The sequence below is a fragment of the Caloenas nicobarica genome, chromosome 7, assembly GCF_036013445.1.
Source record: "Caloenas nicobarica isolate bCalNic1 chromosome 7, bCalNic1.hap1, whole genome shotgun sequence".
NCBI lineage: Eukaryota > Metazoa > Chordata > Aves > Columbiformes > Columbidae > Caloenas > Caloenas nicobarica.
In genome coordinates this window covers 17,095,494-17,383,851 of record NC_088251.1, presented here as the reverse complement: position 1 = coordinate 17,383,851, position 288,358 = coordinate 17,095,494, and the positions used below count along the sequence as shown (strand labels likewise).

The following is a 288,358-nucleotide window of genomic DNA, read 5'->3' as shown; positions in this document are numbered from 1 at the left end:
TCCTTTTTTTCAGAGCGTAGTCAAATAGTGATTATGCAAAGTGTACAATTCTAAACAGCTAATTAAACAGCAACCCCACATCTTTGCAGCTGAATAAGATGCTTTAAAAGAAACAAAACAAAAACAACAAAAAGAAACCTGTGCCTTGTGTTCAAGTTTTTGAAAACAAACAAACCAACCAACCCCAAAAACCCACCACCACACATCAGCTACTCTAGTGATTCATCTCTCCACACATTTTTACCTGTGCAAAAAACAACTACCTACAGGACTAAATGTATTTTTCCATCAGAGCACTTCCTGTCTGAAGCTTCCAGGGGAGATGCTGTATTTCCCAATCAATAAAGTAAACCATCAAAAAGTAAAAAAATAATGCAAACAACTGTGAATCAAACTGCCTTTCCAGTATCTTCGTTCAGGACTAAAACCTGTCCTTATTACATCATACCAAAGAAACCAGAGCATCTTACAGTTTTCCAAAGGTAACTTTAAGATGACCTTTTATTTGGGTGTACTTTCTTCCCATCAGATGCATACAGAAAAGGGAACAGAATATTATAAAAATAAGTTTGAGTAGGATTTGCATACTTTGGGAGACTTCGTAGTATCTCCTGAAAATTACGAAGTAAAAGACAATTTTTGAACTTCTTATTTGAAGCTAGACATCTGGAGCCATGTAATTCCAGTGGTTTTAGAGAACTACTCAGCACAGTGGAAAAGTATACTCCAAAACTGATGTATTTGTCTATGTTTCTTAAGCAGTGGCTTTGATAATTTTACTACAGACTTACTCTGGTAAAGCCAAAAACAAACTGTGCTGCTACTTTTAATGTCTACTTGGAAAGTTCTGAGATTCACTGGACAATTTTCAGTTGAGTGTAATTTCTTTAAACTTCAGTGAAAAGCTACCAACCGTTGCTCTAATTGTCGTCTTCTAATACTTCATACTTACTTTTTTGAAATCTGAAGAGAACGTGAAGTAAATCAATTCTTGGTCAAGGACCACATTAGTCCTGTCACAGAAGGTTAGCCCCTTAACAACGTAGTTGAATGCCTTTAGCTGTTCCTTACGTACACTAATGGACACACTTAACTATTAAAAAAACCAGCCATGACCACCCAGGAACTGTTTTAGCACGAACAGCAGCTACAGTAGTTTTTTTAATCAAACACTGAACTATTCCTTTCCAGCTACCATTATTGTAGGCAGCTGCATTCACAGCTGTATGCTGAACAAAAGCTAGTGAGCATCAAATAGGCACCTAAAGGATAAACAATTCATTTGGAACAAAAATAAAAGAACACCTCCCAGCACTCTCTCTTACTTTACCAGGAAATGGTCATTAGCATCTTATTTGGATTAGGACACTTACTTATTAAATACATCATATCAATTTCCTTTTCAGAAACCTCTTAGCATTTAAATATTTCTCCACATTTACATATGTTTAATGGTGCATTATTTTATGATGCAGATTGCCCATTGCTGTTGGGATATAGACTTTTAAACAAAAAAAAAATCTGAAAGCATAAGATACATCAGTAATAAAAAAGACAATTTAATGATTTTTCCATCTTTTATAACAGGAAGACCACTTTGTGTAACGGGCATTATTACTAGATTTTTTACTGCAGCAGCCAGGAATGCTGACTCAAGTACTCAGCTTGTATTACCTTGTTATCTGGGAGCGGGGTCCTCTACAGTAGAGAAAACTGTGAGACACTCCTGATACTCTGTTTAACTTACTTTACTATGTCTCCAAGGTGTTAAGTGAAGTCTGTCACTATCCCAGAGAAGTCCCTTAACTCCATGGCTTTCACAAACTTATATATCCCATTTATCTTCCACTTCACCTGAGGATTACAGAAGACCTCAGCTGAGTCGTAGCTTTTAATGAGCTCAGGCAGAGCACAGGGCTGAAATACCAAGCTTGCTCCTTCCCTGGAAGGCCACAGCTCAGACAGGGATACAAAGATGACTGCGTCGGAGCACAAGCTAGACATGCTTCCCTTCTGCTACCTCGAGCCAGATAGCCAGGAAAAAGCTGACTATAGGATTTCTGTAAATCATTGTTTCCTAAACATGGTGGTCACCGAATTTCAGCTAACCCATAGCATCAAATTTTTATCTGTGTTGTAAGATGCAAGGTTAATCGAAACATTGTGAGGTTACATAACCTTAATGAGCCTTTTGAGGCATCTACCACTACCTGGAGAAGCTTTGCTGAAACTTGTTTTTCCCAATGAATTTAATCTAAAAGCATGCTGCAATTGAAAGAGGCAGCCCTGCCCCTACTCACATGTGTGTTCTTACCGTGTCTCTTCTCTAAGCATGAGCAGTCATGAAACTATGTGGCCAGTTAGATCAGGGAACTTCTGCTGAAAATTAACCTGAAAAAATACAAATGAAGTGGTTAGTTTTCACTAGCATGAGTTTTCACAAAGTCTATGGGGAACAATGACTGGGGAGAGGAGGGCCAGAAAAACCCTTTTGGCTGCAACTTCTTAAAGCAATAGTGGAACCATCAGGAGCGGACTGCAAGCTACGGTGGGGCTAGCACAAGGTTTTTTAAACTATTTTAAACTGGGTTGCTTTGAAATTTTATGTTGACTGTATGCTTCTATGCTGCCTCATGCTGAGGATGCTAAGGAGCTCAGCAAAGTTCACAAACAGCTCCTTGGTAGGTATTATCACTCCTGTTTTACAGGAATGAGGATGCAGACAGAGCTCAGATCGTTTACCTGAAGCAAAAAGCAAGTTAGTGGAAGACAGACAGAAAAACAAAACCACTGATCCTTGCTTCCCACCACTATGTTAATTAAGAAATCAATTGTGACCAACACGCAGAACATTAAGAAATGCCCCCTGAGCATTTGCTAGTGAGTTAGGCAAATGAGCAGCTGCTCAGCCACATCAGCGCTTGCTCAGCTGCACAGGCAGAGAACAGCAGAGCACACAGGAGCTGTGCACTCTGCCAGAGGAGGGTCTTGCAAGCCTGGCGAGAACAAACAAGGGTAGGCAACTCAGGAAAAACACAAGACAGGAATTAGACATGGATACACAGCCAGCACTTTAACAGCAGGTTCTTGAAGGTGCAAGGTGTTGTCGCGGTTGAGACAGACAAATGACATAGACCAAGTTCTTCCAGGATGAAAGTAGTAGATGCCATTTATTGCCACAAGTGCATTTTTATACAGTTTTACCAATTCATGTGTCTCTTCACTATTGGTTACAAGTTACAGCAGTAACATCTCATTGGCTAATTTTGCTATCAATGTTATTCTTATACTCCCTTCTCTCTCACAGGTATATCCCTTCTCTCTCACGGGTACACATTAATATCTCCGGACACTCCTTTACTCCCATCTTTCTCACGGGTAGGCCTTAATATGTCCAAGGCTGATCTCTGTTCCCACGCCCTCTGTCAGGGAATCCACAGACCCACCATAGTCCCCCACAAGGTGTTGGCTGGTCTCTACCTTGTGCTGTTCGTGGTGGTGCTCTGTACCCTGCTGGTCACAAGATAAAGCAGGGAACGGCTCTCTTGTCATCCCTAGCAAGTCAAGAGGAGTGTGCAGAGCTCCATGTGCCTGTTGTTAAGGTATACCACTCCCAGCTAGGAACGACTCAACCATAATACTACTGAAAGGGGAGGAGGTATTCTATTTTATTTCATTTTTAAAAACACACCTTACATAAGGGTAGGAAAATCTTCATTGTTGCTTCAGAGCCTGTATGAAGCCATGCAAAACTAGATATTGCAGCCTCCAGTGTTTCTTTGAGCCTTATGGAAGAAGCAATGCTTTACTTCATTGTATAGAGTAGTAAAAATCATAGTAACACCCCATTTTGCATAGTTTCTGACCCTGCACTTCTGACTTTCTTTTACACCACTTCGTATTGACATGAATGATGGCACACACTGTGGGGTAACGGATATTCAGATCTCACTTGTTCAAAAGGCAGTCACTAGTTGGCTGTTAAGTATCTTTATTTTGTGGTTTTACATTGTCCACTACAACAAGTGAACAAGATACCTCTGCCCTCAAAGCCATGAATATTGCAGTAAATGTGAACCTTTGAGATGACATCAGAAGGGTAGCAAGAGCTGATCAGACCAAAGCAGTTGGGTCCACTAAGTGAGATTTGATGTCGACTGGCTCATTTTCATCTGTCTCAAGTATTAATAATGATGTTTATAAGTGGGGTTTTTTTTCCTTTTGGAGAAGTCATCTTAACCTAGAGCGTACTAAATTCAGTTTTCACCTCTCCAAAATTTCCAGCTGGTAATCCAGCTATTTATAACATATGTTTAATTTTGAAAAAGGTTGAAACTCTTCCTTCAGTAAGCTCTACATAAGCCTCATTTTGTTCCTCCAGACTTTGGGCAACATCTACTGTTCATTTTTGAAAAAGGTCATGTACAAGACAGACTTGGGCAGAACAGAGATATCTAAAAAAAAAAAAAAAAATGTATAATCTAGGTCTTTCCCCTAACACCAGGGGCAGATTTAATTTCCTTGGTATTTACCCTTTGCTGCGTATAAGGCGGCAGGCCTTCCCCAACACGAGCACTATTTCCTGCCTCAACATAACTTAGATATCTGCTCTTGCTAATTGTATAGCTAATCTATGCAAAGGCTTGCTTTCTTTCCCTGCTGCCCCCCCAGAAGTATTCCTAGCCACTAATAGAGGAGCTGTTTTATTGAGCCAGGAAGTTGAGAGATTCATTGCAATCAGGTATTTAAGCTGCGAGGACAATGCAGCAGAACAATAGTGATGGCGGATGCAGAGGACAGAGACACTGTCACACAACCGACCTGCAGGTTCCAGTGAAACATTGCTTCAGGGTCTCTTCCTGCTCAGCCCGTTCAGAGGGGCTCACAGCAGACACACATCTCTGTGGTCATTCTTGTTCTGCCTCAACAGAAGCCCTGGGGTGGGAACAGTGACAAGAGCGGGAACAGAAGTTTTATAGAGGAGAAGGGTAATCCGTGGCTTGGGCAGACAGTTCAGTTCTTCACCACTTCCCAGACTCTAGGGGAACACCAATCTAGAGATCCTAATCAAGGAAGCATCTGGATGTCCAACTTTAATGCTAGGCAGCCTTTTCCAACCAGCTGCCATGCCAAGTGCTTCCTCTCAGTTCCTATACCAGGACGTGCGTGAAACTGCCCCCTGACATTTAGACAAAATAAGGCCATAAAAGGGAGTTGAGCAATGATAAAAACATTCACCAGGCATGTACTTCCATTGGCCGTGACATATGTTCGGAGGGTTTTTCCCAGACAGGAACAGGAGCTGGAAATGTAGGCTCCATCATCTCATCAGTGCCACAGGGCTTAGCAGCTGCTCGTTTTCTTTAAGCTTCCCACTGCATATACCCCAGGCACAAGCAAGCATTGTAAGAGAAGTCACAACAATAAAAAAAACTGTGTTAATCATAGAACCTTATAAAATAAAAAATAAACACTGCAAGAGTAATCGTTTCCTATATGATTTTATCCTCTGAACTTTCCTGAGTTGGCTGAACTGGAATTTTTACAGGTATTTGCTACACCATCATTTCAGATGCATTCACACGAGTTCAGAATAAACATCCTAGAAACACTGGAGGAGCTACCACAACCAGAAGCAGAACGTAACCCACTGAAGAACATCCTGAGGCCAGACTTTGGGAATGCTTCGAAGATCAGATACAACCAAACTTTCAGGCAGGAGTGCCTCCTCCAATGCTATAAACAACATATTAAAGGCAACTTCCTTAAATATTTTCTGGAAAGCAATTTATGTCATAGTTACAGGCATTTCCCCCAACATTTTCATCTTTGTTGTTTCAATCTTTGATAGCGTGGGAAGGAAATCAGACAACTTGTGGATACTGCTGCTACCCTTCAACTCTACTGATAATAGTTGTGGAAACATACACATAAGAATAACTTCCTGAATGAAACAATATTTAGCACGTATAGAAGCTTTTGTTCTTGCTGCTTAGAGGATATGTAGTTTCATACAACTATAGTGACTTTTAAGAGACTGTAAAGAATCCCACTAGGATTTGTGAATGCTCTCTTTGAAGAAAGAAAAGCAGCCAAACCAGGTGGTGTGTTTTGTGGTTTTGTTTTTTGGTTTTTTGTTTGTTATTTTTTTTGTTTGGGCTTGTTTGTTTGTTTGGTTTGGGTTTTTTTTTTTTGTTGAATGTTTTTGGTTTGTTTGGTTTTTTTCCCCTCTCCAGACAGAAAGGACAGACAGATACATGCTAGCTTCATTTTTCTTCAGCCAGTTGTGTCATAACAGGAAGCAATACTAATTTGAAATTTGATGTTGAATTATTTTACCAAAAACCCTATGATGACAAAACTTTTTCCTTTTTATTTCATAACCTTGAAAAGACTTTTCAGGAGAAGAAGCCAATGTGCCATCAGCTGAAACACATTCAGTCACAGGACTGAAGACGCAGGGCTTTGATTTTCCTGGACCCAAAATTACAGAGAATCTACATGACTTTTTTTTAACTTGAACATAAAAAGAAGATAAATTCCTGAGGAATACATCTGTCACAGCAAGATGATAAAAAATACAAAACAGTTAAGTTCCTCCAAGTGATTAGACTTTATACTTTTATAAAAGAGTAATGACTTCAGAACATAAAAATGGCCATATTGGGCCAAACCAAAAGTCTGTGTAAGCAAGTATCCTCCAGCAGTTACCTACTATCCTGGATAAATTAAGTAAGAAAGCAAGAACAAAACAATTAATAAAAAAACAGAGCAAGTTGAAGCAGCATCTTACAATTGTATACACTTACCTATTTCTTTCATCAGAAATGCTAAAAGGACTTAGTTCCTGCTCCTGCCACCTCTCCAGAAGGGAAGCAAGAGAGCAAACGTGGCCAGAGGGAGCAAATTAAGTTAAGAACAAAGAGACAACAGGTGTTTCTTATTTTTGTTCAAGGTAGGTGAGTAGTAGGCTTGTCATTTCCTGAGGCAGAATTCAGACCATGATTTCTAAGAAATCATGGGGTTTGTAACTTTATTAAGCTTAGCTTTTCCTTTCTCTGTGCTGGAACATGAAGAGATTGTTAGATGCTCATACTTCACCTGCACTGTATATTTGTCAGTTTTATTTTCTAGGGTATATGGTTGTGACCTTGCACATGTTATTGAAAAGTACTATAAATATGCCTCTCTAATTTTAAATCAATACAAAATTGGCAGTTCCGATGTTACGTAATGAGTTTAAAATCACAATATTTTCCCCTTCCAAGCCAGTGTTTAACATAGTTATCCAACATATCCGAACAGGATTAAGTAAGCCTCACATCGAATGTAAACAAAACATGCTCATTGCTTTCCTGGCATTTTAATATATATATGTAGTATTTAAAATTCGGCTTATTTTATTCCCTTTAGTAGGGTGGATTTTCTGCTTTGGGTGGGAATGTTAAGGGAAGTCTTTGGCATCTTATATCAGACATGACAAATTTCAAGTACGAAGATTGTAGTTCCCATCACTCTGCACATCTTGCATAGTCATTCACCCTAATTCTAGGCCTGAATTAGTAGCATTTGAAATTTAAAAAATTAAATACAGCAGAAATTAGACCTGCGGATTTCAATCTACAGTGTTTTGATGCACTTTATGCCATAACAGAGAACCATACTAGATCTCAGTGTGTAACAAAACCAATGTGTGTGTTTTATTTATTTCGGTGTTAGAAGACAAGGACATAATCATATCTGTTTCTCAGTCCTTCCAGGTGCCTGGGTAAACAGTAAGCATTTATAAGATCGAGGCATGTGGGGAACAGTGTCTCTCGGTGTTTAATTAGAAAAAAAAAGTAAAAATAACTCATCTGCTTTAAAGAGATTGGCTTTAAAGTTCAAACAAATCTGAGTGGTTTTTAAATTTAAATCTGTAAAACTGCCTGATGGCTGCTTCTCTACTCTTTCTGAGTATGCCTGAGATTATAACCTTAATCTAAATTTATAAACTTAATCTAAGAATGACCCTTCCTTTGATTTTCTGGCTGGAAGACTAAGCTGACAAGACATTGCTGACAGGAGCAGGCCTGGGTGGCTTTGTCCACCATTGAAGCAGGGAAAGATTTTATTCTGAAATTCAGTGGATACAGTTAGGTCAACACCAAATGCTTCTGAAGATCTCATCCTAGTCAGGGTATTTCAACTTCTGGTTTGCTCTGTTAGGTGAGTACGTAGACTTTTGACTTTTAGTCCTGCACTTGTCCCACCTAAATAGCAGTTACATAAATAATACACTGGCCAAACAACATGCTGGCCCATCAGCTAATAAGCATGCCACCAGCAGCAGGGGTTGTGTGGAAAATGAAAGGGGATGAGGAGTGGAAAAAACTGTGGGACTTTAATGCAGTTCCTTTTACCCCCTCCAGTGATCTATATAACAAGATCATGATGCTTGTGAGAACAAAATACTAAATTTGATGAGTTAGGAGAGTTCTTCCTGCCCTTGGTTTACAGTTTTTTTGTGTGCCTCCACCCACACCATTATACCACTAAAGCTGTGGCCAGGGCAGCCTTGAGAACCGTTCATGTGAACAAGAGCATCTTCAGCAAGTTAGAGGACTTCAAAGCACAACCTTCACCATCTCCGTTAACAATGGTAAAACTATGAGATCCCCTGCTCCAGAAAACTCAGAAAATCGAGAAAAGCATGGTTGTTCTACATTTCACATAGGTTCTTATTTGCATTCTGATTCTTTTAGTCCTTTAGTTGCACATTCTCTAATTTTTCTTTGTCAATGCCGCATTTACAGGATCTTTGGATTTTTTTTTAATGAAAGCTCAGTTCATCCCACAACAGCAAGAACCGAGGCTGAAAATGAACTCTAAAACCTGGTGCAATGAACAGTGCACTACGAAGAGTCGGCGACACCTCTGTGTACTAACCTCACACGTGAAAGCTGCTGAGGCACTGCGATCACAGAGACCTTTGCTTTGGTGTCATCATCCTGGAAAGACAGAACTACTGAATCAAAAACATCAGGTCTTTCATGTGAATAAAGTGCTGATCGCACAGGCTGACTGGCACTGCTGAGCACAGAAGAGCTACCTTCATGCCAGGTCAGCAAACAAAAGGTGCTGTTCCAGTGGTCCCAGAGGCTGATGCCACCTCTGCAAGTTCCCATGAGAACGTTAATCTCTACTCCAGCACAAATGCTAACTCCAACCCACCACACAGGTAATTTTGCCTTGGGAATGACCCAGCAACGTGAGTTATATTGGAGAATTGGTAGCTCCAAGTGGTAGACCTGAGGCACAAGAACAAGGCAGCTACTTAAACTTGCCAAACACGTACCACACAAGTTGACGTAGGTAAGAGGGAAGCTCTTTATTTCTTTCAGATGCACAGTTGACTTCTTTTCCTAGTCAGAGAAGCACTGCAGGACTGCTTCCCACCCCCCAGCCTCTTTTCCCTTCCTCCCAGGCCCTGCAGGTAGGAAGGACTCTCTGCCACCCCCCCAGGGCAGAGCCTCTGTGCCCCTGGGGACAGCACGGAGGGCGGAAGGGTGGACCAGGGAAGGAAGGAGTGGGTGGACTGCAAGTAAGCACAAATACGTATGACTTTCCTCCCACATTCTAGTGGGTCTTACTGGGGAAATTGTTTCGTTTCCCCATCTTCTGCTCTATCCAAAGCAGAGGGAGAAATTAAAGCCCTGTTGCTGAAGTCGCCACTGGTCGCAGCAGAGGATTATCTGTCAGGCTGGTGATGGCTGAACACTGTCATCACAGAGAAGGACTGGCCAGAAACAGAGATAAGTGGCAACTGAAGTTCTTAAAACAGATAGAGTCCTCAGGTTTTGGACATATCCATAAAATAAAGCTGTCAGTGCTGGAACTATTTTTCCTTCTGTTTTGGTGGAGCAAAAATTAATTTATGCCTGTAAAAAAAAAAAAAAAAAGGCACTGTTTTCAATCTCCTGAGCAGCTGATCTTCCATGTACTTTGCCTACCAAAAGCCAGTCACCAAAGGTAAATGCTCATTTTACTCATGCAGATGCCGATACTTGCTTCAATGGGATCATCAAAAAAAAAAAAAAAAGAAAGAAAGAGAACGGGCAGGGTGAATTGTACTCTTCCCAAGTCAGTGGCTTGATTGTCCTTGCACTTCTGGAGACAGGGCAAGCTTCAGGTTTGACTTGAAATTCTGCAAGTCATTTCATTTAGATAGTTGTAAAAATGTGCCAGACTTCCTAAATAGACACACATTTCATATTTTTAATGGAGTTACTACACCAAACATAGAATCTGTTGTGCAACCAACTCTCTAATTCTCCAACAGAGCTTCAGCCAGCCCTGCAGGATGCCATCACCTGCCAGGGCGGGTGAGGGACCGAGCACTGCATGGTTGAGTAGCCCTTCTTGCTGGTATTGCATTTGCCTTTTTATTACTATTTTACTGATGTTGATAAAACTGGCAAAGCTCTCATTCTGTAAGCAGAGCGTAATGAAGTGAAAGGCATCACAGAAATCCCCAGCTCTTTTTTAACACATGCTGTCACGGCTATCCCAGCAGTTCTGCAGCCCCCTCGGTGGGTCAGTGATACAGCCGTCACTTATAAAACCAAGAAGAAAGAAGGAGGTGAATTGAAATTAATGGTAAATAGTTTTGCTGCATTTAGAACAAGCCTTGATGTTATTTTGACCTTACAAGAGTGTAGCGCAGCATTTGTGTAACTTGACAATCCGCCCTGTTCCAGAGGAATGGTTTGAGCCATTTCATACCTGGTTTTCCATCATCTCAGACAATGTAGGTGGCTTTCATAATCTCAAATACATCTATAGCTGGGCCTATGAGTATATCTGCTCTTCCCAATGGAAATGGCAAGTAATACAATAGAAGTCAGTAGGACTAATGACATTCCCAATACAGATTTTCTGGGCCCAGCACTGGCACATCCACATTGTCTGTAAGAGCTGGAGTGCTGAGTAATGTGTTGCCCATTAGCACAACCCTGCCTGGGCAGCAGCACACACTTGTAGAGCTAGAGGATCCTCTGGAATCATCTTATCTGGTCAGCAGAGTCCATATAATTTGGTTTATTTCACCTTTGCCATTTTGTGTGGAAAACCTTCTTTCTTGTTACCTGTTCACAAAGAAACCCCAAACAAACAAACAAAAAAACCCCTAAAAATAAAAATGAAAAAAATGCCCAAGCAAAGAAAAAAAAAAAAAATCCCTAAAGAGAAGAAACTGAAAATAATGGTAGAAATGGAAGTCCAGCAGTTATTTTAACCCCATCTGCAGCTACCTTGACAGAAAGAGTGTAGTATTTAGATAACTTTTGGCCACTCAGTCAATTTAAGCTATTTTTGTACCATCAAAACCTGATTTATAGCTTGGAACTTATCTATTGTAGTAGAGCCAAATGAACTTTTAAGATCAACCTATTATAAAATTACCAAAACCAAAGGTTTTAAGGAAATGACAACTGACCCCTCTCCATAGCAGCACAGTGCTATAAGAGGCAGCTGTAATGGCATAAATGGACAGTTTATCAGCTTTCTGCCAGGGACTGACAAAATCATGTCAAATGAGGCATTAAAGCCCTAGTGTTGAAAACTGTGATAAATACGAGCCTATCTACTGACATAATATATAATGAGTCAAATATTTAGTTGTGCGTTAAATCTAAATCCAACATTAGAGCATTTCCTCTTGATTAAAAAGGACAAAATGTAGATGTTATTTTATGCTCCAGTTCCCACGTCTAATTAACGCTCAACATTTGGAGCCATTTCTGACTTTACAAATGTATTAGCAAACATGCCGAGGAAAGGGAGGAGGCAAAAGGGAAACAAGTGCAAAATCTATATGTTTAATTCATATTCCTCCATTTGCAGTGGCTCATATGTTATTGCAGAGACTATTTGCAGACACTTGCCCTGCCAGTGAACAGCCAACTTCCCTGATTGCTTGTATAAACAGTCCTCTAGATCTGGAGACAGACATTGTAAGAGACCAGATCGCTAATTTAATTTTAGTATCATTATGAATTAAAAGCAGGACATTAATAGTTTCACAGTAAATGTTGGCTAGGCAATATAAGCACTGAATGATATCACTATTAAAAGCTTTAATATTTGTGAGTGATCATATGAAAAGTTTTGTCAGAAAGTTTATTATCTTGGGAATAAGATGTACATAATTAGAGAAAAGATAACTGCTGAGATAAAGTAAAAAACTTCAGTGCTTTTGTATCATATGTTACTGATCTTCATGGGCATGAGGAAATTCTGGTTTTAAATGTATATATATTTATAGGCTAGTTAATAGAATGAGACAAATCCTCACAAATCACTGAAATATCTTCTTTTGTTATGCATTATATTCCCAGCATTATGCTTTAGCCTATTCTTGGAAGGCAGAAGTTTGAGAAATGTGTTTTATTGTCAAATACTATGACTTCAGACTCTTGTAGTCTCAAACTACACTGCACTGTAACTGCTCCTTTTCTAGAGAACATGTTTTAGAAAGGTTAAATGCAATCCAATGCTGTGTAATACAGCATGAGTTCAACTCAAATGAAAAAGGAACAAAAGACACAAAATAAGTAATCACCTTCCACCTTCGTTTCAGGAAATGTGTTGATTTATCGATTAGGGAAAAGGTCTCTTTAGGCTGACACTCCTAGCTAAGTCTGCCACACAAATCACTATTAAGTGCAACCTACAGGATTTGGTATAGCTCGTGCTAGCAGAGAAATAGTTCTTCATACTCTGAAAATAAACTGAAAAATCACTGAAAACAAACACAGAAGGAAAAATAAACAACAAACAACAAAACAAACAACCACAAAAGTAAGGAGACCTTAAAAATATGGACTTCAGAATTAAATACTTGTTATATGCAAGAAAATTACATCCTAGTTCTTCTCCACCGTTCTATTCTGCAAAGGATTCTTGTATAGCCATGTATCACCGTTTGTCCTTCGGGGTGCAGGTTAGAAGATATTTAGCACTTAAGAAGCTGCATGAACTTTAATGCCACAACATTCATGAACGAACAGCTCAGAAGTTGTTTACCAACAGCAGCGGGGCAGCCTCCTCCCGTGCGCATGCCTGTAAGCGGGAGGAGGCTGCACACAGAACTGATATTCTTATATGGCTCACTCTTTTGATGGGTATTTGCTTTTATTCAGTTTCCTCAGTTTCTTATCTCAAAAACACAAAGACCTTAAGCAGAATGATAGTTCAGAACAGTTCTGCAAATACTTGGCCCTGAGCACTTTCCTGTGCTGGCTATTTCCAGAGCGTCTCCGCAGGACTTCCCATGGTACAGGGCTCTGCTCAGAGGAGAGTGTCCAGGCTCTGCTTTTCACCAGGATGGCTCTCCTGGCCCTCTTACCAAGTAGGAAGTCAATCCACTGTTGATAGCAGCTATCTCCAAGAAATGCCTTCGAATCAGTGTTTTAAATGGTTGGATTGTTCCTGTAAACAAATCACAGCTGAATTTGCGATCATTCCAGAAACTGCAATGGTAAACCAAGTTATACTGGTTCTACCCCTTCCAGAAATGGCTTTGTGCTATTTAAACCTGAGAAAGGTTTCAGTACCATTTGGACAGACAGGTTGACCACAATAACACTGGCATAACAGACTTGTCTGGCTTGACAGTACAACTGAGTCACAGAGTAGCTCTACACAGCTCCTACTCTGCCACAGAAAAAGCCATAAGGGAATAACCCCAAAACCTGGGAAGACCTGGTGTTACTGAATTTGTTCTAAATTATTTCTCAACTACTAATATCTACCATTAACTCTTTGTAAAGGGGCGGGGGGAATGTTCTTTCTTTCTCTCTCATTCTGGAACTTGATTCATAACTACTTGTTACATATTTGTGCTGAGAGGAAAACATGTCTAGCTTCATTTGAGAGTTCACCAAATACTTGTGACTAAAGTCATAATGCTCGCAAGATGAAGAAATTCATCCCAGACTCCTTCTCCTGCAAGGAAACCAGCTCTCCTTCTGTGAACTGGTATAAAAACAAAACAAACAAAAGTATGCGAGGAAGCAGAACTCTTGCCACGTAGGTTTGGAAAGGGCTTCTCACATTACTGTATAACTGTTGACTGATCACCTACCTTTTCTGGGACAGTCATCCTGCAAAATGAAAATGTGTTAACCTGGAAGAATGTGTTCATGTGATGTTTGGAAATATATAAAATGCCACACATTACTAGCAGTGCTTATGTCAGTACCACGTGCACTGTGGCATATAGAATCTGGGAGGTGCCATGCAAAGCCCTCTGCCAGTGACTTCCAAAGTAACAAAGCCAGGCACAGAGTGAGCCATCCTTGCTGCTCCCAGGTCTCCAGGTCACCATTATCTTGTGGTGCCACGTTGCCATCTATTACATCCTCACAGCCCGGGGCTTCTTCCTCCGCAGGGATGCCAAATATCTTCTTAGTTCACATTTATCCTTAAAACAACCTCTGTTTTGTGCCAGACACTGAACAACTTCTGACATTTCTATTTGAAACAGCTTTAATATCAAGAAATTGCAATTTCATTCTTCCACATTCTACTCTGTCGAAAAGGTTTGAATATTTAAACAAAGCCTTAAAATATTTAGAAGTTTACAGTTCATTTAAGCCAACATAAAAACACATTTCATATCTGTCTTTGCCTTTACATACCTGGTGCATGGTAGTCATTCAGGATCTCTCACACAGGGAAAGCTTATTCGGATGCTAAAAATATCACATGTTTACACTTGTAAATCCCCATTAGCAAATGATTTTCCTAATGCTTTAGACAATATAGTAGCAAAGTGCAGCTGCTTCAGCCAGGATGGTATTTTAGTGATTTTTAAGAACTTAATGAGATCAGGTAATTGACTAGTGAAGCTAAAAGTTTTACCTTCAATTAAACAATCAACAGCTCCGTACATGAACATAATCATCTTCGCCTCTCCACCTCCCTGTTATCAAATCGATACGTGGGTAGCAGTTGTCTAAGAAACCACTTCCTCTGTGCTTCTAAACCAGTGTTCAAGATCCATTTTAAAGCATTTATTCAATCAGTCTGGTGTAATTTGCAAATAATGGAAAGTCTGTAGTAATGCAGATTCCGTAAGTAACTAAGGAAAAAATAAGGCCTTAATTAATTTGTTGTTTAATGGCATTATTTATCCTACATTTGTTCTGGTGCAAACAACAAATAACTTAATACTCCATGTTTTAAAATATAATCATGTATGCTTCACTTGGCAGTGCTGAATTTATTGATTAGATATATAGGAAATAAGACTGTGCAGGTTATGTTAATGAATCATGCGATTGATAGTTCAGGAGACAGTCAGGAGGCAAATGTATAATATTTGGGAAAAAAATGCACAAGAACATAAAATAATTTTGTTAGGAAACCCCTTTCAAGGGCTATGTCACAACACAAGAATCTCATTTTGGAGTTGTTGATAATGGATCAATCAACTGCCCTCCCCAACCGTGAGTGTAAGATATTCATTACCTGATGCATGGGGAACTTCCACTGTCTTGCAAAAGATTCTGAAATTGAATAGTTGTACCCCACCACACATTACATTCAGAGGAATTCTGGTGTCATGTCACCTGCAGGCATCTGTATCTTAATTCCCTTCTGTAGCAAAAATGTTTTCATCTACAGGCAGCCCATATTTTGTTACAGTAAAAAATATCAGGCAATGGTTAAAAAGGGAGAAAAACTGCAGTGCAACATGGAGATGTTAACAGGTAAATTAGTGATTCGCCAATGTAAGGTTTTTTGAATTAAGGCATAAATATATTCTAATATATGCTGATATTCACCACCCGCACTTCCTACGAGTACTCCCTGACTGCCCAGACACTCCCAAAAGTTTGGGGAGGGGGAAGGTAGCCAGTGGAGCAAACCAGTGCCAAGCATGAACAATATTCATTATGAGAGTAGCGCTGGCAGAAAATGGGTGTCTTTTATACAGTTATTGCAGTGTCAGCATTGCCTTCTCATACCACGGTATGGGAAACCGTGAACAACATGAAGCCAACCTGCATGCAGCTCTGACTGAGACTTTCAAAAGTGACTAGCGATTGGACTGAACAAAACGAGACTGCCTCACTCGGGGCAAGAGGCTTGGGGCGAGTGTTATTGCACCAAGGAGGCAATATTGTACGAGGCATGATATCAGTGACTCCACCATGCTGCCTGTGTCAGCCTCCAAGGCCAAGCCAGAGAAATGGGCTCAGCTCAGCAGGACGAGACCCCATCCATCTCCTAGCAGGGTGTGCTGACTGCTACCTTACCCCAAAATCTTACCACGATGGAAAGCTACAGTCTGGTGCCTCCTGCCAGGGCAGATTCTGAACCTCACCCAAAACAATCATTTGGCAAATTTCTCTTTGTCATTTAACAAACTTCAGAAGAAGTTTCTGTTTTGCTCCACTGCCTGCACCAGGACACTGCTCTCTTTGCCTCTGAGCCCCTGAAGCCTCTTCTACTGGCAGCACAACTCCTCCTCAGCTGTTCCCACCCTGAATTATACAGCTCTGTGTTCATTTTCAGCCAACAGAGCAACTCATTCACAGTTCCCGCCCACATCTAACTGGCACTGACATGCTCAGTGTGAAATTTAATCTGGTGTCTTACCAGCCAAGGAGCCCAGAACTAACCAAGTAAATTCCCCCAACTAGCAAAACTTTCTTCAGTGTGCCAGCAGAGCTCAAACACCCATCAGCCAAAATAAACCAAGTTAGTGCAGACCTTTTCTTTAAAGTGTTACCATGCTTTAAAACGCTTACACCAACATGGGCTATTTTCATTAAGGTAGGTGTGGAAAAGGCTCCCGTGGCAGAACTGAAGGTTCTGGTGACAACAGGGAGGACAAGTCGCAGGTGAGTAACATCAGCCACTGACCCAGCCTTTTGCAGAACTGGGTTTTTCTGTACCTTAGGTCTACAATAGGTCTGAGCTGCTCTCTGATGGGCTCTGTGTGCTAGATTAGGAGGTTTCTGGCTGGGTAAGAGGGTTCCTTCCTATATAGAGAAGGAAGTAGAAGAACTGATGTGTATAAAGCAAAGTTACTTCTTCCTCTTTTAACCGATCGCTGCTGTAAGGCATTGAGATACAACTGCATGGTAGCGGATGGTCCTGACTCATTTTAAAATGGCTGTACCCTCACGTGGGTGTATCCCAGGACAAGCACTCTTTTTCAGTACGTCTAGATTAGGATAAAAGTTGTGTTTCTAAAGATATTAGCTAAAGCATCTTGAATAACACATTTTGAAACCTTGCATAGACAGGACAATGCAAGTGCTAAAAGGTGTTAAAAGGTGTTTGATAAGTCATTCTAAAAATACAACTTTTATACCTGTCTAGACAATGACAGAATACTTTTTGAAATGACATACCACACTCATGGGAAGTCCCACTACAACAGCCGAAGAGAATTATAGCATAGGAAACAATCAATAAAAAGTTTCTCCACCGAGGTCTTCAAAGCAATGGCACAGATTGGCAGGTGGGGAAATCCTGAAGGCCTTGTCTAGATAATAAGAGAAAAATATCCCTTTTTTCAGTAGATTTTGTTCAGTAAGGCACTATTTTTTCAAAAGTAAAACCTACTAACAGCCTATTAAGATCATCTTCTCACTTTTAGCAGGTCATAGTCTAGGCTCCTGGCCGACTGTAACTCAGCCTGCTAAAATCATGTTAAAGGTATTGAGGTCTGCATTTGTCAGATGGGATTTTTAGTCCTTAAATAAGCTTGATCGAATCAGGTCTCCTGGAAATGGCCCTTTCCCTAAGGTTGACAAGATGGTGGTAGCTTTTGTTTGATTGTTTGTTTATTTCCATGCTCATTCAGTGTTTTAACCAAATTCATTTGCCTAAATTGTACCAACAAACTCAAAGTTCTATGTGTCTTTAGCATCAGTATTTCTAGTCGATTGTGAGCACCGACTCATTTTCTACAGGCCACCAGACAGCAATTGGTTTTGACTTTGACTTCGTTTTACTGAAATGTACTCAGACAAAACTCTCGATCTAATCTACTCCTTTAAACAGCTACTTGAAAATGTCTAGCCTGCGTGCATGCACACATACCCATTGTAATAATTGTCTTCTACAAAGTCGGCAGATAAATTCTTAGTCATTAATATATTTCCTTATACTGTTTTGCTTCTATGAAACTGACTGGAGAGTGAATAAGTTAGAGTGACTGTTTCCCAGAATTGTACTAGCATCTTTGACATGTTAAACAATACTTTCAGGAAAGAATTAAAAAAAAAAAAAAGATAATAAGTCACTACCACAACTGAAGAATAAGCATGAGCCCAGCCTCTCTGACCGTCTAATGTCAGGCCCTTTTTATATGGGGAAAAAAAAAAAGAAAAAATAAGAAATAATACAGTTAGTTCTATTTATCATTAAGGCTTAATGACATGGGTGGGTATCAGTATCTGTTTTTCCGGTAGGAAAAAATCTACATTTCAATTAGTCCCATTAGAGATTATGTCCTTATGACATGGGTGAGTATCTGATATTCAGGGGAAAATTCACAAGTCACCAACTCAATTGAAAGAGTCCACTAAATAATAATTTGATGGTATAACTCCAAGTAACTCAAATAACACAGTCTGGGCTTGCTTGAGATTCCCTAGTTTTAGTGTTAATTTTTCAATAGCTCTCAAACAATAGAGTTGTGAAATTGAGCCCGTTAACTTATCATGATGAGTTTTTTTCATGATTGTGTCAAGTATTTTTGGCCTTGGCATGCACCACCTGAAATATTTTAGAAATGCACATTATTTTTCCGTTTTGAATAAATAGAAAGAAAAATCTCCTATGCTTGTAAGGCCTAAAGCCAAGAAAGTCGATGATTCAGAAGAAGACAGAGACTCCATGGTTGGCGAAGACTCTCCGGTAAGCAGTTGTTGTCACCTACAGAGCTGGACAAAATCTTTCTGTCCTTGCTAAGCCCAAAACACCATTAAACATTAATGGGAAGCTGATTCGTCTCTAAAATCTAACCTTTAGATAGATAGATAGATAGATAGATAGATAGATAGATAGATAGATAGATAGATAGATAGATAGATGCATAGCTGAAAGACTCACATCTATGCACAGATTTTTTGTCTGTCTGATTTTTTTGTCCGTCTGATTTTTTTGTCCTCTGAGAAGACATCTAACAGCAGATTTGTTCTGGGCCTAACATCATTTATTATTGTCCACTAAACGGAGCGGTAAACCCTCCATTTACCCGATCCGACCAGAGAAAGGTCCTTTTCAAGTGAAAGCAAACAATTAGGAGCCCTAAGTTATTATTTCCTATTATTGTGCAATAAAAGAGGTTCTGGACGTTTCAGGGCGAACGATTAAAGCGTCCGGGATCGCAAATGTCGTGCAACCACTTTCCTCCTCCCCCCTCCCCCGCACACCGCGGAACCACTCGAGGCTGCTCCACGCGTGTCCCGACCGCCGAGCTGGACTCGCCTTCGCGGAGCACGGGGCTCCCCGCCCGCTTCCACGGGTGACGCTGCCTGCCTCCCTTGGGACGGGCCCCCCCGGCTCCCTTCAGCCCGGGCATCCTGCAGGGCCGGTGGCGGTGCCCGCTCCGGGCAGCCGCGCTGTGTGAGGAGTCAAAGTACATCGGCGGCCGGGTCGATAGCCTATTAGGCTAGAAACAGTTCTGCATATCAAAGGCCGACCAACCTAATGACTAAAAATATAAGTACCTGACCCGGAGGATTAATCACACACTGTCAAGCTGAAATTGGTGCAATTCTTCCAATCATTAACGTTTTGCTTACAAAAATGTGCTTTTCTGTTTGTTTTTCTGCTAAATGATAACCATTTTCAAGTCGAATCGGCTGATAAAAGAGTCGAAAACAAGACGGGAGTTGTGCTGGAAAGGTCATACCTGCTAGTTCGGCATGAAATAGCCAACAGGCAAACAAATAGGAAAAAGCGGGGTGGCACGGAAGGGGCTCGAAGCTTTTACCGAACGGTGTAAAGTGCTTCGGCTGGTTTTCTCCTGCCGAGGAGAGTCGCTCGCCCGCCCCGCCGAGGGCATCCCCACACGGGTGTCCCCCGCTATGGAAACGGGCTTTGGGCGTCGGGGACGGCTGCCGGGGTGTATTTCTCTAATTGCAGCCGGCAGCCCAGCCCGCGGCTCGCCGCCCCCACCCGTGTGTGTGTTTCACCTAGGCGCCGCGAAGCCGTGAGCCCACCTCCCCGGGTGGGTGGGTAAGCAGGGGTATTTCCACACCGAGCCTCGGTGACAGCTCTGTTGTCACCTGTCCTGACAACCTTGAAATCCGCATCCCGTCCCGGCGACTGCAGACGATGCATCTGCCCTCCCCACCTTCAGGTAGCCGCCAAATCCCTGCCACCGCTGGGAAAGCGCCTGGGTTTAACGAGCCCGGCTTTCCGGGACCACCTTACACCGGCGGGGACACAAACCCGAGCTGTGCTTGGGGCAGAGTTTTTTCCCCCCCGCCATCCTTATCGGGCCGTGCAAGTCTATAAGCGCGGCTGGCTCCCGGGTTGCCCTGCCCGGCGGATGCCAGCATCGCCCCTCATAGAAATGGGGTTTATTGGACTTCACCCAAGGCCCCGCACCCCCGAGCTTCCCCCTGCCGCCCATCCGTCGCGGTGGCCCTGTCCCACGCGTGTGCAAGTCCCCGCGTGGAAGCACAGCCGTAACACGAACCCGCCCTGAAGAGAGAACGCAAATTTCATGCTCCCTAATCTTGGTCAGGACAGGCAGACAAGAGAAGGAAAAATGGAAGGCAAAAGGCCGGGACGCCCCTGCCCGAGTGCCCCCCCCCCCCGCCCTGCGCCCGGCACCTTCCTCCAGTTCCTGCGGCTCAGCCCCGGAGACTCACGATGGGCTGTTCCCGTTCCCGTCCGGACCTGGGCCGGGACCCGCGACAGAAACACTAAGAGAGAGAGAAAACGCGAAGGATGGAAACGCGTTTTCCTGGCCAGCAGAGCCCACTGCACGTTTTCTGCTCCCGAGGATGATTTCCTCGCCCTGCGCGCACCGCGGCTGGCGGGGCGGAGGGGTCGGCCGCAGGCTTCGCCCTTTTCCCGGCGTGCACGAACAGGTGGCAACGGAACCGCCCAGTTTACTTCATGTTTTCGGGCTCCGTTCACGAACGCAGTTTTAAGAGAATAAACCAAAGTTAAAGCCACTCAGTAATTTAGAAAACTCAGCTGTTTCTCGAAGCATTAACCTGCTTGGTTGCGGGGTGCCCTAAGGGCCGTCCCCATTCGCTAGTCAAAGTTGTCATCTGTTGCTCCCTAAAATCCTTTCCTGGCACTAAAAGCCTCTACGGCACCCGGCTGGGGGCAGGTTTCTCTCCCCTGAGCGGCCTCTGCGGCGCCCGGGGGGGACGGAAGACGCGGACGCTGCGGGCTGATCCGCACGGATGCCGCCCCCCCGGGATGCCCGGTCCCGGGGGCATTTCCCTGCACCCCGGGGTTCCGTCCGCATTCCCGCGCCCCCGGGCCGGCATCATTTCGGAGAAAGGCCGATTAATAACCATTGTTGACTCAGGCGGGTCAGCGGCTGCCCGGGCTGGGGTCGATGCCCGGCCCCGAGCAGGCACCGCCAGCCCCGCTCCTCCTCCAGCCCCCGCGGGCTCCCCCCGCCCCGGGTAGGGGCGGCTCGGGGGTAAACACCGACGCTTCCAGCCGGAGCTCGCAGACCAGGCTTTCCTCCTCCCGCCAGAGACCTTTCCCGTGCGAGCACAGGTATAGGCAAAACCGAAACGTGAGGTGGCAAGATAAAAACAGCAAAAAACATATGCAATGAGCCCACGCGAGATCCCCGCAACCCGAGTGCGCCCAGAAGGCTGCAGCGTGATCGGTGGCCGGCATGGTACCAGAGGGAAAAAGCCCGATTACAACACACATGGGCCACTGCTGGAGAGGGGGAGGTTTGGGATTTCTCCTGCCAGTAACTGGACGGCCAGCGTGGCGGGTGGTGCAGAGTTTAGTTTTATTTCACAGACAAGTCCATCAAAAATTAAATACCAGGTTTGGGGTTTTCGTTTGTTTGTTTTTAAACATTGAACAAATATGTACAAAATACGAACAATGTGAGGTATAAAACCGCAAGACTTTTAAAGAAAACTAGTATGTACAGAAGCAGATATGTATACAATAGGCGTTATCTTCCCACAGCTGTGTGCCTCATCCCCCACAGCTGGTGCCATTTTCTTTCCTGCACCACGACCTTATCACTCCCCACATTTTCTTCTCAAGTATGAAATCTGTAAAAAACAGTGCTAGAGATTTTAAAGGAGAGAAATATGGTGGGTTTTTTTCCCTGCAAATGGAACCATCCAGACTGTGGGGCAAAGTCCTCAAAAATCTGAGAAGGCACATTTCATCTCACACAAGAGCAAAAATGAATCTCTCCAAAGAGGCTACCTGATGAATGGAGGGATGTCTCAGAGGAGAGCACCACAGCAGGTAAAAGGGTGTGAGCATAAGGCACTTCTTGGGATGTCAAATCCCTCCCTATTTCACAGAAAGTTTCTCTGCTTGCAAAGGGCGTTTAAATTAATCTGTTTAAACTATATCGGTTTACACATACAAAGGGCTTAGTCCTGCCGTACATACTCGCTTCCACACTAGACAGAGAGGAGTTTTGCCTGATCACCAACAGCAGCTGATTCAGATCTCCTGTGAGTAAGGACAGGGTGCAGTACTATATTCCAGTTAGAACATCGATTAATGTACAAATACATTTTACAAATAATTAAATACAAACCATGTTCCTTAAACCAAATTAGAGAACTGCCAAAAATGGACTGTTTGCGGAAAATATATCTTTCTCTACTTATTATAAAATGAGTCTATTTGGTGTTGTGTTGGTTTTTGTTGTTTGTTTGGGTTTTTTCAGTGTAATGGTGAAAGTTTTCTCCTGTAGCATAATATTCTTCCAAACCAGCCCTTGGTAAAGTGCAAGCTGAGTTAGGGTCCACTCTCCGCGCAGGGCCGTTAGTGGGTAGAATTGTAGTAGCCTTTATCACCTTCAATGTCCACTTCTTGATCGGAGTCGTCGGAGACGTCTGACTCCAGGTCCTCCTGTGAGGCTGGCGAGGGGGTGTACTGAGAGCCATCCAGGGAGACCTCCTTACCCTTCTGCTCAGGAGTCGGGCAGCTCTCCGGCCTTTGGTCACTGTGACTGTCAGCACCTTCTACTTCTTTTTTGGTGGCCTGGGGGTTCTCCTGCAATGAAAGAAGCCTGCTTTATACAGGAATACGGGCCATGAAGCCAGAAGGCCTGGGAATCCCAGCTGTGCTGGATGGGAAAACCACCTTGGGTTTCTCCAGACCTTACAGGAAAAGGCAGGTGTCCCGCTATCTCCCCAGGCCTCCTGCCTATAAACCTGCCTGAGTGGGCCAGGGCCGGAAAAGGGCTCAGCTGCACGCAAGGACTCAGCTCCGATCCCACTCCCCAGCAGCCACAGGGGCTGCTGCTGTGAATAAGGCTCCTTGGTGATGGTTATCACAGCCACTTCAAAAGAGTCAGGAGCTGCCGGAGCCCAGGAACCTCTGAACTTTTGTCTTTAGCAAAGCAAATGTTTATTATGAGTCTACAAACACCGACACACAGCTTCCTCCTGCCCTGATCTTTCTTTAATTACAACCAACAGCAAAAGGAGGGAGGCCAAATCCATCAGTGGCAAAGTGAAAAAAATACTAATTAAGCTAAAACTCAACATTAAAACACTCACCATTAAAAACAAAACAAAATAAAACTCCCTTTCCGAAGGCAGGAGTAGCCCTGCATTGGCAGCTGTCTGGGGAGCCTGGTCCCCTTAGGGGGCATGAAATGATACTTTCAGCAAAGAGAAAGCAGGCAGAGACACGTACTCATAATATAACCGTGCGGACTCAGAGAAATAGATGCAACTGAATGAAAAGGAGGAAATGACTTAAAATGGCTGAGATCCCAAGCGAGCTCTCTGGACACTGCAGCGCAGGCCGGGCCCTGCCGAGGAGGCACCACCACGGACCCAGCCCACCTCTTGCCAGAGAAAAGGGACTTTATTAAAAAGTATCAACTGAAGTATGGGTCAAACCCGGGAGAAGATCACACAACAAATACCTCTAGAGTGTGGCACTGTGATTAGTTTTCCTTTTTTATTATTTTTATATGAGAGGCTGATTTACCAGTAAAACTCAGCTATGCCACGCTTCCTGAAGCCAGATTCAGGCCACAGTGCAGGGATTTTTCACAAATCTTTGAGCCAAGGGCCTTCATCTGGCCAAGCTGGGCAGGATTGGGCCCTCTGGGTCATAAAAAATATATATTTATCTGCTTGAGCACCATTTCTAGGGGAAGGGAAAATGCTTAAACCTCTCAGCCTCATACACTGTAACTATTTGTAAATAAAAGTAAAAGCTACTCAATTTTCCATGCAGCTCCTCAAAACAAGCAAAGCATTTGTACCTGCCTCTCTCAACATTTCCAGAATAAATCGACTTGTGTTTATTAAGAGAGGGTGATTTAAAAGACCAGTAAATATCCTTCTTCAAAACAACTGCCTAAGTAATTTACTGACAATGACTTATCTTCTCCACGTTAATTGGCTAAACAACATATGGGTTTACAAAACAATTAGCGTGGAGTTTTAATAGGCAGTGTGTGAAAGCCGGGCATAATTGATATAGGAACCACATTAGGAGCTTTTAACGTTAGTGCTGCCTGAACGAGCCCTCATTGATTCCAGCATGATTATTTGTCTTTTTAATCAAGGTGAAGAGGTTAAACAGCCTTTCAGATGACTTCTGCATACAACCTGGAATAGGCGAGCGCGGCATAAGATAAGACAATTAAAATACTTATTTCTATAGAAACGGAAACATCCCCGTACCTGCTTTAGACGTCTCCATTTGGCTCGGCGATTCTGAAACCATGTTTTGACCTAAGCAACGACAATGAGAGAAGGCACGGGGTAGTCTCGGAGCCGGTAAGCGCCAGGAGCCGTACCCGAGCCACAAAAAGAAAGCAAGAGCCAAACTCTCCCCACCCCGAGCCGGCCGGGTCTCCAGGGCCGATGCGCCGACCGCAGCCGCACAGCGGGGGCTGCCTAGGGATGGGGTGCAGTTCCCCGGGGTGCGGGCACGGCCTCACCTGCCTCTCGCTGAGCTGCAGCATCTTCGCCAAGCGCTTCCTCTCCGGCGGAGAGAGGTATTTTTGCGTCTCGAACTTCTTCTCCAGCTCGATGGTCTGGTCGTTGGAGAAGCGGACCTGCCCCCCTTTCCTCTTGTGCAGCGGCCGCTGGATGAAGGGGCTCCACAGCAGCGGCTTCCCTTCAAAGAAAGGCACACGCCGAGGGTCACCGGCCGGCCGCGGACACGCGTGCATGGGGAGCCCCGGCCCCTGCCTGAGCCCGGGCCTGGAGTTGCGCCGGGTTCAGGGCCCGCTAATTTCCTTCGCCTGATTTTATTGACCCCAGTTCCTAGTCGGATACTTCGCCTCCTCTGATTTTTCACCTCCGCCGAACAGAGAGACCAGCTAGAGCCACTCTACGGGCTTTGGCAACATTTCCGTCAATGTGTTTCCTGTTGGTCTATCTCGCAAAGAGACAAAAAAAAAAACAACCAACAAACCACCACCTTTGCTTCCTTCTGCTCTTTCAGTGCGATGGCCCAGAGAAACCGTCTCCATTTCTCTGCACCACTGCTCGGGTCCCCGCGCAGAGCAGGGACGTTGCGGGGGGGATGCGCCAACACGAAGGAACGGAGCCCGCACCCGCTTCGGGCAAGAAGTGCCCAAGAGCCCCAGCCCGGCTAAGGGCTTGCCCGCCCGTGGCCACGGGGTGCCCACCAGGCTCAGCCCCGGGCTCGGGGCAGCGGTGCGGAGCCCGGAGTTGCGGGCAGTGACACGTCGCGGGCCAGCCCCGCTGCCGAGTCCCGGGGCCGGAGGCTCTGGCCAGTGCCACTGAGTCACTCTGTTTGTCTTTCTGTCTTGCTGCCTGCACCCTTTGAAATTTGCTGCATTGTTTTTCAAGATTTTGCTTGCGTCAGGCTTTAGTAATTCTGGTGCAAAACAGACACAAAAAATAGGAAGCAACTGGTTATTTTAGCTGTCATAAAGTCACATCCCACACAGAGGAAATGAACAATATCAGAAAAACGGATCCCGGCTATCAGAAGTCGAGTGTTTCCTGAATTTGTCTGTATTGAGGATGTCGATAAAGTAATCAGCAATGTGCACGACTCCCGGGGAAGAGCCTGCTTCAGGCGGCCAGGAAAACACTTAACAGCTTCTGAAACCAGATTTACTCCTATCGAGAGCTCAAGGTTTCCTGTATGAACGGAAAGGGTCAGCCTCTTTCACTGCACAAATGTGGTGAGTCAGGTCCAGTTTTGCAATCACTAAGAACAAGTGCTGCAGCTCGGGCGCGGGGCTCAGCCCCCGCAGCGGGGACTCTTCCCTCGACCGCGGGCGTCAAGGGGCTGCCAGGGCTCCGGTCCCACCCGCCCCGGCCCGACCCGACCCACCGAAGAGCCACGGGGGCCCCGGCGAGCGGCGCCGACCTCCTGACTGTTTTTCAAGTCATCCGCAGGAAAAGGGTGAGATCTGCTATGCGATCTCCTAGCACAATTAAAACTCCCCACCAAAACCACACGCGACATTACTAAGGACACTCTCAGAGTCACTTGGTTGAAGGAAAACAAATCTGAGTCACCGCGGCCGCGCACTGTGGTCTCGCTGCCAGCGCCGGAACGCGCCGCGTCTCTAATTTACTGTAAATGAGACGGGAGCCGGAGGGCGACAGAGGGAGCGCGGAGAGGCGGAGGGGCAGGGGGGCAGATTTCAGTCACTGTTGATTCCACCCCTGCCCTCGACGGCGGGGCGGGACGGGGACGGGATGAGAGCGGCGCAGCGGCAGCCGGGGAGGGCAGGGGGGGATGTCTTACCCATGGGGTCCTGCCGGATCAGGGCGTGCGCGTAGTCGCCGACGGCGCGGGGAAAGGAGTAGAGGGGCCCGGCGTAGGCGCCGGTGCCGTAGGTGGCGGCGAGGTGGTGGGAGAAGGCCGGGTGGATGGGGGTCGGCTCGTAGATGGGGGTCCGGTACGGGGACACCAGGCTGGTAAAGGAGGAGTTGGGCGACGGCAGCGTCGGCGGCGGCGGGGCGGGCAGGGAGTGGGGGGCCGGGGCGGCGGCGGGGCCGCGGCCCAGGATGTCCTCGATGTAGAAGGGCGTGGGGTGCGCGGGCTGGAGCAGCGGCGTGGGCGCGTACAGCGGGACGCCGACGCCCAGGGCTGCCGCCGCCGGCGCCGCGCCCGGCGGCTGGTACTGCATGGCGCGGCCGCCGCCCGCGCACCCCCTGCGCCCCCGGCCGCCCCTGCGGAAAGCCGGTCCCGACCGCGGCGGCTGGGTGCTGGCACCGCCGCCGCGGGTTTCTCTGGGCTCGGGTTACCCTTCGATAGGTTTCTATTGGTGCGGGGCGGAGCTCGCGTGGTCTCTGTCCCCTTCCTGCCACGGCTCCGTCTAGCCAATGAGCCCGGCCAGGGAAGGGGGAAACCACCCCCCGCCGGCAAACTCTCCCCCCGCCTTCCCGAGCAAACTCCCCGCGGCGCCAATCAACCACCGCCGCAGCCCGGGGGAGCCCAGGCAGCGGGGCGCGACCCGCAGCCCGCCCGGGCCCCGGCGGCACCGCGCAGGGGGCCTGAGGCTACGGAGGGGGGGTCCGACGGCACCGGGCAGGGAGCGCCGCGCTGCCCTCACCGGTTCCAGCTTCTCTATCCGCGCATGGCACAGCGTCACCCGGATTTCGGGGTCCGCACGAGGGAGAGCACTGACCCCCTGCAGCGCGTCTCGGCCCCGGACTGAGGGAGGAGGCGGAGAAGGAGCTTGCGCGGCCCCTGTCGCCCCCCTGGAGTTCGCTATGCGCCGGGGGCTTTTGGAAAGGTCCCCGCGGGCGCTCCGCCTGGCTGTGCGGACCGGGAAAGGGGCGGGGGAGCGCGGCCGCGGAGCAGAGGCCCCGCGTGGGCGGAGGGGCGGTGTAGGACAGGGACAGGGCCGAGTGACCGGCGAGACGCGGAGCAGGAAATCATGCCGAACAGCTCCTCGCCCCGCCAGGCACCGACGGCCAGCGCTGGCCCGTAAACGGGAGCGGCCGCCCCCAGATGGGTGCTGCGCGGCGCTGGGGAAACCGTTCCCGGCAGCCCTGGGAGGGAAGGCGGCGCGGTGGCCCGAGCAGCGCCACCTGGGCACTATCGATTTAATTTTTAAAAACCCGCTGGGTGTCTCCTCCTGCCCTGCCGCCCTCGGGGTGGGACGTGCGTTCCGTCCGGGCGCCGCCGGCTGCCGCTCTCGGCCCCGCAGCGGGGCTGCCCCTCGCCGAGCGCCGTTCCCGGCCGGACTGGTCGGGGGGAGGGCGGAAGGGGTAGCGACTCCTGGTTTCCCCGCGCCCCGTCACCCACCCGGGACTTGCTCCGACGGCAGCGGGTGGCGCCGCCTTCCCCCCTTCTGAGGGAACGGCGACGGCAGGTGCCCCCTGCGCGTCCGTGGATCCCGCCGGGTTGCCCGTCTCCCTCATACGCCTCCTCGCTGACAGCGAGCACGGGAAGCTGTTAAGAAATAGCAGGTGCTGGTTTAGCTTTTTTTTCTTTTTTTAAAAAAAAAGGTCTCCAGTTGAAACCCACAAATATCTTAATAAATAAGAGGCTCAGAGCAAGACGAAAGGGTGTTGGTGAAATGGAAATATATATATTTTTAATAATACAGCGAGGTTGGGGTTTTTTCTTTACATTGTTAACAAATGCCAAAACTCACCTTTAAAGCGTGGTCTTGTGTCTTGTAAATATCAGGTACACGTAAAGCGAGCTGACAGTTTTGATTATTTTTTCTCTCTGTGCTCAGTCTCCCAGGCATTGCTCTTTCCAAGGGGTTTAGCTAATGTTTTCATCTGGAAGTGTTGGATTTGCAGCTTGATTTACTTAATAAATGTACAGTAAACCGATGACCCGTTGCCCTCTGGAATAACGACGTGCATGATACAAGGCAGCAGCATGGAGGGCCCCCACAATATTTTACAATCTGTCGATTCAAAATCCTGAGAACAAGTTTAAGCAAAAAGAAAAAAAATATGTTTTGCTGTATTATTGGAAAACAAATAAATAGAGGAAGAGATTATTCTTTTCTGACTTTTATACAAGCAATAGGCCTTGTTAAAAGGAAGTTTTAATGGCACAGTTATTACATTCCACTACCACTGCATAATCCCTAACAAGAAAAATGAAGCACTTAATTTTGCAGCTTTACAGCACCGCCCCTTTCAAATTCAATTGTTAGACTTTAGCGTTCCTCCTTCCACGGGTTGGAGACTATTAAATTCGCATTCATGAAATGTCACATTTATTGAACTACATAATTTTTTAATATCACTAGTGCAGGTTTTATAGTTGATTTTATTGTTTTTATGGCCATTCGGGGCTCTAAAACCCGGATTTTTTCAATGTTGTCCTTATAATTTTTTTCACACAGTCAGAACTAATAAAATAGAACAGTTGTGACTTTTTAATGCAAGGGGTCTCGGAGTTTCAATATTTTCACTCTGCTGGATACTAAACCCAATAAAAATACATGAGATTTTAATTATTTTCTGGATTAAATAAAACCTTTTCCCTTTCTTTTGGAACATACGTTTTGTTTGTAGTTTCTATTGTGAGGGAGATAATGCAGCTTCGGATAAAATACATTATTACCAATATTGCTGCGATGAATATAGTTTTGACTGGATTTTACAGTCCGACTTGCATTTAAAGTAAGGTGCTATAGACACCACAAGATCAGTACAACCAAGACAGTGCTTTAATAGTTTTATTATTTCTTCTTTAGGTTCCCTCTGGAAAGCACGCCAATTTATCCGAAAAACCTCGGGAGGGAGAGAAAATACACTCCCGATTAAAAAACAAAACAAATCAAAACAAACTTCACATTCATTTTCTCGGAACACACTTGAAACACCCCCAAGTTTTCTTGCTAATCTGGGGATTTCTGGAGGGCGGCGGGGCGGGGTGTGTGCATCCCCACACCGGCGCAAGCTCAGCCCGAAGAGATCGGCTGGAGAACTCATTATTTTATGTAATAACTTCGGGGCCCTGTCCTCCCCTTCACTTTCTGTGAAATCCCCCGCCTTCGAGGAGTTCTGAGCTCAAGGGGAAAAAAAAAAAAATAAATCAGAGCCCCCACCGGTGCCAGCCCCGACGGCGGTGCCTGTGGGGACTCAAGGCTCCGCCGCAGCCGCCCGGGACTCACTCCCGACGGGGCGGACAGAAAAAGTATCTCAGGCTGGGGGAGGCCGATACAAACATGCTGCTTCGTCTCCCAGATCGGTGGGCTGACGGGGATAAGGTCGGACAGGCTCCCCGGGGGAAGCAGTGGCGGCCGCTGCTGTCCGCCCCGCAAATGCCCCCCCGGAGTGATGTTGCCACGGCGGCCTCGCAGGACGGTGCCCCCGGGCTGTGCTATAAGCCTGGCCCAGCCACTCTAATCGGCTGCTTTGAGCCTGTTTCGCTCCCCTTGCAGCTCCCGTCCCGCCTGGGGCCCGGAGCAGCTTTCCCCGAGGACGGTCCCCCGCAGGTGGCGAGGGGGGAAGCTCTTACCGGAGGCAGCGGGCAGCCCATGGGCTCCGGAGCTCCCGCCCGCCGCCGCTGGCTCCCTCCCGGTGCTGCGGAGAGCCAGCGTCTCCACGGAGGAGGGGGCAGCGGCGGCGGGGACCCGCTCCGGGGCCCGGCTGCGGGTGGCCGCGTCTCCCTCTCCCCCCAACCCCGGGCAGAGGAGCAGCGCCGCTTTAATTTAGCGTTTATGTGTCACCGTGTTCGTGAGCGGGTTTTACAGGGCGGCGGTAACGTGAAACATCTGGACGGCGGCACCGCGGGCGCGCACGGCGGAGGGGGCGGAGGAGCGCTTGGCTGCGCGGTCTGTCGTCAGGTAAATCCGTTAATATAAAATAAATGTTAAAAATCAATCAAACAAACCCCCCACAAATGTCGGAAAATCAGGAAATTAATGCTTCCAAAACCAGCGACCATTGCCAGGCGGCATTTCTACCGTGCCCCCGATTATCTGCGATAAACACGCTACAGATTTCTGATTCCTGGGGTGGTTATTCCGGGCAATACTCTGCGACTTGTGAGAAGACCCTCGAAGCACAGAACTCTTTCCTTGCCTCGCAGGTTCTGAGACCACTAGCGTGAATTTTTTTTGCATGGTACCTGCCCGGTTTCTGCTCTTAAAAATGGGAGTTTTGCCCAAAATAGCACCTTCTGTGGCACTGCAGACTTCAGAAGAGTTTCACCAGAGATGAATCATTCCTAGCTGAAGTAACTGTGTTTGGCTGCACAGAATTAGTGAGCAGTCCAGCAAAGTCCATCTTTTAACAGCCAGAGCAGGCTACCAGCAACGTCATTCCCTAATGCTACAGGGCGCTTTCCAAGAGGATCCAGCCCGCAGCCATTCCACCCCTTCCCATTATTGAAAGTATTTCAAGACTCTTCCAAGAGAGGTGAGGCCACAGCCTTGAATACCTTCCAAGGAGGAAATAGGAGGGAGTTCACCTCTCCGATTTTCCTAGCGCTGTGGAAGCCAGACTGCTCCAGACAGAGGCACCACACGTTGTGAGGTGATGTCGGTCGGTGCTGCTGTCTTCCAGATAACTCATCTGTTAGATATTCTCTTCTCACATCTTCCTCCTCCTCCTCACCGTCATGATTTGATTTACTAAATGAGTTACAACTATAATAAACATTAAGGCAGGTCAGTCTTAAAGGCATTCATTAGATGTAACAGAACGAGACACATCTTGGCCTGAAAAGGGTTGGACAACATATGAGCTATTATTATAGGCAGAGCTGGCAGGAGCTTATCATTTTCCATCCTACATCCTTATATTCAGCCGATTATGATTTTGCCAAATTTAAGTCATCCAGGTGGAAAAAATTCTGTTCTGGGGGAATCTGCTTAATGCTGAGCATGTTTAAGGTTTCAGCAAAACAAGTTCAGCTGTTTCTGAGCATTGGGAAAGCAGATTTTTTTCACTGGTATTTAGACATCCTTGCCTTCTACTGAGGTGCCCCACATTAGGGAAACTTCAGGAGACGAAAGCATCCAGCAAAAAGTCAGCCAGGGGTTGCCTCTTTGGTTCTTTCTTTGCTCTTCCACTCGAGGCTGTGGTTTGCAGTTGGGCAAAACAAAGACCCAGACCTCTGCAGAGAGACATGGACACCTCGGGAATGTTTAGGCCACCCATGGGCCTGACTTGGCTCTCTGATGATCTGAAGAGCTCTTCTTTCTTGACACTGAATATTTGTGGGTATGAGACACGTGCTGCCACCAGCAAGTGCCCTTTCCCTATATGCTGTCACCAGCTCTGAGAAAAAAAAAAAAAAAAGCCACAGGAAAGCTTTAATGGTGCTTTTGGGTCTTGTCAAGGATTTCCAAGCCAACATGTGCCAGACACTCAGGGGAGCGCATTGGTAAGGTGCCTCCATTTCCTCTAGCCCCCAATATTGTTAATACCTCTTCTGGGACACCTTGACTTGCAAAGTAGGATATGCAACATTTATGGCTCTGTGGTAAAAGGAAGGAACACATGGCCCTGTATTATAAACACAGCTTCGTAACGCTTTCTGGACTTGGCTGTCCTAGAGATTCCTGTGATATCAGCTTCTCTAAAACAGAGTATAAATGTAATTCAACTGAAGCGTGACATAATTCATCACAATTTTCTTCTGAATTGCAAAGAGGCATCCTATGAAACCACATAGACTTTAATGTCTTTTTGGAATGCACTTTCCTAACCCTTCCTTGGCCTGAAGAGTTTCTTATCTGACCATTATGAAAATGTGGTGAACAACTCTATGAAAACCAAAGCAATATGTTGTTCCTTACAGGCTCATATTTCCTACATATCTGCCACCACAAACCATGGATCCTGGTTTTGGATCCTGCCTGTGAGTGCAACTGAAAGCTGCTTAGTTAATTATATTTATTTGGGGTGATAGCAACTATAACATGTTAAAACTTCTCTATATTCTTGTGTGTTGGCTACACACATAAAGATTACACCCAAAAACATATATAATTCCCAGAGGGAACTATCTCTCACATCTTGCACAATCATTTACGTAAGTGCAAACTGAATACAAAACGCTGCTAACACAGACTGCTGGCTACCATACACCCACTCTGTGTTGATATAAATGACTATAACAAGATATCAGACAATGGAGAATCTGCCTAAACTACAGTGATTACAAAACATCTTTTTTAAACAGCGTAATCAGAATACAAAATATTGTGTGTTTCAAACAGGACTTGAACAGCAAGATTTTTCACTGTAACAGTTCCAATGGGTCCAAAGTACACACAGCTAAATTTGATGTCAGTAGGAATTAGGTATGAATAGGGAGTGTTACTTAGTTATTTTTGTTAATGTTTTCCAGAGCTTACAGATTCACTCTACATTTTTTAGCAAACTTTATCATTTTGTCATCATAAAATCAATCCCTAGGTAGGTTTGTTTTATCTGGAGCTGATACACATATGCAGTTGCTGTTAATAGTCAAATATAGAAACTTACAATAACAATCCAGCTAACTATTAATGGCTGTTTAACAGTGGAGTTAGAAGGATGGATCTGAAATCTGTCCTCATCTGAAAAATAGATCGCTAGACTCTCAGGTGCAGAAACTCTTCAAAGGCTTCATTTCCATGGGTAGGAGCCAAAATAGTTGGGTAGAATTGGCACTAAAAGGCTAGTGGAGGAATTGCCTTAGAGACAAATTCAGAACTTGTGTAATGGATTTGGAGTCCACTGAAGCTGATGATTTTCATAGGCAAATTGTACATTTTTTGGTAACAGAATGACAGAATATGCCTTGATGGTTGCACGTGGAAATAGCTCATAAAGTACAATATTAAATGGCAGAAAAGAAAGGCAGAATCGAAAGGCAGAATCATTTTTCCCTAAGGCGCATACCTCCTCCTCTTCCTCTTGCCCCTGAGCTGCGGTGTCCATGTAATGGAAAGTGGGTAGCCCAGAATCAATTGATGAAACACGGCAGCGTCAGTCGCAGACGGCACCCAGCCTCAGGTCTCTGAGTCCAGAGGACCTTATTGTGCCAATTATATCCTGTTAGTTCACACCTGAGGTGGCAGAAACATTACTGCCAGCTCTGACAACACTACAGAGGTTCCTGACAGTGGCAAAATCTCAGTGTCCCAGTGTAGTAGTGGCACTTTCAGCTACACAGAGAATATTCAGCACCTGCTGATAAGGACTTCTGATTTGTGACAGGGACTCAGGAGGATGCCACATCTCCCAAAAAGGCAGCTAACCTGGCCTTTGCACAGAGTTTGTCCCTTTCCAGGTGCAGAATTGGGAAGCACTGACTTCTGAATTGCTCAGCTCTGTCCACAGCTCTGGTTTGGCCCCTGATGATGCTTTCGTGGAGTGGAGAGGAAACCCATGTGATTTTGAGATAGAGCAAAATCAGGATACTTTCCCCAGTCAAAGTGGAGCATAATGGCTTCCATTCAATGTGTGGGATGTAGGAGCCATTGACATCCAACCTGGAAAGTTATTTTATTTTTACTGTTCTGAAAGTACGCATCATTCAATAAACAGAGCCTTGCTTCAGCTCTGTATTCACTGTTGGCTGTCGAAAATTACGTGAGCTCAAGCTGGCTCAGAGGAAGGTGAAAGTGAGAATCCTGAGTGGGTCTTTGCCACATCTGGCTTCATTCACCCTCTCCATTAAAGATCACCTGTCAGGCAAGTCACTGTTCAAAACAAAAAATAAATCATGCTTGAGATGAAAATAAATATGCCAATAGAAAACCTGTATATATCTGTAAAATCTGTATTCAAAACATTACAGTTCTTTCCTAATACTTTAAGGATTGTGTTTGGCTAGCTTTTCAGAACGGCTGCTCTTTCTCAATCCTTCCTTAGTTCGACCATCTCATAATCTTACCTCATCCCAGTACTGGGGCCTGAAATTGTGGGTGTAGACATAGGAGTTTTAGTATTGCAGAATCTAAACCATAGCTCAGATATTTCCTTGAAGTCAAACCATGACATCAGAGCCAAACCCCATGCAGATGATAATCCAAATCTTAATCTCTAACCATACTTTGTTCATTTTAAATACTTGCTTTAAAACATTACAGCAAAATTACTATAAAAAAGATGCAAACAGGTGTCTGAATAGTATCCTCAGCAGCCAGGCAGGTGATACACAGCTACTGAGAAGAGGCAGTGGGACTTCGCCCCAGAGCTTGGTGCTACACCCTCATAGATGTACACTGCTCAGCTCAGCTGCTGAATTAGTAACAGCAGAGTAATTCAGAGGCAGATCTACAGTCCACACTTCTACACCTACATATGCTGGAGCAGGCACATGTAGGCAATGCCTGGGGAAGGAGCCCCGCATTGGGACCCCCTTCCCCAGCACAGGCAGCAAATCCCCACCATTCAAAAGCATGTCTGCTTCCAGGGACTCCATGGCAGTGACAGACACTGCAGTTTGGGAGGGTCATTCATACGATGGGCAGTAAGAACCATTATGTGTATGGGTCACATGCCAGTCCACACTGTTCTCCACATGTCAAGGCACAGTCAAAGATGCAATCCGCATGTGAACAAACATGGGATTTTTTAAATCTGTTCAGACTCACTGGATACATAGAACATCTAGGGAGGAGATGCAGAAAGCAGACTGCTCACCAGGACAGAGACTTCAGAGACACTAGATTGTGAGGAAGACCCACGAATTAGAAAGGGATTCCTTGCATATTACCAATATGTACTAGAAATTAACTGGAGAAAATATATTTTCCCTTTAGAATAACTGTTTTTACACTGCCCTCTGTATAGTTGTGTGTTTCAAATTTGTGTAATCTGACTTCAGGAAATATATACAATTTCAGTAATTTTCTTTAAAAATGTAGGGCAAATTAAAGTTTCAGGATTAATTAACATGATCTAACCAATTAATTAATATGATCTAATCAACTTAAACTGAAGGTAGAGGTAGCTCACATTTATTCTTTGAAGAACTTCTGACAGCATGGGAGAAACTGGGTGAACCCTGCCTGACTTTTGCCATTACATTAACTTTTAGAAGATTTTTTTGTTGAAGAAAGGTCTTCTTTTGCAGTCTCAAGGGTACTGAGTAAGTGCATAAGTAAGACCATAAGTAAAGGCAGGTTTAGTTGGACTGATTCAAGTCAGAACTGTCTACCTTTGAAGATAAACATGCCATTTCATTTTAGGCTGTGCCTAAACCCAGTCCTTGTTGCATCACTTAATTTCTGTAGCTTCCCAAGTGGCTTTTCTGTTCGTTTTGTCTCTTTCAAATTATGTTATGTTTCACCTCAGGACTGAATCTATTGGGAGACATGACCTTGCTCTTTATGTAGCCTTCATAGCACACATCTGACACCTGTAAAATATTAAACTGTAAGAATGTATGTTAAAGTCAGTTAGCCAGGATAAGTGTGTTCTATAGATAAATGGGTTTGTTTGGGAGAGAGCACCACAGCCTGTCAAATCCTCTGTCTGTATCACTGAAGAGCAAATTCCTAAAGAGTCAGGATGCTCTAGATAACCATAAAATCACAGAAAGTAGCAGAAGGAAGTCACGTTGGCAAGGTGTGCCACACAGTGTACACTCCTCAAAACCCTGCTGCAGTTACCTCTGTTGCAACCTGTGTGTTCTTTCATTTTCTGCTTGTTGCATTTTCATTCCATGTTGCAGTTATATTTTCTACAGTTTTCTTCATATTTAGCTCACGTATGGGCTTTGGACACATCAGTCTCCCTGTCCCTGTGTGTTTCAGGACATGAATAGCTTCTTAGGAGCACACATAGACCTATGGATAAAGCCCAAACAAGATGAGTCTTTCCATATCTGCCTACACCCTAACTTAGATCCAAGGATGTGCTTTCTCCAGAGACTGTCTAAACCAGGGTTCAGGTCCTGCCAGCATTGCCACAGCCAGGAGCATGAACGGAACATGAGCAGCACTTCTGTCTGGTTTTGGGACCAGAGCAATGACTGCAGTGGCACCAACGGGGCCTTTCTGCCAGGCCACGAGCAGGTGGCCCAAGACCTTCTTCTTAGTGCAGGCAGTGGCGCCAATGACTTGGTGCCCACACAACTCTCCGCCGGGCAAGAGCATCATAACCTGTGCTCCTGGCAAACATCATGCACTGAGACCTGGAACGCCCAGGTCAAACCCAGACATCGGGCAGGGCAGGGAATGACGAAGTATTGTTATTACATTTGCTTTCTGCTAAGCTCATCATCACTCATGCTACTCCCTTGTCCCACACTAACCTAGTTCCTCTCATTTCTGCAGGTTTACACTTAAAAGATTAGTTAACAGTTATTACGTCATCTTACTCTCTAGGTGTTGGTTAGCAAACTCTGTGCTGTCAGCTCTTTGTACTTTTTCTCATCAGCTAGTTCTTCCAAGCATACCGCTACGGTTGGCTCTTCTTCTCTGAACTTCCTCCAGCTTGTCTTCCTGGTAACGAGGTGCAGAGAACTGCACTCACCTTTTCCAGATGCTATCGCACATCAGTTCCAAGAAGAGAGGCTCACGTGCTCTTTCCCTGTGGTGCATCTCCATGAGAGCCCCAAATCGTATTGACCTCTTTAACCGTCACATCACCTAGCAGGTTTAAATGCAAATTCAGAGGCCTTCCTTGCCCAATACAGCAGTCAGCACATCTTTTCCACCCTAAGAGAAAAAGAAGACAGCAGACCTTGCTTTTCTGACAAACATTGCCATTTTTGTAGCGAGCTCAGATTGTTTCCTAACTCTTCACACTGATCAGGTAAATCGGCGTATTTATGACAGGGAGAGGAATGATAGGAAGTACTAACTAACCCCATACTGGTGGTCAGAGTAAAGCAAAACCAAAGATGATTTCCAGTTCTCTGCTCTGAGACTGATTTTCCATCGTCATTCTGCATTATCTTCCCATTTAAGCCTGCCCATGCAATTCTGTTGTGCATCCTGTCATTCTGTTTTAGCATGTTTAAAACAAAGGGAAGTACTTTTTCACGCAGTGGATAATTAAATTGTGGAACTTGTTGCCATGGGAAGCGTTGGATGCCAAAAGTACAAATGGGTTCAGAAAAGGAGAAGACAAATTAATGAAGGATAGGTACATTGATGAGTGTTAAACATAGTGGCTTGCTCAGAGCATTTGGCTCAGGAAGCCCTTACACTGCTGTTTGATGAGGGCAGGAAAGGATTTCTCTATCTGCACCTGTTTCTCACACTGTTCTCCTCAGTAGTCTCTTCTGGTTGCTGGCAGAAAGATACACTGGAGTTAATGGTCTTAGTAGAGCAGCTCTCATGTCCCTCTCCTAACGAGAGACACAGATGTCAATAGAAGCCTGTAAGTTTAAAAAAAAAAACTTTAAGCTGAAAATTGACTCTGGCACTTCTGAATTCCTCTTTGGACATTTTTTAATCGGATCTGATCCAGCCGACATTAATACATGAAGTTTACAGCATAGCGTGTGACTGAAATGTGATATTTTAAGGCTTCAAGACAGCTAGGCTTGTTGGTCCAGCCCAAAGTTTGATTTTGCAGACATGACAGGTTTGGACCAACTTCATTGGGGATCGATGTCAAGAGGAAATCAGTTATCTGTGCTGTGGAAGTTGTATCTGCTCTTGGAGCTCTCTCCCCTCTATGAACAAACGCTCCCACCAGCCAACCTGGTGCCATCTCTTCTTGTTGACTTTGCTCTGTAATTACTGGTTTATCAGTCTCTCCTCAGACTTCTCAGTTTGTCTTGACTGACAAGCAAAACGAGCAGAGCTGTACACGCACACACACACAGTCCGAAAGGGGAGGAGGACAGGCCGGCGAGGTGGGGAGTGAGCCCCGGCCCCTCAGCCGCCGTTCTCGCCTGGGCGGGAGCCTCACCCACAGCCTGCACCAGTCGCTCCAGCCCGAGAGGGAGGGAAAACTGGCCTGTAATTCTGATAGCATCATGAGTTGCTTTCGTTTCTTGTTCTGTGTGTTTGGCTGCAAAACATGTAGTCTGATTTCATCTGTATTGCTTTGTCATTAAGGTTTCTTTCTGCATCATTCAGAACAGAATAATCTCGTTTTGGTCACAGCTTAGTTTCCCCACTTCTGCTTTAGCTCAGACCATGTGCTAACTGCCTTAGTTACTGCAGATAAATTCATTCAGGCAAGGTAATTAATAGAATCAAGTTATTTATTTCCATTGTGGATAAGGCTGTATATGTTTATCTACATTATGTTGTTAAAATGCACATGGTTAAAATCCAGAAAACAATCTGCTTGTTGGCTAAGGGCCCTGCCTCACAGGGGAGGTAATGGAAGTGCAAAAGGATCAAGTTCAGAGGCTTCATTTTCTCTTTGTCACTGGAAACCTCGAAGTACAGGACATTTCCTTGGATGTTGAAGAATTTTTCAGATCCTTTGGCTGAAGGATGGAGAAGGTCAAACTGCACTACCTGAGTGAATTAGTCATTTACTACTCTAGCTCCATTATGCAGTACTTTAACTTTAGCCACTTGATGCTATTAACTCAAATTTCCTAAATGTTGCTGTATGTCCTTGTCTTGCATGATGGTAGACTCTATGGGGGAAAGCTTACATTCAAGTCAAGCATTAGGAGCAACACTGGTCCTGGTTTTTTTGTCTGAGCCCTACTGGGATGGAGAACATGAACTCCCAGTGTGGGATGCAGCAGTGACTCCAGCAGCACTGTGCTGCCAGACAGGGGACAGAGAAGACCATGGTCCAGTAACTGTGCACTGGAAACTGGAGGCCTGTACACCTGCCTTTGCCATGGCGTGTTGCCGCTGGAGCTCAGTTAATCGCATCCATGCCTGTCTGTGCCTGTTCACCTGCTCCCTGACTGGTCTTTTAGTCTAAGTTCTTCTACAGGTATGATCCACGTAGTGCCTTGTTTGGTGTATCTTGGCAGGGAGCTCTTGGAATGTCCATAATTTAAATATTAATTATGACACAAAAGCAGTGATCCAAGTGTTCAAGCCATGGTCTTGAAAGGAGCTATCAAAGGCTACTTTATTAGCCTGGTTTCCCTGAGAAGTTAATATGCCTCCATGAAAAACTATGGCCAATCTTTTTTCTGTCAATCAGTTATTAGCATACCGCTCCCCAGTTTTTCCGGTGCCAATTATTCTTGTCTCTAGAGACGGCTGCGCACTACTCATTACGCAGAATATTCCTCAGAAATAATAGGTTAAAATAAACAGCAAACCCAAGCCCAAAGGCAAAGAGCTAGCCATGGACACCAGGCAAGATAATCAGGGAATAACTAACACAGATAATCAGCAAATCATTCAAACAAATTGATTTGGCTCTGGCTGGCGTCCCTGTTTCTGCCTGAAAGCTTCGGTGAAATCTAAATAAGTGGCAGTTATCTTACTGTCTCTTCCTGTTATCTGACTCTGATGACAGCAGGGGAGAGAGGGGGAAATCACGTCTTTGAACAGGATCACGGCCTTTGGTTTAATGTAAATACTACATCAAAATGGAAACTGCCTGAAGAATGAGTCTGCCTTGGCTTAGTCCCGAGCAGATTAAGTAATGTATTAAAACCAGACAATATTAGATTCTTGCAACGGCTTCAGCACCTTCACTACAAATGTGCACACAGAGGATCAAAAACTGCTATTTATAATGACCTGAAGGTGGCTAAGAGTACAGTGTGAGGTAGCTGTGAAGAGGCAAAATTCAGCCAAGGCATCTGTATTTTATGTTTCAATAAATGTCTTTAACACTAAAAAAACCCCACAACCCCACAATAGGAAAATTCAAAGTGAGTGATGCTTATCCCAGATTCATTTATGCACTTGTGGCATACAAGTTAAAATCATTACCTCCTTAGGTTCCCACATAGTCAATGGAGAGAAACAAGTAGGATATCTAGCAGTGAATCACGCCCTAAGGTTCCCATCTCTCTCCCCCAACTTTGGAGAGAGTAGAGCCTGACAGGGTTCTCACTGAAGCACCTCCACTTAGGTGCCTGAACACACATGGGTGAGGTGAATGCAGGCCATGCCTTGCTTTGGCAGGAAAACCTAGGGTCAAGAGATGGCTTGAGCACAACCACCTCCACCTAGGCTTCACCTGAACTTCTGAGCTCCATCAAAATCAACCACAGCTGCTGAAGAGGTGCTGAAAGCCCATTTTCTGCCACACTGAGCTACAGCTGGCTATGAGATTGGGCTCCTCAGCACACAAAACACAAGCAGAAATAATTGCGGCTCCATGAATATGACAAGATTCAAAGTGGGGTGGCATACTAAGAAATATACGGGCCGTGCTTTGACAGTAGCTTCTGCTGGCAGGGCAGGTGGGCAGCAGCGGCAGTCAGCCCTGAAGGCATGGCAGCAGGACTTGTGTTAGCACCCTCCTGCTTGCTTTCACTCAGAGTGGGCGCTCACTTCTGACCAGATTTCTGCGGCTGTTCATGCAGTAGGAATGACAAAGAGAAGAGGAATTTATCTGTAATTATTGGATCCTGGCAGTGCAAGATCCTTACTTACCCTTGAAGCAAGCGGCACAGAGCTCTGGGGTCAGATCATCAGGAGAGGCCACACAAGAACAACAAAGCATCAAAAATACAGTGGGCACAAAGTGTTTTATAGCTCTTCTGTTAGAGAGAGCTGCACCAGCAACAATGCCGTAGGGCAACTGGCCATCAATGTAAGTTACAAACAATTTCAGCACTTTTTGCTCTGGGCACCAACCTGATTACAAACTGAGTGTAACAGACACATGGGGTTGGCATCGACATTGCAGCCCAGCAACCAGCAGCCTGGCAACTCTGGTAAACTCTACTTCTTGAGATGTGCTGCTCATTTCCTCTCCTCGCTGTCATCTACCTAACCCTTCTTTCTACAAGCTGCAAAACCATGAAAGAACTAATCACAATTACCTCTAATAACTCAAAGATCCTGCAGCCCAGTGTATTTCATTAAAAAAACCTAACCTATCAAATATTCAGTCTTCCACCACGGTTGAAAACAGCTTTCCTAAAGTACTCCCTTTTTCCTCACAGTCCTGGTCCAAAACACCAAAGTAGCAACGACAAGTTACAAACCTGCAATGTTGTGGCAAATTAGAACTAGAAAACAAAGATTAATATTACAGTAAAAATAACACTGCGAGCAGCCTGATTGAATTACTTTTGCACTGGATAGTTCCCATGTTATCAAAGCTCAGGAATTGCTGTCACTAAGGTTTGAAGATATTACTTTAGCGCTTTTCCAAGGTCTCTAACATTTTTGTATTCCTCCACATTTTCAAAAGATCATACCCAGATGGATGGATGGTATTAAGGGATGGGGAGACACACATCATAACAACAATACAATTTAAAAAGATTAAGTTCCAAGTACTCTCATTTTTGCAAAGTCCAAATTAACTTCCTTAATAATTACTCTTTTTAGTACTCAAAACCCCTTAAAACTCAGATTTTATTGTAGATCCAACATATTTTGCTACATACTATTCTGAATCATTTAATTACAATCTGAGAAATGACAGGACAAAACTCCATTGCAAAATGCATTTGTACATAGTGCTTTATTTTGTTTTGGTTTACTTCTATAACTTGAAAAATGTTTTGATCCTGTTTCATCGGAAAGAAAATAAACTGAAACTGAGGCTTCAACCCAAACATTTTTTTTTGCAGAGCAGTAGGCATAAACTCTAAGAAATAAAATGCAGGCTAAAAATGTTCAGGGACTATTCAATCTAATGGAAAGAAAGTGCCTATCACTTAACTGAATTTTCGCTGCTAGAGCAGTTTTATGTTTGCTGTTCACAGGTACTAACATTTACGATAGTAACCTTTATAAAGTCAATTTAATTATCTTTATCTTATTACAAATAATAAATTTAGTTGTCCTACAATGAAAATCAATTGTCAACATAAGCTATGGTTAACATCTAATAAAACAGCCCTCTGTAAATCCACGATTAATAAGATTGGCTTCTGTATTAACTAACAGACATCATAAAATTTCCTTCCTTGCATTAATCTGTATATTCAAGGTTTATCCTGCTGGACTGAATTTCCTAAAATAAACTGTTAGAGTCAGTGAGCAAAATTTTGGTGTCTATCATTATCATGTTATAACCATTTCAATATATATCTATAGCTGAATGGTTTTGAAATTAATGTAATATTTTAATTAAATTACAGAAGATGGTGGCTATAACAAATGGTAAGTGATTCACTACTTTGTTTCCTGTAGCTTCTGAACATAATTATAATGCTGCTTATGCTTAGGTTTGAATGTTAGGAGAAGCTAACTGAAAAGTGAAAAAACAATTTCTCAAACAGTCTTTATGACAGTGGTTACTTATGCTCCTGTGTTTAAAAAAAAAAAAAAAATGGAATTTACTCCCTCAGAAACATGCTTACAAGCTTCTGCTTCTGAAGTGGAAGTAGTGGTGCTCAGATTCAGCATGAAGTTATTTTTCGGAAAACAGAGGCTGTGCCATCCTTTGGATGTTTAAAAGGTTCCTCTCCCCTTGTGATACACACTGGGCCTAAGGACACTGGCATGACAGTGGCCACTGCAGCCAGGGCCAGCTCCAACAGACGTTTGCTCTTTTAACTGCAGAACAATAACATCACACCCATCCTGGAAGATCCCAAAGGCATTTTACAAAGTAGGAGAAGCAGGTATGCTTGAAGTACCTACCTGTGAAAGAACACACAGAATTAGGGATGAAAACAACTTCCAGGCTTGCCTAGACAAACTCTAAATATCATGACATCTTGGCCAGCAAGACCAAACATGGCCTTAATTTTGTTTTTTTAAATTTTTTTTTAAGCATCATTATCAACTCGGTATGTACTTTGGAAAACAAAGAATCTGACCCTTCACTTTATTACTTTAGTATAAATCAAATGACTGCAGTAGAATTAGCCCCATGTAAGACTGGACTTGTGCAGTGGCAAAAATCGGTTCTCTGAGAAGCAGCATTCATTATTATTACTCAAATGGTTGAGGAGGAAGAAAAGATAAGTATCTTACCATGTATTTAATGTGCTTTGTATAATGTTTGTCATAAATGCTAAAAGAGCATATTTACTTTCCTGCTAATTGTTATTTTTCACTTTGTAAAACTGTGTTAATTAGGCTTTTTTTTTTTTTTAAATTAACTTCTGCCAATGAAAATACAACTCCTTATCACATGAAAAAAAAAAATCTTCACATAGTAGCTTTAGTGCTCTGGACATTTTCAGAATAAAGCCATCAACAACCGTAGATGATCACATCTAGAAAGATACGAAGAAAATATACTTTCATGTCTTATTTCTATTTATTTCATTATTACATTTTGGTAATTTTTGATAAAGAAAACACAGTAGTCAAAGTTTTAGTCATTCTGCCTCATTCTTTGAATCACAATGTTTAGGTTATGAACAGACCAAGAGCTACAAAAGCATTTCAAGTATAACTAAGGAAGTAAAGGGAATGTTTATATATGTTTAATATTTTGGAGAAAATGAAACAATTCAGTTAACCTCCATTATTTTACAAAATCTAATTTTGTGCCACCTGAAAGCTGACAGTCTTCTCAAAGTTTTAGAAATCTGGAAATATGGAATAGTTTTCAAACCTCATAAAAATGGCAGCTGTTTCTACCTTCTTCCCTGACAAGACACTGCTGGACCAAACATCTGCTCCTTTTTACCTGTCTGAAGAGCCCTCGTGTAGCTATAACGTGCCCTTCTTTGGCAGCTAGACCTTCACTGGGAATCAAGAAAGATTTTAGAAGTATTCTGAACATAACAATGTAAACATTCCCTTCACTGCACTGTGTTGGCACATTTAAGATTTTCAAGATTGAGCAGAGCAATGTTGCTATGGATTGAGTTTGTGTTCAACCTACAGGACTGGCCTACTTTGCTAGGTGGTCTATGTCTCACCTATAATACTATGTCACATAAAGCGTACTAATGCAAAGTCTAGCACGATTTATTGCTGTTTAACTTCATAAAGTAACTGCATGGGTGGGCATGCAGTTTATAGAGCATTGCCCCCTACCATAAAAAGTAGGGAAAGAAAAAAATAGTAGTCAAATGGTTGTAAACACTGGTTTAAAAAGTATATCTTTACCAACTATGTATTTTTAAATCTATTTCTTTTTTCCTGTTTTTAATACTCTGTAACGTTAAACTCCTTTTTTCCCTTCAATCTCTTTTTATGGAAAAGGAAAGTTAAAGTTTATTTTTCCACATCCTTCTAGCTTTATTTTTTCTTTTATCACTCCAAAGAGTTACAGGCTTCCTCTTGTTTCCTCTACCTGTTGGCAATGGTGACTGACACTTAACAGAAAAAAAATATTGCATGCCCCAACAACTCTGATGCAGCAAGCAGCACAGCTCCCCCATTTCCAGGAGGAAGCAGGAAGTTTCCTTACCTACATTTCCTCCTAACTGCTCATTTTTCACTTGAAAAGCAAGCTGGTGGCTCTGATTATCGGTGCTTCCCATGGCTCTCTTATCCCCCTTTGCATTACCCCTTAACATGCATTTAAACTCCTATATTTCCTCACTTCATTTCCCCACATGGCATTCATCCTACCTAGGTTTTTCATTAAATCGAGAGCTGTCCCAGTTGGCCACTAATCCAGAATCTGAAAAAAACCACATCAGGTTAATCAGAACATGGCCACATAGTACAGCCCCAGTCACCCCAACTCTCCCTCGTGTTCAGCTGGACTGATTCAGTCAGGGGAAGCCCTTGCTATTTATCCTGTGGAAATGTCTTCCTACTCTTCTAATAAAGGATGCCTTCTAACAAAATAAATTCAAAGCACCCTGTAAGCTGGCCTGGACCATGTCATTTCTTCCTCTGGGTTAGACCTGTGAATCCAGTGACTATTTTCCTTACCCTCCTTTTCTCCTTCCATCTTGCATTGTACACTATAACAGACAAATAAGTATTGCTCTATACTTTGGGCCTACACAGTGGTCAACCCAGACAGCAGGTCAGGACAAGAATTTAGTTACTAAAGGCATCCATCAGCCCTACAGCAAAGATCAAGACATAGACTGGATCATCTTTTTCTCAAATGCGGCTCTTCATGAAACACAACCTCTCTCCCAAACTCATATAAAGTTATACTTGTGGAAGCACAAATTCAACATTAGTTCTTGAAATTTGCTTTTTTAAACAGATGTTTGACAAAAAGCTTGGCAAAATTGCTTATTTGTAAGTCCTGGTTAGTGGCCAACACTTGAGCTCTGGACTAACACTTTAAGTGTTAGAGCCATCTAGTGGGAGAAGAGACATGGACAGAGAAGCCAAGACAGGTTCTGCATCCGTATTTTTCACCCTATTCAGCTTTCTGGTGTGACCTCCAGACACCAGGGCTAACGAAACAAGGATCTGCCATGCCAGTATTGCAAATGAAAACTCAACGCTGAGAGGTGCTTCAGAAAAAGGGAGAGCATGCAAGCACTCCCTGAAATTCATATGGCTGTTAAGGCCCCTAGTTATCAGAATAGCTTGTGCCTGTACCAGGGGAAAGCAAATAAGTAAGGTAAAGGAGACAGTTTCAAAGAGGATAACGCCAGGAAGCACAGATTCTAGCATGGTTTTACGGCTGTGACCCTCCTTGGGTACTGGCTGTTCCAGTTTGTTCGTTCATACTGATCCTGTGAACTCCATAGGGAAAATACAGCAGTAGGGTTAACGGTTTGCACAAGGTCCTCTCATTTGGCTCAGGCCACTCCAATACAGCTGTGGGATTGACTCTCCTGGTTGAATTTTACTTAGTACATGATTTCCTGAACAGTCTCTGAAGATCATGCTAATATTTCATCAGCATTAACAAACATATGACCGGAGGAGTTCTTATATCCATTAAGTTTCTGGTACCAAAATTTCACAATACACTATTCTTTGAAGAAGACAGTCCTGCAGCTTGCGGTGTTTCAAGTCCCATACAACAACAGAAAGATTTGGTATATAAGCTAGGTACCCAAGATATCATAACGCCTCCCTAAAATGAAAAAAAGAAACCCTACTACAACACATATTTTATGTCTCTTATAAATTTGAAAAAGTGTTAGTGCTTTCCCTCATATCAGGTTGTTAAGAAAAAGCAACTAGCTTTGCCTATAGAGACAAAAGAAAAGGGATAAATAAGAGGCAAGATAGGTGTTTCAGACAAACAACTGATTAATGGTCTCTCTCATGCTAGAGAGTTCAGAGAATCAGTGCAAGGGCATACTTCAAATTATATTTTCCTGTATATCAGCAGGACTGTAGTGTTCTGTCTGAATGGTATCCAGAGCATTCCTAGTTGTCATATTTGCTCAAAGACAAATAGCCCAAAAGATATAGGAACCTAGATATAGGAAAATGAACAATCTCTTCAATCATATTTTGACAATTAGCTAAAAATGGTGCTTCAATGTAAATTAAGGCTGTCTTCTAGTGTCTCTCCCCACTTTCATCATAATCCTATTCACCTACTTTTTTAGCACATCATTGCTTGAAGTTTTCTTCAAATTATCAGGTAGCCACATGAAAAAAACCAGCTGGTCAAATGCTACTGTCAATTACTGGAAATTCACTGTTATTATATAACATTAAGAGCTGCATTTGTAAACAAGTCTGCATGTTTTAATGTGAAGCATCTATATCTTAAAAGAAACATTGCCAGTTTACAATACATAAGCCAACACACCACAGCTGCAGGTTAAGAGGAAGATAAGAACCATGGGGTTCAAAACAAACAGAACCAAAAAAACCCACCCAAACCCAGCAGTGAGACTAGCTTTCATACACTAAAGAGGCACTGAAAGCTGTTGCCTGTTACAAGACAAGGGAGGGAACCATCCTTTCCTGACAGCGCAAGACTTATGACATAGCTGCTAATGTTTTAGCTAAATTTAATCTGGTAATAAGATGAAAATCATATGTAAGCTTGTCTGTGGGAGGTACTTACACATTTGTTTTCCAAATATCAATGATTTATTTGAAGTATCCCAGTCAAAAGACAACTATCTACTTCATAGAAAGAGGAATCAGACTAAAAAGTAGGTACAAAACCCGAACTTATTTACAGCTAATTAAAAAAATAAAATGGTAGCTAATAAGGCTGACGAAGCATTTTTCCACATCCCTTTCTGCTGTTTTAAATCTACTGAGAAAAAGATCTCTTACATGACAACATAAAACTCTAACATATAGCACCATAATCTGCAGGTGTTTTTTTTTCTTTTCTTTTCAAGGTAATATTTTGCAAGCTACAGCATATAAACATTGGATAAAGGCAGGACATCCTGCAGGTCAACCTTTTGATCCAAATTTGCATCAATGTGTCACTACATACAGAGATGGAGAAAAACCAAAGAAAGTTATGGCTCAGTAGACAATCAGACACGAGTATTTCAAAACAGGTTATCTTAGTTCAGTGATCTTAAAGGAGGCTTAGATTTGGGAAGAAATGGTTCCGCCATATCCTCTATTTTGTTCTTCTCCACTGTAGCTGCAGATTTGTTCTCTTTATCCTTTTTGTGACTCCTTTTGTGCTGGGATTTAAAGAAAATGCCCAATAAATTATCCATGTTTAGAAAACACAAAGAAAATTAAAGACTACCTTCTCAATGTACAATGCAGCAGAAAAAAAACTTGGTAGAACTCATGAAGAAGGTTCCTAATATTGCATTTACTAAAGAAATTTATTGTAGACATCTAAAAGTTCAGCAGCTACTTTTAAGGGACCTATAACAAGTAAATAAAACCTCCCCCTGCCCCCAACCAAACCAAAAAGACTAATATTATCAGGGCTTTACCCTGATACAGTGGTAGAGCATGAAGGTCAAAAGGAAGAAAACAATAATTAAAACAAATTGGTGAAGAATCAAGAATGCTAATACTTCTGCCCAACCTCTAAAGAAAATACTCCACATCTAATTTCAACTTTTCCATTAAAACACATGTGTTTAAGTAAATTACAACCACTTTTTTCATGCAGGATTATTTGCTGTGGAGTTTTCTGCTGTCTGTCCAGCTTGTCAGAAATTTGCATTATTTCATCTGCTGTTAACTGTTATCAGAATCTGCTGTTATTTTAGCTCAAGTTTAACAAAGCATATTCTATGGGATTTAAAAAAAAAGTTGTGAGACTACACAAGACGACAGGTGATTTCAGACTACAGTACTATTATGGTACAATAATTTTTCTTCAGTCTTAAATACACAGCTGTTTGAAATATCTGAAGAATTTACCTGAAAAAAGGGAATGCCACCATTTGCATGGCAGCATATATTTATATCCACTAAGGATCTGTCACTAGCAAAGCTTTCACTGGATTCTTGCAACCCTTCCTCCTCTTGCAATGCGTCCTAAAATAGAATTTTTCACAAAAGTGTACTTAGTGTCCAAATTTCCTAGGTGAATGTACTAAGCATGATTAGATCTAGAAAAGACATGACACTTCCATTTTTGACAAATAGAAATGAAGGTATCTAAATTATTAATGTCTTATTTTTCAATGTATTGTTTTTGTCAAAAGTTCAGCACACGTGACTCCAAGTGCCCTGTAAAACACAAAGGCTTCAACAGCTCCAGGGTTCTTCTCAACCCTCCACAGTAGCATTAAAAAACCCACCCTCCCGAGGATGTGAAAACTTCACTGAAGAGCCTCATTTGCCATTCATATACATACCTGATCTGCATTATCCTCCACCTCCTTTGTCATACTGTTTAGCATACCATCAAGCTTTAGTTGCTTTTGCCTTAATTGCTCCAGTAGAATTTCCCGGGGTTCTGTTCTCACAAGCGTGACTGGATAGAAGTAGTCTCTTCTCTGTGGAGTTGTCCCTTTAATGAAGATTGTACAACTAACGAAAGGCACTGTAAACACTTTCAACAATTGCTTTAACTACAGATCTCAATTTTACATTAACTCAATACAGAAATCATGCTTTGTTTGGTCATAGTTCTTCACATGCACCTTAAAAAAGGTGTAAGGCTGCTAGTTCTGTTATCTCCATTAACCTTCACTCATGAACTCTGCAACTTCAGATTGCATTCTGTAAGACCATTATGCCCCAACCTACTTTAAATACCTGTTGGAATATCGACTTTAAGGTCCTCTTGCAGGAAACAATTAACTTGAGTCAGTCCATGCTGTGCTTCCTCATTAAGTGCCAGCTTCTGCTCCCCAAGTAGTTCCTGATCAACCTTCATCTGGTCAAGGAGGCCATTTAGTACCTTCTCCTCAACAGCCTTTTGTCTACTGATATGGTCAACAATTTCAGGTATTGCTTTATCACAGTTGTTTTCATTTTTCTAAAAACAAAACAAACAAACCCGTCAAATTAACAGGGAAGTTAGGGTTATGGCCTCTTTTCTAAGATGTAGTGCATGATTAGTGACATGACCTGGAACGAAACAACTTACAGATTTCAAATTGAAAAGTTTCAGTGCCAGGTTTACACTCTCATTTTGAGAACTATCTTCAGCAGAGAGCCAGTTTCTTAGAAAGTATGATCATTTTAGAAAGCTACTCATAAGAATAAAGGTGATGCCATCTGGTTCAGATCAGACTCCTCATGCTTCTGTGCACAACCTTGCACAGAATTAGGACATTCAAGTGAAAATCCTACGAGCACTAGAAGCTTTATGCATTTGTAGGGGAAAAGGAAAACACACTTAGCCATTCGCATTGGAATTGAACTCCTGAGGTGTTCAGCAGGTATAACAGATACAGGGGTGTCTTGAGACTGCAAAAGCTTTTAACACTTAGATTTTTCTTTCTAAAAGTCAGCAAAATGTCGGATTTGTCTATTTCATTACCTCTTATAACAATAAAACAAGAAGGGTGAGAAATGAAGTTTGCGATGGAAATTAAAATCAGAGAAAGAAATTCTCAGATAAGAGGCCAGAAGCAGCAGATAAAATACCTAAAAGGAACGCTTTCTCTTATAACATTAATCCCTCTGACCAATAAAGTAATTTGCATCCTCCAGAATATAGTCTGTATTTGATCACTCTACAAATCTACCAGAGACATTACTGGCAAATAAAGCTCTAGAATTAGAGATATATACCAACGAGATGCAAAAAGTCCAAATCACAAATTGAAGTTAGCTGCATGGGATCAATCAAGATATTGTATTTTCAGATTATTTGCACTTCAAGTTCAAAGCCTTCCTCTTAAATTAAGCTTCTAATTGCATCTATTTAAGCTGAGTGATGAGTCAAAGATCAAAAAAACCCACAATCCTGTTCTGACTGTGAAAACTTTTTCCCCCTACAAATTCTACTGTCAAAGTTTGTATCAGGCTACAAATGACTATAGGTACCTTTTCTAGACACCAAAGTTGCTGTTTCTCATAATTGAAGGACAATAGCTGCTGATTGGTAAAGTCGACTATCTGACCAGCTGTAAATTCACCCCATTTGTCAGTATCCTGAGACACATTTTTGAGATTGCTGAGAAGCTGTTGACAGTGGTCAGTGGATTTTTCCAGCATCATCTTGTTTTCAGCATTTGCGATCCTGAGTTCTTGAGAGAAATTATCCAGAGAGGCAGTAAATTTGCTATGATTCGAAGTTGTACTGCTGACTAGGCCTGTAGTTTTCCTGCAACATAATTTTAACAGTTCAGAGATTTTGATAGGTGGATGTTAACACATTCTACATTTAGAAATATTCAAGACCAGAACCAGTGAATTAACACAGTTCTGTCAAACCAGATAATTATCAAGTTGTTGCTCTATTTAGTAAATTTACCAATGGCAGCACTCAAAGTAGTAGATTTGTTAAATCTCCTAAAACAACCAAACAACCAGCTTTGGCAAGACCATAGTTATCTGGCCTGCAACCGAATGAAGCATGCTGCAATAGATACACTACTATACTTCAAGTTGCAGCTTTATGGTATGAAGTTCTTAAGTCCAGCCATACTGAAGGCTGTTCATCAGCACATTGCCCCCAAAACCATGGTCTCTTATCTGCAATATGCTCAAGAGAGAATTTTGAGGAAAAGCCTTGCAGAGCTACCTTTTACTCTGGGGAAAGGTGAACTATGCTCTACATTTTCTGGCAGAACTCAGCTCTAACACACGACTTGTCCAGAAGACTTTCTATGCATATAGATATGAAGAGCATCTAATTGTGCGGTCCTCTTCATACATAGTTTTATCTTGCATCAGTATACACCAAAAGTAATCTGCTCCTTACAGGTGAACATTTTCTTGCACAGCAGTGATCGTGGTCTTCAAGCTCCCATTTTTTGCAAGTACATTAGTTAAGTTCTTCTGAGTCTCCTGAGCAAACAGGTCAAGCTGGCTTTGCAGTGAGGACATTAATTCAGCTGTGCTCTATAAGAAAAATATCATACATTTCACTGTTATTCCGCACTTTTAAATCATTCTTAAAGGGTGCTCGAATGCCTTTATTAAAAATGCAGCAAATAAAAGACCTTTGTTATTCTAAAGCTGAAGGTACAATTTTTGTGTACAGAACATACAGGCACTTTGCTTTTGGAAATACACATAAAGGCATATGTACTCGACATGCTTAGAGCAAGGGTAAAATTGTTTTTATTACTTTCCTACATAAGCTTCTTAAAGCCGCCCAACAAAGGCTGAGAAGGATTAGGATCAACTTACTGTCCTAACATTTTTTCTGATACAAACACAATGGTTTACTGCTACAAAGAGTTTAAATCAAGGCAAGCAATCACAATTTGTGTTAGGATTTCTTCTTACTCTAAGGATACCTTTGCATGGGAAAGCCTTGTCATTTCCATTTCTTCTTTTAAATTCTCACAATCATGCTGAAGCTGAGCAAAAACACTAGCTGTTTCTTCCTGTAAATTTTTCAGAGCGAGAGAAAGATCTCCAAAGAAGGTATCCATTTCCTTTTTATGACTCTCCATCTTTGAAAAGAGTTTTAAACAGAGATTTGTCTTTAGGTAAGAACTGTATACTTTTCTATAGCATAATTTATATAGAAATAAACTCTACCCCAAAGAAATTGTAAAAAGGCACTAATAAAGTATTGTACATAAAAAGGGGAAAACAACACTTAGAGTAATCTGAGGCTACGGACTAGAACTTGGTGTGGGCTTTTCCAAACTCAAAATTTGGCATGCAAGGTAGAAAAAATAAGACAACACAGACAAGGTACTTGGTTAAGACAAGAGCAAGAAGCAAGAGCTGGCAAAGCCACAGGTTGTTTGCTGTCTAAGTCTGAAAACCAATAAAAAGCATCTAGACAAGGGGAGTTGATTTCACATGAGTTGTAATTGACAGAAGTGGGAAATTTTTCTGTCAGAGCAACAGGTCATCAGCAACAAGGGCTCATTTTTGACAAAATGGAAAAAAAGGAATGAAAGAGTGAGGCTGCAGTTCTACATAAATATTATGAGATAGACTAGAACTAAAAATGGAATCGCAGGACTTTTTTGTAAGTGCGCTGTTGTCTGCACTTATGGTTATTGTTAACAAGATACAGCATCACATTCCCCACGAAAAAGTTTGGTATGACAGCAGGAGAAATTGAAGGTGATAAGACTTGTCTAAGTTGGTTATTTTAGATTTCTAAAATACAGTAGAGACCATATTAAAGATATGATCAAATATCTGTTACATATAGCTTCAAGCTTCCACACTATATCATTTTTCTGTTGCACTTAGGTGAGCAGTTGTGTCAATATAGGTAACAAGGAAATACACCACACATTCAGAAGTGGAACAGAAGTCTGAAAGAAAGACCTGAAAGGTAGAACTCATGGGACAGAAGAGAGGAGAAAAGGCCAGAACAGAAGTGGAAACGCTCTGACACTGCAGCAGAACCACCAAAGGGTTTTTTGTAAATTAAACAAAATAGAAAAGCACAAGGTAAATAGACAAGTCATGTGCATTACCTTGTCAGCCACAGCAGAATATTTCTTCATATTATTCTGAAACTGACAGTTTAGCCCCAATACAAATTCTACCATTGGTGTCAAGCTATTTAATGCTCTTCCTAATCCAGATGTGTGTTCCTCCTAGGAAAAGAGGTAAGAAAAAAAGTAAAACAGGATATAATGGTTCCTTAATCTACTTTTGTAAGAAGCTATCCATATACATATCCATATATTTTGCTATTACAGTATTTGTTATATAGTTCATAACAGCTTGTGGCGGTGACATGGGAGGGGAAGTGGAGAGGGACACAATCGTGGCCTAGTGCTGAAGCAGAGACAGGCAGAGAGCATCAGAATACAACATTGACAGAAGCCCTTTTAATTGAGAAGTTTCATGTATTTAAGTAATATGAGTATGTAAATTTACTAACAATTAATCTCAGCAGCTCAGCTTTACAATCAAGTGACAGCTTCTCATGTTGTGCTATTTTTTCAGACACGTGAGAAACTTCGGTAGACACCAATTCTTTAATAGAGGCAAAAGATCCTGATACAACTGATGCAATAACATTAGCTGCTGAAGAACTGGTAGACAGGAGTTCACCTATGAAAGAAATCAAGAAGCATTAAATTTTTCTTTTTAAAGTTTCACTATAAGATAGGCACTTTTTTATTACTCATCACCTTATTGCCTCTTACAGCATAGGGAAGACGTTGATCACCCCAGATACATTATTATTGGTGCAACTGTAATCATTACATTACTTAAAAATAAAGACTCTTGGACTTACTGAAACAGATCCGTTTTAGAACACAGTTTTTGATACTACTGTTGCAAAAATTCAGAATGACACACTAACACAGGTATTACACTTACCTATAAAATTTGTGTAAGATGTCAACATCTGTTGCTGCTTCAAACTGTTTTCACTAACTGAATCTTGTATTTTGTTGAACAAAACATTCATTTGTCCTGCAAATGTATTTTGGATGATAGCATTGTGTTGATCGACAGCCTTCTTACGGTCCAGTTTTGCATGGAGACCAGATACATCTTCTGTAGTTTCTTCAACTGTACTAAGTAACTACAATTTTTTAAAGTTATTTTAGTCAGTCTTTAAAGAAGTCAAGCATATATTATACAACAAAAAGCTACTGTAGTTCTGAGTTAAAGGAGAAGTTATCTCCCTAGAAAGACAGGTATTTCCCTTTACGTCAAATTACGACTGTTCTTAATCCTGGTATTGTGTCATTTACAGCCTTAGAACACAGGAAGAAGTTACCTAACAGAGACACTTTATTCTATCTTTGAAATTAAGGCATTAATAAAGGACATCCTCAGAATTTAAGGAATTATCATTTATCAAAGAACAGTCACTGAAAAAAACTCCTGATCAGCTCAACTTTTTTCTGAAAGATTTGACAGTAAATATATTCTTCAACAGTACTCAAGCAAGAGATTTCCAGTACTAGTTCTGTGATAAGTAATTTAGAATTTGAACGTATAGTGGATTCTTGGTTTTGCAGCCAGTGTAAATAATTTCTGTACCTGTTTCTCTCACACAAACATTTCACAACCCACATGCAAAGAAATAGGCATGCCCTCCCAGTGTTATAGGAATCTGAGTAGAAATAAATTTTTGTGTTGATTAAAGACACAAGTTTCATCCCTTTGCTGTTTAAATAGCAGGACACTCACTTTCTCTCCCCACATCAAGTCTGCTTTGATAATTATGAACAACCTACAAGTACGAACCCTTACCCTACAATATAGAGGTGACAACGCAACAGTTTCCATTATTCACTCAGTGAGTGTAAATTAGTCCACACCCCTCTGCAAAGATTCTGCTGTTTTTCTACCCAAGTTACATATAACTTACTCTTCTGTAAGGCCAGCCATAAGTTTCTAGTGAAGAAAACTACTTATTCTGCAAAACTCATGACAATAGATACTGCAAAACACTGGAACTCTCATGACAAACTGGTCTGAAGGAAAGTTAGCTCCAGACCAACCAGTGTCTTTAGCAGTCAACTGTCAGTATTACCACAGTGAAAGTCCTGCAATCTTAAGTAGTGCTTTTCATCATAATATAATTTATAGAGAGAGAATCCTAGTTTTCCACCTTAAATTCAGGTTTTGTCACTCTCACATCATGTTTTAGCAACAATGACTTCCTTGAACAGCCCATGAAACTCCTAAACATGGGAAGCTAGTGTTCCAGTTAGGTGCAAGTACTGTGACAACCTTGCTAGCTGTGCCATGAAGTTTTTGTTCCGTGTTTTCCAAAACCGAAACCACATATTCTTCTTCAGCCAGATGAACCTTGGTTTCTTGCAGATCTTTCTGTGTTTCTTCCAGTTCTTTCTCCTTGATTTGCAGATCTATTTTACACTGTTCAAGTTCGTTTTTATTAACTGTGAATAGTTCAGTGATCTAAAGTGGAAGACAAACATCAGTAGGCAACACTGCTTTTTGCAAGTTCAACAGTCCCACTTCACATCTCTCAAACTATGCCAAAACACCAAAAGGCAAGTTGTCATCTACCAATGTAGTTTCAGCTGTAAGGTTCAGAGGTCTTAAACCTAGACTAGATTTTTATAGTCTATATTTACTGAAAACAGCAAATCAACACCACTTTCACTGTAATAATCCCTTGCTTCCCTGCTCAAACCACATGACAAAACAATTGTTAGAGCACAAGGAAAAAAAATCCCGCTAAACAAACCTAAGCAGACAAAATGAAAAGTCAGTAAAGCTGATAACACAGAGTAGTTACGTATTGCAGCAAATTAATTTCTGCATTTCTTTTAAGGAGGAAGTTCCCATTTTCTGTGTAATTTGTTAATGAGAGCTCATAGCCTCTGCTCTCTCCTTCATTCTTTGCCCAGAAGTAGGCATCTGTCAATTGAGATAACCATTTTACAACCAGATTTTTGCTGAAAACCCAGCAGAACAAATTAAAGGTAAAGTGGTAGACATTAAAACAGCTTTAAAAAAAGAATTGCATCTTGCAACTTCATAGGATAACTTCAAGGATTAGGAAGCTTTCATTCTTGACTAATTAGGGAATTTTAAGAACAAAAACTCTTCAGACTCTTCTTTGCTCAAACTTCTTCCTCCTTCCTCAAAAATCTATTTCATTTTTTGGTATATTTAAGCCACAGTTGAGAAATGTCACTTACTCTTTTCACTTCTTCCTCCAAGACACTGATCTTGTCAATGTATTCTATGATTTGTTCTTCCTGAACCGTCAGCTTTCCATTAAGGGCTCTAAAGCAAGGATTAAAAAAAAAAGCCAAACAATAAAACACAACAAAAACCACAAAGAAATAAGTTAGTCAAGTAAGAGCTAATTTCAAGATTAGCTATTGTTTTTATACTACATATTTAGTAATTTTGAAAAATAAATATTGCTAACTTCTGTCTAAAAAGCAGGTAATCTTCACTTAATGCAGAAAGGGTTTAAGATAATTTTCCATTTTAAACTTTGTGTAAACTAGCCCTCTCAAAGTGAAGTAAACTATATCAAGTTTGCTCTCCTGTATGAGCTTCCACTGAAAGAAACACTGTATGAGGTCAGTCTGCATCCTGACTATGCTTATAGTAAGTTCCACATATAAATAAAGTCCTCAGTGTAAATCTACTCTTTGAGCTTCTATCTGTGTAATAATTTCTAACGAGCAAGTTGACCAGTCAGGTAAATTCTCCAGACTGTTTTCAATTTTCTGGTGTGAAAATGGATCTGAAAGCATTTTGGTACAAGGATGGGTACCAGTATCTGAGATTTGTTGTCAGTCATTTTATAGAAATTGTGAAGACATACTCATAATTTTCAAGGGAAATATAGACTCCATTTTTTTCTCGTGTGGCAGCAAGATCTCGCTTCAGGCGCTCAATCTCTTCAGTATATTCCTGCATAAAGAAACAATCACATGTAAACCTGAAGATTTCTCCTTTGCTCTCAAGATTTAGCTTAGCAGATACTTGACAAATATAGTGCTCTACAGAAGTTTTGCATAAACACAAGAGCAAAGCACTTCTGTTCCAAGTAAGCTAAGTATAGCACCATGTAAATTCATACCATTAGATATATATAGAGCACTGAAACCTCCCATTTGAATCGTACTTGGCATCATATAACAGCTCACAATGGGAATGACAGCCTCTTTAGCAGCACTCAGCTACTTTATATTGGCTCTTCATTGATACTTAATGACGAGTTCACTTTAATTTGGGCACTTTCTAGGGAATGAAGCTGATAAAACAGCAATTCCAGAAAAAAACATCCAGCGTCATTTAGTGGTTCTCCACTAACTTCTAAACAGGTAATCCATATCCAGAGTCACAGCTAGTAGCAATAGCCCTCTCTACCCAGCTTCAGTCTTAGCAAGTTTCAGCCTCTGCAAAGTGACTAATGCTACAGCAGTGGAGCAGTTTAGTTTGAAAGCATCAGTTCAGTGTTTAAAATCACCTCAGAAAAGCACCGCTACTAGTTATGGCTTCAGCACAGCTTTGTAATTCCTGCATAGCAAAACCTGTTAACAGACTCAAACCTAGCCTGTAATTTGATCTGTGAAGATATGTCTAGCTTACCTTAATAAGAGCTTTTTTTGTTAGCTTCTGATTAATTTCAGGCTTGTTCATTATATTCTTTGCTCTGTGGGCATATTCCAGTGTACTCAATGTTTCCTGTGACAAACAGATGTACCCTAGGTCAAGTTGAGGAGTTAACTCATATTATTTGTATTATTAGCAAAATATAATATCTATTTCAGAAATAGATCTTCAGACTTAGATTTACCTCAAGATTTATAGATGCCGGAGAAACCGTGGCAATTATCGATGTTTTTGTTCGTCCCCCAAGAGAGTCTTGAAGGATTCTTGTGAGTTTAGATTCCCTGTATGGAATATGTGGGGCTCTTTCTACCAGAGCAGTAATAACTCTTCCTAGTGTCAGAAGAGACTGGTTGATATTTCCAGCTTCACGAGCTCTTTTGTCAACTGCCCCTGAACGACCAATGTTTTCACTTCCTGCAAGATCAACCTGAAAGAAAAGAGGAAGGAGATGTTTCTGTCTCAAATCACCATGAAGAATGCTTGCCCCATAGCGTTGCAGAATACACCACACATTAACTAGCTTATGAGTTGTTCAGGAGACATTGGGTTGACAAATGGGGCAGACATTTCTCAGAGTGACAAATATAGTTCATATTACTTTATGAAAGACAATTGCCTTTCCCCTTATCAAAAAAAAAAAATTCCCACCTTAGATTCTCAAGAGAATAAGGTTAAATTACTCCATTTCATTACTTTAAGAAAGTCATCAATTAAATTTCATTCAAATACTTACCAAGTTTAGCTTCCCAATTTTAACAAGTTCTTCTCCATCTAGTGTTGTTTCTTTCATATGGATGGTAATTGAAAACACAGAGTGGGAACGGCTGTAAAAGAATTCAGTTTCAGACAGACATCCCATTAAAGCCAAATGATCTGCTTGCTTCATGACACTGCTGTGAGTTGGGTACTCATGCTCTTTTTAGGAAATACATTTGGCCCATTAATTTGGACTTAGACATTTTCAACACACAAAGTTCTGCCAAGTATATTTTTGTGTGTATACATATAAATATGGTACTTAAAACAGTGATGAAACAACCAGATGACATTTGCCTGGTAAATTTTATCTTATTTCAAGTAAAACCAAGAGAAATGCTTTGGTTTTATTTACATTTGTGTGTTCTCAACTCACAGACACATCAAGAAAACTCGCTTGTAGATTTTTTTTTTTTTAGCCAATATATTAAGAAGAGTTTTACGGAATGTGAGATTAAGAAATTAGATTTTCTTTATTCAGGCTAAAAAAATCTGTAAGTAGCTGAATCCAATATTAAAACTACAGAAGTTCAGTTTTTATTCAAGACAGTAGTATAGTTTAAGATCATTTTAGCTTGAGCTTATTCCTTTAATAAGTTTCTACAACAGGAAGCTGGCACATATAGAAAACTATAGACATCAAATTACACCAATTTAACCACACATAAAACAGTTCAGACAGAATGAATTCTTTAAAGTCCCTATAATTTCAGACGAAATTAGTTCTGTGTTCTAATCTGCAGTAGCCAAGTAGCCATTCCCTTGCACCAGCAGACAGGAGTGCTCAGTATACCTTTAATATAAAATATGACATAGGGAGGGTGTTCATTGCTTACTGTAACACCGGATCATGACTAGTTCACAGTGACACATACCACAACTGCAGTTCAAGAATAAGAAATCAGTAATAAACAATTATATTTTTGATCAAGGTATCTCTACTAGATTCTAGTAGCCTGCATTACCATACAAAAATAAAATTTAAAAAAATCCCTCAACCTTATTTGCAACTTCCACAATTCTGTTTACAAGTTTTTGGAAGCTGGGCTTTGAAAATAGGATCTTGTGTTGACCTGTAAAAAACCAGATCTTAACAGTATTTTGAAATTAGAACTTCAGTAACAAATTCTAATATACCATGTTCTACTGCTGGTTACAAGAGGAAAGGACACTTGAGACTCGTACACCAAATATTTATTTAGTAAACAGGACTGGCAAAAAAACCCCGAACCACACAACAGCTAGAACAAAGACAACTCGCCTCTCTAATACAGGTGCATCATCTGAACAGCTGCTAAACTTGAAAGGACTACAGCCTTCTTTTTGAAGAAGCACAATAACTGCTGAAGAGAATATTTATCTCATGCTAGCCCATACAACATATTTCAGTAACATATTTCTTAGACTGCCTTTGTTTCCATAGACATAGAAAGCTTTCAAAAAGTTAACTTCCTAACTTTGAGTTACAATTACATTTCAATACTCTAGATGCCAGATTAAGAACATTCTGCTACTTATATCTCAGCTACAGCTAGGTGAAATTCCAGGGCTAGTGTTCCAACTAGGCACTGCATTTTAAGGAGGGATATATCCATAACAAAGCAAGCAAACTCTAAACAAGACATGAAGCTTATGTAAAAAAACCAAACAAAAACCAAAAAACACAAACACAACAAACCATGCAGAGAGAAACAGCTTGCCCATTTGTAAGATGAGACTAGTTCAGATTTTATAATGTCCCTTCATACACCTATTAGAATATATCACCCTACAGGACGTGATAAGGAAGAAGTTCTAACTACGGCTTTCTAACCCACATTTGGCAATCTGAACTGCGATACACAATCTCAAGATCATGCCAGGTTTGCTCTAGCTTCAACATCTTTTACTTCTTCAGTAAGGTCCTGTTTAATAAAACAAGAACAAACCAAAATGTGTGTACCTGGAATATGCATTCATGTAAGTAGCTGCAGTCGTTCTTTTTGCTGCACCCCTTTCCAGGATTTGGTAGACTTCATTTTTGTTATGTACAGTTATTTCTTCCAAGCCTTTAATAATTACACCCCTCTGTCAGAAAACAATGCATGCTTATTACACATATTTCAACAATTGTGAAAGCCTTGAGACAACAAATTTTGCAAGATGGCACTAACCTTGTTTCGAGGGTCATCAAACATCTGCAGTCTTTCTCCAACATCAGAAGTGGGATTCAGAAGATCAAAAAGCTCCTCATTATAGATTTCCAAAAGAGAGACTTTCACTGAAAATTCAGTACCATTCTCCGAGAGTTTTTCAAATATTTGATGCAATGTACGGGGTATTATACCTGCTAGTGGATCCTATAAATTAAAGTGAAATATTTAATACATAAATGTACCGAAACAGATTTGGGGGTGGAAGTAGAATTTCAGCTAAATAGTCTGATTTGATGTAAGCAAGAATACCTTGGACAAAGAGAATCTTCCTTATAAAGATCACAAAGATTTGTAGCGTGCACTGAAGATGCAAAGTTTATTTTCATATAAGTGAATGAGACCATTTGTTAATTTGCAAACATATAAGGAAAGTCAACTGCAGATTTGAAAGGCATCAACTTTTGGTTTTCTTCAGCCTTCTGCAATTTCTCACTTTGAATTATAGTACAAACAAGAGAAACCTCAGGAGTGAAAAACATACCTCTTCCCAAGTGTATTCCTCATTGGGTGACCGCTCCCCTTCCATTGTGAAGGTCTTACCAGTACCAGTTTGGCCATAGCTGTGAGAATAAAAAACTAAAATGTAAACAAGAAACTAAAAGTCAAAATTTCCTAATAATAATTATTGGCTTACTTACGCAAACACTGTACAATTGTAGCCCATAATAACTTCATCCAAAATGGGACACACAACACTCCGGTACACATCAATCTGCTTTGCCTGAGCTCCAAAAACCTGTTGAGGCACAGACAACACATCCCATTTATCTGTACAGTAATGCATAGCATCACACAGTAGAGTTCTCAGATCATATTAGAAAAAAATGTATTAGCTTGTTTCTAGAACTTGACAAGCAGTTACCATATCAAATGTGTAAGTCTTTCTTGATGTCTTATCCGTCACTCCTCCAGTGCGGACACTAACTTCCTTTCTTGTTTGATCACAGTCTACAACAGCATAGGAGCTTGCTTTACGTTCTGAGGCATTAAAAGGCCTAAAAAGACAGGAGTTAAAAATATTGGGTCTGTGTAGTTGCTAACGAGAACATAAACTGACAAAGCAGTAACATCACTCAGTTTAAGGATCCAGAAGAGTATAACTGGGTAAAAGGAACTTAGTTTGTTTAATAATTGTTTAAGGAAAAACTGACGCAATTTGGCAGTTTCCAGACCTTGTTTCTCCTTCCACCCACTGTGGGACAACGCAAGTGTCTATAGCTTTTAGTTTCTTTACATATGTATTTTTTAACAAGTCCATAAACACTTTTAAGATCATTTAGATGATCACACAGCTAACTTGCGTTAGAAAATAATGTTGTTTAATGGCAGAGGGGTGAAAGATTAAATGTACCAAATAGTTGTATAAATAAGAGCCTTCAAAAAAGGAAAAACTTATACATGAAAATGAACAGTGAATCAAACTAATTAACTTTTAAAATGTCTTTATTTTTCATTTACACAAACGATGAAGCCTACATCTCGCACTGATGACACAACGATCTAAAGCACCAGAAATACTAAAAGATCCTACTAATAGCAGAACAGTAGACAGCAATACCATAACATTTATAATGCTGATGCATTTGAACAGAATTTATGAATTGTGAATATAATTTCATAAAACAGATTAGAACACTGGATTTTTTTTGGGGAAAAAAGTCCACATACCTTTTTATTCTGAGTTTTAAGCAAAGTTTAACAAAGGTGTAATAAGCATTTAAGAAACATGGTAGTGAGTGTTTTGTTTCATCACTAAGTTAAACTAAATCTGGTGCACACAATTTTTCTTGAAGGGACACTTGCAACAATTTCTCCCAAAAAAAGCACAGAAATCACCATAGGCCGAAAACTAAAAGGATGAAATGCTATTTTATCACTCATTTAGTAGTGCTGCTGCACTGAATGTTTATGCTACCTGTAGAGCTGACCTGAACAGCCAACTTGAAAATAGAACTTCTATGACCTTAGTAATCTTTAAAATATTTTGATAGTAGAGGCACTTCAGATGCTGTATCTTTAAACTATAATGTTAAAAAAACCCAAAACCACAAGTGCACGGTATCTTGAGTTTCCTGACTCTTGTGGTTAACATTTCTTCCTCAACATAGCACTGAGGATGAAGTGTTAGATTCTGAACAGACCACTACACGCATCGGTATAAGACTGGTGAAAACAGATGATCACTAAAATCTTGTTCACAGAGGTAAGTTACAGCTTTAGTTTTGTGACTTTTAAAATAGCAGGAGGCTGAACAACGAATACATTCTACTCTGCAATGACATAACAGTGAACCAGTCAAAAGCCTTACAGTATGATAGCCCGCAACTGTGAGGCTAGAGGAACAATTAATCCAGGCTGGAACATTCATGCAGATGATCGCCATGCACCACTAGGCAAGTAGCAACCTGGCATGCCATGGTGACATTTGATCACAGGTTCATCCCCTTTGGTATGAAGTGTATCGACATGCATTATTAACAATGTTAATGCATGCATTTTGAGTTTCTAAATTCATGTTTTACCAAAGCATAGTGAATGTGCTTGAGAAGGTTCATGATAAGCTCAGACACATCAAGTTTTAGAAGCAAATTAAGACAACTGCATCTATCTACCTATCTGTAAGAGAAGTAAAACCTAACTGATGTAGAAGAAAAAGGTAGAAGGAACATTTACTATGAAAAACACTGAAGTTCTATTTAAAAGAAAAGCTGTACAAGAGGCAAGAGCAAAGGTGAGCTAGAAAGTTTTTAGAGATTAGAAACTAAATCTTGATGTAGGACTTAGTCTATGAGTTGCAACAAAAGCAAAACACTACACCACGGACAATACCGATGCTACCATCATACTGAGCATTGTATTTAATTAAAATCTACAGCGATACATAGTAAGGCTATTCCAGAACAGTTGAAACTAATCAGATGAAAAAGAAAAGTATTACTTTTGACAGTGTTTTAAACTCCATTGCTTGACTAACATTATCCTTTGTTTGCAATAGCCTCGTTTTACATCAACACTTTCACCAATCTCATAACATTTACTTCAGCAGCTTTTTAATTGTGTTGCAAAAATAAGAGAAAAACGCTTTTTAGTTTCTGTTTTCATTGTGCATCTGTAAAACTAGAACTTCCAAGCATGAGGATATAATGATTGCAAAACGTACTAATAACAATAATATGTAACTTAACATCTGCAGTTCTGGCTCAAAAAAGCCTTTCAAAGGCCTTTTTGAACGCGACTCTTAACCACAAGCAGTACTACAATTTTAACAAGCAACACTCTAAAAACATTTAAGATTCAGTATCAGTGAAGAAGTCTTTAAAGTCACTTCAAAATTATAAAGATATCCTAATTTGATGGTACCCGAAATCTGCCATACCATACAAAAAAATAAATTAATCATATAAATCAAGGTAGTTTGTCATTATTACATAACAGGTAAAGTCCCCCCAGCCCCCCGATACCTTTTAGTCTGACTTCGAATAGTCCGCATTAGTGAAGTTATATAAAAGACTGATTAGTGGGTGCAGCAAAAATTTTATGAGCTGTTAAATCACAGTGGCTTCCCACAGAAGATAAAAATTCGGTTCGGTTTTTCAGTCCCTCGAATATCAACCATATTAACCCATCCAGCTCTTCTTAACTTTCCTACATAGCTTCATACTGGGTGAATAAAGTAGGAAGTTGCAACTTTTTGCCTTTATAAGCTGTAAGAGATTATTCACACCAGCGCTAACTCAGCGGAAAGATCGGTTATCTCTGCCGGCTACCGGGCCCGCCACACGTATAATTAATGCCTCCGACGGGCATTTGAAAACGCAGTAACGAGCACCGTCTGGGTGTCACAGAGGGCTCTTTAATAACGAGACACCGGGAGAAACACCCCGCAGTTCCCTCACCGGAGCTCTGAGGAGCAGCCGCAGGCCGCACGGCGCCCCGCCAGCCTGGCACACAACGGCGGCCCGGGCACACCGGGACCCCCGAGGGACAGCGCAGCAAACGCTTCAGACCGCAGTCCCAGCGGGGCTCAGGAGGCCGGACTTCACCGGCTCCCCGCGGGCCCCTGCTGCGGCCCGACCGCCGGCGCTTGCCCGGGGAGGGAAAGGAAGGCCGCCACACCTACCTGCATCGCACCACCACCTGGATGTTCTTGCCCTTCTCCTCCTTCTTAGCGCCACCGCTGCCCTGGAAGGTGCAGGAAGCCATGGCGGGCCCGGGCGCGAAACCTGCCGGGGGGAGAGAGGCGAAACGCTGACCGCGTTACTCCGGGGCGCCTGGGGCTCGAGCCAACCGCCCGCCGCGCGCCGGCCAGGAGCGCGCGCTCTGCCGCCGACTTCGAACCACGCACCGCCCCCCCGCCCGGCCAATCAGCGGGAGGCCGCGGGGCATCACGGGACTGATTTTCAAATTCTAGCGGTGACGCAGGCGCACGGCGGCTGCGGCGGTGCCGCCCCGTCCCGCCGCGAGCGCAAGGCATGCTGGGGGCTGCCGTGCCCAGCCGGTCGCTGTCACGTGACCGAGCGCCGGAGGACGCAGCACAGACCAGCACAGCACCGCACAGCGCAGTCCCACAGCAGCGCAGGCGACACCGTGACGAGAATCAGGCCGGGCGGGTGGCGGGATGGCAGCGGGATCCCGCGGTCCGGGACCGGCGGGGCGCGCATCCGCGGTACGGCCTCTGAGCTGCTCCCCCGCGCTGCGGTGGCGCTCCGTCTGACGTCCATCTCGAACCTGCCGTACAGCTGGTTTTTGCCAGCGCTACCGCGCGCGCTCACGAGGGGGCAGCGGGGAAACTGCGGCCTCCTTGCGGCCACCGCCGGACACCCGTGTGTGTGAGGGCATCCGAACTGCTCATCTCGCTCATCTTTCTCCAAGATTCACGTCATCCTTGCAAACTTTCATCACAGCGCGAGCGCTCTGGCCGTCCTTCCTTCTGTCCGCACTGGCTCTCCCGTTATCCCCCGTTTTCTCTAAGCGTCACGTTCAGCCTCAGAGGAGCACGCCCCGCAGCGCCGGGCAGCTGCCAGCGTTACTGGGCCCGTTTAAAAACACCGTGTTGCTGCCGGCGGGGCGCAGCGTCCCCATGACCGGCTGGGCACCTCGCTGTCCCCACGGCCACTGCCGGGGCAGGCAGCTTCTACCCCAGCCCTGCCCGCGGAGCTCTGCTCTGCTCCCTCCGTGCCCGCCTGCACTCGGGCTGGCCCCCAGCACAGCTCGTCACCACCACTCTGAACTCCACACCTAACTTGGAACGTGTTTACGGGCTGGTATTGCCTGCTACGTTATTGGGAAAATCCTACGTCAGAATGAAAATAAATAGTTAAAGGCTAAAGATAAAACTCTGCAGGGTGTTCCTCATCCCTCCCTTTATTTTGAAACTAGATCATGTCAACCACTCAGGAAGTACAAGTTTGCACCCTCTCACGAGCAGTTTAATTTATGTCACCGTAGCTTCTTTGTGAGAGCTTCCTCTGAGATGTTTGAGATGGTATTAAAAGCTTCGCTAGGAGGAGATCTATCACAGGACAACAGGTCTTGTGGGCAGATGGGAAAAAGCAGATGTTAGAGAAGATGTAACTGGTCTGACACGCTTTGTTCTCAACAGATCTGTACTAGCTCCTACACTCATACTGTCATCTATCTGTTATGGCCTACAGTGTTTTGCTATTCTAGGGCCTTCCCAGTTGCTGAAATTCAGATTGCCCATCTCTAATTTTTGCAGCTACTGCCCCTTCTCTTTCTTCTTTTTTAAATTGGCTGCTTTGAAACTTACACCTCCTCCATGAGTTCTTAAAGGTAATAACAAATGAATCCTAAGCCATAAGGCTTGCGGTAATTTTTCTGACAGTGACATGAAGCAGCATCACATTATGCTCCTCTACCATTTATCTCAAAAGTTAAAACCATGTCAGAGCAAATCAATCTTATACTAGGCATAAAGAACAGGACCTGAGAAATACACACATTAATTTATAGAGAAGGACATGAAGTGTTGGGTTCCTAGGCTGCTATGAGCAGAAATGGGTTCAAAAAACATCAACATTCAACACATTTGTCTGGCTTACTAAATATGGGCTGATGATGAGACAGGATAAGAGCTGTGAAATCTTTATAGTGATTAATAACAATTTTTATTTCCAGCCTTTCTAAGAGAGTATTTTATCTTTGCTCCCTCTAAGACTTTACTGCTTGCCTGCCACTGAAAACAATACAATCTTGAAGTATATACAGCATATAAATATACTACAATGAAAAGAAAACGGCTTTGCAAGGACAGACATTTGGAAGTTAGTAACTGCCAGAAGAATTACTGCCTTTCATCAATTTTTAACCTTTTGGCCTCAAACCTAGAAATAAGGCAACGATTCTGTAGAAAAAGGTTGTAACAAAGCACTTAATATTTATACACATAGACAGTAAGGAATCTGTATTTTCTAACAGTCCTAGAGCTTAACTTTCCAACCAAAATGAGTTTGGTGGGTTGGTACTATTTAGACATGCTCTTCTTTTTTCCTATAATGAAACATTAAAATAATTACAATAATGCGTTTTGTTTCAGTTAAGTGAAAACTTAACCAAGTGGGAAAACTAATTTAAGATAAAAGTGATATCTAATACAAACATATTGAGACCACCCTTATTCTTACTTGCTTTCTGTATTCCATACATGCTAAGAACAAAAATAATTCATGTAGACAATTGTGTAGGAGCGACTGATAGACTGAAAAGTCAAATGCGGGTGTGTGAATATAATGAATCTTTACCTTTTGCTCTATATGCCTTCATAGGGATCATAAAAAAGAACACAGCATTGGAACTCAATAAATCTTTTTTTCCCTTTTCTGCCTGTTTATTCTTTTCTAGTATGAAAGCTTAATTTGCGTTAGTCAGAATTTTGCTCAAAATATAAACATATCTCTCACAAACACAGAAGAAAATAACAGATCATTCAAACCTGTATTTAAGCAAGAGGAGTTGAATCTGGCCGATAGCTACCTTTTCCATAGCTGTGCTAAGTGGAAAACATATATTTCTGGTAATCAAGTTAGCTTAAAAAATGCGTGCAGTTTAATAGCTGCAGCTCTGTTTTACAAGGTCAATTTATAGCATAGGTTGTACATTTTCTTAGACAGGGTAGAGCCTAAAGACACTAATACACTATAAACACAAACTGAGTAACAGGGAACTAGCATTTCACAAGCAATAAAAATAAATACAATCGAAAAGAAACAAGAACACTTAGGATAGTCTTAACAGTGGTTGGGAGAATGACCTTTAAGAAGGCATGTACATAGTCTGTGACAAATAGATTTTGGTTTTTTTAAAGGGAGACAAAAACATTACAGAAAAATAGATTATGTAATACACACAACTGTCAATGTAACAACTTCAGTAGATATTACTAATCCCCACTTATTGATCAAAAAGGATAATCTTTCACTAAAGCTTGCCAACAAGAAGTCATTCTATCATAGGGATATTCAGAGGCAATGCGTGTCTCAAAAAAAATTCAGTGTTTTCCTAGGATTTATATCAGATGACCTGGATAATTATAGTTATGAAGTACTGACAAATAGTAAAAATTGTTGACACTAAACATGATTAGATAAGAATTAAGGAAGGTTATAATAATGGAGAGATATAATTAATACAAATTACAAGTTTGAGTGAGACTTCTTCAAGGCTTAGTAACACTTGTTTTGATTACCAAGATGCTACACAGTGTATGAGCTGTATTGAACACGTGGAGAGTTTAATATTGTTCAATATTACCAGTGACATAGGAAAAAATTATTGATTAATTGCATATTCACATTAAAGGGGAGATAACCTGCACCTCAGATACACATAAAGCAATTTCTAGCCTTTGAACAGTCTGTCCAGTTGACCAGTGATATTCTAAACTCTACATACAGAAAGTTAAACAATAAGGACTTGCACACACACTGTACTGGTCTATTCTCAGCTGAGGACAGGGTTCTCCTTCAGTCAAAGTAACAGGATAATGATTTCACTGTTAAAAATGAAAGATACGATAACCACCTTTTTGTTAAAAATTAAGGACTCAATGCTTGTCAGGCCACACCTGGAACACTTTATTCACTTTTGGTCCCCACTATAAAAAAAGATGCGGACAGGCTGGAGAGAGTCCAGAGAAGGGCCACAAAGATGATCAAAGGACTGGGAAGCTGCCATATGAGGAAAGGTTGAGAGAACTGGGTTTGTTCAGCCTTGAGAAAAGAAGGCTGAGGGGAGATCTTATCACCATGTTCCAGTATTTAAACGGCAGCTACAAAGAAGATGGAGACTCCCCTTTTACAAGGAGTCACATGGGAAAGACAGGGGGCAACGGGTACAAGTTACTCCTGGGGAGGTTCCAACTGGACACAAGAAGGAAATTTTTCACAATGAGAAAAATTTGCCATTGGAATGATCTTCCCAAGGAAGTGGTGGATTCCCCAACATTGGACACTTTTAAGATTCAGCTTGACAGGGTGCTGGGCCATCTGGTCTAGATCGTGCTTCTGCCCAGGAAGGTTGGACCAGATGATCCTTGTGGTCCCTTCCAACCTGGTATTCTCTCATGATGATGATGAAAACCAGAATGGGTTTCAACTAATCGAGGAAAACAGACAGAATAAAGGATCTCTTTTTTCTGCCCGTGTGCCAGATCACTGTCCAACACATACACAGATGTTAGCACTTTCATATCTTTTTATAGTTATAGTCACCATAATAAAAAAATAACACCGCATGTAGTGGGGGTGTATGCATTTGTGTAATCAGCTCAGAGTAAAGCTAATAATTTTCCATACACTTACCTATTTTCAGTTAAGGCATGCAACTGGATGACATCCTTTACATAAAAAGAAATGGAACAATGAATGGGAAAATTGGAAACATCTAGACTTCACAGGACCCACTTAAGTCAACAGGAAATGTCTCCTTGGTTTCTCATTATCTTTTGACTTGAATGTTTTAAAATGTAATTAAGTCAGTGTTTTCATACTGGGAGCAGTCAACAGGTTATCTTTTTTCATATATACCTTGTTATGAAATTGCCACAATTTATTTTGGAGTGGAAATAACAATCATAAGCTATGCTTTTTTCAGCCTGAGGCCAGTTTGCTACAAAGCCATTTTATATACAATTACAGTTTGAATTTAATCCAGAATTTTAGCTAGGTGGAAAAATATGCTTCCATTAGAAGCATATCAAGACTGTACTTAGAGTTTTACATTTGCTGCCGCTTGCCTTTCAAGAAGAATATAAAATACTGGTTTTATTCTAAATTACTTGTAACTTGCCTACTTTGAGGATCACTTTCCCTGCACTGTACACTTATGTCACATATCCTTAAGAAGAATCTCCATACTGCTACTCTGTAAAGCTTCCTTGTGGGAATTTTTGAATCATTTCCACACTTACTATAAATCACACTTAAATTCATTTGATCTTTTGGACCACACCTGTTTTTACACTAGGGCAGATGAAGAAAACAGGACTGAAAGCACCAATTGTCTATGAGCAATTAAAGTTTAATGGGGAAATCTTAGTTGCTGGACTACACCGAGAAACAAATTTACTGAAGGTCCTCTTTATTTTTGCTGATGGTGTCATAATAAAAATGTCTTTAAAACATGGAAAAGATATCCAAAATAGCGGATGAGTGTAATTTTGGCTAGTATAAACTGAAACAGAGAGGGGTTAGATTATAAGAACACAATCTGCTCTGAATAAACATCAGTGCCATTGAACAGCTGCTAAATAAGCTTACAGTGGATAAAATAGGTGTAAAGTACAGTAGGTGTGACCTCTATTGCACATATCTGCTGCAATAGTTATATTAGATGCATGAGGACATGCTATCTTTCATCACAACTACAGAAGCAGAAGCGCTTGCTTTAGATGCCAACTATTAGCAGATCACTAGAGTTTTTCTGGTGCAGTCTACTTTGCTTTCCCAGGATTGCCCCCATGTATATCCTAAGCAAGATCTATAGGGAAAGGCAGGATTTATCAGAGCAGCTAAATATACATCAAGTCAGCATTAGCTAAATATATACATTCCACTACATGAGGCTAGCAAACTCTGTCAGGACCTGAAAAAGGAATAAACTGCCTGAAACTCTGCATACTTCTGTAGCTTTCACCCCTACATGATAACTGATAAAACATACCTACAACTTGTGTTAACAATAAAGGCAGAAGCATTTCTACTACACATCTAATTTAAATGAGCAACTTCAATTCACCACCTCTTAATCCTCCAGTTGCTTTAGAGAGGAAGGAGACAGATCAGTAAGAGGCACCCATCTGGCAGTGAGCTTTCTGCCAGACACAGCAGTATTACCTTCTCTGATGCGCTGGCAATGGGGCAGAAGTAAGATTTAAGATCTCACCATTTATCCTGTCCTCCTTCCCTCCAGCCTGGTCTTTACTTGTACATACACTAGGAAATGGAAAACAAAACAAAACACAACAGACTGCCTCAAACTAGAATCTTATGAGGAGAAAGATATCAATTTTCACAGGCGTTAACATACTGTGTTAAAATTAGGCTCCCACACAGTTCTAAATCCAACCAGTTAATTTAGGTGAAAACTACCAACTGCCTTGCTCCAACCAGGATTAGTTAACTTGAGAGACAAGTCTGTGTCTAAACTGAGGCCAGAAGCGTGGGTGCACTTGATGCAGACACGAATGCTCTAAACCGGGTAGCTCAGGTACTGGTAAGAGTGTCTCTATAGCAGCACAGACCTCAGTGGAAAGCAACAGCTGAATGTCTACCCCAGTTCCCTGACAGATTTTGTTGACCATATGGACTAGCGAGCTGCCACTTCTAAAAGCTCATTTGACCACAGCCAACTCGTTTGCAGCTTCTTCTGATACATCTTCAGTCCCATTTTTGGGTGCAGAAATAACATTAGCTGACACGTCAGGTTGCATCTTTCTACCTTTCTATGATGGGAGGAGGGTTCTGTAAACTTCCAGCAGTGAGACACCTCCTATAATAAAAGGCCTGTGGTGGGGAAGCATGAGATGATATCTCCCCGGACTAAAATCAGGCATTAAATGTAGTACTTTTTTTTTAGCTGTTTAAGCTTTGAGAAATGAGGCATAGAAAAATAGATACATCTGAAGAAATCACATTATTAGGATTACAAACAGTGCTTTCTTTGTTTGTTTCCTGGAAAAGAATTAAAGCAGCCAGTCACAAGCACAACTCTCTCACAGGGAAATCTCCCCAGAAAACCAAATACGTGGAGTCTTGACAGAAGTTCAACCTTATGCAGCATCTACACCTCGTCAACCCATCCTGCGACGAGCGTCCTGTGCCCGAGGCAGCGCGGCCCCGGTGCGCAGCCCCCCTGCGGCAGGTGGGTGAGAGAGCGAGGCTCCCGCTGGGGGAATTCTCGCCCCAGGGGGAGGGAAGATTTTGACACCCACTGCACTGGGAAATCTGAAATCTCTGCCGCTCAGGTACGCACCGCACCCGCATTACACAAATTACGAGGCGTCTAATTACCTTTTGTCTTGGCTTTCGCCGGCAGGGACGCGGAGCCCCGCGACCAGGAAGCGGGCGGGCCGCTCCCTCCGCGCCGCACCGCACCGCGGTCCCTCCGCTGGCGCAACCCAGCCCCGCGGCCAGGACCGCGGCGGGGCCGTCCCGCTGCCCTTCCCGCCGCGGCCCCGGCCGCCTCCGCCGGGCGCGGTTCCCCGGCCCCGCCGCCGCGACCAGTGTCGCCCCGGCTCCCCGCCCAGCCACCCACCCCCTCCGCCGCCTCCGCCTCCTCCCAGAGGCCCCCTGCCCCCTCCCCAGCCGCAGCGCCGGCCCTCCCGGCAGCACAGGCAGCCTCCCGCACCCTCAGGTACGGGCCCTGCTAGGCCCAGCGCGGTGGCGGCGGCCCCGCCGGGCGAGGAGGGCGGACGGGACCCCGAGGGCGCCGGGGAGGGATTGGCCAAGCGGCGAGGGGAGGCGGGCGGAGAAGATGGCGCCGCCGCCGGCCGCGGCGCCGAAGAGCGGCGTGTGCTGAGGCGAGCGGAGCCGGGCCGGGGCGGGCGGCAGCGGCGGGGAGAGGCCGGGCGCTGGCGGCGGGGCCGGGATATGCGGCAGCGGCTGCTTCCTGTGCTGAGGCGGGCTCTGCTGGGCTTAGCGCGCCCCTGGGCCGCCCCGGCCTCCCGCTTTTTCCCTCAGTGCCGGCGGCGCAGCTTTCTCGGGTACGGTGTCTGGGGCGGTGGGAGCCGGGGCGGGTGGTCTTGGGCGGGCTCCCGGGTCCTGGCGCCGTGCGATGGGCCGTGAGGTCGGAGAACCGCTCCTGTCCCCCGTTGTGTTGTGTAAGAGGTGCTGGGGCGGGGGCACCTTGTGTGGCCGGGCGAATGCCCGCCCTGCCCCGAGTGCGGCTTCACCCCGGGTTTGCGGGGAGCCAGGGGAGCCCCGGCCGCGGAAACGCGGGGCCGGCAGCGAAGTCCTCGGGGGGAGGTGCTGGGGGCGGCGGGCCCGTGTGTGCCGGGAAGGCCTGTGCCCTGCCCGCCCCTGGCAGGGCCCGCCCGGCGAGCCCGGTGTGCAGGGGGCTGCCCGGCTTGAGTGTCTCCCCTGCGCCTCCGTTGACAAAGCCGGTTCGGCCATCAGCCGCGCGGCTGTGGCGCGGATTCGGTTGCCCCGTGGGCTTGCTTTGTTGTTTGTTTCCCCCTGTCCCGTTAAAAAAAAGAAATCAAAACCAAACCAACCAAACCAAACCCATGGAATTTTCATGTTGCTTAACTTGCCATGTCTTGCTAGGTCTTAAATATACAAAACCAAAGTTTAAATTGCTTGAAAAGAAGCTGCTGTCAGAGTTACCCGAAGTTGATGGGAGCGGCCTCTTCAGTTTTTGACGAGCTGTTTAGTGCTGGCGTTTGTGGGCCTTGTTTGTGTGTGTGTTACCAGCTCCAGGGGGGACAGTAAGTACCTCAGTCGAGGGAGGAGCAGGCGACAGGCTTGGCCGGGCTGGCCTGAGGGGCACATCAGAACTGCTGAAGAGCTCGGCAAAGTTGTTCCAGGAAGGGAGCTGGGTGAGGGAAAGAAGTTATTCTCTCTCTTCTCTCTTTTGAGCAAACCTCATATTTAAGGCTGCAAAAGTAAGAGACGTGAAATTTAGCTTATTTCGGGGAAAAAAACGGTGAGTTATGATGACTCATGCCGTCAATGCTCGTGTGTCAAAATTCGGATGCACCGTTATTGTTCGTAATTGCTGTGTATGCTTCATTATTGTAAAAGTAATAAAGTAAAAGCCAGTGCTTTTCTCAGGCCGTAGTTTCTCCAGCTGGATTACTCCTCTTTGAGCATGTGAGTATGTGCAGTATTTGGGCTTAACTTTATATATGTGATTAGGCCTGTTGTGTTTTCATACTGCCTACAACTGTGATTTAATCATCTGTATAATTATGAATTAACATTTGCATAAATGATAATGAAATGAGAGCAAGCATAGTGCTTTCACATAATGATTCTTTTTAAGATGGCGAATGTGTGAAAATTAAGAATATTTTTTTCAATTACACATTCCCCGTTTCTGAATTTTGTTCATACTTTCACCTTTTTTTCAGATTTAACTTTTTGTTCTCATATAATTTTTAACCTTAATCTGTACATCAAATAGCAAGATCATTTCTCACTTAGAACTTCTTACCTCCTCCTTTTCATCTCATGTACATCATTGAGGTGATCTGTTCTAGTTGGGGAGTCCCTGGAAGGGTTCATATTTGCATGTTTCCATGTTTTTTTTGCTCCTTTTCTCCTTTCAGTCTTCAGTCCCTTGTAAGGCTGTGGCTTAATCCCTTAGATGAAATGGTACCTTTGGAAATTTGATTGGAGTGTCAAGGACATAACTTATTTTGCACATGAACACAGAAGTAGTTCCCTAGCCTTTTTGGTCCAGAAGAAAAAAGAGGGAAGGGACAAACAGTTTATTACCTCCAGTGTTTCACTGAACTGGTAGGTCTTAGGCTCAAAGTCATTGCAGGCTGTTGTGGAAGTCATTTACTAAAAATACAGTCAGATTGAGAAATCTCATGTTGGGTTGATATTTTTGATACATTAATTTTATTGTATTAGATGCTTTCATAATTTTGACATATCGATGTTTTAATAAGATAGGAATCAAAAAGTTTGTAATAAAGATGCCTGTAGAGGAATTGAATTATTTTTGTGCCAACAGTTTGTATTTGTATATGTGTGGTCTGTCAATGAGCATCTTTAGGATGTTTGTAAGTTGCTAAAACACGCTTATGAGATAGGACCATATATGTAATAAGGTGATTTTTGATGTAGCTTGTTTGAAAGTTGCTTCACTGTAGCTTTCTATTTCAATTTGACCTTCTGCGACTTGTTTTTAGAATGAGTCAGAACTGTAGCTTGCCCGAGCAATTTAAATGGAAAAAAACCCTGTAGAGTTGAGAGTTTACTTACAGCACTAACAGTAGAACTAGAATTGAATTGTCCAAATTCATAAAAACTAAAGCACAAAATAGGTAAACAGCCAGAGCTTCCTGTGTTGAAACACACTGCTGACTCTTGTAAACTGCTTGTTTTTATGGGTCTGTTGGTTATGTCAAAGCTCTAGTGTTAGATAAGCAACTGTTTTTAATGTGCAATTACAGTACTTTTCATGATTCAGAATCCCAAAGTTCTTTTTGTTGTTGTTGCTAGATCAGATTTTCTTGCCAATTCTCTCATCTTTCTGTGTATTTCTTGTTGTTATGCTGTATAACTAAAGTTTTAGTCTCATCTTGTTTTTTTAATTCAGACCTCACAAGTTTTTCTTTTCGAGGGTATGAGACAGATGGTAGCATAAAGTGTTAAGTGAGTTGGCTTTACAAAGAGTCTTGGGCAATCTGATGTGCTACTTGCGGATAAAATGTATGAAATACACATCAAAATACAGTTAGAATAAAACACAGAGATCTCTCCTGTAGCGTCCAGCTTTCTGTTTCCGAGCCTATGCAGGGCCTTGCGCTACAGACATCACTACTGCACTGGGTTGTGAACCAAGCCCTGCAGCTGGAGGGTGGTGGTGGAAAAATGTTGAGGAAGAGGGAATGAGAACCACTGGCTTGCAAGTATCCAATGCATAAAGCAATTAATTGAATTAATCAGTACATTTCTGAAGAAAATGAGTGAAGTACACGTTCAAGCAGCTGGTCATGTAACGCAGAAACTAGTCTCATCAGGCTTGTTCTTAGCATGCAGTTTGAGACTGATGAAAACAATGATGCAAGCCAAAATACTATGCCAGGTTTGTGAAATCATTCTGAAAATCCTATATCATCATATTGTCTAAAGACTAAACCAGATAATTTTAATTAAATTTTAAAAAGAACCAATCTTTCAAATAATGAAAGTCTTCAAAAAACCCTTTTGGAATTTGCCTAATTTTCACCAATCTTGTAAAAAATTGAAAGAAAGAAGTGCTAAGGAAAGACTGAACTTAAATTGTTTTCTCTTTCTGGTGAATCTGGATAAAACTTGTTTATCCTGGAGGGTCTGTTTTGCTGAATTGTTTGGGGCAATTTTTGAAGAGAGAGGAAAAGCAAGCTGAAGCGATTTAGAAATTTTAAAAACCTTGTTATCCTTTATTACTGTGTCTGAAATCAGATTGTGTAAAATCCTGCCTTTTTGTTTGACTTTTTTTACCCAGTGCTTTAGAAACTCTGGAATGCTCAAGTTAGGGAATGTAGTTTTAAGGCAGTAAATTAGCTTTATGGTGTCTTGATTGTATAGTCCATCCTGTTTGACCCCCACAAAGCTGTTGAAAACACATATCATTTTACTGTTTGGGCCAGTTACTCAGCTGGGCCTTGATCTTGCATGTGAAGCTACCAGGGCCCTTGTTTTTGCCAAGTTCCCACGTGGTATTGTGTCATGAATGCTACTGATAATTCCTGTATGCTGTCAGGGTAGCAGTGAAACCTGTGGCAGACCAAGTTTTACTGCTGTGATCTAGAAGCTGCAGAAGCCAGACCCTTCTGGGAATGAGAGCAAGGCAGGTGTCTGCCCTGGGAACCATCATTAGGAGAGAATTCTCTGAGTCAGTTACAGATTGGGCAAAAAGCTGCAGATGAAGGTTCTGAAAATGCACAAGACTTCAGAATTTCTTCTAAATTAACTACAGACCAGAACATTACAAATATTCGTCATCTTCAAACTTGCCTAATTTGGCATGATCAGTTGTTCTTAATAACGTGGGAGCACTGATTAAATCATTTTGTGTCTCTGTAGTTGGGGCTTTTGTGTATGAAGTAGTATGCTGAATTCCTGATGAGTTTAAAAGTGATAAAACATGTTAACATATTGAGTAGTTTATCTACTTATGCAGTTTATCTGCCTGTGTATGCAGTCTGATTTATTTAGATCAGCATCAGGAATGTGTTGGGATCTTGTACGTTCTCAAGCTTCATGACAAGTAAATTCACAGAAGACTGATGCTTTATGGATGTTGAATAATGTGAACTGTTTTAATCTCTAAATATGTAAAAGAAGGACTGCTAGGTTTGTCTACTGATGAACTCGTAACAGTTATGGGTAGTCTCTTAAAGTATCCTTTATGGTAATGACCACCTGAGTTGTGAGTTTGGGTTTTGTTTTTTTTTGAGATTGCTCTTTCTCTGCTCCTTTTTTTTTTTTTCAATTACATTCTTGGTAACAGAACTTAGTGAAAACATTTGTCTGATTTTTAGGAGAAAACTTGTACTGCCTATGGTTTAGATTTAAAAAAAAATATGGCATACAGGTGAATCAAGAAGAGAGGAGGTAGATTGTTAGTTGACTTACTGGTAATGTCACTCTTACAAGGATGTCACAATGCCATTGAATTCTACTGCTGTTGTGAGGAGAGGTGGATGCAAGAGACAAAGAGGAGGGGTGAAGATCTGTGGAAGAATGGAGATTTATTTTACTGTTGCGAAGCCGAGAGCTTGCAGCTGAAGATGTTCATGGACTCCTCCAGAGTGCTCAATTCAGTGCTGTCATCGCTCTAAGAGAGGTGAGGAAACTCTGGCTGGTAGTTCTGCAGCACCGGGCCTCCTGCCGAAGCACGCAGCACTTCTTTCACTCTAGAGACTGACAGCTAAAGAAATCTTCATGTACGTTACTAAGAACTGTAAACCAAGATGGATTAGCAAATAGTACAGAGGGCAAGTTATCAAAGGTAGTTCCCTTGCAAGACAGAGCAGAGAGACGTTTTGGCTGAACGAAGTTTTCACTTCACTCTGGTAGGCAATTAAGTTTAGAATTAAAAAAATAAAAGCTGAAGAGGAGTGGATATAAATAAAATACAGAACTTGGAACAAGTGAGTTTGAACATTACTGTGGTTTCTGTATAGTTTCAAAGACACAGAACTTGAATAACAACTGAGTTGCAGTCTGCATAACATATCAAGTGTATTCAAAGGACAGATGAAACGTGAGTTGAAAATGAGGAACAATTCAGATCCTAGTATATACAAGTCTAAATTTAAAGTGAGTATGTCACAACACCCACAGGTGTGTCCATAGAAGTCACTTGGTTTCAGTTGCATAAAAACTTCAAGCAAACCCCAAATTTTAAGGCAACTGATATAAACTGAAAGCAAGCATCATAATCTGCTGAGGTGGTAACTGTTTGTTGCCTTTCATCTGGTTACTTCAAGCTGATTAGTGTTTATGGTCATTCCTCTGGCTCAGACCTGTGCACCAGCATTTGACTTAAATATGTGCAGCGTGTCATGGCAAAAAAAACTCTTGAAAAGAGCTTTGGAGTTTCTGCTTTGGGGTCATATTTTTATTAGCTACTTACATTCCTGCATTGAAACAACCCTCAGGAGTTTCTGTTAATTGGTTTTCAAATATGGTTCTTTAATTGTTCAAACATTGAACTTAGATTTGACTACACTAGTTGATTTTTAATTAAAGTAAGTTTACTAAAATAAATTTCAAAACTAGAATAGTTAGGCAGAATCATGTATCACTTAATCCCACTCTGTAATACTCTATTTGCAGATGGAATTTGGCATCCCCAGAGAGCCTCCCTGGTTCTGAGGGACTGCCTCCCTGGAAATCATTACAAAAATGGGGCCTCAAAGAATAGAATATCATTTTACTTCAAAGTATTGTAGTGTAAAATTCAGCATCTGTTTAAACCATTTTCTTGTAACAAGTGAAGCAATTTTGATGAGGAGGAAGAATGTTTCATATTTCCTAGTCATTGAACAGGGACACTACTCTCGGTTCAAACATCCTCCGTTCTTTTATCTTTTTCTTTCTAGCTCTGTCATCTTGCCACCTGTATTTTTTGAGCCAGTGGAAGAATCCCCAGTGTTGCAGTAATACTTTGTATTTGGTCTTGCTGTCTTAGCTTTATTGGGTCTTTCTCTATTGTTTCTGTTTTGTGAAGGTAGTATGACAATATTTCTTTTAATGACATTATGTTAGGATATTAGCTCTGCGATAAATATAGCATCTAGTTTGTGGATGAATTTCTTTGCTACTGCCCATCAGCATTCAATGCTCACTGTAAGGACAGCATAGCAAGTAGATGTAGCACATGTGCTTCAACACAGAGTCTGAACATGACTTTAGGAATTGAGCTACCTCTCAAAAAGCTACAAGAAATGTAGAATTCTTTCTGTTTCAATTAACTTTTTGCCTATGGTCAAAAGCAGTTCTGTTGTCAAAAAGTGGTTTGTAGTGTTCCAGGATTCTTGTATGAAAGAACGGAACGCAGTATTGTTATAAAGCTATTGCACTTACGGAACTTAACAGTTGTGTGGAAAAGCAATCATATGAAGGAATATTTAATATTGTGTCTTACAGTCTACTTCTTAAGAAAGAGTCGTTGTAGAAGTACTCTATCTTAAGTGAGATTTTTCTTTTCTAGCTATTGTATTGTAGTAACAGCACCAGGCGGAACAGTACTTAAGCAGGAAGGTGTAGGTCTTGTTCTTTTGATGCATTGCCTTCCAGGAGTATTGTGTAGTTGATCTGCTCTTGTCTTTACATGACTTGTCTGGTACTACAGTTTAGTTCGCAGGGAAATAGTTTTGGGTTAATCGTGCAAGTCTATTTGAAGAGAATGTTGTATTCACAATGCCCACTGAAATAACAATTAAGGCAGAGATATGAGTCTAAGTCCTTGGTTTGAAGGCTTAATTACTGATTTTGACCTTTTGAAAATTGTACGTTTTTTCTGTACTGAAATTTGACTGCCAAGCTGCAGGTAGCCTATGAAGGAGGCAGAAGTAAGCTATGATAATAAGATGAAGTGGAGGTGTACAGCTTCACAAGATATCAATTGAAATCTCTTAAGATTTCACAGAAGCTGCATAATATGATGAATCACATTGGAAAGATGAGTCATCTGAACAAACAGTAAAGTTCTGTGACTTAATGATGTGGTGTAGAAATTACAAGGAGATATCAGATGACAAGGAAATCGTATAACATTTACAAAAAAAACCCTTGAAGTTTATAGTATATATGCATCTTATGATAAGCAACTAGTATCTTAATGAGATGAAATATTTTAGCTGAAAACCAAGTCACAGGTGTTCCTTAGCAGATGTGAAATCAGGAGATTCAGGGACCTCATTGCTCCCCTACATACTTATATTTGTCAATCCAGTAGAATTGTGTGCAAGTGAAATACAATTAAGAACAGTTTAGTTACTGATTTTCGTCTATGAAAGCTAATATCTCTTCTCATTTCATAAATTTTACACACTATTTTTAGTAGAGTATTTCTACCTAGGACTCTGAACATTGAACAAGGAGACATTTTTTCAATCGTAAGCATGGATTATAACAGTGCTGTTGATGCAGAGAAACATAGATATTGCCGTACTTGGAGTGTCCTTTGTTTTTGAGTGGTATCTGCATTTTTTTCAAAGGATTGAAGCCTATAGATATTCCAAGCAGGATTAATCAGAGTACAGACTTAAACCAGTGGATAAATTACAGGTTTAAATGAGAATGTAGACATGTAAATTTAAATTCAGCATTTCAGTTACTGTTTAGTGATTACATTTAACTGCACCTTTTCTAAGTGATTTGTAGTGTGAGAACCATGTTTTAGTAGTAGAGTGTTTCCTTCTAAAGGGCATTGAGCTACACATTTTAAAAAGTTACTTCATGTTGTTTATGGCTATTGCTTAGAGACATTCAGATTCCGATTATTCATGGATGCTTTCTGTACTCAGTGCTTTTAATTTTTTTATTTGGATTATAATTCCTGTTTGTAATTTTGCTTTCTTTCATATAAGGGTGCGTTATAACTTAAGTCTATTTAAAAGTTCCAAAGTAGTGTTTTTACTACTTTAAAAGTATTCAGAGATCGAACACTTACCTTACTGTTGTTTGGTTTGGTGTTGTTTTTTTGTTTTGTGGTTTGTGATTTTTTTTTTTTCCAATAATATCTTCTCTAGTTTAGATATGTACCTCCTTAAGCATAAATTCAATCTTACACAAACTTTCACTCTGCTATAGGTAAAATCTTAATTTTCTGTTTGTGAAACACTGTTTTTCACTGATTCTACTGTAGACATTATGTTCAGAAACTTTATAATAAGCTCTTTATCAGCCTCATTATAATATTTGAAACCAACACTGATGGCTGTGCATTTGCTGGCTTTAAGTTGACTGTTGTTTTTATATTTTAGAATCACATGAGTAACTGAGAAGGAGATAATCCAGTGCGACAGCAGTTCATGGAACTGCTTCCCATTTTGAGAATGATACAATATTTTTAGGAAGGAGATTTTTATTAGCTGACTCCCTTTTTCGTTTGTAATTTTAAACTGTAAATAAAATACATAAACAGATTTTCCAAAGTTGTTTTTTGTGTATCTGGCAATGTTGAGTATGCAGTTGATTTTCTATTTAGAGTTAGTTAAAATGTCACGACTGAAGATGTGAAACAGTGTTGAGAACTGTGCAGTCCTTCATGTTCCACATCCCGTATGGTCTTAAAGCTTGTATGTAGTCTTAAAAATTGGGTGGAGTTCCTTGAACTGTACAACCTGAAAATGGAAAAGTAAATACTGTGAAACTCCTCGTTGTCTATATGATATTGACAGGACTGCACAAAATTTCTCCTGCCTCTGTGTATGTGTTGTGGTGGGAAGTTAGACTGGGATCTGCTTTTCTTTGTAAGTGAAATTAGCTCAGCACTGACTACTGAAGCTCATGTAGTAAGTTGCTTGGCAATATGGTAAGCAACATTTCACCATGGGAAAAGACTTGAGTTTGGTTGGTACTATATATTTATAATAGGCCCCATTCTAAAACCCTTCATGTAAAACAGGGTTACAGTTCCTTCATACAGGAATACACCACATGATTTGCTCAGACAATAACTCTCTAATTTCCGGTTTCTGGAGTTTGCTTTTTGCATGTGTGGTTTGTTTGGGTTTTTTTCTATTGATTGGTTGTTTTGTTTGTTTGTTCTTCAACATAAAGCCAAGTGGTTCCACTCCACCTCCCCAGTTATCCAAATATGAATGTCTTGCCTTTTCACTTGGCATTTAAAAAAATTGCATAACCAGAGTTTAGAATTTCAGAATCACACTTAGTTTCTTAGCATTTCAAAATGGTGCCATTAAAGAAGTATGTTTTGTAGCATGTCTGTTAAACTAATAGTATAAGTTTAAACATGTGAGACAGTCTATTCCTGTTTATCGTGGCAATTCTGCAGTCTGTCTGTATTTTTATGGCAGTATTGTAAATGGTGTCACCCTTTTGCTTTAGTGTACAAATCCAGTGGTTTATTAGTAAAATTTTGTTTCTCTGACAATCACAAAGTTACAACAATCACAATATAGCCACCAACTCAGACACATGAAATACTTTCCTGAAGCCTGCAAGTATACTTGAGATAGCAATGTATGCCTCATTTCATTTTGCTCTTGTCATAATTGAATAAGGGGATGTTTCCTTACTAAGTTATTTTTTAAATTACCTGTAATATGAAACCTGAAACATTCAATTATGCGATCTACAATTTTGTCATGTCGATTGGTCTTTGGGTGTGGTTTTGTTTGTTTTGTGTGTGTGTGTTTTGTTTTTATTTTTTAACAGCAATATTGCTCAGGATCTGAACTATACTTCCAGGCCAGTTCTATGAGTTTTGTGCAGAACTAAATTTCTTGCTGTCAGTTTCACCCAGTATTGTCTAACATAGTGTTAAAATATAAGCAGGGCTTAAGTAAAAATAGTAACTGAAATTTCTTTTGTTTTCTTTAAGGTTTCAGAAAGAGACAAACAACAAAATGAACAATCCAGCTATTAAGAGAATAACAAACAAAATTATAAAATCACCTGAGGATAAACGAGAATATCGTGGACTGGAATTGGCAAATGGCATTAAAGCTCTTCTCATTAGTGACCCCACCACAGACAAGTCTTCAGCAGCGCTTGATGTGCACATAGGTATTTAATGCATGTTGCGTTCATTATGTCATTAATAGAAATACCTTAAATTTTGGCATATTAATTGCAAATAAACTGAGAGGAGTGGTATGTAGTTGGCAGCCCAGCCTTTCTTTGTAATTTAGAGTTTAACAGAGTTTAAAAACTCTGTGTTTACTCAAGTGTAGCTCAGTCAGTAGAAAGACTTCTTTTAACTATTAAGTTTTGTGTTATGAAAGATCTTTTGTAAGCAGAAAAGGGGTGGATGCGACTGCAATTATTTCAGACAGCTCCATCTGTCATGTTAGACTTTTTTTCCCCATGTTAAGTTGTTGATTTGTAGAGGTGAGAAAATGCTGTAGTGCTGGAGGAGTTGGGGAGGCACTGTCTAACTCCAATGATGCTTAAGTGTGCAAACAGAAATACTGGAAATAGAAGGGGAAGGCAGTTACTTTGACTCTTTGGAATACTGGAACCTTTTTCTTATATCTGAGGTATTTTTCAAGCTTGTGTAGTTCCTCAGTTGCTTGGAAATGATGATGCACACACATATTACCTAAGTATCCTCTTGCCATGTTTGCAGTTGGGAGCTCTTCCTGCTGTTGTTAGGACAGAAGTAGTAAAGTAACTTTGAAAAATTCTGGCCTTTTATGGAGGTGGCTGTCCCAAATCATTACCTAGTTCAGAGGATCCTAAATGTGGTTTTGTTAGGAACTACGACAGTAATAGGCAACTGCAGCATCCAGCTCCTGCACATGTACTGGAGGAGATCTATCAGTTGCCTTTGTCTCTGCTGTTCCATTGCATGTCATAGCGCACTCCAAAGCAGGACTACCAGACTCAGGCTTCCATTCTTGCACATCATTGTTGTCTTTTGATCTGTCTGCTTTTATACCTACTAGCTGGTCTTCAATAGCTGTTTGTGTTTAGGCAACTACAGGTTATCACTCATCCTGTAAACCACAGGATAAATACCTCCTTGATTGTGGTTAGCAATTGCTGCCTTTTAACAAAAACAGAGCAGTTATTAAAGTCAAGATATAGAAGTCAGAACATTGTGATCTGCCAGGTCTTTACAGATTATGAGTCATGGACTTCAATTGAAAAATTGTCTCTATAAGGCATTGTGGGCTGATGTGGAGAGGCGATTTGAAACACTAATTGGTTCAGTTGCTCATTCTAATTTTTTTTTTTTTTTAAAGATTGAGTTTAGTTGACAATAGCTGCACAAGTGTCTGCTTACATGTACAGAATTGATATAATTGCCTGAGGCAACATATTGGAATATAAAGCACTTTTAAAGACTTAAAGCTTTAGTATTACTTTTTATGAATAGTTACATGAAATTTTTCCTCCTGCAGGATCATTGTCTGATCCCCCCAACATTGCTGGGCTTAGTCATTTTTGTGAGCATATGCTGTTCCTGGGAACCAAGAAATATCCAAAAGAGAATGAGTATAGCCAGTTTCTTAGTGAGCATGCCGGGAGCTCAAATGCCTTCACAAGTGGAGAACATACCAACTATTACTTTGATGTGTCACATGAACATCTAGAAGGTGCACTAGACAGGTAAACACCTTTTTTATACCTATTTTTTCTTGTATAGATGGAATTTGAAATTGTGTAAAAGTTTTTTGGTAGTTTTATCATTATGATATTAAAGAAAGGGTTGAGAACACTATCTTTTGTTAAAACTGATACCAGATGTTTTTAAGTTCAAAAGTTTTGCTCAGAGTTTTTCAGCTAGCAGAGTTCTTCATTGAGGCAGATTTTTTGAAGTTCAAAGGTTGTGTTTATGCTGAATATTTCTGGAAATGTGGGGTGCAGAATGATCATGAATTTATGCATTATGCAAATACGCTGATTATGTAGTCAAATACTGTACTTCCCATAGGATCTGTATTTCACTGATGGCAAAGGAAGGATGAAGCCTAGAAATATATTAGGATGCCTTTAGTGAAGGGAACTCACTGAAATCTCTGCTTTTTGTGGAAGGGGTCAGAAATTGAAAGGTGTATAGCTATTGAAGTAAAGAGTGGCTTTTCCCTTTGGATTTTCCCTGGATGTCTGACAAGACCGATTTGATTTGCGAGATTAAGAGCCTCTTGCAGCTAAAATTCGAAACAGTAGAAACTTTAAGAATTATGATGCAAGGTCCTTGATCCTTGTAGTACCTTATATGATGAGTGTGTTGTCTGTATTTATAGATAAAGAAATTGAGAAATAAAGATAATGAATCGGTGTCAAAATGGTTACAGAATTTCTAAGTTCTGCATTAAAAAAATAATATATTCTGCTGTTTTCAGGAGGTACCAAGCTTCATACTTTTCTCTTACCATTTATGTACAATACTCTTGACTGGAATGCAAATTTTTCTGTGTAGATTTGCCCAGTTTTTCCTGTGCCCTTTGTTTGATGAAAGCTGCAAAGACAGGGAAGTGAATGCTGTTGATTCTGAGCACGAGAAGAATCTGATGAATGATGCCTGGAGGTTATTTCAGTTGGAGAAAGCTACTGGAAATCCCAGTCATCCTTTCAGTAAATTTGGAACAGGTTTGTGAGGATATAATTATCTATTCATTGGAGTTCTGTGTGACATAGTATTATTGTTTATGTAAAATTGTTAAAGACAGACTGAAACAATTCCCCTTTTTCCTCTCCATACATGTTTATTGTGGTGCTTTATCACATTTTCCACATCATAGACCAAACAGAGCTAGACTAAAACAAGAAACAGAGTGATCCAAGACTTGCAGTACAGTGATGAAGCATCCTTTATGACTCTGATAATTACTGCAGTGAACACTCTTTTCCAATCACTGGATTTGTCATAATTTGGTACTGTTAAGTCTTCATGCATAGCAGAGTGAATGAAGGGTGTTTAAATTGTTGTTAGCCACGTGCTCTTTTTGCTAAATACTATTGCATAAGGACTAGCTGATAATCACTAGGTCGAATCAGAAAGATCAGCAAAGTAATGTGAAAATTATTGAGTAAAAGTAGAAGAACAAAATCTTACTCATAAGGCAGGACAGTAGTAGATGGATAGATAAAACAGTCTTGGATAAATTCCAGTCTTATGGCTGTAGTTTTTTTTCAGGCTTTATTATTCACAGAATGCTTAGTAACAATTCAAAATAAACACCCCAAAACCTCAATTTAAAAAGCATCAAAGTAAGATACCATGGTTATGGTCAAAACCACAAATGTTTGATGCTTTGGCGAAAGTTTAAATGTTTGGGTTTTGTTTATTTGTTTTCATATCAGTTATTTTCTACATGAATTTATTTTTGAAACTGTCAAAGTAACAGGTTTATTAATTAACGCACTGCGCTGTTTAATCCTCGAGCATTAATGTGTTTTGTGGCTGGGTCAGTTTGCTGGATGAATAGTCGATGCAAATATTGGTTACGGTAGGGTGGTGGGAGGGCAGATAATGGGCTTTAAGGACTGGTTTCTTCCTCCGTCTCAAGAAAGGGAATAATATTTTTGCACCTGGTGATGGAGGGCATAGTCGAGGGGCTGGTAGCCAGCTGCTACAGGAGCATGTGTTACTCTGCTCACTCATAAAGAGAGGCTATCTCAAACAAGGAAACTGTAAATGCATTCTCCAGACAGGAACATTTGAAAATAAAGTCTTGGGAAGTACATATTGATAGGCAGGCAAGCATGCAAACTACCTTCCGCAATCTCTGCTACTGAGGAGATTATTTAATTTCTATGTAGTGCTTAGAAAACATAAATGAAAGTTGCAGAAATAGTTTTCTACAATTTGAGAAGGCTTTATAGGTGACACAAGTGAAATACTTTCCTGGGGAGTATACCTGAAATGTGCTTAAATTCAATAGCAATAGTTGTACTCACTTCTTCTTAGATTAGGCTCTGATTCTGAAATTAAGTTAAAGCACAAAGCCTTCCTGTAGATCTGACTTTGCTGAAATAGGGCCCAGCTTTGGTGTTTATTATTTACCCAAAGAGATGACAACTATGATACGGTCTTCATGACAATTGCAGTTGGCATCCTTCTTATTGTTTTGTTTTGACCAGCTGAGATGTTGTTTGTCTAGCAGAATCCAGGAATGACTCCATTTGATGTTTCAGGTCACTTCTTGTTGCTATGCAGTCTGTTTTGCTAGAAAACCTTCTATTACTCTTTATTTGTCCAGAGAAACAAATGCACTTCAATCTTTCAGTTTTCTCATTAGGATCTGCTTTTTGTCCCCAGATACCCTTCATCCATCTCCCTGAATTAATGCCTGTGGTGGTAATTCTTCTCTATCAGTACCCTCAACAGTGTCAAGTACTTTCCCAGGCACTTTTGCACTGTCTAATGTCCATTTTCCTACATCTACAAGGTGTCTTCTGACTGTTGCCTCTTAATGTGCTCCATTACTGTAACAGCACAGTTACTGAGCTAAAGCTTTACCTTTATTTGATTTTATTTTAACCTATGTATTCATTCTGTGGGAATGAACACAGTATGGTATCTAACACTTCTGCATTTCATTTGTCTGTAGCTGGTGAGGAATATAGACAAAATATTTTAAATACATTACCCTCATTATCATTTTTAGGTGTCATTAGGAATCCTTTTTTTTTTTTACTCACATGTGAACTTTGAAAATTAAAGCAATATATTGCTTCAGTCAGCCTCTCTATGATGATTTGTTGACTGTTGCAGTTGTAATTAGACTTGTATCTAATCACCAAACATCTGGACAATAACTTGTCTTACATTATTTATTTAGCTAGTTTTGCCTCATTGATTTGTATTAGCTTATATCGATGACTGTAGGATTTGCACACTGGGCATATACACATAGTGGGCATGCTCTCACAGTCTTTTCTTGCTTTTTTGCCTATAAACACACAAGTCAACTTTTCTGCTATATTTTCTTGCCTTATTCTTCCTCTTCATTCCTTGATCTCTTTTCTATCAGGTCTGGTTGTGGTTTAAGGGAGTTACTGATCTCAAAGTTAACGGATGAAGTATTAGTTTGCAGTTCTGGTCTGTAGATTCTGTTGACCATTTTGTGTGTCCATGTAGTAATGGGACGTGACATTGATTAAAATCCAGTGTGCTCTTCGTAGACTCTTAATTCTTCTGTTGTTTCAAGTTCTTACCTTTACTAAGTTCTGCTTTGACTAGAAATGTGGAGTATGTCCTTAGAGTAAATTATTGAAAGTTTGATGTTGATGAAAAGATTGCGCTAATTAACAGGAGGATAACTTAATGAAGGAAGTTTGGTATCTTCTGCTTATGCAGGGAGAGTTGTAGTTCTCTTCCTCTCTAGTCCTGGTCCTTTACTGCAGCAACAGCTCAGCCGTTTGTGAAGCAGAAGCTGAACAGTCATGACTACAAATCATGTTTATGAATTAGTAATTATTTATTTCATTTAATATACTAGGCTATAATTTGTGGTACGTATTGCCACAAATAATTTCACACAGTGATCCCTATGACAGGAGTGTGTGTATGGGGGTAAAACCTACTCCAAATATGCCAAAGGAGAATGTTGTTCTTCTGAATTAGAGCGTGGGCTTACTTGCATTGCTTTTAAATAAGCCATTCAAATTAAAAATATGAATTTGGAAGACTGAAGCATCCTCATTTCTTTTTGGACTGTGCAGATTGAGAGTGGAAGTATTTATTGTCTCTGATAGGCTGAGACAGTATTGATCCAGTTTACTTATTATGTATAGTAATTATTTTAAAAATTACTATACATCTGGAGGAAAACAGATTTATTAATTTATATTTTTCTTTTTGATTTGTGAATTCATAAACATCAAGTATTTTAAACTTTTTTTTTATGTTCCAGGGAACAAACTCACTCTGGAAACTAGACCAACCAAAGAAGGAATAGATGTAAGACAAGAGCTATTGAAGTTCCATTCTACTTATTATTCATCAAATTTAATGGCTATTTGTGTCTTAGGAAGAGGTGAGTTTTATTCTGTTGGTTGAGTAAGACTTTACATATATTTATGTTTGAAGAAAATGAAGTGTGTGCAAGTGTCTGAAAATCTACAGAAGGGAAAAAAGTAAAGCTTGTGCAGTCTGACCGAACATAAAATTGTGTTTAGTGAAGTCTCCAAAGCAACATGCAATGTATAAATTTATGTGCTTATAAGGTTACAGTAGAAAAAATAAGCTGAAAATTTAAAATCCACGATCAAGTCAGCAGTTGCTGTCGTTGTATGCTTGTCTTATGAAGACTGACACCTGTCTGGTTTCACATGTTGGGAGGGCTTTTGATATTGTTTTCGTATTTTAGACTTATACTTCCACTACAAAAATTTCTGTATTCTCGAAGGATAAACCTAACTTAACATTTAGATTAAAAGCCTTTACTTCAGTTTAACTCTGAATTATCTTTAGAGGTTCCAGCTGTTTAAAATCTTTCACAGTTGAGATGGTATTTTACATTGGTTTGCCAAAAGCTTAATAACAGCGTGTTGAAAACTGATTGCTTTTGAAAATATGCTGGCAGACTGGTATTTATATGGTGTTTTACAATAATGCTCAGATGGTGAGTATGAACGGAATAAAATTCATTAGCAAAGTGAAATCTTCCTTTACAACTATCTGTTAACAGGATGCTGAGTAGGAAACTGATTAACAAAATGTACCTTACTTAAGTAGTTGTCACTGTGATAGTGAGATGCTATTTGGATGAAAGTGCAATCTTGTTTTCCCTGAAAAGACGCATACCTTTTCTCACTGTTATTTGTTCAAGCAGAGCTATGCAGTTGCTTTTCAGAAGGCTTTGTATTAGTGACTGATTTGGCTGTTTGAGGGCTTACTTCTAGCATCAAATTTGAAAATTTCCAAGTTCCATGTTCTTGATTTTTTTTTTTTTTTTTTTTTTTTTCCTTCTTCTTAATTTTCAGGGACTCCATCCTTAAAAAGCAAACTGCAAAAAACTGCTGGAATACCTTGCTATCAATGTAGTAGTACTACTAATTAATACATAAATAAATAAATAGAAATTCTACAACACAAAAATGTGTTGAGTTGCACACTGCAGGTCCCCCAGGATCTCTCTACTCCTGTGTGTTTGGAAATAAATGGATGTCTAAAGCTGTATGCAGCCTAATAATTCGCTGATTTCCCCACCACTTTATACATGTAATGAAAAACTAATTAAAATCCCAGTAAAATTGGTAGGGGAGTCAGAATATAATTTCTCTGGTAAACAGTAATAGATATTCTAAAGTTTGCTAAAATTAAATTAATTTTTTAATCTAATTGAAAGCAAAGTTCACTGAGTAATCATAGAACAGCTTTAGTGCAGCAGTTCACAAACAGACTTTTAAATGGAAACTTTTTCAGTAAGAATCACCATGGTGACTGGAAATCTGTCCTGGAGTAAACTCTCACTGTAGTTGTAAAGCTTAAATGACAGTGTATTTTGCTGATGTGGATACAAAATAATATCTTTAATAGAAGTACATGCAGTTCACAGAATTTTATTTATTGTGCAGTGACATCTTGGTTTGCATCGGTTTTGGTTTTGTGTTTGTTTTTTTTTTTTTCCCTGCGTAGTTCTGTCAGTTTAGTGTAGGAGCACACTTAGGTTGGGCAGGATTCTGCCTTCTAAATCTAAGTGGGATTGTTCTGCCCAACAAGGTGACTGCTTTTTGAAGGCTTTCAAGGATTAAGGTTGTACTTTGGGGCATCTAAGAAATGCCTGGTTTTTTTTCTTCAATGCACACTCTTGAAAGGCCTGTACTAAAAAACTTGATGGATGAGTCTTCCTTATCTTATTCTCACTTTGAGATGTGCTCCAAAATGCATTTCTTTAAACAGATAGCTATTTTGAAGGCATTATTTCAACAAAACCAGTGTAGGTCAATTTATGTGAATTCATGCATAGCATCAAATTCTTTCCACAAATGGTCTTCCTCTCATTTTTGGAGAGTACTAGAATCACAGACTGAAATAGAATGGTTGTCAAAGTAGAAGTGCTTGAACAGGTCACACGTATGTGAAATTTTGGGGCAGTGAGGACAGATGACCCTGGTTCGCAGTGTACATGAAGTGCTGGAGGTGAGCTGAGGCTGAAGGAAATCCAAGTTTTGGCTAAGATGCTTTAACTCAGGAAAATTTGCAGCTGTAGTTCCATGTCCCTTAAGCTTTTTGTGGAATGTTTATTTTTGTAAATATTGAATATCGCGTGTGTCTTTTCTTCAGTTCCAGCTTAGATTAATCAGTAAAATTTAAAGATGTTTTTTCTGGTTGCAGAATTTACTTTAATCATGGTTGAAGCCTTTCTTTAATAAGCATGGTGCTTATAGCACATTATAGTTCAAAACTTAAGTATTAGTATAGATTTTCTTTCCGAAATTAATAATCATAATACCATTAAAATGACTTTTATGTATAATTCATGTCTACCTCAAAGAATATTCAAAATAAAAATTTGCCAGAATCGTCGCATAATAATATTTTTTCCAATGTTTCTTTATTCTAGAGTCCTTGGATGAACTGACCTGCTTAGTGGTAAAGTTATTTTCAGAAGTAGAGAATAAAAACGTCCCTATACCAGAGTTTCCTGAACATCCTTTCCAAGAAGAACATCTTCGGGTATGTATAGAGACACATCTTCCATTAGGAGTGTATACTTTAAATGACACATTTTGTGTTTCATTAATACATTTTTCACTTCACTGCTTTTCTGTCACTGACCCTATTAAGTTTTGTATTTCTTTCTTAGTTTTCCACCCACCTTTCCATACTGAGTGTGTAGTATAGTTTTGTATAGTTTATAGTAAAGGTTCTACATTTGATTGCAGCTGTAAGCAACTGAGATAATTAATTCTCTTTGTTTGCATCATGAATGGCTAAAGTGGTGCCCTAAGTTATGTAGCTAAGCGATATACCTTTACTCTCAAGATTTTGTGATTACAAACGTATTGTAATAAAATGTGTGTATGTGAAGGGAACATGATACGTGCTCTTGAGATGAATAAAATAATGTGAGTTTCCTTTTGTTTTTGGATCTCTTTGTTTTCCCTCCCCAGCAACTTTACAAAGTGGTACCTATTAAGGACATTAGAAATCTTTATGTCACATTTCCTATACCAGACCTTCAGAAGTACTACAAATCAAACCCTGGCCATTACCTTGGTCACCTGATTGGGCATGAAGGCCCAGGGAGTCTTTTATCAGAGCTTAAAGCCAAAGGTAAGCTCTTCAAAGGTAAAGAATGAAAAAATAATTTATTACACAATGTTTTAAAGCTTAGCTATATTTCACTTAAAATTGACCTCTGTATATTAAGTTTAAAGCCTCCAACTGAGTAGTTTGAATTGTAAGTCATTTTGCACTTCATTTTTGTTTCTGTGGTGGGTAAAAATAAATAACAGGCACTCTCGACTACTGAAGCTATTATTTCTTGTGCTCTCCTTTATCTACCCATGTTTAGAGAGTTTTCTGAACTTTGACATAATGATCTTGTCTCTATCACTGACGTAGAGACTACTGTCAGGTCCCTTAGTGTCTGGAAGACTACAAGAGTGTGTATTTCACTATTTTTCTTTATATCACTGTGTTCCAAACAGTGGAAGTAATTTAATGTTGCTGAATCATAGAAAAGTAGCATAAATTGTTACAGATATGATTACATAATATATTTTATTTTGATTTCATAGGATGGGTAAATACTCTTGTTGGAGGACAGAAGGAAGGTGCGAGAGGTTTCATGTTTTTCATCATTAATGTGGACTTGACAGAGGAAGGACTTCGTAAGTGAATTACTATGTCTGCATTCCATGTTATTCCTGATCTGATGAGTTTGTGTTTGTATCCAAAGAGACTAATTATGTTTATAGCTTGAAAGCTGATTAATTTTAATTAACTGGTTATTCTTCTGTGTTTAGATCCTCTCGGTATGTTAACACACTTCATCTAACATAAGAAACCAACTTATTTGAGGTTATATTAAAGTATTTAATTAAATACTTTAAACTAAATTTCTTTAAAAGAAAAGCTGTTAATCCCTTTGTGTTCTTATTCATACTCTTTAGACCTGAGTTAAATCATATTATAAATCAATATCTTAACATAAGATGTTCAATGCAGTTCTCAGAATTAGCTTATACTTACCTTAAATTCATGTCTCAGAAAAACATTTTTAACTTTGCCCGTGGGATTGCATATGTACTTAAATATCTTGGTGTATCAGGGTGTAATTCAAAATAAAACCTTACATATTTGTGTTCATCATAATTTTTTCTTTGTGCAGAACTGGGTGAACTATTAAGCAAGTATTTTTTTCTTTCCAGTGCATGTTGAAGATATTATTTTGCACATGTTTCAGTATATTCAAAAACTACGTACAGAAGGACCTCAAGAATGGGTTTTTCAAGAGTGCAAGGTACAGTGATTGGTACTTGAAATATGCAGTGGTTGTATTCTTACAAATTTTTAAGTAGAAATAGATTTCTTGTCTGTGGAAATAGCCTTTAGTAATTGCATGGTGATTAAGTTCATTCATTTTGTGGATGCAACATGACACAAATGACAAGTACATTGAGAATATATTGTCTTAATGTAAATGCGAAATGCTTTTCTAGAGCTATGAGTTGATATTTTATGATAGCATAATCGATGTGGAGGAATAAGTATCTTATTCTGTCTGCAAGGGTTTTGCATAACCTTCCTTAGTCCTCACTGAAGGTGGAGGGGGAACAAGCACTTGCTGTGGGGGGTAACACTGAATTGAAAATTGAAATGGCTGTTATTCTACCCCTCTCTTATTTAATGTGTGAAATTGTGTAGTTGAGATTGTAAAGGCAGTAGGACATTTAATCTGCTGTTTGTTTTCTTGCGTTTTTGAGATGTGAACTAAAGCTTTTCATGGAGTACTTTGGCTGTACACTTCAGTCTTTGCTGAACTGTTCATGCTTCTTATAATTCTGTATGGTTCAGTGCGCACAGAGCAAAAATGTAAAGTATCCTATTAGAATTAAATAGTACTGCACTTCTCAGTGCAAGTGTGAAATAAAAACAGCTTTATTTTTATATATAGTCTAATTAGTTTACTACAAATACTTGGCTAAAGATGTTTTGTTCCATCTTAGCTTTATTTGGTCAAAACTGTCCAGTCTCTTCTGTCTAAGCACAGAAATTCTGCAGATGCATTAACTTTGTTTCTTGCACTTTGACACTGTATGCCTGTAAAAGAAGTCTCTTTACCCTCTGCTAAAAGTCCCAGTAGAATTGTTTCACTATCGTTGTAGACAAATATAAGATCTGAAAGATCTTCATCCTCCCATCTAGTCCCTGTGTCTTTTCCTTGCTCCTGTTGTATCAGCCCCAGCACTCCTGAGGCTGTGAGGTATCAGAAGAGCTCGCAAACTAGTTTGTGAAAGAATCTTCTTTTAAGTTTATTTTCCAGCTGAATTGTTGAGTTAACCAGACCCTCTGCACTGTTTCACAGAAGGATGGACTGTCCTTTTCATTTGCTTTATAGTCTTAGATCTCTTTAATTCATCCTTGCCATTGTATTCTAAGAATGATGTGTTCTATTTCTGTGGCTAAGACAGCATAAAGAAACATACTTTTTGTGTGTCTAAACTTACTTTTTGTCTGGCTGGAAAAAAAGGAACAAAAAAGGAAAAGGGAAAGGCTTCAGTTCATTAACATACAACAAACATTGTACTGGAACACTATGCATTAGTTGTATCAAAGTTGGTGTGTGTTCAGATTATCAGGAAATTTAAATATATGAGCTATGGGACAGATCTCTAATGATGAACAGGACTTACAAGACTTGTATAACACTTCACATTGTGAGACTATCTGAAATTGCTTGTGAGTTTCGTGCAAATTGAATATTACTGAAAACTTTGTGTTAGGTACCTAACAACTATAAAATGGATAAAACTTCTTCCTTTTCTTTTTTATAAAAGGAATTCAGTAGCCCATAATTATTCTTAAAATTGTCTTTAATATATGCTTTTCAACCCTTCCTACATTATTTCCTAGGATCTAAATGCCGTGGCATTCAGATTTAAAGATAAAGAACGACCACGAGGTTATACATCAAAGCTTGCAGGAATGTTGCATGTAAGTGTGGAGGGGTTGGTTTGTTGTTTGGGTTTTTGTTTGGTTTTATTTTGTTTACCATATGGTAGTCACTTAGTATGTTTGATTATACTCCTAATAAACACAGGTATTTGTGAAGGTTGTTTGCAGTTCTTGAGCTTATGAAGCTAATAGGCTGCACAGATCTTAGTTTTGGCAGTCAAGAAGTCCCATTTCCTTCACTCTACAATTTATACTTCAATACTTGGTAGAACTGATTTTATAATAATTGGAGTTGCTATTTGATCTATTTCAGTCTTTCTTAAGACATATGTACCTTGTCATTCTGTGTCTACCTGATAGCTAAATATTCTCTAGGGAAATATTAGATAAAGAATACTTTCTCGTAAACACAACCACTGTGTTTCTAAATGCTTCCGTAGTTAACAATGTTGAAATACTGCAGTAAGCAGAAATGTTTGTATTAAGATAGAAAATGATAAAAGTTTGACTCTGCTAATGTGATTACATATTGGTACTGAAAGAATTGTCATGTAGCTTTATACTTGGTCTTTATACTTCTTGCAAAATTCAGTTCCCTCATTTTGCACTAAGGGAAGATTTAGGCAGAGATTTTTTTTGTCTAGTGAAATTCATGCAACTGATACACAGCAACCATTCTCCGTTGCACAGCTAATGTCTACATCTACTCAGATGCATTTTTAGTTTCTTTGCAGGAATTCCTGTTAATGCTCCTATGCCTTTAATTCATAAAGTCTAAAATAAAGATCTTTAATTGTAGAATTGTCTTTCTGTTTACTAAAAAGCATTAGACTGAATTGAAAACATATAAATGGATAATTAAAGGAGCTCCCATTTGAGATGTTGTCTCTTACTTTTGTTCTGTCACATGCATAAAAACTCTTTCACAAATGGACTTCTGAAACAGTCTTTCAGTGGTCTGTATTTGTTGGATCATTCCCAGTTCCAATTGCTGTTTCCAAAAATCAGGCCAGGAAGTTGGCAGCAGTGTTCCAAAGAGCACGGTATTGCTTCGGAACTTTTATTTTTTCACTGCTTTTCTTTTGCTGTGCTTTGCAGTATGAATGGTAATTCTGATTCAGCTGTTAGTTGCTTGAACTTTTCTAGTTCTCTTTATTGTCTCTGAGTCACACTAAGTTTATACTTTGAATTAACCAAGCTAGAACTGTTTTTTGGTGATCTCATATGCTTACAAATAATAGCTGATTTTCCTAAGTTGGAGAAGAACCTGTGTATAAGTTAGCATGAGTAAATGTAATGTCATAAATTGTTACGTATTTACCAAAAGGATTTTAAAAACCTTTTTATTCGACAAAACAGAGGATCATCTTTAAAGCACATTTGTGGTGATCTAGGGAGTCACCACTAAGGTCTTAACTGTCAAATTAAATTTCGTATTTGTCATGTAGGCTTGATGTTTTCCAGGTAGTTGTTCCTTGGTTTGCAGTACCCTTTTCCTTTTGTTTTGTTTTGTGTCCTTAATTGTATCATTTCAAACATTTCATTTTAATCTAATTGTTGTATGTAGATAGTTTTAGTCTGGTTTAGTTGCATTATGCTCTGACCTTGCTGAAAAGTAATCACAGAATCACAAAATGGTTCAGGTTGGACTGCACCTCTGGAGGTTATCTTGTCCAACCCTTCTGCTCAAGCAATACAAAAATAGCAAAGTAATCAAATTTTATTTTCAGTTCCGGTTGGTGGGTAGACTGTGGCATGTGTTTGTAAAGGAAATAAAGCGTACACTTCTAGTTGCTAAATTTCTATCGCCTTGGTAATTTCAGGTTAGAAGTGCACAGATTACTTAAAATTTTCGATTGAGGTTGCTTAGTCTGCTTAGCCATTTATGTAGAATGTAGTTTAATGAGCATACTTTAGTGTATGATCAATCTTTTTGACAAGACCTTTCAAATTCTGGATCTTTCACATTCGCATTGGAATTTTTTTGTAACACAGGTTTGGTTCATTGTCCTTGGTTGTCCCCCGCCTCCCTTCTCTTTTCCAAAATCCTTTGTGTAAATTACTTTATTTTCTGGAAGTCATTCCACTGTAGTTTTTTGTATAATGCATGTAAATCAGAAGCCATTTTATAATAATTCTGGTCAAAAAAAGTATACCTGTTTGGCGAACTGCAAGTATTTGGTGCTTAGGTCACTTGGTATTTTTCCCTTGGTAAACAGATGTTTGTCAACAAAATTTTCCTGTCAACCACATGTATCATATTCAGAGGAAGCTTAACTGTTTTTTCTTCTTAAATTGTGGTGTACCATAAAAGATTTTCAGTTTGATCCTAAAAAAAATTGAATTAAAATTATGTAAATTTGTATTATACTTTTAGATAATTGAAATATGCTTTCCTTTAAATTACTGTAAATAAAAATCGAATTCTTAGAGAATCCTAAAAGTCTTAGCATGTTAGTGTGTGTTTTGTTTTGTTTTTTTCTTTGTTATGTTTTGTTTTTTCCAATATGCACTCTAGCGAGTACTTGGTATTGTTTGCTCTTTAAAAATATCCTCCAGGGGTCAGCATTTACCATGTTATTTTTACTTTAGTTAATTCAAAACATTATTTAAAGGTGAGTGACTTTTTATATTGAGACATAAAATATTCCAAGGTAAAAGAATGGTAATATGCAGGATATAAAATTACCCACTATAGGAGAAATATGATTGCATAGTTAGAGCATTACTCCATCTTGTTTAGTTCTAAGAGAGAGATTTTAAGACATCTATGCACTTCTAATTTGAAATTACCAAGGTAATACAGATTTAGAGGCCAGAAGTGTACACTTTTATTTCCTTTACAAAAATGTAGTTTTTTTCATGCTTAGTTTTTGTTTAATTCATCTACATATTTCTGGGCTTTGTTTTTTAGTATTATCCTATAGAAGAAGTTTTGGCTGCTGAATATTTGCTTGAAGAATTCAGGCCTGATTTAATAGAGATGGTACTGGATAAATTGAGACCAGAAAATGTTCGGTAAGTTAAATTGCAATTTTCAGACAGTTTTGGATATAGAAGGACAGTGGGACATGTGTTCATATATTTCTAGAGTTTATATATTTCAGCCTTCTGAAATTGTGTTACAGTGGATTCATGCAGAAACTTTCACAATAATCTGTCTTATATATTCATTTAGTTTAAGATGCATGCTACTTTATTTTCAAAAGATGGTGTATTTCTAATAATTATTGGATAAAGTAGTATAAAATTGGATTATGAACTGTATTGGCAAATGTCACGGGGTTCTGATAGTTCTAGGCGTATATGAGTAATGATAAAATAAATGGAGCTGCCTGTCTCGGTGACAGTAGTTGCCATAGGAATTAATGCCTTTTAAAGAAGAGCCTATATCTTTGTGTGTGGGTGTGCATCTATGTGTAACATGTGTGGGATACTGCAACTGAAGCTTGAGTATTTTGAGAAATCGTATTTTGAACAAACACTACTTTAAAGAAAATTTCCGGGTTCTCTTTTCTATTGTATTAAATACTTATATTTTGAATGTATTTTCATGTTGATCTACCATGCAACTTACTGGAAATTTGATACAAGAGCTTAACATAAACACTGTTGAAGTAATTGAAAGAGAGAATATATAGTTACTACTTCTCTGAAGAAGGCTTAATCAAATTCCACATGAACTTTTGACTGTATTTAGAATTATTTACAAGCAATATGTAAACCATTTTTCATACTGATTTAGTAAATAAGCTACAGGTGCTTAATCAGAGCTGATGTTTATTATAGCTTCACATAGCTTTTAAAATGTGGCTCTTAACATTACAAGAAAATGGTCAATATTATCTTAGGGAGGGATACCTTTTGTAGTGTAAATTGGGTCTTTGTTCAGTTAGCCAGAGAACTTCCAAAGCATCTGCTTGCTTAAATTTTCAAAAGTCGCTAGAGGAAATAAATATATGCAAATACATTCATAGACTCTTTAAGCTTATCAGATGCCACAGAGGACTCCTCAGCTTTCTGTGTTACTCCTGTTGTTGGCTGTGCCAGCCTTTTAGGACGCCCTTCCGGCTGACAGGACTTCAGCATAAAATAGCCCTATTAACTTGTTCAAAAGTTACTGGTGTGAGAAAGAAAAGTGTAGAGAATGCAGGTAGAGGGAGAAAATTAAGTCTATACAATGCGGTCAGAAGCACAGGAATAGTGGTAATAAGATTTAGAACAATTTAGAATGTTACATGGTGTGCTTTTTTCAAATATGTAGTAAACATAGCTGTTTCACAATGTTCTTTTATTTTAGTTAATGTAAGTTTATACTTGCAGTTGTAATTCTGTGTTCCTCTTTGTCCTCATTAAAAAAAAAGGCAAGATGAACAAGAATATTATTAGAGAGGAAAAAGTACTTCTAAAAAGACATGGAATTTAGCCGTAACTTGTTTGAAACATTAGTAACCAAGGAAGAGAATTGTTGGCTATTATATGTATCTTTTATTTATAGTAATTTTGTAGGGTTACATCAGTCTTCTCACATTTCACAAAGTGACTTGCTGGAGATGGCAATATTCTCTGCACTTGGTAGTTGTGGATTAATTTTAAATAAAACAAGGACTTTTTTTCGAGATGGAACACATACAGAGCAAATACCAGCCGAAGATGATCAGCTTTAGTATATGAAGCAACTGGGAAGCTTTGATCCTTCAGATAATGGAGACAGTTGTTTCATCTCAGCTTTTCAAATTCGACCTGTTTTGAATGCTGCGTATGTGAGTTTTCAAGTAGCAAAGTATAGTAAGTACCTTTAGACTGGAGAGGGACAGGGGTGGGGGTGTTTTGGGAATTCCATTTGATAGAATAGGTGTGTGTTTCTGTACAGGAAAGGCTCCAGGTTTTCGTAACAGAAGAGAGATGGTGACTGAATCCAGAAAGCTTGTGATCAGAGCGGGGCGGATGGTCATCTAGTAACTTCTGTGTGTAGGGGTCTCCATGGAATCTTGGAATCCATGGAGTCTCAGATCTCACCCTTTCTTCTAGCTTGTTGTTACTGTGTGGTTTTTTGGGTGCTGGAGGAAACATGCTGTGTTTAATCTTCCCTCAGGACTAACCACATTGTGTCTTCACTTTACCTCAGTTATGGATTATAATGATTATGTAATTTTAAGCATTTGAATAAAAAAGCTAAATATTGGGAGATGAAGGGACTTTCAGAACTGGAATATACGTGGGTTTATGGCCTCTTCAGTTTATTGTTAAAGAAATTATATATTCTTCTGGTTGCAGAGATTTTAGTAGGGCTTAAAGATGGTAATACCCACAGCTGTCCTGTTGAGGCTTAAATATAAATATGTACAAACTAGAGAGTGACCAAAGCCTGATTAAATGCAGTTCTACCAGCAAATTCAGCAAAGCATTAATATTCCAACATAGGTCTAGTGAGGTCTACAGGAGGCCTGTAATGATGTAGCAGCAGGCATGTTTGGGATTGAATGCTATGTGTCAGAGTAATGGTATTGCGGATTATGTGTTGACTAAAACTATGCTAGTGTTTCCCATTGCCACAACAGCTATACATTCACATCTTAGTTCTCTTTAAGTTCAGACTATTTGTCTTCTCTAAAACTATAACGTAAAAAAGGAAACCCAAAACATCAAACCAAATCTGAGATTCTTAAATGTCATGTTGCTTTTTCCTGCTTCTCTAAATGATACAGTTTTTCTGTGTAGCTTGGTTAGGATAATACTGCGAGCTTATTTTTCTCAGATGTAAAAGTGTAAGTCCTTTCAGTTTTAGTGGGAATTACATGTTTTTATTCAGGGCATCAGATGTTTTAAAATCTGAGCTAATTACACTTGACTAAGATACTTCAAAGTAGAGTAAAATATAACAAGGAACATAATTTTATAGTATCTTTTATTTCAGATTTCTGTAAAAAATAAATATCTTGGGGAAAAGATGGTTATATACTACTAAAAGTGATTATATGGTATGTTACAAAGATTCAAGAAAGCCACTGTGGATTTGCTTTTTTAGTGGGCTCTCTTGAAACAATGAGTTGAGATTACAGATGCTAATAAAAGGATGCCCTCTTCTTTTAGTGGTTTTTATTACATCTGTATCTGTATACATGCAGTAAACTATCAGTCCAGTAGCTCGTTTTCTTCTTTTGTCTTTGCTTGAACTAGTTGTATATGCTAATAAAAAACAGTGGACATCTGCTTTTAAATATCTATGTGTGTTCTGGTTATCTGCTGCTGACTGATATTTATGCTTATGTTTACCTTTCTATTCGCCCTTTTTATGAAAGAATTAGTATGTGCCACATCATCCTAACTTCGCCTGGCTTTTTCCCTTTTTTTTTTTCTTTTTATGCCTTGCATAAATTGTGTCTTGCAATGGTTTAATTTCCATTGATTTGAATTCTTCCTTTTCATAATCCTATTGAAATTCCCCTACACTAAGGACTTCTCTTGGTATATCTATATTGGGGTAAAGTTACAGTTAGAGACTACTGTTCAATGTGTTTTTTAAAAGTTTACCTTTTCAACTGTTATTTTCTTAACAAACTGTGTTTTTAAAAAGTATGGAAAAATATCCATACTCGCAGATGGTAGCGAGTATCCATATGTACTTCTGTTTGACTGAGCCATAGCAGGAAGTTTTCATCTCCTCCTCCCCTCTGTGGGGGCGCACGCTACTTCTTGGGTTTAGTTGCTTTATTTCCCTAAGAGAGAAACCTTTTTAAGATGTAAGTATCATTTTTGCTTGTTCAAACTGCATTGGGTTTTGCCAGCCATCTGTGAAGATAAGGGAATAGACTTGGCGTGTGTCACAATCTTAGCTGAAAAATGTAATTTTCCCATCATTTCCAATACCATTTTTTCCCCCTCATATCTGCAGAAGAAATGCTCTTATTAAAATCTGAGAAGCTAGTGACTCATCAGATTAAGCAACTAAGGAACATTTTCCCCTGGGTAGTAAATGGACTTTTTTCTTCTCTTGATAGCTGAAGTGCAGAGCCAGTAATATCCTAGAGGGAAGAAAAATAGAATGAATGCTGAAAATGTTGATACAGAAATTTCTAAGGGCTGGAATTACACAGATACAGAGCAAACGGTTATTTTGGTTATCCCTGATGATAAACATTTTACAAATGTAGAATGTGTTTACTTTTTACTTGCATTGTATCTGAGTAAAGATTTTGAAAACCGTAACTTGTTTACTTATTTCTCCCCACAAACCATTGTGTTTGTAGTGATTTTAGTTTTACTCAACCCTAACAAATAACTCATATTTCTGCAGAATGATGAGAGTGCTGCATCCCAGCAATATTTCTCTGCATATGGGTTCCCCTCTTATCCTGTTTTCTAATGAGATTTGTGTGGAAGTTGCTTTGAACAGTCTATGTGGCCTATATGGCTTCACATCAGTTTTACTGATGTTTTGGGGGGAAGTTATAAACCAATCGACTTTTGCTGGTTTTGTCTCAGTCATGTTGTTTTATGCATTTGAAAGACAAATTTTAAATTAGTTTGTTAAAAAAAGAGGGGGGGCAATTGTTCCTTTTAAAGTATAAATTCATTTTTTTGCAACAAATTTGCTTTGTGTCTGTTACTAATACCACAAATACTGTGGTCTCGAAGTCTATTACTTTTTCACTGTTAGAAGCATAAGTTTTCTTATGTGAATGTGGAATATAATAGTTGATAATCTTTCCTGGAAGTACATGAATTTTAAAGCAAACATTCTCTTCCCAAGTCACACTCTCCTGTGGATCTGTCACTTGTAGCTTCATTTTAGATTTCAGGAGAGTGAAAAACAAGATGGTGTCCTAATGTATCACATTATAGAAATTGTGCTTGTTTTTGAAAATTGACCATAACCGAGGACAACAGCTTGCATGTACAAGAATGTACATACGGAAGTAAATTGCATTTATAGTTTCAGCTGTGTTCCATGTTCATGAATGGGCTCAGAAGCATAATTGCACTGGTTGAACTTAAATATGTTACAAGCAGGTGCTATTAAAGATTACCTGATGCCTTGTCTTGTTTTTCCAGTGCATTTTGACTCTGTCTTAAACCATGTGGATGCTCGTAGTGCTATACAGCACAAAACAGAAACAAAAAGCAAAAGTAACATTACATAATTAGTAACTTTAAAGATGCATCATGATACATTTAAGTAATTCCATTGCCTTATATTTCTACCTCTGGTGTTTCCTTTCCCCTCTTCTCTTCCTGTCCTGGTATTCATTGCAGTTGGTGCTTGTATCTTGGTTTAGGTTGTAAGTCTTGGGCAGATGAAATGTCTTTCGGTTTGTTTCATGTGGTTGTGGGTGTGAGAGCTCAAAGCGTAAGTAATTGTTCCGGTAGTGATTTGGGGTATGGGGAGGGCAGGAGGATCCCTTGAAGCAGAACTGCTTGTAGAATTGTGGTGTTGATTTCCACAATTACATTCTCTATACATTGAGCAGACGGAATTATTTTTAGCTCTTTCATTTTAGTATGTTCCTACAGCAAATGTTTGGGTGCTGGGATTGTCACTACTGCTTGAGTGTCGGTGTGTTGGAAGATAGAAGGAGGGAATGTCAAATAACAGACATCGGTGTATTTTACTGTAAAACACCTTTGTCATGCTGCTCAAACAGCATGATTATTGGAATTTTACCAGAATAATCTTTTACCTTAAGACTTTTTTTTTGTTTTAAATTATATTTTATTTAATGGATGCATAGGCCTGGTAGGTTGCTCTGAAATTCTAATAGACTTTATGGATTTTATACTCTCTTAGCAACTTCATCTGTACATGATAGTTTTTGCTTACCAGCTGTCCAAGTTAAAATGCAAAACGTAATAGAATATTTTTATGGCTCATTTTAATGTAAACTACAATCTCTCTAATAGATTCTGCCTTGTTGACCGAGCTAGCATCTGCTGTATTACAAGAAAAATATTCTCTAGGATTGAAGTGCTTAGTTCTTGGCTGAATATTTATTTAGTATTGTTCCTTTTGTACAGAAAATGAAATAGATGTAACATGCAAACAGATATGAAACCATTTTATATGAAGTCACAATAAAAATGTTAACCATTTCTGTTGCCATTTGCAATGAGAGATGAAATAATAGATCTCTTAAAGATGAATATTCTCATTGTGGTTTGGATATTGCGTAACTTTTGCAGATGAGCAGGAGTTGTTTTGTGTATGTGTGTGCATGTTCATGCTAATCATGTGGTTCTTTCAAAGGTCAGGAGTAAAAATTTCTCCCTTCCTCAACCCAGAGGAAATGTGCATCCCTGCAACATGAGATTTGATTAGCCCTCTTTAGTGTGGATGATTTAAAATATTGTCTCAAAATTAGACAGTCTGTGGTACAAGTCATTCTTCAGTTTTTTAATCTATTGCTAGAGAACGTGTCTTTACAGTCCCATGTGACTCTGAGATGTACTTGACATTTATTTGAATGCACCTAATGGTAGCTATTTATTTACCCCGCTGGTCTCCTGCTACTCAAAATGCAATGCACAGATTCAATTGTTAATAATTTGAAAATGTTCATAATAGGGGAATCTAGGAAAAAATACAGCAGAATCTTATTTTCTTCAGCCTTCTTGGATCATTTAGTCATTTTTGCGTAAACGTTAGATGAAAAAGGAGGGATGAGGACATAGGCATTTACAATATTAATAGCCCACATATTTAAAATTCTCAATGTTTTGCCAAATTCGTCCCAAAGGTATTCTCCATTAACATGTTTGTAAAGTAAAATATTGTAGTTTGAGGCACATCCGTATGCCTGTTTTGATTTACTTTGCTGTGCACATTAGAAATACACAACAGAATGTTCCTGGCCTGAAGATACTGCGATTTAAAAAAAGAACACTTACATTGCATATATTTTGATGTTTTACTGTGCAGTGCAGCCATCTGCACAAGATTTGACAAAGTTCGTTACTGTGCTATTCAGCATCTAGAGGTTGTTAAATTTATGTAGAAGGTAATTGTGCTACCTTTTTTGACCATTTCAGAATTCTTCTAAACATCTATTTACTCTTAAAGCTAGTTACTTTTTTCTGTTGGATACTAACTTTGTGTTGTAGGTTGTTTAAAAAATTAGACTTTTCTTGATACCTATTATGCAGACTACTGAAAAAATACTGATAAGTTTGTAATTTTCTTTATTCTGGTTTTCTTCTTATTTAGGTGTATTCTTTAGTTTAAGGAGCATCTGGATGATGCTCTTAGTCATACGGTTTAGTTTTAGGTAGTCCTGTGAGAAGCAGGGAGTTGAAATCGATGATCCTTATGAGTCCCAACTAGAGATATTCTATGATTTAGGTTTCTAATTGAGCAGAATTTTGTTATATTGACTGTAAAATAAATTAACCTTCCTGCTTTTCCTCCCTTCCCCTCAAAAAAAAAAAAAAAAAAAAAAAAAAAAGAGAGGAGGGGGGAGAAACAGGTATCAGTCTAAAACAAGAATATGAGAATGGTACTAAATGAAGAAACTCTCTTCCTAACAGATTATGAATGAGAGAATGAGACTGCAATAATGTAATCTAAAACACTAGGTCTGGAATAAAATTTCCATAGTTGCTATTTTCACATATCTGAGTGTTGATATAGGTGGTATGAATAATGTTGTAGTCACTTCTCAAGGACTACTTTCTGTGTTTTCTGGAACAAGGATAAAGTCTAAAAATAGAAATTTACTGCAACAATACTTGTTTGTAACTCTAGGTCGTAACACTTTAGAAAAACAGTAAAATTAAGTGATGCTGATAACCTGATTTCATGGTTGACCTTCGTGTGTCGTTCAGTATACGTGTACTTGCCATCCAAATGTACTCTGTAACTGTCCAGGGACCTTTTCCAGAAATAAATGCATTCTAGGGATGGAACAGAAATAGTGCTCTGAATAATTTCTCGGTCTTTTCTTGGACTCATTCATCCAAAGTGCTTTGTCTCTTTGTTTTCAGAGTTGCGATAGTTTCCAAGTCTTTTGAAGGGAAAACTGATCGTACAGAAGACTGGTATGGAACACAGTACAAGCAAGAAGCAATTTCTGATGAAGTCATTAAGGCATGTTAAAATGTATAAGACACTCTAATATCTGCAAGTGAAAGACTGAGAAGTTCTTTGCCTGATTTTCCATTTAGTTGAAGAGAGAACTTAAATCTGCTGCTATATGTAGTATGAAAATTGTACAATGGTGTTTAATATTATGAGAAGTAAGGATCTTATGTTAGTCTTTAGATTTCAAATGTTTATTACATAGGACAGCTAGATTGTAATGGTTTTAAACCATGTTAAGTACAGGGAATGTTGCACCATTTTTGCTATAAAAGATCTATAATATGCAGTGGCTACTTAAAAATATAAGCGTTAACTTTTTAAAACTTAGAAGTCTCTATTAAATGTTAGTGAACTAACCTGTTCTTATGAAAAGAATCGCTTTACAACTGCTATGTGTAACGTGTTTCTGAAATTGATTTTTGCAACTTAGAAAATGAGTATATTTTGTCAATTAAATGAGCTAAAAATAAAAACTCGAACAAAGGAGGTGGGCAAATCCTTATTGAAGCTGTTATTGATCTATTCTTTTGAGAAAAGATGGCTGTAAAATATACCCGAGAGCCAAGTTGGACCTGCTGAGTGTGTTTTGAACAGATATTGCATAGGAACACTTCACTTCCTTTAGCTTGCCCATATGTGTGTTCTTGATTAGAATTCTTGCTTATGTATTTACTTTAATACTTTGTTTTAGAGTTTGCAGTAGCAGAAAAGATGAGGCATAGAATCACCTTCCAATCTACTGTAAAGTTCTCAAAATGATTTTTTATCTTTTGTCTTCCTCCTTGGAGCATTTCATGCTGCTGATAGCCTGCTCCAGCTTGGTTTCATAGATATTCCTCTCTTTCCTTGTTATCTTAATAGTATTTACACATAAGCTAATGGAACACATTTTTAAAATCATTTGTCAAAGCATAAAATAAATAAGTATATATCCATTAATTAAGCAGAAATTATACTTAGCCTCATTGTTTCTGCTGTTTGTCTAGAAATGGCAAAATGCTGACTTGAATGGGAAATTTAAGCTTCCGATGAAGAATGAGTTCATTCCTACTAACTTTGAGATTTTGCCATTGGAAAAAGATGCGACACAGTACCCTGCCCTTGTCAAGGTAAGCTCTCTGTGTTTGGTCCGTTTGCTAGCTAACCTTCTGGGAAGTCAGCAGTTAGTTCCTATGTGTTTTTAAAATACAGATCATGTCATATTCCAAAGTATAATGAACAAAAAAAGTACAAAACTTAAAGATATTGCCAGAAAGACAGTAGAAAGTTCATTGTTGCTAAACTTCGGATTATGACTATTTGGGTTCCTGCAAAAATGGATCTACAAAACAGCTTGAACTCTTTGCCCTTTTGAAAGTGTGATAACAATTGACAGAAATAATATTAAAGATGTTTATTCAGCAGAAGGATGAGTGCCACTCATATTTTTCTGAGCAGTGTTCAGTAAGTCGAGAGTGTAGACAAGGCTATTCTTCTCTAAGTGTGTATGGAAAAAGCTTGTGATTGCATGGAAAAAATAAACATATAAATAAATATCACTCTCCAGTCTCCTGCAGGCATCATTTAATGATCTCAATACATTTAGCAAATCTCAGTTTTTCCGAGTACCTAAAATTTACTAAAAATTACTTCTCACTACTAAAGCATAATTGTCTTTGCTAATGCTCATCTTTGTTCCATAGTTGTAGGATAAATAGGAAAAGTCTCCTCAATTGCATGTTGTGCTTCAGCTTGAATACTCAGTTCAAGAATACTTTTTGCACACTAGGTCAATACAGGTCTACTTCGGTGCAAAGGCATCCTTCAGGAGAACAGGTTTGCTTTGCACGGGGCATTTTATATACTTGAAACAGTATTATTGACAGAAGAGGACTTTGAGCATATGTTTAGGTTCATCCTAAACTGAAACCCTAAATCTCAGCAGGGACAAATGCCACAGCTCTCCTAAGTAACACTAATTGGATTGCTGCCAAAACTTGATGGTCCTTCAATGTGATTGACACAAAAGCTTTGCTTTAAGGCATCATTGCTTTAGAAATGTATTTGCTTTTAGTTTTTCCTTTCCCGCTAAAATATGTTTTCTGAGGGAAAATGTTTTAAATCTTCTATATTTGATGAAAATGGAAATTATCTATTTTGCCTGCATCTCTCTTGTTTTCTCCCCAGCTTTATATTTGTGACATTTTGTTTTTGTGTGCCCTGGCGTTTGTCTGACCCCATAGTGAAACATTGCAAGAACTAACTGGTAGAGATTATCTGTACAAAAGAGGCAATTTTTCTGCTGTTTTATATGCCTAAGTGAGCTTACTATGGACTGGACCAGTGCTGTGGAGAAAGGGAGGGATGGGAACATAAGTGCAGGAACAAGACGGCCCTTTTCCCTGGCAGTATGTCACTATGTCACTTCTGTTGTAATGGCACATCTTGCCCTGAAAAACCCTCAGAAAAGAGGGTCTGAGGGCCAAACTGTTACTGCGGACTGCAGCTGGTGATCTCCAGCTGTTGGATCTGGTCCCCGGTACTACAGATGGGCTCTACTGTTTATCATTCTGTCCCTGATGTAAGATGTATTCTAAACTGCATAGTAGCAATTTAACAGAATAAAAATGTTGTTGTCTTGGAGAGAAGCTGTAATTTGGCTTTTTAATATGAGTAAAATATTGTGTAGAGGAAGATGCGCTGTAAGAGATGAGACTTACTTCTTTTATGCAAAAAGCACGAGGAAAATACAATGCCAAATCTTGGAGAAGCAAAGAAAATGTGCTCAAAAGATGAGAAAGAGAAATAATTTTACATTTAAAAGTTCTCTCTTATTATGTATAGCAATTTAAAGAAAAGGTGTTGGAGGATAAAGTTAATTAGAGTTGGAACAGAGAGAGGGTAACTATTTCACAGCTTTTGTGGGAGAAAAATAATAGGGGAAGTTGTTTAGATTCTCTCCTGTACTGGGAGATTATTCTAAAAAATTTAGGTGACAGATGTTTTAAATAATTTCCAATTAGTTTTACGACTTTTTCTAGATGTGCATGTGGTTTTCGTTACCAATGTTACTTTAAAACAACATACAATGCATTAATTATATTCTTAGTCTAAAACAGCCAACCGTATGGTGCTGTAGTGCTGTCCTGATAATGGCATATCTTCGAATGCCAGGGGTAGCCAGGAATTGTGTGAAGCTAACTTTATCTTTGATCATTCCTACCCTAGAAGAGTAGTTCCCATTTTGATCAGAAGCTCCTTCACAATGCCGCGGCTATTTACTGCTCGTTAAAGTGACACATGGTGAGAAGAGAGTCTTGATGAGGATAGATGGATGTATACACAAATGTATATAGCAAAAATATGAATTTAAGGGGACAACACTAAACTGTGATTTGAAGCAGTGAAGAGACTTTTTTAAAAATACTGTAATATCTTACAGTTAAAAGTTAGGTGACTTAACCTCTTTTCTTGATGCAGGACACTGCTATGAGCAAGCTGTGGTTCAAGCAAGATGACAAATTTTTTTTGCCAAAAGCTTGTCTCAACTTCGAGTTTTTCAGGTATGCAATGTTAAGTATAATGCACAAATTGCTCTTTAAAAGTTTCTTGTTTGGGAATCTGCATTTCTGTGGTAAAAACTTTCTTGTATGTATTGAGGCTTCAAAATGTCCTTACTTGGGAATATACAATAAGATACAAATAGCAAGAAGGCTCATACAAGTTATGCAGTAGTTGAGTAGCAAGCAATTTGAGGTGCTCCATCTATATTAATAGGAAAAGTTTATCTAAAAAGACTTTTAAAATAAATTCTATTCAATGTTTTATTTGCTATACCTGAAATATGTCTGCCAATAGCACCTGCTACACATTGCAATATACCTCTTAAAAATAGATGTGTATTATCTTTAATTACTAAATCACAACTATTTTAAGATAGCGTTTTCTTTATAAAATGCTATTCTGATAATGGTTTTAGGTTCAAATTCTGTTTTAATTTGCATAATGCAAGCCAGTATAAAATTCTAAGTGCTTAAAGTTGAAGTTGTGGGATTTTATCTAACTGACACCAACAACTGATTTTTGTTGGTTTTTAGAAGAACACTGTCTGTATTATCAATGAATGTGTGATTCTCACTTCAAGGTGCATGATTAAAGTGCTGTAATGTTAATTCTGGTCTTGCGTTATTTTCGTCACAGGAATTTTTTTAAGTGAGCATGACAATGATGTACCTTTTTAGTGTTCCTTTCAAGTAATAATTTCTAACTTTTGAATTACAGAAAGTACTGCTTTCTTCAGAGTGCAGCTGTTTCTGTGCTGGACTACTGAAAGTGAAAATAATTTCAGGAACTCTCCTCCTTTGGCCTAATTAAGTGATTTAGTGATATTGCTGGAAAGGTTGTTATGTGGGCTCTGATGGATGTTTATGGATGCACTGCTGAGTCCTTGGTTTGAGTGGCCACTTGAAATTTTTCTTGGCAGAATTTTAGACAGAGGGTTTTTTCAGAGTGTGTCAGATCTTGGCACTGGTGTTAGTGCTACTTGGGGAAAATAGATTGCCTGGGCATTTCCTCTTTCTTTTTGCTTTTTGAAACCACAGGGCAAACATTACAGCTGTTTCAACTACTATGTGTCAGGAAATGGAACATCAAAATGGTAACTTCCCATCTCTTATTCAGGGAACAACAATTGCAGTACTTTACCTTCTTTGTTCATACCTGGTGGCTTTCCATTATACTATGTTTGGCCAAAATCCAAAATAGGATTTTCTTGATGGAGACTGAGTTTGTTATACACTTTTTTTAAAAAAATAAATTCCAAATGATCTATGAGGGATCCAATCTCTCTACCAGTTTGCGAATGATTAAAATATAATAATTATTTTTGCGTAGAGCACACAAAGTTATAAGTATGCGCAAATATACACAGTATCATAGACTCATAGAATGGTTTGGGTTGGAAGAGATCTTTGAAGGTCATCTAGTCCAGCCCCCCTGCAGTGAGCAGGGACATCTTAAACTGGATATATGGTGACAGTCTTTCCCAGTTAGATTTGTACTTCAGCGCCAGTGAGAATGGCTACGACTACTTGAGCTTTGTTGACTAATGTAATGGAATTATTTGCCCCTTTCCTGCTAGGAATGGTTACAGGTGGAAAGCTGGGTTTGTTCGTAGGGTTGGGGATGAGGATTCTTTCATTTTCTTTAAAAATAAGATGGTAATTGTATATGAGCAGGTGTGAGGAGATCTTGACAATACTGGGTATATAATCTCCAAAAGAAGTTATGAGCAGATTTATCTGGTTTTGATACTTAAGAATGATTCTTTGTCAACCTCTTGCTTGAGACTGGTCATGCTGATGATTATCGGATGAAATGGTGAAATGTATGGTGTTTATTAATGAGACATGACAAAATTATCCATAGCTCTCATGGCTATGTAAATTGGGGAATAAAGCCGTCTTAGTAACATGGGTTTTCGTAAGAAGTTTTAGCCTCACTTCTGGATCAGAATATGATGTCTGTGCTGCCTTGTAACAGATCACAGGAATTTGTTCATGCTACAGACTGCTTCAGTAAGAGAAAAAACTAGGAGGATTTCTTCTGCCTGCAGCCCTGATGAGCATGAATCATTGGAAGAATTCCTGACCCAGATGCTGTAGCAGCTACTGCTGTGTAGAGGAATTAAGAGGAAGTTGATGAGGGTGGTTTCTCCTTCAAACATACAAATCCAGTAGGAACAATCTGAGTATATGAACCTCTCGAAGTCTTACATGGTGCCAGACTTTCATTAAAGAAACACCACAGTAAAACCCTCTGACATGGGACTTACCATCCAGCCTAAAGGATGATGATAAGCATTTACTTTTGTATGAATTATGACTTAAGAACTCAACAAGTGTTCTTTCTTAAAAGGAAGCCAAATAACAATGCAATGTGCTATTGTTTTGAAAAGTTTCTAAACGTAGTTATAAACTCTGCACTTCAAGTTTCACAAGATTTAGAGAGGTGGATGTTAAAAATACATTTTATTATTAGATTATTAATCTAATTATTTTTAACTAGAGACTTGCTACCTTCCAGCTTAAGACACATTTCAAGCAACTTGAGTTGCTATTAAGGCAACCCAGTATCAACACTATGGTGTTGATTCCAGCTGCGTCACTTAACAGCTGTTTGAAAGGGGAAAAGACTGGACTTTAAGATTTTTCAAGTACAGTGTCACAGATTGAGTTCTGCTTCCTCAAGCCTAGTCAAAAAAGGTAAACTAGAAATAAGTATTTATTTACAAAGTTGTCAATAATAGAAAGCAACTCCCAGAACAGTGTTATAATTTGTTTTCTGTTATTTTTCACTTGAGGATTAATGATTTAGTAGTCTTCATTATTTTCAAAACTCCCTGTTGGCCTTTGCCAGCTAAATGAGCATACAGATGTTATAGCTGATATGGCCATAATAATCACTCAAACTGACTAAGTCTCTATTCTAGTATCAAAATGGAAAGTAACATAATGAGTTTGGAGGAAGGTTTAAGATAACATAGGATTGACCTACATCTTGCTTTGAATTCAGTCTTAATTAAAAAATTCAACATTAATTGGATTTGCATCATTGGGCATATTGAAATAGCTCAGTTTTGGGAAGTTGTCATTGTAGGGAGAAATCAAAATAGCAGAGTCCTGGGTTTTTTTGGTTTTGTTTTTTACTGACCTGTTTGCTTAAGTTACACAAGCCCAAGCCCAGAATAATGAACCCAGTGGTAGTAAAAAAGCATATCCTAGACTAAGATTTCAGACCATAGCAGGATCTGCTTCTCTAGTAGATTGATTGATTGATATTAAAAATCTCTTCCTGTGCTTTCTTAATCCACATGGAGGAAGAAGGCAAGGCCTTACTATAATCTACTAGGAACCTTCTTAAAAATACTTTTGCAATGTATCTTAAAGTTATCAGCCTGTGTGTTGTGATGATGTGATCGTTGTTTTACTACATTAATGTTGGTATACACTACAAAATACCATGCTATATAGGCATAAACATATGTAATAGCATGCCTCTGAATATGACCATTAGTGGCTGCTTAGGGAAAACAAATGCAAATGACCTGGTTTTGAATTGTAAGACATATACTGACAGCAAATTGTTTTAGATATTGCTGATTATTTCTGTGAAATTGATAATGAATTTACATGCACTTCAGAAGCTTTAGAGATAAGTATTCCATTATAGTACAAATAACTCATCATGATTTTGCAAATCTTTAAAACACACAGACATTTAACAATTAGCGCAGTTGAAGCGCGGCTTGAGTCTTTGAGGTGCGTTTCTCTTTTTGAGAAATTTGCAATGATATTGTGTGTGATCAGATGTTTCTAATACAACAGTAGAGCTTGGATAGCTATTGCCATTAAAAAGATAACACAAAAAATTATGGTGGTATGAAAATGGATATGCCCAACTTCTTTCCTGAGCGGAATTTATGTACTGCATGTTTTTCATACCACAGCGAATTGCTAATCTCTTAAATTTTTAATAGAAACATAGTTATTTTCTGATAGTATGTAAGTATTAATTAAATTAATGTTCAGCACATAGGCTTTCATTTCAGTCTATGAAATTATGTTATTTATTCAGGGTATATTTGGTTTATTTTACTCCTGGTGAATTCCTGACGGTGCAGCAGAATAAATAAACACATCTTCATTTATGAGCACAGAGAAGAGAATATCTCTGGAATCTTCAATATATTTAGGTATTGCTCAAACCATAAGCAAGCTAAACTATTTTCAAGTATGTTCATATTTGGCTTTGAAATAGGAATACTTCACAGTGGGATCCATCAGCATACTCACAGAAATACTCTCTCCTTCAGATCAAACTTAAAAGGCCAAAAGAAACTGAGAAATCATTTTAAACTGCATATTTTACTTTCAACATTTTCTTCCAGCCCATTTGCTTACGTGGATCCCTTGCATTGTAACATGGCCTATTTGTACCTTGAACTACTCAAAGACTCCCTCAACGAGTATGCATATGCAGCAGAACTAGCTGGCTTGAACTATGATCTCCAAAATACCATCTATGGGATGTATGTAAGTACCCAAATCAAGGACAAGCTTAGAGCCTTAAAACTACTTCCACTCATCAACATTTTTCTATTGATTTGATGGAAGGACTTCTTTTAAAAAAATGCGTCTAAGGCTGTTACTCCTTTTGATCTTGGTTATTAATCATCCTTTCTTTAATTTGAATTTTAAGTTGAATTTTGTTCAAAGTCTTCAACAATCTTTCCATTCATATTAAGCAAATTTTCTTCTTTATTTTTCTATCATTCATGAAATTAATTAGTCGTAAGATTTGTTCCTCCATTTAAAAAAAGAAAAAAGCAACCATAATCCAAGCTTACATATTTATTTCAGTTTGTCAGATATCTACTAAAAATTTTCTGACTGGGGTAGAAGACCCACCTTTTCATGCTATTAAATAAATGGTACACTTCAGCTTTCCTGTTCAAGAACTACTGATCATGAGGCTGCATATACATACTCTTCAGTCATGTTTCTTCATCCATTACTTTGTCACTGCTCGAGGTATCAAAGCATTTCTTTTGTTTTTCTTTTTGTTAGTCGCTACATTTATGCTGATCCTCTCCATTGCAACATGACATACCTGTTTATCAGGTTATTGAAGGATGATTTAAAAGAGTATACATATGCAGCACGCCTCTCAGGTTTGAGCTATGGCATTGCATCAGGAATGAATGCAATACTTGTAAGTAAGAAAAAAAACGCAGGAGGAAATGAAACAGTTTGGGAGTTGTTGAGCTTGGAGAAAACATTTGACTTCTGCATTTCTAAATGAGATGGTTAATGTTTTTTTCCTTGCATATATTTCATGAATTAAAGGCAAAGCAAACCAGTGTATTTTAATCAGTGACTTGTTCAAGATTGCGGTGTCTTGTGAACATGTGTGCAGTGCAATTGTTGCATTCTAATTCAAAATTTTACTTGCTTGCATGGTCTCTTGAAGCTACTATTGCCGGTTTCTAAATAAAAATATTAACTTTTCTGTTGAATGATCTGAACTTTATAGATTTTGTTGTAATTCTCTAATTCTGCTGTAGTGAGCTGTGGATATGGATTGTGCATGTGTTCATTAGAATGCAATGCTGGATATTTATGGCTTTTCCTTAGTGTTTGTTTTTATTACGTGTTTTATAATCTGTTTTAAAGCGCTGACAATACTTGATTGAATAGTTATATTATGATAAATGGAAATTTATTACATAGCTTCTCCTGTGAGACTTATGATAGGATATTTTAATAGTCTGTCTTAAAGCATTAAAAGCTTTTATTAACCATAATTTTATACCAAAATGTGTTTTGAAATTTCCTGTAGAACTATTATATTCCAAAGCAACTTAGCAACAGAATATACTGTATATTGTCTTTACATTTTCTGTATGAAAGAGAGTGCTGCAATTTCTTTTTTGATCCAGTGCAAATCTTACTTCCTGGTAGCATTCACTCAACTTACTGCAAACATGGTTGTTTGTTCTCAGTTTCAAAGCTCGCTGACATTTCCATGGTCAGAGTTAGTGCCTTTTAAAAGAACGACAACAAAAAAAGGGAGGGTGTGTCTGTGCCATTTTTTTCATTTGTAGTCACAGTTTAGAAGTTTAGAGTTGTTTTAGATATTAGCTGTTTCTTGTAAAGTCTTCATATTCTTCTAATGTAAAGATTCTATTTTTATGTATTAAATGAGTTTACTCCATTTTGATATCTGGGAACTTCTAGTATTTTCTATGTTGTGAGAAATTTTATAGTCAATAGTTGTAACTGTGCAGTATTGATACTTTAAGCAAGGAGAGATGCTACACTGAAAACAATCACCCACGGTGATTGTTGAACAATTTGGATTCTTACACTAATTTAGCATATCAGCCTTTGTCACAAACCCACTTACGATAGCTTTTTCTTCAAATTCCTGGTCCAGGTATGTTTCAGTAACTAGAGAAGAAAACGTTCTTCCTACTAGAAAGCAGGAATTAGTTTTACACTTAGTAATTTTACCCTTACTAATTAAATTGCACAAATCCAATTAAATTCCTGTTTCCAGATACCAAAAGTTGAAGTTTTCCCCCAGCAAAAAGGTCTTCTAATGCCATTTTTCACTAGACCAATTTTGTGTAGTTCGATGCAATCATATAGGCATTTCAAAGTTTCTATGTTGTTTTGGTTTATTTAAATGATTACGTTTATTTCATGTATACTTTTTTTTTTTAAAAAAAAAGTGTCTGATCAGATCAATACCTCATTACAATTGTAGACTTAACTACCTTGGTGTTTCAGCCCAACGCCATCCTGGTGCTAAATTGTGCTGCTGTTGACAGTACCCGTTTTCTTCTTGTACTGCTTACTTCCACTTAAATAAAATATTTTTCTGAGCAACAAGATAAACATGGAACAAGGTGAAGAGTAAATCAGAGAGCATAAGAATTCTGTGAATCTAGATCTTATTACTAAACTGTGAAATCTAGAGTAAAACCTTTTCAGTACTCAGATGTAGAGTTTGCTGACTGGACTCAATACTTGTAAACATTAAAAATCTGTATTCTGAGTACAATTTGCTTACATCAACATGAAATTACATTAGTTTTCTGCTTTCATAACTTCTGGGCAGATATTCAATATTGTATTTGTCAGTTGGTTATTTTTTGATGGCAAAGGGATTTTATTTCAGAATGAGTTAATGTTGAATTTAGCGTAAGTGTCGAAATGCGTATTGTTCATTGCATTATACAAGACTTGGTAATTGTTTTATTCTTTTATCTTCCATATTTAAAGCAAATTATGCACTTTTTCCATAGCTTTCTGTAAAAGGTTATAATGACAAGCAACATATCTTGCTCAAGAAGATCATTGAGAAAATGGCTACTTTTGAGATCGATGAAAAAAGATTTGAAATTATCAAGGAAGCGGTAAGATACATGAGAAATGTACATTTTGGAGTAATTTAAAATTGCATGCATTCCCTTTTAAATGAAATCTGAGTGCTGGTTGTCCATGGAAATACAGGGTGAAATTCTACCTCATTGAGACTGTGGAAGATTTTTTCTTTTATCTTTTTTTTTTTTGTGGTCACGAGTTCCCTGGAGTGTTTATATTACATTCTTCAGTTAAAAAAAACTGGCCCTGGAATATTCTTTCAGTCAGTCTTTTGTACGATTGATCAAGAGATTGCAACTTGATTTGATAGGAGTGGAAATCTAAGGGCAGAGGAGAATCTTAACTTGCTATCCTGTTTTACAATTTGGAAAGGCCCCAGTGGGATCTAGCCATAAAAGAAGGGGGAAAAGGATGAAGGGGGAAAGGAAGTGTTGAAAAGATTTGCAACATTTCTTCTCCCCAGATGTGAAGACGAGCTTTGCTCCTGGGTCAGGATTCTTTGGTGAAAAAGTAACCAGCTGGTTAAGTACATGTTGACTTCTGGAAGTCTGACTTCCTAAATTTAGTGACTGATCTATATATATGGAATATAACTTTGATTATTTTTCTTTTTTTAGCTCCTGAAGTAAATATATGAATGGTGATTACATTTGCTAAGCCAAACGAGATGCATGATTGTTCTTCAGGTGCTTTCTTTAGAGCAGGGCAGAGGTAAAAGAAAGGAAATGAGCAGATTAGATATTGGCACTCATTGCAGTGAGCTGTGGAGGTGTCAGTGCACGAGGGTTAGACCGGTGTTGGGGCTGGGCTGACTTCTGGCCCAGAAAGCTCGTGAAGACTCTGCAGCAGATGAGAGCTGGGGCTGCAAGGCAGATCTCTCCGTGCTTGCTGGGGTCTTACTTTAATCCTGTGCCGCTGGTGGTTTTTAAACAGGTGACTGGCCTAGGCAGACACCGGTGCCATCTTTAGTTCCCTAGTAGGAAACTCTAAGCAGGTAGATATTATATATGAGGTAGATTTATTTTAACAGCACTCTATTTAGGGCTCTGTGTACCTAAGATAAATTAGTTGTCTGGAAAGTTTTAACTGGATGCGACAAATGTCAAGGTATAAAAACCCAGCCACAGGTCTGTGAATCATCTGTTTTGGATAATTTTCTTCTAGTTTAAGATGTTTTCCTGACTGTCTTCACAGTTTGCTTGAACTTTGTCTCTATTATGCATGTTTTGTCATCTTACAGGCTTTTGTTACATAGACCTTTTGTGTATGTAAAATAAGGACAAAATACAGAAACTCAAATCAGATGGGGGATGGCAGTTTTTCCCCTCATGTCTACATCTAGCAGATAAGGGAAATACCAGCATCTGGCTTCTGTTTGGAACAGATAGAAGGATGCATCCTCAGCAACTTCATGTTGGCTATTTCTCATTCATGTGCTCTGAAATGGATTACTTTTCTCCTGTACTGGAAAATATTCCAGCTTGCCCAAACTATTAATTTGCTTATTTTGTAAAGGTGCAGCTAGACTAGAAAGGAGTGCCCTCGGAGAAGTTTGCTGATTCTTCTCTCATACCTCCTTTACCCAAAGAATTTCCCAGATGCTCCTGTATTTTTCTAACCAAGTCAGCCTCGTGAAGCAGCTGGGAGAAAGACACATTTTGTATTAGTGATATTCCCCCACCCCACCCCCAGACAGTCATCATAGAATGTGTATTTCCTGGGTATGCTTATTTAGGTCTAACTAAAATAATTAAATTTCCAGTCATTAATTTTATGGAGAAGTATGATTTTGTGCTCATTTCAACTATATTAATGGCTATAGGCTCAGAAGAGCACATTATTACTAAGGTAATTTAACACAATTTTTTAACAGGTCGAACAAGCAAGAGAATGTTCTTGACATTTGAAATGTATCTTTTCGATGGTACACAAAGTTGAGATTACAAGGTTAATATTTTATGTTTAGAAATAGAGTTCTATAATTTGAACTTAATTATTTTGTTTTAGTACATGAGATCGCTTAACAACTTCAGGGCTGAACAGCCTCACCAGCATGCAATGTATTATCTCCGACTCCTGATGACAGAAGTTGCTTGGACCAAAGATGAATTAAAAGAAGCTCTAGATGGTAACGTCCTGCCAGTTTTATACTTTATACTTTAAAAAATTATTTTTAATGGAAAATGCCTTGTTACTAAACTAATGAAGGTACCGCTTTTGAACTGTGCCCATTGTTAAGTGAAGCCCTTGCAGTGCCAGACCTGAGCTAATGCTGATGGATGTCGATGCCTCCGCGCTTGTCCTCTAGTTTCTAAGAAAGTATGGTAGTTCAGGAAAAAGGCCTCACATGGCAAAACTTGCAGGCAAAAGTTCAGGCAAAACTTGAACAGCTTTGTGAGCAAGAGCCTGAGTGTAGTGAATTCAATGCTTAACCACCACTGCAACCACCATTTGGCTCTAGTTAGCATTTTGCAGACATTGGAGTGTATCTGCCTTGTACTTCCCAGTGTGCATACTGGTTCGTTTTTTCCATTATCAGGGAATCCTAACTCCGTAGATAGTAAAGAAAAAAAATATATAATTTCTATAGATAATGATAATAAAGACTAAAGAACATTGTGGTTTTTAATGAAGAGCAGGCACCCCACTATATTTGGATTAAGAAGAAATTTCAAATTAGGAGATTTAATTGATTTTAGTAATAGCTGAAGAACTCTTCCCTACCTGTATCTTATTGTGTTACAACAAAAGGCTGTTACTGGGACAGTTTGCAAACTATTTTGTACTATGTTATTGGAATACACAGAGCCATTATTTTCAGGAAGAGTATCTGGCTTTTGTATTTATTTGAGGGGGAGGATTCAGAACACATATCCATAGTTGCCAGAGTCACACAGAGCATACTGTTTGAAGTTACGATGCGGAAAACTGCTTTATTAAGATAGACTCCATAGATGCCCTGAGCTGGCTGCACCAGGCTGTGTGTTGGTTTTTTTTTCTACAGGATTGCTCCAGGATAGAAATACAAATGTTTAGTTGTATACTTTCTTGAATGATTGCAGGTATCTCTGAGATTAGCAGTGGTTCCAGTGCTCCCTGTGAAGTCAATGACAAAACTAATGCTGATTTTCATGGCAGTTGGTTCAGCTATATGTAGGTCATTCCTTTTTAATGACTACTGAATTTTGAAAACATAGGAGATTTTCTGTTCCGTGTGTATGTTGTCTCTATTAGATTAATGCTACTGTATTCATCATAAGAATGGCCAAAAATGGAATCCTGGAAAGGAATGCTGTCTACTGAGCATTGCTGGAAATCTGCTTGAAATACAGGGAGTTTATGCATGATTTTTTTTTTCCTCTTTTCCTCTCTCACACTTGACGTAACCCTAAACTTGTGCACTATTAATATGCAATTTTAGAGGCAAAAATTAAGATTAGGATTATACAACAATAAAAAGTTGATTTGAAATCAGGGAAAAATGTGGAAATGAATATTTTCATGGTGGTCAGTTACCTCTTTTAAAAGGGGTAAGGACTGATAAGCACCATATAGGTTTTTCTAATACAAATAACACATCTGTTGGATGAGTAGAGTATGACCAGCAGGACCAGATTATCCTCCCCCTCTTCTCTGCCCTGGTGAAGCTGCATCTGGAGTCCTGCATCCAGTTCTGTGCTCCCCAGTTTCAGAAGGACAAGGGATTATTGGAGGGAGTCCAGCAGAGGGCTGTGAAGATGATGAGGGGCCTGGAGCACCTTTCTTATGAGGAGAGACAGAGAGAGCTGAGTCTGTTCAGCCCGGAGAAGAGAAGGCTGAGAGGGCATCTCATCAATGTTTATAAATATCTCAATGGTGGGTGTCAAGAGGATGGGACCAGACTCCTTTCAGTGGTGCCCGATGATAGGATGAGGGGCAACAGGCACAGACTGAAGCACAGGAGGTTCCATCTGAATATGAGGAGAAACTTCTTTACTGTGAGGGTGCCAGAGCACTGGAACAGGCTGCCCAGAGAGGTTGTGGAGTTTCCTTCTCTGGAGACATTCAAAACCTGCCTGGATGCATTCCTGTGCAATCTGCTCTAGGTGAACCTGCTTTAGCAGGTGGATTGGACTAGAGGATCTCCAGAGGTCCCTTCCAACCCTAACCATTCTGTGGTTCTGTGTATGCATCCCCCACTGAATAACTGAGTGACCTCATAATCTTGATTACATTTGTCTTTTTGAAACTTTTGTGAAATACACAAGTATTGTTAGTTTTTATTTTAGTTGAGAAAGTGACAAAATAAAAAAATAATTGATTTGGTGGTGTGGTATGGGTGTTCTTGTAGTGTCAGGGAATTAAGAATGGAGATGTTGACTTTGGGATAAACACCCCATCCATTCAACCATCCTTTTCTTATTCCATTGATTCTATTTGTTAAACTATACCTTGCATTATATATGAAAACTGCTTTGCCAAGACAGGCTAGCACAGAATGTGTGTGTATATATACTCTGGGATATATTGCAAAAATATTTTTCTTGTGTATTGTTTGTTACAAAGGTACTATCAAAACACCATATTTAAGATGAGGTTCTTTTTTTTGTCTAGATGGTAAATGCACAACGTGTTTCTCCAGCATTATAAACTACATGCTGCTTGTTTAATAACTAAGGCTTTATCTTGGAACACCACCTGAGTGATTGCAACTGTTTTCTCTGGAGAACGAATGTTTGTTCAGCATGATTGGAAAGAAGGCCTTTTTTTTTTTTTTTTTTTCTTTTTGGAATCTGGGTCAGATGTATGTAAATTCTAAGCAAAACAAACTATATGATGAGTGCTGCTATTTAGACCTGGAAACTTTCCAATGTTGCATTTTTAAGGAAAGATTCACTTTTTCATGATGATGAGTTTCTCCTCTTCTAAGAAATGCACCATATCTAATGATGAGTTAGGTGCTTCTTAGTGTATAAATGTACGTAATTGATTTAACTGTCTAAATATCTATTCCAGATGTCACACTTCCCCGCCTCAAAGCCTTTATAGCTCAGCTGTTGTCACGGTTACACATTGAAGCTCTTCTCCATGGCAATATAACAAAACAGGTTGGTGTGATACTTTCTTTAATAAAACAATTTTTATTTCAAAGCAGCATAAAAATGGAAGACCAGTTTAATCTTCTCAGATCTTAAAACAGTTTTGCCAAAGGTGATTTCATAATTTGACTTAGTACTTTTTTGTCTTATGGGAGTATCATAGTGTTATTTTTTTTCACTTTAGATTTATTAGGCTAAGTGCTGCCCTTGTGTTCCTCTCGGAAATTTAATAAAAAACAACTTATGATCTAAATATTTTAAAATTTATGTTGCATATCATTACTGTAATGTGATCAAGCTGAATAAGGAACGATGTGCTGCAGATCCTGCTTTTCTATTTAAAAGTTTCAGGCTAACTAACCAAGATTTAAGAATCCAACATCCTTCCAAATGAAGTACTTTGTACAAAGCTAAACAGGAATGGTGGCTCATAAAAAATAAGTGTCAGCTCTCGGTTGTGTCTTTTTTGGAGTAAAACTCAGGAAACATTTGTTCTGTCTTCAGTTAGAATAATAACAGTTCGTATTTGGATAAGAAATATAACAAACATATGAACGTATGTACCAATACAAAATGTAGTGCCTTTCTTGTACATTTTTACTTTCTTTTTTTGGTGGGGTTCCTATAGCATTATTTCTGTGTTATACCAGCTCTTTGATACTTTACTAGCAGGAGATGTTATAAACACTGCTAATGACTGCTGAATGTATGGAGAAGAAAGCTAACTACTAAGGAGGGGAAAAGTAAAAAAATAAAGAAGCCAGTAGCACTGGATGCACAAAGTTTTCTCTTTCAAGGATGTCTCTAAAATATTTTTGTTTTATAGACTAGTTTTCTTCTGGAGAAATGTAAAAAATAGTCTCACTTTTTTCCTTCCTTATTTCTTACATATTTGTATGTGAAAGTCAGTTCCTTCTGAAATATATCTGAAGACAAGATTTTTTAGATTTCCATGATGATGCAGTAATAGCAGAGAAATGTGTTCTTTAGTTGGCATAAATGGGTGGCTGTTGAAGAGTCCTACAGCTAAAGAACTGGGAAGGCTGTACTGTTATGCCCGTAGCTCTGTAGTGTTTATAAATTATCTGCAGACCTCCCTGAATAGATGCAGGTAGGAAAACTTCCCTGTCCTTCAGTGCCTGTGATGTGATCATCACTGACAAAACTCAGAAATCTTAATCTGGATCTAAGAATTTTTTCCAACTAAAATTCAGTCAAAGTTGACTTACTCTTGTGACACCTTTCAGCACTGGAGAATTTTTTAGTGAGTCTGTACTTTTGGAAAAATTAAGACCTACCTAGCTGCTTAAAATTCCCATTTATTCTTGAATTAATTTCATTCTGATATTTGGTTTTTAACTGTTCCTTTATTTATTTGCGGTGAGTGGATGAATAGTAAACTAATGATGTTCAGAACATCTGTCTGAACAATCTTGTAAATATTTTGTCTTAATATGGTGACTTGATTGGAAGAATGTATATGATTTTTCTCTAACCTTTCAAACTGTTAGACCTCAATCTTTTTGTCTTTGATACTGGCTGGGGTTTTTGGGGGGTGTTGGAGGAGACATGTGGTGACTCAGTTTTCAGACCTTTTGCACATTTGTGATAAGATCGCTTATAATTTTTATTATTTTAATCCATCAAATAAAGTATCTGGACAATGAGGCCTGATGCTGCCAGCACATCAATAGGATGCATGCTTGAACTCAACCATCAATTTGTCATCTTAAAATCCTGTCTGATGAGGTGTAATTTATTTTGCAAACATACATTGTAGGTGTCTTGTTTTCAAACTTTGAAAGATGAGTACATCAAAGTGGTGAAGGGAAAGGGAAAAAAAAAAGCCCATTGAACTTTAATTTCAAAAGTGCTGGGGAGGAGGAGGAGTAGTTAAACATGTAAACAAGAAAAATAAAAAATAATTTTCTTTTTTTAAAAAACAACAACAACAACAACAAACCACGAAATCCTCAACCCCTAAAGCCCCACCTCCTCTCATCTACTTAACTTCTACTGTATTTTTATTAAATTACAATATCCCTACTTTCTGTTCTTGATTCTTTTTTCTTCTTTTATCTTCTTTTCTTTCATGTCACCATCAATAATTGGAAAGTCTTACCCTGCTGTTAGGTACAGAATAACTAATGATAGTTAAAAATCCTCTTATGTTTTCTCTTCTAGGCTGCGTTAGGAATTATGCAGATGGTTGAGGACACCCTCATTGAGCACGCTCATACAAAGCCACTGCTTCCCAGTCAGCTAGTGAGATACAGAGAAGTGCAGCTTCCTGACAGTAAGTTACATGATTTATTTACAACTTTGTAATGCACATTAAATTGAGAATCTGTTTGTTAATGGCATTTTAAAATGAATGTTACTCTGTTGCTAGGAGTTTGTTTCAAAATCAGACTTACTTCAAATTATTTTAAACTTTAAATTTAAAAATATAATTAGGGAGTGGTTTTGTTAATAAAACTATACACTAATATATTATCTTTCTGGTATACTTGAAAATGGATTTGATTTCATTTTTGATCTGTGTATGTAAATTGGACTTCTTGGAAGTTGGAACTATAGATGATCTTTAAGGTCCCTTCGAACCCAAACCATTCTGTGATTTAATCCTGACTCACTCGGTATGATTTATGGAAATAAGAGCCCTGTCCCACTCTCTGCTACACACAGTACACATGTTTGAATAAGCACCATTCTTTGAGCACTTCTGGGTATTAATTGAACATTCAGTGAAGGATCATCTCATGACTCTTGCTTTTTGAGAAGAATAAAAGCTTTTACACAAGTAACTTTGTTTTTTTCTAATATAAATTCTTTTGGTCTCATAGTGTTTGTATATGATTTTAGTTCTATTGTGAAATATATGTATCTATAAGAAAGGAGCTTCAAGGAATTGCGGGGAGTTATACAGGAATGATGATATATGTAGCTATACAGCCGAAGCAAATTACTCATAGCTGATCATCAGCCTGTGCAAACTGCCATATACCAAAGAAGCCATTGCTATGAAATGCTGAATTATTTTTAATGTTCATAAATGTTTCTGACAAATAGTCTTCAGAAACTGTTTATACAGTACAGGCAATGCAGAATTCTACTCCAGTTCCAAAAATGTTTGCTTGAGGAGAAGCAGCCAGTTTCAATTTGCTTGCTGATATGCTCAAGCTATGACATTTCGATGTGTTAAAATAATCTTTTCTTTACTCATTTCATGAAAAGTATGCTATTAGTGGAAATTCTGCTTTAACAGTCCTAAGCCATTTATTATAATTCCATTCCACAACTGATGGACTATTGTCTTTTTAATTGCGGACAATAAGAATGTACATTTTTATGAACGCAAATGTTTTAACTTTGCCTTTTAGGAGGTTGGTTTGTATATCAACAGAGAAATGAAGTTCATAACAACTGTGGCATTGAAATATATTACCAGACAGACATGCAGAGCACTTCTGAGAACATGTTTTTGGAGCTCTTTTGTCAAATTATCTCGGAACCCTGCTTCAATACTCTGCGCACCAAGGAACAATTAGGTACATTTTCCCATAGTAATTATGTGTCTGTATACACACTCACATACTCACACACTTACATGGGAAATGATGAGGCATTCTTTCCTTGCTTAGTGAATGCTGTTTACAGGGCACTTGGTAAATGTAAATCATTTTAACTGCTGGTGACTCAAAGGAATATTACTGGGCGCATACTCTAAATTGAGAAGAAGCAAGCATAGTTTTTAAGATAATTCTGAAATATTGAAACCAACTCTAGCTTTAAAAAAAGTTTCATCACTGTACAGAAAATTTCATATCTAGCGTTTTTAGCAAAAGGAGATTAGATCAGTTTCCTAGATTTTTGGATCCTCTTAAAGAATCAGTAGTAGTTTGGTCTTTTGTACTTGTGATCCTCCTTCCAGGTGCACTTGATGATTCACAAGCCCTAGCTTAGGAATAGTGCTGCATGGGGAATGGTAAACTGCCATGTTGGTGAAGACCTAAATACAGTTCAGGCTTTTTTAGAATATAGCTGTTCACCAATAAGTACAAATAATTGTTACCTGAACCAGTAAGCCTGAGAGCTGGTAAGGTTACTCAAAACAGGATGATAAGGAGAGACAGAGCCTTGTGTGATGGTTTGCATGACTGAAGCACTGGTGAGAAAGAGAAGTTTTTGCAAAGGTGACAGGCAGGGGCATGTCTCAGTGTGATGACTGTCAACTACTGGGGGGATCAGGCAAGATTAGACTTCTTATGAGCAACTAGCAGAATCAGCTATAGCATCTTGATCAAAGGGATTTTAACTATCTAGATACGTTGAAAATAGGGCAGGACCCAGGTTATTTAGCAGGATTTTGGAATGTGCTGGTGGCAGGTTTCCTATAGAAACTGGAGGTAACAGATGATGAGGAGGGGGAGGGCCAGTGAGGAGGTGTCCAGCACTGTGTTAACTGTGTCCAGCACTGCGTAACTGCTATAAACAGTCAAAGTAGTAACAAGAACTCATTAAATAAATACTTAGCAGTACAAGAAAGAGGAAGAGAAAAGTTGTCAATGGTGGGGGGAAAAAAAGACAGTATGTTTTAGGATGGCTTTGTTAGTTTTTACTTGAAATATCAACCGTGACCAGATGATTTCCAAAATAAGTACCAGCGATCAAAGTCCAAGGCTTACATTTGAACAGAAAAATAACAGATTAAAGGCTGTTCAGGTTAATTAGAAGCTTTTAAAGACTTCAGGCATGATGAACTCTATGTTACATTAAAAAACCCCAAAATTATGCAATCCTGGAATTAGAAATCTTATAACTGAGAATTTGTGGATGATAGATGAGGTACTGGAAAAATAAACATGGGTAAATGCTGTATCTTTCCTTAAAAAAGGAAAGAGAAGAGCAGGGAATTTACAGATCAGTCAGCTTAATTCTAGTTCCCGGAAAATATGGAGTAAGTTATTAGACCAGTTCTAAATTCATAGAAGATAACTGAGAGACTGTTACTGGACAAACTCAGGTCAAACTAAGCTAATTTTTTTATAGAGTTTGGCTGTACGGATGGAAGTGATGATGTCATATGTCTCTTCTTGGTAGTACAAAAGGCATGTAAAATTCTCAAACAAGCTAGAGCATCTAGGTGGAAATGCTACACATTTGGATGCAAGACCATCTGGAAAGTCATGACTGAAGAACAGTTCATGAGAAAAATGGTGTTATGCAGAGCTCTATTGTGATCCAGTGCTGTTTAGTATTTTCATCGAAACTCTGGATGATAGAAGAGTACATATACTAAATCTTGAGATAATACTAAGCTGGGAGAGGCTGCAAGTGTGTGGGAAGATAGAATTCAAAATTAGTTTGACATTTTGGAAACAGGACTTGAAGGAAGATAAGACGCAATTTGGTAGCAACAGTTTGGCAGGAATAATCAATGGCACAGATACAAGGTAGGAAGCAACTGGCGAGGCAGCAGTTTTGTAGAAAGCAATCTACGGGTTACAGTGGATCAGAAGTAGAACGTAATACAGCAGTGCCACGCCGCTGCGTAAAACGCTGGGGTGTATAAATGGGAGCTTCCAAGATTCACACAGAAAATACTTCTGTATTGTTCAGGTATGGACTGTGAAATACTGTATCCAGAAGCAACATGAGCATCAAGGAACGATTAGAGAGCTATAAAACAGCATTTAAAAGACTGAACTGTGACAAATTAGTTACCAAAAAAAGAGAAGACGACTGAAAAAAAGCTTGGGTGTTCAGATAAGTAAAATGCTGCAACAAAAAGGAAGGGAATAATATTTTCTTTGTGTCTAATTGATAAGAAATAGAGGTCTTACATTGCAGCAAAGATAATTGGGATTAGACGTTATGAAAAAATAATAATAAGTTCCTAGAGTTGAGTCTCCTGAAGCACTAGAGTACAGCTTAATTTCTGGTTACCTAATCCCGATGACAGAATTCCTTTTATTGTGTCTTGGTGTTCCTCATCTCCTCCTCACCCTCCCCTGAACTGATATTTATTTCAGTAAAATAAAGGTGTTTCAAAAAAATACAGGGGCGTATTTTTCAAACCTGCATATTTCACTTATAATACAGATTTAAACTTAGCATAAAATTGCATTCCTGTCAAACATGCTGTGTTTGGCAAATTTAATGCTGGAACAAAGGATTTCTTTTAATTTGTTTTAATTTGTTTTGCCAAGGTTACATTGTGTTCAGTGGTCCACGTCGGGCAAATGGCATACAAGGACTGCGATTTATTATCCAGTCTGAAAAGCCACCACACTATTTAGAAAGCAGAGTTGAAGCGTTCTTAAAAACTATGGAGAAATGCATAGAAGATATGACAGAAGAGGCCTTCCAGAAACATATCCAAGCTTTAGCAATTCGTCGTCTAGACAAACCAAAGAAGCTGTCTGCAGAATGTGCTAAATATTGGGGAGAAATCATTTCTCAGCAGTATAACTTTGACAGAGGTAAGACAAATTATAATTCCTTTAAAACTGAATGCTGTAGTTTGGCTACACTTGTGACTCTTGAGTATCATATTCATTTGGGAATGACTTAAACTTTTACACAGTCTGTGCATAGTTTAATATATTTTTTTGTGATTTGTGACTGTAAGTTGTATTTTTTTCCTTCTGCCCTGAGAAAATACCTCATTTGTGCAGCCTGTGCTCTCGGTGCCATGGGAGCTGTTGGAGGATAAGCGTGTTCCTGATGTTCACCGTATGCCGGGGGGTGTGAAAGCTTCACTGACCTCAGGGAGACATAGAGTAGGTCAAGGATTGGAAGTGGTGTGAATGCAAATGTTGATGTCACAGGAGCTCAAATTTCTTTCTGTGGTGGTCAAAAGTCTGTGTTACATATGTGCCTGATACTTGACCGAGACGCATTCAGACACACTGGACACTCCTGCTGGTGCCCACATTTGTATCAACCCTATTCCTCTTCCCGTTGTGCAGCTCCTCTGAGGGACCCACGGCAGAGGCAGCAGCAGGGATCTTGACTAACTAACATGTGACCTGTCTCTGCTTAGAGTAGGCTTGAAGAAACATGAATTCTGGGAGGTTTTTTTGTCCATGATATTTTGAAGATTAGAAGCTTGTAGAAGACCAACTGAGATCAAACATCTAGTGTTATTACTGAAAATGGATGGACAGTTATTTACATTGTGGTCCTACATAGTATTTAAGTTGTATTTTTCCCTTTTTCATCATTTTGAACACTTTTAGTCCAAATTCTGAGATATATTAGTAATATAGTTTCTAACATTAAAAATAAAGTTTTAGGTACAGATCAGCTTTTCACATTTTCATGTCTCAACTCTTATTCACAGCTATAATTTCCCATCTTCCATGCATAATGTGCTTCCTACAGAAAACTCATTCAGTATCCTGTGACTTCTCTTCCACTTTACATGCACAATGCTGGCCTTCCATGGTAGCAAATACAGTCTTTTTGGTCGACAATGACTAACTGAACTGTTTAAATAACGAAGAACTTTGAATTGTCATCTAGCTTGGTCTTGAGAGAGAATGAGAACTACTGCCAAGGTTTCATGCCTGAGTATAAGGAGTGATGTGGAAACTTATCCCCTCACGTACTTTTTTTTGTGTCTGAAACAGTTTAATTTTTCTCTGACTTGTGTTTCTGTTTTTACTGTACTTGGATCTATATTATTTCTATGGAATTTCTAACTGCTAGCTGTAGCCGTGACTTTCATGTCTAAATCTCACTCAATTTATTGTTTCCCTTGACTTTTATATCTTTAATTCCCCTCTGCCCACTAGTAATTTTATTTCATTAATGATTCTAATATTACTAGAATTCTCAAAATCAGAAATTCATATTCCAGCCTTAAGAAGTGAAAGGGTTTTTTCTTCACGTTTTTACATTGTTATTATTACTTTTATTGTTTTACTTCCATTTAAAATTTTTCTTCCAAATGTCATCTAGTCTTTCAAACTGTATTTTGTTTATTCTTTTTTATTCCATCCATGTAGAACTTCATATTAATTACTTACAGCCTGCCTTACAGGCTTGTTAGCTGCATATTTGCTCTCTTGCACATATTTCTTTTTTGATCTTCCTGCTAACCCCAAGAAAAGCAAGCATGCCTACAACACAAAACAGTCCCGCTTAGGCAGCAATGATACCGCATGATTAATTCATTACGACTTGATTCATATGAAGTGATGTAGCTACTGAGACACATTGTTCCCAGCTATATTAAAGGTGATTTTTTCTGAACTGGTGCGACGTACCACCATTCCTTACATTTATTTAAAAGTACTTCCTGCCAGAGTGCATCCTACCATCCTGTTCTCTTAACTGTGAATGAAAGCCATCTATAATCAGTCTTCATTAGAAATGTGTAATATTGATTTGAAGATAATATACAGAAGCAGGCATATCTATCTTAGCTACTGAATAACAGACAGTGCAATCAGTATCCTTCAAACATGCATTTTTTTGTAAGTCAAATCAAATAGATTTACTGAAGTGTAATTTTCTGCCAAGTTTCCAGTGACACTTTTAGTGAGGCAAGTACTAGCTTGAAAGTTAAGAATGAAAATCGTATTTGCAGTCAATTACAGCACCTGAATTTGAAAGAAAAATACTTTGAATAAGTAGTGTGCTAGTAACCAGCTATGATTTGCAGACTTGTTCTAATTTTTACTGTTGTGCAGATAACATCGAAGTGGCTTATCTGAAGACCCTGACCAAGGACGATATTATACAGTTCTACAAGGTAAGTTAGTCATGTAGTTAAAATGTAACTTGGGAAGAGATGCAGATATAACTGGATATTGTTTGTGTGAACTATGAAAGCATACACCTGTTTCAGGTAGATGATATTATTAAGGTATCTGCATCAATTGTAATTGTGTTTCCCGAATCTTAATTAGTTTAATGACAGCCAGCATACTGTAAACATTGTGGAAAAGTATTGGAGGGGGTTCTGTTGTTTGGTTTGGTGGTGGTGTTCTTTGTTTATTTTGTGGGTGGTGGTGTTGGTTTTTTGTTGTTTGTGTGTGGTTTTGTTTTTACCATCTCTTATTCTTTTCTTGTCTTGTTTATCCTTTCTTTACTAATAAAATTGTGCTGCTTTATGACTGAGCTTGGCCAAAATTGTACACTTGTTCTTTTATTTTTTTCTTCAACCAGTACCTGATTCCATTCATTTTGTGTGCATGAATTGTGAATGAAACAGATATTTTTAAAGTTTTGTTCACTGTAAATCAGCACCTTTTTTTTTCCCCTCATAGTTAGGCAGGACAAAGGAACAGCATCATGATGCAATAATTGTACATTACAACGCAGCATGAAGTTGACAGATAGATATCTAATATAAGCAATTGAAATACTAGGGAGGTTCCCCCCCAAAAAAAAACCAAACCAAACCAAAAAACAAGTTGGGCCTCATTCTTTCTATTTTTTAAAATTTCATAGGCAATGATAATTCACTATATTGCAAAGTGTACATATTGTTTTATTACTTATGGAGCACCTAATAGCTCAGGGAATACTTTGAAAAAATAATGTAGATGGATGTATGTGGAACTTATTATTGGATGCAAAAATCTCTGCCCATGAAGAAGCATGGGTATGTGTGTATCTATATGGTTTTTTTCTCTTGGGGGGGGGGGTAATGTCTTTCAAAATGGTTTCTCTTTTGTACTCTGTCTTGTCTTTTTCACTTTTTTTTTAAATAGTACGATAGCATGGGTAGAGATATGCAGCAAATACAAACTTAGTAAATGGAATTCCAGCAGCCTTTGTTTAATAAATGATAACTCGAACAAGTATCCACATTCTCTTTTTGTAGGAACCTATACTATTTTGCTTACACTAATGCTCAATACATGATTATCCAGTATTCCAGAGCAGAAGTAACTGGCTAGATTGGTGAGCTAGTCAGCTGAGTTTGATAAATGTGTTCAGGGTAACGTGCTTCCAGAAGACTGCTAGGGATTGAAAATTCTGCAGAGAGTTTAGGTTGCGTTCCTGATACTATGACAGTTAATGGCTGAATTCCTATTACTTCCAGTTTTTCTGATTCCCAAACAGTACATGAATTTCTTAACTTGATTGTGAAATGATTAGAAGTACTGTAGGGATGACCTTTAATGATGTTTGAATGGGCATCCCAGAATTCATCCCTCATTTTAAAGCTTAAATTAAAATTTATATGCTGTCATTCTTCTCACACCTGAAGGGCCTGGTGTTTTTTACTGTAGGTGCTGTTGGCAATAGATGCTCCCAGAAGACACAAGGTATCAGTACATGTCCTTGCAAGGGAAATGGATTCCTGTAAGTATTGTGCTGAATATAGTATTTAATCAATTCCTGTTCAAGCAAGTCGTAGTTAAAAAAAGCCATGTATTATGCAAATGCACTATAAGAAAAACTCAGCTCTAGAGATTATATACCTTTCAGAGAAAAAAGTATTTCTTTTCATAGCTTTTTTTTTTCCACACGGGTGCTTCAAATTTTCTGATTGATGTTTGTGGCCAAGTTCCTCAGCCATTCTGAAGTATATTGATATTAAAACAATATGCCTTAAAATAACACTTCTTTTTTCAATGGGATAATTTAAAACAAACATAAACCTCTGTAACAGTCCTACAGGGAAAAACAAAATTAGGATTTTCACTTATCAGTACATTGAGGGTGGGTTTTTTGCTGCCAAGCAATGCATGTCCACAATTTTATTCAAGCCCTTTGAAAGGAAAAACAAAAACAAACCCCAACCCTCTGGGAATGTCAAACATTATATTTAAACTACAGAAAGTAAAAGTTTATTTAGGTTTAATTTTCAAATAATCTAGATCAGCTCTGCATTGTAAACCTTGTTGTTCCATTTTAGAATTCAAGAAGGAAAAGGTTAAGAGTGTTCCTGGTTAATATAAATAAACTGAGAGGAAAAACTTCTGTGGTGTTTTGTGCGGATTTTTCACCAGTTTGTACTGGACTTAAATTCCAACATGTAACTGTTTGCAAAATCAGGAATATTAAAGGCTTGCAGATAGCTGTGTGCCTGTCATGAAACTCCTTCCAGTCTCAGAATGGTTGATTTTTATGGTACTATGGAAATTGTAACACTGCAGCTGAGTAAGGAAGACTTGCTTCAAAGCATCCTTCCAGTTTTCATGACTAATCATTGCTAAGTAGAAATAGCTGTAATACTTCTCCCTACTTTTTAAAATGTAGTAACTCCATTGGCAGAGTGGTTTGTTAGTTGCTTGCAATGGGATGTTCCCAAGACAAGGGTGAGCATGGGAGACAATCTAGCAAGTGGTGACTCTTCCAGAAATTATAGCAAGGTATTCTCTCCACATACTCCCCAGTCCTAAACCCTTTAATCTGTCATATGGCCTCTCTTCTGCCATGAAGGAGAAATTGGGACTTCAGTGCATTTCCTGTGAGTCCAGATGAGCATTCTTCCAAGTGCAGGTACCCTTCCTCCTGCACGCAGACACACCACTTTCCCTGGGAACGGAAAAGAACAAGAAGCAGTAGGGTAGAGATACCTGGGATTTTAGGAGGGGGAAGCCCTTGAACTCACAGGGTGAAGTTTAGGGTTGAAATTTGAGTATGGAGGTAGAAGGGAGGTTTAAGGAATTTAAGACTAGAAGTTCTTACGGACAAGCAGGTTGGATGCAGGAAGAAGTTTGGGGGCGCTGGAGTATGGTGTGCATGGGGACAGGCGGGGAAGACTTGGGGCTGTCATCCAGAATTTTGGTACACAGAGCCTACAGAGTAACCTGCAGGCCTCTGTAGGCAAGATGTGCTGTTGTGGCATTGCTCCTGTTGTGATACACCACTGACATTTACTACTGTTCTCATGATTTGTACTGGGAAACAGTTTTGAGTATTCATTGATCAGTAGATTAGTAATTTTTATTTCTACGTTTTCTTCATGTGCAAGTAAAATGAACAAAAGCCACTGCCTCAGCACATGTTTTTAAGTCAAATGATGGATTAAACTCTTTCAAAAGACAGCCATGGAGTATAAAAGCAAAATCTTATTTAGAGATCCTTTAAAATTAATAACATGTGCTTTATATAGATACTTGTCTTATAAGACAGTTTATTATGTAAAAGGTACTGATTAAATTGTGGTCCTGAATTAATTCTGATGATGTTAAATAGGCCCTGTTGTTGGAGAATTTCCATGCCAAAATGATGTGAACCTGGCACCAGCACCACCACTACCACAGGTAAAAAGAAATAACACGCAAAAAATGCCAGGCTGTATTCTTAATATGGAAGTTTAGTATCGTTAAATATAAATTTGGAGGGAGAAACAAACTTCTTAAAATTAATGATGTTGTGGGGCTGACGTTTCAGCTTTTTTTCCATAGATGTTGTCATCCTGTATAACAACAGGGATTTTTTCCTCATTTTTTTCTTTCTTTTTAACAGTCTGTCCTGTTACCTTTGTTCCTTCTATTCCATTGAAATGAAAGCTAATAGTAGTAGTAAACTCAACTGAGTATCTAGACTATGGAGTAAAATACAGATTATCGTTGTCTGAAAATACTGATTGTATATGATTGGATCTCTCAAGTGCCAAGAGAAAGATCAACAAATATATCATATTTGTTTAAAAAAAACCAAACCAAAACAAATCAGCCCCAAACCAAAACCAACAAACCCAACTATCTGGTCATGATTTTAAAGGATAAAATATTAATGCACATTCCTGTCAACGTGTAACCTGTGGAGGAAGCAATTTGACAAATTCTGTTCATACAAGTATCACAGATTTCACTGTGTGGTTAGATACGATAACACTGGGCCCTTATTGGACATTAAATTAATTTTCTTGAAGAAGGATAGTAATGTTTGTCCCAATAGATAATTAACTTCTCACAATGCAGCAGCAGATCTGTGTTCTTATTCAGTCCTTACAGGGAAATAATCACCATGGGTGGAAATTTCTGTATGAATTATAAGTGGATATATTAGCCATTATGACTGAAATATTAAAAAGTTACTTTGTTAGTGCAACTAAAAAGAAGAGCATATTGAATTGCTATTGTTTATATGATCCTACCTCTGATATTCAAAGGATAGGTTGGATGTAGAAGTAGATCGTGAAATGAAAAGAGGAGCTCTGCATTTGCAAAAGTTCCTGCCATTATTAGTAATGCAATTACTGCATTATAGCTATTGTTTTAAATTATGTAAATACGAAACCATTTATTTCATAAGAAATAAAACTGTATTTTGGGGGATCTGTAATAATGAAATGTGAATCACTGTTCTGGTTTTGTAAAGGGTGACAATCACTAATACTGTAGAACAGAGCAAGAAAAATGTGTTTATGTGTAGCTGTAGCAAAAGTTAAAATGAAAAGCAAGGAATTTCTCCCTTTTCTGACTAAAGATATTGAGCAGACTTTTTCTTGCGTACACTTCTTTGCAGCCAAGTGTGATTGAAAATATGACAGAATTCAAGCGCAGTCTGCCACTGTTTCCACTGGTGAAACCACATATCAATTTCATGGCTGCAAAACTGTGAAGAACCCCCATGGATGAAAAAAGGCAAACGATCAGTACTGACATGGATTCAGGGGACTTCATGATGAACAAAATTATTAAAGATGATTGGGATGAATGGTTCTGTTTGTTACGAAAGTCCCAAATTCCTTCTTGGTTCATTTGATATTAGCTGTGTGTTAGGGATAGAGACTGTATCAGAATCAGTTGTGGTCATGTGTCATTTATATTACAGACAACCTATTGAAAACCAAAATCAACTGAAACAAAAATAATAATAAACTTGTAGATGCAGTATATTTTTTAAATAGTATATCCCTTCAAATTTTCATGTTGATAAAATAACCCTCCAGAGCAAACAAAATTGCTTGAAATATCCTTACTGTCCCTGAGGAACACCATTTAGTATCCCAATAATTATCTTATTGGGGCCTGGAGTGGGTGAGACAAGTAGGTCCTTTTTGGGATGGGGGTCAACAATTTTTCTTAAAAATAGAGACTTTCACATTTTTTTGAAGTGACATGTTGAATGATACTTTTTTTAATTGATCCTTAATGCAACCAACATATTTTCTATTTAAGTTTTATGAAGACTAGTGGGGGGAAAAAAAGGAAATTTGGCAACACAGTCGTGAGAGAATTATCTTAATGAGAAAAATTGAAGATACGGGCATGATTTTAATCTTTCTATACAAATTTGGGGACATTTTGTATCAAAACTAGTAAAATGCTGGAAACACTTTAATAGTGCATCTTAATTTTGTTATCGAAAGTGTTGTCGCAGTCTTGTGATACTGTCAACATCCTGTTCAGTGTTTGTGTTACTGTGAATTGTTTCCATTTGGTATATAAAATACTGTATTTGGTGTCATTTTTTGTTTTCAGTTGCGCATGTACTGATGAAGAACTCGGTCTGTTTTGCCTCATTTGTTATGTCAGGTCTTGGTCCAGCGAAGTACTTACTGGTGCACATACCTTTAAGCACGTGTTAGTTCTTGACTCAAGAGCAGGTGAATGTCAGATACAGGTGCTGTGATGAATTGGCCACACCGGCTACATCTGTGAGGGCCCTTCTGGTCCCTTAGGAAGGCGTTTGGGACAGCACCGTGTGTGCAGTTCTGCAGTAGTGCAGGGTGTGCTTCAGGTTACATCACAAAATGTTTATTCCTACTTCTTTTAAGAGGGCTGCACAAAACCCAGAAGGATCAAGAAGTATGCTGAAGTACTATATGTATATATATTGCATAATTTAGTAAAATGGTAAAACAATATATGGTGTCTAATCTTCACCAAGTTTACCGTAGCCTTCTGCAGAGCGGTCTGGTGCGTGGGACAGCCCCCAGGTAGGAAGAAGTAAGGGAGCATCTTACTAATTACTAAGTTCTCCTACCTGTTTATTGCATGAAATTGATTGTAATTATTCAGACAGGATAGAGTATGCAGAGCACTGAAGATATAAAATCTGCTCATCAGGAGTGTTACTGAGAGTTTGCTTCGTATTAAAAGAACCTGAAATTAAGGCCCTGATGTGACACACATGTTGTCGTATGTCGGAATCCTGGTTAATATTCAATGAGGCTGTTCTTGTCAGTGAATCAATGTTCTTTCTTATGCTGGCTCTGAAGCCAAATTGAATGAATGCTTTGACAGGGCAAGGGCCTTAAATTGTATTTATCTGAGAGTCTCTTCTAATTGAATAAATACAGTGTATTTAAAAGTTGTTTTAAAGGTTAACAGTATGTGTTTCAAGATCTTTTTAACAAACTTGATGGTAGGTTGTGATGTGACCTGTTGCCAAGGAAGGCCACTAGCATTTTTTTTGTAGTCTGAGGAAAAAAAAAGAATTAAACATAAGCAAAAACAGTAGAGGTGTCTCTGTTCACCATATTTTTCATGGATCTTTCACATAAAATGGTCTTTTTACCCTCTTGCATTTTGCTTTTGTTTATAGTTTTCCTTTAGTAAAAATATTTGTATTATATATATTAAAAGTTTTGACAACATTATAAAAAAATATATTTTGGGATTTAGTATTTAAACATACCACTCTTATGGTGAGTAAAATAAAATGGCTTCTATCGTATGTAAAAATAGATATATATATATTCATGGAAGTACTATCAACTCTAATTTTAACAAATTATATAAATAAATTGGAATGGCAGTGTGTTTAACACCAGCTCACAAATCATGTTTTCCAGAGGAAAAATATGTAGAATTTCAAAGTTCTGTGACTGGATGTGGAAACCCATGTAGTTTTGCAGCAACTCTTAATTGCTTTTAAGTGTTCTCCAGCATTTTACAGTTTCTGAGTTTGAATACAGCAGTAAATTTTGATAAACTCAGGCATACTAATGGGTTCATTTTAATGGATCCAAAGCTGCAGTGTCTACAAGCAATAAAAAACTACCTAGAATACACTGTAATTCAATTTTAGTGCTTGTTAATTAGTTTATGTAAGAAACCATAAATTATTATTACATAACTGTAATTTTTGCAAGTGCTATTTTAAGCAGTTGATGTGGAATTGGGTGCATGTGACACAGCCAGTATGACAGAGTGCTAGAGTTATTCTGTTTACAATAAAAAATCTGAATTTAATGTTTGGAGTTCTTAATTTGTTTCATTTTAAATTTTTTGCATACTGGTAATGTTACATCTATCAGTCTGTGCGTGTTTTTTTACAAGTTAATTGTGATTTTCTGCTCTCCAGTTGCCTGGGGTTAGTGAGGCTGAGTAGCATTGCTAGAGAAGTGTCCCAGTCACCTCTGGGGAAGTTTCAGAGGACTTTGCCATGTGCCATCCCACACCTTTCGGGTAGATCCACCTCTGTTGCTCTCTGAGTGTATGAAAACGTAATAATATAAAGGCAGAAGTATTTGCACAAGACAGGATTTTAATTATCCAATCTGAAATTCTAAATTCAGAGCATCGCCACAGCCAGACTGAATCGTGCCTAGTGCAGCTTTAGTGTTGCTTTTGAGAAAGTACTTTCCCCAGTCATTTTTTTTTGTTTTATGCACACCAAAAGGTTACATTTAGAAAGGTTAGGAGTAAATGTGATTGTTAGAACAGTAAATAGCGTCAAGTCTGAATTCTGACAGCGTAATATATGTCAGCAGGCATTCCTGCTCTTGTAATGGGGCTCCTTGAAGTATCTGGCAGTTCATGACGTTACAAGAGACAGGTTTTGTCCTTGGCATTGGCAAGAGTGGCTAGTACTCTCTGTGGAGAAATACAATGCCTGCAGCCCACCCGGAAAATCACTTGTCCCCAGCGTCAGGGCTCTCTTTTCTCCACTCCCAGTCATTAGGGATTGGTGTAAACCTTGACTCACTGGCTTTATTACCTTTTGCGAAAAAATCAAGCTGTCCAAATTTACTTCAACTGTGACTGTTAGCCATAAAAAATGCTTGAGCTTTCTCAGAATATTGTGTAAGCGCTTGTACGTGAACTGCCCTTATTGATAACCAAGTTTAAATCCCGCATTTCTGAGGATTCGCCACCACCTGACTCGGTGTTAGACGTGCTTCCTGCTCCAGATTTCTATTACAGCTTTTCACCACCTGCCTGGCTCTTCTTTCCAGAAGGGCAGCCAGGAGTCGTGGCAGCCTTCTAGCGACTGCCAAAGATGCGTAAACTTCTCACTGGAGCAGCAGGTGGAACTGGGGACCCCTTTCGAGCCCCTGCTCCACCCACACAGGGAGCTGGGTGTCCTGTGGTACACGTGGCTCATACACGCACATCCTTTGGTGGTGAATGCTTACTCTACGAAATTAGAACAGGTTCAACAGACGGGAATGAGGAGGTCCCCACCCTACGTTACCAACCTCCTGGGAAGTGTAAAAAATGGGCTTGAGAAAATCCTAATAGAAGATGGAAATGGAAGTCCATTTTTTGGTAACTTGCACTAACCACTGAGTTGTGGCATAGAAGAATGTACTTTTTATGTGAAGTTTGTTGTAAAGGATGAGCTCCTGTGATGGGAGAAATAGGAGACCTAGTTGTGAATTCCAGGGAGATGCAGGAGATCAATACTAATGCATTTTTTGTTGTTAAGGCTAAATCATTTCAGAACATGCGCAAAAATGGTATCTGGGAAATCGAATATAGAAAACGTGGGTGTGGACAAAAGTTAGTGAAAGCTGAGACTGGGCTTTGAAGATTAAATTTTTGAGGTAATGCCTTTTAGTGGACAGGAATCTTAAAAAAATTGCTGTATAGCTATTTAAGTGGTGCACTTGATAAGGCTATGTTGAAACTGGTTTAAAACACGAGAAACATGTAAACATTTCACAACATTAGTGTTCAAAAATGGTTCACTTGGTATTTTTCAAATTTCCAACTTGCTTTGGAATGCAGTAAGTTTAGCAGACAGGGTTCACCCCAAATGCTGATTTGCACATGTGTGCAAGAGCCAAGGAAGGTCACAACAGATGAGCGCCCATCAGTGCTCTGCAGTCAGTTGGCTGTCACGCAGTTCAGCATTTCCACACCCAATCCTTTGTCATTACAGTAGCTTTTAGCCTGCTAAGACTTGTGCGTTGCAAGCCTTCTGCAGTACCAGGGAGAAAAAAGCATTTCTTATGACCACTTACTGCAAGTGCAGTTCTCTGTTGCAGCTGTGAGACACCAGTGTCATTCACCAGCACTTACCTGTTAAGGGTGAACCTTCAGGAATCAGAAAAAAAATCTATGCAGATAATTCTCCCATTCACAGATTTGATTGATATTTATTTCCAGATAAAACTGTAGGAAGAGAAAGTAATTGTGATGGTTCCGCAGCATTAAGTGTATTTTAGGAACACAGGAATCTGTACGTATAACTGGATCTGGCATCTCCACAAGCTGATTGTTTAGTTCCGATGCTCCCTGTGTCATCTCCAAAGGCAGAGATGTTGCTGTTCATCTCACACTGCATCACGTCTCTGACCACGGTGAGATGACCAGAGTACTCCCATTGTCCCATCAGCCCAAAGTGTCATTGATGTCCCTTTAGCACCGGCCTGCACCCAGTCTGGGCTGCATGCGTGTTCTAGGATACTTCTTCTCTGATTAGAACTTATCTTCTAATCATGGCAAGCTTTACCCCTGAAATTATACCAAGATGGCATCTACAGCGTGTCTGAGCCTGGCGAGCTGCCCTGGCCTGCTGCTGGAGCTCAGCAGAGTGGGAGATGTAAGCAAGTAGAACTATATCAGAAACAATTTGAGGACAGGTGCTACTCAACCGCAGCAGGAGACTGATCTGCTGCTGTATGCACAATATGATTTTATTGCTGTGAATAATCTAATTAAAATGTACCTTATGCAGCCTTTTCCTGGAAGGAAGCATATTGAAGAGTGGAGTAGCTTGTAGGCTTTGTGTAACTTGAAGAATGTACATAAAAAGAATGTTTGTAGTTTGGATTTTACACTTGAATGTAAATGTCAGTAATCATTAGTTTAAAGATGTTATGAATGTGAAAATACAGAAGATTGTATTAAGCTCAGTGTATACAAAATGTAAGAGTGAGCTGAGGTGCTTGCCTGCACTGTGAGCTACTGAATAATGTTGAAATGGAAGATAACACGTATAAGTTGAAAGCAACCAGATGCATGCCATTTTGCACTCCTTGTCTGATAATCATGTCTCTGTCCCGTCATTGTGTATAAATTGTAATTTCCTGTGAAAAGCGGTCATGTGTTCTGTCTGTAAACTACCAATGCACAAATGTGGCGCTGTATAGCTAATAATATGTATTAAGCTTTTAAAAATATTTACTTGGGTAATTAAGAGTGAATACAAGACCTTATTTTCAGGACAACTTTCAGTGTCTGAACAGTCTAAGTTTCTTTGAGCTTTGAAAGTAACAGAATAAAAGGTAGCAGAATCTCTCATTAATTTCATTAACTCTGCATTCTCTACTGAACAGACAGCAGTTCAGATAATCTGGAGAATAAAGCCTAAGTAAATACTTAAGCTGGCCTGACAACTGGAGTAAATGCATTGCCCTGTACTATGTTGATAGCCCTGGATTATAAAATATGTATATTTTACAATGGTTTGGGCATAAATTCTGACTCGTCATTTAAAATAATATTAAATAATGTTGGAATATCTTAATAGCCCTGGAAGTCTTGTAACATTCATGGGTTTTTTTCTTTACTTTGACATCCAGATTTAGGGTCCCAGCCCTGTATAGAAAGAACATTAAACAGAGTCCTATAGTTTTGTATCTTGTCGGACTGAGCTTTAATGTAGCAGTGGCGTGACAGATCTGTGACAGAGATGCCAGAGGAGCTGCCTTGCTATTCCCCAGGAGTCACCGTACACCATGCAAGCAAAAAGATAACTTAAGCCCCAAGCTAATGAATACCTACATTTGTAAAGTATGCATTTGCAATGTAATTAATCTTATCGCCTTTTTCTTGAGCTCAAGTAAATAATACCCCTTCCAAAATTGTGAGGAAAGATTTAATATATCTGGTTGTCCAGCAGATCAAGGAGAGGTAATTGTTCAGAAAATGGACTGCAACACCAAGTCAAAAGTGTGTGTAGATTTATGTGTGTGATTAAAGAAGAATATAAGGGATAGCACAATCAGTAAGCTTGAACTATTTTACTTCTTCTGTTGGTAATTTTTGGTTCATTGAACATCCCGAGGTGCCCTCAGACACAATACCACAAATGTACTGGCAACAGCCCGCACAGCCCGAGTAGGCTGGTATTGCAGGAGAGAGATGTCATGAGAACGGGTAGCACGACAGTACCCACAGGCTGACAGCAGTGTGTCCATATAAAAGGCTGAATTTATAATGTGGCTTCCCAATTCTGAACGTACAAGTGGCTAAAGTTATTGGGAGAGGAGAGCGATCCCCTCTGTCAGCCTCTTTCCATCTCGGATGCCTTGGGCAAATGGTGAAGTTCTGCTCTTGAGCAGCAGCTACATCAAATCTCCTTACTTGACAGGTCTTTCCTTTGGTTCGATTTAATACTAAATGTTACTAGCTTTTCCTTCTCAGAAAGGAAGTTAAATTATGTCTCCTCTTCTGCAGTATGGATAGTGCACTAATTTGCGCTATTTCCAAGCGGTTCCCTGTGCCTGCAGGTAATGGCTGTGTGTGCGAATTTGAAATTACCCGTCACATCTAGTCCCCAGTCCTTGTAACGAAAACACAACGGAACGGAGTGTTTTGGTTATCGTGATATCAGCAAGAGAGTGAAAGACCTGAAGTTTTGACTTTTTTTGTCCCTTGCTGAGTTTTTAGAGCTGGCACTTAACAAAATATTTTTTGACCTGGAAAGTAGAAGTGACTTGACAGTAAATATTGAACTCTTCAGTGCCACTTTTACAGTAAGAAATTTAAGAGTAGGACTGTATGCTTAATTTGCAGAGGAATATTCAGGTTCATGATGTAGTTGTGCATATTCAGTAATTGCTCCCTGCTTTTTGACCAGGTTGGGGTAAGGGAAGGCCAGAACAGGAAGAACCGATGTTTTTTTTAGTCTGTTTCCAAGTTTAAAGAAAATTGCTATGCAAGAAAAGAAGTAAAATTTCATAGCATAATTTGTAGAAACTGTCAAGTTTTTAACACAGGTATATTTTAATTTTTTTAATGCAAAGTTTAATTTTTATTGCTTGGGAAACAGCATATACTTCAGAATAAACATGTTGGCTTAAATGATTCACCATGAAAAAAAAAGTAGCTTTCGTGGTATCTTTCCTTCACACTGTAATTAAAATTCTTCTTGGTGCTACACGATACAACATTTGCTGTGATTCCCTATAGCAACGTGAAGAGTTGTGTATCTCGTCTTTATGCATGAAAATTATTTTCTCCGTTCTGCTGGGGAAAATCATATTTGTACGATGCTACAAAGAGAAATTTAGATGCTTAATCGGAGAAAATAAATTAAATCGCTGCACTTGTCCAGATGTGTGTTTTATGAGGCGCAAGACCGCGCGACACCTTTCCCGGGTCGGTGTCCGGTTGACGTGTCCCGCGCGCGGGGCCCGTTTGGCGGGGGCTCGGGCCCGCTGACGGCTGCTCGGGCCCGCTGACGGCTGCGGGCCGAGCGCGCTGCCCCGGCCGCCCCGCCGGTGGCCGCCGCCCTGGCGCGAGGGAGCTGCCGCCGAGCCGGGGCGCCGTGAGGCGGTGAGAGGGGCGGCTGCGGGAGAACGCCGAGCCGGCCGGGGGAGTGAGAGGCGGCCCCGCTGAGGGGAAGAGGGTGGAGAATGGCGGCCGGGAGCGGGGGTCGCGCTGGCTGAGGCCCGTGTGGGAGCCCGGGCCGGGCCGCGGGAGGCGGGACGCGCAGGGCAAGATGGCGGCGCCGGGGCAGCCGCGGCTCGGCGGGCGGTGGGGGCTGCAGGCGCCTCTGATCGCACACCCGCCTCTCTTTTTTAGGGGGTGAGGAGGGTGTCCGTGAATTAGCAGGGGCTTAATTTGCAGCAGGCAGTGGAGCGATGGCGTTGCCATGTATTGACCATGTGACTGACGTGATGTCCGTTATTCTGAGGAAAAAAACTACATATATCAGGTTATGGGCGTCATGAGTGACATGATCTAAATTGGTCAGCAGTGCAGACCCCTGGTACTGCCCACTGCCCACCCACCTGGGCGAAGGGTGTTCTTGTGGAGTGCTTGGCATTGTAACAACAGGCACCGTGGGGAAAGTAATGAAAACAGCCATTGTGCCTGCCGAGCAAGTTTCGAAGAGAGTGGCGTGGGGGGCCAGGGAAGAGAGTGGCCGGGCACGTCACGGACAGATCCTTTCACAAAAGAGGTCAGGACTAAAGTTGTGTAGGCCACCGTGGCTCTGGTATTTCCTAGCATTTGACATAACCGGGGGCTTGGCAGTAAAGTACTTACAGCACAGACTTCGGGGTGTAATTGCCAAGTGTTCAAACTAAAGGGAAACTGAAGTGGGGGGAGCAGCTTTCCTTGCAGGTTACCTTAGTGACACCGCCATGCGTTATCTTGTGGGGCAGAGCCACGGGATCCGTCACGTGCTGCATGTGTCATCGATGGGGACGTGTGTGTCTGTGCGATAAGCCCCATCGCTGGCATTTCCAGGTGCTGGAGAGCAGCAGAGGAGCTGAGGCACACACGTTGCTCCAGCCTCTGGTGGTGACAGACCCCTGTGTCTGCTTCCTGGCCATCCCCATCCCTGGATCCGCATCCTTCTCCCCTGGCCGGTCTCAGTCCTCATCTCCTCATCCACCTGCCCCCTCCCCCCAGTCTGTGATCCGCAGCCCCCCACACCCAGAGCCCTTCTGCAGCCTCAGACTGTCACAGGTCAATGCCCACAATCTCTTATCCGATTTTTCTCAATGACTGCTCAGTGCCCAAGCTCTTTGTCCTTCATTCGCTATACCTGTTGCTGAATCCACATTTTATATTTTGCCTCTGAATAGGACAGGCTAAGCAGGTAAGTCACTGAGAGCTCAGGAGGACAGGCTTTCTGCTTGCATATCCCACTCGCTCTACAGCACTGCGGGTAGCGATAAGGTGCTAAGACCCATTGCTTCTTTTAACGTGCCCCTTACACAAAAAATCCTTGGAAAATTCCAGTTCCGTTTCATCAAATCCCAGCTGAGCAGCTTCAGCCTTTAAATTTTCAAGGTGTTTGGGAAGATTCTTCATACAAGTCACAGAAGTCACCACCTCAACCACCAATCTGAAGTCCTCCCTACCACCTAATTTTCAATTCCCTGCCTCAAACTTTGAGACTGTCAGAGACCTACTGCAATTTCTCATTAAATGACCAAACTATCACAGAAGAAATCTTCCATAGTTACTCACTGTAGGGCACATAGCATATGGTGTTTAAAGTTTGACAAGGTTCTTAGCCATTGGAAACATGGTCTTAGTAAAGGACATCTCAAGCAACCCAATGGTGGTGGCAGCCTTCCCGTGTCAGATGGGAGTGGAAGAGGAAACATTTCCTTGCAGAGCTCTCTAACTTAAGGCTCATTTGTCCTTGAACAGAAAGGATCCTGCACATTAGCTTTCCAAAAGTGTGTACTAACAGTCTTCTCTTGTCTCTAGACTTTCTTGTGTGGGGGAACTCTCTGCACATGTAGGTATGTGCAGGCACATGGGTGCTGGGGAAAGAAGAGCAACATTGGCCTTCATTACAGAGCACAAGAAGATAAATTGCTTTGGCAGGAGTAGGTAACTCATTAACTGCATACTTTGCACAGTGACTGAAGAACACAATTACACAGCAATAGGGGAATCATCTGCCCCTTTCGCTGTTCTTTGCCGTGCAGCGGGACCTTCCCTTTCAGTCACGCTCACCGCTGGGTGTGAGCAGCCCTGGGCTGCGCCTGCCTGTGGTGGCTCGCAAACACATCTGCTTGAGGAGATGCCTGGTTTGCACACTGAAAGGATAAACTGCTTATCCTGTTTTCTGTAATTCTGTCACAGAGAGCAAAAGCACATCTGAGTGGTTTAACTTAAGGGTAATACAAGGCAATATGGTTGAAGGAGATAGAAAATAGAGAAGGGCCTCTGAATCAGCTGATTTGTATTTAAAGGGTTTATTCTGCTTGCTGTCTCTTTCTAAAAATATTTTTTTCTGGTTTGGAGAAATAAGATATAAACGATACCCTGGCAAGAAGTGCATAAAATCTGACAGATGAATAAATTGTACTCTCCAGAGCTGTAAGCGTGAAAAGAACATTGCAGAGATAATGCATGTTCTTGGCTTGAGAGAAGTCCTGTCCATTAGAAATATACTCCTCTGAAGATTGATCTGAACTTTTGAGCTTTCAATTGAATAATAGCTTTGTGAGATTTGAAATATTTTGAATTATTTAATTTCCCATCCACTGAAATTGAATAACATTGCAGTTGGTGATTTAAAACGTTGTTGAATTAATTATGACATTTTGTTAAATTCCCTTTTGTCTTTCCTTTGTCAGTTTTTTATTTCAAAGACTTCAGCTAATGCAGAAAGCCTATCACCCCAGTGCAGAGGAGAGATGAGTCAGAGATTTGTCAGCTTGAATGGCCTTAGACCTTATGCCTACAAACCACCGTGATGCAAGTCTCAAGTGATTACTTGCATGTTAAAGAGCAAGACTGAGAAAGCCAAAGCTTCCTTGCTAAGCTCGGTTCTTCTGCCCTCCTGTGCTCCAGACTGGCACTCCTGCCACCGCACCCCTGCTCCGGGCAGAACGGGTGCTGCCAGCCCCTGCCCCTGCCGGCAGGACCCGCTGCATGAGCTTGGGAGCAGCATTTTTGGTCAAAGCTGGTTCAAATATTGACACCTCAGACCACAAGCAGTACAAGTGCCTATGATCTGCCTCATCTCCAAGCTGCAAACCAGACATGCTGCCCATCTTAAAAGAAGAAAGGCCTGCAGCCATGACTTGGAGAGCATACGGTGGGAGATGAGATTACACCCTGGCTGATGATAGGCCTGTCAAAGCCTTTTAGGATGCAGCATGTTGGTCTATAACAATTCAAATTTCAGCCAAAGGCAACTTTCTCCCTTGTCTGTATCCTGCAGCTTATTTTTGTGTCATCCCTCCAACTTTATTTTTCTCTTGCATAATTTAGAGTGTGCTATTTATGGGACTAGAATAACTGTCAGCTTGGAGAAGGGACATGGTTCCTCCTGTATACAGTGCAGGTTAGAAGGCTGTTAGAAGGTTGCTGTCCCAAAATGGACCGCAATATACCTGTACATGTGTTTCGTATTCCAGTTTCTTGCCATCCCCTATTCTTGTAATGAATAGTCTAAGTTTAATTTCAGGACTCTGTATTCTCTTTCTGTTTTAGCTGTGCCATGTTGTATTACTAACATAATCTATAGACTAAACATGCTCTTTTTTACTTGGACTTCCTATGCCTAATATTATAGTTCATGATTATTTTTAGATTATGAGTTATTGCTGTCGTATAAATTGCCCTGAGACACTGGTTTTCATTTAAAAGGGCAAGAGCATTTGTTTTGTTACTGCACTCTTGTCTGCATTTTACTGCGTTGGAGCAGAATTTATTTCAGACAAATGGTTCTTGCATTTTTTTATATATCATCCTTTTATATGCTGTTCATTAACTTGAAACATCTTTCGCTGAGAGAGCAAATCAACAGCCTAAACAGTAATTATCTCTCACAAATCACCAATCCTTGATAGAATAAGGCATATTTACAATTTATTCACCAGTGTTTGGTGGCAGCCACTTCATGATAGAACAGAATGCTGATTTTTATGAGGTACAATCCAAAGACAAGCCATTATCTAGATAGGACTTGAAGAGTATGATTTGAAAGCTTTGAACAACAACAACAAAGTGAATTTATATTTTGGACTTAGAAAAAAAGGTGAAGGCTTGAACTGAGAACAATTACAAACCTCAACTGAAAAAAAATCAGTGCATGGTCATCACCTTGATGCTTTGCAGGCAGATGCAAAAAAATCTCAGCTCTACAGCAGGTGCCCACATGAGGGAAAAAAGCAATCTTCCCCTGGGATTCAGTCCTCGGACTAACCACCACCTGCTGGTTTTTGAGAGAGGAGTCATCCCTGGAACACTGCATCTGCATTGTCTCCGCTAATGTCAAGGCTTAGCACAGGACAAAAACATCCTGAATTTAGCAGAAGTACCAATTCAGATAAGTACAGGCTCAGCTGTTGCTAAATTGGCAATTATAACAAGATAGTCTCTGCTCCCCCACTATCATCATTGTTGGTGCCTGAAGTTTTGTCTCAGTTCAGCAAGTATTCTATTTTGTGAGCTCTCATCTGTCTTGTTTGACAGCCTACAGTGATTTTGTTTAGCTGTACTGAGGAACTGCTGTCAATGGAAAAAGCTCCAACCACCAGAGGCGTATAAGAAGGATTATCTAAGATCTACAATTCCTACACAGTTAGAAAATGGGAGATTAACTATAAAAGGACTGAACCAGAATATGAGATCAGACCATCTTCTCAAATACTGCATGTGTTCAGGGACTGCAAATCCATATCCAACTATCTTTATCTCTGACCTTTCAAAGCGACTTTTAAGCATAACCGTAACTACTGGCAGGAGGAGCAGAAGCAGGAAAAAGAAGTTCCGGCAAGTCCTAGCATTTTACCTGCTGGGGGCCTAGATCTGCTTTCAGAAAATGCAGAATTTTAGAATTCTAGTATCTGCTCCAAGCTTACATTGCAACCACAGCTGTGATAAGGAGGGATGATCTTGTTCTAGACATGATATGAAATCTGTATCTCTTTCCTGCCAAGCAGTTGGTATGGGTCCAGAATCCTGCCACAATGCTCTCATTTATATATTTTGCTATTTTGCAGACTCTGAGGCTAACCTGGCCTCTGTAAAGCTGTTGTACTGAGGTCTGTCTGCATATTGGTGTCAGAGCCTTATAATGCACCACTAAAGGATTTTTAAATAAAAATATTGTACCTGCTGGGGGAAAAATGTGCATGAAGCTTGCTCAATAGAGCAGATTAGTCTCAGACCCTTCCTTACTTGAAGCGAGTAACAGCTAACTCAGCTGTCCGCATTTCAGCTGTGCTCTCACCGTACAGTGCTGGCAGAGGGCACCCTGTGCCCTTTACGCCTTTGACTCCACAGCGTGACTCACGGGCCTTTCCTGTGTCCTACAACTGCGCTTGGCTTCTGTCCCAGAGGAAGAGAGGGGTGCTGGTCTGCCAGCCCGGCTCCAGTACAAAGCAATGACTTTTAGGTCAGCCCAAAGCTCTGTAGGTGCCCACTGCCCCAGGACCAGAGCCCTGGTGCAGGTATGCAATGAGCTGGCACCATCTCAGCTCTGCACATCCCTTTTTTATATCTGTCATTAAATAAGAGTAAGGGAAAGAGGGTCTCGGGCCAGCTCTGAGCTTTCTCCCAGCAGCCCTTATACCTGTCCTGCTGCCTGAGCTGGGATGAGCCCTGCAGCCTGGGTGAGCTGTCAGCAACGTGGTGGTGGGGCCCCAGGACGGGGCATCTGCTGTGGGCTGCAGGTGCTTCCTCTGGAGGCAACTGAGCCTGAAGGCAGGAACATCATGGTCTCACCCAAAGGAATCCCAGTAGCATCCAGCAATCATGTGGAAAGTAGGAATGGGCAAAGTGCAGTACCATTTGAAATATCAGGTGGCATATCCATGGATCAGTGCATCACAAAGTTGCTCTATGTGCCTCTGCTCATCCAGCAAAGATCATACCTGAGCTGTGTAACCGCACCTTGAACCAGGTGAAATTTAATCTGCAAAAACATCCAGATGTGACAAATCTGACAAATATGCTGGAGAAACCCCACTCCTCCATTAGGATTGACCATTTATGTTGTCAAACGGTTGCTTAGTTTCTATAGATGGAAAAGGGTATTTGTTTGTAGGACTTCTGGGACTGAAAAATCAGATTGTGCAGATAAAAGTGACCCTGCAGTCATTGCCTGTAGCATCCCTCAGACTTCAGTCACTAGCTGATTTTGTGTCAAGTGATTCTTCACATCCTCGAGCTTTTGGCACGCGCTGCGATCGCCAGCCAGGTGAGACCCCTGCACAAGATGAAGAGAACAGCGTTGGAAGGGCAGGCTGGCTGGTACAGTAGGCTGCCACTCTGGTATCTCCCTTTTGTTTTGGTATCGGTATTGAGCAAAAGGGCAGATTTTGGTGTGTGTGTGCACCCTTTTTTAATGCTAATACATTTTAAAAGACAAATGAACTAAATGCACAACTCAAAACAGCACCAAGTTCACCTGTTAACAGTAATAGAATTTAACTTCATTGTATGCTGTCCCCATCCTTCAGCTTCCTTATCTATTAGACAGGAAACATGAAGTCATGTTACTGTATTTTGATGGTGATACTGTTCAGTTCCTCTGCAAGTCAATTAGCAGAGACTTGACTTTCAAAAAGGGTTGTTATAGAAAAAAGATATTTTGAGACCATCTAATTACATCTCAAAAATGCAATAATAAGGAGGGAATCAGCTTTGTGAATACAGGAAATGTTAGGATGCAAAAATACACCACTCACTTTTGGCGTCTGCTTGTCTCATGCCATATCATTGTGGTGCATGTTTGATTTATCCTGATTATATTTCAGTATATTTATTTGGAACTGCCACATACTGAATTCAGCTTGCTTATGCCTTTTGTGCCTTTCCTATGGTGTGAAATATCACAAGTCTTGATCTTTTAAATACAGAACGGAACTAAAACAAAAGTAAAAATGACCATCCAAGCTGCATGTCATGTTCATATGTATGCAAACATGTTTTAACATTGGCTCAGTGGCTGTGATTCGTAAGAATATGTAAGGTGCAAGAAAAGGATTATGTGGCTTCCCAGATGATGATTATGCAGCTGCCAAAAGCAATTAATTCAAGTCTTATGCAATGCTTTTAAAAACACTTTGTTAATTTGCTCCTAAGGAATATCCAGATGCAACTAATTACCCTGTAATGAGGCTCTTAAAGCTGCTGACCATCTAATGAAGGTGTCCTGCTTGTTATATGGAATTATTTGTTTTCACTTTCCTTAAACTGTTCATGTGTGGATGCCGTAAATGGTTACATTCCAAAACGGTGGGACACTATAAGTGAGGTTTATGGGATTTAATTAATGTGGTAACAAGGACAAATAGGATAACTACAGAAAATGCGTTCTGTTTGTCAGGGCAGGTTTACAGATAATTACTTATATAACATCTGAATGCCAGCTGCAGTTAGTAAGGACTTTGGCCACTGCTTTGACAGTAAGACACTAGTAAAGTTAGTTAATACATATATCTCACAGCAGTTTGGGGAGGTGTCTGTAGCAGTATTTCCCATTCTAACAACCTCCCATAATTACACTATCTGCAATTGCAGTTTTACACACAGGGAATTTTCCCTGTCTTGATACTTAGTTAAAAAGATTGAGGCACAGAGCGCTCAGTGCTGGAAGCCGCATGGGACTGACTTTGTAGAGGATGTGCTCAAGATTCATGGTTGGTCAAGAAAGGCCCCATGATACTCAGATTTTTGAGGAGACATGATGATCTCTGACATGCTTTGAGCAGGAGTGCTGAGAGGAATGTTATGGACTATCTGTGATCACCTACTCCAACTCTATCCCAAATAGCTTAAGGCCTGAAGACTCAGGATAATACACACACATTTTCTGTAATTTGGCATAGAAGTAGCTACATGTAAATGTTATAAATGTATTTTAAAAAATAAATATTGTAATGAATCTCACCACCTATTAACCAGAAGAGCTTTCACTTCTGAGCCCCTTTAGAAAGGAAAACAGAACAATTCTGTTCATAAAGAATCTAGAACTGAAGAAAGAAATGCAAGCACCCATACTTTTGAAATCACTTGTGAATTTACTCCTTAGATTAGTTTGCATTTTTATTCATCTTTGAAAGGAGATAGAAAAAGAAGCCTAGTTACCAGCAAGGTGGTATGCGACAAATATATAACACAATTCTGTGTCTGTGACAGGAGACGGGGCTTGGTAATGTGGGAAGGTCAGTTGCATTGCATGGTATTTCATTTATGCTAGGTGGAAAGCACTTCCATTTTTATAGTACCTTGACATTTAACAACACTCTGTGGTAGAAAACCCTGCAGTTAAAATATACCATTGCTTTTTCAAAAGAAACCACTGACAGAACAACAACAAAAAAATTGCATTTAAAAGTTACCAAATAATTTAACAAAAAACTAAAACTGTTGTTTAATGAAGTTCAGACTGAATTATCCTTATAGGTTATCAATAATTTTCTATGCCTCTCTCAGCTTTCAAAATAATTGCTATTGTGTTGGTTATGAGAAATCCCAGTAGACATTCGTAACTTGGTACTGAGAAAATTTGGTCTAAGTCTCAGATTCAGTTTGTCAAAATGGCATTTTTTTCTGCCTCTGAAATGATCTTCAATTACGCTTTCATTTCTTCAATCCCCTCCTCTCCAAATGACTTTCATCATGTAACTTGCATTCCATGAAGCTTCTGCAATGCTTCTCATCCAGAGGGAGTTATTAAAATGTGATGTATATTTAACAAACATCTGTCTTGGATTAAATAATAATAATAATAAATCCCTGAAGGTGAAGCGCAAATATTCTGGAGAAGCAAGACTTTCCTTCTGCACTGTGGCCTTATTTGAAACAGAGTAGTGCAAGCAGCTCACGCAAGAGTAATGCTGGAAACTGCCACTAGTAACAAACTCTGAATTACCCATGGGATCTTAACCTAGAACCATGCAAGGGAGGCAAGGTGGTAGAGTTGGGTTTTTTCTGTCTGAACCAGCTAACATTTTGCTGCTGAAGAAACAAAAACCACTGTTGATTTTCATCAAAATAAAAATGTTTTTGATTCTGTGCTAGTTTATGTGTTCTGTCTCCTGTGCATGCGAAGTATCTGGAAATTTGGTAGGGAGAGGCTCTTCCAGAGGTAGTGAGTTGGGGTGTTAGTAATGATTCATGGTAGAAAAATGACAATTACTCAAAAAATAGTCCTTAGACATACAGTAAATACTCAGATCAGTGTGTTCTTTTATCAGTTCCCATTAGCTGCAGCTAAATGTTACTGAGTTGTAGTAAGTGCAGAAGAACAACTGCAAAATACAAACTACCCAAAACATTGAGCTGTGCACATGCTGTATCACAGAGTGGTCTGATGCAAGAAGTGAGTTACTTTTTTTTTTTCTTTTTTTTAAATAAGCATAGTAGTTCCTACAGCAGCCCCCTGCTTCGGCAATTGCTTTTCCATGGCTTCGTCATCCAGCATTAAATGAGGTGCCTGCAAGATATGTTTTGACAGGTGCTGCTGAGCTGTTTAGTTGAGGCAGTTTCAAGTCATGTCTGCTATTTGCTTTTAGTGGTTCTGGAATGGAATTTTTCTACTGAACTACTGAGTATAGTACAACCAGAAAGAACTGCTTTATGCTCACAATATTCAGAGGTGCAAAAGCAATTAAATACACAGAGCATGTGAATAACTAGCTGGCAAGAATGGACAAAGAGGCCACAGATCTTCAAACCTTCTTGAGGTACAGGTGCCATGTTCTAATGGAGATAGTTCATCCTGGTTTACAGAAGAGAGATTTTTTTTTTTCCTTCAGTCGCGGTAACATTCTCTTTGTGCACATCTTGTGACTGCTGCCTTTCTGGAAAGTGAGCTGTATCACTCAAGCTATTGAATAAGGCCTTGAAATGAATTAATAAAGCCTATGCTGGACTTCTATAAATTAGTAAAGCAGAAAGAATTTGAATGGTTGAAATGCTGGGCAAACTTTGGCACAAACACTTCTCATTTTACAGCTTATTCCAATAGAGCAACCTGCTCAACACCAATGAAGCAAGAAGTCTTGCCCTCAGCGCCTACAAGAATCGAACCAACTCATTAAGGAACACTGGCTTCTGATTTCCCCAGGTTATGCTGGAATTTATTGAAACAGATTTAAGTGAGAAACTTTGCCCAAATCACAGCAAGTGGGAGAAGATGTGCCTGTTCAGTCAACAGGGTTAGAAGATGGTAGTTCAGGTACTGAGAGGTTGTGAGGATAAGGAGGATGATGTACTGCCAGATTTAGTGGTATATTCTGAGTACATATGAGAACAGTACTTATTTACCTAATTAAATTAAATACCAAAGAGTATGTGTCATTTCTCAAATAACTTAAAGATTTTCCTGCCCAGAAAACCCAGGTAGAAACAGTAAGAATAAATTGTCAGTAAGTCATGGTAAATGAAGAGTCAAAGGTCTCAGTTCAGGGAAATGGAGGTAAGAGTAGCAAGATGGCAACAGCGGGATTCCTCAAATGTTAAAGAGAAATTAAGCCATTTAGATTAGCAAAGAAGAAAGTAGATAATTAAAACTGCACAGCCTTAATGTTTTTAGGTATCTTAAATACTGCCTGCTTCAAATTTTGTTTAACTGACAAAACTGTAAATAGCGTTGAGCCTGACTGTGTAGTAGTGCGATGGATTAAACTGTTGCCTCAGTCCTAGCAAGAACCATTTTCCAATCTATTGCTGCTTACATGTATGTACTTATCTATAGCCAAGGACACTTTTAGTACATTTTTTAAATTTAAATACACACACAAAAATATACTGGAATTAATAAAAACTTCTGAAAATTCATGACAAAGGTTGGTTTCCATAAAGAGTTCCTCTCGCAGGCTAATGCCCCAGGTTAACTGTCAGCCTCCTTGAACTTTCTATCAATCTGGCAAGTGCCATCCCAGTCAAGTACCCACGTGTCCCCATGTTTTGAAGAAAAAACAGGAAGAAAATTAAGGTGATGAATAGTACTTACATGCCCAAACAGAATCACTTCAATTTTAATCACCCTGCAAAACCAGAACTTACTATCAAATTGCACAAGAACTAATGAATATTCAACTACTTATTGCGTTTGGATAGTATGTGCCATTTCACACTATGTAGAACAAAGTATTGACTCGGCAAGTGTGGAGGAAGGGGCCTCTTAGTGAGAGGACAACCGCTATGACTTTTTCAGAATTTCCCAGCTTTTACCCATGATCCTCTCTCATGCTTTCCTCTATCAACCCCCACCCCAGCATGCTTAAACAAACCAACCAACCACAAAAACCAAACCAATGACCAAAAAACACATCAACATAAGTTTCAGCAGCAGTTGCCTGCTAGACAAAAATTCCAAAACCAGACTTGTTAGTGAAACTGCCATTTGTACTTAAAAATGGGAAGCAGGAATTGTTATCACAGCATTTCTTATGAGAACAGATAACGTAACTGTACTCAATGATGCATTAAACAAATTTGATCATAGTTCTTCAAAAAAGAAAACCCAAATAGAAAGTGGCACGGACACAGAACATTAAGGTTCCAAAAGCAAGATTACTCGTGCAACAGAAAATGAAACCATGACCTTTGCAGTTCTACTTCTCCTGGTTCTCTCCATCAGCAAAATCCACTATACGAACAAAGAGACATATTTGTCTGTGGTTCAAAACTTTTCTAAAAAGCAGCTAGTGAAAAATACTCCAAACAGCCTTCAAACACTTACTCCATCAACTCGTCCAGGTTCTGCAGTATGCATTTAAAAAAGGAGAATCCTCACAGCTGCCATGGTAAACATTATGCAGCTGAAATTCTAGAAAAATTTGTGTCCTCAATTAAAATAGATAATCTGACTAAAGTCACTATACCCAAGCGTTTCTTTTCTTACAAGGACAGAACTACTCTAAATGCTGGAGAGGCCTTAAATAGCGACATGGTCGGATCCTTCTCTGACAACCAAGGGAGACAGCAAACCTTTGAGAAACAACTCCAGATGAGGAGAGGATCAATACGTTTTAACCAGGCAACTCATGCAAATTGTTACGAAGAAAAGCTTTTGCAGGGGAAAGAAGACGAAGGAAAGAAGCACCATTCAAACAAAAAAATACTGAAAAAGTATAGTAGGGCTCCGTCTAAACCTAAGAGTTTAAGATAGGAGGGGAGAGAGGAGAAGCATCTCCCATGGATCTCCATAATCATGGCCTACATAATTTGTGCCTGTATGTTGATGTAATGGAAGACAAAGTTACAGATAAGAAAGTACACTGAGAAATGCTAGATAACATTTCATATTCCTTGTTCTGAATGTAACGGGACATAAATTAGCTATTAGTGAAAAAACCCTTCCTACAGCTAGTATTATCTTTCTCAATGAAGAGAGATCAGTGTATTCCCCAAATAAATGCTGCACACATCAGCCAACCCAGAGATATGCAGTAACTCCCAACCCGGGTTCTGTATTACCCGAAGTTGTTCATGTTGCAACAATTCCTTTGCTTAAAGGATCTGAGAAATGCATTACCCCAAAAAATTGTAAGTTTAAAGTCTTATAGTAATTCTTCCATCATCTCCAAGATATTTCTTTAGGCTATCAACTTTAAATTGTTTATATAAATCCTTAGATATGCATTAAAACAAAACACATTTTTCATCCAGAAGTTTTGCTACAAGCTTTTGTTCAACTGAAAAAATACACTAGGGAGTGTAAAAAATATTTATTCAACCTAATTCAATGTCACTATAATTTGCAATACTTAAAAACAAGATTTACAACAGAGTAATGAACTTCTGACACTTAGGTGAAATAATTTTATAATCCATACAGTATTTTTATAATTGTATTTTTACAATAGCTTTAACTTCCAGAGAAGACTATGAGCTTTCCCATGGAACAAGTTTCAGACCCAGTAATTTTTGCATCATTCACTTCTTCATGAGACTTTAAAAAACAGTAATAAATTGGTTGGAAATATATACAGTGAGGACCACTGAAAAGCTGTTTTCTCAAAATGAGGAATTCTGTAAGAAATACATATTATATTGTTTCAAGACTATCTTACAGAAAGCAGCAACTTTCAGAGGTTGCTACTCTATATTTAGAGTTTTATATAAAAGTGAACCCACTAAGACAAATATAATCAGCAGACTTATAAGATTATAGTAATTCTTCAGTTACAGCAAGACCTCAGAAGTATTTGATATTGATTGAATGTATAATTTTCAATACGTGTATAGTTTTGGAATACTAGTTGGCCATTATATACACTTTTGTACAGTTCTAAAATATTACATCTCAGTAATTAAGATAAACATACTATAGAAAAGGTATCATATTTTGAATTTCTCTAACATACATTATTGCAGTCAAACGTGAAGACCATTCTGCATTTACTTTATTTCTGCTGAAAAGAAATATTTACTTATGAACACTTCCACTAAAAGATTTTTTTAAACCTTTCTCCATGCATTTGACATACTAATATGAACAAGAAAAAAAAAACCCAACAACCCACAACTTTGAGAAAATCAAATAAATTGTTAAGAAAACACTTCAACTACTAAATCTAGGTTAGGTGTGGTATGAATATTCAATGGCCATATCATGTTTGTCAAAATTTAACTTCACAAAACAGTTAATTTCTGTTGAAATTAAGTGTATGAATACATCAAATAACTGAAGTGCTAACATCTCCCTCAGCTGGCTACTCTGAACATATTGTAACAGTAAAGCTTACTGTATAAAGAAACTTGGTTTATTACATATTTAAGGTGTGTCCTTTACCGAATGGAGCCCAGTTGCCTTAGGAGCGCCTGTCCCGCTGCTGCGGGTCAGGTACCACCCGGTAGTGTCGGTAGTGTCGTCCCCTCACAGCCAGTCCTGGGACTGAGCCGCCCCCAGGCCTGCAAGGTTAATAGGCTGCCCTCAGCTGTCACTTTAGCTTTAGCATCCATTGTTTCCTCACACTGCTACTGCTCTTTGTACTGGTATAGATATTTACATAAGCAAAAGGAACATGAACGCTAAACAAGTGCTCTAATACTTGAATACAAAAGGAGCAACTGAAATTTACTTCCCCCCCCATGTAATTATTTTACTGTGGAGGAAAAAAAAATGCTATCCAGCACCAGTTACAAAAACCAAAGTGCCATGCGAAAATAACACTAGGCACTGCAGAAGATACAACAGGACAGTAGAAACGACTAGTAATAAAAGTCACCTGAAGTTGTGCGAATTTCACCACCTAGTTCTTAGGTGGCTAAAGCTGACACACATGTCTTGTAGAGAGTGATCTACTGCTTTCTCTGACCAGTCATTTGAGTGTTTTACACTCCCTGTTTGATACCAGTGACAACCAAGGAAATCTTTATTGACTGATGTCCCACAATTACTTCTCCTTGGTAATGACTCACATTTCTTTTCTAAGAAAAATTCCCTTCATTGTGTGAAATGCTGAACTGGATGATAGCATGGGCATGAAAACACACATAGAAAAGGCATTTGGATATAGCTTACATTAACTACACAATTTAAAATGCTTTTGTTCTGTAGTTGATGCGCTTTTTTTCCGTCCAGCATATTGGCTCAAGAAAATAATTCATAAGCCTGTCACCCAACAGAAATACCCAAATATAATGAAAGCCACATTCTTAGGTTCAGTGGTTGCTGAAGGATTTACCCTGCCACAGGACAGTGCTTTATTATATATCAAGAAAAAAAAATAGGAGCAGCAACGTATCACAATTCTCCACTACTGTGCAATAACGATGGAACCAACACAACATGGAAACCTGTTAGGTGAGACTGTACGACATCCGGAGGTCACAGCCTTATGCTCCTTCTTGCTCAGGATAATTTAAAATCTTGCGGTGAGCTTGGCGCAAATATTGCTGCTGTTTGAAGTAAACCTTAAAAGCTCCTTTTATAGCAACAAAAGCTATTCCACCCTGAAATGAAAAGATATTTTGAAAACTTGCACAGTTCAGTGTCATATCCTTGGAAATATTATTTTTAAAAACTCCTGGTCAAAGAAAATTTATTTTCCAATCATATAGCATTTTCTTTTGAAGTTTAGCTAATTAGAACAATTCCAAATGAGTATCTCAAAGTTTTCTGTCACAATGCATTATTACAGAAGTTAATTTTACTTAAAGGGATTACATACTGGATCTATAAAATCTTTTGAAACCTTTTATTTGCTTGGAAGTCTGACAAATATTAAAAAAAACCCCAAACAAACCAAAAAATCCCATCCTATTTAAAGAACAAAGTACAATGCAGATATGTATCTGCTTTCCTCCCTTCTCTGAATATATACTATACATGGCATAAGGAATAATACTAATTACCATTCTATAATGAGACTGTGAAAAAAGCCACTTGCCAAAAGCAAGTGTGGATTGAAATAAAATCTGTCTTTTTGCAAAACAAACTTTTCAGAAAGTTTTATAAAATGTTTATCTCAACTCTTCAAAATAAGAAGAGACACTAAGAAGCCTTTAATCTGCATGAACAGTTGTAATACCACTGTTTCTTCCATATGGAAGAGAGGGACGTATAAAAATGTTGGAATTGAAAATAGGTCTGAAGTGAGAGTCAGATGACCAGAGGTAGCATCTTAACCAAATTCAGTGTGCTTTCCCCTGAAAGGCTCCAAGCCAGAGAGGTTATTCACAAAGGAAGATATTTTCTCTCTTCGTCCTCCCCCTTCATTCCACTTCTACGGAGAGTTTATTTTTCTCTCCTTATTAAAATAAGTAATAAAGGGATTCTCTCAAAGAATCTGTAAACAGACACTAATATGAAAACGTTGATAATATAAACCCCAGATTTCACTTGCAGAGATTGTTCTTAGAAGCTGCTGGTTCCTCATCTTCATTATTACCTTTAATTACTGCTTAGTTCTACCTAGTACAGTACCAGATACAAGTTTCAGCCTTGTCTTGAATTGAGATTAGTTTCCGTCATAAGGATGAAGTCTCTAACACACGTGATGCTTGTCCACTGCCAAAACAGGCAACCTTAAAAAAACCCCCTTCCCTTAGTCAAATGCCACTCACATTCTAGATCAATTTATGTTATTTTTTTCCCCACTCCCTCCACAACACAACACTTATTCCCATTTTATAACTGTTTATGAAACAAACAAAAAAAATACTGAATCTTACCAAGATTGTCCTTTGTAAATTTGAGTTAACGCTGCTGAACATCAGCTTGCCAACTATTGTGGCAATAGTAGGGAAAACCAGAGCTCCACATAGAATACGTGTAGCGGAGACATGGTCTGCCAAAGGGTTGGCCTCTGCTGGAATACGAGGAACAGGGCAGCCAATGCCTAAAGGGATGAGAGTGAGGGAAGAGAAGGTTACACAGCCACTACCTCCAACAGAACATAGCACGTTAGTTCCCCTCACTTCATTGCAAGTCTATAGCCCAATTACTTTTGGAGAACTATCCCTCTTCTCAGTGAATGGTCTGTTTCTATTAAATGACTGTATTCATTTTTACTTTCAAATAAGACCCATGATTTTCAGTAGCTTCTTTTGTTACCAAGGCCTTAACTGACACCGTGCTCCTGCTCCTCTTGCCCCATCTTTCTCACTAGGCACTATACAAACAGAATCTGAATAGACTGAACATAAACCAGAGTGAAGATGTTAATCAGCTTTACTTAAGAATGGCAAAAACTACTTGCCTATCCCCATCTCCTAGAGACACAAATTCAAGCTTGATATTCCCTTTTAAATTTAATCACATTACCTGGAAATATGCTGTTCAAAATTTGTAGCTTATTAGAATATTTGCGCCACAGTCTAAGCACGTAGTCTTCCCAACGAATCATCTTGCCCAGTATTAGCATGACTGGGATAGTGGGAAGTCCAATCAGAAGAAATAAAGGATCAGCTCTCTCCATGACGTCAAGACCTTCTTTGTGACCCACAACCTGGTAAACGTGCATAGAGTTGACAAACATAAAAGGCCATAATTGAACAAATAATATAAGTTTTAAAAACACTAGTTTGTTTGGGGCTGCCCACGCATTTTAAGTTAAGAAAAAAATAATACCGTTTCACCTAAAATAGTGAGTTTTCCCTTTGTGTCCTTGGTTGGTTATCAAGTGTAATGCAGGCGAGCTACCAGCTCTAGCTTGCAAATCATTGATCTTGCAGAGAGCTGTAACACAATTCCTTACCATCTTGAGAAAAGTTTCATGTGCTTCTGTGTTAAGTAAAAGCTTAAACATCTGAAACATCAAACCAGCATGCTTTCCAAAATGCACAGAAGAATTTACAATTTGCTCTTTAAAGGATAAATTGATAGCAAGTATCTCAGGATGTTTTAATAAAAAAATTCTGTTATTTAGGAATACTTTATGCAGCACAGATCACAGTATTAAAAAGTAGTGCTTCAGTAGATAGGGCAGGAAGAGTTACCTTATTTTCAACTGCGGTGGAAACAGCAGCCTATCTTCAATTGTACCTTATTTTTAAACATGGTTAGTGCTACGATTTTAAAGGACAGCCATTACTGATGTGTCTAAACCTTACTACTGGCACATAAAAAACAATCAGACTTTGCAGTTTATAAAATGCATGTATTAAAACCGTAACAGAATGGTGCCTTATGTTTTCCTAGAGAGTACATACTTTTTATTTTAAATAAGTAACTCTAACAGGGCTGAGAACATAAAAAGAAATTAAAGTGGTAAATATCCTCTAGAATTGTCTAAATTTAAGAATTACTAAAATGCTAAAGTCCTTGAAGTGCTTCTAGAAAGAAGGAGCTCATTCATGACTTTTTCCATAAGAATCCATGAAGACAAAACCCACTAAAATAATAATTATTGCATTTGTCAGGCACTGGATTTTCATTGACTTCTTGTTTTCCCCACAAATGCAAAAAAGTATCAAGTCTTCACTTTCACAAAACTCAGAATTAGATAGTAAGAGCAAGCAACAATAGCAAACAAAACCAAACAAAAACTCCACAAAACCCAACCACAAAATGAACAACCAGTACTTCTGTAATAGGTAGGACACCAGGAAGAAGCTGGGTAACGTACCACAGTACCTTCAAACTCTACTTTTTAGCCTTGCTTTGAAAACCACTCTATTTTATTCTTCTTGAACAGGAAGTTACACCACAGCCTCTAAAAAAAGGCATAACCAATATTGTTGCTGCCAAAAGATTATTCCTCCAAATATATTCAGCATTTGTCTTCCAGCTTCTTCACTATCTTCCACCCAAATTGTGATATCTGATGCTATTCTTTTTCTCCTTATAGTCTTAGTCCATCAAAAAAGCCTCAGTATCTTGTCTCTTCTGCTTTAGATTACTACTTCTCTGTTTCCAGTAACTCCATATGATTTGTTACTAACTTCGCTACCACTGGAGTCACAAAGTCAATTCTGTTATTTTTCTCCATATGAAGCTTAACCTTTAAAAATAGCTTTTGTGCTTCTTTCTGGCTGTTCAACTGAAGGAGTATGAAATGCATCAGGAAACAAGTTGTATTATACCTAGCAAATTTGGAGTGGCAAAAGGGCTGAACAGTTTCTCCCCACTCCCAGTTTAATCTCCTCCATTATAAACAAAAATAAATTACTCTTACCCAGTGTGCCATCCATACAATCAAAAAATATTAAATCAGACGCAAATAGCTAATTCTTCATATCTGGGATTCGACCAGTTGTCTAAACTCATGTTTAGACAGATCCTCATTTCAAAAAGCAAAACAACTAGAGAAAAGTGCATTTCTCTTTCCACTTGGTTATGTAGTTCTGGAGAAGCTACAAAGGTCATACAAGTTCCTAAAGAAAAAGGCTCGGTGCAGCAGCGAGCAAGGAGATAAGGACTGGTGCATTTCAGGAATTCTAGATGTAGTATCACAGATGGTTGCAATGTTCCTGTAAGGGCCACAGCAAGAACAAAATATCAGATAAGGCAATTCCTAAGTGCCCCATTCTGTAATATAGAGACTCATCCTCTGGAATGGAGGAGAGATTCAAAGTCTTTGTACATCACTTATGCAGCCGCTTGGCCCTGGCCACACTGGTACCAGAGAGGCTGCATCAACTCATTTGGGCTCTGCTTCACGTGGTTGGCATATACATTGCTGCTGTGAGATCATGTACAAACAGAACCGAACAGCACAGTCTTTAGATGAAGTGACTTGTAGAACTGCAGGGCAGTATCACACAATTCAAAGAAAAGTAGTGCCATGTGACTTACATGGATAAGGACCAGGTGGTATATTTAAAAGTAGAACTGTGTAGAGGAATACTTACTAGCATATAGATTTGTTAATTCTATCTACAAATGAATTAGCATCAGAAATACTTTATTGCTTTCAGGCAAAACACAGGGTATGGGCTTGATATAGTAATCAACAACTGAAATGGTAACAAAGGTCCTTCTAGTTACACAATCTATGAAAACCCTTGTTATGTAGTTGAATTAGGACAGCCATGAACAAGTCTTTCAATAGTTAATAGTCGACCACCTGTCAACATTATTTTTATATTTAAATAGCAAGTTCACAAGAACAGAAGAGAAATAAGTATTTTTTTCCCTTTCAACTAACCATACAGTCTGAAGTAATTAGAAGAACATACTCTTAATTTGCAGTGTTTTGCATTTGTTGTTTATGAACAAAATGCACCATCCAGACCATGCATTTTCCTTTATAAAATAAAAAGTGGTAGGACTGAAAAATTCACGTCTCAACCCTTTGAATGTTACTAGCAAAATTTTTCTATAGGTCAAAGATTAGTCTCATGTATTTTCTGAAGAATTAGACTATCCATTAATAGTTAGGTGGTAATGCCACCTTTTCTGTAAGAACAGGAGTGTGTTCACCAGTGTGCCACACAAAGGGCAGCCAGCTGCAGAAGTAGGGAATTTTGTTAGTTGCAGACCAAACCATGTCTGAACAGGCCTACTTGGCTTTATACAGTATAATCAGGTAAAAGTGAAAAGCTTTCCATCCAACCGTCTTCAATTCATTTGTTAACTACACTGAAAGTGCTGAAAGCAGCTAAAGCATGTTTCAAGCCGAGGAAAGAGGCGTCATCATTAACGGGCTTTTTCTTTAGAAATCTTGCCTTCAAAGCTGGTAAGAAGAAGGAATACATGTGTACCTGCATCACCGTCACAGCTCCGTATGTAACAGCTGTCCAGTATATAGAGCCCACCATTATTCCAGCCGCAGCAAATGGACATGCCTTTGAAATCAGTCGATCTGCAAGATCCAAAACGTAAACAACTGGACCTATGATAAAGGAAAAGTAAGGTTTCAAAATATATGCATACAAGCATACTGAAGAAAACTATCAGCATCTATCACTGATAAGAAAGAACTTGACAAAATGCAAATCTGACATCCCACGCATGCTGTTTAAATGACAACGTATAATTAAAAAGCTACTAAGCTAAACTTGTATCTTATTTCTACCTATCATTTCATTCATCACAACATCTTTCGGAGGGATTAATATAATGGTTAGAGCACTGACTAATATACCCACTAAAACTGACTAGCTTGCTTTGTGTTGAATCAGAATTGTTCTGTTGTAGAAATCATTTTAGGCTTAGTGGCTTTTTTAATTTGTTAGATATTTTAGTTTTCAAAAAGGAAATACTAATGAGTAGTAATGTACTTCATGTGCTTATCTTTGACAGCCTCACCTGAGAATTCTGTCACTAAGCTATCCTGCTCTGCAGTAAAAAATAGCACAGTCAATATGAAAGAGTCCTTCTGCTGGAAGAGGCTACATTCAATGTTTTTAGAAACAAATGTTGGAGGAAAAACCCCTCCTATTCAGGTTCTTTATTGCCGTGGACAACAACTCATGAACAGTTTCACTGTTCTGTCTATGGACAACTGCACTTTCCAGACTTACACAGAACAAGACATTACCCTGACCAACTTTGGTGATGTAACCAAGGGCACACTTGCATCTTTTCTTTGAGAGAATGCAAGAGCACCAGCAAAGAAAAAGCCGGAAACTGAAGTCTAAAATGCATGTATGGAAGTGAAAAATGTCAACACTATGTTCAGATTCCATGTTACTTTCCTATTTGTCAACTAATTCTACAGACTGTCCTTCTCCAGTTCTGCATTAGCTCCTTCCTACTTTTTCCTTACCAAAATCAGTGAAAATATTATTCTCAAAACACATAGGCATTCTTCAAGTAACTAATCCTCCATGTAACCATCACAGTTCATCCACTTGGCATCTAATTCTTTTACTACTTCGCATCTGGATTATTGTGTCCAGTTCTGAGCCCCTCAGTTCAAGAAGGACAGGGAACTGCTGGAGAGAGTCCAGCACAGGGCAACGAAGATGATGAAGGGAGTGGAGCATCTCCCTTATGAGGAAAGGCTGAGGGAGCTGGGTCTCTTTAGCTTGGAGGAGACTGAGGGGTGACCTCATTAATGTTTATAAATATATAAAGGGTGAGTATCATGAGGATGGAGCCAGGCTCTTCTCAGTGACAGCCAATGATAGGACAAGGGGTAGTGGGTTCAAACTGGAACACAAGAGGTTCCACTTAAATTTGAGAAGAAACTTCTTCTCAGTGAGGGTGACAGACACTGGAACAGGCTGTCCAGGGAGGTTGTGGAGTCTCCTTCTCTGGAGACATTCAAAACCTGCCTGGACGCCTTCCTATGTAACCTCATCTGGGTGTTCCTGCTCCGGCAGGGGGATTGGACTAGATGATCTTTTGAGGTCCCTTCCAATCCCTAACATTCTGTGTGATTCTGTGTGTGTACTTCCTAATATTTTCTTTTTTTTTTGGTCTTCTTCCTGGGGGGTGGGAAGGGAGTGATCTCTTGAGCAATGGTGTTAAGTGGCTTGCTAAAGTCCTGAGAGACTAGACCTGCAGGACTTCCACTAGATGAATTGCCAGGCTAGTTCACATGCCCTGTTTTGTGCACGATCCTGAATTGTGTCCCATTTTCCTCCCGACTTCCAATTAATCAAAACTTGTTCTGAGCCTGCACAGAACTGAGAAGATTAGGTGTCAAGGATTTTTTCTTTTTTACTTTTCTAAAGATAAAAGCATTGTATTTGGCATTGTCCAAATATACAAAAATTACTTGCTGTTCAATTCTTGGCTTGAATACTCCTAGTACGTAACAATTTTATATTCCTAGTTTTTTAGGGTGGTGATAACTTATCACTCTGTTCCCAAAGAGATTGTCTCTGAGCTATCATATTTACAGCAAATGAATTAAAAGCTGTGCATTTAAATGTATGATCAAGATTTGAAATTCACATCAAAAAATTTCGCAGAAAATTTATTTCTGTCAGCCACATTGATAAAATTGTTACTCCTGTTTCACAACTTAGTTGGTTCTTCCCTTTCAAGAAAACAGCTCTAGTGTGAATGCTTTCAAAACAACCAGTTCTACTCAGCTCAAGTCAGCCAATGAAAACAAGCAACAGGAACATCTAATTGAACTTGTTCATTGTTATGTTTTATCAGCATTGGTATTCTTGTAAAGCACTCCCAAATACCATTTGTGATACGGCTTTTTTTTTTTGAGAACAGGGTAGGATTTACATACTATTTGTACAGCAATAGCATCCAGAGACATTGTAGAAGGATTGCAACTTTTTTTTTCCATACCCAGGTGTGTGTGCAAATACCCGACTGAAGCGCTGCAATTTAAACACATGTAGCTTACATGCAGTCTCGACAGAAGTCACTGTAAATACTGTCATTGTAAATATTATTTATCAGACTAGTGGGCAGTGCTAAGCAACTTGGGCAGAATCTTGCTTCATGTAGTCTCTAGCTCTGCTGTAGCTTCAAGTTCTTAACCAGTTACTCATGTACTTCAAACTGGTTACCTTTGCATACATCTTCTAGTACAGTGTGCATTCCTTGTTTTAGTAATAAGCTCTAGTTTTAAGTGCAGGAGGCATCTTCCTATGTGGCTTGTAAGACACTAAACACCTCACCAGTGCCCTGCTTCAAATACATCAACCCATGTAAATTAGTCCATAAGTAGCTGACAAAGCATAACTATAAAGTTAATTTATTCTCAAGTTGAGCATTTTATTATTGATTAGGTACCAAAATTAAAGGGTCTCTGAAGAAGGAACACTCTACTCAAAATACAAAGAACTGGAACAGGCAGTTCAACTGTATTAACAGTTGTGTTTAACTTTCTGGGACAGACTTAAAGTGCTGGGATGTCTATCAATGTGCTGAAAGTAGCAACAAGGTCATAACTTCAAGTGCTAAACACACAGTAACTTACACATCTTGACTGTTTCCCACAATCACTTAAAAAGTTGTTTAGTTGTGCCATTTTGAAAACTTAACATTTGTTTGAAGAATGTGAATACAAGAGACTCAAAAAGCCCATCATATTTGTTGAGTCCTAAAGGGCAACACAAAGCCCTGAAACTTGCCATATACGTCTTCGCAAGGTGATATGGCAACAGAAGTCTAACTAAAAGCACTAACAAATTGCACCTACTAATACTAACCATTAAAAGAAGCAAGCTGCAGAATTAGGTACAAAATCTTGAGAAAATACTAGAAAAAACAGTCTTCCAATATTTTTTGTTTTAATTAGCCTTTTAGGAAGAAAGTAGTGAGAAAGGAGGACAAACATAACTGTTTCTTTTGAGATGGCATTAAGGAAGAAGCAGGAAATTAAATATCACTGACACAGAAATTAAAGGAAATACAAAATACAAAAATATTTTTATTTTTTAAAAACTATCATGCTTTAGCACAGCTTTTTCTGCCAAACTGTTTTCTATTTATTAAACTGAAATAATTATCTAAAAGATACTTCAGGTACTTTCAAAGTAGCAATAATATTTTCCTATTTAATAAAAAAAGTTCTCAGAAGAGAGGAAAATAGCTAGTAAGAACATAGTTACTACCAATCTCTAAAACTGATAAGCACTATCGAATTTGAATGGAATTGTAATTTTAAGATGATACATCACTAGGGGGTTGTTTTCAATTGGTAAATACATAGACACCCACTTTTACTTCTAGAGATATTTGTTGATGTCTCCTCAAGTTGACATTACTTCGAAACTATAACCATATATAAAAGCAGTTATGTTAGGGAGTGCCTTTTCACAGAAATTTTATTTTAGGAAAAAGTTTCCAGCAGTACATTCAAGAAGTCTTAATGTAAATAAGTTTCTGAACTATGATATCTCCAGGAAACTTTAGTTGTTACTTCTTCCCTGCTCAAGTAATTTTAGTTTCTTGAATGGTACGACTAGTAATGTCTTCAAAAGATACCAGCAGCAGAGACAGGGCTACTGGCAAGACTGCTTGAAAACATCTTACTGTCCTAACTCTGCCTGCTGTGACCTTGACTGACTTACAGCTTGAGTTGTGATATAACAGTTTTGGGTTACTATAAAGAGCTACAAAAAGGCAAGACCGCCTCATTTGTTTAAGGCACTTCAAGTTCATGATTGATTTTGATGGAGCCAAATTAATCTCCCTGCTCTGCTACAGATGCCTACTATACTCTTACACAAGTCTGAATTTTTATGCCCTTCTCATCTTTAAAAATGGAAAAAATTGTATTGTGAGGGAAAATATAATACATTGAAAGATCATTGCATGCAAGAGCTGAACAATCTTGTGCAAGCATTTAAGGCCAGCTTCAGAAGCCAGAAATGTCAGCATTTAGGGATCTTAGCTTTCAAATAAAGTATGCCACAAATTGCAAGAACAAATGAAAATTCCTGTTGTTGTCTATGTGCACATATCCTCTCCAAACTATACTTGCTTTCCTTTTTTCCTATTGCCAAAATAAAATGTATATGCAGCTGACATTACAATTTCATCATTCAAGACACAAGTAAGAATTTTAAACAGCTTCAAGTTTTGTGGTACCTTATAAGTGTCCAGATATCAAACCATTCCCCCCCACCCACTCCAACCCAATGCTAAATGTTATCCTTTGATGCCTTCTTTATGCTGGAGATTAAGATTCCTCTTTGCCTTATCCTTATAGCAAAGCTGAATTGTGGTGGATATATGAATAACTTGGTAGTAAGGGTCTTGCTAGTTTATGTTTTCTTGAATATCAACAATATATTGGTGCATATTTTCTTTCCCATTACTCAGTATTCTATCATGGAAAGAAATGGCATCACCCATATAAAATTCCCTTCACATCTTAACTTTATCAGCCTTTCTACTAGCAGAAAAGAGGTTGTGTCCCAAAGAACTGACAGTGCAAGTTATTTTCAGCTGTTTCATTACAGAAATAAGATACTTAAAATAAAACATTCTTTAAAATCCTCTAAATGGCTATACTCGCACACTATATCAGCATTTCTTTAATAAGTTTCTTAAACAAAATTAAAATGTCTGTGGCAACATTTCATTTTTCTGCCCTACTTAATACACCATATAGAACATACCGGCAAAAGAGGGCTGGAATAACAGCAACCACTGCTAATTTAAATATATGCAACATATCGTGCAGTGTCCTACTTGGCTACTCAAGTAAGTAGACTCTGGAAGGGCATCTCCAAGTTTTTTCTTTTGCCTTGACAAACAGAGCTAGACCAGTGCCCAGCAACCACAGATACTCTGCCTCTTGAATACAGGGCAATATTAACTCAGGAATACTTCCCAAAGTAAAAATATGTTTTTCGGGTAATGAAACATGTTGCTCAGTAAAGTTTTCAGGATTTCCTTCGATAACAGGATCTCTGCAAGCTGAGGAAAAACAAAAGGATGTGTTCATGTGCTAACATGTTGCAGTTGGTGAAAGAAGTTACCCTCTGCTCAACAAGAAAAAAAAGTCACATCAACTATGAGTTAATTATAGGTCAAATACTAATAAGACTTATCAATATATCCAAGTGGAACATATCCAAAATTTTCAGAAGGTATTTAACTAAACCACCAAATAGGACACGAGCAGAATATGAAGTTATTTCTTTCTCTCTGGAAAAGGGAACAGACAAGTTTTCACCAGAATTGATGCTCTGAGCACAAAAAAAGAAAAAAAAAAAAAGAACAATATAAAGAAACAACCCATTGTATTATGTTTAACATTTAAATGATACATCTCTTACCTAGCTTTGGAAATACTATTAAATATTCTGCATTGCACTGAGGACAAGCAACTCTAGCAGTACTGTTTCCTCTTTGCTTTTCGTCCACCCAACGCTGTAGACAAGTCTGATGCACCCATTTGGTAGAGCCCCTGCACCTGCAAGGTCTCACCCACTCTGCTGTCCGATCGTCCTCATCGGTAGCAAAGCAAACCCAGCAGCTTCTGTAATTACAGGAAGGGAAAAAAAAAAAGAAAAATTTTGCTTTTATATGCTTAAACTTTCACACATGGAAGCATATAGTTTTAGAAAATGCGCACCTAGAGGAGATGATGATTGTTGCTTCATTCTTACAAAAAAATGTAAGCATTTTGTACCACAGTCTTGTTCTGGTATTAACATAATATTACAGACAGCTAAACAACCGCTGTTAATACATTCTGAATTACTAATTTATCTTTTAGATAATTTATGAATTAAAAAGCATTGAGACTATAGTTCACCTTCAGAATAATGAAACATGAAAAATTCATATATTTTAAATGTATTATCATCTCCTTCTACAGGAGATATCTTGCTAAGTTTTTAAAATTAAAAATATAAATCAATACAGTCGCCTGTTACTTGGGAAACTAACTCCAATCCACTTAAATGACAAAACAACACAAATGATACAATGTATCACAAACCAAACTGTAAATAATTACATTCAATTCATTCCCTCTCTTTGATAAGAGACAGTACTTCATTCAGATATTGACTTTGTATAATATAAATTAAGTTACAAAGTATTTCAAAAATACTACTGTACTACTAGAGGAGGAAGATTCTGCACTGAAGAATTATCTTGATATATAAAATTCAAACATATTAATTCTATAAGGAGCAAACACAAGACTGACAGGCTATGTGACCTGATCTGAAGAGAGTACACACATCCTGGCAATTCCCAGACACCTGATGTGATGATTAGGCCAGAGCCTTGTAAGATGTACAGCTTGCAAGAGAAAGTAAAATATGGATCTACCTAGGAAAATATCAGATATGTTGACCCAGTCATTTAGTTTTTAGTGTGAAATAATTTGCTGATTCCCATACTGAAGATGTTGAAATTTGGATAATAAACCAGACCAAAAAAAAAAATCTAACGAAATAAGAATCTATTATACATATAATCTGGTTAGATGCATTTTTAAAAATTAATATTTTGCACAAGCCATTGCAATCATAGTTAAACTTTTATAAAAGTGTATGGCAACAGCATCCCTATAATTTAACTATCAAAATAGATTCTAATTAAACATTATGCACTAACTGAAGTTTTCCAGCACTACTTTGCTGCTGAAGTTTTGTTCTCTTAACAATAATGTTAAGATTCAAGCATTGTGATTGTAGTTTCTATGTGGGGATGTTACCATGGTTCATGATGTTTTTCCTTCCCTTCCCCTAACATTTGTTGTCTGTGATAAATTTTCTTCCAGGCCTTTTAAACTCTTCAGTCAAATTTCTTCCTTGTTTCAGCTTCTCAACTACTCTATCTCCCCTTTATATTTTTGTTTTGGTCTGCCCTTTCTGCATCCCATCTCTAACCTTTGTTAGCATCTGGGAGGAGAAATTACAATTCAATAGTCCCTCCTAACTCCAGTCATTTTGCCAGATTGTCGTCTCTCTTTTATAGAAATCAGTGCTAAACAGCTGTCAGAAAAGTTACTTGACAAATTTATACCTGAACATATACATACTGAAGGTGTCTCCTCTGCACCTCTTGGGGAAAAAAAAAAAAAGGAAAAAAAAAAGAAACAAACTCGTAACTAACTAAAGCTTGTAAAACAAAATTTAGATTGATATGCATAGCAAGGACCCATCTTACTAGAGCCACTTTCAAAGCAACAAAAACATAGTAATTCCTTTAAAAGGTCACTATTTCTCCCTAGCATGTCACTTGTAAAACAGGTTGGGGGTTATGTTTTGGTTTTGTTTTTAACTCCTCTATGAGGAAAAAGGGGGTAAAAAATCTACAATGGGAAACTTGAATTTTGTCAGGCTCAAACTTGAAGTAATGAAAAATATTTTTGTCTAACAGCTTCCTTTTAAGACTTCACTATTTTGGATAGTATTCTATTTGTAAACTGAAAATGTTTCTCTACAGAAGAATAACCATGTTTTGTTACTGTGCCTATGAAATATCTGTAAGAGATTCTTTCAAAGCATTAAGTCTTTTTCCAATTTATAGTGGTGAAGTATACTGAAATTAAGCTGTGAGCGTCTAAGATCAGAACATGGCCTGTAGCAACTTATTACTGGCATGCTTGTGAAAGGGAACACAATTTGACATGGAGATTCCAGGGGAGACTCCAGGAAAGGCAATTTAATATTCCACAATAGGTAAAACAAACATCCACATGTCCAGTTGTGAGTACAGAACTTGTCATAGTAGGTACACATGTAAATTGCTAACATTGGCTCTAAAGCCAGAACCATATCAGTTTGTGTTTAAGAAAACTGTTCAGTTGGAAAACTGACATCTTGAATTGGATCTGCAATTTCTTTCATTTGTCTTAATGGAAATGAAAAAGCAAAGTCTGACTTTGCTTCTTTCTGTCTTTTCCCACAACATCTGCTTAAATCACAATTTTCACGTTATGCACTCCTGTAATACCATCCCTCTTGTCACCTTCATGCTCTCAATATGCATCTATAGCAGTCCTAAATGAAAGGACACATTAACCTTTCTAAGCAGGAGGAGGAAAGACAGCCAAGCCACAAGCTAGTAGGAATCCAGATGAAAATGCTGAGACCACCACAACGGTTTGAAAGTATTACAAAGCATGGCAGACATTTTGATTCATTGCACTTGATATCAAGAAGTTCTTAAGGAATACAACTTCTTTCAGTGTTTATTAATTTTCTATTTATACCAAGAACCACTGAATTTACTGTAAGAACAAACGACACAATACAACACTACTGAGAATTGTTCCTCTTCAACTGTTTTTTTTCTGCATTAAAGGTAAATGTTCACTCATTCATTCCACATCCTATTTAGGTCTATGACTGCTCTAAATTTGTAACTTAGAATTTTGGTTTTACACTAAAGGCTTCACAATAGAGCTAGTCAGGTCTGTGGGTGCCAATAAGGTCAGATGCCACCATACCACAGAAGGCTAAAGTTTATTCAAATAATGACAGATTTAAGCATGAACATAATCTTTCTACACTGCAATTTTAACTAGTGACTTTGTCCATCGATACTACGTAGATTAAATTCTACTCAAGTTTTCTGTTAAGGTTAATAAGTCAAGAAAAATATGCATCTTTTCTGTAATTGCTTCATCCAATTTCTTGCTAGGCAATCATATCTGAAAACCTGAAAGACCCATGAAAAGAATAACAAAATCCTTTACAGACTTAAACCTTTAGCAAGTCATGAATAACGAACAGTAAATTCCTTGTATTCTGTCATCAGCTTAATCTCCTTCCACTGACAGCAGCTGTAACAGAAAGGGCTAAATAAAACCATTTCAAAACAAGTAGCTTGGCTCTTGTCAGATTTTCCATTTTCTTGTACTGAATAAAATATGACCTTGATTCTTACCACTGAATCAGGTTGCTACTCAGATAACCTGAAATAGAAAAGGCTGACAAGGTAGAACAAAGCATTGTTTCTGAAAGAAACTCAAACCTTTTTCCTTGATGACTTTCTGCAGAGCCAAATCAATAACACTAATGTATTTTTCCACACTTCCTTGGCTTAAAAAAAAAAAAAACACGCCCAAAAAACCCCAAACCAAAACATACACAAAAAACATGCCAATATAATTATTTCAGCTTTGAATACAGGGTTACAAATGCCTTTTAAATTCAGCTCCCCAGCAACTAAATCTCTCTGGTCTCAAAAATTCTATTCTGACTCCAATAATAGCTCATTTATTGCATCTAGTTTTTTCTCTACCAAAGACAAACTCTTTTAAGGACATTACATATGTTAAGAGCAACTGGATGGAGAGGAAGTTGTATTAAAGACTAGAGATCTTACACTCGAAATGTTATATGACTAATCTAGAAAGCCAAGGCCCACCTAAAAGCAGGTTTCTCTAAACCACGAGCTTCTAATCAGTAAGGAAGCCGCTCTCTGCCGTACCTGGTTGGAGTTACAGCTCCAATACACCAGTAAGATCCTCCAGCACCAACAGACATAGCTAGAGGCAGACTGCTTTCCTTCGCATTGTTATATTCCTTCTAAAGGTTACTTTTTTCCCAAACCAGTCTTAGGTTCTAAGGATCTAATTCATGTTATTTAAATCAAATCTGCCTCAGTCTGTGGGAGCTGAATTCACCACGATACAGCTTTGTTTTCAAGCAGGCATGACTGTGTAGGCGATACAAAAAAGTAATTTAATTACATATACACTAGTAAAAAGTTTGCAGAAATATTTAATGCCCCATAAGCCCAGCAGATGTCGTGTCCACAAGATGACCTGTAAGACTGGGACAGCGCAGCTGCACTGGCTGGTTTCAAATATTTAGTACTGCAAGACAGAATGCAAGAAGTCTTGGAATTTTTTCCCCAGTGTTCAGTGGCACACATGTATGAATGGCAAGCAAAACCAGGAAACTTCTGAGAAAATAAAATTCTTGCAAGACTTTTAGCAGGACCTGACCCTTACCACAGGAAATGCAAATTTGAACATGCATGACATGCTCTAGAACCATGAGCTAAAAAGCATTTTTTCCTCTCATTACAGATCCTTCATAAAATGTAAGAAATCTCTTCAAGAAAACTTTTCTGCATTTCTCCCACATCATAAAGCACACTGCTTTCCCTTAAAGCAGCAGGAATTTGCTGATATCTTGCTATCCAAGTAAAGCATCCTTGTTCTGCTAAGTGTTAAGTGACTGAGTGGCTTATTGTAATTGCATTTCACATCCAAAAAGAAAAAAGTGAAAAAGCTGAAACATAAGTGATAGCAATGATAGCACAGAGAGCCAACGCAGTGAGGGATGAAAACATATCTTGGAAGAAATGGCTGAAAGCACTCCAGTTACAAGCCAGAAAAAGGCACTGTTCCAAAGGATGATCCACAAATCTGCTCTTTGGAAGAGGCCATTTTGCATGAGCATCTATAACAAATTTTTATGCATAGTCTATACTGACAGATAAAATATCTCTGATGAAGAATAGTAATAAGCTTCCAATAAACCTGCCAACTACACTCTAAATACTGTAAGATCATTTGTAAGCAGGACGACTACGATGCTGGAAAAATCAAGGGAGTCACCTAACAGCATCCAACACAGGCTGCTTTGGAGCTGGCTAGCATTTTAGCAGGGCAACACAGCAAACTGGTCTCTCAAAAAGCAAAAGAAACAATGGATTGCAAATGCTACTGCTAAACACTTCCTTTTCCCGAGTTTGAAGGAACCAGCAGGAATGAGATTCTTGTGCTACAGGGCCGCTATCTGGTCACAACAGAATGCAAGCTTAGCCCACGTACCCCTGATAAAGGCTACAAAGAAGGGAATACCACCTAACCCAATAAATACAGCTCACACCGTGCTTCACAGTTTAACTGCTAGAAGAGATGAACTCAGCTCTGAAGCCTAACGCAACATGAAGACTTCAACAGCAGAATGCATGCAAACCTATCAACCACAATAGTAGAAGCTGGTTAGCAGAGCGAGACTGCAATAGGATTACACGTGGAGTACCATTCTTTCCCCAATATTTTCCTGGTCATCACACACAGCAGAAAATAATTTTTATCTTCAACCCAAGCTCTATCATACTCAAAAAATCCTTACACTATCCTAAGGCTAAAAAAACCACCACACACAGGCAGAATGAGGAACAGAGATACTAATGCAAAAATAGTAGTCTTAGATGCTCCATCATTACTTCTGTGGATCCCTTTTAAGGCAGCATGGAATAGCAGCCATATGCCATCCTGGATTGTTCAGCCAGAAAACATGCTGTCACTTCCAAATAAAGCCTAAAATCTTGAAAGGAAGTTCCTGAAAGTCATCTGACCTAATAACCAATTCTGCTCCATCTAGCCAGCAAGGAGAAGCTGATGATAATCTAGAAACAATAGTAAGTAGCCTTTACTGTAGTAGTGCTTTTGTTAAAAACAGCAGGGAAAGGTTAAATAGACAACATCAAGCTAATACTGCTGTGAGCATGTGGGCACACAATTGGGATCCATATATAGGTTCTGGCTTCCTCTGATCACATGATAGCATTGTTTAAACTAGATTTTTAAAAAGCTTTTAATAAAAGCCCATGGATGACTGAAAGCCAATAAGCAATCAGTCAAACACAAAACCAAAACATAGAATAATTAACTAGAAAGTGTACCAGAAAGATCCAGTGATTACCAGAAGTTCAACTTAAACTTATTTATATATTCTGAATTATAGCTCTAATTAAGGAGAAATATTTTACACTTGAGTTAACCACACTATATCAAGGCAGAGATATGAGTCAAGGACAATTCACAGAATCCTGCTGGCAACTTTCTAGCTTGTGGGTAAAATTAAACCTTTGACTGCCAGCCACTCCCTATTGTGCTTGAATTGTGCCTCACAAGGCTTTTATGGCCTTTGCTTCTACCCGTCTTAGAACAAGACATCCCCCCCCAGATTTAGCTATCTCATTGGGTTTTAGTCTCTAGCTTGTCAAAGACAATCTAGGCTATCAGTAGAAAAAAAAATAATCACCTTTCATTCTGGACAAATTAAATCTTTGCCACCAGTTATTCAGGCATATGCGTTTTGCAAAGACTTAAAAATTGAGTTCTCTTAAAGGCTTTGTTTAATGTTACCAGACTCTCACTTTTTCAAAAGGAAAATGTGATAAGTCACCAAGGCTTGGTAGCCTTGCTGTGAGCCTCTAAATATTCAAAGAACTTTGCTGTTACAAACATTTCTTTTATTTCTGAGGGAGGGAAGACAGGGCCCTGCTAAAAAAATGTGCAAAGGACAAATCAGGTGAAACTATTAGTCATGCAATAAGCACATTACTAAATCATTACACATTTTGCTAATTGAACTGTTATTATTATATATGATTATATATTAGCAGCTTGGCATTCAACAATTTAAGCTCCTCAGTGCCTGTTGGGGGGCACTACCACTGATTCTTACCCTCATGTTTAGGAAGAAAAATAAGTGACTAAAACCGAGCGGAAAAAAGAAAAACCAAACAACAAAACCAAAGCAACCCCATACACACAAACAAACAATTAACTTCCAAAACTGAAATATGCCTCAAAGAACATGATTTGAAAAGCTGAACAAGTAGTCAAGTATATACATTACATAGCAAACACTGAAGAATTCTAATAGCATTAAGTTAATGCCTTAAATATTTAATGGATTCTTTTTATAGTGCAGATAGCATACTCCATAGGGAAAACATTTGCTTGAGCATTGTTTGACGAAGCTGTCCATAATCACAAACATTGAAAGTAACAGATATGAAACAACTAGCAAATTATGTTTAAAAGCCTATTTAAAGTTACTTCCTTGAATGTTCATTTAAACATCTTATTTATTTACTAATTGTCTGTAATTTTCACAAAATTGTACAGCAGTATGTCTGAAAGCTCCTCCTGATGGGGAAAATGAAAACCTGAAGAAATTCCTTTAAGTCTTAGCTTATCTCAGTGTCTAATTGCAAAGCAGCATACTGTCAAGGTATAACTGAAGTAGTAAGAGGCTCGACGAGCTAGAATTCATACACTAGTATTTACAGCTGCTGCTGAAAGTAAAGCTGCTAGCACAGTCAAGATACTGCAAAAACTCTAGACAGCAAGAAGGCCAAATGCAGCTTTCTTTAACAGGTAACATGACCTACTAGGAAGGTAAGACACACAACTACTGACAAGCTGAACTATATGATTTATGTACAATAAAGATTTAAAGGAGGATAGATTATTATTTGAGGCTAAAAAAATTGTCTAAGTTCTAGCAACACTGCCAGATTTAGCAAAGCATGACAGCTTCAGACCTCAAAGTAGTTTTAAAAGCCATTCTTGCTGTAATTCATCTGCAATCTACTGTATTAAATTCTGACAGCACTCCTCACTCCTAGGGACATTACACATTTCACCAGGTGCTAAACATTGGGTTGACTGTCGTCATGGTTTCCAGTACATCGGATTTACTTGCCAGACAATAAAAGTATAACAAATAAGTAACTACATCTGTCTAACTTCAATCATTTGAGGCCTCCTGGAAAAAGTATCTTCAACTATACCCTTGATCACAGTCATCACGACCTGAATTCTACTCTTTTTGAGAAGAAAAAAGAGCACTTGCATTGTTTTCAATAGCTCAGTCAATACTCTCTCCAGTTAGATAGTGACACTGAAATTAAACCAAGGCATACAAAATGGGGAAAACCAGAACGGTGCAGAGAAAATTACTCATTTAGCTCTCTAACTTATCGATGCTAAATGACCACAGTTAAATAGAGGATCAAGGGAAGATTTCTATGAAAAATATCAGTGTAGGCAGCAAAAAATTGATCTGAAGCTCTAGAACACCAGAGGTTGTTTCTTAGTAAAAAGAGACTCAAAGTATGCTACAATGCTCTAAGATACTGCTATAGCTTAATTACATATATGAAAGATTCCCCAGTCGATGTTCCCAGAAAACAACTTCCTAGCATTATTGAAGAATTTCAAAATACTAACATTGAGGCTACCCTTGTCATCAAAGCAACTCTGCTTACAGCACACTGCTTGCTTGAAAATGCTGCCTATGAACCAAGGTTAGGAACCACTGCACAACTGCTTCATTGCTTTGCCAGAATTCTCTAATTAGCTGTGCCATTCAGTGAGCAAAACTATATCTATTTTTCCTCTATTAGACAAGATATAAGTTAAAGCAAGTGTTTGGTTGATTTAAAGGAATTTAACTTCAACCTTTATCCCTTTGAGTTCTGAGACAAAGGATAACAATCCTTAGTCCTTTGTATCTGCTGAAAGATTTACTTTTCCCTAACAGTAGGTTAACGTGTACTTAGTAGCTTCCTTAATCCAGCACTAACCATATCTGTGTTTTCAAAGATCGGTATCAAGATTTTTTTTAACCTCCTGTTCTAAACTGGAATGTTAAATACAATTCCCATTTTCAAAAAGAAGATAAAAATATGTTGTTTCTATTAAACTAGCATTAAACAATATTACTTTGCACTGGGAGAAAGGGGAAGAGAGTTGCATCAGAAAAAATACCAGTACTGATCTTTGTGGTACCTGTACTGAGTTACAAATGTTACAAATATCAGGAGCAACATATATACAGATTAGACCAACTTTGACATGTCTAAAACGGTAACCCTCTGGACATTAAACTGTTGCAGTGACCAGTAAAAGGCAGAAGACAAGAAATGCAAGGTTACATTCTATTGACAAAGGCTGCATTATGTGAGCTCAATCTCCTGCAGCAATTTTCCAGTATCACAAAGGTACTGTAAAAATACAAAATAATCTTTAAGCACGTTATCTTCAGTTACAAAATCAAACATTTTAGCATAAATTAATGTTAGAAACCAAAATCATGACTACTCACTTTACCTTCCATTCTTAGGCAAGGTAATTGTGAAATGAAAGTTCAGTTTTTGCATAGATAATTTCAGGGTTAAACTGACCATAAGCAATTTTTCTGTTATGTTCTTCCAAAGAAAAGAGAAGAAATAATAGGAAGTGTGGTCCTAAAGCTGCAAAAAATGGCAGGAAGACTCCAAACAAGCAAATTGCTTTGAAGTCAAGGGTTTATATAACATATAAATTGAGAATAACTTGAGAAGTAGTATAACTTCTATTTTCATCAGATAACTTACAGTGTAAGACGGCAAACCAAACTACTTAAGTCATCTTAAATCCTCCTAAAATATATAATAAAAACTGAACAATCTGAGCCCTAAGAATTAAAAAAAAAATGTAAACACCAAGAAGAGACATTCTTGGGACATTAATACCTCAAGAAGAACAAAATCCACTCAAATGTGGCCGACACTGAAAATTTGGAAATGTCTTTACTCTGAATAAATGTGAACAAAACTCCAAGGTGCCTTGGTGAAAACATGAAGTAACTCTCCTGGGCACTCTGTAGAATTGACTGCATGACTCACCAGTAGAACAGTCACGAGCACTCAGCACATGGCCTTCTGTAATTATATCCTTCACAGAAGGCTAACTGGCATTGGCACATTTTAGTCCAATATAAAATATCCACTTCTAAACAAAACTATTCTGATCCCAGGAGGAGGCATTTATAACAGGAGAAACAAGTGAGAAGGTATGTAACAACAACATTACAGCTTTAAAATAGAGGGTCTAATATTTTTTTCTATAAAGATTGTGAAGAAATAACTACAATATTAAAACAGCTTTAAAAAAAAAATCTTGGAATGTCAGCCTCCCTTGTCCATAACAATTCTAATATTCACTACCTTCACACTGCGTTAACATTTTCTTTTCATATGGACATCTTGAAGAAAAGATGCATGAACTGAGACCACTAAACAGTTCATAATGCTTATCAGCGATCAATCACCTAAAAGCCAAGAAATGCTAGCTACACTTATACAAAAAGTTTGTTTTCTGTGAGAGTTGTTTCCAAATAAGCACACCAAGATTCCATGGTTGGCCCTTGAATCAGTTGGTGTTTACTTATCATAGAGAAACTGTTATATAGCAGGTCAGTTTAATTTTCATTTGTATCTTTATCAGTTAAGATAATTAAGATTTAAACTCATAAACAAATGAACAGCTAGTCCCAGATTTAATACAACTTCAGAAACTTTTTTTTTTAAAGCTGCATTTAAAAGTGGAATTTTTATTGGAATTTTTCTTATCATATATTAGTGTTAGGCAGGAGCTATATAATACCTTCCCCAAAATTACTGTCACAAAAATCCCGAGCCGAAGCATTTTCATTGAATGGTAGAAAGCTATCAACAAAAAGCACTCATATTAAAATTAAAATAACAGGAGAAAAAAATATCTTAGAGAAAAGGAAAAAAAAAAACCAGTCCAACTAGGCAAGAATTCGTCTTAACTTTTATGTACAGATTTCAGAACAGATGCTAAAAAAGGCAAAGTGCAGATTTGTCAGAAGGTTTTAGTGGACTGTAACTCCCATGTTGGCACGTCCAGCACAATATGCTCATGTCATGCAGTGCAAATAGAGCCCTAACACTGTGTTGTCTTCCTGTTTAAATTGGGATTGCATCTAGAGCTGGTATCATGTAATTATTTGGGTAGGAAGGGACCACAGGAGGTCTCTAGTCAAACCTCCTACCCAAGGCAGAAGCAACACTGTGTATTCAGACCAGACCATCAGAGCTTTCTCCAGCTGGATCTTGAAAAGCCCCATGGACAGAGATCCACAGCTGCCCTGGGCAACCTGTTCCAAAGCTCAACTGCATCACTGCCCAGCCCCACATGCTGAAACCCTCTCTGTTCAAATTTATAGTCGTTGTTTCTCATCATCCTGCCAGGAATCTCCAAAAAGAGTCAGAGGGTCTTATCAACAATCTCCTTGGTAGGTATTACAAGGTTGGTAGGTACCACAAGGTTGGTAGGTATCCCCAAGCCATCTCTTGTGTAGGCTAAGCAGGCCTAGTTCCTTCTAACTTTTCCTAGTAAGTCATGTGCTCCAGCCCTTTGACCATCTTGTGTAATCTTAAAAACAGTTTCATTTAGAAACACTAACCAGAAGCAGTTTGCTTAAAAGAAACTTAACCACTTCAGACTGGGTCTTCTCATTCTTCTGTCTGAAGATGAATTTGCTACTTGTGGTTAGCCACATGTGCCAGTTAAAAATGCGCAAGTCATGCACCGTTTTGGTAAATATAGGCATTACATCCTATAACAAGCTAGTACCCAACTCATTCTGTTGCTGAGAGGAAGAAAAGATGCATCAAAAAGCTCTTACCACTTTCCCATAAGGAACGCTGCAGTACAGTATGACCATGAGCAGGTTAAGATGTCAGAAGCACCAAGCAAACAAGTCCTAAACAGCTGGCATTGTCACTACCATTTAAGTATTACTTATAGAGATGTTCCAAAATTAATACCTAAACCTTTTAATTGATCCTTCTCTGTAAATTGTTATACATATTAAGATATTTATTCAATACATTTGGATTAATTGTCAAAAGTTAACTTCAGTGAGCAATGTAAGACACCATGCCAAACGAAACAATCCTAGTTAAGCACTAGTATAGAGGTCTGAGCACTTTCATGTGGAAGATATCAATAAACAAATTTTTGTATAGCTTTTTAAGATGAAGCAGATAAAATGTATGGAAATATTATATGAAGGCCTTGATAATACATGGAGCATCAAGATTTTTAGTACCAAAAATGATAAGTAGCCTCTCAGCAGTTTCACCACACTTAAATAGAAGGAACAATTGCCTTCTGTCTGCAGGTAGAAGTTAACAGTTAAGCAGCAATTAAAACATGTATGTTTGTTCCTAAGCACATCAAAGCAGACATCAAAGATGGAAATACAATGCACGTAAGATGACAGTCAAAAGGTTATCATAGTTTATAAATAACATGTTGACACATAGTACAGATGGACAAAAGGCATTCTATAGGTCTGCAATAAGCTTTCACTAATCATCTTTACTAATAGGACACAGGAAGAACTCAATCTATGCAGAATCTTCAGCATAAATAGACATGGAAGTACCTTGGATGAAGCAATAATGAAAAAGCCAAGCATAAAATTATTATGGTTTCAAACTTTCATTCTTCAAACCCACTCTAAGATAGACAAAATTTTGCTTTTTCCTTCCTATATCAACATCAGCTTCCAATTAGCTGGAATAAAGACAGGGAAGAACACATTGTTACCTTTCTGGCAGGAGATTAACCCACCACAGCCCCATTCTTTCTTATACTCTCTCCTTTCTAAATATGCATAACCTAGAGGAACAACAGAAAGCCAGATACTTCTAGCTGCTGATAGACTTCAACCAGAAGCCAGGGAAAGCCCTCTTTCAAAAAAATGAGTTTAACTGTGTTGTATAGAAAACAATTCTTTCAGGTAGGGCAATGACGAGAGGCCAGCTTCATCAGTGCAAGTAGAACAAACAGACAATAACTGCAGAGATGGTAAATAGTTTGTGAGAAGTAAAAATATTACACAAATGCTCTGAAGTGTTTTATGTTGTCTATTACTCTACATACCTTATCTGATTGAACTCCACTTCTACAAAGATTTACTCATGTCAATTTTAGTCAGTGAGATCATTCGCAGAGCACAACCACCAGTAAAGTTTAAGGAGTTCACAGTAAAGGTCTTAAATCAAGGACCACAGTGCACTAATTACATTGCCTAGGTTGTAGCATTAAGGTCTTAATCTGAACCTGTGTCTTTAGTTACTAAAGCATCAAGAGTGAATTGTCCAAATAAACCTAAATCACTGCCAAAACTTCCAAAGGAGGAAGGAAAAGATTCATACCAACACAACACCACACATGCTAACTGGGATGAAAGAAGCAACTGGAAACAATGTACAAAAACATTGCATATGATTTTTTTCTAACCAAAAAAAAAAAAAGAAAAATCACCATGGAATAGGATGACAGTTCAGAAAACTGAAATAGAAAATCCATTAATTTGCTATTTTGCAACGTTTGAACCTCATGTGATAGCATTTTTCTGACAAATCAGTGCTCTGACAAATAGCAACAGTATTCCACTCTTGATAGTACAAGTAATTTCTTAAGCCAACTACAATTCTGCATTTTATCTTTTAATTGCTTTTAAAGTCTACCTGCAATTTTGACTCTATTGTCTCCTTTAAATAAGGAATGGCAAGGGTAGAGGACAAAACAGTCGTATGATGTTACTCTAGCTTTTATCAAGGAGGGCTGCATATCGACCACGGTTGAATCAACTACTATCCAGCCAGAAAATAATTCATGCTAATTTAAAAGTTAAACCATGCTAAAATTACCACTATACTGATTCTTCAGCATGTACCTGCACAAGCCTTCACCAGATTATTTATCATATTTTGACTAACATCTTTGAATACTGAAAAAAAGAAGGCGGCAAAAGTGCCCACGTTCTGGCCAGCTGGCAAATACATGGGAAAGAGGAAGCTGGAGTTGTCTTTAATTTAGACAGTATGAGGAGTACCACAAATCACTACCACAGAACATGCTTTAAAAAAACCCTACAAAACAAAACCCCAGCATTCCGAACCCTTGGTACAATCAATTGCAAAAGCATTCCGCACATTATCCAACTGAAATCAAGAGCACAAGGCTTAAAAACATGAGTACATTTTAGCATTATGGCTCACATTAAGGTAGATATAAGCAATGGCAGAGCTAAGGAAAAGCTTTTTTTTTTTGAAGACAGCAGACTGACCAGATTATCTTCACAAACAAATAAATCAGAGACCATCTGATGATACATTTATCATAAAAGTAACTATTTTTTTTTTAATTTGACTACATTGAAGATTTCTTTTAATCACTCAAATATTTACATTGCCTAGGTTTTCTATCAACATGGGCTTGCCACCAGCTTCATTATGGCAAGTACATGTTCAATAACTATTTTTCAAATCTTGTCACTTTGGAAAGCGACTGCTCAACCAACACAGTAAAAAAACTGCATAGTAAGATAAATAGTTCTTAGTTTCGTTTTCTTATATGTATTCTAAGAGCAACTTCAGTGAGACCCAATCAAGTGTTCTGTAAGAAGGCTACATAGGATCACAGCCAACCAATGTCCTGGCAATAACAGGCAAGCTATTACAGGAAGCTACAAAATACAAATTGACAAGATGTAGCTAGAGACGTAACTTAAAAACATACTGAATTTACACATTAATTCTGCTTAAAAACATAACTATTAAAAAAATAGGAGGCAAAGTCAAATTGCATTTGATAAGCAAATGACACAGGAAAAATGCTAAGTATCTAAAGGACTAAGTTTTTAATCAAATATAGCACCAAAATCTGCCAGAAAGTTCAACATATTAACTCCAAAGTTACTCAGAAAAATGAAAAAGTTTGAAAAATGCATTAAGAAGCCAGAATACCTGTTATGACAGGTGCTACACAGGGCAGCTTGAAGAAACCCTTAGAAGAGTTAAATTGGAAGAACTGTTGTCAAACAGTGCTGAGAGACAGAAAATTTATAGGACCTAATTGAATAGGAAACATGAAAAGAAACACATAAAAGACTGAAGGGTTTTTGTGTATTTTCAAAATTGTATTTGAAAACACCAGAAGGACTGACTCAGTTCATGATCTTCGCATACTGGGCACAAGAATTTCAGTGTAAAGGTTTGATATCATAATACCATTCAAAATATAATATTTCTAAGTATTTCCTTAAAAAATGACTTTACACTGAAAATACATATAGCGTATCAAATAGCCTCTGCCTGTTAAAATTTGGCAAATGCATTAGGATTGACTTTCAAGTAAAGTTTGCCTTGTGCACTCAGTAGAGTCATAGCTATAATTTCAAAGATATTTTCATGTAACCTGGCAATTTAATTTAAATCTTGAAAGACATTTTTACATTGATTAACAGCACATAAAAACTACTACCACATAATTTAAATTTTTTAATGGAAATTCCTATCTTTCTGTAATTTATGAATTGAAACAACACGAATAAAGGGACTAAAACCAATAAAACCTCACCATTTAGACAGACCACTAACCACTACCTTCAAGTACACGCGTTAGTCCCTTCGCTATAGATTGCAAAGAATTCTGGATGCAGAAAAGGGTAGTATTTTAAGACTCTTATCTAGGCCTTTATCTAAACATGAGCTTAAAGAAAAAAAATGACAAGAGGGACAGAAATTCCAGTTTTGAGGCCAGAAAGGATTATTATAATAATCTGGATTAGTTTCTTAAATGCTGCAGACAAGAGAATTCCAGAATATAGCGTCACTTCACAGTCACGTCTACTTCTCATGCTTCTTGTATTTATGCTGTAGCAAATCCCCGAAGCAAGTATAAAATCCTTAGCTAGAAATTCCAAATAACAAACTCCTTACACCTTAACCTTTACCTTCTGTGTTACAAATGTACAGTTAGCCTCCAGACTGAAATTATGCAGGGAAAATAAAGGAGATGGACTACAAAATACATTAAAAAAAGATGAATCCCAGGCAACAATGTTGAGATGCTACCAAGACACTCCTCACACTGGAGAAATCCAAATTGCTTTATCAAGGGAAAAAACCCCACAAAACTAAGTCATACAGACATACAATCTAAGAGTCAAGAGAAGCAGTAAACTGTTCTCTCTCACAATTACATAATTAAAGAACTTGACATATGAGCTCTGACCCTTGTATACAAAGCAGTACATACATTCAGACCTGCAGCAACACCTTATTCCTGATACAACAGTACAACCACTGTCAGTGTGACCACCTAGGTATTGGAAACAAAAGAAAACTCTACTTTTTCCCTCCTAATGTCTTAATTATTAGAATAAAAATACTTATTCACTGAAAAGCTATTTCCTGAAAGCTTCACTTAGAGATCTGAATTTGATTTAAAAGTACATTCTTTGTGTTAAGTTATAATATATTAACAGTTAAGCTTTTGCATACGCACTTTTTCTTTTTCCTCTTACCCAGGAAAACCATCTGTCATTAGCAACAAAGATAACAGGATATGCCTACATGCCTCTACACATTTCAAGCCGTCAGAATACCTACAGAGGATTCATCCCTGGGTTACATCCCCTTATGTGAAATATTGAAGGTTTATCTTGATTGTCACTACATACGACATGAAAACAGTTATGTATAACCTTCGGAAGTGAGATAATTTTTTTTTTAAATAATCCCACTACATAAACCCAATACATAACTGAAAAATTATTTATACTGACTGTATTTTGAGGTCTTGATTGTTCCAAAATCCTTCTACTGCTATTGTACTATATTCTGAATTAAATTCAGATCCTAAATAATTGGCTCCTTCTTACCACCCCATTCACCAATTCTCACACTGTTTCTAGGATTTCCTATACTGAGCCCAACAAATTCTTACATAAAAGTCACAGTCTCTCTTCATACCTTTTACACTACCTAGGTACTTAAAACTTTTTCCCCATTGTCTTTGTTATTAAAAAAGACAGGGACATTTCCAATTGTTTTAGATGATATCAACTCTCCTACTCCAAGTTTACTGGAAAAACTCTTTGAAAAGGGCCAGAGATACAACTTACAATGTCACAAAGCTGAAAGGATACAAAAATATTAAGTGTACATCAAACCCCACATATCCATTACACATAACAATTGAAGAACAGTAAACTGGTTTAGCCACTAGCTAACTAATTTCCTTTTTTTAATTAACTGTTCAACAGTTGTTCACAACATGGATTATAAACACCACCTTACAGCCATTTCCCAAAAGGGTGAACTAGGACTTCATGGTATGATATAACAGCCATAGACAGCAGGGAATCCACTCAGAATACCATGGTTTCCTAGATCTTGAAAACATAAAATATTATACATTATTGGACTACAAACTTCAGGGAAAAAAAAAAAGAATTTTTTTTTTTTTTTTTTTAGTTCCAGAGTTAAATCTGCACCACTCTTCCTGATATTTTCCTTTCCCCCTGCCACCCCTTGCACAATAGTTCTATCATCCTCCTCCCAATTCTTTTCATCTTCCTTAGCTTTTCCATTTTATCCCCTATATTCACAGGAATGGTATAAAACTGAAAACTTTGCTGATAGTATTTCTACAAATCTACCTACCTACTTCCTGTTACTTACTGGAAATGCACTTATGGTTCCTAACTGCTAGACTCCTTGACAGACATTGTTCTAAATTATAGCCTAAATCATCCCATTGCCATACCTCACATTTTCACTTTTTCTAAAGCACAGACAAATAACCTTCCCTCCCTCCTCAACTCACTTTTATCCTCTTTCTACATCAAGCTGAAATTTCTGATCCTTGCCTTCCAGGCTGCACAAGTTCTGCCCCTGCCTCACGTAGTTTATATCTCCATCACGTGCCTTATGGCGGCCTGTATTTTGCTAAATCCTCTTTCCTTAGAAGCGACCTGGAAAGGAGAAAAACACCAGGGGTTTTGTGCTTCCTTATGATGAAAAATTGACAGGTTCATCAATGGAAGCCTGACTTCCTTTGTGCCCCCACCTTCTGAAATACCAGGCTATCACAGCTCCTGCAACAAAGGCCAGCAATTTGTTTTGTTTATAGGGGTAAGTCTTAAGGGCTTCCTGGATGACTCAAAATTACACATAAGGAATCTTAAGCACTCAGGAGAACGGGGTGAAAGTGCTACATATTCAAATAAAAGCATAAAGAGAAAACAAATGCAATAAAAATAACTTAAGAGTTAGTAAGCATCTTCCCTCCCCCACACTTAAGTCAAAGTAGTGTTCAGGTTGTACTTTTTAATAGCACTCCAAAAAGCAATTGCACGCTTTCTCCAAAGGTCATAAAACCAGTAACAAAACACATAAGGCCAGCTAAGCTTCAGTCGTCTTTTAGTGCCTTACTTTACATGCACATCAATGCTTTCCATACCTACAGTATCTCCTAGTCCCACAGAAACCAGCCAGCCTTCCACAGGCCTCCACCACTGTCCCCAGAACTCGGGTCAGCCCAGACACACCTCCCGCTCCTCCTGCCCAAATACTGCCAGAGCGATCCTCCCACACCCGCACTGCTGCCCGCGGTACCTTGCGCTGATTTACGACAGAGCTTGCACGACTTCGCCCGGACCACCGAAGTTTCAAGGAGCCAAAAAGTGAAACCGGCGCACGCCTCCGGCCCAGGCCCTGCCCCACGCCAGCAACCACCCACCGCGGCTCCCCCCGCGGCCCCGAACACGCCGCAGGCAGCACGGACCGACCCCGCGGGCAGCCGGGGACACGCGGGGAACTCGCACGCCCACCCCGAGGGTTCCCTCCCGCAGCGCCCCGGGGCCGGGCCCTCCCCGTACCTGTCCATGGTCTGCGGCACGGCCAAGCCCGTCTGTTCGGACATGGCTCCCGGGAGGAGGAGCGGGCCTGGCCACGGGCCCGCAGCCTGACAAAGGCGGCCCCGGCGCCGACGAAGCGGCGCGTCACGCGTGTGGCGGAGGGGGAAGGGAAGCCAGAGGAAAGGCAGCGAAACCGCCCTCCCGCAGCCGGGCCGGCCCCTCCTTCAGCAGGCGGGGACGAAGCAGAACGCCGGTCGCTGAGGCGGGACGGAGCCACACGCAGAGCCTGCGCGGCCCGGGCCGCCGCGCTGCTGGGGTGAGAGGCGGCGGCGACGCCTCTGTGAGGTCAGTGCCGAGCGCAGCCGCGACACCCGTCACCACCTCCTGTCGCCGCAGCGCGCCTGCGCCGGGACAGAGGCAGCGGCGGCCGCGGCACGCTGGGAACTGTAGTCCTGCCGCCCTCGGGAGTTTAAAGGTCCGGCGGGGCGCGCCCTCCGTCCTCCCCCCTCCCCGTCTGTGGTGCCGCTCCCTCTCTCCTCCCTATGCCGCTCCTCGCCGCTGTCGCGTAGCCGCTGCCCGGCACCGCGCGCGGGGCAGGTAGGGGAACGCGGCGCCGGGGTGGCCCCGCTGGCGTACGGGGTTAGGCGGGGGAAGGTCAGCAGCGGGCCCGCGCCCGCACCAGTGGCCGCCGCACGTCCCGCCGCCGCTCTCGCGCCACCACCCTCCTCCTCGCGCAGCGGCCGTTGCCCTTCGCCGCGCGTGACGGGGAGCGGCGCAGCCTCGCGCCCAAGGCGGCCCCTCCGCACGGGCGGCGGCAGAGACGGGGCCGCCTTCTCTGCCCCGCCCCGCTCACGCAGGGCGTGGGGGCCCCTGAGGGAAGGAGCGGGCTCCTGAGGGAAGGAGCACCCCCCTGCGCACCCCCGACATTGCCTCGCCTGCCGAACAGGTGCCGGCGGCTCTCGCCCCCTGCTCGGCCGGTCGGCCCCCCCGCCCCGGGCCCTGCCCTTGGGGTGAGGAGGGCACAGTGCCAGGTGCCTGCCCCGGTTAGGCTGCCGGGGAGGGCGGTGGCTGGCATGGCAGAAATCAATCCGTTTCTGTGGGTTTGTTGGCAATGACAAGGACAAGCACCTGGCGCCCCTGTAAGTGGCCCCTGGTGCTCGATGGAGGCTTGGTGGCCACTGGCTTCTGTGCACAAATGGGGTGAGGTGTGGGACAGCTGGTGGTAGCAGCAACGTTCTCATTTCACTTTGTAAGTGTGCTTCCTAATGAGAAAAAAATCCTTCTAGAGTGCTTTTAAAATTTGTTATATGTTCTGAAGTCAATACAGACCATCACAGTCTGTGAAACTGGGAATTTAGAAGCTGAAAAGCTTTTAGAGCACAAAGGTGGATAGCACCTGGAGAGAAGTTGCCTTCCTGTTTGTCTCCACCTTGGGTATCTGTCTCTCACTCTTCTCAGTCCAGGTGTATGCAGATTTGCGTGCATGTACAGGTTCTGCATCATGCCACGTTCCCCGAACAAAGGGCGAGGTCCCTCTTTTCAGAGGCAGTTGTGACATTCCAGATTCTTGGGAAGGTTGGTTAGTGAAAATCAACTTTGTATTTTCTTTTTCAGGTTATGTATAAATACATATGTATGTATATTTTTAATAAATAGCTTGTAATAAGTTTTGATACATGTAACTAGTCCCTGCTACCTTGTGTAAATTACAACTTTGTTATGCTGCAGTTGCTGTACAAGGTAATAATTTATGGGACCCACTCACAACTGTACAGCTGGATCAATCTACATCTGGTTTTGTTTGAGACAAGTAGCATTTGCCTGGTGGATAGACATGGCTACTGAGATCAGGTAGAACAGGAAGGAGACTTTAGTGAATACACTGGATTCTTTGACTGTGCTGCCTTAGCTAGAGAAAAATCAATCTGTCATTGAGAGGAAAGTGTAAAAATGCATGTAAAACATCCAGACTTGGGACTTGTATGGTGTATTATATGTATAGAGTAGGGAGGGTGTTGTTTATTTTCTAATTGCTGCATATATCATAAACAGGAATGCTAAAGTAGTTACAGTGATGTAAATGTTCTTTACAGGATGTATAGAAGCATGTAGGAAGAAGGCATCATGCTAACATCCTGTCCCAGAATATTTATTCTGTACTTATTCTTGGAACAGTGAAATTCGGTTTTGCTTGCACTACCGATAAGTCTTGGATGTACAGTGGCTGGAGTAAACCATATGGGCATGACTTCCTGGAAGAGAACCTAATACACACTGTCCTAATTACAGCTGTTCATGAAACGTAAGAGCAATATTAGATATCTGAGTTTCTGGTTCCTAATCTTGGTCTGGAATAAGTCTATTGGCCAGAGCACTGATCAGCTAGACTAGCCGAATGCTTAAGTTTTATATATTTATTCTCAAACATTATGAATGGAAATAGGGAAACTGGTTTTATTCCTCGGATGATGTGATTTGTGCAGTTTCTGTATTTTTGCCTTGGAGTGGGAAGGATATGCTAGTTGTCTGCCATTTAGGATAATGCTATGAGGTCATGATGAGTAATAATGGCTGTGAACAAGACCTACCTGAAGAAATGTAACTAGAACTCAGGATCACTTGACTACCATTGGAGGCTGAAGAAGTCTGTGACAACAGTGGCTGCTTTGCTCTACCAGTGGCACAGGGAGGGATGACAAGACTAAGCAAAACTTGAAAATTAGGTCAAGTAGTGAACATTTGGTAGGTTTGGATGGGGTTTTTTTTCCTTCATTTTTTTACCAAACATGAAATATAAGAACATAATAGGATACATAAAAACATGATAGGATAAAGGGTAATGGCTTTAAACTAAAAGAGGGGAGATTCAGGCTAGACATGAGGAAGAAAGTTTTTACTGTGAGGGTGGTAAAACACTGGCACAGGTTGCCCAGAGAGGTGGTAGATGCCCCATCTCTGGAGACATCCCAGGCCAGGCTGGATGAGGCTCTGAGCAACCTGATCTGGTTGAAGATGTCCCTGCTCGTGGCAGGGGGGTTGGACTAGATGAGCTTCGAAGGTCACTTCCAACCCAAACTATTCTATGATCCTATAGTGGCAGACCTCTTAACATCCCATAAATAGCTTAAAGATCCTGAAACCGAAAAACTGATATATGCCTTTTTATTGTTCAGGAGTTTGTTGGATAACTTGGGGTATGTATTCTCCATTTGTCTGCTCTTCTCAGAATCAAAGTGTGATCCTAAAACACATATATTACCATTTCTAAATTTGAGAAAAAACTCATTCCCTCACAGAGCAAGAGTGGTCGTTCCAGCCTCATCTCTTCCCCTTAACAAGACCGGATATGCAGCTGCTCTATTCAAATGCTTGCTTTATTCTCCCCGACAATCTCCTCCTTCAATTCACTCCCCCTCATCCCCTTTTTCTCCATTTTCTTTCCACTTTTTATTCTTTATGCTTCCTTCTTTGCATTGGTGATTTCCAGTATAAGTCTCAGGTTGCCTTTTGCAGGTTATTTTTTGTTTTTTTAAACTGCTGTTTCCCATATCATCCCTTTGTAGATTCTTCTTTGTTCCTTCCTTCTGTCTCCATGACGTTCATTGCGCTCACTCTGTCTTCTCTTGCCTTCATCTGGTAGTAGCTGCATTTGAGCCCTGAGAGAACTCTCTTGGGTACAGATTCCCTTTTGCCAATGCAAAGTGAGGGAAAATGGTTGCTACTAATTGAGCTTTGACTGAGCTCAGCCTCACTGATACTGACTGGAGATGGCAGCCATTTTGAATGAAAGAAAACTGCACATTTGAAGGCAAGTACAGAACTTAGTGAAAATCACCAAAACCAGCATAAGCTATTTTGGGCTTAAAATTGAGCCCTAAATTTGGCTATCAGATTTATGTCAAAAGATCAAATTTTAAAAGACTAAATTGTTTGATAACAGATTTATACAGGTTTAAGATTAATAAAGAAGTCGACTAGCAATTACTGTAAAAACAATATGGGGGTATATTAAATATTTATCTGACCATTTCTGCAAGGCCTGAAAAAGAGGCCAAATAATGAAGGAGCAGAATCTTAATACAGTTCTTTTCATCTGACAATATTAAGATTGTTGGAATTATTCACTGTTTTCAGTGAAAGCTAAGTAACCTGGCAATATGAAAGTGTTCTATTTTGGCAAAACTGCACTTTAATGGCTATGAATGTGATATATAAAATTAAATGACAACATCAGTTAGGCATTTTTTATCTACTTGATTTCATCTTTAAAAAGACAAGGAGCCCTCTATTAAATTAAAATGAAACATATCTAAAATGATACAAATGTTTCTACAATAAAATTTTTTTCAGTAACTTAATTCTTCGTTTTAACCTTCAAGTTAGTTGAAGTATTCACTTTCTGGCAAAAAGACTAGCATGGTTTGTTAGTCATAGAAAGCTTAAATTGTTTCATAATAAATTTCATAAAATAAAACCACACTCGATACAATGTTGATTGAGTTATCTAGGCTTATTTAGGCCTTTCTTACGTTTCTTTCTTTGGAGCTGGCCCAGGTCAAGTAATTTAGATACCAGATTGAATTAAGTTCTTGTGTTCTGATACAACTTTTGTTATTATAAAAACTGTTTTTCTTCTACTGGCTAGTTGATCAAAAACTGTCTTTATGTCCCAGTTTTCTTTGGTTCTGGAGTGATTCTCCATTTGCAAATATCAGAATGAGCACTCTCCTTATCTTAATAATTGATCTACAAAGTGAAGCTGTCTCCTGGGAAGAACTGACAGGAAGGGTGCAGTCCCTTCCACATGCATCCTCAAATCATCTGAAAAGCAATTACCCAGAGGTGAATAGGTACATAAAGGAGGGGTATAGAAGACCTAGAGCCTGTCCTGTGCTGGCTGGGATATTTCAACAAGTGAGGTATTTGCAGCTGCTGTAAGAAAGCAGTTTTCCTGCCCTTAATGATTCAGAGTAGCACAAACAGGTTAGAGCAAGTGTTGAGAAACTCTTAATTACAGCATTGATTTAAGGCAGGCAGACCATACAGTCCAACACAAACAGACTGTAGAAAGCAGAGACATAAGTGTTTTAACAACCCGTTTTCAACTGCCTTAATTTACCTTTCTCAGCTTTAGTCATGTCTCTTTCACGTATAAAGTTATGCATATTTCATCCTTTGAAAAAATCAGCCTGCAGTTTTGTTAAAAACTCATATTGTCACACTTCTGATTTTAAAAATGTAATTCCCATACAAGCAGTAGTATTTGGTCCTGAATAATTAGTATTATGAATGATTATCCAGAATAAATATCCACAATAATTCATAGGCCGGTACTAAACAGAGCACAAGTGCCAGTAAACAGAATTCTGAAAATTTTACCCAAACTACACTAATTATGAAAATATGAATATCTTATGAGAGGAACTCCTGTCAGGCTATGTGTGGATGGAGATTACGTGGATGGTGGGTAGTTGAAGGGAGGCAGCCAAAATGTGGAACCACAGTGTACAGAGTAGATAGAATGTTAAATAGGAATATTTGCACCTTTTTTTTCTGAGGAGCTTTTTTTTTGGTAGAATTTTTAGTATAGTAGCAATAATTCAGTAATGAAAAAGTAGTCACTTAGAAACTGGAAATGATTCAAATAGTGCAACTTTTCACCTATGTGCTGATTTTGATTTGTTTTAAATGTTCACATGACCTATTTCTGTTTGAGTTTCAGAATGTTTTTAGAAATTGTGACAGGTGATTATTTAATATTTTCTTCAGCTAAGCAACATGACACAGTCATTTGTAATAGCTGTATATTTTATAGCTGGTGTGAGCTTCTAATTAACTTCTTATATTACAAGTTTGGAGTTTGGAAGGAAGTTTGGAAATAGTAGAACTATTTCTTTGTCTAGCAATTGTTGTTGTGAATAGGTAGCTATTTGATCTGGGCTTCTAAGTTAAACTGTTAAAAGCTCTTATGTAATTACTCACTTTCAGCTCAGTCTGACAGATGTTTATGTCCTCAGAGCTGGTGATTCAGACTGCAGCAGTTTTCCCAGGAAAGAGGGAGTGTGCACGTGTTTTGTTTCCTTCCGAGCCCTGTTCCTTTCAGGCTAGCAGCAGTGAAATGCCATCTGTAGATAAGACTTCAAGCCCCATGATTCCTTGGGAGAGCATGCGCTGAAAGCCTCCAGTTGTCAAAGTGCTCTTGCCAGTGTGGTCGACTATTTGTCATATACCAAACCTGAAAGAAGAAAATAAATATACTGTCATTTTATTGATCTTTAAATACAGAAAATCAAAAGGTAACTGTTCCTTAAAAATTTCTGTGTTGACTGCGTGGGTTACTGCATGCAAATGGAGCTGGTATTGCTGTGGGGATATAGATTTCCTGTACTGGATTGTAAATTTGTGCAAATAATTAAACCAGCAAATAATCGAGAGGTACTGCCTATTAGCCCAACATTAGGCATTGGCTGGCCTGTCTTTCAAAGTCATTTATTGTCCAGTGTTTTTCCATTCAGACTGGCATAATTCATTAAAGGTAGGTCTTGACCTTGACAAGAGGGTTGAATTGTCCAGTGATTTTTACCTTTTAGAAGCAATATGAAAATGAATGTGGATTACAGTCCTTAGGATAAAGATCAAAAACAACTAGCTATGTCAAGGTACATATTTGAAGCAACTGCTATGCTAGCCACTATAGCTGGTGACTAACTGATTTAAATATACCGTATTGACAACAGAATTTTAACATTTCAGCTGCTGTGTTTTTCTCTCTAAATATATTTGTTTAGTGATAGCTCAGAACCAGGGAGGAGGTACATATAATCTTTTTCTCTCTCTGTTGTGGGTCATCAGTAATTTTATGTAGCCTTAGGAGTAATAGTGATTTTGAGAGAAATGAAGCTAATGCAAAGCTACTCAGAGCTTGGTATATTATAGCTTACTGCAGTATTGCTTTAAAGTGCCTCGCAAGGTTTTCTGCACCCCCAGCAGCAGCAGAGCTGCCTGTTACAGATGCAGTAGTTTACTCCATTCTTCTTAAGAACTTGCTTTCATGTTCTCGCTGCATAGTCTGTTCATGAACCCTTGCTCTTCGGTTTACTTATTGAACAGGCAGATAATAGGGAGCATGAGTAGTAGCTTGCTTGATAGCAGAAACCTGCCCTTGACATTCATTTTAACTAAAAAGTGTGTGTATGGCTCACAACAGATTTAAAAGAAAGAAAGAAACAAAAATTGTTAAATATACACATGGACCATCTAAAGTTGATGTTGGAAAGGAGAGGGTCATGGACTTCACTCTTTGCCACCTTTCTTGAACAGTTAATTGATTTGGCTTAACTTTTAGTTTGTTACATGAATACAACCATCCTAAAAACCTGCAATCTTAGGAATGTAGATATCATATGATTAACTCAATAGAAATGCAATTAGGTATTCAGTGATGACCATCTTTGACATAGTTATTCAAGTGATTTTTGGCTCATTTAAAATACTTTTGAGATTTAGAATGGTCTCTTCAATTGACTAAAAATCCGCAAAATGTAGAGGTTCCCGTTCTAGTTTCATACAATTGCTGTTCATTGAAATCTGTATATACATCAGTCCTATTGTGTTTCAAAATAAGAATCAAATTATATGATCTGTCCTATTTCATTTGAAGCACCTTTTCTAGTTTATATAAGACTCAAGCATTCTACATAAATTTACTTTTTAAACTTTAAACTTATGTAGTGATTTAGCAAATAATTTGAGTCACGAGTCTTTGTCTTGTGCATATAAAGATGGCTTTTCAAATGTGGCGTGTCTATATTTCAAATATTTAGATTTCCCCCATTTTTATTTTTCATTGTGAAAGCATCAGAACATCCCAATCTAATAATACCTCTCAGATCTGCCGATTTTGACCTTATGTTTTCCCAATGAACAAATCACTGATGATTTCATGCATATAGAAATAGAGCGAGTAGAAATACCTTTAGACAAAGGACTGCTTTGATGTAAAATAGCCTTTTACGCAGAAAGATCTTAAGGTCACCGAAGGCAAATCTAACACCCGTCGGTGTCTTTGTACATTAAGTGTCCCCACATTCCGCGCCCCCCCGCCCCGCACCCCCGTCATTGCGATCGCGTCTCATGCCCGCAGCAAGCGGCGAGCTGGGCGGCACAAAACGGCCAGGAAAGGATCGTGCAGCTCAGAACCGCTTCGTGTCAGGGCGAGATTTCGTCTGTGCTTTCTCTCTGATAAATTTAAATAATTGAAAGCTTGCTTGCTAATTAAGGAAAATCGGTACCCGGCTCCTTTAAAGGTCCCCTAATAGAAAAGGGGGAGGAGAAGAGTGAAGACTGGTGTCTTTTTAACCTTGCTGAAGGACGCAGCAGTATTTATTGACGTATGCAAATAACCAGGGGGAGGAGGTGGAGGAGGAGGAGGGTGCTTGGAAAAACAGGAACCAGAATCAGTTTCTCATTGCAGGGTGAGAGCTCTGAGTTCCGGTGTAAGAGAAAAGAGACGTGGCGAAATTGCTGTATATCTCTGCCCTATAAGCACATCTCTCATTTAGACTGAAGGGAAACAAGGCATCAAAAAGGGTGAAGCATCTTTAAAAATGTTTTGAAGGCAGTCTAGCACGATCGAAGGTTACATATTCCTAAATGGGGGAGGGGGAAGATTACGGGTTTGCCTCGCAACTTGCTGTAGCATAGCAGTAGGACGAGATTTTTAGCCGGCAAATGATTAAAACAGCCTGGTTTGTGGTATGAATGACAATGTTAATAATCTGTCTTTGTGGTTTTTTCCCCTACTGTTTCAGCTGCGCAAACCATGCAGGATGATTTACTGATGGACAAAAGCAAAGCCCAGCCCCAGCAGCAGCGGCAGCAGCAGCAGCAGCAAGATCCAAACTCAGCAGAAGCCCCCTCTACACCCATCTCATCGGAGGCACCCAAACCAGAAGACAACAGTTCAGTGACTAGTATCGGCACATCGGCTCCTTCCCAAAATAGCAAGGAGAAGATGCAGATGGAGTCTCCCATTTTGCCTGGGTTGAGCTTTCACCAGCCTCAACAAGAACCTGCAGCCGGCACCTCCTTGTCTCCCTCCTTTGGCAGCACCTGGTCTACAGGGACCACAAACACGGTGGATGATAGCTTTTTCCAAGGGATTACTCCAGTCAATGGGACAATGCTTTTCCAGAATTTTCCACACCATGTCAACCCTGTATTTGGTGGCACTTTCTCGCCTCAAATTGGCCTAGCTCAGACTCAACACCACCAACATCAGCAGCAGCAGCAGCAAGCTCAGCAGCAGCAGCAGCAGCGGAGGTCACCTGTGAGCCCTAATCAGGCACCTTTTGCCCAGAGAAATGCTGCTTACAGCCATCAGCCCATCATGACCAGCAAACCGTCTTCCTCCTCTGCCTCCTCTTCTTCCTCCTCCAGCTGGAATAACCATCAAAATGCAGCTTGGAGTACACCTTCCAACCCTTGGGGTGGGCTGCAGGCTGGAAGGGACCCTCGCAGGGCAGTTGGAGTGGGGGTCGGCGTGGGAGTGGGGGTTGGTGTGCCCTCTCCCCTCAATCCCATTTCACCCCTTAAAAAACCATTCTCCAGCAATGTCATTGCCCCTCCGAAGTTCCCACGGGCTGCACCCTTAACCCCCAAATCCTGGATGGAAGACAATGCGTTCAGGACGGACAATGGCAACAATCTGTTGCCTTTTCAGGTAAATGACTACATGCACCTTCTACGTGGTGACAGCTATCACAAAGTTGTATTTTTTGCAGGAGTATATTTCATGTTACGTTCTACCTGAGAGGCACCTCCATAACTCATATTTGCGTAAAATAATCATGTTATAAGAAAGAAGTGAGGTTGATCCTAGGGAGTGCATACACAACATTTCAAAATTCCGGCTTGAGGTTTATAGTCTTATTTTTCTTGTATCTTATTCTTAAATGTGACAGGGCTTTTTGCTTGTTTTTGTTGTCGCGTGGGTTTTTTTGTTTGTTTGTTTTAGCATATAAAATGTAGTAGCCTTCCTTCATGATAAATAGGTTTGGTAGGCTGCATTCTGTTAGTTCTCTTTTTTCTTCATATTTTCCCATATTTGAGAAACAGGAGATGTTAAAATTGCTGGCTTCAGTTTTCTAACTGGCATGGTAATTTTAATCAAAGATGCTTTTTGACCTGAAATCCAGTTAATTATTTTATCACCACTGAAATAACTAATTGCCCTTCTGTTGTGGTGGGATTTAATGGGCAGTCCGTCCACATAAGGTATATATATGAAAAGCTGTATATGTCTGATATGTGCACCCCGCTGTTATATTTACAGTGGACTTTTTGAATACATCTAGAAGCGGCGTGGGTGTGTGTGGAAAGAGTGGCGTATCTGTCCTTTCCATTAAGGAAATGCCTAATACAATTGATGTGATTTAGAAATGGCAGAGAGGTATTGTATAAAATAGACCATTTTATGCTGTTCGGAGTATTTGCAGAGAAAAGAGACAATAGGACACGACCTTCAGAGCCATATTGCAATGGAGTCTATTTACTAGCTACATAGCTCTGAAATATTTAAAGCTGCAGTGCCCTTCACTGTTTGGTTTTTTTAATCTATGACAACAAAGCAGATCAATTGCAGCTGAAACTGGGCCACGTAGAAGATTTGCAATTTTAATGCAGAATGAAACCTGTCATGGTGTGAAATCCATTTTAGTTGAAAAAAGCACAGCGTGCAGTTATGGTTATATCTATACAAGGTGAATTGAACCTCAAATTGCTTCTACGTGAGCTTTTTTGAGTTTCAGGCAAATTGAAATGTCCTTTTTTGAAATAGAGTGAAATCATATATGCTTTCTCTTTAGGTAATCACTTTCTCAACCAAGTATGAACTCAAAGATTTTCCACTTGCCAGTATAGAAAGAATAGCATCTAGATTGACACTTAATATTAGAAACAAAGCAAAAAAAAAACCAAACCACCCCAAAACCCCCAAAAAACCAACCAAACACCCCCTCCTCGTTACTTTAAGAGATTGTTGAAGTAAAATACATGCATTCCTGTGCACTTTCCAGTCCCATTCAAAGAGGGCACCTTATAGTCAGCCCAGAAATTTCATTTTGCTGCTTCATTCTGTTTAAAGAGAGAGTTGCTAATTTTTTATTGGCTGCCCTAAATGAAGGCGGAGTGGCTGCTGGTGAACTGCTGGTCAATGTGTCTGTAACACTGAAGAAAGATTAGACTTCAGACACAATATACCTGGTGAAACAACTATGTTGCACAAAGTAGAGCCACACAAAAGCTAATTATTATAGCTCTCAGTCTTTTTTTCTTAGGAATGGGAAATGTGTTTCAATTTACAATTATTCTTTTATTTAAATTGTCTACATGTAAGACATTAAAATTCTGGTAAATTTGAATTACTAGGGAAAGCAACAGAAACGGTCTCATTTCTGTGGTTTGGTCAGTGAGACACATATTTAATGGCTAGACAGCTTTATTATCGTGACTGTAAATTGTCACAAATTAAACTACCAGGTATTTAGTCTTCACTAGGAAAAAGGTAGATAAATGTTTTTAAAGAAAAGGTCCTTTTGTTTTAAAATTAAGGTTTTGAAAAGCTAAGTTAGCCAATATGTATATTTGGAAACTTGTTTTTTTCTCTCTGAATTTAACCTGGTATTTCCCTGTTCAACTGAAAGCAAATACTTAGAGTACACTCAGCATCAGCTGGAATAAGTCTGATTTCAGAGACTCAGAAAACTTGTATTTTTTTTTTTTCTCTTAGGCTCTTTTTAATACAAGCTGCTGAATTTTGCATACAAGATTGTAATCTGGGTTAATGGTTATTGCTCCTATAGTTACCAAACTGCCCAAGTCTTGAAACTGTCCTATCAATAGGAGGCAACTGTTTAATTACGTTGATAAAAAAGGAATTCAAATTAGTGTAAGAGTTACTGCCTGCGTTCTGGTTGCCTTTTTTTTTTTTTTCTTTTTTTTTTTTTCCCTCCCGCTCAGAAATTGGGCAATGTGTTGACACAGTTGACACAGTAAGTTCTGCTTGTCAGCACTATCAAGTGATTCTGGCAGGTTTATCCATGTACATCTGCTACCCTTCATAACTGAGCATTTTTGATCTGCTTCAGAAATACCTTTCAGTGAACTTGCTAGCAACACATTAATGCACATTAGTGAGTTCTTTGTGCTAACCCATTCTTTTATATTGAGATTGTAAGACACTAAAAAATTTGTGGTTTAAATTTAATGAATTCCTTAATAAGATATGAAGCCTAAGATGTTCTAAGTAAAAATAAAAATACGAATATGTTCACTGGTTGAATTAATGTCAGTGATACCTATTTTTTAAATTCAAATCTTTGCAGTGATCAAAAAATTTTAAGGAGAAAACATCTACTGTCAAGGTTTGTGTTCTGAGTCTGTAATATTTAAAGACAGCTGATGCTCAGCTACTGATAGATCTAGTTCTAGGAAAAAATGTTGAATTTGAAAATGTTTTTTTCTTAAGAACATGTGTACAAAGCAATATGCTAGACATCTTCATGCCCAAATTTGAGTAATATGTTAGTGTACCTTGTATGTCAAAACCAATTGGCATCTGTCCCAAGGAGTTGTGCTGCAAAACATATTAAAAAAATTAAAATATCAGTTGTTAGGAATTCGGTTGACATCTGCCTTGCAATTGGTGTTGAAAGGCAACCAAAGTTGCTTTAAAGGAGAATGGTTTCTTATGTTTACTGAGGGAAATTCATTGCACTGTATAAAAAAAAATGAAGACACAGAGTTGATAGCTGGAAAAGAAAAGAAGCAATCAGTCTGGAATGAAATATAACGTAGTAAATAAGAGTTGGAGACAAGATCACAGGAACAGATGTGGAATGAGGCCAGGTATGAAATATAGACATTTGGCCAGTTTGTTCTTTTGAATGTTCTTCAGCTTCCAAGTGGTTCAGGTGAAGGTCTGTTGTGATTGTCCTGTGACAGGCACTAGTGTTGTGCTGTTAACACCAGGTGATCCTCATTTCTGGCCTTTGAGGACTGATTGTCCCTGGAGCCTGGGCAGTGGTTCAGTTCCTTTTTACAGCAGAGCACTGGGGCTTGAGCAGAGCTCATGTCATCTTGTGCCTCTGAGCTGCTCCTGAAAGTTCTCTTTTCTTTCACTTCTCTCAGGTAAGTAGTGTATTGCTTTTGGCCATATGAAAATATTGGGACACAGCTTGTGGGTTAGGAGGATTGATAGTGCCTGAAATAGATCCTTGGAAGCATGAATAAGAACTTAATGGATAAAATAGAGAAGGAATTAAATGTTTGGAGACCAGTATACTAGTTACGGAAGTCTGCTCTGTGGGTGTTTAATAATAACAACATTATATCAATTTCCTAGAAGTTGTTCAAATTTGGTCCTTTCCGAGTAGTGTTCTTTACAAACAATAAAAAAATGCACAATTGTAAGTTTTAGATTTAAAAAATGCATAGCAACTTGGTGCTCTGAAGAGTCTGGCATACATCAAGTCATTCTTGGCAGCTTTACTGATAAATACTTCTCTAGCAGGAATAAATGAAGTGGTATCGTGGATAAAGATAGTTTTAACATGCTGTCTTCTGCAGGGAGGCTGAGAAAGGTGGTTTTTTTTAGACAAAGTGTTTTGGTATTTGGTTTTTTTCTTCATTGATTTCAATAGGAATTAATGTGGACCAAGGTAAAATTATAAGATAAATTTAGAAATTATATATAGCTTCAATATTTCATACCGAAACAAAATGCAACCCAAAATGTGCAGCGAGTTTCTATATAAATATAGGTATATATGCATAAATATATGTTTGTATGAGTATATATTTATGCATTTAGATATAGACACAGTAATTAGTAACACAGTAGCAAGCACAAGTGCTTTGTCATGTGTTGTACTTAACACACTGTAGCTGTTTGAGTGAAATGAAGGACAAGGGAATGGCCACTGCGTCATGTTTATACTTCCATTGCGACTTTTAGTTGGTGACTAGTAGATAGCTCCTTAAGAAGCTGCTTTCTTTAAACATTTGAAGTTCTTCGGGCCTCTGATATTAGCCCATACTTAGCTTTCTCCATGCCGATACAGATTGATACTCAAAACAAATTATGTGCATATGCGCACATACATATAAATATACACACATATGCAGTAAAGTAATGCAGAGTAATTTTTTTCTTCAAGTCCTAGGGAAAATAATATTAAATACACTATTAAGTTTAGTTTTATAGTATTTGTGATAACTTCTTCACAGGCCGTGGATTAGCTGTAGCTTTTTTGTCATAATTCTGTTTCTTAACACTATGGTAACCTGAAATGCATATTAGGATATGTCATATATATGTGTGTGTGTATTAAAAATGACTGAATTAAAATGAATTCAGGTATTAGAACATTCACAAGTGTAACAAACACAGTTTAATATTTATGAGTAAAGGAGTTTTACTGGCTAATACACACTGGTGACTGTCATTTTGAAGTCTTTGTTTAAATCTAGATTATTTTTTTTTCAAACCAGAAATAATTGTATCCAATAAGTCTATTTGAAGATTATTTTTGAAAACACCATATTTCTTTATTCTAAATTTGACATTCTGGGCTCTTACTTCTTGACAGTTTAGTGGATAACCATACTTAGTCACATTACTGGTGTCTTGAAAACTATTTCTTGACATTTAGGAAAAAGAAAAATGTCTAATCTTAATTTTTCTTACATGGAGACACACAAGTATGGGCAGCCTGCAACCTTATGAACAACAACAGCAAAAAAGGACATAGTTGGTGGGAAAGTAACTTATCCCACTCTTTTTTTCTTCTTTCTTACATGCTTGTATTGTGACTATCAACAATTATCCTGATTCCGAATATTAAAATGTGAGAACACATGTCATGGTATCTCAGTAGTCTCCCAGTCTAACAGATACAAGCAATACATGATATTTTGGCCTTAGTAGTTCTGAAGTATTTCACAATTTCTGTTAGATTTTAGATCTGATTGAGTTCTAAATTTCTGCATTTTCCAATATGTTAAAATACAGTACGAGTACAGAACTATTTCATGGTTAAAGTATGATGATCTGTGAACTAGTTACTTATTGATTGTTGTCTTGATTTGAAGTAACCAACTGAATTGTAGATGAGCCTTCAAAGTCAGTGAAGGTAGAGCAATGGTGTGAGTTCAGTCTGTTGATATTCTGAGCAACTCCATATATAGGCAGGACTTCCTTAAAAACATTAAAGGTATTAATATAGAACAATGAATCAATAATTTTGTCTTAAAGATTTGATAAAAGAATTATCTGTCTTTGGGAGGTAACGTAGAAGGGAAGGTGAAGGGGACAGCAGTTTATTTTGCTATTTGCTGTCTTGGATCATCCCCAGTTCTCATTTTTTTGCCTAGAAGCTGTTTCTGTGAAGTGAATATCAGAGGAAGAGATACCTGGAAGACTAATGTGTTCTGTTCCAGGCAATTTTCAAGAAGAAAATATGAGTTTGCTGAGTGGATGATGAACATTTCCATTTCTTAGTAGTTGGTAGAAAAGCTCTCCTTTCATTTAGGTCACTCATGAGTGATCTCTGACTGAAGCATACCAAAGGGAAGCTAAAAAAGATAGCAGTGCTTAGTTTGAAGTTGTATAGTGATCTTAAACTGTAGAAATCTGAATTTTGCTTGGGCTGGGTAGACTACTGTGTTTTCAAAAACTTTTAAATTAGGCTGAAGAGAACAACATCATACCAAAACTATCTAGTGTTGAATCTCTGAGAGAGTCCCTCTGGCTTTTACTTGTTCTTCTTTTTCCTACTGATCACTTGAGATTGTGTTACAAGTTTAAAAATACTATTCATAAATAAAAGATGTTTGTCCTAGAAATTTAATCAAAACATTATTCCGAATTGTGGCATAAACTCCCACAGCAAAGAAAGGCCTCTACAAACTTATTTGTTTTTCCCAAAATAGGCATGCTGCTTCGATTCTACTTTTATCATAGTAACATGTAATATGTTATTTAAGGAAAAGGATCTGTTCAAGACCTTTAGCATAACGGCAGCTAGCAGACTTTAGATAGAAAAAGTATGTATTTTCTCGTTTTCTTCCTTATTTCTCCCCACTCTGTCTTCTCAACTCCCAAAAATCAATATTGAAAGCTTTTAGTGTGTAATTGTTGGTTGCAATTAACTGCTGAAAATGGAACACCATATTTTTTTGGCATGAAAGAGGATGGTTTACTCATATTCCACATCTTCAGAAAAATCATATTTTTATTGTCAGAAGATATAAAAAACTAGGGAAAGAAATTCTGTATGATCTTCAAATGGGAAGAACAATACAAGTAGGTGAAAGTTACTGTCTTGTATCACGGGTAATCAGATTGTTATGCCCTTCTAGCCTATTGCAAGCTCAGTTAAGTCCTTAGTTTTGCAAAATGATGCCCGAAGTAGTTTGTACCATTTCTGATCTCAACCTACTTGTTTGGTACAGTGGAGTAGAACTATAATTTCAGAAAGGTCAGGAAATAGAGTTTTCTAATTCCTGCTTACTCAGCATAAGGTTGTCTAAATTTCCCTTTGAACTCTTTCTGGTGCTATGTGGGCTAATAACTTCCCTTCTATAGGGAAACTTGCTACATGTCCACATGTGTTTAGAGATTATATTTTTTTTCTCTCTAGTCAGCAAAAAGAGTAAGTGGAACATGTAGTATAAAACAAATAAACTATGCATATTTCAAAACTTCAGGGAAATTTGCCATTCCTAGTAATATTAGCATTTTGTGTATAAGTATACACAAAATATATACGTACGACTATAGTCTATATCTGTGTATGTATAAGCAGTTCGTTTTCTCCAGAAAATAGTTGTAATTAATTTTCAGTAGCATCTACTTTAGAATAGCTAAAGCTATTTTTTCAGCAACTATGCAAGTTGAAATGTAGTAATGTTTTACATTCTCATTTTTGTAACAAGTACATCAGACCAATATTTAGACTTTCCAGTTTTTAGGTTATCATGACATTTTATTAATTCTGCACTGACAATAAGCAGATGTGTCAAAGTAGTTTGGTGAATGAACTACTTTTATATATAGAGAGAGATCTTCATTTGTGTAATCTTTTTATTACTACTTGTAAATTTTAGAATTTTAAAAATGCAGGTTGTGAAATGCTGCAGAACCTTTGCTTGTGTATTTTCAAACTTGGTCAGCATTTTCATTTTCATAAGCTTCAATTACATGATTCTGTCTATACTTTCTCAGTGGCATTTGTAAAATACAGCTACTTAATACCTTCCTTTTTCTTGTTGTTTGGTGTGGCTTTGTCTCTTTATTGCATGCCTTTCAAACTCACCCCAGAGATAAAATTGTCAGTTTTTCTAAGATCTTATAGATGAAAAGCATGGTGCTGATCAGGACAGATACTGATCTGCTTTGTCACAACAGTGTTAGAAGGGCTGGTGTGATCTCCATTTTACAGATGTAAATAAGAAGAACAGAGTTCGGGGAAATAGTTTTCTTCTCCATGTTCAATCTGAGAAGAAGAAAAAGTTGTGGTTTGTGTTTTGTTTTTTCCTGAAATATTTAGCATATGTAGCTCTTTGGAAACAGAACATCTATTGACTGTTTCTAAGTTTGCTGCTTGTGTAAATCTCAAATTAGTCACCAAAAAGTGCAGAAAACAAATTGTTACCTGTGAGAAGTTTTAGTTTAAGTGCAAATTATTCAGGAATTAAGAATTTTTCATGAGGGAAGAGACAAGAAGGAAAATAGTTAATTTCTTCAATTGCAACACCCACTTTTCCTTCAACTACCTATGTAAATCTTCCAAATTCTGCAAGAAACACCACAGAGCTTCTGTAAGCAACCAATCTCTTAATTATTCAAAACCAGCACTGATGGGCACTGGATGAGATAGAGGTTTTGTTGGAAAAATGGTTTTGAAACTTAGCTATAGTTTATTAATGCAAAATGGTAGAGCTTAAATTGCACTGGAAATCTTACTCCTGCACTTCCTAAATTTCTGTATGTGTGTGTGTATGGCTTTGCAAAGTTTGTAAGAATTGTGGTTTTCTTTTAAATTTCCTAGAGCTTAAGTAAAATACTTAAGCAAAACCACAGATTCTGTTACATGTTAGGATGTTGATTTCACATGATTCATCAGCCAAGTTAGAGTCTTTTGGGCAACTCTACAGATTGTTCTTGGTTTAACAAAGTTAATGAAAGTAGCGTGTACAGAGCACATACTCTCAATGGGTTTCAGTTGTGGGTGAAACATGATTTTTGTGGGCTAGGCCCCTTTTTTTGTTTCATCCAGCCTTGAACTGTTCAGCTCCACTCCTGTCAAACTTCCGTTCTTCACTTCTTTCTGTTCCTGGTTTTTGATCCCCTTTTTCACTGACGCTTCTTATTTGAGTTGGTATTCCCTATTGTGCTTTCCATGTCAGAGCTTCATTTACAGGCGAAGTCCCAATAAAGCGCTGTAGTCATAAGCTGAATCATGTTCACTTTCTCTGTTGGAATTGCTCCTGTGCAGACTTAATAGCATGAGGGCTTTAAAGTAGGTTTAAATAAATTCAGGGACAATGGAGTTTTCAGAAATATTAGCTGGAAGTTCTAAATTTTATAAATTCAGAAATTCTAAGTGATAACTAAGTCTGAACATGCTGAACTGATTTTCTTTCACCATACCCACACCCATCTTCCAGAATGTGTGACTTGGACTGGATTTTAACACAGATTGACAGAAAACCACTTCTGACATAAAGACATAATGCTTTTTTTCATTTTAATATCAACATTATATATATATAAAATTTTCTTTTTTTTTTTTTTAATTTTATCTGTGCTTTTGCTTAATCATAAGTGGATGGCCCAGTGAAACTCATCTCTCCTACATGGAAGAACTATTGCAAAGAAAGAAATGTACAGTTTTCCTATAAGGTCTCCTGGATGTTCAATCTTAAACTTACTATGCTTCTTTCTTCCACTAACTTCAGATTTCTTCTGCCTCTCTACTTATTAAAAAACCCCAAATCAATAAAAAATTAAAGTGACAGTTTTTTGTTTCTAAATATTACTTTGCTGCCAAAATCAGTAACCGTAATGATTTACTAAAAGTATCTCACTGGCATCTAGCTGTGAAATGCTATTTAATTTTAGTTACATGTCATACAATGTATGTAATGAACAATTCTGAAAGCATTTAGACTGTTAAACAAAAAAAGGTGTAGAATGGGTGAACAGCTTTGGAGCTTGCGCCAAGTATCATTGGACCACCTTTTCAGTTTAGCTATGCTGATATATGTATCTTTTATACATGTATTTTTACTTTCACCAGGGATGATGTTCTTTTATGGAATTTTAGATTTTTTTCTTTTCTATTCCTTTTTTTTGTCTGTTTCTTTCCTATTAGCCTAAAAAAAAAAATTTAAAAATTATCTGTCTTTCCAGACCATCCAATTAAGTATTAAAAACACAGTGTTAAGTTGAAAAAAATTGTCTGGAAAATTTAAGCCTTGTTTATAAGAAAGTAATTGTGCTTTAGCTCAAGTAATGCATTTTTCTCATATTCGGTAATATTTTTTTTTTTAAGTCTCCTATGCAGGTATGGCAAGCTCTTCTTGAATTGCTCTGAGCAATTCTTGTTTGTATTTTATTGGTGGCGTGCATTGATTGAGGTGCAGGAGAGCTTGTATCTGGTTGGTTTATCAGGCAGACATCTAGGATGTAAAAGACAGAAACATACACTTTTTTGGAAATTTATCATGTGTTAAGCAGCTGGAAATAGGGTAGAGAATTAGCAACATGTGACAGACAATCATCAACTGTTATATGACCTTACAGCAGTCAACAGATCATACTTCAGAAACCTTAAATCTAATATATTAGACTTCCATGTTCCCTGTGGTCTCACCAGGAAGTGTTTTCCAGAGTACTACTCTGAGCTTTTTTAGACAGATCTTTTAATGTAGTATTTTACTCTGTGAAGGAGATTTGTTAAAAGCATTAATGAATTAACATGTAGGTAGCTAGTGTTACTACCATTTACTACATAACCTTTACAGTAACTGTACATTTGTAAAGGTTTAATAAATGATTAATGTGTTAACTGATTGCTAGGGTCCAGCGCTTTAGCAGATGGCTTGTAACCCAATCTAATACCATATATTGATGTGCTTAGTAAGCATTAAGATATAATAGCCAAGTCTGTCAACTGTTCATAACATACTTTGTGGCTTTGAAATTTTCTTTAAAGTAGTTATAAAGATACCTTTTAGTTTTAAATTATGATTACCATAACAGTCTCACCTAATATTTCATCTCGGTAAATAGATCTCTTAGTCATGTATTCTTTCTAGGGTCATATTGTTTCTTCTTCTGTCATTAGCCCCCGCCCCACAAAGCCCTAAGTGGCAGCAAACTGTGCAGCAGGAAAACTAGGGCAGAACAAGAGGGTAAAGGAAGCAAAGCTCAGGGATAAGAAAAAGTAGGATTTTCATAATACAAAATGAAAGTGAAATTGTGGTATTTTCCTGTATAGTAATCCAAGATGACAATATACCCATTCACTTTTCTGTGGATGAGAATGTCTACAAATAAAATCTTGCAAACTTTAGGTTGGGTTCGACACTTGAGCTTGGTGGCTCCTGCTACTTTTGGCTGCTAATAAATGAAGCTGTACCTGTGATTTCTGAGTAATAAAATCAACCACAATTGTCAGCAGAGTTTACAAGTAATGTTTTGATGCAAATGTCTGCAGACAGTCTTACCTCCCTTGTCTAAACAGGAACACACTTTTCTGACATGATTTTGCAAAGTAGGCATGGTAGATTACTTATAACAATTTTTTCTTGTTAGGCAAGGGAATAATAACTCACTTTGTGTGAGCCATTTAAAACTACTTGAAAATGGATTGTAATAGGTCTTACAGTTTGTTTGGAATGCTTCACTTTCCAGAGAAACTGGAAAGTTTTGCTATTTCACTTACATGGTAGCCTTGTTTGAATATAAACTTGAACTGGTCAGTGTTTCAAAATATAGCTCTGTCCTTGGCAATGTTGAGCATGTAGAGTGAAGGGAATAATTCAAAAGAACAAATGCAATGAAAATATTAGTAGCTTTTTTAATGAATACAGATGTAGATAGATGCAAAAGGCAACCCTACTAGAAGTATGACTTTTCATACAGACTGCAATTTTGCTGCCCTTTTCTCGCTTAACATTTGTACTCATGGTATAAAATTGTCCAGAAATTAACTAATAAGCTCTTGTCTGTCTTCTTTCTGTTTCCTTTCTGGTTGATGAGGTCTCAGTTTATTGTGAAAGTTGAGTCTTCGAAGTCATGACCTTGTAGCTAGTGCTATTATATATCATCCTGCTTTGCTGCAGTTCTTAAAATTATTTCAATGCTTTCTGTATGATGAGCTGAACTCCTCTCTATTGATGATATCTTGTAAATATTATTAGCATGTTCCTGCTTTAATAACCAACATTATTGGTAAAATTGATCTCAAGATTTGTCTTTAAGAAACTCCATTAGTAACTTTCTGTAGTAGATTTCTGTTTTATGCTTTCACTTCTTTCTCTTTTTGTTATTTTCTTTCTTACATCAGTTGCACTAATTACCATTTTTTCCCATTTAGTTACTTTGCTTGTAGCACCATATGATCTGCTATATTGAAGTCCTTGTTAGGTGAGCCATATCATAGTCTTTCAAGGACCAGAAATCATACTTTCCAGGATATTGCATCACCAATGTATGGTGCTACATTATCTCTGCTTGTTATTTCTTAAAGAGAAGACATCCTTGAATTTCAGTCATAAAAACTAGAAACAGTGTTTGTGATCTATAGTTTCATAGCCTGCTTCAGTTATTGCGGTTCTTTCATTTTAATTTGCTGGTCAGATATACACAATACTGACATTCTTGCTTGGACCAGCTTTAGTCGTTCTACTAACTGTGCCTTAGCAACTCTGACTCCTTTTGATTACGGTGTTCACATGCACCTGATGCATATTATTGAATTGGATAGATGACACTGCTTTGTCTCTTAATATTTACCTGTCTTTACTGTTTACCCTTGTTTACCTGATTTTCATAGAATCATAGAATACTTTGTTTTGGAAGGGACCTTCAAAGGTCATCTAGTCCAACCCCCCTGCCATGAGCAGGGACATTTTCAACCAGATCAGGTTGCTCGGAGCCCCATCCAGCCTGGCCTTGAGTATTTCCAGAGATGGGGCATCTGACACCTCTCTGGGCAGCCTGTGCCAGTATTTTACCACCCTCATTGTAAAAAATTTTTTCTTCATGTCTAGCCTGAATCTCCTCTCTTTTAGTTTAAAACTATCACCCCTTGTCCTGTCGTAACAGGCCCTGCTAAAAAGTCTGTCCCCAGCTTTCTTACAGGCTCCTTTTAAGTACTCAAAGGCTGCAATAAGGTCTCCCTGGAGCCTTCTCCAGGCTGAACAACCCCAACTCTCTCAGCTTGTATATGAATACTGATTATGGAGGCTACATTATTTTCTCATGACTTCTTCTGATATGTTTTTATTTATTCTTTTGTCAGTCTTGCTACTCTTTTTTCTAGACATTTGTTGTCCAAGGTATTCATGCTGAACTTGTTACAGTCTCCCCGAATGTATTTAAGTGGTTGAACATTCTGCTTCTTTCCCTGTAGCAATATTTCTTAGGGTGCCTATCGATCTTTATTACCTTGTACAAAAAAGGAAGGTTCTGTGGCAAATCAGGTAGGCTTTTATCTCAAGACATTTTCCCCGTCTAGAGCAATCTTTACTAAATTTGCCCTGTACTAAATCAGTTTAGCTCTTATAATGTAACAGGAAAGTGTATTTTCCTGCTCTTATGAGTATCCTTTCTAATTTCTGTGTGGAGTTAACATAAAGATGGTTTCCTTTTGGTTAGTCGCCAGTTCATACATGTGCTTGTATGTCTTCTATGAGATTTCTGAACTATTTTAATTCATTAAATCCAGATGTGCAGCAGTAATTTGAATGAGTAACCCCTAACTGACAACACAAAAATACTTACGGCTTCTTTTCTTCTAAGAGGAAGAAATACCTATTCTGGCTATTTTTCAGGGTTTCAACATAAATATTCAGGTACCTTGTACATGAGACGGTTGTTCTTTCCCTCATGTCCTGGATGCCTTTAAGCCTCTTAGGTAATAAAAGATGCAAGTATGCATAGTGCTTTCTGTTTCTATTTTAATATATTTATTATGTGAAATAATATATTTAATATACTGATTTTGAATTTGTTATTAAACGGAAGTTTTGCAAATATGGGATGATTCAGTACTTGCAACCAGAAAAATTCCTTATTTGTTTCCAAATTTGATTTGAAATTGAATTACTTGCATATAATTGATGTGAAGAGTTGTTTCTAATTAAAACATAATTTGGGGTTGGGATGTTTTTTTTTCCCTCTCCTTCTGCCCTTCCTCTAAGTGGAGCTTAATGCTATGAGTGATTTTTGGATTGCTACTCTCTGCTGTTTCCTATCTGTTCAGTTCCATATGCACAGCCTTTGGTAACTTTGAAGCTGATCCAATAGCTTATTGCAAATATTCTTAAATTAAAATTTCTAACATAATGACACTTTAGGAAAAGGATTGCCTTGTTTCCCAGTGGCTACACAGGGGTCCCCAACTCATGTTTAGAAGTAGATGCATAGCTTGAAAGAGCCTGTAGGCCTTTTTCCCTTATGAGAAGGTGGCTGTGACAACTTGGGATTCTATGATAGATTGTGTCCCAAGAAAGTCCCAGGATGGAGGACACTTACTGCTTAACCAGTCTCAATCCCCATTAGGAAGAAGGTGCAAGAGTGGATTTTTGTGTATATCACAGAATGTCTCTTTAAAGAAGGTATTAAATTCTTGCGCCACAATTTGTCATGCATATTAATCATGCTGTAATAATATGAAGTTAAGACTCAGCTTACACAAGTAATTTTAGTAATTAAAAGTATATGGCAGCTAATATTAATATAATTTGCAGTGTTTGCATCTTTGTAGGGCTTTTGTCTTGTGATTCGAAGTTTGCACTTGTGCTGATTTAGCTGGCAAGGTGTTCTTAGGTCAATGTTATTTTTCCTTGCTATGGCAGACAGGCATCATTCTGTTGAACAGAGTGGTAGAAGCCCAAAGGTAATTTATCAGTGTTGAACTCTTGCATAGCAGGCCAATGAACCTGTTAAATTATGTCATTTTAATAGCTCAAGGGTATAATGAACAGCCTTATAAATTCTACTGCTGGCATATTTTTTTTCCACTTGCTTGTTTTTGTGAATTGATTATCATCTTGGGTGTAACTACTTTAATCCTCTATTTTACGAGTGTTAGAACTGTTTGTTAGTGGAATCAGTAACTATAATAGAAAGTGGATAGATCAGCTTTTTGAGATGCATTTGGCAGCAGGACTGACGAGCAGATTTTTAGATAAAGCATCACGTTGAACAAAATATGACTAAACATAAATCCTGACAGTGAGTGCTCAGCTAGTTGTAATGTCTGCAGATCATTCCCTACAGTAGAGTAATGGGTGGAAGGATAATAGCTGTTTCGTAGGTTGTTTTGACTTTTTTGGTTGTTGTGGGGTTTTTCTTTGTGTGTTTTTTTTTTTTTTTTTTAAACACATTCTCTAACTGTTTTGATGGCGAAAGGATGATGTTTGAAATATTAAGTGTATTATATTTCTGTTTTCTGGTAATAAACAGTGTTCCCCATTGGAGCATTAGGTTAGGTGATTTAAGGATTTCCGTAGGTGCTTTACTGTCTTTGAATCTGAGGTGGAGAAATAACACTAGTGATCATGTGGGTAGTACATTTGACCTATTATAGAAGTCTGTATTGGAAGAATAACTGAGGGTGCTTCAAAGAACACAGTATGTCAGGCTGTGAGGAAAGAAATGAATGATACAATACAGAATGAGAGAGTTTGTATCCAGTAGAGGCATATAGTGGTTTGTTCCCTGCAACTCCAAAACATGAGTTGCCTAAACCAGGGCAACAGTTAATGTGTTCCTCTCAGTCTGCCCTGCAGCTACCACCACCATTTAGGAAAAGGCAGGGTGAATTCTATTACTTTCTTGCCCCACAGTTTGCAAGCAAATATTGAATAGTCGGTAACTTGCCAGAATGTTCTGTATAAGTGAATATAACGCCAAGTCTTACGTCTATAAAGCCTGAACATTTCTATATATATTTTGATCATGTATTAGTTGTGTACAAAAAGGGAATCTCGTTTTAACTGCAAAGTAAAGTGAGCTTTAAACTGAATAATACAATTTCTATTAGTTTTTGTAATTCTATATAGTGCTTGTTGTACCTCCTCTTATTTCTGTGCTTTTTAGTTTATTTGGAAATAAAAATTGCAAACATTTCACTGAAAGACTTCAGTTTTCTTGTAACATTTTAGAACTCTAGAATTTTTGGGGGGCTAAAGTTTGAATACAACATTTACCTTTTTTTCTGAAAAAAAATGCTTGAGTAGGTCAAGTTTTCAAGGCTTTTGGATTCAATCTGAATTTTTGAATTTTAGCTGTAAAAGTTTATATAATACAGACAAGATGATTAAATATCATTAGAGTTCTGAAATGCTGTTTTGCAAATTATATGGAAATGTTTCCATAACCTATATATAGTTAGATGTTATTTTATATTTGTGTTAAACTTCCTTATTTTTCTTAGAAGCTTTTTGAACAAGCTTTAAAAAATTCACCTTTTGCCCAATGAACTTTTGAACATCTTTGAAAGTAAAATGTGCTACAGTTGGTAGTGAGAAAAGAAAAATGTTTGAAAAGTCAATGTGTTTCTTCTGTGGGCGTTCCAGGAGCAATAATAACATAAGAAAACATTCCTTTTTTTGCTCCAGTAAAGGAACGTAATAAATCCAGCTTAGCTTAATACTATCCAAAATTAGCTGGTAAGATCAAAAAAGAGAGTGGAATTAGAATAAAATTCCATTAAGACTTAGTAGTAGTAGTTCTACTGTAATGGTCTTTATCATGGACATAGTCAAATTTGCCCTGTTTGTCCCTCCTACTTATATTCGATGCCTTCTTATTTGTTTTGTTTTATTTTATATTTTCATGAAATCCAATATATGGAAAAGATTATTGCAGTTTCTGGTTATTCTAGTTCTGCATGCATCTGTGTTGTCAGTCATGTTGCTACTGGTAGCATTCCAGCACCAAGCTGCAAAGGAAGTAACACTTGGTATTTACAGTTTTTTGGTTCTTTTGCTAAGTGATAATTTTACTTTACCATGTGACCATATTCCTCAGATTTCCTTTCTTTTTTTTTTCCTCTAAAATTCACTGAGAATGCAAGTGGGATTGCATCACAGCTGAAGGCTGCTCAGCGAGCATGTAGAGCTTGCTGTGTGTGATCATTCATGTGTACCTTCATGGCACATTGAGCATGTCCCAAGCCGAACTTCCACAATACTTTTTTTGCAATTGCTGTTCTTGCTGCTTTGGATTGGGAAAGACAAACCTGTTTTACTTGTGTTCTTAGTAATAACTCCTCTTGCAGGTGCTAGAAGGGAGTGAGTGAGCCCAGTTTAAAACAGTTGTGGCATTTTACCCTGTATTTATTTGAAACTGTGTTTCCATTGACTTTGGCTTTATTTGGCAACACTCAGCAATCCTGTGCAGCCAAATCCAGGCTTATGTCAGGCACAGAAAAATGAAACACAGCAGTGACCACACCGAAGAAGTTCACATTGATAGAAAAGTTGTTTAATCCATAAGAATTTTAGCTGTTCCCTGGGATCTCATCTCTTCCTTCTGATCAAAATACTACATGTAATGTCCCAGAATCTAGTAAGTAAAAAATACTGGGGCTTTGCTGAGCCCGACTGGAGTTTCAGTGTTCTCCTGGAAGCAGTGAACGGGTTCAGTGAGCAGAAGCCACCTTGCTGCTCGGCAGAGTTGGGCTGTGTTGTGCCACACACTGGTGCAGGAAGCCTGAAAATCTAGGGCAGCGTAAAATTGTAGAACGCTGAAAGAAATTACTGAAACTGAGATATTGTTCAGAATATAGGAAGCTTGGAAGCTGAACAGGAAGTCAGTTCGCAGATGGACTGAAATATATAGACAGAGGGGGGAAATGTACATTTGGAAGTGTCTAGGTACCTGAGGTTTTGCTGCTTGCATACTAAAAACCAGGCAGATCAGGTGTATGTCTTAGCTTAATGTATATTTTATGCTACAGATGGAGATGACCATGCCAACAAGGATTGAACACACACATAAATGCATGGTTAAGGATTTTGTGTGTGGATGATAGCTAGACTTGGGCAACATGTGTTAGATTCCTGACATGCCTTCTCAGGGTAAAACTTTTCACTTTGTGACTGTGGATTAATCAGCTAATGGTCAAGTGTCTCCACTGCCTTAATGCCCTGCAGAGACAGAAGAAAAAGATACACTTTGCTCCAAAAACTGAAGCTGTGTGTTCTCCATGTTTCTGCCATGGGATACATTGGTCATTTTTGGTTTTTAAGTTAATTGGTTCCAAGTACGTTGTGTTATGTGTTCAAGCTGAAAGAGGTAGTGAGGAAGCCAGGCTGTATTAAGGTCCACTTAACACCTTTTATGGCCCTAGGTATAGACCTGATCTTGGCTTTGTTATCCATAATATAGTCACATATTCTTTTCTCATTCTTTACCTTTCCCTCTCGCCAGTAAAGACATGGTTTGTGTGTCTACTGGGAGGGAACTGAAGCAGCGCTAGGTATGCCTTGTCCTTACATGCCCATGCCCTGAGTCTGAAGGGGGCAGGACAAAGCATACCACATTACAGGGTATGACACAGGGAAAAAGTTCTTTTCATTTTGAATGATACGTAGTTCAGGTACTGCTAAGTAATCTTTGTTTCGTAATTAAGATAATACTTAATTTTAAGAATGTCCTTTCCCCTCCTGGAATTTGCTGGCACACCTCAGCCATGTCCTGGGATAAGCAACACAGGCCTCTGGCCTAGAGGTAAACAGATATCTTCAAAGTCCTATTTTTGATTAATTTCTGGACCTAGTTCATTATGCATATTGGATGGAGACTGGAGACCTCTGAAAAATTATTATGGCTGTGTAATTGAAGACTAGCATAATATATATGCACAAAAGCGTAAAATGCAGGCAAAAAGCAAATTGTATTTTCTCATTTTAGTGTCTTGACTCTGCAGTTATTTTTGGCAAAGTAACTGTTGTGGTTCTTTTGTTTGTTTGTTTTTAAATTAACAAACATATTATAGACACTGTATTTTCTGACATTTCTAATCAGCCTTACAAGTAAGATATTTAAAGGTAGAAAGTTGATACCCAGCTTCAACTGGAGGTCTGTTTCACTTTGTGGTCCTTCAAAAATCCGATCCCGCATATGCATTTGCAATTTTTCGTTATGTTTAACATACATGCTTTGAGGGGAGTCTATGCCATGGATGAATGTATAGATAACAGCCAAGGGCTGGCATTTGAAGTTCTGGGGCCCATATCTTCTCTAAGAGTTGTTATTACTAAACTGGTTTTCTTTCTTTCAAGAACAGAGTATTGTAAAAACTGAAATATGCTGCTATATACACCAGCAGCAAACAAGGAAGGAGCTGCCCTCTGTATACAGCAAAAGTACAATCCCACATGGGCAGGCTGGACTTAATCTTTTGCTAACTTAATGCTTGCTGTGTAGCCACAGGCAGTGCCTTGTACCTGGAGATTTGTCTTTTATCTATTATGTAGTTTAAGCAGGTCTTAGGATCTTTGTCTTCTCTAGAAGATTCCAGCAGATTTTCCTGACTTGCTAGATTTTCAAGCTGCATTTCCAAGTTTTTTATTCTGCTCTATCATGCTGTAGTTTATATTTTGATTTCTATTCATGGTCCTAGTCGTAGACCTTCCTTGCAAAGTTCTCATGGGCCGCTAAGGACCTTTGTGAATTGTTTCCATTGTTGGGATTGTTTGGCAGTAGGTCGGTAGCCTGTGGAAACAATGCAGAAGACAAATCAGGGAGATGGAACAGTGTCAGTTCACAAAAGCAGGAGAACCAGTTCACACTGAGAAATAAGGAAACATCATCTTGTGTGTGTATCTGCAGAAGCACCAGGCTTCGTGCAAGAAATTGCTGAATTTAGGAAACAGTCTTCAAATCTGCTGAGTACAAATGAGTTACTACTGAAATGAAAGCTACTAAGACAAAGAGTAGTAGCTGTTCTACGTAGGAGCTGGAATGTTAGCCCTGACTTGTTTGTTTTGTCACCCATACTACAAAAATCTGTAGTCAGCATACGTTATACTTATGCACATGCCACAACATACTTGTAAAAATCTGTTGTGTCTAAATTTCCGTTACTTGATTTAGCTTGCTCTAATACTATAGTGGGACATGTTATAATTGCCTGGATAAAGGGTGTGGATTAAATAGATCTTTCATCTTGAAAACATATTGCAGATTTGTATGCCCCTTAAAAGGTTAGAAAGATCCTGCATTCTAGCAAACCCGCCCTGTGAAGCCTTGCCTTCGATGCTACATTTTTTTTCTCCCCTTTTTTCACATGCCTCCATGTGTACAGCTCCTTGGGAAGTTCTAGAAAGAAGCAGGACCTCCCAGGGTTTTGTTGCTATAGTAGCGTGCTTAAAACATAACTAACATACATTTTAATAAAGGAAAATTAAATTCCATTTGTAGGCTATGTCCTCTTCTGAACTCATTCCTTCTGGCCTTTAAAACTAATCTCAGGAATGTTTAAAGCTGGAATAAACTATCATTGTGGAAAAGCAGCAGTCCTGCCCTTTTGCTCTCCTGCCAGTGTTGGTTTTGCCAGCTCAGCTCTGCTGCAGCTGTATAGTAAACCAGATCAGGGCACTGATCTGACTGAAAAATACTTTCACACCCCTATTTAGGATAAAGGCTGTATGTTTGCTTTCATATCTTCTCTTCAAAAAGGTGCCATAGTTTAGTACGGTAACACCTGACCTCCTTACATATCCACAGTACAGGTATTTAAAAGAAATAGAAAAAGATGATCAAAATTCTTATTTAATCCAGTTACTAATATATCGCAAGAATTAATTTGTTTTTACATCCAAGTTGCGCTTTTCAATTTCTTGCATTTCTTTTAAGAAAGGGAATATGAAATAAAACTCTTCTCTCCTACTACGTGTTACCTAACAACAGTGGGTTGTTTTAACCAAAATGAAGTTTTCTGTTAGGAAAGTTTTGGTGTGTTGGTTTTTTGTGGGGTTTTTTTGGTGGTTGTTTTGGGGTTTGGTTTGTTTTTTTTCCAAGATCTACTTTAGATTTCCTGGACATAAATTTTATTTTGTGTTCCATATGTATTGCTCCAGTTGGACAGATGAACAAGTACTCTTTTAAACACAGTGTACAAATGTTGCAATTCTAAGCAGCTGTAGAAAATGTAAAAATCATCAACAATGAAAATTAAAAATCAGTGAGCTCATTTGAACTTTTGCGCTTATTATAACTTCTATCAGAAATCAAGTATTATTCTTTGGACATCATGTTTGACTGCCAAAAAATGGTCAATAGATGGAACAATGTGTGAAGAAAATAATGGCAGTCCACTTATACAAAATACAAAATTAGCATGTTGGAGAAGGGAACTTGGATCTTCAGTTTAGAGTAGACTGACTGTGGGAACTTGAGATTTTTGGCAGTAGGAAGATCTGTATTTCAGAGCTTTTTGTAATAGCAAACTTTTAATAATGTGTATTTATTTGAATTCCAGAACAGGAATATTGAAAGAACGCTCAATTATACCAGTGAGCTCATTCTCTCCTTTAGGTTTATTTGAAGACAACCTAAGAAAAAGAGGGTTCAAGAGAAATACTACTTAAGACAAAACTTCTGTTACATTTGCTACAGATACTGCTGCTTCTTGTCTGAGGATTTTAAGTTTTATTATTTCAAGCAAGAAGATTATCATGTAGTAACCAGCAGGTGGAAAACGTTGTTCCAGGAATTTGGGGGGCATATTAAAATGAAAGTTTCATTTTGCACAGTAGAATGTTATAACACTATTAATTGTAGCATAATATAGGGTACAAACAAAAATTGCTATCTTTTACTACTTCTGCTTTACTTTTTTTTTTTTTTTTTAAACGATAGTGATGAGAATAAGAAAATTGATGTGTGTTAGAAACTGGCTACAACAAGGGGACTGTTCTGTTATATGGCCCCATTGTGTACAGTACTCTAAATACATGGGCATGGATAGATTGTTCCCTTCATAAGATTGTTCCTGAGCTTTGCAACAGGCCTGTTAAAGCTTGTTTGTGTTTTGTGTATTTTGTTTGTTTGTTTTTCCTTAAAAAACAGAAGCTGAACTACAGCAAATTAAAAATGAGAGATCCAAACAATACAAACCAACCCTGGCTCAGGTTTTTGAGTGCCTTAGTCTAGAAGTGTTGCATATCCTGTCTTGCTTTTTGTTTTATCTTGCATCTAGTGTACTTTACTTAACCCTGTGAGATTCATGTTAGACATTTGAAGAATTACTTGGTACTTTCTGGAAAAAATGTGCCTGCTGGCGTCTTGCATTGCTTGCTTCTGCTCTGCTGGTAAGGTAGCACTGTGACAGATGACAGGTGATGAAGCTGTAAACCAAAAATCTCTGAACTCTGAAACAATTTTATTTCTCCAGTGTAAACATTAATATTGCTGTATTTTAAAGTTCTAATTTAAATGATAATTTTTAGAATTAGCTATTATTTGTATATATATTTTTAGAAGTATTAAAAAGCCTCTCTGTGTAGCTGTATCAGTGAAAGCAGCAGTTTCAAAATGAAGGGTATCATTTTAACGACTGTAGGCTTACAGTTAATTTTTTTTTTTTTTTTGGTAATATAAGAAGTTCTATCAAGAAAAAATGTTGAATTGGATGCTGGAGTTCTACAAAATAAGAAATGGGCCTGTGTTAGAAAATGATTTTTTTCTGTAGCGGCCTTTCTTTCCTTTCATGTTTTTTATTTTCTCTTCTAGGACCGGAATAGGCCCTATGACACTTTTAACTTGCACTCTTTGGAAAATTCCTTAATGGATATGATAAGGACTGATCATGAGCCTCTGAAAGGTAAACACTACCCTCCCAGTGGCCCACCAATGAGTTTCGCTGATATAATGTGGAGGAATCATTTTACAGGTTAGGAATATTCATATGTCCATGCTTGCTTGGTGTTTAAACAAAAATCAGCTTTTCAGTACTGCTATGAACTTTTTGCTAATGAATGAGTTGTCAGTTATGTAAAACTTATTTTTTTCCCCATCTTAAGACAATAAACTCTACGATAGGAAGATAAGGTGAGATGTGTATACATTTCTTATAAGTGCACAATCATAATATTTTCTAACTGGTGTTTCCAAAACTTAGTTTTGTGTATCAGCAAATTGCACAGTTGGGTCTCCTGCTGCAGTCATTCAGTTCAGAAGATGTGTGCTGCAACTGTTCAACATCTTTTTCAAACTTAATACTGTTCTTATTTTTGGATCATCGATCTAGTATACAGGATTCTAAAACAACCAATGTATCAAACTTAACCTCTACAGTTGTTTCAGGTTTCTTTTTAAAAAATGTATCCTAATTTGGATTTCACATTGTTAGGAGGAGCCAAAGGCTGTTAGATGTTGTAAATGCTGGGAAAGTTTTGATTATTTATGCTACTAAACTATGTTTATTCTACCAGATGTAGCACTGGAGATGAAACGGTTTCTAATACTTAGGTGATACTGAATAGTAAAATGCTATGGCAGCATTTCAATGAATAAATATTCCTGATCAACCTCCTCTTACACCTCTTACTCCTCTGATCACACTCCTCTTACAATATTTCATTGGTTAAGCTTAAAAATAGATACGCATTCTTGCTCACATGCATTCTTGGTGACTTTGAAGACTGAAGGTAAAAGTAAGCCAAATACAAGGGAAGTATTGAGCTAGAAATGATTCCCAGTCTTTAAAAAGTCAGGACACTGGAATTGATAGAGAAGAAATTTAATCGTGTATGGCACTTCCTATGCTAATGCTTATAGACATACTTTTCTGATGCTGTGACTTCCTCATTTGTTCTCCTCCCCGTTTATATATTACACGTGGAAAAATATTTCTTCTAGTCTAAGGTTGTGTGCTGCTTTCACCATCTTTCTGGGTACAGAGTTTTTTTTACAACCATACCAAACTGGATTCTGTACTGTCAGCTATTTTAACCTGTGCTTTCCACTATTATCTTGCATTTTGCTGTGCTATAGCCTTCATGTGTCTTTAACCATTTTTCAGCTGTATAAAATGGCAAGAAATACCGTCTCATATCTGTTCTGATCATAGTACTCTAAAATAAGTGTTAACCTGAAACCACTAAAAACAAGCTCGACAAAAATTGAGATTTCTTCTGAATATAATTTTCATGTGGCTGTTATTAAAAAAATAAAAATGTTTAGTAAGTAATTTAAATATTTATTGTATCTTATTAAATGTGTTATAATCTAGCTAAAAGTTCATGGTTTTTAAATCCATATTTATTTAAATATACAAATTGAGACTAATTTTTAAAAGACTGAATTTCCATATGAACCTGAGTGAACTGTATGAACCTGAACTCATGTAGGAGTGGCTGTTTCAGGACATGTTCATTCTCCCTTCCAAGAAGTCACAGAATCCTAGAATGGTTTGGGTTGGAAGGGACATTTGTTCCAACACCCTGACACAGGCAGGGACACCTTCCACTAGACCAGGTTGCTCAAAGCCCCATCCAACCTGGCCTTGAACACTTCCAGGGATGGGGCATCCACAGCTTCTCTGGGCAGCCTGTTCCAGTGCCCCACCAACCTCATGGTGAAGAATTTCTTCCTTATATCTAATCTAAATCTACCTTCTTTAGTTTAAAGCCGTTACCCTTTGTCCTATCACTCCATGCCCTTGTAAAAAGTCCCTCTCCAGCTTTCCCACAGATCTGCTTTAGGTACTGGAATGACACAGTAAGGTCTCCCTGGAACCTTCTCCTCTCCAGGCTGGACAACTCCATCTCTCTCAGCCTGTCTTCACAGGAGAGGTGCCCTGGCCCTATCATTATCTTTCTGGCCCTGCTCTGGACTCAATCCACTGAGGCGTTGCCTTCCTCTCTGTTACACAGATCTATGTTCCTATTTTAATTGAATCCTTTTCATGAAAACATAACATTTTTCTGCAAACATTGATCCACTCCTCAGATCACTTTCCTATTGCATTTTCGTTGTTGCCTTGGTCTTGACTCTTACCCTGTACCTCCAACTTTCTGCTTTTCCTCTAGCAAAGATGCAGAAGGTTTTCAACTGCTGTCCTTCTCTGTGCCTTCCTCAGAGTTCACTTACTCGTCTTCTAAACTCACTTGGTTTTCTTCTTATCCCACTCTCCCCTGGCTTTCCCCCTTAAAGTAGCAGCCTATATTGGTCTGTAATCACGTTGAGAAAGTAAGTGATCAACTCTGCTTGCTTTTACTTATTTCTTCAGTCATTGTCACATTTTCATTTATTTTCACCTTGAAGCTTTTTGAATATACTGTTTATGTACATTCAGCTTGATTTTTCAGTTCCTCATAGACATTCCTGTGCGAATGCCTTTTGTGCGAAATTTCAACTACTTTTTCCAGAATCTTATTAACCTAACCAAATCTCAGAGCTACTTCTTCATTTTACCTCCTCTGTCTTTCACACTAAACTTAGTGAGTTTTCACCTTTAAATCTTCCCTTCTCTAGCATCTGTGGCTGCCCTCTCTTAGGTTTTTCTTGTGTAGATAGAAGGTAGAAAAACTACAAAAATCCCAATTCAGAGAACAAACAAATAAATATAATGAGGTGGCTTTCAAATGAGTTTTTAAATTGTTCACCTTTTGGTAAATGAACCTTGTTTTCACCAATGATTTTGGCTAACAGCACTTACATGTCAGTTGGCCTTATATTTACTATTCACACTTTTAAAGAAAAGGGATGAAAAGATGAGTACCAAAAGCCCCTGATTTTGAAAACACAGACAGATTTAATTCTAGAAAAGCTCTACATGTCTTGGAGCCTCCAATGCATGTTACAAAGCCAGTGCAGCTATTTCAGGATCATCTCAGCCTGCTGCTGGCAACAAAGTGTTCAGGAAAAGTTTATTTTTAGAAGTACTGTCTGTATATGTATTCATTAGTAAAATATTGCAGGTGGTTTATCTGAAGTTTGAAACTTTGCTTGGAACATAGCCCCCCTTGGCATATGTGCCCTCTCACATCCCAGCAGATACTTGAAATAAAAAATAATTATCTTGGATATAGAACAAAGGCCCTAGATTAGAACGTGGATGAGAGGCTTAACCATAAAAGATTCTGATGTGAAGACCAGACTGAAATGGTTCTGGGATATTTTCTTCTCATTTGGGGGTACAAGTTCCTCATGAGAAAGTGTCTTTCCTCTTGTTCGTAGCAGCTGAAGCTTCTTCTGTGAATCCGAGGTACAATCAGACTTTGTCCTGCACGCCGTGGAAATTTGGTTTATTTCAAGGTCACCCAAGCAGCTCACTTTTTTTTTTTAAAGCATGATCCAGTTGGCCTCGAAAGGGCATGTGATTAAGTGACTTTTTTGAGGGGTGTTGCTTTCAATTGTGGAACAAGAGAAAGGCTGAAGGATTGTTAGAGAAGCAGAAACTAACTGACCCTCAGTCTTGCAACATTGAATTACTTACACTGAGTGCTAACTCAGTCTGATTGGCATGCTGGCTTGGTGCTCTCCAGCTAGGAGAGCTAGGGTCACTTAGTTCTTTTTGGGTGTTTCTCACTGTAGGAGAGATTTGATACCTAGCTCTGAGGTTTCTGGACTTAGATAAATTACCAGCTTATCCATCTATGTTGCACTTTATCTTGAGCCCAGTCTTGTAAGAACATTTTCAGTGTCAGCTCTTACTCTGTTTCTGTTCTTTTTCTCAGCTTTTCCTGCCATATAGGGGTGCCCTGCTTTAGGTTCCTGTCTTTCTCTTCTCATAGTCTGGGAACTGTGTAACTTTACAAATTGCCATTTTCATGCTTTGAGATCTAAAGAATGTAAACTCATTAAAAAGGAAGTCTCCTTTTCTTCCAAGACAGTTAGGCAGACTTCCTTACCTGCTTTCTCTGCCATCATGACTGGCCTCAAAATTTTTCTTTCAGGCAATACTCATAAATACTATTTTCCTTTCAAAAAGGAGAGAAAAAAAGAGGAAAAAAGGTACAGTAAAGGAATTGTCAAGCTTCTTCTAGTTAAAGGCAAATTACTGTATATGGCCACGGGTATCTGGTTGCTCCCTGTGTCAGTCATAAACATGCCCATATGACAGAATTGTGCAATATTTTCTAAGATGTTTTTCCTGAACTGTCTTATTTATTTTCTGAGTTGCCAATAAAATATATTATATGCTACAAAAACATGGGAGAGAGTTTAGCCTTAATGAGGAAATGATATATTTGCAGTATTTTGTAACCCGTTGGTACTTACATACTATTTCTACCTAATGCTGTAGGGTAAAACTGAATTATCAGAATAACTATGGATAGATGCTACTTATTACTGACTAAAACATTTCTTTCCTACATCAAAGCATCTCCTGTCTATGGTGCAATATGTCACTGTTGCAATATGTTTATCTGTGTCAAACTATTGCATTACAACACAAACAGAGGCATTCTGATCTATAAAAAATATTTTGATCAGTAGTAACTAGCAGCTGCCTTTGCTCTATTTTAAAATAATTAAATATTTCAGCTGTATTATGTCATATGCTATGTGCATGTACTACTGACAAGTCATGAAGCTGAATCAAAATATAAAATTGAGGAGAGAAATCATGTCCCTTCAAAATATTTGTTTTAAATTTACTGTTACAGTAGATAACTGTAATATTTGGGTTTTATTCTAGATCAGAATTGAAAGAAACTTAGTAAAGTGCAACTAACAAAAATTCTGAGGTTATGTGTATCAATGTGACACATCTTCAAGTATGAGTATTTCTACACAAGTACAAGGAGAATTTCAAGAGTAGGCTTTACTAAAACTAATTTTAATGGATATTATACTGTAGAAGGATACATAAAATATGTGCTGATTATGTCATAATATTTCAGTAGAATGTACATGCTCCCTGACTATCTTAGCATTTGTTGTTCTGAGATTGTTTGAGACTCTGTATATGAATGTGCAACAGTTTGGAGGTAGAAATAGCATCTGTGGGGAACTTTTTTATCTTGGTTTTCAATACTTAATATGAATGACACCCATATATTTGCACAAGAGAAAACTCAAGTTACTGGGGTTACTACTTTTTAACTACTGTAAAGGCTGTATCAGGTCATATGAAAACTAAATAAGATTTCCTGTTTACATTTAACTGTGTTGTTAATGAGTTATGACAGCAATGTTTCAAGATTATATGCAACTTAGGCAATATTGTAATACGCATAGAAGGGATCTTTACTTTTCCGTCTTGATCTTCAGTTAACTTCAGTGCATGCTACCAGATTCTATTCATCTGTAATTGTTCATAAGCTTTTTGTAAGCAAAGTGGTAAGTTTGCCACATGACCTGAGAAAAGTGAAGGTGAACGGATGATACTTGTGTTTGCAGTCAGCAGCTGAACACAAAGGTCATGCAAATAGAACAAATGTTGTCATCTCAGTCCTAGAAATGGTGCCACCCAGGAGAGAGTTTTGCAACACTTCCATTAGAAAAAAGTGTGCTGTAACAGCCTTTCTCAAAATCTCCATGCTCATCCGACACCTTTCTGTAAATGCACATGAAAACCAGAGTGAGCAGACAGCTGTGTTTGCACATCTATTTGTGTGTTAAAGCAGGCCACTCAAGCTAATTACAGAATCATAGAATCATTTCAGTTGGAAGAGACCCTCTAGATCATTGAGTCCAACCATAACCTAACTCTAGCAGTAAACCATGTCCCTAAGAGCCTCATCTATATGTCTCTTAAACACCTCCAGAGATGGTGACTCACCCATTTCCCTGGGCAGCCTGTTACAATGCCTGACAACCCCTTTCTGTGAAATAATGTTTCCTAATATCCAATCTGAACCTCCCCTGGCACAACTTGAGGCTGTTTCCTCTCATCCTATCACTTGCTGCTTGGGAGAAGAGATCAACACCCTCCATGCTACAACCTCCTGTCAGGTAGCTGTAGAGAGCAATAAGGTAATCCTTTTAAAGGAAATATACTCTGTTTCCTTTCTATTTGAATCTCTGCTTATTCAAGAAAATACTTTAAAAAATATTTTTTTTTCAGTACAGAATATGACCATTCAGTGGTCTTTAAGTACTTTCTTCAATGGTCCCGTATTACGATTATACTTCCTAATTTGCTGCTGACATCTAGCGTGCCCTTGTCTTTGACCTACAGAATCCATTCTGGGCCGGACAGGTGGGGTTTTTTTGCTTGCTTTGTTTAGTTTGAGGAGTGGCGATACAGATATCAATTTTTCCTTTTCTTTATTTCTATTTTTTCATTGTACTACTGAAGACTGGCCTCACAGAGACCTAAAGTTTTTTGGGTTTTTTTTTCCCCCTTCTTTGTCTTCCTCACTTCTGTACTGTTTTGAGGGTTTTGTATATTTTAGCATAGATTGCTAATGTCTGCTTTCATATTGGTTGATTTTATTCTCTCCAAACTCCCCAGTAAGAATACCAATATTGCTCTTTTGAGTACAATTCTAGAACTACATGTAGAATGGATATATGTGTATGTATGTTATACTTGTCTACCCCTTACAAGTAAAACCAGATTTCATTTTATATTCTTTAGCTCTTGCTTTTAAAGTACGAAAATTTTGAAAATATAGCTGGTTTTGAGCTAAAAATGTTTGCACTAAAATACATGCAAGACCTTTGTGCTTTATTGGAACAATGTAATTTACTCATGAAGAGTACTTTTCATTGTCTTGTATATGCTGTTAGATTTTATAGGTTGCTTTGTCTACTGATCACATATATTTGTTTAGTCAGTAATAGGAAGCAGTTCGCATCAGCAAGCCTTATTACTGATATTTGTAGCTGATAATTATACACTGCTGTTCACATTGCCACAATATGTATTTTCACAGTAAAAATATATGCATGTAAACATAGTAATAGTTCTTCATATTTCTCTTCTGGCAAACAACAGTATTTTTGTTCCACTGAGTACATTAATGTGTAAAAGATATGTAGGTCCCTAGTAGTTGTTTAAATTATAAGTGTGAACAAAAGACAGACTTAAAAAAAGGGGGAGGAGGGAAGGGAAAAGAAAAAGAAGAAAAAAGCAACAAACTTCTTCAGTGAGTTACCTTTTATTTTTCTAGTTCTTTATGCAGACCCTGGCTTACACAGTTTTTGCTTTTGAAATTGTTTTGGATATGTATGTTGAGTTAGTGTAGCATCAGTTTCAGGTGTCTGTATTTCAGGGGGAAGAGGAGAGAGAATGTTCTGAGGTCTAGTCAGGTAAAAATGATTGAAATTCTTATATATACACACAGGTAATAATGATTGAAATTCTTATATATACACACACATGCTTCATGCTTTTAGGCCATTTGTGAATCATGGAGCAAAGACTCATGGTTGAGCTGGGGTATGTTGAGTGAGAGTTTAGGGAGGCTGTTAGGTTCTGCTGTAAACTAGACCCCCAAATACATATCAATTAAAATAACCTTCTTTCAGATGTTTGAGGGAATACTGGTATTGCTTTGATTTTTGCACTTTTCTATGTCTAAACCATACCCACTTGCTACCTGTCCATCCAAATAACTATAGCTGTTTTGTAATGCCTTTTGTTGGTACCAACTTTGAAATCACATGCTAGAAGAGATAAGAATGATAAAGGAGGTATTATTGCTAAGGAAGTATAGCAGACCTAGTCTTGCTGCCAGTTTAATTTGACCTTGCCACTGGAGTCTCTAGTCATAACTTGTAATTGATATCAACAATGATCTTACAAACTAGGTGAGAGGAAGTTCTCATTCCCAGTAAGTTTGGGAAGGTCAGAAGCAGGCCAGTTTTGCTATTTTCTGGCAAATCTTATGCCAAATAGCAATTGGTGTAAGTGGTCAACCTTGGTGAAAGCCATGAGGTGTAACAGTGGAAGAAGTTTTACTCAGCATATGATCCATGGACTTTGTTTCTTGGAATGTTGATTGTGACATCAAAATGATGAGACTAGGTATTATAACTGTAATCTTAAGTTCTTAACTGAGTTAGTGTTTCATGTCCAGGAGATGATTATGATTTCACAAATTCAAAAAACCATAGAGCACTTAGGAAGAGAAAAAGAATAAAAAGAGCAAGTGAATTCAGAAATCTCTTCATGCAAAAGCAGTAATGTTAGATCTCGAACTGGTTAACCCCTGGTGTTTGTTTCAGACATGGAAAAATAATGATAATGCCAGCACATATATACAATGATGACATAAAAGATTAGTTTTACGCTTAGTTGTAAACAGATTGTGCTCATAAGCTTGAATATCTGCTAAAAATAGTGGATTTTAAAGTTGAGATTAAGGGGACCACTATAGGCAAGTCTGGCTCTAGACACTATCAAACAAATGCAATAGTGGTAAACCCATGCCTGATATACAGGTTTGTTATTTCCAGTACAACATTCTTTCTCAAAACTGTTCATGTAACTCGCAATTATCTAGACGATTAAAAAAAAAATCAGATTATCTACTTGTGAAAGACTTAATAAAGAGATTAATATCTGGGAAGGGTATGCTTACTTAAGTTATTGGAAAGATTTCAGAATAGTTTCAAAATCATGACTTTTCTACAAAGACTGAGGTGAAGTTAAATTACATTTAAGATCATCTTATTTCCTATGTAATACAGAGAGAAGATGCATATACTTGAGGTGTGCTCTAAGAAGGAACTGGATGCTCTGCCATGACAAACATGATGTTGGACATACAGCAGAGCATTTAGGCAGTCCAGCTGGAAAAGTCTCTCCAAAAGCTGTTAGGAGAGAGAATTTAAGGAATGTAATGACAGAAGATATGCAAAAGAGCAGCCTGGATTAAACCCTTATTTATACCCTAAGCAAGAAGTATACAACTACTTTTTTTTTTTTTTTTTAATTAGGAATTGAAAAGTCATATGTAAAAGAGTGATTATTGTTGCAGCCTGCATGTTATAAAAGCACATAATTGAAAATATACTCGATAGATAGTTATGAAACCAAGACAGGAAAACTGAAAATGGCAGATGTCTGCTGAATACAAGTACTGGGGATGTTGTTACTGGAAGGGTTCCTGTTTATGATTTCAGTGGACTGCTGGAGTCCATAGCTTCTGTGCTATAACTTCTCTGTGTTTCTGCTTATTGTGCTTAAGATTCTTGAAAACCAGAAATTTTATCCAGAGATGTCATTTTTAAACTATAACTAGAAATATGTGCTTTTATGGACTTCATAAAGGTCCAGGTAGCACACATGTGCTTTTCTTAAAATTGTTTTCCTATAGTCATTTCTGTGTTTAACCCAAATATATAATTGAAAGTACATATTCCTATTTACATTTCACAGTTTTACATTGCCCATTTAAATGAACAAATTTTATATAATTTATTTATTTTTTTTGCTCTCTTCTTGTTCCTTAGATAACTATGCAGTTTTGTAATCTGCATATAGCCTCTTGGTTTCAACTGAATAATTTGCTTTCAGACAGCAAGATACTCAAATGTTGTCGTTAACATGAGAGGCTACATAATTTTTGGTAACTAATTGTCTTATGATTGGTGCATTATCAGTGTGCTTTGAATGCTTTTAATACAGGTGTGTTTTCAAAGCATTCCATTAATTTGTTTCTGTAGAATTGCACTAGGGAACCTCTGAAGATGCACAGAATCATCTCACACTGTTGCTTAGCTCAGTGTGAGAACATGTCCTTCTGCTTGTGCTGCTCTGTATTTTCTGCTCCTCTGAAAAGATAGCTGACAAGAACTGTTTAAAAATAGCAGGCCAAGGGCAGGTGACAAAATGTCACGCCAGCAGCACCTGGTCCAGTGACAGCCTGGAGGGAGGAAAAAACTGAACCCAGATGTCACAGATACGATTCTATTTCTGAAGCTGGTCAAACAGCAGAATTTCAGCTTTAGCAAAGGAAAAGAGGAAGGCCTGTCCAAGCATTATGCATTTGAATTTTACTCTGTTTTAATAGCAATTCCCTTTTTTCTATTACAAGTATTAGTTTACAAGTATAGATTATTATATACACCTTTTCACAAGTAATACCTGTAACCTCACACTCATTAATATACTGTTAAGGGAAAGGGAATTGATGTCAAGCTGGCAGGACTCCTGACTTATTTTAGCACAAGCTTATACTAAGTGAAATCATAGCAGGTTTAATGTTTCTGCAGTGCCAGATTAATGTGAAAGTATGTACAGGAGAATGATGTCGGTAATTAGGAAATCTGAAGTAGTTAATGAAGTTCTCTTTAAGCAGCTTTGCTGAAGGAGTTGGAAAGTAAAAATGCAAATTTTATTTACCTTCCTTCTGCCCCTACTTCTTTCTGGAGGTGTTATTTGCTTCACAGTCTTATTGCGGGGGCACTTTTTTCTAAAAGAGTGAGAAAATTATAATGTGAATAAAATATATTTGCTTTTCTTAAACTGCTTGTGACTTTGTTTCAGAAGTGGACTGAAACTTCATGTTGTATCTATTCAGAAATAATGCTAATTACAGCACAGCAGTCTCTGTGGCTGGAAATAGAAGGCTGTAACGTATTAATAGGAACTAAAAATGTTGGAGAAGATTGGCTTTAGTTCTGCTTTGTCAACACTTACTTGTTAAAACTTGGTTTTGCAGAAGTATGGAAGAGAATTTGCACTACAGGAACTTAATGGTTATGTTAGTTTGTCAGTATAGTGAGTGGGTCTTGATTTCCCATATTTGAGTGCCAGTATAGTGAAGAAATATAAACTGCCCGCTTAGCTCCCAAACTTAACCACAAATCTAGAGACATGGAGAGCATATAAAATGGATTACAGCACTTGTAAGTAACCTAAGTTACTTGCATTACTTAATTCAAATAATTTTTTATGTGGCTATAGTGATTCTTCTCAACAAGGACTAATATCAGTTACAGCTTTCAAATTGTTGTGTGGGGGTTAATTAAAATAGTCCTGTTACAAAGTTTCTTCAGGGTAAGTTTTTAATACTTCAGCTCAGTTAAATAGTATCTAAAACTAAAACTAATCTGAATAGTAGGAGAGTTGGCTCGTTTATTGATTTGATGGTAAAAGTAGACTTCTGTGGACTGAGTCTCCTGTGAAACAAAGTAATTGCATGTGAATTTGTTCCCACTTTCAGTTCCTCAAGTCATCAAAGATCTTCTTAAGCCAACCTTTCGTTTGTTAAATTTCACCTGAGAAAGCTGGTGCTATTTTGCATTGCTCTAGCTTCCTGGAAACTGGCACCTGCAGAGTTCATTTGGGTTTAATGATATATGATGATCCATATTATGGGTCAAGAATAAACGTTTTTCAAATACATGTGAATGTACTCCATGAGAACAACACTCCCTCCAACTCAATGTCTTATCTCAAATAGTAAGTGATAGCAGATTCCTAGGGAAGAATATAAAAAAGGGATGAGCACTCTGTCTCCAGCAATCTGTTAACTTGAGAGTTTCTGGTGTCACAGGTAGTATAGAAAATAGTGATTTATTTTACCCAATTAAGTGGAGTTTTTGTATTGCTGTACTTAATATTTGAAGCCTACTATAAATGATGCAACTGCAGCAACATTGACCTTTGAAGCTTTATTTTGAATGAGTAAATGTAATACTTTCCTAGTACAAAGCAAAGGGATGTATTAAATAATTATTTCAGTATTTATTTTGTGATTTTTCAGTGTTGTAAGTACGTAACACTAAAGGTGCGATGGTGTTAAATACCTTAAATGTGTATTCTTGCAAAGTTGCCTTCAGTAGGTGGAAGATTTGGCTTCCCTGGCTGTTCTTCTTCTTTTAGCAACTTTTCATGTTATTGAATGCAATTCAGGTTTGAAATAAAGACATTAAAAATAGCTTTTATTTACATTGCAGGACGTATGGGAATAAACTTCCATCATCCAGGAACGGACAATATTATGGCTCTTAATAGTAAGTAGTTAATACTTGGTGACTTACTGTCATATTGAGGATTATTTTTTTACATTTACTGTGTATGTAGCTGTACAGTCAGACATAAATATGTGTAATAATAATATTTGAATTGAACTTTATGTGCACTATCTAAAAATAATTTTCATAAAACAATTATATCTGATTTAGTTCATAGAATTGGTGATTCTTTATATTAGCTTTATAATAGCTTTATGTGTTCCACTGGAACCTTCATAATGCCTGCTATAGGTAATATTGCAAAACGATCTCTGTTGTTCCCTCTTTTGTAGGTGTGTATGTGTGTTAAATCTGGAACTTTAATTTCCGATATCTCTCCAGACATATTTTTCCTTGTTGGGATGAGTTGTTACAAGCTTTGTATACACTTATGTTGACTGTTGGAGTTTACTTTCTTATTTTCCCTTAAACATTATGTAGACAGGACTGGAGAGTATGTTTAGACATCTGTAGGTTACAGGAAAAGTGTGGGGCTGAAGTTCACGGAAAGATTATTGCTTTTCTTTCTGTTGGAAAATAAAAAGTAATTTAAAAAAATCCAGTCATGAGCACACGCATTGAAAAAACCTGCCCAAATTGATGTGGAAGCTCTAGAGCCAGCCTCCGATGTGGGGGGGGAGCTGTGGGGGACGGCATATCAGGCACCGCCAGCATAATGTAGAATTGAACTATGCAAATTAAAGCGTAGTTTTTGTCCACCTAATCCTAAGAAATGCTTACTATTTTGAAGTGTCTGGTTTTGCTTACAACATTGTATTAGAGGTGTTAGGATTAATTTACTAACTTCAAATTTTTTTGCCTTTGCATTGTCTATGTAAGTTATACTGTGTATAGTTGAAAGCTGCAGGTTTTTTTGGAGTCTTAAAATTAGATTGTTTTTTGTGTACCGCCAAACAGAATTAAAAAAAGAATATATCAATGTGAAGAATGGAAAATTTGTAATAAACAAGATGCAAGGGTTTTGACATTTGGCTTTAAATGCCAGCTTTTGGAACCTGTAAGACCATGTGCCCTTTTTTTTGGTTCGTTTTACACTGCTAATGATGAGGTGATATTTTGCAGTTTCTATTATCATAGTTAGCGCATATGCCCCATTTTCTTATGGGCACATGAAATTACAGGAACTCAACTGGGGGAAATGCTCCATTTAATTAAAGATGTTATTAAAAGGGGAAGCTGGTCATGTAGCTGTGCATGTGTGTGAATGAATTCCACACAGTACAGTCTGCTGCTGTTTGACATGAATTCTTGTCTCTGAAGGTATTAGTTTCTCTAATGTGGGCATTTCAATAAGCTGACTGCAATAGTAATATAATTGTGAAGATGGGGGATTAGAAGTGAATTTTGAGATATTTTTTAAAATTAACAGCTGCTCTGGAATATATAGCAGTATTTCTAACAGTGTCTGCTAGAGGTTTTTGAAAGACAGGAATGAAAAACTGATACAAAAATCTATACTATATACTGTACTATATCATATCAGGGTTGTTTCATTTTGGGACAACTCACTTTTATCCTAAGCGGTTGAATATGTTCTATTTTGATATATGTCATTGCTAGATAAACTTAAAAAAAATCACTTGCCCTTTTAACGGAAATAACATCTAAGAAAATTTTTCTTTCTCCTGTCTAATTACTTTGAAATTTTTAGAGCAGCTATATAATCTAATTGTTTATAAAAATAATGATCATTTGCAGCTATAGTCCTGGTATATGGCTAAAAGATTAGTATAACTAACTGAGTGACCTAACCAAAATATATTTAGGCATTTCCAGTATTTAAAATATTTTGTGATTATTGAAATATATGCAAGTTTACAGACTTGCATAAACCTGGAAACATAAATATGCAGTTTATGCAAAATAGTAGTGATTGTTCTTTTGAATGGAATTCATTGCAAATCAAAAGTCTGGATAAGTTCCCATAAATTTTCCCTCTCCTGCATCTCTTCTCCCTCCCATTCCGTACTAGGTGAGGCCATACTGGTCTTCGCCATTACAAAGAGTCCAGAAGCCAGAATGATTGTAGTGGGAAACCTGTTGGGTTTTGCTCTTAAATCTTCACAGAGTTGAGAATAAAAGCAAGTATTCAAGTACATAAGCTTAAAAATTACTTTCTGTAATTTAAATCTTCTTTTGTCTGCAGCTAAAACTGAGAAATTTAGAACTACGTAATTCCTGTGTGATTCCTTACTTCTGCATGGGGAAATATACTAAGGAAAGTTGGTCCAAGAAGAAATATTCTTTCCTGTGCTGGAATGGTTGTGGTTTGGGATTAAAAAAAAAAAAAAAAAAAATATATATATAAGTAAAATAAAATAAAATAAAAATTCCCAAAAGATATTTAATCCCAGTAGTTTATGGAACGATTTGGAGAACTTATGTAACTTCTTTAAATCATAATACTTACAATATCTATATATAATTTCTGTGAAACCAAACACTGCCTGCTGAACCTGCAAATCCAACCTTCACAATTCTATTTATAGTCATTGCTGCATAGGCATTTTCCTCTTTTGCTGTGAAGACAGTAATAATCTTTAAGATTTATTACTCAAAGCTCAATTTCTCACAGCATACACAATCTTTTGAAGCTGGAAGACAACATAGCCAGCAGCAATGCAAAACTTTACTTCATGTGGTGTAGGAAGAGGGGAAGTTTTCTGGGGGTCATTCATCTCTTTAGCTCCTCTTTATCCTTTGTGGCAACACTTTCAACTGTACTTCAGCTGTTATTCTGATTTATTGATTACAGCCTTTAGAAAGAAGAGATTTTCCTGACTGACTGTCTCGAGCTACTGCCTGTAAACATTGAAGGGGATTGTTTGGCTTGAGGGAAGGTGTTACTTGTTTAGCTGCCAGCACTTAGTGTAGAGCATACTACCACCCTTTCTTTCATGGTCGTGCAAAGCTATGAATTGTCGTCACCTCACAGCACTGAGTTCTGAAATAACAAAATTAGTGAGAGAGAAGATATTGCTTTTAAATGCATAACAACTGTGAATCTCTTATTCTCGCTAATGGCATTATGCTTGTGTACATACAGAAACCGTTGCACTTGTGTATAAGCATACACTTGAAGTTTTCTATCAGAATTAGGCGTCTCTTGAGGAATGCAGTGTTCAAATATTCAGAGACATCTGAGCGTAATCCCAAAGAGCATTTAAACAAAAGGAAGGTGCAAATATTTAGATTTGAAACATTGTGCAAAGGGAAAAAGCTGTAGCTTTTGTCTGTATGAGCTCTAATTGAAATTCTCTAATTGAAGTAGTGTTTTTAATCAAGTAGTGTCACCTGTTTGTCAACTTTTTAATAGTGTCAGTCATACTGAGCTAAACAGTAAAATAATTTTTATAAACTTTTCATCCACAGCACACTATTAAATACACTTGATACTGTAATTTTAGGGGAAATCTGGCATAAATTGAACAATTGAGTTTAGCTATGTAAGTTCCTGTATGGACTTAAAGGGAAACCACGTATTGACAATATTTTTAGTAGATGTTTGCAAAACTAATTAAAAGTTATGTTTACAATACTAAGGAAAACCTGAAAAGAAATTAATTTTCTTTGCCGAATTTAACTCAAAAGGTCTCCTCCATTGCCTTTTCTTGCTCGTATTCACACTCATTTGCAGTCATACATTTCTGCAGCTGTTGCTTCTGTTTGGGGGACACTGGACATTCTCTTGAATTAATATGTCCTCCTTTTTAATTAGCTATATAAATGGGACTAAATGACTGGCATGAATACACAGTCACCTACATGCTAGGTAGTGAGCTGTCTTTATTGCTTCTTGTGAACTCCAGAAAGCCAACAGTCAACTTTAGTGGGAGACAAGTTTAGCAGGTGAAAATGGGAGATGGGGCGTAAACAAGGGTGTGTGATCTTTCTAAGGAAGCACTGAACTGTATTGCTGGGATCCCAAACAAACTTCTGTAAAATGAGTTTAGACTAAAGGTAGTTAAACCAACAAATGAGAAAAAAACCCTTTGTGAAATGCTGAAATTTTGTTCTTCCTAAAGCTGCTCTGTACAGCAACTTTGCTGTTGGGCGTCAAGTGTTCCATCTGCTTCCAGTGTTCATTCTTCTCTCATGAAAATATTTCATCTGTGAGGTCTGGTGCTGTTTGCTCTCCATCTGACTGTCTTTTCTTCTTTTTGTTAATGTCATTTAGTTCTGTTTGTTCCGAATAAAATAACTTGAAAAATACATTAAGGCAAGGATGTGGAGCACCTTTTTAGATGTTTGTGTAGAGATTTTGGGTTTGTTTCATTAACATAAATAATAATTACATAGGGAAGTCGTCACGCCATGACAGAAAATGTAATGGCAGCAGAACAATTTCATTTTTTTATTTTCATGCTTCTATTGGTTTTAAAATTTCCTGTCTCCTTAAGAACTATTGTACTTTGCTCTTTCGATATTCTAATGTATTGTTTTCAAACATGTACAGTGTTTAGATATATTAAAGTTGCTGAAATAGAATTTTATATTCAAATTTCCTGCTCATGTTTTTGGTATACCTTGGAATGAACTGCTCTGGATAGAAAGTTTATTGAATTATTTTTGTTTTGCAAAATCTTGTGTTGGCAGTATAATAGCTAATAAAAGCTTGGTTTTTGTAGTGAGAGAAGTCTGGGAAAATGTGCAGCTAAATTTTGAGATGCATCAATCAGTTCTAATAGTTTGGTACCTGCCTATAGGAATTTGCTGAGCTTATCAGCCCAATTGCCAAGTTGGGTTACTAGCTTATTAAGATATAAGGAATAATAGAAAGGAATAAGGGACACTGAGAGAAGTAATAAGATTTGCAAAACTAGACCTAATTTAATTGTAAAGAGATCAGACTTTATTTAACTGGAGGGAAAAAATTAGTGATGTAAAGTGTGACATAGCAAAGGTAACAGTGTTCATAACAGGCCCAGAGTGTGTGAACTGTCACTTCATACATAACCTTGTTAAGTTTTTCAGAACCAGCTGTACAAACCGTGTTGATGCCGCCTTGGGGGCTGTGAGGCGGGCTAGCTGATATCTCAAAGTCCATTCTATACCTGTTTAATTAAAAAAAAAGTGGGGGGAGGGGACAGGGAAAGGCAGAGGAACAACATGCTTTTTCTTCTTTCCTCCCTTCAGTTTTTTATGTTAGCATCTGCACTTCCTGAGATCTGATTTGGCTGTTACTGAAGGCAGCATCTCTTATCAGTGACTGCTAAAGTCTTTCTCTAGCAGAGGAAGATTTCTTAATTTTTTTCCTTTTAATCTAACTTTGTAGCTCTTTATTGCCTTCTTGTGGTTTTCTTTTTTTTTTTTTTTTTTTTTTTTCCTCCTCTCACCATGTTTCCTGCCTTATAACCTCACCAATGTGCTTTCCTTTCATCTGTGTGATCCTCTCTATTGTGGGTGAGTGCCATCTGTTTCTGCAGAATTTTAAGAACAAGATTTGCCAGGCTATTCCAAAAGCATTATATATGATGGTAGAAGAGATGAGACTGCAGTCCAGAATTAGGTTTGGTAGATTGGAAGAAATATGAAGGAAGTTCCTATCGGCCTCACTGTTAGAAATGTGAGTTTTATCATTAATTTATTTTCTTTAAACTAAAATGAAGAACTGAAAATAGATAAGTCTTCCCTCTTGCACAGATGCTTGACTGCTTAGTATGCCTAAGGATGGAAGACCTAAGCTGTTTAAACATTAGGTTTGAGTATCAAATGCAGTTCATGTGTCTGATCAAGTATTTGAGGCCTAATGTGTGGGCCTTAACTGCATACAGCTTGCCATGTAGGTTGTATTTTTCTGATGATGGGATTCAGTTGGGTATGTATGTCATCATATATTATCAGGGAGATTGTTGTAATGCTTTCATTGCTATCATTGGGAAAAAAGTGAACCAGAAGAGACTTTTGAGGCTAATATCACCAAATGATCACAGTGCCTATCCTTATGTCCAGCCCATCTATCAGTGGAAACTGAGAACCACCTTTTGAACCACTCTTAGATGAGCAATAATCCTCACAATCCCAAAACTATTATGTTTTTTTCAAAGACCTTTTTAAAATGACCAGAGGGTAGAAGTCCTGTTCTTTGTGAACAGCTTTTCTAGCTGTAGAAGAAGGGGAAGAAAGAGCTTTATTTTCTTAAACAAGTAGTTCTGTTGCATTGCTTATCGTGAGTGCGGGTTACTGGCAGAGCTTTAAACTAGACTCGAAGGGGAAGTGGGATAATATCAGCCTTGCTGGTGACACGCTGTGGGATGACACAGTGAGGCTGGAGGGATGGGTTGCTAGTGAGGGCCTGTAGCTTGTTGCTCTGAGATGTGCTGACTACACTGCAGCACATGTGAAGCTTTCCAGAGGTGAGCCAGGGGCTCCTGAGGTAATAGGAGCCAATGGGGAAACACCGGTCAAATACCTCAAAGGAATTAAGGTGTGTTCCTCTAAGGCAGGCGTGTCAAACTCATTTTCAACAGGGGCCACATCAGCCTTGTGGTTGCCTTCAAAGGGCCGAATGTAACTTTAGGACTGTATAAATATAGTAGTAGCTGAAGTACTTCTACACCAGTGCATGCAGTATGGGTAAAGAACAGGAGAAAGCTGGAAGCCACCGTGCTACTAGAACGCCACAACCTAGTTGCCATTACTTGGTGGGACGGATCCCATGACTGGAGTGTAGCTATCAATGGCTACAGGCTGTTCAGAAGGGACAAGCAAGGAAGGAAGGGTGGAGGTGTTGCCCTCTACATCAAGAAATGGATAGAATGTGAAGAGCTGTCTCTGGATAATAGCCATAAGCAGGTTGAAAACTTATGGGTGAGAATTAGAGACTGAGGCAAAAAAGGGAATCTTGTGGTTGGTATCTACTACAGGCTGCTGATCAAAGGGAACCTAGTGATGAAGCCTTCTTACTCCAGCTCCAGGAGGCATTGTGCTTGCAGGCTCTTGTCCTGCTGGGGGTCTTCAGCCACCTCAACATCTGCTGGAAAAGTAGCATGGCAGCTGTAGGCAATTCAGGAGACTCCTGAAGTGCATTGAGGATAACTTTTTAAGCCAGGTAGTAGACAGCCCTACCAGAAGAGATGCAGCACTGGACCTGATGGTGACCAACACAAGTGAGATAATTGGTGATGTCAAGATTGGAGGCAGCCTGGGCTGCAGTGATCACACTGGTGGCGTTCACAGTCCTGAGAGATATAGGTCAGGCGAAGAGTAAAATCAGGACCCTGAATTTTACAAAAGCAACCTTCCAGCTGTTCAAGGAGTTAGTCAATAGGACCCCCTGGGGAATTGCCCTCAGGGACAAGGGAGCAGAACAGAGCTGGCAGATCTTTAAGATCTCTTTCCATAGAGCACAAGAGCTCTTGATCCCCAAGCATAAGGAATTGGGTTAGGAAGGCAAGAGACCAGCATGGCTGAATTGAGACTTGCTGGTCAAACTAAAGGGCAAGAAGGAAATGCACAGGTAATGGAAGAAGTGACAGGTATCCAGGGAAGAGTATAGGGACACTGCCTGGTTGTGTAGAGATGGAACACCTTTCTGAAGAAGAAAGGCTGAGAACTTTGGGGTTGTTCAGCCTGGAGAAGAGTCCAGGGACACCTTATTGTAGCCTTTCTGTACTTAAAGGGGGATTATAAGAAAGATAGAGACAAACATTTTAGCAGGGTCTGTAGTGACAGGACAAGAGGGAATGGCTTTAAACTAAAAGAGGGGAGATTCAGACCAGAGATAAAGAAGAAATTTTTCATCATGAGGATGGTGAGGCACTGGAACAGGTTGCCCAGAGAGGTGGTAGATGCCCCATCCTTGGAAACATTCAAGGCTGGGCTGACCGGGGCTCTGACCAACCTGATCTAGTTGAAGATGACCCTGCTTATAGCAGGGGGGTTGGACTAGATGAGCTTTGAAGGTCCCTTACAACCCAAACCATTTTATGAAAAATAACCCCTCAAATGCTGAAACTTGCTGAATTAAAAATAATTGCAAATGCTATCCCTGAAAAAGTGAGGCGAGTGTTCTGCAAATAACAGATTAATATATTGAAAACTTTATTTGGAAGCAAATATGTTTCTGTGGACATAAATCTCAGTAAAAACATACTATGGCAAGGAACACAAAAGCTGATACAGTGAACCAAGTTTAATTCTTTATTCTGCCAAAATTTAATACTTATTTTTCCCCATACTTTTATGCACGACTTACTGAGTTTTATCATGTCATGTTCATCTATCAACTTGCTTCTCATCTAGATAAAATCCAGAAATTTTCGTTCAAGAAATAGTATTTTATATGAAGTAAAATCATGTTCATTTTATGAAGTATTCTCATCCTTGTATGCAAATTGTTCTTGTCAACCTTGCCTCCTATTTTAGTTAGTAAAGATGTTGAATTTATTCTAAACTACGTTTACATGCATATAGTTTTTTCACATTGATTGCTACAGATTAAGTTACTCAAACTGCTTCCATTTTAGCTACTGCCTTTCATATATCTCCAACTATATGAAAATCCACTTTTAAAATAGAACCTTACCTAGCTGTTATTCGGTGTTTTTTGTTTTTGTTTTTGTTTTTTTACTTCCCTCCACCCCGTTTTGATAGTCTGTTAGATAACCTTGACCATCTCAGGCAGAATAGCATGGACTGACAGAGTGATCAAAGAGGAAGCTTTAGATTTGTCTCGCTGGAGTTGAGCTATGATTTTTCCACATGGATGATTTAAGACTGTTTGGTGAATAGTAGATATTTACATCTTTACGATTTTAAAAGTAAACTTTATTTAGGTACATTATAGCAAATTAATTGACTGAAATGAAAAAAGTCAAGAATGTTTCCCAAAGGAACTTTGGAGACGTTGCCCAAAGTTTAAAAGAAGTGTAGTACTTTACAAAGATGCAGCATTCATGTCTCATCTCAGAATTTTGTTATGACCCAAAGGAAATCTTCAAAACAAGCACTTGTTGCATATGCATTTCTTGTTATATGCAGACAAATACTTGATCTCAGTCTATGTATTTTAATGACAGAAAAACAGAGTTCTTAGATTATTCTGTTCATTTGCTTTTTGTTACTTCAGCAAGTTCTAGGCGTGTGCTATAGATATATTGTTATGGCAAAGAGTCATTGTGTAATTATACATTATTCTATCACCTTCTCTCAGTTCATTAATTCATTTTCACTGGCACTGTAACTCACTTGCCAGATATCTGAGAACTTCAGAGATCCACTATTTGAAAGAAAAAGCTTGGCATATTTTCCTTTTTGATCTTAGAAAATTATTGGACAACTCATAATGTCATTAAAGCAAGTATTGTTCTGAACTGCTGACTGCTTCAGGGTTACAAGTGTTTTTTTCAAGTTAGAAATCAGATTCTGGTACCTTAAACATCAAGGTTAATCCTGTCCATACCTCTGCTGAAATCTGTGAGGAGGATCTTTCACAGTTTGTCAGTTCTCTATTGCTGTTAGAATCTGGATTAAAAGCCAAGTCAACATATTATAGAATCTGGATTAAAAGACGAGTCAACAATTTAATTGGGCAATATTATCCCCTATATGAACATACTGGAAATACATCAGCTTGTCTACGGGCTTATGTTATCATATTTTTAATAAGATATGATGTGTTTGAAAAGGTTGTCAGAAAGTTCTGTCTCGCAGGTTATTAATTAAGCCATATTGAAGCTGCTGAAAGCTTTTGATCTGCTTGACGTAGGTGAATGATACTCAAATTTCTATACAGAACATTTTCTTGATGGTAGTGATAGTATCATGTTGAATAAATATCAGCATGTGATTGGTTGGCTTCACTAAAAAATATGTTTCAAGAAGGTGATTGTATTTCAGTCAAGCTTAATTGTGCCACCAACTTTGTCCCCTGTGTAGCTAGCTGTCTTCCCAGGGGAACTTTTCCCCACAGGTTCTGATCCATAAAAATTGAACCTGTAATTAGAGATTAAGCTGTTAGACTGGATACTCGTTGTTTCACATGACTAAGATCTGTTGTCTCTAGGAAATGAAGTAAGGTCGTTTTTGTTTTCGCAAGTGCCTCTTAACTTCAAAGGTTTGGTTCACAGGGATATTGAACTGTAAGTTATTATTACGCCTTCTTGTACTGATATATTGTGACAGCGTTTAATTGAATCATGTCAGATGATACGCATTCCTAGGTTGAGCTTTTGTGTAGTCATCACTGCCACCGATTTTTATTTTCTGTCTTATAGCTGAAGTGTATTCTGAACAGGGCATACAACACACCTTCTGTGAGTATAGCCAGGCCAGTTACGGGTGTGATTTGAGACCAGAATAATAAACCAGTAAAGCATGCATATTTTTTTCTGTGAAAAAGTGTTCTCATGGCCTTCCTGTGGAATAGTCTTACTCCATAGGTATAAATTAAGCCAGTGACAGCACATAACTTTGGATTTTAGAAACTTTTTGTCTTTACAGCCTTGGGAAAAACCAATGAGGCTGATAACGAACATTAGTTTCACTGCTCTATTTCAGTTTCTCTGTGCCTTTTGAAATGGTGTGTGTTTGTTTGTTTTTCTTCCCCTCCCCCGCTTCTTTTTTTCCTTCAGTTAGCTATGCTCTTATTTTGTATTATCAAAATAGCTAACTATTACAATATCATTTTCTCTGGATCTTGTGATTGCTCTTTCTTATAGTCTCTTTCTAGTATAACTGTACCGAGTTACCAAGAGATTAAAGAAGCTGAAATGCTTCAGTTTGGAAAGGTGAAGGTTGAAAGTGAATGTGATGGTGCCTTAGAAAAATCACAGAGGAATGCAGAACTGCTGTTCACCGTGTTCCACAGAGCTGGAACTAATAAGGCAACTGGTGAAACTTCTGGTAGATCCACTTAGAGCCCATAAAAGGAAGTGCTTCTGTAGTTTACTTTTGCAACGTGCTTCCAGAGGAATTTCTAGAAGCAGATAGTATCAGCAGGTTCAAAAAAGCATTAGACAAACTGTTAACAAAAGGCGTTTAAGCAGGTATTAGAAGTAGGTGAGAGTGTGCCTCCTAACATGTTTCATCCAATGACCATGAATAGTAAGGTAATAGGAGAGAAACATCACTGATAGTGGCTAGTCTAAGGTGCTCTCTCTATTGTCACTATTGAAGACCGAATACTTGTCTGGATGGTTCATTTGTCTTACCCAGCAGGGCATTGCATATGAGCTCTCACAGGCTTTCCAGCTGAGCTATATGGTTCATATCTATGTTATAATGTATGCTAAGAATAACTTCATAATAATATATTTTAGTCAAAGTCCATCCTTTTCTGTAGATTGTCATTTCGTTTCATCTCTTTCAAATAAATTGCAGAATGGCAGCCTTACTAATAATTCTCAGAAATCGTTTGTGCAATTCTGGTATTTATTTACATGGTTTGCTTTTATCACACAAATTACACAATGTCCCTTTTTGTGTTGGAACCTTCCAACACAAACAACAGGGCAAACCTAAACTTATTCCCAGCCTACGCAGTGAGCTGAAGAATGAAGGTGGTTTACTTGTTGAGATACAATAGGCAATATTCTGTTTCTTGATTGTTTTCTTGGTTTTCAGGATGTATGTTAACAGAGCAAGAGTAACTTTAAACAGCAGAATAACTTCCCTCATCCGCGTAACTTTTCTTCTCTTGCCAATTTGTCACACTGTGGATATTCTGGTCCTCTGCCTTTCCAGGGCCAGAGGCAGGAGTTGTTAGGTCACTGCTTCCTTCGGAATCCTTGAGGGCTGTCTTGTGTGGACGTGTGCTTCTGTGTGCCGTGTGGCTGTGCTCATCTCATAAACCACGTTATCTCAAAAGTGTTTTGTGGCTCTTGATAAGATTTTGCAAGTGTGTTCTGATGCCACCAGTACAGTGCCAAATAGATGTTTGCAAAATGCAAGCCTTTAAAGTTCTTTTTCATCAGTTTCATATAGGTTTCTTTGAGATGAAGTTAGAATTCGAGCATTTCAGTTGAGTGTGTGTTGAGTTATTGCAACAATGGGTAATCTTAGCTGCAGGCTTTCAAGAATTCCAATAGCATTAGCACTAAATTTACTCAGTTTCATTGCTAGATTTGGGGTTTGGGGAGTTTGTTTTGCTTGTTTGTTAGAAGCTTAGAGTTCTGCAACATACAGTTTGATGTTTGTAAAAATACACTTTCCTTCTGGGATGAGGTAATAGTTTCAGGAGGGTTATCAGGAGGTAAAAAAGAATGTATTGTTCCTTTGTATTTAAGTACATGCAGCTTGGGACATAGTGGTTATGTAACTTTCTACCTGTCAGTTAAAGAAAGTTGCAAAGGGATGGAGAAACATGAACAGTGATGAATGTTCTTGGAGTTGCACAACTGATCAGTGCCTGCTTGCAACAATTTCACATGTTACATGGGAAAATGTGCTCATTGCTTCTTAAAGCATCTATGTTTTCACTAATGCTGTAATGTTCTATGACATACCTAGAGAAGAATCACTTTTGTGTTGAATTTTGAAACCTTTCAGGAGATAGTTTTCAGTGCAAAATGACATCCATATTTGGCACCAAAATGAATATATCGGAGTGGCTTCATTGTTGGTGGATACAATTTTGGGAGCTCCCAGTCTCTTTTCTTTTGTCTTCTGTTGGAATTGCCCGAGAGAGAAAGTAATTTCAGATATACAACACTGGTGATTTAATTGTTTGTAATAGTACAACACTTTTCTCATTGGCTCCCAAATGTCTTCATTCAAGAATAATTTATAAATTGTTTCTTTTCTAAAATATTTACTCAAACTGGAGGTGTTATTAAATTTATCTGATGAACCATTCCTGCTATTAAATCTGTTCTATTCTGACCTTTGATTTATGAATATGATGGGTATTTTTTTATTAACTTGTCTGAAATGACACATTCCTATTTTGTATCCTTTATAAACAACGTAATAAAGTATGTGTTGACATTCTTAAGTTGCCCTGCTGAATAACTGTCTGCTTGTTGGAAAAAGTAAATTTTAATTATAGAATCATAGAAATATTTTGGTTGAAAAAGACTTTTAAGATCAAGTTCAACCATTAACCTGGCACTCTTAAGTCCACCTCTAAACCATGTCCTTGGATGAAATCCTGTTAATTTTAAAATTGTGCATGTGTATATAAATCTATAAAATAAAATCAACAATGGTGAAACTTCACCTTCTTTGAGTGTTTAAATGTGATGCAACGTTTTTAAATCAGCAAAAGCTGACTAGGCTGACCATTTTCCTGTTTAAGTGGATCACACTATTTTCCCCCTAGAATTTACAGACAATTATAAATACACCTTCAGTAATTTTTTTACAGACATAAAGGTTATGTCTGTGAGTGCATATATAAGATAAAAGTAATATTATGCAGTGCAGTATAACATAGAAGTGTTATAATACATGAATAGCAATAGGTTATTGTAAAATTTACAGAAGTCTGGTAGATTTCTCCCATCACATACTGTGATTTTGTTCAGAGCCTAAATGTTCATGTTAAGCATATAACACTTTATTTTCTTAAAAAAACCACAGAAGTCTTTAATCTCATACTAAAGTAATGCTTCTTTATTTAGTTTTTAGATTGGTAGCATTCTGCTTCAGAAACCTCTTTCAAATAAATTATTCTCAAGACTTGTTGATAGCTATGGCTTGACACATGTTTTTTTTTGTTGTATGGGCATTCAACAAGACAAGGACTTTCTACATGAGGTCTGGCAGTCTTTCTTTGCCATCATAAGTAATGAAATACAGCTTTAGCAGTAAGTAGAAAGGAGGAGGATTAATTTTATTTTTGCTGCAAAGCCAACTCTAGTATTAATTCTCCCTGTCACTTGCTGTGTGAGGAGCAGAGTCTGTTTCAGGACTTACAGCTGCCTCACTGAAGTTGAATAGCTGTTCACACAAAGAGCTCCTCCTGACTTCGTTAAGCGTGAATTGTGAAGCAGTTCTTCAGAGTAGCCCTTGAGATATTTTAATCCCCCTAACGAAACACGTAGTTTTTCTTTTGTGGCCTCTTTGATGGCAGCGGAAAAAGACCTGTATGCTGTCTGGGACTGTTTTTCTTCAGGGCTGGAGGAAGAAGCTACTTGAGTAGAAGAGAGGTTACTAGTGCCTGCGCTGAGAGGTTACTCAGCCTTGCTCTGGGCAGCTCCTGGGGCCACTCCGAGGTGACAGCCAGACCAGTCAGCAGATGAGTAGTTCTCAACCAGCCACGACTCATCTGTCATGTAATTGCTGGCCAGGGAAAAGTAGGTAGGAAAAGCTGAGGAGGTATGGTGGGACACCTCAGGATGCGCATTTGAAGATGGAAATAGGAAAACGGGATGAATGGAAGGGTTTATGGTAGAGGACACTTGGTATATGGAAGGGAGGGAGTGGGGACGAGATGGAGTGGGCTAAGCGGGAGTTTAGGGAGAGCTACAGGAATCGCATCTAAAGCCTGGGCATGTAGGGCAGGAGTGGAAGGCATTGTGTCAGGTTTGGAAATGGATGGGGCTGGGAAGGAGGAGGAACACAGGTAGTATTGCAGTGACGGGAGAAAGAAGCAAACCAAGGCTCTATCACCTATTACCTAAGCTCACTGTTGAAAAACTACCTGATCCCAAGCCTTCCACATCTGATTACCTTGGAAGATCACAGATATCTTTTGTGACAGATTGAAGTCCCTGTGTAGAAGACACTGTTTTCCAGATTCTTTTTCTGGTATTCTAAAATTTCAGATTAAAAAAATGCTGCTTTTTGCATTTCCCATTTTATCACGAAATATACTTCTGCATTTGTACAACATTGTGGATTTTGCCCTCGGTGCATGTCTCATTGAAATGCTGTATTAATTCTGCTGGTTATGATGACGTTTTGTCAGTCTGTTTATTCATCTGAACATACTGGCTATTGAGTTTATATGGTTTTGGTAGGGTTTTAGTACTTACAGATGGTTAACTATTTAAATTGAAACATAATCAGAAAATATGTTTTCCACAGCTAATTATAAAATGCAAAATTAATTATTTTAATTAGGATTACTGTTGATGATGTATATTGCCTCTTAAAACCATAATCCTAAATGATTATTTTATAATACTGTAAGTCTGATATGCCTGACTTTTTTTTTTTTAATACCTTTGCTATTTAGAAAACTTGCATAGCAGGTATGTTCGTTTTTTCCTTTTTTTTTTCTTTTTTCTTTTTTTTTTTCTCCCCTGGCTGTGTCATCTTCAAACTTTTTCTCTTGTATTGGGTTGTTTGAATTTCATCTTGCACTTTTTTGAATGTCTTTTCCTTCTTTATGGTGGGAGGGGAAAAAGAGAAGAGGTAGAATCTACATTTTCTTTGCTTTCGGAGCTAAATCTAATGACAGCTGTACCGACAATTTTCTTCTGTGTTTACATGCAGCCAGGAGCTATGGGCGGAGAAGAGGTAAAAATATTTACTAAATGTTTTGTTTGCTGAATAGTGGGAGAAATAAATATTTAGTTCTCTTATGGTAACATGTTACCAATTTTAACATTATTTTGTTGATCAATTGCTTCATATAAATCGATCTCGTATTCTTCATTTGCAGAACATCTCCCTTTTAATAGCAGCTTAAAACAAGGATAATCTTGAGCTGATAACTTCAAGTGTGTTGCTATTACTAGTGAACTGGAGGATGACTGAATGTAAAGACTTTTTCATTACACATATTTATGACTTTAAATGCACAGTGTTCAAAAAAAGATTGTTTTCAGTTGGGTTTTTTTGATATTTTTTGTTAGAAGTGCAATGTTTAACTAGTGCATTGAACATTTAAAAAATACTTTTTTTCCTTAGATGAAACACTTTTCATTGAATATTTCACTTGAGTATTATGTTGGATTGTCTTAGGTAGAATATTGTGAATACCAATACTAATAACTGTCCTCAACAGTGAATATTGATAATAATAAGAAAAGATACAATGTTTGAGCACATTTTAACTTTATTTCATGATAGGCAACGCTTAAAAAATAAAAGCAGACTGAAAACATTTTACAAATGTACAGTGCTGCACAGAAGTTTATTCTGAGAGATGAATGCACGTGGACAATTGCAAGCTCACAGACTACCAAGAAAGCTACTAATGCACCTTATCTTTCTGTACTGTGCTGTAGCCTACACAGAATGGTTTTTATTGAGGAGGAAAAACAAAGTGAACATTGCAGCTTTTAACAGCTAGAGTTGGGCGGTGCCATCTGCGGAGCACTTCAGCACTGAACTTCATTTTGCCTTCTTTTTCATGTATGATCTGTGACAGCTATGCATGTCACATCACTTTTTCAAAATGTGGAATTTGCATTGCATTTCTGAAGTAACCCATGGGAGACAAACCTCACCACACAAGCAAGCTGATAGCCTATAAGTGACTTGTAGTTTGCACATACGTATGGATTGAGGTAGTAAGCTGGACAGGCTGTACTAATACAGTTTGTAATATAGAAATTGAGCTGATTTTGTTCAAAGCTGACTGGTTTTATTGTTTATTTGACAACAAATAGAAAAAAAATGCTTTTTTTCCCACAAGCTTACCTTCCTATTTTTCCATGCTTCCAGAGAACAGGCTATTGTTAACAGATGTTGAAAGCATCCTAATACTTAGACTTTTTCAGTGCTCTCATAGCAGTGAAACAAATGGGAAAGTATGCAGAGTATATAATATTGTATACTCTCTGTGTATGTGAACACTGTTCAATTTCATTTTAAGATTGTGTCAAGTGTTTCCAGGTTGATCAAATGGCACCGAAGTAGGGAAGGAGGTGGGAGTCACCTGGGCACTGTTAACTTCGTGCAACTCTTGTTTACTTGTAGAATTGAAATTAGTAATGTGGCAGTAATTGTGATGAACACAGTGTAGGCTGTTTTATACTAACTGTAGTCATGACAAAACAGGGCAAACGAGTTCTGAATGTGCTGGACTTTCTGATTTTTTTTTTTTTTATTTTTAAATTTTTTTTTAAATTCTACCAGAAAGCATATTTCACTCCATAATAGTTGTTTCCTATATGAAATTCAGACTTTTCTATAATAACAAGTAGGTGTGTGTGTGTGCACGTCGTGTCATTAATGTCAGGGATTTTGTGACTTGTCTTATTCATACAATATTAAAGTTTGTGATATTCATGCTTTTTAATCACCTTTAATTTTATGATGTTGTTTTGAGCTTTCTTAACCTCAAGAAACATGAAACTCTAAAACAGTGCGTGAAAAAGTGATGTGTTTGTCAAATGTTCTCATATATGCCTATTATTGGTTTTGCTATTTGCATTGTGGTAATATGCAGAGTACCCAGAGGCCAATCTGTACAGGAATTCATTTCATGTTTATTATACTTGGATATTTTAATTAGCGTTTGATTCTGTCCCTGTGACTAAGCATCTTCAGTGAGAAGAGGTTTTGTCAGAAATTTCTTGCCATAATCAGTTCTCTACCTGATCCTCTGTTTTCTTTGAGTAAAGAGGCAAGCATTTCTTTGAAGGTATCATGCTTAGAGTTGCTGAGTCATGTTCTTTCAGCTACCTTTTATAACCAGTTTTTCAGGTATAGATGTAAGCACAAGCTATGGGAAATCAGTCCAAAATCTATTCTGCTACAGTGACAACTCAGAGGAGTTAGGGGAGGGGTGCAGGAGTATAAAAGCAGGGCATTTAGCGATGCTTTCCCATAATACTCTCCCAGAGATTTGCCTCTGGGGGTTTCTTGAGGTGATGTCTCAATATTTATTACATCAGAATGGGTTTTTCTCCTCTTCTTGCTCATTCTCTTTGCTGAGCCTACATAAACTTTTCAGCATCCTAAAAGGCCCATGGCAAGGGGACCCATAGTTTGATTTGCTTGCAGCCCTGCCTGTGCTGATTGTGTTCAATGCACTTCAGTTTCCCCTTACTGGAAGAGACAGAGAACAATCACTCTCCACTCCCTTCTCTGTATGTTTTCCGTTATTGTAAATGTATACTTCATACATTTAACTCTACATTTGACTTAAGTATACAGTTATAGATCATCTTTTGCATTTACTTGAGTACAATGCTTGCAGACTGTCAAGCATGGGGCGGAAGAGGTGATATCTTGCTTTTTAAGCTGCTGTGCAGTTTTATTTTTTCCTTCAGAACTTCAGCACTAATTCAGCTTCCTCAGTAGACCTGTACAGACCTGTTAGTTGTTCTATTATCTCTTAATTTGATACGTCAGCTTCCATTAATGGCTCATATAATGTAATTCTCTTACAAATATTTTCAAATTTCCCAATTTTCAATGGCTTTTCTGATCTTTTTACACAATTTTAGCCTTGCTATTTAATATTTCTCTCATGCATGTGCTGTCTTTTATGCTGAAATGCAGATGTCTATATATGTGCATGACCTGTTTGCCCATTAATGGAATATTCATCAATAGTCTTTACTGTTTTATGCTCTAAACTCTCCATTTCTGATAACAAGCTATACTAGATTTTTGAAGAGTAGTGTCTCTCAATCCTTCTTCAATTGTGGCATTTACCCCGGTTTTTATGTTGGTGCTTAAAAGCACAGTGGGATTTTTACTTCGGTGGACTTCTGCATCTGCGATCTCTGTCAACATTGTGCATTCAATGTGTTCTTTCTAATCAAGACTTTTCTGGTGTTCATAAAAAAATCAGGCTGGTATTCGTGTCAGAACATCTTTCCTGGCTTTTGTTCGTTACCTTGTTTTCCATGTATAGGATTGCTGCTGCTTTTTGTAAGCTGTCCTTTACGACTGGAGACTCTATTACTGATATTTTCAGTGTGTATGTTTTTCTGACTAGTCTCCCTCTGCATGCCTTGATTTTGCTCCTTGCTCCTGTTTTATTTCCTGTGTTTCCCTGTGCTGTTAATACCTTTATAGTATTAATGCTTCCTTAGGTCTTGCTGGAAGTCAGTTTCATGTGATCCATTACCTTTGAGTTTATGTGCGCTGCTATTTGTAATTAACACCCTAAGGCTGTTTGTATCAATTAATTATAATTCCATCCCTGGAAGCAATCCTCCATGTGATGAGGCGACAATTAGTCTTTTCAGAGTTGAGATGCGGTTCAAATTTATACATCTCTCTACACTGCAGGATTTATTTTTCAACTCTGGTATAAGGAATTATTAAGTTCTAAAGTTGGCGTGTTCTACAGTACTGCTTACATACAGACTTTGAATATTTCTTTATCTTCTGAGTTAATAACTTTGTTTTTAAGGCAATGTGTGTACACTTTGGCAAGGATAGCAAGAAGTTAACCACATCAGGTGATCACCAATAAATTCTTCACTTTTCATTAACAAACTGAATAGCAGCCATTTATGTTGCTTTTTGTCAATTCTTTACTGAAAGGGTGTTTTAACACTGAGTATCAGCTCTGCAGGCTGTCCTGGCTAACAACGTTTTTCTTCAAGTGCAAGTTTTTGCGGTTTATTTAATGATATTCTAAAGATTTTTTTTTTTTTTTCTTGTTAGCTAAGCTTCTTGCTTCACCTACATGTTCAATATCCACAATACAAAGCTTTTGTATGTTTATTTTGCTGTTTGCCCCCCTGCTCAGCTCGGGGGGCCGGTGACGCAGCCCTTGCGGGCAGCACCCTGCCAAGCGCTCTGAAGGGGCCGTCCTGCTCTGCCCCCCAGAGGCTGGAGTGATCTGCTCTCTAAGATCATTCCTTCAAGATCTGCTTCGGACGATTTAAATCTCAAAGAATGGGTTTGAAATGTAAATCTTACAAAGGTTCTTTCTGTAGCTATGATACACAATTTCAGCAGATAACTTCTTGGGTTTCATTGCTATCCATTTGCAAGGGATTGTTTTAAAGCTAAATTAGGTTTATTGTCTTGTAAGGATAATATAGTCTTGGAAAAACAGAAGCAATACTAATGAACATCATTTCAATAACTGGACCACCTAGCTGGGACCTTTAATGCAAATTCTGTTAAAGCAAAACAGTAAAAGGAAAATGTAACATTTTTTTACTGAAATATTTACTTCTCCAGGAAATAGCGTTAACTATGAATACTACAAAATCTGTTACAGGTCGGTCTTCACTCTTTCCTTTTGAAGATGGCTTCCTAGACGATGGTCATGGTGATCAGTCTTTATCATCGGGTCTCAGCTCTCCAACACGCTGTCAGAATGGTGAAAGAGTGGAACGCTATTCTAGAAAGGTGTTTGTTGGAGGTCTTCCTCCTGACATTGATGAAGGTACTGTGAATAAGTTACATTGGTGAGATGTGGGAATTAGGTTTCATATAATTACTTTAAAAAGGTCGGATCTCCATTAAAAATGTATTTTCCCAGGTATGTCGCTTGTAGCACTTGTGGCGTTATTTAAAACAAACATACACCACCACCCCCTGCAAGACCCGAGCATTTACTTGACATTCTTCTGTACCTTAGATCAGAAGACGTGGAGATAGAAATGCCTGCATAGCAGGTCTTCTCATCTGCAATAGCATTATGTGTTCCCACGTATGTAAGTGGGAAAGCTGAAAAAGGGAACTTGGTGGGTCCTGTCACTCCTCCACAGTCTTTCCCTGTTCTTTTAAAAGGATGGGGTTGACTTTAAGGACTTCATTAATACAGTCCTTACCAAAATAAATTAGGCTTTAATTAATCAGCTCTTATATCCAGCATACATGCAGGGGAATTAATATGGTTACAAAATAATAACCAGTTTAGTGGGGCTGGTCAAGTTTTTTCTCAATCACTGTCTGCTCTACTTGTGTGTGCCCCCACACGCCCCGACTCCCAAAATAAAATTGTGAGGTTTTGGTGGTTTTTTTCATATTATAGCTGGAATCCATCACTATCTAGCTTCAGTTGGCATACACAGGGAATTTGATGATGCCTTATAATGACAAGAGAGGGATCTCTGAATCTGATCTACTAAATTGAAGCCTAAACCACATGCAATTTTAATAAAAAAATAGTATGAGTTACCAGGCTATGGTTTACAAAGAGCTCAAATGCAGTTCCCATGTCACATCATGAGTTGCAGGACTGTTGACAGAGGAACTGCTGCGCAATCTGAATCCCCAGCTGTAAGAAGCAGCAGACCAACAGGTATGACTGATGTGACATTGCTTTGTCACTCAGAATCAAAATATATGCCCAGCCTATCCTGCAAGGAAGTAACATGACGACATGGGAGCCATTACCCTCTTCCGTGAGAGGTCTACTCCAGTAACACTTTTTTCCATCAGCTCCCGAGTTATACAATATGTGTGGTGTGGCTCTAGTCGCTTGAAAAATCTGAGGTGTAGCTCATGGAGTCAGATAAACTGGACGCATCTGAAACAGCAATCAAAAAAATTGGAAAACCACTGCCTTTCTCTTCAAACTTTTCTCCTGATGGATTGTTGTTCTGATCTATCTAGCATCACATTAGACACAATTGTAAACAACTTCTTTCTTTAAAGTACATAAATAGATGCATTAAGGAAAAAAATTTTTAAAATAACTTAAAATACTTTTTTCTGAAACATTTGCATGTTAACCAAAATTGTCCTCTAAGTTAGTTTTAGATGTGTGTTCCATGGTGTTTCTAAACTCATGCACAAAAAGCAAAGAAATAACTTGGTAATTCAAGGCAGATTTCCAGAGGGGACTGAGGAAGGTGAAATCCCTGGAGTCGCGTGACCTGCCGCAGCCTGCTTTCTAGGGCATGCTGCAAGGAGTGGCCACGCTGACATGTCGCTCCTCCGTCAGTCCCATGTGGCTGCATCTGACCCTGCTTTGTGGCTATAATTAGAAATAGACTGCAGCTGAAGCATATTCACTTCTGATAGATCATGTTTGCATTTAATCCTGCTGCAAACGTGCATTAGTGGCATGTAAAATTACTTCTATAAGCAGCCCTGTATAGCATAGAGGTGAAAGAATATTTAGGCAACCTCTATGTACATTACTGCAGTTTTCGCTGCTCTTAATAGGTGTAGAAGATAGTGGTGTGGTTTTGGTGTGGATTTTTTTTTTTTTTTTTAAGTAAGAATTTTTACCTTGCCACTGTCAGTCTTCAGATTCTCTCTAAGGTGCTTCATTTGTTTTTTGTAGATGAGATCACTGCCAGCTTTCGTAGGTTTGGACCTCTTGTGGTGGACTGGCCTCACAAAGCTGAAAGCAAGTCATATTTTCCACCTAAAGGTAATTAGTTTAATATACATTTATGCAGGCTGTTTTGGTAAAAGGAATCTACGTCTGCAACGTGGCAATCCATTATAAAGAAAAGATTAGACTCTTTATGACAAATTTTCTCTCAACAAGCATTTTCAGCAGTTGTCATTACAGAAAAAACACAATTCAGTGACTGAAATGTGGTCCTGTATGTGTACTTCTTCAGCAAATCTGGAGTCCTTGAATCATGCCTTTATATATATTAGGCTTACTTTAGAAGGCAAGTTGCAGAAATTCCCTGGTACCGATTCTGTTGCAAGTTTGCATATTGTACAGACTATAGGAATAATGCCGGAAGTCACTGGTGGATTGGGGGAACTGGGTATTTTGTAGAGAAGCGTGAGTCCTCTTCGGGTGTTCCGAGCCAAAATGCTGCGATCCTGCTCGGAACCTCAGGCTCTGGACTGCAGCAAGGAGCTCCGCTATGGAGTGGGCAGGCTGGCGTCACACGCAGCTGTCACCGGGATTCTAGGTTGGAGCTTATTTGGTTCAGGGTGCTTTAGACCGCGTGCAGGTGAGGTAATTTTGTGTCTGTCAGCAAAACATTACGCAGACCTGCGTTAGTTGAGAAAGAACAGTTTATGGGGAACCTGCCTGGGAGAGTTACTTGGCCAAATCAGATTGCTGTTACTGTATCCTAGTCTCTCCTGTGCGTTTTTATTATAGTATATACATACCATTTTCAGTCATGCGTGCCTCTTGCATATAGTTTCGGAGTTCAGTCATGATCTGAAACAGTAGCATAAAGTTATACGCAGAATTTCTGACCTATATGTTAAGGTTCTCTGTTCCCACTGACCCTGAAAGCTCTTAATTGCTCATTAAGGCCACTGATTATTTGGACAGAACAATGGGCTGTTCAGTCAGTGAACTAGCTTATCCTACGATATTTTGATAGATTTATTTGACTGTAAAAATCACACAAATAAAAGCCAACTTAATTTATCTGGAAGCTTAAGTGCTGGAGGTGAGAACTCTATGACAAATGCTTGCCCTGTAAACAGTATTTGGGGCACTTAAAACCAGAACAAAACCCCATAAATGCTCTCTCCTTCCTGTTCCATTCTCACAACTCAGCCTTGCTGTCAGTAGTTATGCAACATCTGTTATTGTATCTAAAAAACAGAGCAAGACAAGCAAACCAAAACCAACAACAAAACACCCCAAACCTCAAAACCCCCCGTATTTTCCTAAGGACAGTTGATAAAAATATATGATTTTCCCTTTTTATTTTATTTTTGAAGGCCTTTAGAGTGTTTTTGGCTAGTGAATTCTGATTGTGGCTTCACTTACAAGTTAAAAAATGTAGTAAAATCAGCTTCTCCTTGTCCCTAATATCCCCTAGTACTCTCTACTTTCTTTTTTCTTATTAATTCACTAAGTTAATTCATGGTAGATCAACATGGGACTTCCAATTATGATTTTGTTCTGTATCTGACAGTGGACTAGTTATGCCTCACCAAACTTGTAGAAATGTTTTTGAACAAGATCTATTTTAGCAGAAGACAAGGGAATGCAGCCTCACTTCTATTTTTGTCATGATTCTAATATAGGAAACAGCTTTCAAAGTCCCTGCCAGTTGCCCTGAATGTCTGTCTGAAAGTGCTAAACAACAGTCAATCCCAACTGTTCCAGATTTATTTATAACTGACTTCTTAGTTATCAGGCAGGGCTGCAGCATCATGCGTCCTGCATTCCTGTCTTTGAGATTCACTTATAGTTATGTTAAATTCGGTAGGGCACATGTACTTGACTTACTGTGATTCTGTACAGGCAGCATCTGCATAGAAGACAGAATGTTATTACCAGGAATCAAAGGGTAAAGTTTGGATGTGTATTATATATATTTTTTTCACAGCTTTTGGTCTATTTTATATATAAAGACTACTTATTTTCCAAACTTATTATGGAATCATCGACAGAAGTACAACAATAAAATGTCTCCACTGCTGTTTTTCACTAGAAGTTCCTGTAGAACTAATTTTTTTTTTACCTTTTTATTTTAAGCTGGTTTGATGCCTTATCAGGCATTTCTTTAAGAAACACAGTGAAATGAGAAGAGAGATTTGAAATCAGGCTTGGTACAAATTCAGTGACATGACTTACTCAGCTGTCAAACACTTGTGAATTCAAATGTTTTCTCCCTTTTTCTAGGCATCCTCCATGTTGCATTGCTAGTTTGTAAATTCTCTGATGTTTGGAATATGACTCTTTCAAATAGAAAATATGTAAAAAAAAAATGCGCAAATTAAATTACAGAGGAGAGAATTTGTTGTTTCTCATGTGCTAGTAATCTCAAAGGTAAACGAGAAAAATGGCTTATTGGAATGCAGCGGGGATGATGTGGCGGCTAATCTTTGTTCACACATTAATAAAGCTTGACCTCCAAGGCTTCTCCCACCTACCTGAATGTGCCCTGCTGGCAGTAAAACAGAACCCTGCTCTTTCTGAACATATGGCATCACTTCCAGGCAGACATTAGTGTCCTTTTGATAGATGGCCTTTTCATTACTCCTTCGTGTCTGTAGGGTCAGACCAGCGCGCAGTGTCTGGACTTACAACCAAGTTCAATATTTTTTTGTTTGCTTGCTTTGATAAGCATTCAGTCAGAGGCTGGGAGCAGACAGCATCAGCAGTTGAGGGATCAGCAGAGTCAGCTGAGTTTTATACTGGAGCAGTTTTACATCATGGTTTTTTGTCTTCACAGTTACATCCAGGTGATGAGATCCCTCACAGTCCTGAGTGTATTAATACAGACTTCCAGTATCTACTTACTGGTATAATTTATTGAATCTGTGGAATGTTTACTTTGTTGGTGCAATATATTAATTCCCTATAGTCACACTATATTAGGAACACTTTGATATTCTTAGGACTAGGAAAAAAAGGCAGCAGGAACTATTAGCCACGGCTAATCCGATCAAGCATGAAATCTGAAAGATTAAAATAAAATGTTGCTTCCAGTCTAGTGACCTCTCCTCAACCCTGAGGGTTTTATCTGGTTAGTTTAGTGGGCAAGTCAGGCCACAGATGTGTAGTCAGTTCTAACAAGCTGTATTAGCCAATGTATTCATTGATATGGCTGATTAGCTTAGGTGCAGTGGCATGTATGCTGTGTTCAGGACTAGCCGGGGTCCAGAAACATTCCTGCAGCGATCAGCTTGAACAAAGAAGGTTTCCTGGATTTGGAATCCTGAGCAGGATGGTGTCACCACAAGCTTGTTTTGGCGCATTACTTCAAGTCTAGCGTTGGACCTGATGGACATAAACTGGTTGTGTGTGAAATAAGCTTAACTGCAGTCTCCAACATGGTGACTTACACAAGGCTTATTTCAGTGCAATGCCAACATTATGACTGTGGACCTTGGGGGACTGCAGATCACCATGGATGTGGCTGCACCGTACTCCCCAAGCACATCTGTACTGTCTGTATTATCCAGGTTTTACGCTAGGTTTTCACTACCCTTACTGAATCTTGCCTGACATCATAGAATAACCTGTGATCATGTGTTTGGGAAAGTGATCTGGTTTGGTGGATGGTTGAGTTTTGGTTATTATAATAACAAAACCAAAATCATCTGATGGATCAAGTAGCCTCTACAGGATGTGTTGGTCGCCAGTGAGTTCAATATGTAGGTTGCTGAGAGAAGAGGGACCGGTGGCACCCAGCTGTTTTGTCTCTGAAAGTGTGTATTATGCACTTGGGCAAGAGAAGCTGGTAACAGCTGACAATGAGTACAAGAGGTTGCTATTTCTAGTTCTGAGCTTCTGTATTGTTGCCTTCACATTTCCTTTTACTCCTCCTATGCATTGTAAAGCTTAACACCATGTTTTTGTGTTGGAGTCATCGATGAGGTGATTTTAATGCTTTGCTTCTGAATAAGGCCAATTCATTCCCATTGCCTGAAAAGTCTTTGGACGACTTCCTTCGGATCTGTTAGGATGTGTTAGTAACGGAACTGGCAAAATTGTAAATGCCATGTGTTGGTCTTTGGTAAGCAGGTGCCCGGTTCGGAATGAATTTACTTGGCTTTCAGCAGAGTTTTGGGAATTAAATGTGGTTTGTTATTATTTTTTGAGTACCTAGGAAATGTTGAGAAATAATGAAATATGTGCTAAAGAATGTAGTTATCGAATGTAGTTACACATTACCATGACACAATCTATTTTACTCTGGCAAAATCCAGACAATTCATATTTTATTGAAATATAAACTGAGGGGTTTTATTACTTATTTGCTAGTCTGCTGAGTTAAGCAAGGCTTATGCTAACTACAGTCATTTTTTAACTTTTTTAATTAAACAGATGGTGCCAACTGTTTCAAAAACATTCTTTTGGGTTATTTTTTAGCAGATTGTTAGCTTTAAAACAACTTTACTGATTTTCTCCTTCTGATAACTACCATTTTTTTGGCAATCACTAAAAACTGCACAACGTATTTTAAAATGACAAAAATTACGCAAAAGCCTTCCTCTGTTCCTTTCCACTTAGGAGGACTGTTTGGATAAAGGTGAGAGATAGGGTGAGAAAATAAAGTCCAGCATAAAATGCCAAGCCAATTTCTGTCTTTTAGAAGCAGAAGTCAGAGATCATAGCATTTGCTACAACAGAAATCGATGTTCCTTATCCAGAAATACACTGCGTGGCAAATAGCAATGCAAGATCTTTATTAAACTTTATTTACATATGTGCCAACACATATGTGTGCAATATCAGCCTTTTACCCACTGCCATCTGAGGCCATGGATATATTAGGTTGGCACAAAAGCAGTTGCAGTTTTGGACCATTAATTTTAAATCATTATAGCTAGGATCAAACATATCTTTATTCATCAAAATAAGAACCAGTACAATCAACACAGTTTTGCCAAAATAAGAAATAAGTTGGTTTATTCCTGTAGCGTAAAAATCTGCGCCTCGGGATTCAATGAATTCTTGCAAAGCATTTCCTGCATCTTGCTGGTTGTGGAAGTGTTTTCTCTGCAAAACGTTGTCAAGATGCTTGAAGAAGTGGCAGTCGGTTGGCAAGAGGTCAGCGGAATATGGTGATAAAGGCAAAACTTCGTAGCCCAATTTGTTCCACTTTTGAAGTGTCAGTTGGGCGGCGTGTGCTTGGGTGGTGTTGTGCAGAAGAATTGGGCCCTTTCTGTTGACCAGTGCCAGCTGCAGGTGGTGAGTTTTCGGTGCATCTCATCGATTTGCTAAGCAGACTTCTCAGCTGGAATGGTTTCACCGGGATTCAGGAAGCTCTAGTGGATCAGACCGGCAGCAGACCACCAGTGACTGTGACCTTTTTTTGGTGCAAGTTTGGCTTTGGGGAGTTCCTTGCAAGTTCCTCTTCGTCCAGCCACTGAGCTGGTCATTGCCAGTTCTCATGTACAATCCACTTTTCATCACATGTCACAATCCGATTGAGAAATGGTTTGTTGTTGTTGCGCAGAGTAAGAGAAGGCTACACTTCAAAACAACAATTTTTTTTGGATTTTCCGTCAGCTCATGAGGCACCCACTTGTCGAGATTTTTCACCTTTTCAATTTCCTTCAAATGCTGAATGGCCATAGAATGATCGATGTTGAGTTCTTCGGTGACTTCTCATGTAGTTTTAAGAGGATCAGCTTTGATGATTGCTCTCAACCGGTCATTGTCAATTTCCAATGGCTGGGCACTATGCTCCTTGTTTTCGAGGCTCTCGTCTCATTTGCAAAACTTCTGGAACCACCACTGCACTGTACGTTCATTAGCCGTTCCTGGGCCAAATGTGTTGTTGATGTGAGTTGTCTCCGCTGCTTTATGACCCATTTTGAACTCAAATAAGAAATCTGCTCTAATTTGCTTTTTCTCTAACATCATTTCCATAGTCTAAATATAAATTAAACAGCAAGTTATAAGTCAGTAGCAAAGAAACCATAAAGTGACAAAAGCACATTCAAATGATGTATAACATAACCACATTTAAGAATGTATTCCAATGACAAATTTCAACAATGCAAAAACTGCAATTCCTTTTGCACCCACCTAATAATTTCTAGTCTGTGTCTTCCTACAGCAGGGCAGCATAATCCCAAATCAATGCAGTTCATCTGATGTGTGGTAGCAAAGTGCAGCACATACTACTCTGCTCTTCTGTAGCTGTGTAACTTAAGGCTGGTTTTGTATAGAATTTTATTTTAGGTTTTCAATGACTTCTGTTTAAGACTGTCTTTGTAAAACTCTTCACACTATTTCCTGTCTTGTCCTAAATGTTGGAGGGTTCTTGGTGTACCGATAACGGTAATTTTAAAATATCTGTCTTTGAGACTGCTGTGCCAGTTATCAAAGAGCATTCAGGGAGATTGCTTCATAGAGAGAATCTCTGTCCCTAGAACTATGTCATTTGCAATTTCTTTTTCTAGGGGTAAACAAGAATCTGATGACGAAAAATATAAACATATTTTTGAGCAATCAAGCCTAGGCAGAACAAACCTGATTCTGAAATAGCTTTGCAGGATTATTCTCTCACAACTTTCATGTTGCTTTCAACAAAAGCAGTTTTCTTTTGTAATTGTTAGGTTGCTATAGAAATTTTTTTTTATCCCTGAAGAAACCACATTTTTTTAGCAATCATTTGTGGACCCTTCTCCAGTCAGCACCTTGTGATGCCTAAGGAGTGACCAGGGCTCTTGAGAAGGGGCTCAGCATCCATAGTCTCCACTAGATGTGGAAGTAAAGGTGTTTGTGTCAGTCTTACCTAGTTGCTTACTAGTAACCAAATTAGTTTTAAAAGGCTATTTATTATGAGAAAAATATAATGACTGTAGCCAAATATTCCTGAGGTAGTTTACGTTATTACTGAAAACCTTCTTTTGAGAGCCAGGACATGCAAGTTTAGAAAGGATGGGTGGCCTAGAATTCAAGAATGAAATTTGGGTTTCTGAGTTCTAGCACAAGTCATAAAGCAGAGTAAATCCAAGCCCAGCAGCTTCTGTCTTCCTCAGTAGTATAAACCAAATGTTCTTATGAGAGAAAAATCTTGTTTTTTCAGAAACGAATTTCTCCCCTTCTGCCTACTTCTCTCTCTCCTTTAGTATCCTTATGTGGTGTCAGAAGGCTTGTTCCAATCAAGACAGGACAAATTTGATGTGATGCCCACAATACTGGGTTGGCTCCTTTTCAGGACTAGGTGGGGAGGGGGGCAGATGTTGGTCTGCGATTACTGATAGTGGCTCTCAATTATTATGCTGTAGGAATAGATCTAAGAACAGATCTTGTGGCACCACATGCTTGATATCACTCTGTAAGACATTTTCCTAAGTGGAGTAAGCTCTTGTGAGATTTTATGTAATGGGACCAAATCAAATTATTTTCTGCCTATAACACAAAAGAAGGCTGTTGTCCAAATTTAGATCTGTCCTATCAATAAATTTAGCCTTTTTTTTTTTTTGTCACGTTCTTAAGAAATTGTGTTTGATTTTAGTCTACAGGATACTTGTCTGTGTAGATTTTTTTTTTTTTTTTTTTTTTTTTTTTTTTTTTTTAAACCTTCCTCCAAAGATTTCAAAGTTCTTGAGATATGTCTGACAGGCTGCAGTACATCCTCAACAGGTTCTTGGGTACTTGCCAGTGTCCTGGCATTTCTCGTAGTTCTTTTGTTCAGCTAAATAACATTTTTAGGATCAACAGTCTAATCACATTGGATAATACGATGTCTGTGTACTGTAGGATGTTGTATGTGTACAACAGACAAATAAAGGACATTTTTCTCATGGCTGCACTCTAATCTGCCAGAGAAACAACTGTTTTCATACTCTTCCTCACTAATGTACTAGTCCTCAGAGTTTCCAGAAAAAAACTGGGAAGACAATCCGGTGATACGTTTTCAATTTCAGCCTGGATGTGCATCTGTCAACCAGCCTCTTGCGTATCTGAATCTGTTGTGAAGTGTTTTATATAATCAGGGGGGTGGCTGCAATTAACCATATAACTTCATTTTACAGCATTAGTAATAAATTGCTAGAAGAGTTTTGTAGTCATAACTGTTCAGAGGCTAATAAGAGTTTTTTAATAGAGGCAAAATACCTTTTTTACAACACAGAAGTCAATAAAGTAAGTTGTTTTCCTTCTATTCAAAACTGCATTACATTCTAGACTTCTTCTGTTGGATTATATGATTATAGGAAGAAGACGGGGTGTCTCATAACTGGATCAGCTGCCTTATGGCCAGTGTCATCAAAAGGCCTTGAATTTCCCACAGAAAAAAAATACCAGGTTCCTGAAAGACGTAATTGATTTCTTGGTAGCAATTAAGGAGGCTACTTCAGAAGCCTGTATCATGGTCTGCAGTCTGTGTATCCCTTTCCTGTTAAGTTGTATCTAATGCCTCTCAGGTTTGCTTTGACTGATGGGCTCAGTATTGTGTTACAGGAGGAGAGATACTTAGGCCACATCCATTGCTTCCAGCAAAGCCAGTTTTGAAGTTCATAAGCATGACGTCTGCACCTACTGATAGGTTTTTTTTCATAATCCTCCTGACTCTTTAGCAAAAAACTAAAGGTCAAATGTTGGATTTACATAATTTTCTATTTCCAGAACAAATTCTTTCCATAAATCATGTAGACGCTTTTCTGTTGGCCATTCGCCAAAGAGGCAGGCTGTTTCTTTCACTCACTGCCTGGAAGGGTTAAAATTGCAATGGGATTTCTTATACTTTACATGAACTGTTTTATTAGACTACCTTGAGTTACGTCACAGTTGATATTTAAGGCTTGTCTCAAGGGGATTGCTGCTTCTAAAATCTGAAGAGCAGCTGGTTGGAGTCTGGGTCATGCATCTACTAATCACTACTCATTATCACAAGCTTTCAATCAAATGTCCAGTTCAATAGGTTCCGTTTAAATAGCAATTCCAAGCATCCACTTTCTGGACTAACTGTTGCAGTAAATTTGTTTTGGTACATGCTGAAATAATTGACTAGGATTCTTCAGTAAGACTTACCTATGTATAGTGCTCATATTTTTTTTTTTCTTCATTGTTGTGCAGCTGTTACCTGCAGTAAAACATCTTGAAATTTTGACTTATTTAGACTAAAAATACCTCTGACTTAAATGGAAAATAGTCAAGTGTTTGGTTAAGTGATGCAGTAATCTGAAGAACTGATGGTGGGCAAAAAAAAAAAAATCAAGTTTCAGACAAGTTTACTGATGTCTCTTTTGGACAGAAAAAGGAAATCTTAAAGTTAATCCTTATTAAAGAATGCATTCTGAGATTTTCAGGAATGTGTCTTGGGTATTTGGTATTCTGTATTACATAGGTAACTGAAACCAGCTTACATGCAAATTGAATTTTTTTTAATTTATTGGGCAATTAATTTTAATAGAGCTAGACGTGGTTGTGAACACAGGTTTTTAAATCTTAATGTTCTTAAAGATTATCTCAAAGAGAAAGGAGGAGCCCTATGAATTTATCTTCTAATAATCAAACATGAGTCTTACAAATCACCAGCTATCCAAATCCAGGACAGGGTTAAGTTCAAAATTTCAACTATTTTTAAGTCTTTCTTTGGGAGACACACATCCTCTTTTAAGGAAACCTTTGTATTTAGTGAAACAGAAGCACATAGAGCTTGACGACTGACTTAATGCCATTTCCTAAATAAGAGCACTGAATCATGCATTTTTAGGGGTGTGCATCTCTGTCATTTTTGTGAATGATAAATATAATAGGCTGTGATATATGGTATACTAATTGAGTGTACGTGTATGTTATACTGCTATATCAAACTGAGTAGCTTACACATCACACATGGCCTCCTCAGGAGGAAAAAATATGGTCTGGCATAGATTCCCACTGGATTTGTAGCCACTATGAAATGTCTGTATGGGGGAAAAAAAAAATGAATTCTGATTGAGAAGTCTCTTATTGAAGATATACAGGGTGTTTCAAAAAGATGGACCCAATTTCAAAACAGTCGTCATTTCAAGTTGGGTTCATCTTTTTGAAACACCCTGTATCTTAATAGTGAATAGATATTTAAGCTAAAACAAAATATATTAAATAATTCCATGTAGCTACTGTCTATAGTGAAATTTTGCATGGACTAATGGCTAAAAGTCTCATAAGCAGACTGAAAAATATGTTCCTTCTTCACTATTCTCACTTAACAGGACACATATGAAAGAAAATGCTGCTAATTCTGTTTTGAATGACTGTCGGTTCACAATATCTAGCTAAATTTTCTTTCAAACCCACTAATGACTAAGACACCAAAAAGAGGTTTAAGGTGGAAAAAAACAGAGTGGAGAAGTGAAAGCATTACCTGGGATCTGAACATATCTAAGTAGAGAAAAAGCTTTCCATCACTTACCTATAGGAAGTAATCAGGCCGCTTTTGTGAAATGGAAGCAGTAAAATGTTTATCTGATTCTCATTAACCACTTCTAAAGCTAAGTACGTTTTACTATGGTTTGCACGCCCCACCCCACCATTGAAATGTGACTTTCATTAAATGTTGCCTTTTGTTTTGTAAATGGAAATACATGAATTGATCTGTAAGTATTACAGGCTCTAGGATAAAAGCAGCCCTTTCAATAGCGATATCAAGGACTTGATAATATTTAGTGTTTTGCTAACAGCTTGTGCTATGTCTTGTTTTGCTAATAGTTTATGAAGCATCAAATTCTTCTTTCAAATCGTTGAAATAAGTTCAAGGGCATGACTGAGCGTGGTGGTGAAGAGAAGGATTCTGTACTAGTACTGCAGCATGTTCACTGTTTCTGAGGGTCATCTGAAAAATAAGTTGTCTCCTACTCCCACCCCCCTGACAGCTGCAATCACTTCATGCATTACAAGCTTATGCTCTCTTTACTAATTCCTATAAGCATTATATTTTTAACGTTCAATTTTCCATTCTTAGAATCACTGCAGTGATGCTCACATATCTACCCCTAAGATAATGATACAATAATGTAAAATTAGTGCTTTATCATCGGAATATATAAATCAGCAATTTATCAGAGGTAATATCCCAAATTATACTTCTGTTCTCTGAAATCAGAGGTTAGGACTGGCAACAAGAATTCATCAGATGCTGGAATGAAAGATGCTGTGGCTGCCTCTGCCCAAGGCAGGGTATCTGCCTCCCTCTCATCTCAAAAGCTGGGAGCAGCTGAGAGATGCTGTGTGTCTCACATGTCTCAGTGCTCTGGCTGGCAGTTTTTAGCTGCTTTATACCATGCAAATTCTACATAGTTTTGGGACCTATGATGTACATGACTACTGATCATAGTATATCTATCTATATAATCAGTAGCCTGTTGTATACCAATGGAGGCCATGAAGTTTTCATTTAACAAAGTGAAAAACATAATTTTTTAGAGGCTTTGATAGTTCAGATATTTTTTTTTTAATGTACCATTCTGATCTCCCAGGAAAATGCATAGTTTTGGAAAAACCTTACATTATTAAGGAAGGTTTTTCAAACTGCATCTTTTCTATATAATTAGCAAAGACAAGAAACTTGAGCAACTACAACCTGAAAACAATTGACATGTGAGTGAACATTCAAACCAGTTACTAACCAGCCACGCACCACAGCAGCAATTATCAAATTGACCACTTGAGTGAAAAAAGACAAGTCAAAACCTGATACGGAAGCTCTGCATTCTGTCTTAAAATGTCTTACAGCTTCAGTTCCTCTCTAGGCACAGTTCACTCGGTGTGATTATCGGTCTGCTCACAGATTATTGGTCTGCTCACAGGAGAGTTGGAATCATACAAAATCAGGAAATATGCTGCTGGCTTGATGTGTGTAAATTATGTTGGCTATCGTTTTGATTGAAGTTCTTTACTTTGAATGAAGCTCTTGACAACAGTCCCAAGTGTTTTTTCTATCACAGCTCTAGTAAAGTGCTGTTTCCTTCCTTCTTTAAAAACAAATTTTAAGAAAAACATATCATTTAAAATGAAATGTATTGTAAACCCCAATATAAAATTTTATTATTTAAAAATAACTGACTTCACCTAAAAAGTAGCCTGGATTTTTGGACCTTTGCTTTTTTTCCCCTGAAAATATTTGTGTTGAATTTATTTTGCCTCATGCTAAGGCAACTGAAATCAAGCAAACAATTTATATTTGTCTAGAATTTTTCTATGTTAATGTTGGTTGGAGTAGAATTGGAAATCAGCTTATTTGCAAAGAAGAGTAACAGGTTTTGTTCAAGCTTGGAAACTGATCTCTTTTCAGCCATCTGTTCAGAGTAAAAGCAGCAGCCCTGACCCCCTCCAGATGATGACGATGAGCTGCTCTGCTCAGAGCAGCTGCTGTTTCATATTGCCCTTGAAAACCAAAACTGAAAAACTCAATTCTGTATTTAGTTGATCTTTTGATAGTTATGAACGTAAATGAATGTTTTTTTCAAGCTGCTAACCCAGTAAACTTCAGAGATAGCTCTTGCCACATCAAAAATTTAGTCTTTGCCATATGATTAATTCATGTGACTACTCTTACAATAAACCAAATTGTATGTTATAGCCTTTCTTTTATGTTTTTATACCCTTTAATTCTGATTTATAGCTTTTATAGATCATGTTGCAGTCTGAAGTTTTAAAATGGCTGTGACCTTTGAAAGAAGAGACAACCCTATAAACTTGCTGTTGCAATGTTTTATGCTACCGTAGAAGTAAAATGCCAGGTAAAAAGATAAATTATTTTAGTTTAAAAAAAAAAAAAGGCATTTCAATGTTTTCTTTCTCCATACAGGTGGGTAGGAGTATTTTTACTACAGGACAAACCAATATGGTATATGTATACTGTTGGGGTTTTTTTCCCCATAAGCAGTGAAAGTCTTGAAGTAGTGATGACTAACAAATCCTTTCTGCTTCTTGACTTGTTTTTGAATTGAAGGGACTTTGAATCTTTAGCTGTATATATTCACTATAGCACCTGGGAAATGTCCTTTCTATTCAGCACTGAAGTGCAAAGGAAACATTTGGTTACCTCTCTCATGTCTCAAAAATAATGTGCGTCCTCATGGAGCAAGCAAACATTCTGTGGGTGGGTAGGGTGGGTTGGCTGGTTTGGGGTTTTTTTGTTTGTTTTCTGGTTTTCATTTAAATTGAAGATGTGGGGAAAAACTCTCCATAATATTTATGGCAACATAGACTATTTCCAATTTCTCTGTTGTGATATGGTAAGATCATTAGTAGTAAGGGTTAAATGTTTGTTTCCATTTAACTCTTCCATATGATCTACTTGCTTGCTGACTTTTCTTGATATGCATCCTGTCTTCCATTTAACTTGGTACACTTCATTTAATTGCTACTTAGATTCAGGATCCAATGATTAAAACCAAACGAAACCTACCCCAAAACCTGTCTTTAATGTGGCATATGGGGAATTTCTTCCATATCAGACTACTCAGGCCTAGTCTGACAACATGAAAAAATGAATAGGAATCTCATTGTAAGATGTTAAACTATTCACATTTCTTATATACATTTTGTTTTTCAGAGAGAGGAATCAGCTGACAGGGTCATACACTGACACTTAAAATTAGACTCACTAAAAGAAATTCATCTTTGCAGCTCTGACTAATACATAATTTCACTCTTCTGCAGTAGCTGAGATTACAGCCCTTTCTATTTTGAGGTTTCTTAAGTATTTAAAGCCTTTGATGTTTTTTAAAAAATCCAGTCATGTCACTGCAATGTTGAAAAGAAAGTCTGCGGGTTTTTTTTAACACCTCAGATTTTTATTTTCCAAAAATGAGTTTCATTTTTAATAGTAATTTATCTTTGGATTTATAAATGTGTTTTATTCATGTTCAAAGCATCTTCTAATAAGATTACTTTAAGCAATGACCCTTTGTCATCACATTAACTGATTTAGAATTTTGCTTCACAGTGTTTCTAAATGTTCTTTTGCTGTGGGTTTTTAAAACAAATTTATTCTAAAAGTTCTAGTAAATACAACCGTAATCCAATTCAAAACTATTTTTAAAAATCCAGAAAAAAAATAAAATAAGAAAGTACTATTTGTATTTCATTTAAAAATTGCATCTATTTAAATCTACTAATTGAGATAACCATCTAAAAATAATCTCAAAGACATGAGACTAGAACATTAATTTTCTTTGCCAGTTTAACTCCACCTTATTTTTTTACATAGTAATATGAGGTAGATATATATATTGAAATACTTTTACAAGAGATCTTAAGTGGATGGTAGATTTCATTGTAATCTTGGAGCCTGTAAAAGATCAGGAAAGACATTGTCTAAACTTTAAAAAGACAGAAAGAAAATGTGCTTCAAAGGTAGTTTTACTTTTTTCAAGTAGTCTTTCCATTTTGCGTATGAAATGAATACATGTGACTACCTAAAGACTGTCCTGACTTGCTATGCAGTATGTAAAGAGATAAACCCTTAGAATATGATTTCTGTATCTGATTTTGTAAGTGGGCTGAATTTTGCACATTATGGCTTTGAGGTGAATTACATAGGAAATCAACAGATGATATGCAGACCTCTGACATGGATATGCAAATACTCTTTGACCTTATATATAATTCCTCATTATAATTTCTTTTTTAATTTGAAAAGTAGCCCCTATCCTAAGGGCCAGAAATAGGTTAATCTTTCCCTATTGGTTATATCAAATGTTTGAATGCCAAAATGTGTGTCTTTGTATCAGAAGGCACAGCTCACGGTTGATGTATTTGAACAGCAATTTATAAATTGCTGTTCTCCAATGCAATAACTTAAGGAACTTATAAATTATTTTTAGTATTGACAAGCTGTGCATCAAATGGTAAACTTCAGCTAATATGAAGTAATGGAGCTAAGTCACAGTTAACTGAACTTTCTAAGAAAAACTTCAGATGGAGTTCAATCCATCCAGACTTCGTCGAGTGAGAGATCTGTGCAGCTACTTCATTAGCACCTTTCTGAAATATTCCTGTATCACTAAGTAACTGGAGACTGTTCAGACAACCTTAGCACTTTGACATTAGTAATTAATCACTTCAATTGAGAGGAGTGTAAAAATTCTACTATACCCAACTTCTTTCCTACCTTCTCCCACAGGTTACAAAATGCAGTCAATGATTTCATTTTACTCCACCAAACTTTGTGCCTAATGATGGCACTGTACAAGGAAGGTGTTACCGGGTTAAGAAGAATAAAATAAAGCCTTTAAAAAAATTTTTTAAACATATTTTATTCATGGATGCTCTGAAATGCAGTCTTTTCCTGGTGAGCCATGAAAGGAATGAAGTTGGATCATCTTTAACTTTTGAGAAATATTTTGGTCTAGAAAAGAAGATGATCTTCTCTGATAAACTCTACCAGCTACGGCTGGCTCAGTTGAATGGTGTCTACAAGGCCCAAAAGTTTATTTTCTCCCTTGCCTGGTACATTTAATACACATTCTGCTCTAATAAAGGTTCATGAGTAGTTGTTTTCACCTGACATTGAGGAAGGATGGGTAGAACACATGCATGATGCGCTTGTAGCTAAAACTCCAATATGATTGCCTATAATTTGTATCAACATGCCAGTTTTTAACATGGAAGTATGAATATCAAGATTCCGCTATCATAAGAAAGGCAGAGTAAGCACCTTAATAAGCTTTCCATTTAGCTTGTTTTGAAGAGATCACTGAGGCCTTATTACAAGATATGCTTTCAGTAATACAGAAAGGTTGCCATCACTAGAGAAGGTTTGCCTGTGTCGATGTTGAAATAAAAGATTTTCCAGACTGTCTAGGCTGACAAAAATGCATTTTCCAGACTATAGCAACATTATATGGTAGAGTATCTTGCATTTCAAGCAATAACCTTGTTTCAAGCTTGTGAGACACAGTGTATAGGCCAGATTTTCCAGTTTGTTCTCAGCAAGGTTAAGTGAAGTTAGACCAAGTGGACTAAATTATCCTTTCTTATGGAAATCGTGTCACTGTTTAGATGTCAGAATGGGACATGTACAAAGAAGCTTGGTTCTTGTACTGCTTTCTGTAAAATAATGAATCCTTCAGCTCACGGTTGAGGAGCTCCTAGGCTGTGCTTCAGAATCTAGGGGAATTAATCTTCTCATCTTCCCACTGCTGTACCCATTTAAAAGCTGTAGTGAGTTTTTACAACAAAATACATTGTTGCCTTTTTCCAGTGAATTGCGAAGTGCAATGTTTATTGTCAGCACTACAGTGATGTGTTGTACCAACAGCTGAGAAGGAGCTGGATTGTTTCTGCTCAGCCAAGAAGCTGTGTAACTGTGCATCTAGAATATTCAGCTGCTGTCAGGTACCTTGCTCTTTTCTGGGACTTCAAATATCTTGCCTGTTTGACTTTGTGGAATCTGAGTCAGGAGCAGTCTCTCGAGCCCTCAAACATTTAGAACATCTAGTCAGGTAAGAAAGGATCACTGCCGAGGTCTGTCTGCAGCATACTACCACAGCATGCTACCAGCATTCTTCTGTAGAGGATTAAAATTTTGAAATTCAATAAATCTCTTACTTCTTGGAAAAAAAAAACCCACATATGCTTTAAGTCATATGATATCTGTGATACACAGAGAGGAGAATGTGCTGAAGTACATGATGCTGAGGAATTTGAAACAACTTTCAGCATCTGCTAAATAATTCAGGTTACTTGGATTAATACATTTTTATTTTGGAAACTGATCATCTTATTAATTCTACCTCACCTACTGTCTTTAAACATGAATTAAATTTTGTTTAAACCTAGATGCCCCTATAATTGACCATTCTGACTGTTAGAAGTAAGTGGCCATGCACTAAAGCTTTTTGGGGATTAGGCTCATCTCTCATTGTGTGTAGTAGAAATAGGAATGGTAATATACAGTAGAACAGGATATAATGCCTAAAGTAGATCTTTTTGAGGATCTCTTAAGGAAGGTATACTCTTAAGAGTTTTATAAAGTTATAGCCAAACTTGGTATTTAAACACAGCTGACAGAAAAAGAAAATTAATTACTGTTGATTTACAGATTGGTGTGCTGTTTTTTCTTCAAATTGTGGCTGAAGTTATTAAACATGATGTTTTGTTCCTGTGTAAAAAAAAAAAAAAAAAAAGAAAAAAAAAAGAAAAAAAGAGAGTTATTTCATTATTAAATTGCATCTAGTGTGAGATAATTCTTACACCATGTTAATTTTGGTACATGTATTTTCCAATTTCATTTTTTATACTGGAATCTGAGTTCATTTTTATTGGTACTGGTATCTTTAATCTACTCCCACTATAGGTATGCAAACTCCTTATTTACCACCAAGAGCAATTATCAAACTGTTTTGTTTTCTTGGCAAATCATTCTTTCTAGACGTGTTCTGGCCTATGTGTATGTTGTTAACACAAACTTTTTTTTGCCTCTGAAGCCAACAGCTGCATAGAATTTAATATTCCTCAAGAAGTCACACAGGACTAGAGACAGTAGGATAAGAGGTAACTTGGTAGATAGTGAATGTAGAGAGGAAAACACTTTTTCAGTGTCCTATTTTTTTAAATAAATCAGAGATGTGTAGTATTTATCTGAAAAGGACATGTCAAGTAGTATTCACTCAATGCTCAGTGCAGAATTAGAATCACTGCTATATTAATAACAAATAGACTGTGTAAAGCTATATCAAAGGTTGTCATAATTTAAATATGGTGTATCATCATGTAGGTGCCTGGTTTGTGTCAAGAGTCTTAGGCAGAAAAAGTCTAGCAGTCCCTGCTGAGACTCCAGCTGCCTCTAATTGCTGCAGGTATTCTGAAAAGAGGTAGCCTGTAAGACACACAAGTGCCAAATTATAAAGGTCAAAGCCAACAGTTCATATTCAATGAGAAAACTGAGTTGTCCCGATTATGGAGCAAAAGATCAATGCATGCTCCACAGAAAGTCCTCTTACCTGGGCAGATGTATTCAAGTCCAGCAGCCAGTCTGTACATGGCTTTGCTTCAGGCAGGGTGTGCTGCATGAGTTTCGCTTCTGAGGTAGCAAAAGCATGGATTGCTTGGGTCAAATCTTCATTCAAATGCAACAATATTAGATAAAACTGAAGAAAGCTTTCTTGCCAGCTGCATTCAGAAGAGCACTGAATGCCACACACACCTAGTTTTACTGGCTAAATTAAAATCCTAAAATTCTGAATCACTTTGCGCAATTTTTATTGGACTTCCTTCTTTCTGTCTTTTGAACTGTTTTATTTAAATATAAACAACAACAGCAGATCTGTTATTTATAATAAAACACAACACATGCCATTCCTTTTTGCTCATGCTTATTGTTTTTAGGTAAACATTTTTCTTCGTACTTAAGTATGTGATCATAGAAGTCTATTTATCTACCTGTCCACTGTTTTGACACTTTCTTCTAATATTTATTGATTGTAAACATTGCAAACTCAGTGCCCCCCTTGTAAGATGATAATCACTGATACCAGCAGATACCACTGATAATTAGGTCAGATACAGTTGTTGGATACTAAGAACCCCTTATTCACCAGCATATATTATCACACTCAAAATCATTAATTAATCAAATAAACATATGCAGCAAACACACTTGTCTCTGTTCTGAAATTAGTACTGGACGAAGGTATGATCTCCTTGGTGAACTTCATTTATCAAAACAAGCTAACAGCCTTAACACTTGTTTGTAATTTGTATATCTCATTAACTTCTTGGGTTTGTTTTCTTTATTAAAAAATGCATTATAAATTAATCTGGTTTGTGCTTTTTTTTTCTTTCTTGTGCCTTTATCCTTTCCAAGGTTATGCCTTTCTGCTGTTCCAGGAAGAAAGCTCTGTACAAGCTCTGATAGATGCCTGTCTGGAAGAAGATGGGAAACTTTACCTGTGTGTGTCAAGTCCCACAATCAAGGATAAACCAGTAAGTAGCTTAAGCCATGACACGCTGGTTGCTAACCCATTTGCTGTTACTCTTTTCAGTTAATAAAGATAGACATACTTACAGTTAATTGACTTGTCCATTTCCTGTTGCTGTCCTTGCTGTTACATTGAATTGACTTTCTGTATCAGTGTAACATGGTTTTAACATTTGCTTCTTTCTGATAAATGTCATGTTCAATTAAGTTTTATATTTGATACTTCTGGTATCACACAGGAGTATGCATCCTTTTACAATGTTAGCTGTAAAACAATCGGATTATACTTTTCCCCTCAATATTATTTGAAAGGAAAACCTTATGCAATGAAATGAAGAAACTTTATCTCCTCCCCCGCCCCCGCCATTAAAATCCAGATAGCTTCAAATATCCCCCATACTTCATTAGGTTTCTTAATTACTATTTTTACTGCATGCAGTAACTAACCAATTTATAATTTAGGTCTCATTTACCTTAAATAAAACTGCAGGGTAAAAAGAAGTAATGCAGACAGCTATAGCAGAATAGAAGACACTGCTTCTATTGTTCACATCTGTAAGAGTCTTTAGTGCAAGTCTTTTTTGTGACTATGGGTATATACAGATGAAAACTACATACAAATATGATTAGATAAAAAATGTGATGCCTTTTAAAAATACTATTAAAAAGCTTGCTCAGATAAATGAACAACCCCATAGTGAGTGTGCCTCTGTGATTTCTAGGATCAAAAAACTACATGGATGAACAGCTTTATCCAAATAAATTCTGAGCATTTTTTTCCTGTGTAATCTAAAGACTCCTTTTCAACTGTGTTGCTTGCTGCTTAACTGAAGTGAGCATTCATACATTATAAAAACGCATTTTGTATCCAAACATAGAAACTAATTTTATCTCCACCCCATCAAGGCTTTAAAATTTGTAGATCACTGTATGTCATTTCAGGAAAGCCAGAAGCCCGAACTGCAAGTGTAATAGCACATACACAGTAAAATGTTCTGAAAGTCCTTTCACAGGTTTCTTGTCATAATGGCGATTTAGGGGCAGGGAATTAATGAGGTAGTTTGCTCTGCTGAAATTTGATTCAAGCCTGGCCTCTAGAGGTGATAGATGAACTGTACCTTCTTTCAAACACTTCAATAAGCTTATGCCACTGATTTACTGCTTTTGCTAAGTTAAAATTATATTTTTAATTATAGAAAGATTTGGCAGTTGTTTCTTAATTTTAATGGAGTTGTCAAGTTCCTCTACTAAAAACAATCCTTAATACAGGTGCAAATCCGACCTTGGAACCTAAGTGACAGTGACTTTGTGATGGATGGGTCTCAGCCCTTGGATCCAAGAAAAACTATCTTTGTTGGAGGAGTTCCACGGCCCCTCCGAGCTGGTGAGTACAAGGAAAATGTAGGACATGTAGTAGTGGCTTCCAGATTAAGTAGAAAAGATGAGAAACGATATATAGCATATGTAAAAGGGCAGAAAGTATACCCTGTGTTTTCCAAAGATCGTAGCTCACTTTCTAAGTCAAACTGTCTTCCTGTCTAGAAAATACAAACTGTGAACATTTTTTATCTTTCAGATAAGTTACTAATTAGGATTTTCAGTTGAAACAGTTTTCCCCAAGTTTGCACAATATCCTAGAACTTGGCTGATTTTTCATAATGTATACCATCTTAGTCCTAACCCTGGCTTGCTTGCTGAGATGCAGACAAGTTCCCCTTTCCTTTGCCTAGAGGACAAATTTCTCCCAGCCCCTTTCCAAACCAATTCCAACTGCAGCTCTACGATTTCTTTCCCTTTTTCTCAACCCTAACCCTAATTTCCCCATGGAGCTATAGACAAGGCCTCAGCCACTGCTGAGAAGAAAAATCTCTCCCAGTCCAGGTCTCCTGGTGGCCCCACTCTGTGCTGAAGACCATTTACCAGACCTGCACCTAATGTAGATCTTTTTCTCAATCTTTTTTTCTTCACCCTTAACTATTTCTTCGCTTTGATTTGCAGGGCCATAGACAAGGCTCCTTAGCCTTTGGCCAGAGGAAAGATTTAGCCCAGCCCAGATCTCCTGGCAGCCCCCACTTTGTTTTGAAGGCCCCTTTTCAGCACCGCTCCCAACTGTAGCTCGATGCTCCTTTCTTCCTAACCCTTATATTTTTGTTGAGCCAATGACAAGGTCACGAAGCCAGTTGAAACATTTCTCCTATCTAGCTCTTTTGACAGCCCTCAGTTGCATTCAGTAGTTCCCTCTCCATCCTCACTCCAAGTCAGCTGCATGGTTTCCCTTTTTCATTCTCTCAACCCTAATCCTAATTTTCCAGAGCTGTAGTAGAGAAGGCCCCTCAGTCACTGTCTGGGAGAAACACTGCTGGATCAGGTTCCCTGGTAGCCCTCACTTCTCTTTGGCAGCCACTTTCTAGCCCACTAGAACTTCAGCTGCTCACTTTATCCTTCTCCTAATTCTTTTGGGAAGCTGTACACAAAGTCCCATGGCCATTGCTTACAGTAAGATTTGTGCAAGCCCAGGTTTCTTGGCAGCTTTCATGTTCCTCGCCATCTTAAAATAAGACATAATTATAAAATGGCAATTATGTAAATAGTAACAATTAAATATTTCCTCATTTCTAGTCACAGCCTTTATAAAACTCTGTCATTTGGCCTGTTGTAGCTTACATTTGAAAAACTGATGCCTTTAAATAGTTAACTTCTCCAAGTCTTCCAGTTTTTCTTGTTTGCAACTTTAAAGATCTGATACAGAAGTTTTTGCTAAGATGTCTGAACACCATATGGTTTCCTTGCCCAGGAATCCTATATATTCTTTGTCTATTGGCAAGAGTAACTTACTAGAACTCCTATTGTAAATGTTTTTAAGTGTTTCTGATGTTTATTCTGTAGTGTCACTTTCTGAGATCATTACCTAAATGATGTTTCCGAATGATTAACAAGCAGAAGAATCTACTAGTCAGTACATTACGCTGACAGTTTTCCCTTACTTTTTGGAGCAAGAGTATTATCTGGTTTGGTAGAATGAGTCAGACATTTTATTGCTCGTTGCAAGTGGACAAATTAGCATATGGTCTTCCCTTAACGTGACACATACATTTATACAGACACACACATTTATACAGACACACATATATACTCAGTTTAAAAATTGTCTCTATATGTAACTACCTAGTGAGAATTTGGGATGTAAGTATTTAGTATATATTTTTCATTTCATCTTGGACAGCTAAATTTTACTTTGCTACTGAGAGTGTTTTCACACATTAGCATAAAAAATGGCTGACTTAGCAGGGTCTGTATGGGTCCCAGTATCTTGCTTTTCGAGGGTCTGTCCTTTGTCCATCTCACAAATTTCTTTGCCTGTCAGCTTTTACAGAGAACTTGGCTCAGTGGCCATACATCTCTGCCCAGTGTACATGCTGCTTCTGCACTTCCTTCAGCCTCTTTTCCACTTCCTTCAGTTCTTTCCCTTAACTTTCCTCCTGTATGTTTCCCAACCAGGTGCTCAGCCTGTCTTATTTTATGAACAATATTTATAACTTCTTTAGAGTTATTCTTAATGTCAGAAAAAGCAACAAACCATTTTAAAAGATCCACAATCAAGTTAACATTCTATAAAAATACTAAGTTGCACTCAAAATGTAGACTTGCTTTAAGTGTAATAACTTCTGATGTTTCACAAAATTTTGTTTCAAATGTAAACCACTTCCTTAATGTCTTTTCAACCTCAGTACTTAGGGCAAAATATCAGATTCTAAATAACAGGATTATCTTTAATGATCTGATATGTAAAGTAGTATTAACAAGCCTGGCTGGAGCAGAAGGAGATCCTGAATACCTAATTCCAAATACCACAGTTTTAATTTACAGTATGATAAATTCTAAAACAGTTGACCTGGTACCTACTTTAACAATGTAACTCTGCATTTTTTTCACACTTCAGTCACACCAAGTTTCTTTTTATAGAGTCTAGTTTTTGCCTTTCTATTTTACTATAATTTATATGGAGTTGATTCAATCTGTTAAAACCAACTTTTGGGTTTGCTGATTTAGACTTTGGAAGACAAGTATGCTAAGACAAATAGCACTTTTTAAATGCAACAAACCAAACGCAACACTATTATTTATGTTAAATATATAATATTTAACAATTGACTTATTGCAGTTGAATTGGCAATGATTATGGACCGTTTATATGGAGGTGTCTGCTATGCTGGCATTGATACAGACCCAGAGCTGAAGTATCCAAAAGGTGCTGGCAGAGTGGCTTTCTCCAATCAGCAGAGCTATATTGCTGCTATCAGTGCTCGCTTTGTCCAGCTCCAACATAATGACATTGATAAACGGGTAAGTAAAATCGCATGGAACAGAATGATTATTACTCCAAAAACTGTACAGAAATGAAAAACATCCTTATATTAATATTGTGTTGGAGAAAACTGTAACCTCTGTTCTTCAGATGACATTTGTTATATGCTTATTTAAACAGCTAAAGTAGAGTGAAAAAAGTATCTTAAACATCTTAAATAACTGTTTAGAACTAAAACCAGAAAATGGTCATAAGCTCATTTGTTCTTGGCTTTGTTTTGATTTCTGAAGGTCAAGCACTACAACTTTCCAGCTTCCTCCTTCTCTTTTAGATGTTTGCTTATTCTGCATCAACAGTTTTTAGTTAGTGGCTACCTCTATAGCTTCTGGTGTTTCTGCTATTCTTAGGCGACATTTTCTCTAAGCAAGGCTTAAGGTTCATAAACGGGTTTATCATCATAGGTAATGCTGACCTCAAAAGTCTTGAGAATTATTTAACTAAAACCAAACACCAACAGATGCTTGATAGGCAAAAGGGGAGAAAACGAGATGGTTTTGTTGAGTCTAAATGAAATCCTGGTTTGTAAAGGGCTTTTCAAGTATACAGTATAGTTAAGGTATTTACTAAGATGTTAAAAGAAAACATTAATTTCCAAGATTTTTTTTTTCTTTTAGACCTTCTGTTTTCACTTCTTTATTACATGTACAAATAACCACCTACGTTTTTGAGGACGTTTAGAACATGCAACATGTACTGCTGCTATATATTTTTACAATCAGGATGGCTTATTTGCTGCTTAATCTAATATAAATTGTTTTTTAAGCAGTCAGCTTCACAGGTATCGGGTGTGTCTACGATGTGCAGTATACATATAAAAAATCAGAACTTAACTTTTTGTCAGATTAGGTGAGGTCATGGAGCTATAAATCTTCAAACTGTTTTTCTATGGTGCTACTATACCTCATGATTTTAACTAAGACAGAGCTGTTCCTAAATATTTCTTGTCCATTGAATTGTGAAAAATTTTACAGAGAGACTAAGATGATTAATTTTGGAGCCTTCGTCACAGTGGTAAACCCTTTGAGATTTATATATCTACCATGCTTAAAAACTTGACATTTTTTCTAAGCTTTAGAATAGAGCCAGAAATGATGCTAGCTGGTAGTTTTTTCCATCAATCAGTACTCTTCCCAGTTCGTTGACTGATAATTTAGGTTTACTTAATTATCTTTTAGCTGTTTTTAAAATAAGTTTATCTGTGAGTTTGAAGAAGTATTAAGTCTCTTAATCCATCCTTAAATACTAGTTCTTAAATCTAATAGATTGAAATCCCTGAATGGTATAGCACACATTCTTGAAATTATTTCACTAGTAACCAAAACAAGAAAAGGAGCGAGAGGGAGAATCTATTTCAGACCCTCACAAGTCATGCTTTGGAAATGTGAGTGGGGATCTAAAGATGTGCTGGACATTGGACCTGCTTCCTTCCAATGTCATTTGGAACAGTGCTGTTTTATTTTACACAATGCTTTTAATTTTACTGGTAGGGCATCTGATATGCAAAATGGCAGTTATTTACACTTGTCCCTAACAATACTAGTAGTACAATGTAAAAAAAAAAAAAAAAAAAGGCGGTTCTAGCTGTTCATTAGGCAAGAAATATAATTCACTATATAAGCTTTACTTCAAATGAATGATATTTGTTGAAATGTGATCAGGATAAACTGAAGTAAAATTCAGCATAAAGCTTTTTTGTATAATAGGTTTCTTGTTTTTCAGTTTACTCTCTCCTTCTGTGTTTCTTTAATACTGTATGCATTTAAGCATAGTTACCAGAATCAAATTTTCCTTGCGATATGCAAATTTTGCCAGACTAGCACCTGTGCAGTTACAGCAAAATTATTCATAATAAAAGTATGAATCTCTCAATTTTTTAATCTCTTTTAATGTAGTTGACTGTACTTAATCCACTTGATAAATAGCATCATAGAGCCATAAGAATTACACATGCATAAACTAATGATTTCCCCAGCATGAATAAGCACTCAATTTAAATTTAAATGTGGAGGCTTGATTGTTACAAACAGACACACAGGAGAGAACTCGCATGTTGTCAGCTTCTGTAATAGCACTGTTGCAAGTGCCCAGTGATGCATCAAAATACTGCTGTGTTTGGCACAAGTGCTTTAAAAAGAATTCCAGTCCTAAGATGTCTACAACTGAGTGCAGGACAAAAGTCAGCAGCTCTCCAGCCTATTTGTAATTGATGGCAAGGCCACAGTTGGAACAATTATGAAATCTTGCTACATTTCTAGAGCTGAAAATCTTTAGATAGTGATTTTTGCCAGCGTAAGGCAGAATATTTAATACAAATGCATTTAATCTTGTTTAATTTGAATTTTCCCTTCATGTATTAGTCTGGTCCTGCATTTTGCTTCCCCTCCCCTCAAAAAAACCCAAACCCCCAACAAACAAACAAACACACACAAAACCAAAAACCAAACAAAACAACCAACAACCTACCCCAAACACCTCTCTGGAAAAAACAACCACAAACAAACCACCACCAAAAGAACAAAACAACACAACTCTGAAACTCACCAGATGTCTGAAGCTTAGAAATATACATTCGTTCTTTATAATTTTTCTTCCTAAATGGTGCTCTCTTGCACTCTGCCCCCGTAACAACTGTATTCATATTCCTGAAGGTTTCTTAGCAGCAAAATCCTTGGAGAGGCTATTTTTACTGTACTTCCATCTTAATACTTTCACATACCTAACTTTTCCAAGAAATGTTGAATACTTACCAAAGCACACCCTTCTTTCTTGAGATTTTTCTGACAAGTAAAGTGATTGATATGAAAATTTAACTACGAACCTCTTTGTTTTAATCTAGCATCAGTTGAAAACCAACAGACTCAAGAGAATTAAAATATTATTCCCTCTGTTCATACTTAGCAAAACTATGTAATCTTCTTACAGTTAATTTTTCTTCTTCCTGGTGCAGGTGGAAGTGAAGCCATATGTGCTGGATGATCAGATGTGTGATGAATGCCAGGGCACTCGCTGTGGTGGAAAATTTGCTCCATTCTTTTGTGCCAACGTTACCTGTTTGCAGTATTACTGTGAATACTGCTGGGCAAGCATACACTCTCGTGCTGGGCGAGAGTTCCACAAACCACTGGTAAAGGAGGGAGGTGACCGGCCCCGCCACGTCCCGTTCCGCTGGAGCTGAACACCAGGCCTCACCCAGCAACAAGTACTGGAATAGATAAAATCGAGTGAAAAGAGAGCGCTGCCTCAGGGCTTAGTGTTCTGGAAATCTGTGCATTCGTCCTCGACTTTAATGAAGATATGGGTCTTTTTATTACTATTATTATTATTATTATTATTTACAGTCACATTACTGAACTCAGTGTCCAGTATAATACAAACCGGCAGAGTGTAACTGTACTGATTTTGCACTTTGATTCACACAAACATCTGCTTGGTACCTTAATTTCCTACACAAGACTTGTCACTAGTGACATTATGTAGACTGCCATTCTCATCAGCCTTTACTGGGTTGATGTGTATGTGATGAAGATTTTTTTATTATAGTTATAATTATTTTTGTTTATAAACTGGAGCATGCACTTATTTTCAGAAATTTAGACTTGCCCCTAGCAGATGACTTACCAAAGGTAATATTCACAAGTAGGTGGCAGATGTAGCAAAAACTTAAACAGATATTCAGCAATCGTTAGTTTGGGTCATTTAGAATAGTAATAACCCTTAAAGAAAATAAGCCTTTAGTTGCTCTCCATTTTGACTTGTAAGGATGATACCTCATAAGCTGGATCAGACTTTTTTCTTTTGTTTTGCTGAGGGTTTTTGTTTGTTTTTGTTTTGTTGTGGGTTTTTTCTTTTTGGTTTTTTTTTTTTTGTTTTTTTTTTTTTTGGTTAGGTCTTTTAGTGTTATGTAAATGTATGCTGCAATAGCTTTTGCTGCTATTAAAATGGTATTACTAATACCATAATACTCTATTCAGGCTAGTGTATCAGTTAAAAAATGAATATGTGATTAAAATAGTGATGGCTGCTGAAAGGAGATCAGTATAGCATACAGAAAAGCTTCCAAGGAAGGTCAATATTTTTTGACTGCATGTTTACTTAATCAGGTTGCTGCATGCAATAAATTTTATATATGTCTAATATAAAACCTGCCCACAATGCACAAATTATGAATCTACGTAGGCTACAAAATACTCAGTAACAACAACAAAAAAATGATTACTGACTGGAGGAAGGCATGCCTCAATAAATGTAATGCTTCTGAAATTAAGATCAGCCCATTACAGAATGACCTATATTACAACAGATATAAAAACTAGCTGTAGGATATTCTTAAAACAAATTTGTGGATGGTAGATGAAGTACTTTGCGGTGCTCTGTTATATATCGTGCAATTTATTTTATATAGTAAAGTGATTATGTCTAGTACTGTGATCAAACTTAACTGTTAAAGCCTCTGTATCCAACATTAACACATTTTTTGACAGTTTGTAACAGGTACATAAACAGAAATGAGCTCTTAGTTACAATCTCTCTCCTAATGCTTGCATCTTTTATGTAGCTGCAGACCTTGTCCAGAAAACCAAAGAGCTCATGTTAGCGTACACACACTACCGATTAGATAGTCTGTCAAACTAATAAACTAGGCACATTTAAGAAAGTTAGGAAAAAAGTGGTGCTAAAGAAATGTCTGCATATAAAAGTAACATGAGATGTCTGCTCTGTGGATGTGGTGTTATCTCTATAATCCCTGGATGTATCCTGTGAAGCTTGAATACGATTAAGACCTGCTAACACAGTGGACATTTTTTTAGCATGAACTATGGGGCTGCAGATAGCATATAAATATAAACACACTTGGTATACTAATGATTGTGAGAATGTGTACACTATTTTTTTTCTTTTTCCTCCTTTGTTCTTGTAGTTCTGGGGACAATCTGACTGGATATGACACCGCATAGTAGATTTCAGTGTTCTGGGTTTTGTTTGTTGTAATGTCCTTGTTTATGTCTAATTTAGTAAAATGTTTTTCCCAGTGTTTAGTTGCAAGTATTGGCTTTGAAAGGATTTCTTTCTGTTTTTGGAGAAAAAAAAGAAAAAAGAAAAAGAAAAAATAGTTTTTTACTGGTTTAAAATGCTTATTATAATTACCCTTTTGAAGATACTTCTGGGCATTTTGTGATATTGCTTTTTGCAGCCCAGGTGTCTTTTCTGTTGGTTTGGTTTTTTTTTTCATCTGTACAAGACATTTTGTTATGCACTACTTTTTGTATCTAGACAGTTTTCAACAGTCGGCTGATGATTTTTTTTTTAAAGAAAAAGGCATGCTTTCTGACTGACATGATCTTTTGCAATACCTCAATTTTGAAATATAGGAAAGAAAATGATATTTTCTAAGTAAGTTTATTCAGAAAAATATATATTAATTTAATTCTGCAAGAAAAATGATTTAACAGATGGGTAACTTTATTTTTTTCATGCTTATTTGAGTTTTTTTGAAAATGAAGAAGTTAGAGCTTTATAACTGTAATATTAAAGATCATAGCTAACCTACAGAAATCTACCTAATTATGTGAAAGAAGTAAACCTTTTTGAAGAACTACCCCTCTTTCATGTAGAAAAATACCCCCCCAGAGAGAAAGAGAGAGAGAGAAGCTGGAAAATGTACAATATAGCATAATGTTGGATTAAATCTAAAACAAAATCATCATAAAGAACAGGTGTAAACACAAAATCCATTTGGTGCTGAAAGTTGTGAATAGAAGGTGAAAAAATATTTTCCCTTAATTTGTATATTTATAATCAAGTGTGATTATGCACGACTGACCAGAATTGTGAGTTCTTCTGTTTGTATTTTTTTAAAGAGAACTTTTTTTAGTTTATTAAATTATGACATGCTCCCTTTTGTTTTGTAAATGAATGTGCCCCTGAGTTGTTAATATGTTATATTAAAAGAGAGTCCTTCAAAAAAAGTTATTTTTTAAAATATGGAGTTCTGAACTGCAACTTGACTAAGAAGCCCCTGGGTACAACAGGTCCTATTGTGGCCTTTTCTGATGTGAGACTTGAACTAGTCGATTTTTTTGAAGGCTAACCTAACCTCGACTATTTGTTGTTATGTGCAATACTGTTTGTACTGTTTGTATAAAAAAAAAAAAAAGAAAAATGAAAAGAAAAAAGGCATAAATCTTTATTGCAGATTTATTTTCATTGCAGACTTTAGACATTGTGATTCACTAAAATCATTTTTCTACTGTCAAATATGTACCTTTTCTTCATGCTGGTATTTTTTCAATAGTAATGTAGCCTTTGTACTGAGACAAATTTTCATTGTTATTTTTAGAAAGATTTTTTGCTAAGAAAAAATTAAACATATTTACATATTTTTCATTTTTATTTCGTATTTTCTTTAAGGAGTGCTTTCTCAACCATTAATATAGTTGTTTCTGGGAGAGACTTTCATATCTGGTCAATGTCATTAATATTATTTTGTATTTTTACTTGGAATAAATTAATTTTATGATGCTAATTCTTTAAAAGTTTATTTTTTTCATTTTCAGTTATTTTTGAAGCTAAAATCTTTGTAATATTGTTACTAAAGTGTCTAGTTTTTTGAAATGCAAAGCTTTATGTATTAACTTGCTGATGTGGTTTACAATAGTGTGGCAATGATGAAAATGGTTGGTTATGTAAAGTGATTGGAAAACTGTAACAAAGAATTGGGCAATAAAATGACAGAATGAAGCAGAAAAAAATGTGATATTTTGAAAAGCCTTTTCCTTTATCAAAATGATTTAGGGAGATAATAGGGATGTCACAGTACCAGTTCGCTGTCTAGATTTATACACCACCAGTGCTGATGAAATACTATTGCCGTTATAATGAACTAAATCTATTGAAACAATGGGTTTTTGACCCTGCCCATTCAGCATAATGCTCCATTACTTTTCTTGTCATGAACTTGATAAACTTGCTTTTCAATAGTCTTAGATTGAACCTCCTAAAATATATATTCTGCATTGTATTTTGCCACTGTGTTATTTATTAAATTGACCGTTTCCTGCACAACTTCCTTCTTGCATATGTTTTTCAGTGGCAGCATGGAACAGACTGTAGGTACCCACATCATTTTCTAGTGACATTACCACACAGTGTTGGTAGCTGCCTAGCTAATGCAGAATAATGTATGCCCATTCCCCGGTAGCAATGCACTTATCCACGTTGCCACCATGTCTGAACATCTGTTCAGCTTCTTTGTCTTTCTCCATTTTTCTCAGCCTCTCTTGTGTCTGTGTTCTTTTTTTCTTTTGTACTGGCAATACCAAGTGCCAGTATCAAAATACCTTTTGCTTCACCTCCATTTACATCACCCTTGTTTCCCTGTGCAGCCAGAAGAAACCCCTTCCTGAAGCCAGTGACTCTCTGTTCTGGCACCTGAAACAATCCAGACTAAAACTGGTGATGCGTAAACAGGGCATATGATGACTTTCTCTAGACCAAACAATTACTTAAATGAGTTACTGATGACCTTTTAGACTAACTTATGCTAGAGTGTTAGAGTGGCTCATCTGTAACTTGTGGAAAGACACGTCCAGAGTTGGTCTATTGTGTGTCCTCTGTGTGTTCAGTTCTGTAAGTAATGTATAGACTAGATCAAATAGTGAAGTAAAATTTAGACTCAAATTAGGTACTACTGGTTGGAATGTATGCAAATTGCAAACAAAGGAGATTAAGGAATGAAGAGGGAATGAAAAAATTCCTGCTAAGTGGTACAAAGTTTATGCTTATATTTCTGCCTACATGCTTGTATTTTATAGCCTGCTAGCAAGGCATGGGCTAAAACAAATTGTATTGCAAATATGCAGTTAGCAAATAACTTTGCTAATTTCACTATCTGTTAGAGTAGTTTAAAAAAAAAAAAAAAAAATTTAAAAAAAGGCGCTTAATTGGGAAAAGCTCCCATGTTAATATTTCAGTATTGTGACATCTCTACTTGCAAGGTATGAGTGAAAGATTAGTCACAGATTTGTAGAAATGTGTCTTTTGTTTAATCTGGCTTATATGTAGTTGCTTTTATGCTGGTTTGTATGATGTCAGCTAAACCCTTTTTCTTCCTTTTTTTTTTTTTTTATTTTAAACCAGACAAACTTCCTAATCTCTACTGCTATAGTGTTCTCTCATACCACAGAGTATTTTATATTCATGTTAGTGACTACTCTATACCCCAAATGGGTAGCTGGTCAGAAATCACATTGATCACATAATTCTGACACACTCAAATTTACATCAGAAAAAGTTTAGCAGTAAGTAGAAAACCAGGGTGCTAATAACAGATAATTTGGGGTCTTTTTTTTTTTTTTTTCTTCCCTGGATGCAGTTCTGTTGGGGTATAAAGTATTAGGTATTTGTAATTTTACTGTCAAAATAATGGACATAACTTTTAGAGCATTCACAGCTAAGATCTCTGTACTTGTTTTTCAACTAATTTTATATGTACTGTATCTTTTATTACATGTTCTCTTAGATTGTTTTTGCTAGTAATTCTAACAAGGCTTCTTCCTTTTTGGCTTGGACTAATGCTTGTATGGAACTGCAGTACTGTGACTAAACATGGAGCTCAATGCTGCTATTGCTTACAACTGCTTAAACTTTGTAGTTTGGACTTTATTTTTTTCTGTAATAACTTATTAAATATAGTTGTATGAAGTACTGATACTTGTCATCCTTTGCACATGCTAAGGAAATCCTGGGATATGAATTATGGGATTGTGAACCACCTAAAAAACCCCAAATCTTGTACTGGAAAACCGTTTACACTAGGTAAGGTTAAGCAAATACACACCATACTCACATGCACACAGACTATGTTTTCTAGTAATTTTATATTATAAGTT

The 288,358-nt window shown here is 38.4% G+C and overlaps 5 protein-coding genes across 14 annotated transcripts; 2 read left to right on the top strand and 3 right to left on the bottom strand.

Annotated features, from left to right (window-relative positions):
• Positions 1–22,017: 22,017 nt before the first annotated feature.
• On the bottom strand, positions 22,018–27,334 carry HHEX (hematopoietically expressed homeobox). Its single transcript, XM_065639228.1, has 4 exons — positions 26,950–27,334; positions 25,157–25,335; positions 24,897–24,947; positions 22,018–23,244 (listed from the first exon to the last, which is right to left on the bottom strand). Exons 1-4 carry the CDS (start codon positions 27,332–27,334, stop codon positions 23,014–23,016), a joined length of 846 nt encoding a protein of 281 aa, XP_065495300.1. The 3' UTR covers positions 22,018–23,013.
• Positions 27,335–48,144: 20,810 nt separating this feature from the next.
• Positions 48,145–73,317, bottom strand: KIF11 (kinesin family member 11). The gene is made up of 23 exons (XM_065638595.1): positions 73,071–73,317; positions 65,663–65,765; positions 62,405–62,537; positions 62,181–62,278; positions 62,024–62,102; positions 61,501–61,686; positions 61,290–61,414; positions 59,325–59,415; positions 58,776–59,018; positions 58,568–58,663; positions 57,798–57,886; positions 57,157–57,244; positions 56,219–56,407; positions 54,851–55,058; positions 54,405–54,577; positions 53,992–54,114; positions 52,843–53,001; positions 52,302–52,441; positions 51,422–51,701; positions 50,183–50,405; positions 49,780–49,934; positions 49,340–49,456; positions 48,145–48,639 (listed from the first exon to the last, which is right to left on the bottom strand). The coding sequence occupies exons 2-23, from the start codon at positions 65,743–65,745 to the stop codon at positions 48,514–48,516; spliced, it is 3,204 nt and encodes a 1,067-aa protein (XP_065494667.1). The 5' UTR covers positions 65,746–65,765; positions 73,071–73,317; the 3' UTR covers positions 48,145–48,513.
• Positions 72,977–139,198, top strand: IDE (insulin degrading enzyme). 4 transcript variants are annotated; one of them, XM_065638598.1, is made up of 25 exons: positions 72,977–73,024; positions 83,797–83,981; positions 85,322–85,529; positions 86,344–86,513; positions 89,783–89,905; positions 92,438–92,550; positions 92,988–93,150; positions 93,618–93,710; positions 94,251–94,342; positions 95,956–96,036; positions 98,912–99,015; positions 106,975–107,077; positions 108,058–108,180; positions 110,531–110,613; positions 114,999–115,143; positions 117,921–118,031; positions 120,007–120,127; positions 122,995–123,086; positions 125,262–125,373; positions 126,461–126,628; positions 129,290–129,562; positions 131,780–131,841; positions 133,331–133,403; positions 135,246–135,313; positions 136,524–139,198. In XM_065638598.1, exons 2-25 carry the CDS (start codon positions 83,822–83,824, stop codon positions 136,617–136,619), a joined length of 2,937 nt encoding a protein of 978 aa, XP_065494670.1. In that variant the 5' UTR covers positions 72,977–73,024; positions 83,797–83,821; the 3' UTR covers positions 136,620–139,198. The 4 variants fall into 4 exon arrangements, with proteins under 4 accessions (XP_065494670.1, XP_065494672.1, XP_065494669.1 ...); XM_065638600.1 differs by lacking the exon at positions 72,977–73,024 and adding an exon at positions 73,319–73,413; XM_065638597.1 differs by lacking the exons at positions 72,977–73,024; positions 114,999–115,143 and adding exons at positions 73,522–73,762; positions 115,678–115,822.
• An 18,366-nt stretch (positions 139,199–157,564) lies between these two features.
• Positions 157,565–190,100, bottom strand: MARCHF5 (membrane associated ring-CH-type finger 5). Its single transcript, XM_065639267.1, has 6 exons — positions 189,914–190,100; positions 170,936–171,138; positions 164,990–165,120; positions 161,610–161,793; positions 161,018–161,184; positions 157,565–159,796 (listed from the first exon to the last, which is right to left on the bottom strand). The coding sequence occupies exons 1-6, from the start codon at positions 189,955–189,957 to the stop codon at positions 159,680–159,682; spliced, it is 846 nt and encodes a 281-aa protein (XP_065495339.1). The 5' UTR covers positions 189,958–190,100; the 3' UTR covers positions 157,565–159,679.
• On the top strand, positions 190,100–285,813 carry CPEB3 (cytoplasmic polyadenylation element binding protein 3). Of its 7 annotated transcripts, none has more exons than XM_065639265.1 (10): positions 190,100–190,237; positions 198,703–199,613; positions 221,934–222,093; positions 234,009–234,065; positions 254,113–254,280; positions 256,132–256,221; positions 274,991–275,109; positions 276,374–276,488; positions 279,267–279,448; positions 282,418–285,813. In XM_065639265.1, exons 2-10 carry the CDS (start codon positions 198,714–198,716, stop codon positions 282,643–282,645), a joined length of 2,019 nt encoding a protein of 672 aa, XP_065495337.1. In that variant the 5' UTR covers positions 190,100–190,237; positions 198,703–198,713; the 3' UTR covers positions 282,646–285,813. The 7 variants fall into 7 exon arrangements, with proteins under 7 accessions (XP_065495337.1, XP_065495334.1, XP_065495333.1 ...); XM_065639262.1 differs by lacking the exon at positions 190,100–190,237 and adding an exon at positions 190,305–190,367; XM_065639261.1 differs by lacking the exon at positions 190,100–190,237 and adding an exon at positions 190,391–190,489.
• Positions 285,814–288,358: the final 2,545 nt, after the last annotated feature.

Coding starts and splice junctions, on each gene's coding strand:
- HHEX (XM_065639228.1), bottom strand. CDS start 27,334: ATGCAGTACCAGCCGCCGGGCGCGGCGCCGGCGGCGGCAGCCCTGGGC. Junction 24,948..25,156: donor TGCAGCTCAGCGAGAGGCAG/GTGAGGCCGTGC, acceptor GTCGTTGCTTAG/GTCAAAACATGGTTTCAGAA. Junction 23,245..24,896: donor AATGGAGACGTCTAAAGCAG/GTACGGGGATGT, acceptor CTTTCATTGCAG/GAGAACCCCCAGGCCACCAA.
- KIF11 (XM_065638595.1), bottom strand. CDS start 65,745: ATGGCTTCCTGCACCTTCCAGGGCAGCGGTGGCGCTAAGAAGGAGGAG. Junction 62,279..62,404: donor AGACTTACACATTTGATATG/GTAACTGCTTGT, acceptor GTGCCTCAACAG/GTTTTTGGAGCTCAGGCAAA. Junction 53,002..53,991: donor ATTCTGCTGTGGCTGACAAG/GTAATGCACATG, acceptor CTCTTTTCAAAG/ATGGAGAGTCATAAAAAGGA.
- IDE (XM_065638597.1), top strand. CDS start 73,650: ATGCGGCAGCGGCTGCTTCCTGTGCTGAGGCGGGCTCTGCTGGGCTTA. Junction 96,037..98,911: donor AGCTTGCAGGAATGTTGCAT/GTAAGTGTGGAG, acceptor TTTGTTTTTTAG/TATTATCCTATAGAAGAAGT. Junction 126,629..129,289: donor GCGCACCAAGGAACAATTAG/GTACATTTTCCC, acceptor TGTTTTGCCAAG/GTTACATTGTGTTCAGTGGT.
- MARCHF5 (XM_065639267.1), bottom strand. CDS start 189,957: ATGTCCGAACAGACGGGCTTGGCCGTGCCGCAGACCATGGACAG. Junction 161,794..164,989: donor GAGCTGTGACGGTGATGCAG/GTACACATGTAT, acceptor CACGTTTACCAG/GTTGTGGGTCACAAAGAAGG. Junction 159,797..161,017: donor ATTTACAAAGGACAATCTTG/GTAAGATTCAGT, acceptor TTTTCATTTCAG/GGTGGAATAGCTTTTGTTGC.
- CPEB3 (XM_065639265.1), top strand. CDS start 198,714: ATGCAGGATGATTTACTGATGGACAAAAGCAAAGCCCAGCCCCAGCAG. Junction 254,281..256,131: donor TCCTCCTGACATTGATGAAG/GTACTGTGAATA, acceptor TGTTTTTTGTAG/ATGAGATCACTGCCAGCTTT. Junction 276,489..279,266: donor TCCACGGCCCCTCCGAGCTG/GTGAGTACAAGG, acceptor GACTTATTGCAG/TTGAATTGGCAATGATTATG.